Genomic DNA, 288,358 nt, shown 5'->3' with positions numbered 1-288,358 from the left:
CTATGGCAACTGGCGCAAGGTGTGAGTTGTAGCGCAGCATTCCCATGTCTAAACTTAGGTGTCTGCCTTCATACTAAGGTGTCTAAGCTCCCACTGCAGTCAGTAAGGACCTGGTCAAAACAGCTGGTGGAGTTTAGAGGAGTTGGCCACTTGTAGCCTGTACTATGGGAGGTGTGTGAGGTGGAGGAAGTGGATGAATACCCACTAGTCTCCATTGACTGAATAGGCCAATGACTCGGGAGTTTAAACACCCAGGCTTAGTTCTCTGAACCTGGGGATGAAGACTGCATAGGAAGTCACTGAAAATCTTCAATGTAGTTTCTCTTTGATAATTTTGGAAATGAAGTGACCTTGCAGCCTGTGGAGTAGGAATGGTTGGATGACAAAGCCTGAGAACTGGAAGAGGCAAATCGTACAGCTGTGCTGCAGTTTTCACCTCTCACATACCATCCCAAAGGAGATTCTGCTGCTGCTTCTTTCCTATTTTCTTACCAGGATGAAGTAGTCTGATCTTTATCACCTGAGTGAGTCACCCTGATGAGGAGCTCAAATCACTTTATTCCTCTATTGGGCCAGGCTGTACCCAGTGTCTTGAGCTGCTAACACCATGGCTTTCCTGATGCTTGTGCTTTTATGGAATTGGTTATCTCTGTGTCAGCTGCAGTCACACCCTGGGGCTGTGATTCCTTAAAGCAGGACTGGTCTTCTGTTTTTTGGTTTGTTTTTTTTTTTCTCTAGAGCAGAATGCTGAAAACCAGCAAGTGTTGGGAATGTTATGTGTCTTTCTGCGCTTTAACAAGAATTAACAAGAATTTGATCCAAAGTTAACAAGATCCAAAGTTAACAAGTTAACAAGAATTTGATCCAAATCTTTCCTTTTCTGAAGTGATCCATTGGCAATGCATGAGTATAATTTTGTGGTTTTGGAGTTTACTGCATACCTTTTAAGGGGAGTATCTATATTTACAAAGAAAGAGAGTCTTGCTGCATGCATCTTAGCGATGACAAAGAATTTTAGGCCCTAATGTGACATCTTTTAAATTTTTACAAACTTGTTCTAGAATACAAGTACTCTTTGTGCTTTGCTATTCTCTTCTGCTAATATACATGATCACACTGGAAAGCTTACCTGGGGAAAACAGACTGCTTTTAGTGTCTGCAGTTAGTCCTTCTGTTTCCTTAAACTTCTGCTGGGGAAATAATGATGTAATTATGTTTCAAACAAGCTGCACATCTTGCTGAGTTGTTATGGCAGTTGAAAATCTCTTTTTATCTTTCGCTCTTTCCCCTTCATGACAAATTATTTGTAACTAATGAGCTACCACTTTTGCAAGACACACCTATATGTCTGTGAGCCTTTCCTATTGGTTTTACAGTGGCAACCCGAGCTATGACATTGTCAGTGAACATAGTGCACAAACAAGGATGCAAACTAACTGCCCTGGCTTGTTTCCTAATAGATGCAAATAGAGAACAACCTTTGTCTGCTAAGTGGGAAAAAAAATCAAGTGTATTTTGTGTGACATCAAGGGGAAGTGGAGAACAAGCTTTATTGTGAAGCTTCTTTTAGAGTATTACATTGTACTGTAGTTTCGAAGCTGTCTGTCTTTTGTGACATTGATAGAAGATACTTAATTCAGAAGTGGATTCTGGTGTCAGCGCTTCCATTTTGCAAGGCAATACAAGAATCTTTAGAGTAAACACAAACAGCTTGTGTGCAGATATGGACACTGTTGCAGTCCTGTTACCAGTCTTGTAGAGTGTATTTTTCAGTAGCTAAGTACAGAGGATGTTAGCATTTCAGACGCTCTTCAGAAGAAAGGTTATTTGTCAAAGGACTTGCTTAACCTGAAATTGACACAAGCTTCAGGCCTTCTAATAGAAAGACACTTTGTTTTCTTTGTTTAAATAAAAAGTCAAAGACTTCTGTCATTGCTACAACAATAATGGGACACTCAGACCCCTCAGAAACAGAATACTCAGGCTTTTGTTTAAACTTCACAAAGCAAGATGCCATAACTTTGTAAATAACCAGTTTTCTCCCCTCTCCCCCTAAGTTGTAGATAAAAACAATGATCCTCACTGTTTGAGTACAAGCTTGTGTGACTGGATTTAATTTCAACAGTGTAGCAGTTTAGTGCCTATACCTAGAGTACATTAATGGACTTCAGTTTGTTTTGGTGTACTGTATATACTGCTAAGCAGAAATATTTTTTTTTTAATTGAAAATTTAAAGCATGGTAAAAAATTACCAAGAAGAAAAGTTTTGATTGTATAGTCTTAGAAGTGCTCCAAACACAATCATTATCTGTTATTATCTATAAGCTAGAAAGGATGTATATTATCTTTCCATTGAAAGGCAGCAGGCTGATGGTGTCATCTGAGCTTGTGAAATGTATTTAGCCTTTTAACAAGCATTTCCTAAGGCAGAGCTGACATGGTTTTTCCAGCCTGCAGCCAGCATGGAAGCTGTCTTTGGTGATGTTTGATGCTTCTGTACTTCCTTTTGGAGCAATGACCCACTGAGTTGGTGAGGTTTGGAATACTGGCCTTAAATCTTCCAGGGGCTGTAGCATCCCCTTTCATTCTTGTACAGACATCTATCTTCCTGGCCCTGCTGCCCGTAACTGTACTAGTTTCCAACCAAAGTAAGAGAGAAGCACTTGGCTTATGCAGTGGCTTTTGGGCTGTGGGTTGGCCACATTTCAGCTTCGTCCCACATGTTAGTGCTAAGAAAGAGAAAAAATAAGTCTTTGTTTTCTTTCTTTCCTTGCTTTCTTATAATTAGATAACTGCCTGTTTATAGGACAAGGAAGTGTGTGAAAGTGTGTCAAGGGGTACGGGGGAAGGAGAGAATGAGATAGAAAAAAAAAAACCTGTGTTTAACTTGATGTATATTTACATTGCCAGTGTTAATTTGTTTTCATCCATAGGGAAATCAAAGAAATACTCACATTGGATTGTATGATCTTCAAACTAAACAAAATGAGGTGAGAGCAATACCAGGCTTCTTCCTGATGCTGTAGCATTTCAGATTTTGATGCCGTGCAACACAGAATGATATGTCCTTAAGGAGTATAGGCTTATTCAAAATAGGTAGACACCTAGCAGTTATTCAAATGATGCTCTGTAGTACTAAGATACAGAACATGACAGAACATCTGAATGACTTAGGAATAGTAAAAGGGCACTGTGTGCAGTTTTTATTTCTAAACAATCGACTCAGCCCTTTCCACTCCACACTGAAGATGTGTGCTAAGAAGTAAATGTTTTATGTTTTCATCAAATGTGAATCCTCAGTCTGTTTGCTGCTACTATTTGTAAGAAATTATTCTAAAACTGAATGTACTGCAGTTCAGTGTCTGGAGTCACGATAATGGGCCTTTGCAGATGTCCCCAAAACAGTATGAAATGGGTGAAATTTTCTGCTGTGCTGCTCTAGTGGGAACAGAAGGCTCAAAAGAAACAGTAAGAAACAAACAAATGAGAAAAAGGAGAAGTGATACAATTGAAAACTGAAATCATAGAATCATAGAATGGTAGGGGTTGGAAGGGACCTTTAGAGATCATCCAGTCCAACCCCCCTGCCAAGGCAGGTCCACCTACATCAGATCACACAGGAACCTGTCCAGGTGGGTTTAGAAACCTCCCAGAGAAGAAGAGTCCACACCCTTCCTGAGCAGCCTGTGGCAGGCCTCCCTCACTTGCTATGGTTCTTCTGGCTGTGAAATGCTTTGCTTTAAAAATAAGATTGGTTTACTGATCAGCAGTCTTTTCCTAAGGAGGGGTAATTAGATATTTTTCTTCATTTAGTTAAGAAAAATAAATTCATTAGCATCAATGTGTTTCTCTGCAGCACCTCTATATGTTTGAGAGGGATCTACACATAATCAGTTGTTCAGTCAACAATGAAAGGACATTATTGGGTAAATATGTGTTTTATCATTACGTGTTTTTTGTGTCATAAGATGATTTAGTTGTTTAGCATGATGGGTCTAGAATTATTTAAATCCCTTTTGATCTATATGTTGCCCACAGCCATTTATGCATTTCAGTGGATCCCTCACCCAATAATGAGGTGACAACATAAAGATGTAGCTGTAATGATATTGGTGTTCTATTAAAACAAGATTCTAAGATACACTGACCCTTTGTTCACTTTCCTGCGTTTAAATATGCTGCCTACATCTAGAGGAGCTTCTGTTGTTCATTTTACATACATTTTTTGATTAAAAAAATGATGATGTTTCATCTCCAAGAATACTTAATAAGATTGATATCAAATATTCATGCTCACTGTGGTTGTGTTGTTTTGGGTTTTTTCCCTTAGCGGTCAGCTTCCGTCAGTATACAGAAGAAGAAAGAGTAAGTCGGCTGTTACAGTCAGGTACTACAAGTGGATTGTTTCAATACTGTTAAAAATTTTGTACCCTTTTGCTTTTTTCCTCCCAAGTAATTTCTGTTTAGAAAACAAAATTGTGTCTAAAAAAAAGAATGTTACCTAAAGCATGTTCTTTTTGCAGTATCCAAGTATTTAACCTTGCTAATTGAAATTCATCCCATTAATAATGTGAGAGTCCTAAAGGCTGTGGATAGCTGTGTTCGAGTACAGGTAAATTATTCAGCTCATCTAAATAAAAGCCTTTTTTAATCCTCTACACTAGAGTGAAAAGTTGTCTGAGTGCAGAAATATCTCATGTTATCTTACAGCTGTCACAGAGATGGTATGCTCACATTTCTTCACAGAATGAAGAAAGAGAAGCTTGATAAAGTGTTTGATATAGAATGTTTCTAACATGAAGGCTACTTTTAAGTTTCTCTTCAGTCCCCTGAAGTTTGCAATTACAGTGATTGATGACTATTAGTCTGTAATAATAGCTGTTTTTATTAATTAAATGTCTTTAGTATGCCTACCTTAATTTAAAAATATGTAAATATCGACCTAAAAAACCCATTTGAGATGTGTTCTAAATGACTTTGGTTATTTACTTACTGTTGTGAAACTTTCTGTATAGTTTCTTTATCCAGTTGAAGGTAGAAGTACTTCTACAGAGAGTCGCCTCTTGCTAGTGTCAGAAGACAAATGTGAGTTCGTATTTTGAAAGTACACTGTCATTTTTTTACTTTAAGATTGATTATTATACATTATATTTTTGGTAGGCTTTTATTAGAAAAAAGGAGGAGAAAGAAAAGGGTGTGAGTTAATCTGGGTATTCTGAATATCTTTCAGAAACTGTAATGTGATGGGATTTTTTTTCCATGTTATCAGAATGGCCAATTTAGCAAGGGTTTGCTTGGTTCAAGCATTCATCAGTCATCTTCATTTCTAAGTCACCAAAATCAGACTTCTGTAGCTGCCTATATAAATTCAGAGCCTATCAGTGGTGAAAGGCAAATTGTGATTGAACTGAATGACAGGATAAGACAGTAGCTCCTTGCATATAGCTAACTCTGCATGTTCAGCATAATCCAATGGGAGGGAATGGGTAGAGGTGGATGCCTGCAAAAGGCTATCTATCCCTCCTGCATTTGACGTACTATGGAGTGAGATCGCTTTTCTCTTTGTAGAGGCTTATCATCTCTGGTGAGCTAGACACCAGCCTTTATGTAGCTGGATGTAGGTGTGCAGCGTTCACCTCTTAATACATAGTTCTGTGAACTGTATCAGAAATACTTGTAACATCTACTGGGTGAATCTTGCACCCTTCACACCGGCAAACTGCCAGATGAATGGGAAAGGTGATGTTTTTGCTAGGAAGTGAAACAGGGCTAGGGTGTCCTTTCAGTCACAGGCGTGCAGCTGTGCTTGCTCTCTCTTTTGAAGTGTGCTTCTTGGTTTGGTTTGGCACCTTTCAGTCAGCATTCGTGCTGACAGTACTGCACTGATGTGGGCAGAGAAATGTTTCTGTGAGGTGATATGGCTGGGACCACCCTCAGCTCAGGAAAGGGAGAGAGTCCAGATCTCTGTGTAGGCACCTGTGTGGTATCAAAGATTTCCTCTTAAGAGTTGAGCTTTCCTGGCCATAATGTGTTCTTAACGCATTCTAAGTGGTGAGACTGCTTAATAAGCTGTATAAAAAGCATGTAAAAAAACCTGTTTTTTTTCATATATTTTCAAGATATCGAACAGTTTGACATTGTTGTTGCAGAAGAAGAGCACAAAGTGGTAAGACTTAAAAAATCTTGCATTTTGAATTTTTTGCTGTAATCAAACATGTAAAAACCTGTAATTTAGGTAACTGTTTATGTAGTTTTATACTTGGGCAATACCAGGTATATTAAAGAAAGTATTGTTAGTGTGGCAACTTGTGCACTAACCACAAATCTCATTGAAAAATCTGCCTACCATGTAATATGTAAGGAAAGTTACTGATTTGATTTGTTTTCGTTTGTTGTTGAACATGTATGTATACTAGATTTTGAGAGTAAACATGGTGTATATACATTTTTAAACCATTTAAAACATTTGTAGAGTTACCTTCTTAACTTTGCCTTTTGGAAGTCTCTGTCCCAGTAGAGGATTCATTTCAACACCAGGCCAACAAACAAAAGACATGGAACTTGTAAATACACTCCAAGTACTATTAATGTGCTGACTTCTTTTCCCCCCTCATCTTTGTTTCTTCTTTTTAACATGAATTTGTCTTCAATGAATTAATTGTGGATGTTTTTCTTAAAAGATTTATTATTGATAAACATCTAATGCAGTAAATAATTGTGTCACAAAAGCCAGTGTTTTTGCTTTATGGAGACAAATACAGGCTTGGAAGGAAAAAACAAAGATCCTGACTTTTCAGTCACTTTGAACTCTCTCTTCGTTTTCTCCCAGTTTATCATTGCTTTTAAAGTAGATAACATTTATATGCTAGACTACAGTACTGGAGTAAAGATTAAAAGTGTAACCAGAAAGGAACAGATTGATCTGATGTCCTTCTAACAAACAGATTTATTTTGGTTTATGTGAAATCTCTCTATGTCTGTCAGGTGTCATTCATACAATCTCAATAGTTTTCCATAGTTCTAGCCCTTTTCCTGTTGCCAGTATTCATCATGTGGCTGAGACTTCAGACAGAAATTCCTCTTGGAGCTAACACATATTCCTTTAATAGTTAATGTGTCTGGTTCTGAACTGGCTGTGGTATTTCACTCCTCTCCCCTTCTCTATGATGAAGAGTGCCGTCTGGTTTCTTTTTGTTCACTTTGGGCAGCTTAAGTGGTGAATTTCTTGCAAGCAAGGAAATCTCAAAGAAAACATTTGGTAGTAGATGTACCCTGAAAACTATGATTCTGATCTATTTACACGAAGCACCTTGCACACAGCAAAGATGGACTTTGTGCATATTCCCTCCAAACACCTTAGTATTTGTGCCTCTTCTGTCATAGATTTTCTCTTTAAAGCACAAACTATGCATAATTGTTACAGAACCTTCTTTGACAACTTCTAATGTGTTTTCTTTCCCTTCAGGTGATTCAAAACTCAGGTCAGCTTCCAAGGGCCAGAGTTGCAGATGATCTCATTTGGGCACAATGGGATATGATGGAGCAAAGGCTCTTCTACATTGTTCCAAAGGTGAAATGAAAGTAACGTTAGTAGTTCTGTGCCCACCTACCTCATGACAGTAAAGTTTTGCGTGTGTGGGATAGTAATAGTGTGAGTTAGTCTTATTCCTGCCTCAAATAACCTAAAGCAAAAGCCAGACTTGCCCTAACGTTCATTTGTGCATATAAATTGAAAGACCACCGGTAGTCTTAGTGCTTTTTTTAATAAAAAGAGTGGATTTCTTACCTTTTTTGGCTTTAAAAAGATCTTTTATTAAAAAAGATCGAAATCTACCAAAAAAATCACATCTAGAAAGTATGTCATACACTGACCAAACATGTGTGTGACCAAATGAGGGTGTCTTCTTGGCTGAAAATGCTGAAAGTCTGGATTTTATCTGAAGGAGTATTTGCACTTGATGTGTATGTATAAATTCAAGTTGCTTTTTTTTTTTTAACTCTACCCAAAAAAGAGTTAGGAAATAACAGGAAGAGAACTGTGGTGGAGAAATGCATTCTGGTATCTCAGAAACAAAACCCCTTTTTAAACTGGCCAAAGTAATCTGTATTTCCTTTTGCTGTATAGGTAGCTACAGAAAAAAAAAATTACTTTCTACAATGTGTGTGTGTGTATGAGGGACATGTGTTGCTGTGCTTCAAGTGAGAGCCCACGCAACTATAGGTGATTGGCAGATAATGATCTGGGACAGGAAGGAAGCATGTCATAATGCTATTGTAGGGGGTTATATGTGGTTTTTAAAGTAATCTTTTGTCCCCTAACTTCTGCATATCTGTTAGCAAAGCGGGGCTGAGTGTGGAGAACGTCTGGGGTATCCAGTCCTTTTTTTGGTCTATGTGATATGCTTTCTATTTTACCAGCTACAAAACACATCCTCTTAATTCCAGGAATCAAAGAGCACTTTAAAATGCATCCAGTTTTATCCTGATGAAAATTTTAACTCAATAGTAAGTCATGAGTATTTTATTATAGAATGGTTTTGAGTGGGATGTGATTATGTGTTCCAGGCACTGATACAGAGCTTTGTTTCAGTGTCTTTTATTATTGTAACTTTTGCAGAGGAAAACTGAGTTTAGCTTTATTTTGGTTTTTGCATTATATTCAATAATATATTTAGTGAGTTTCAGATCGTGCCATGGTAAGATTACTTCAGTGGAGTTGCACAGATACTGACTTAGAAGTGATATTGATGACTTTGTAGTGATTGCTTATCAATATTTGAGTAAGAGGTATTATCCAATGAATGAAGAAACCATGCTCTAATTCTTTGTCAGTTCTGAGCCAGACAGGAAGATGCGGCCAAAACACAGAGAACAAATCATAAAAATTGCAGCTGTCGAACACGTAATTGTTGCTTGACTCTTGTCCCAGTGGCTGAAATTTGATCTAGTGCAGGAGGTTAAATATTCAAAATTTATTTTCTTTTTTTTCAGAAGAAAATATTTTATGTTTTTTGGGGTGACTGTGAGTACTAGGGTAGGATAAGTAAACTTTACTGAAGTGTTGAATCTAACGAAATGTGAGTTTGACACATTTTACTGGTTTGAAATTTAAATTATAATATACTGACCTCATTAAATAACAGGTTTGTTTTTGGTCTTGGTTAACAGCTGGAATCACATCTGGATATTTCTGTAAATGACACACAATTTAAGTAAGTTTTTTCAAAATGTTTTGATTTGCTTTCCTTTTAATGTACAGGGCAATGTTTTACAAGCCTAAGTAAAATTTGTCCAAACCGCAGTATTTTTGTTTGCATTTATCTGCATGATAGTAGAACATAAATATAAACACTGTATCTAAACATCCAGTTCCTCTCGTTTACATCAGGGTCAAATGTAAAATATAATTTAATCCTAGACTGCTTTTTGGTGCCATTCTAAACAATTATTTGTCTGAAGAGCTTACTATAGGTTAAACCATCCTTCCTCTGAGCATTCTGTACCCAACTGAATAAATTTTATGTTGGGCATGTTATAATGGTGGTGTCAAAACCATCAGGCGAATATCTCAATTTTTAATTGCTGTTACACATTTTACTGGGCAGTTAACCAGACCAGTAGCTTCTTTTTATAGTCTGAGACACTGTCTTTACTTAGCATGCTATTTCCAGACAGCTTGCACTTTCAAAGGCCATGATTAGTCTCTTTCTGTCTGCTGTGCATGTGACTGCATCTGAGCTTGTCTCCTTAAGTTTCCCTTTTAATTGAGGAAAAACTAGTCAGGATGGTCTCACTCTTCAATCATAATTAATCTCATCCTCATTCATCTACCATCATTTGAATTTACATTCCAAATGGGCTTGTTTGTGGATAAAAAGTGAGGCCAAACTAGATCAGGTATCAGAAAATGAAGGTCGTTGTTTCACCCTGCCCATACTGCTGTGCTGAAGACTCAGCATGATGCTGCTGCACAGGCAGATTGACCTAAACCTTGCAGTTAGTACTGAAAATCCAACTCTTCTAAGAGCTTCAGTGCTTTTTTGTTTGTTTCCTCCAAAATTATAGCAGAAGACCTAGGTGAATATTTTACCTACAGGATCAAAATCCTTTCTGGGAGAAAAAACCTCCTAAGAACCCAACAACAAAAGATCCAAAGCACATTGACTACAGTCTTCTGTTGCATGTTCTGCATGGCAGAAATAGAACTTGTAGATTTTGGAGTTATGTAAAACCATTAAAACAAGACAGCATGAGACTGAAAGAGAATGGCATGGTATGACAAATTCCATGTGACTGTGACTTTGTGCCTTGCCTTTCCAGTATTTCCACTGAAATTAGTGTGCCAAATTGGAAATCACAGTGTAGCTGTGCAGACATAAGAATGATAGAGTCAGGCTGCAAAGCCTTTAAGGTCTCAGGTATGACGAATGTTTGGATTGCCGGTACTTCTCAGAACTGACTTTCACTTCAGAGTGTAGGAGTGGCTGGAGAATGCTGCAATAAGTGAATATGGAGTTTGCAGGTGTAATCAGAATTGTTGGTTTCTGACAGCAGAGTGCAGTCTTGGGATTCTCATTTCTAACAGCACTGAGTGGATTTGGTAAAGCCTAATTTAATTAGCTTTAGAGAACATCTCATTATAATTTAGTGTTTGGATTATGTAGTGTCTGTTCTCATGATCTGTGTTGTGGTGAATCTCTGTGGATGAAGAAATGTTTTGTGATCTTTATTTGTTTATAGGCTTGTGAATTTTGGATATGATGATTGTCAAAACCAAGATGTTGCATCCAAATCTCTGAATCTTCAGATTTTTGCAAGTAAAGCAGGTAATGAATAAGTACAAGTGTTGTCAAAATGATCCCTGCTAGTAATTGTTATGCAATGTAGTCATAATTGATTACTAAATTTCCTCATAAGACGTTATATGTATTTGTATTTTTTTGTGTGTTGTTTTTGGTATGAGGGTGAGATGTTTGTTCCTTTAGAGTACAATTAACGGATAACTGTGAGGAGAAGGCAACTGTGCACTATTTTTCTCACCAAGGGACCAACAATAAAATAGTCACCCAGAAACTTTCTGGCAGTCCAACTTCAAAGAACTTATATCATGCACTTATATGGTGAAATATCTCAGCCTAATTTTCTGCTAGTTTTGGAACACCTGAAGTAGCAGAGCATGGTTGTGTATTGCATTAAAGCAACTTCATATTCAAGCTGACCAAAAATATGTTAGAAAGTAAATTCAGTGAAGGTTTTGAGTTGGTCTGTTGTCTGGGTGTCTGATGTAGTATGTAACTGTGTTACAGAGTGGACACGCATAAACAGAGCATGTGCAATACAGATTCTAAGTGCCTCATATTGCTGTTAGTATGCGACACAAGGTCCGAGTATGTCATACTTAATGGTTTGGAACATGTATCTGATTCTTAAATCTAAAATGTTACTTAAACCTTTAGTATTTAGGAGGCTCCCTGCATCCTAATGCATGCCATGAGTTTTCTTTTTGATTAAAAACTGGTCTCAAGTGGCATCTGTTCATCACACATGCCTGCTTTTTCAGCTTCTAAATTAGACCATGCTACCAAGCAGAGATGGTATCTGATTAACCTTTGAATAGTCTACAGAGTTGTGTTGGTTAATGGCGAGAAGGGGCTTTACAGCTGACTTCTTTGGATGTGCTGTGTGCACACAAGCAAATTGTTGAGGTATTTGCCACTTGCATTGAAATGACCATTAATGCAAATCCAGTGAAATATAGCTTCATGACACTGTTTTGTTTCTTTTTCCCTTATTGAGGCAGACAGCACACTTAGAAAGATTAGAGGGAGGTAATTAGAAACTTGTCTTTCTCTTATTTCTATCTACAAAATGTAGATCAGGTTACTTTTTCTTTCTTGGTAAGACAGACTGTTTCTTACAGAAACCGCATATCTAATAACATGAACATATTATTGATTTGTATATATATGTTTCCTCTCAAACCTATACTTCCCTAGGGTGTATTCAGATTGAAGCACCTCCTTTTAGTTTTGGATAGAGTTTGGTCTTCCTCCAATAAGACTGTTGTTTGATTACCCTGCAGTGAAGTCTTCTTTACCATCTGGCAATGGTATTTAAATTTGGTGTAGAACCTTTCACGTGCAATTTTTGTTGCGCTTAATGTAAAACACGTGATTTGACAGTTACAGATGCTAAAGGAGATGATTGTATGTGACTTTTCATTCAATATTGTTTGAGGATTACTTTGCACCACCTCTTTTGAGTAACTAACAGCTTGGAGCAAATGGTTTTGGTGCTGAGACCATGTATAGTTGCTGGAGTTCCCTGTTGTGTGTCTTATTTGGTGATTTATAAAACTGGACTGCAAGCTTTTGCGGTAAAGTTTCTTCTGTAGAACTGCTAGCGTACTTCAAATGTCAATGCCAATATTCCTGTCTGTACCATTTGGACATCTCCAGCAAAGAATAATTAGCATAACTACAAAATGGAATAGGCAATGTGATTTCCCATTTAATAAAACTCTTATTGGCTACTGCCAGTCTGAACGCTGAATGAAATCACTCTTCTCAAACTTCCACAGTAGAAGTAGCTCTGTATTCTTACACTCAGCACAGACAAAATATCTTCTTATCTTCTCCTAGATTAACTGAGATCAAGCAGTTCTAGTCTCAAAATTGACTTTGTATGTCAAGAATTCACTGGTTATTTAAACAACACTGGGCTGTTATGTTTTCTTTTAGTGCTTTAGAAGTTACATTTGCTTGGTATTAAAAGAAATACAGACAGTAAGGTGGCATAAACCCTGGATTACTGTCACATAACTTTACTGCAAAAAAATAAGCATCTGGACTACGTTTCTAGAGAGAAATAGGTATCTCTGGAGAATGATTGCTTCTATCCATATTTCTTCATTTGCTGTGTAAGAGTCCGAGAGATGTTTGGATGGGTGAAGTTAGGTGAAAAAAGTCACTCCTAAGCCACTACAACTAGACAAAATGCCCTGGTACCATGTTGTGTTTGAATTGTGACACTCAGATGCCGTGTTGAGATGTTGGTGCAGCCTTATGTCTTACACATATACAAACAGAAATGAGAAATTTGAAGTTTGGGTTCCCTAGGGAATACTTAATTTCTTAGTAGGTGACTCTCACGGTTTCATTGGCAAGATGTTTGTTTATCAAGTGGCAGAGTTGTGACTGTTGTTTCCCTAATTCTGCTGAAGGTAGTAACTCGCTGTTACCTCTTGTCAGTAGAAATTAATTTTTAAATACTTCCCTTCTTTTGTAGTTTGTTGTGGTTGAGATTTTTTCCCTTTTATTTCTGAAGAGTCCATCCAAATGCATCTTCATGTTGAATCTTCACACCTTGTGGCATTTCAGCTCTTACTGTTTGCAAATGATTTTGAAATGGATAGTGTAGAAGGCCTGGTTCTGCCTTCACTTGAAATGCTTACCATACAGGTGCAATAGGATAACAAGCTTTCTCTGCATCAGCACAACCCAGCTCTAATGTGCAGAGAGAACTGGTAAGGATAGGACAGGAGTTTGTCTTATGTTCTCAGTCTCTGACTGCTCTGATTGCCAAAACAGTATCAGATACATTACTGAGACTGTCCTGTTTCTTTCTCTATGAATGAAGTACCGCTTGTTATTTTCGGATGTTCATAGTTCAATTGGTTGACATTTGGACCAATATCCTAGAGTTGAAAGATGCACATCCTATTAATAGTCCCCACAGCCACTGTTTTTGTCTTCAGCTTGTAGATGTTACCCATGAACCCTTCAATCTGAACAGACTCACTTGCATATCGCACAATTTACAGAACAGTATATGCGCTAGCCTCCAGCATACGCCATGTTGGAAGGGAGCTGTTGATAATAAAACAGTATTGTGGGTTGTTGGAATTCTTCCAGTCTTCCTCATGAGTCCTGATGCTGCTACTTTAAAAATTATGCATGCACTGAAAGATGCCAAGTGCTCTGGCAAAATGCCCTGTCTGTTGTCTAAGTGACTCAAATATCCAACCAAAACTGTGTCAAACAATATTCAATCAGCATAAGCAGGAAAAGTAAAGAAATTGCATCTCAAAGGCAAGTATTTACCCTCCTCAGAAGCATGAAGTGCCCCAGCCGTATCTGTATCCCAGCTTTAGTACAGCCTTGTGGTCTGAAGTATGAGGCATTTAACCAAGTAAAATACCTTGGTAGCTATGCATTTTTTGTACTTGTACTTTTTTGTACTTTTTTTCTGTCCTATGCTTTTTTCTGTATACCTTGTATACAGAAACCTTATTCTTATACAGAATAATATCTGTATTAGTATTACCTTTTTTCCCTTTTGAGATAAACTTTCAATAAAGGTAAAAGGTGAACAGTCTTAGTTGTGGCCCAGCATTCCAATCTGTATTGGGATGATGTGATTTGAAAGCTGTTTATAATGTGAATGTCAAAGCATTGGAGTAAGTGAATTAAAGTTTTATAAGAAATGGAGGGAGGGTTACCGTCCGGTGGAGTCAAAACAGCATTAGGTGGATTTAGAATTAGGCTGGGAAGGGGAAGTATTCCTGCACAGAGTGTCTTGGCTGGAAAAAACCTTGTGCCAAAGACTGACATCTCTCCTAAAGAAGGAATTTATGGCTCATTGGTCTGGAAAGGGGAGAAGTGACTATCATTTCTAGTGTGAGAAAGTTCTAGTAGTGTCATACTGCTGCCGATATATAATTACTTAGAAAGCAAATGAACTGTGTTTTTTTTGTGTTCTTCTGTGCATATTTGACAGTCTCTGAATGGAAAATATCTTTGAGGCAGTCTATGAAGACAAAGGCTTGGTCAGTTTTCTAGCTGCAAGCATGATTTCTGCTGGGAATGGTGAAAGAATGTACTTCTCCTAAAGAGAAACAGCCATCACAGAATCTGGGTTTCCATTGTTGCCTATTGCCTCCTCTGTTCTCTCTTGTGTTTTGCTAGGTAAATGATGATTAGATATATGTATTATATGTTTCTGTAATTTCTAGTTTGAAAGAGTCTTGCTTTAGTTTTGTTTTGCATAAAGATATGTAAGTATTCAAGTGAAGTCAATTTCTTTTCCCTTTTTTGTCTCTTTTAGGAGGCTTGTGTGTGTGCTGTAGTCTGCCCTCTGATACTCCTCATGAAATAATGTACTCCATTTATTTTTTACATAAAGGTAAGATTAATCTCTCAAGTAATGCTTTATTTCGGAGAATACCACTTAGCTGAAGGAGTCACAAAATGCCTTGCGAAACAAATAACTACCAAAGTGTGCAGACAATAAACTACTGTGGCTGGTGTTTAAAGGCAGCAGCTGCCTTTCGCTGCTGAGTTGACTTTCCTGCAGTAGGCTTCCTGCCTAATGCTGAACAAGTAGCTTCAAACCAGTGGCCTCATGAGTGGCTATTTCTAGCCAGACTTTCTGGCATGCTGAGCACAAACATCAATGAAATCTGTGGGAGCTTGCAGATGTGTTGTATTTACACCATAAGGCATTTGTATGGGAAATAGAGCCAGCAGCTCTTAGCTTGAAAGTCTGTTCAGAGTTCCAGTTTAACATGTCATTTTCACAGCAAGAGGTGTAACACCCACTGACTGTAAGAATAATTGCTATGTAAGTAGTGCTCTAGCTCTTAAAAATAAGACTGTTTTGCCTTGAAAAGAATAAAGAACATTGTTTTAATCCAATCAGAATAAAACTTGTCATTTGCAAGACCTTTCTTGCTTGATACATGGAGGAGAGAGGTGAATGATTTCTCAGGTGAGGAGCTGCACAGTATGGAGTAATTGTGTTCAAGTGGATAACACACCTCTCTTTTAAGTGTTTGCTTTCTTGTGTCAGGAAACTTTGCATGTGTCAGAGCTGCACTAATGTGTTGCTTTGTTGCTGGAATATTGTGAGATTGAATTAACTGCATTTTTGTGTTCTTGAAGGCATTAACAAATAAGGGAAGTCCATTCTGGGTGTAGCAGCCCTCTGCACTGTACGACTGTGAAGGGCTGATTTCTCCAGATGAGCTTGATGTGTAGCTGAAGGGTGGTAGCGTTGCTTGAAGCCAACCCTGGTCCTTGTACATCCCTATCTGTACCAGGAGGAATCTGAGAATAAATGTGGTGACATCAACCAACTGCATCTCGAATGACCTTCATGGAATGGAGTTGTTTGGTGCAGAACTGTTTGTGAATTCATGTAGGATTCATCAGTCATATGAGAGAATTTTAAGACCAGCTCTATGAGACACATTTCTGATACAGAGTTTAGTCTGTGCTGCAGCATCTGTAAATTGGGCAGGAAGCTTCCTGCCCCCTGTTAAAGCAGTCTCTTGATGCAGCACAACTACAGGAGTCACAGTGTTGCAGGTGTATGCTGCAGTGCTGGTATGATTTACGTTGGCAAGCAATAGGGTGGTGGTCATAAGTATACTGACTCACTTCAAGCAAACTTCTGTCAGTATTCTGTGTGAGAAACTGCTTAAGGTACCCTCTCATCTGTAGTGTTGCTGTTGGTCTTGGAAGCGTAATTTTTCTTATTTGTGTTACCTATAAAGCATATCTGTCTGCTAGGGCCGGGAATCAAAGTCCTGGAGGAGTGGCTGTAGCATGGTTTGTGATCCACCTTTTTGTTAGTGGTCCTGTAGTCACTGTTTTATCTTGAATTTTCATGCAGTGTTAAGTAGCATCCTGATCATAACACCACTCAGCCTTCAGGGTATTGCAGCATGAGCGTTTGGAGGCCAGTCATCATCTGCTTAGTTACTTTAATCTTCTCTCAGAGATTGAGGAGGTTTGAGGGCTCTATATCATAGAGTGGTAGGGGTTGGAAGGGACCATTAGAATCATCTAGTCCAATAGTGTGGTACAATATATGGTCCATATACAGTATGGTACAAGTTTAGAGTAAAATAACAGCTGCCCGTGCAAACACAGAAGGTCTGAAATTCGCTGGTGTTTAAACAGAGCTGTATTAAATTGCAGCAATAGGGCATGCAGATAAACAAACTGGAAATTCCTTAAGGGCAGTTGAAAGATAACTAAGATATGACGCCCAGCTACTTAAAGGATTTGTGTTTGGTGGTTTGTTCCTAATGGGGGAGGTATTTTTATACAAACTTGCTCTGGGATGGAGTGCTTCTTTAAACAGGAACATAGGCTGTGTAGTGTGTGGCCAGATTCTGCATATTAAAGAGCTGTGTTGTGTGGGTGTAGGCCTGCAAAGTAACAGATGGTGTTTATTATTTGGGTTTGAAAAAGTATTATTATTTTTCCCCAGGTTACAACAAAACTTTTACAGTTTCTCTAGAAAGAACCGAATCTCATCAATTGAAGGAAGTGGCTTTTATGAATCTTGGTAGGTTACTTCCCTGTGTGTCTGCCATTCTCCCTACTCAATAAGAGACAAATGGCTAACCCTTCTCTAGAGGGAAAGCATTTCTGGAAGTGTGGTTGTGTTACTTTGCTGCCTCTTTTTCTTTTTTTTTGCTTAACTTTTACATTTGGCACTTAATACTGCAATGCCTCATGATTAGTAAGCAACTTCCTCTGAAATTGCCTCAGAATCTGCTCTGGAGATCAGCTGCTGGGTTCTTGAGTATCTCAAGCCTCTTGAATGCTCCCCTGGAAACCCAAATGTGTTGCTAGTGTTTCCTGTGTTTAGTATAACAGCAGCTTTTAATTAACTCCTGTTACATTTCCTAGATATAATCAATTCCATCGGAGAGAAGTGAGCCAAGATGAGGATCATGTGAAACAGTCTCTTAAAGTAAATAAGTGAATGAGTGCTAGACTAATCCCCGTTGTTTCTTTAAATAGACTATTATGTGGCTGCTTATTTACCTGGGCAGTTTCTGCACCTCCTGAATATTCAGCATCCTGACCTGCTGTGCTATAGCTTATTTCTAACAGGTATAGTAAAACTGCTGCTTGAAGTAATTTTATTGAAAGTAAAGCCTGTTCAAATCTCTTAGCATGAGAGTTATATTTCTCAATGTTTGCTTTACTGCATAGTGTTCTGAAGAAGGGGAGAGGGAGAGAGCAAGAGTGGCATTTTTGCCACTTTCCATTTTAAAAAGAGAATATGAAGTGACATTACATACTTGATCTGTTATGTACTTCTGGCTAGTTCTGAAACGGGAGAAGACCTTTCACTGAATTTGGAATTCTTTGCCTTGGTTTCATAGTTTCCCTTCCCTTGTCCTTGCACATGCTTCTTGCTTCTCCACTGTTCTCAAATTTCACATGGAGATGTAAATTTGATTTTACATTTCCTTCCTCCAATTGAGTTGCTCTAAATGTGTGTGTTTGGAGGGTGTGGGGAGAGGAAATCTGTGTTTCCTTCACCTGATCAGGCTGATGCAATTTGATTTAGAGTCTCATCTGAGAGGCATGTTATTTAATTTCCAACAAACATGCCTTTATGGGAAGTAGGTTATTTTTGGAACTGGGGGGGGCCTTTGTTTGAAAACAGAAATCTGTTCTTCTGATTGGATGAAGGAGAGATAAGTAGTGGGAGCTGATGGAGGGGCAGCATCACAGGAAGCTACCTGTTTTATATACATAGTGAAATACTACTCTGCTAGAAAGGAGTAGAAAGCATCACTGTTGTATGGTGAGCTTGAGTACTCTGACGCAAAGGGTCTGGAATCCTACAGTATGGTGCTGTGGTGATGAACCTTAGTACCAACGTAAATAAATGATGCTTCAATCAGTAGTCATAGAACAGAACCTTCCTTTGCTGGCCATTGGGATGGATGATGGGTAAGAGATCCACCAATACAAGTTTGTATGACAATTCTGCATGTGAGCAGTTCTGAACTGTACCAATATGCTGAAGTGCTAAGATTAGTGTTGAATCTCTATTGTTGGCCTTGTCCCTTTCTCTGTTACATCTTATATACTCTGAGTTTGCTTTTGACAACTTTGTGAGCCTTAAATCTCTACACCCTGACTGCTTCAGCAGAGGGAAAAGAGAGAGCTGAGTATGAAGTGTGCTTTTCATTTACTTAGTTAACCCAGCCAGCACCATTCACTTCTTCAGCATAATATGAAGACAGCTGTTACAAGAGCCAGACTGTTTCTAACTGATGATGACCTGGGAATCTTAACAGAAATACTGGTAGCTGCCAAATTGTATGTTCTTAGTCTTTTCTTATTCTAAAACCAATATTCTCTAGGTGAGGATGCAAGAATTGACATATTGCAAAACAGCTCCATCCGATCCCTACTCTTGTCAATAGTCCTGGATTGCCAGGAAGGCAGCATGTATACTGTGAGCATCAGTGACACCGCCTTACTGCAGCTCCTGCAGAACAGCAAACGAGACAGTGAGAGATTGGCAGCTCTGCATTGTGCCCTGTTGTACTTCCAGCACACAGAAGACTTGGAAATGCAGGTGGGAGAAGAACCTCCTCAGAGCATGAATAATAACACCCAAACATGAAAAGTCCTGATTTGCATGTACATTTTGACAGTGCCAGGAGGCTCATGAGCTAGGTTGCCTAAACTACTTGATTAGTCCAGGCTGTCCTGAAAACATTTATCTCTGTATCGCTACTTCATGCAAAATGTTAGTACGGAAACCAAAGTTTTATACTGTCTTACAACATGTGCTGAAATAGAGATGTGATGATCTCTCCTGCTCTCTTTCTGACAGATCATTTGGTGGATTTCTGAGAACCTGTCAACATGTCTTTCTTTTGACCCCATTCAAGAGTTTATCATTGGTAGGTATTTCTGCATATTGAGTTTTCCTGTGTACCCTAGTCCTGACTTAAGGAGAAGCCACAGTGTCACAAACTGCCTCTCTTCTTTGCTTTCTTTTTGGTTATGATTTGTGTTAACTGACCTGTATCTCTAACTCTGTTAGTGACTATGTCAGTAGTTTAGAGCACCTGTCAAAATCAAATTGGCAGTAGAACTTCTCAAATTCATTCTCTGTCTTGTGGGACATACAAATTTATTGTTATTTTAGGTCACTGGAGAGCAAATTCTCCATCTAGTTCCTGTCTTGCATATTTGAGATGTAAATAATTGAGATGGGAGGAGAGGAATCAATCTCCTCTAGTCTAGCCCACGCCATTTTTTTCACGAGTGTCTGGCATCTCACAATACTAATAGCTGATTCCTCAAGTTAGCCAATGCATGTCCTGCTCCCTGAGCCTTTGTACAATGGACCCCAGCAGTGCTGAGCTGTAGCCAGGCAGATGACCTGGCCCTGCAGCCATCTGGGCTTCTCTTCCTCTTTTTGTGCACAGAATGAGACTAGTTCCACTGTGGAGGAAACTGTTCCAGGAGAACAGCAGGATTTGTCTCTAAAAAAATGTTAGATAAGGAATTGTCTGAAACCTGTTCTTCTTAATGGATAGTTTATACAATCTTGCCCTTAAATGTTTTTATATTGCATTCAGCCTCATTGTACTGCAGAATGTGTCCAGAAGCACACAACCTGGATAAACTTTTGCCCTACACTTCACTGCTTGACTGGATTGGGGTAAGATAACAGCTCGTACTTCTAATGAATAGCTAGAGAGGGTCTGATTTTTCTCCCTTAATACAGCCTTTAACTTGTTTGCCTTACTTTTGCGTAGACGTGCTCTAAATCCATATCTATGCTTCACACCTGTTTCATTTTCTCAAGTCTTAATCTTACTGGTGTTTTCCCTGAGTTCTATTTTTTTGTCAACAAACAAAACAAGAACAGCTGCTATAATGGAATGAGTGATTAAATCTCTCAGTTTTCATAATCGGGCGTTAATTTATTGTTTATCATATGCGGCTTATGATGAACACTGAACATATTCAACCAGCAAACTCATACACTTATTTCCAAGATCAACGGTATCAGTAGGGTTAAGAACTATGAGAAAGTTTTTTAGAAGCAAAATAACTATAGGCAAGACTCTGCAGTTAGAGCACACAGCTTATTTTAATTAGTCTGATCTGATGCTGTTCTAGTATGTTGTCTTTTTTTCATGAGATGAATGGGAGGAACATATTCCGTATTTCTTTTTGACAAGACCAAATGTACTCTTTTGGCTAAATGGCTAGTTTTGCAAAGGAAATGGATAATGAAGAGTCACTTTGATACCCAAACAGACTGTTTGATGCTAAATGGTTTGTATTCTTATCATTTGACTGTATTTATAGATTATCCCTGGAGTAACATGTGCAACAGACATTATTTCTCTACCTGTGTTAGAGGTAAGTTCCAATAAAAAACCATATATATTGGCAGATTAGGGGCTTTTTCTGGAGTGAGGCTGTGTTAAATACTAATGAAGTGTCCCCACAGCCCTATCCAAAATTAGAGGAATAGAAAATTGCCCTGTTTCAAATGGCTTATGCAGTAACTAAAATATTAGTTATTCAGACTGATGTTTGCTAACCCAAAGATGTTTGGTTTTTTTCCCCTTTCTGAAGAGACTTTTTCCATTTAACAGGGAAGATAGTCCAAGAATTAGTTTGTGTTAGATTTGTTCGATACCTCTTTATTTTGTGATTTGGTTAGCTGGAGGTAAACTTGGCACAGCAGACATGTAGGATTGCTATGTATCTCTACATGTCCCCACTTTGAGGGATATTTCCTTGTGCTGCCATTGGTACTAATGGTTCATGACCCTTTCACTTTGTTTTGTTCAGAGCATCCTGTGATTGCACTGATGTCAGGGCTTTGGCTAGCTAAATCTAGACGAATTCCTGCACAGCCTGGAAAAGGTGGTGAGCTGGATGGGGAGAGCACATGTTGGGTAGGAAATTATAGTTTCCATTGAAAACAACAGGAATGATTCTTTCCGTCTTTCATTCTGCTCCATCAGCTCCAGTTTACAGAGAGATTAAATTTTCCTAAGTGTTCTACAAGTTCTGAAAGAGGCATTTAACGAGCAGCTTGTTTGGGGGGGACAATGAGAAGAGTCAGAGGTTAATGGCAACAGTACAAGCAACACATGGGAGTAGACTCTGGATACATAACAGTAGTGTTTCATGTAGCCTTTTAAAGAGATGGGAGTCTCTTTCGTCCCCAGTGTTCACAAAATCTTGTAAAAATCAGTGAAATTACCTCCTGGTTGCTCACTTTGCAACAGTGCATCACAGCTTTGCTGCTACAGATTCACAGGGCTGCTGTCAGGGAGTCAGGCTTTGCATGCTTTCCTTGGGAAGGCTGCCCTGAGAGCCAAGACACCTGGGAAAAATCAGATCTTGAGAAAATTTGTTGCTAGATAATCCCTGTAATTCTCTAAGTTCAAAGTTAGCAGGCCTTTAATTTGTCTGAGATTGAACCTCAAGCCTCTGGGGGCAAATGCCTTTAGCAGCTATACTTCCTGATTGTGGAACTCATTTCCTATTTCTGTCTGAAACCTAAACAGGTTGAAAAAGTCAGAGTTGAACTGAAGACAAATATTTCCTGCTACTTTTGACTGAAAAGTGCACTAGCTCTTGAGTGAGAACAAAGTTAGTAATACACAGGGGATGGTTTTGGTCGTGTTGTACCACTCCAGTGACACAAACCCTTCTTAGCTCAAGTGCAGGTGGTCAGTTGGTGTTTCAGTTGGTATATGTTGTTGACATCACAAGTCAGACCCTGATGACACATCTGATCCTACAAGTAGTGTTTTTTTTTGCAAAGATATTCTGGTATTTCACAGAAGCTTTTTGGAGTTCTCAAGCCCATGAATTGTTGAAAGCCCTTGGGAGGCCTGAGTCCATATTCACCAAAAAAAAAAGTGCTATTTGGTTAACAAGTGTATGTTCATAACTAAATTCCTGTTCAGCAAGAGATGTTAAGAGAATCTGTGAGAAAGGGGGAACAGTCTGATTGTCAAAAAGCTTTACATAAGGATTGCAATTAGTAAGACCCAGATGGGGTTTTTTCCCCCTTTTTAAACACAGAAACCAAACCTGAAAGGGTGCAAACAGAAGGGAGGAAGGAAGGGGCAGGAGGAAGAAGGGAAGAAACTAGGAGGAGGTCCAGGAGAGGCATGAAAATCTGTAGTGCAAGCAGTTGTTAGAAAGCCAGCACAGGAAAAGGCAGCCTCTCCCCACTGCTGTGCTGAGCCACTGAAGAGCGGTGTTTTAAGGAGTAGTTGCTTGTGCACCTATGATGTTAGTTACATGGCTCTCTGAATACCTTCACTGCTGGGGAGACATAGCACTATAGTGCACATTGCACCTCTTAATTATCACCCTGTACCCTTTCAGAGGAGTAGAGCAGAGGGTTCTCTTTGTCTTCAGTTAAAAAAACATTGCTTGTGAAAGGCTTCATGGGAACTTTGAATAGATTGCAACCTGGTAAGGTCTTGCTTTGACTTCTGGTAATACAGTGTCTTTTAGGTGTCAATTCCTGAATCTCTAGAAATGTCTGCAAAATAAACACTGTCTGAGTCAAAGAAAAGTTTCTAGTCCTTGCCTTGATGATCCTCAAAATAATAGATTCAAAATAATCTTTTGTTTTAAACTTTTGACTTAGTAAAGAGAACTAATGCAGTGAAGGTTTTCAGTGGTGTGTCTGCTTTTAATTCTGAAGTCTACCACTTCCTGTTACAGATTCAATGTATGAAAGAAACTTGTCCTGCTTCCCCCCTGCTACACATCAAACAAAACCCAGGGTGGCATGAATGCAATGTCAGTGGTGGTGCTGTGGCAGTTGCATCGATTGGTCACTAGATGATACCCTTATGCTGTGTTCTTGATATTTCTCTGATTTCATGTTGTTAATATGTAGGCAGCATACTGCAGTAGTAGGTTGTATATCTTGTTAGTTAGCTCCAGCAGGGTGAACATATGGTGCCATACGCACTCTTAGTTTCCAGCTGCTAAATATAACTGACATGAAGCAAACCCAAGATTTATTTTTTTCTCTGTTGCAGCTACAACAATAAAGCAACAATCAGCACTGGCAGAGAGAGGGAAGTGGCTGGCAGGATTGAGGCTCTGCAACTTATTTTTCTTGGCAAATTGTAGTTTATAGTAGGAAGGGGGCTTTAAAAGCTGCTGAGGTTTTATTCTCAAGTTGATATTGTAGATAAGTAGGGGAGAGAGAGAGTGAAATCAACACATTAATGCAAGATGGAGGAATTTTGTGAACTCAAGACTTCTCTTCCTTCATATGTCACTATTGTAGTGTCTGTATTGGGAGACAAATATACATCAAGAGGGGCAAGGACAGCTAGTACCATCTCCTGTTTTATAAACTGACAAAAAGAATTGCCTTAACCTCATCTCTGCTTTAGCAATGATCACATCACTCCCCTTTTATAAACAGCGGCTTCAAATCTTTATACCCAGTCCAAGAACTAGCTCAGGAAACCAGTGTGTGTGTTTGTTTTTTTATTCCTCCTGTCTGTTCACAGCTGAGCTTCAACTCATTTCAGTATTAGAGTCAAAGGCTTTAGAATTGGAATGGAAATGTTTATGTTTAGTTTCTTTTCTGTTACTTGAGGTTGGCAAATGGATGTTTGCATTGTTAATATTAATGCCGATTGAAAAGAGTGGCAGCCTGCAGCTGTCAGAGTCATGGTGGTGTTCCTTTATTTGGAACTACTAGAAGCCCAGGATGAGGTTTATTTGACCAAATGTAAACATTTACATCTAAGTCAATTGCCTAAGGCTCCTTTAGTCAGAGGAAATCTGCACAATATGACCAGTGTAGTCTGTAGTGTAGTTCTTGCTGTCCCATCCCAAATATGAAATAGATCACTACCCAGAGGTACTCATTTCTTCCCAGTGACTTAAAAGCATCCTAAGGTGGCAAAGCATCTGCATTGCAGGCACCATATCTTAACCTCAAGATTAAGTAGGTGCTACCCCTGCCATCAAATCAAGGAAACAACAGTATTAGGGAAAAGCAGTGTAAATACTTCCATTTAGCTTTTCTCCCTTGGATTGTTATGAAGCTACATTAATCACAGTTCTTTCAAATCAGTTTGTGGGGTTGTGGAGTCTCCATCCTTGGAGGTCTTCAAGATCTGCCTGGACATGTTCCTATGCGACCTGATCTAGGTGAAGCTGCTTCTGCAGGAGGGTTGGACTAGATGATCTCTAAAGGTCCCTTCCAACTCCTACCATTCTATGATTAGGTATTTCTTTAAGGCTGTAGCCTATATTGATACTTTCTCTTCAACACTTTGCAGTTCCAAAACTCCAAAGGGTTCTGGGAGAAACTCAACTCAAACTTGGAGAGTGTGAAGTATGCAGAGCCACACTTGCACTACCACAATAACGTGCTCAGGAGGGAATGGTGTAACCTTTCAGAAGAGGTAAATATGCTGACACTGAAACAGTCCCCAGAGCTGCCCCTGAAGTGGGAGTTCTGAAGCCAAACGCAGAAGAGATGGTGTTTTTGTTGTTTGAGAATAACTGAGACCCTGATTGAGAAGTGCAAAGACTTCCAGTCATTTTACTTATAAGGTGATTGCCTGTAGGTCTTGCTCTGTTAAAACAATGTGAGAAACAAAACAAAAGCAGAGCAGACCTGTATTGTCATGTGGGTTAGATGTATTGTGTGGGTTAGGTGTGTGTGAGCACCTACAAGCTTGGGTGGTTGGAAGATGAGTTGAAGCTCTACTGTGCATTATTTCCATTCAGAGGAAAAGCCAGCTTCATTTTTCATCTGCACTTTATCAGGGAATACTTTAATTGGCCTTCTACTTGGTTAACTTGGGGATTTTTGTTTGTTTACAAACCAGATTGAGGAGAGAACCACCACAGCGTATTTGAGGAATATTTTTGAAAATGCTAAGAAGTAGGTACTGTTTTCTGTTACATTTACCCTTTCTTACTTTTGAACTATATTGAAGGATTTAACATGCCATTTAAATAGATGATTAGGTGTCTAATTAGATACCTTTAAAGAAAACTATCCAGCTGAAAATAGGTTATTGGAATCCTTACAGTCACTACAGCGTGATCTGAAATGTCCAGGCCTCAAGAGCTAAGGAGCTTGTAGTAGATGTGAAGAGTTTTTCTTACACAACCTAGACAGATATAACTTTAAAAATATGATGTAATATATTTACTAAATGTCACATGTATGGTTCTTGGCTTTCTTTAGCCATCTTTAAAGGTCAAAGGCTCATGTAAGCTTTTTGATATCCTTATGAAGTCCTGTACAGTAATGCATGTGAAACAAACAGATCTCTGTTTCAAACCCCAGGGTGCTTTCTCATCTGGATACTTGGGACTCTGGTAAGTAAATCTTGTTTTGATGTAGACCCTAGCTACAAGGCTTATTAGAATATTTCCATCTAGCTGTTGTTGGCTAAAAATAAATTGTTGTCTTTGTTTTCAGCACTGAAGAGTTTGGGGCATTAAGATGAGTGGTTATTAAATTAGAGGAAAAACTTTCTGATAGTAGTGGCAGGATCATATACTTGAAAATGAAGTTCCTACTTTACATTGGATGTAACAACAGAAGGAGTAAGCCTTTGTCTCCCTAAGGATTTCTCCTGGAGCAGATTATTAATGGCACCATGTTACAGTTGAGTCTTGTCCACTTATAGCTGCTTTTGCAACCCTAGAACTTGTGTACAGTAGGAGATCATGGCTGGTGAGAAGTCATGGTGTAGAGGAAGCAAATGTAATGAGCTTCCCTAGGCCGGGAACACTTAAGATTTTTGGGATGCTTAGTTCCTGTAAATAAATAAATAAAACTGAATTTAGTAGTAAATTATGTTTCTGCTTTTATGTGCCCTACCACTGTGCTGTGAAATGATGCTAAGTACTGGACACTCCTTTTACTACAAAGAATTTTCAGTGCATTCATTTCCATCTTCTGTCACTAGTCATCTGCAGCACTGCTGGCTGTTGCCATGGTCTCTGACCTGGAAGGGGCCTTGTGTCAACTGTAGAAGCCTCAGATTTGTGTTTTCCAAAGGTGCTTATTGATGAAGAATTCAGATGTGTAACTGTTACTAGAGAGTTTCTAGGTACCTGCCAGCCAGTAACAAGTATGAGTGTAATGTATCTTCCATGCAGATTTTTCTTCAGATCCTTTAAAATCAAGCAACATAGGCCTTTGTGTTGCTAAGTGGTGGAGTAAATATATTTCCAAGCGAGCAAAGATGGCTGGAGAGAACTTTGTAAAAAAATTAGCACTTGGGTCTGTAAAATGTTGACTATTTGATGCTACATGATGATATGGGAGATTATTTTTCTTCCTTCGCTGTTAGTAGACAGGAAGTGCTGGTTAAGAAATACAGGGTATTAAATTTCAGTAGATCCTATTAACCTCCTTCCATTTAGTTAGAATTGTTGTGTTCTTTAACGTAGAGGCTGGAAATCTGAATAACAGAAGCAGGCAGACCATGGGAGAGAACCAGGGAAGTGGGAGGTGATTATGTGGAATGTTTACTTTCTGTCTGGCCATTTCCTTGGAAAACCCATGCAGCTGTTTTTGCTTATTTGTTTGCAAATGACAAGATCTAAACAGCACATACATTTGCACTGGTGTTACCAGAATATTCTCCCTGTATTGAATCACCTCACTGTGGTGACTCTTAAATACTGAAGAAAAGAGTATTGCAAATGAAGAGTGGTGTGACAGGCTTGTGTTCCTCTGCGTTAGCACTTGGGAGAGATGACTGGCAGATGGTGGGTCATTTTCTGTTCTTCAGTTCTATATGCAGTCCTTGATTCTTCACTGTCTTAGTTCAGTAGGTGAGTAGATCAAACCTTAACTTGTTTGTGTGTGTTCCCAAGTAGTTTGAAGCTGGTTGAACTCTTCTGATATTTCTATAGAGTCATGTCTGTGAATGATTCTTGCTGTGTTTATTTCAGAGGAAAGGCTAATGCCTCTCTTTCAAGAGGAGGATTACCAGCAGCAGCTACTAATGGGACTGGTATGTGCTTTAGTCACACTGTACACTAGGGGACGCACAGCCTCAACAAATGTAGAGTAAGCTTTTAAATTCCAGTGGTGAGTGGAAGCTCACTCAGAGTAGCTATGGGACAAACGTGATATTTCCCAAGTTCATAGTCACGGTATTGTGATATCATCTTAACAGATCATGATCTAATAAGGCATAATGGAAAACCAGCAATGGGGTGTTGATTTATCAAAATGCTTTTTCCCAGTGCAGCTTTTTTATTTTGTCTGTTTGGTTATTCCATCCTACTGGAGTTCACCTTAATCTGTCAGTTGTGTTTGGACTACTTTACATCCTTAACACATGTGTAAAAGAATTTCTCACCACTGTTTTCCTCAAAAACAAGGTCACAGATCATCTTCAATTTAACACTTTTTTTTTTCACTGTCTCTTCCTTCTACATCATTTCTGAGATGGCTATGGCTCTTCTGAAGTACCCTCCTCTCTTGCACTGTTTTCACTGGTTATCTGTCCTTAGCTTCTAGATAATTAATCCTGTTTCAAATCCCTACCTGCCCCCTCCATCTAAATACACATCTTTGCTTGTCTCTTGTTCTCGTACTATGTAAAACTCAATAAAACTCTTGAGCATGCACTGGAATCTGTGAAGAGCATATCAACCCCATCCTGTCTGGCCAAATGTAAGACAAATTTTCATTTTTTTGCAGTCCTAGTCCCTTGTTTCCAAAACTGGTCTGTCATTCTCTCAGGCTTCTCTACATTCCTGCCCTGCAGTTTACTCAGATCAAACAATCAGATCCCTGCCGTCCTTTGTGCTTTCCCAGTACCTGTGTTGCTGTCCTGACACACTGAAATTAATCTGCCTGTGAACTCCTTGAGACAGATTTTTTTATTTGCCTGAGTTTCATTCTGAGCTTTCAAACAAATCATGCTTCTCAGTAATTCTCAGGAAAGAACCAGCATGGACTTGAGTTGCAATCCAAAGCTACATGAGGTCAGAGTATTTCAGAAAGGAGAGGGCAGGGAGTGGCATGGACTGTATGATAACAAACACTTTGTTCTAAAGACTTTACAGTTAATGTTTAACCTGCAGTTGTCATTAGTCACTCAAGTTCTCCTGTTCTTGGCTGCTGCCATAAACAGTGCTGGTGCTGCTCTGTCAGAATAACCTCAGCTTTACTTGTATGTAATACATATTTACATTCTCAGGACTCAGTGCTGGTGTTAAAATCCTTCTTTCACCCTGTACACTTGGCTTAACTCAGAGATGTAAGAACTGTAAGCTTTTTCTTTTCAACGCCACTGAAAGTTCAACATATCTCTCACTTTGCTGAAGTTGCATTGGGGACCATGTTGAAAATTCCCATCTGCTGTGGAATTTGACAAGCTTGTACCATAGCTCAGGTTCTCACTCCACTGGAGTTTTGTAACAGGGTAATGCCTAGTGACCAGGCACTGCACCTGCTGGAGCTTTTGCATCTTTTTGAAGATGCCTGAGGACACTGATTTGTTATGTTTTTTTTCCTAGATGGTTGCTCAGCTAAAGGATCACCTTATGAGACATCTACAATATGTAGGAAAAAAGAAGATTGACCAAATAGTCTTGGATTATGTTGCAAACCTGGTTAGTTTGATTTCATAGTCACTATTGTGAGCAAGCGTTCATTTACTGGAGGGTAGGGTCTTGGGCATGTGCTGTGTGTAGATGGCATACATTTGGTGGGACAAGATTGGGTTTAAGATGTTTAACCATATTTTGCTGCGTAATATTCTTTATATTGATAAAGGAAATAATGGTACATAGTATTAAAAAGAGTTGCATTGGTCACTCAGAATACAGAATCACACCATGGTAGGGGTTGGAAGAAGAAAACAGTTCCCTTTACAGCATGTGAAAATACGTTCTACTCACAGAAGTGAAAATGTGAACTCATCCTGAAAGTTGAAAGCGGTCTTCAGAGACATTTTGTTTTCTGTAGAATACATTGCTGCGTGTCCTGAGTGATGAAAGTGCCATCAGGGGAAAAAAGCTAAGAGAAAAAGATTTCACCCCAGTATGACATGAGAGTAAATTGTCACTACTCTTACATACTGACTTGGACAGGCTTTTTGTGAGTGTAATAGGAGACACAGGTTTGCCTGATGAAATCCATAGAAACTACAGTGAAAACTTGCTTTCCAGATTCCTGTTCTTCTGTCTTTCATCCTCTTAAGAGAAACTATTAAAAATATAGGCTGCAAAAACAATAGCATAGGAATTATTGTATTTGGTTTTGTCTGTCTCAGCATCAAGTCCTTTAAGTGCAAATGCAGAGTCCGTGGCGCATGTGGCAAGTAGTAAATCCTGGGTTTGTAAATTCCTGTCTTTGTGCTATCGCTGCCACACCATTCAGCAGAAACTCCCCACAGTGCTGTTTTCTAGGAATGGAAATCTCAGAAGTTTCTTGAGGCTCCTGATGCCCATGTTATTTCAGAAGTCCTGTGCAAACTAGTTATACTGTCAACATGACAGTGTTCTCTGAGCAGCTGCAGTTTCCACCGAGGTTACTGGCTTTTGCATTCAGGCCTTGCTCTGTAGCTTGACAAGTTGTTTCACTGTAATAGGCAGTCATTTTGCTCTGCCTTTATAGGAAGGACAGGAAAACTAAGTCTGATTAAAACAGTAACAGTACAACAGGAACCAAAGCTTCATACTTGAAAAAGCACAAGTGCAATGTTTATTCTCCTTTTATTTGATTTCCAGATTAAAATGATGAAAAGACCTACTCGGCCTTATCCGCAAGACTAAAGGATTGTGGACTAAATCTTAAAACCAAAACAAACCTCAGCCCTCCCCATGAGCACACTCTCAGGACTAATTGTTTTTAAAATGTCACTAAAAGTGAGATTTCTCTCAACTCAATTTACAGTCTTCTCGCTCTTGGAGAAGCTACCAAAGATATGTGTCTAAAAATTGCTTCTGCCTTCTGGCTGCCAGGTCTTAGGTGCTGTTTGGAAACCTTCAGAAATTATTGCATTGTTAGATTTGAGTTTCCCCTCATCCTAATCAGAAACTCTTACATCTTACACCTTCCTATATCCTAAATGTTTGTAAGTGCATAGGATCATAGAGTCATTTTGGTTGGAAAAGACCTTTAAGATTGAGTCCAACCACTAACTTAACACTATTAAGCCCATCACTAAATCATGTCCCTCAGCACCTCACCTATGTGTCTTTTAAGTATCTCCAGGGATGATGACTCCCCCATGTCCCTGGACAGCCCGTGCCAGTGTCTCACGACATTCTCAGTTTAAAAGTTCTTCCTAATGTCTAAACATTCCCTGGTGCAATTTGAATCCATTTCCTCTTGTCCTAAAACTCTTGTAGCTGTGATTCTTCTGACAGTTTCCGTGTAGCATCAGCAGCATGTAGCTGAGCTTCTGAAAATAATGAAACAGGAAGAAATTGTTTGCTTGTCTATTTACTTTCATAAAATATTTTATTACATTCAGGAGCAAAGGAGTGGCTGAGAACAGGGCTCTGGTGTGCAGCCACTGTGTAAATCAATTGCAGCTGAAGCTGATGTAGCCAACAACTGGGATTGTTGACAGTTTCCCATAAAACAACAGGCTGGTTGCTGTCAGAAAACCGCGTGTGTTTGTATACAGAGAAGTAACATGGAGAACTGTGGATGAAATGTCTTGGTGGGAATTCCCTTGTTTGCTAAAGAGGGCTGCAGAGCCCAAGCCTGCCTGTTGCCAGCCCACAGGCTACCTCACCTGCAGTCACTGTTCCTGTGTCTGTGTTCTGGCTGTTCCCTACTGTCACTTTATCTTGACTGCCTGTACTCCCTCTGTAAAACAGATAATGTTTCCTTGCTCTCATGTACATTATCTTGAGTATGAGATACTGCAAAAGTTTTGAAGCATGGCATCTCTTTCTGTGTTCATTTTCTGTGGTGTCCATTGTAGATGGTAGTGGCTGATCTCCCAAGGGAGTAGTGCTGTTGGTGAGGGAGTTATGTTACAAACATGCATCTGTCTAAGGTATGTTGTGATAGCTAGGGTGACTATGTCTTAAGAACATGTGATCTTTCTGTACCCTGGGAAAGCCAGTTTGCTGCATTGTTAAGTAAAGAATATAGATTCTGAAATATCATACCCATGAAAAGAATTTCTCTTGTGCAAATAATAAGAGGTGATTTTGGAGACTGTAAGAACCTTCCCTTCACCTCAGCATGGATCTTCAAATGCAGCTGTAGCTCCTGATGCAGAGGCTGTAGCTGCAGCCTGTATGCTGGCCAGAGATGAAAGTCATTCCAGCAGCAGGGGCGGCTCTTGTGGCCCCTCTCTGGAAACTGGAAATCGCTTGTTTCCTGGTAAACGAGTGGAGAAAACTTGACATACTCCAGAGATTAAAGTGGAGCTTTCCACTGCATCCAGAAAGTATGAAGATGGAAAGTATTAGGTGGTTGTTCTGCATTGGGTAGCTGTGCAAGGCTGGATGGAGTCATGGAGGGTGGAGAGAAAAGGTGCTATCTTGTAGAGCTTTCTGGCCAAGATACAGAGGGGACCATTCAGGAGCATTGCAGAAAATACATGTTCCTGTTCTGATCTTTGTATAGGAACCTCTCCTGTGTGTCGCTTTTCTTGCTCAGAGCCTGTGACAAGTTAGAGGTTGGAGAGGGCAGAGCCAATAAGAAGAAAAGGAGGGGATGGGGTGGGGGAAGGGTTGCTAGATTGTGGCCATCTTGGGCAGAGGAAAAAGTTTTGTAAGTTTGCGTGAAACCTCTCTGTGAAATGGGAGCTAGACTTGCTTCCTGAGAGCTTCCTGGGATTGATGGATTAGTGCACTTGGAGGCCCACAGATAAAAGGCATTTGAGGAAGTGTCCCAGTTCTGTTACTGAGATGTGGAACTGGTTACACGTGACAGTTGTGAGGGGTGGCTAGAGTGTGCTTCCATGTGTGGTTCTCTCAGCATGTCTTTTGTATGCTCATAGTCTGTACTGGATGTCAGCCTCAAAGAAGCAACAGTATGGATCAAGGGATTATTTTACTTCATTGAGGACTGAAAAAAAGCGTGGTAGAGGAGGAGAGACATTTGCTTGTCTCACCTTTCCTCCTTGCCAGCCTAAATTTGTGATTTCTCCTGCAGATTCTTTTTGGGAATCTGAAAGTTCTACTCTTTTCGGCATCATCCTGGGACCTTTCCTTGCTGAGTGCTCAGACACTTGGCCATGCAGTTTTTGCTTTCCTGGCAAACAGGATGTGAGATTAGTTTATCTGAGAAGCACAATGTGTTGAGATGCTGGATGTCTTGCACGATGCTTTGAGCTGGAAGCACTCACTGTAAATTTCTGGAACAGGACAATTGAATTAGAATTCAAATTTTAATTAATTTTACATTTTAAAGACCTTGGGGGGGAAAAAAGAGAAATGGTGAAGTCTTAGAGTGTCTTGAGAAGTTTAGCATAAGCTGGTGTGTGAAATACATAAGGCCAGGGGCCTGGTGAGCACAGCCTCCAGCAACATTCAGTCTTTTCTTTTTTGTTTTAGCTGAATCTGGTACATCGAATAATGAAGGAAGTCTGGAGGAAATACCAGCTGCATTCCTGCATCTTCTGCTTGTGAGCAAGTAATTTGTTCAAGTTTTCAGCCTGCCTTTTAAAATATGGGCATAGTAATTTTGCTGTTCAACAGTACTACTTGCTTGAAGAGGCAGTGCTTACTCTACTGGGCACATACATATGACTGTCACGTGCTCTTTGGTGATCCTGTTGGCCCTCTCTCAGCCAACATGAACGTGTGTCATGGAGGCAGTTTTATTGCTGGAGTTCAAAGTTGTTCAGTTCCCAGTGATCTTAACACTAGGGAGTGGCAGAACCACCTGTTAAAGACAGGTCACTTACACCTGCATTTGAAATACTTCACCTGTTGCTGTTGATACCAGGTACTGCTGAGAGACTCGTAAAGCCACAGTGATTTGGGAAGGGGAGAAAGGGGAGGCCACAGTGACTCTGTATGTCAGCACTGAACAGCTAGTGCTGTTAGGTGGCAGACACCTAAGTGAACAAGATAGCATCCCATGGCAGTTCACCCAAAATGCATGCAACTGGTGCAAAAGTAGCACAACCAATTGACCGTATCTCCAGGAGAGTGTGGGCATCTCTGGTTCCTAATACATTGCTCCTTTGTTAAATACAGTGGTGAGAGAGGAGGTGCAGGAGAGTTTGCAGTGTTCCACGTCATGAGTCGGATTCTGGAAGCTGCAAATGGCATGTGCTTGCCCTTACCTCCTGGTAAGTCCTACATTTTGCTGTTTGAATCATAAATGAGGAGATCAGTGCTATGAATTCCTCCCAGAAGAGCACTAGTTGCAGCACATTTGTCAGATTGGCTTTGCCGGTATCAAAATCTATTCAAGACAGTTACAGAGGGGAAGACCCACCATAAACACATGTAAGTGAAATGAAAGAGAATTTAATAGTTACTAAAAAATACAGACAACAAATGAGAGGTTTAGTTCTCTTTTCAGCTTTGACTGGAATGCTTGGGCACAGTCTTAGGTCAGAACTAGGATTTGGACTTCTTTCACGTGTATATTTTTCTTGGAAAACTGGATGCTAGTGACTACATGTTCATGCTGTCTTGCAACAGAAAGTGCTTTCTCTTGTGCTCTTGCCCTGCTAATATCTTTTTTCAGTTTTATCCTGAAGTCCTGCAGCCTTGACAGAAGATCTGATCTTGATACCAGATATTCCTTTCCTAGAACGTAATGACACAGAGTCTTTTCAAAGCACTTGCTTGTTTTCTTGATGTTTTCTGAAAAGACTTCTTCCTAATGTGTTCAGGTTCTGTTTGAGTCTTTCTAGTTTGCATTTCCTGATCTGTCTCCAGTCTTTGTGTTTGGTATGATGTTATCCCTAACAAGCTTACACTGTGTAGGCACAAATGCTGACACATGGTTGTGTGATGAGATGCAAACCCATCATCTGGCTGATGCAAAGGGAGAAATTGAGGTCTTGATGCTGCCATTGGGAATGTGTGGGTGACAGCCACATACTGATGGTGGTGAGGCCTCACACTTTGATTGAGTGGTGAGAAGGAAATGCAAGACAAATTGATAGCACCATTCAGGTATATATCTTAGAGGAGTTTAATGACCATACAACTACAGTGACTGTTTGGAGTCCCTTTGGCTTTCCTCCTTCTGGTTGGATTGTACTTAAAGAGAGCCTAAATAAGACTACTGATAAACTGATTTCCTCACCAACTATAAACAGCCAGAAATTAGAGTGTTGGCTTTAGCTAGAGTAATGCCAGTGTCTAGTATGGACCGTCGTACACCAGTTGGGTTTTTCCTAACAAGGTTGTGTCTCTTCCATAGGTTTTCACACTCTGCACTTGGGCCTTGGTGTTCGGTGTCTGCCTCTGCACACCCTCCTGCACTACATCGATAGTGGTGTCTTGCATCTGACAGAAACCTGTGTCAGGAAATTGCTGAAAGGTACAGTGAGTTTCCTGTTCTATTTGTTACCAGCCACCTGATTGGGAGCGATGTGCTTTCAGCCATTCAGACTCAGGCACAGGACTTACTGCCCAGGAGACTCAATTCTTCTCACAGAGCACTTTTTCAGTGAGAACTGTAGCTGATGGCATTGCTCAGGAGGAAAGAGAGAATTAGGGTGCAGGCTGTATGATGGAGCCTTACTGAGGTCAGCAAAGAAACACCTGTTTGGGGAGTATTTGACTTTATAGTTTTTCCACTGGTGACATCTTAGAAAGGTGAGTACTAAAGATTATAACAGAATTAGTTGGGGGATTGTGTGGCTCTATGAAAGTACACATCTACGTATAAGGAATATAGTCTGCTAACCAGTCCTCAACTTCTGCTTATGGTTTTGTTTGAAACAAGGCAATCCTAGTGCTGGGATTGGCAAATGGATAGAAACCCACTGGTAGGAAGTAAAAATTTAAAGTGAGTAAACAAAAGCCTACCTTGAGCCAGCATCCCAATTGTCTTAAATACTGAGGTTGTACCCGTCTTCTAAATAGAGTGTAAGGTTACCTAAAGGTGGGAGTTAGAATCAGTTCTGTGTCAACCCACATGGTCATCAAGAGGGGCCTGAGGCTTGGGAACAAAATAGGGAGTGAGACAAATTGGCAGTTAGAGGCCCAGTCAGCATCACCCTCATATTGATTGCGTTTTCGAGGTCAGGAGAGAGAATGTCCTGGGATCCAGCAGCACCATGGACCAGCTCTCCAACAACAATGCATTTCATCACAGCTACAACTGCCTTCCCTTGTAACGTGCCACTTCTCCAGTGTTCCAGAGAAGGGATCCGATATGCAGCATTTGTCTGTGCCTGGTCTTGGGAAATGAAGTCCAAATGTGGAGAGTTCTGCTTAGTCAAAACACATGTGAATTCTTGTATAAGTTGTTACATAAAATAAAGTACAGATATGCAAAAAACTAAGTTTATGTAGCTAGCATCACTATAAATAACACTCCTTTAGCCCTTGTTTAAAATGAAGGTTTTCATTTCATGACAGAGATATTTACTCAGTGTCTTCAGTGAAAGGTCAAAGTTTTAGTTATGTGGTTACCACTAATAGTGATGGGTTTGAGGATTTTTCCTTTCTCTTGTAGATCTGGATGACACTGAGGAGAATGAAAAGTTGAAGTTCAGTATTGTCATGAGGCTTCCTGAGGTAACTGATAACTTTGGATATCACTTCTTGGACTCTGGAATCAGAAAGATCCTCACTGTGCATAGGATCAAGCCAGTGGAAGACTTAGCAATGATTCCAATAGAGCATGGATAGAACTTGAACCTCTACAGGTTCTCCATCTTCTGCTTGTGACCTGTAGGGTACCCTGATAAGTTCTAGATCTATCAGTGGTGTTTTACAGGCTTACCCTGCAGGAATCACAGAGACGAGACTGACACTGTGCTGTTGGGTGCTCATCTGCATGAAGCAATAATGGGTTTATGGGGTTTAAAGAGGATTTTTTGTGTGTGTCTTATCGTGCAAAAATGCCTTTCTCTCTTGTGACTTCTGCATTTAGTTTCAGTCATTTTATCAAACACGTTCCAAGCTGGTACAGTAAAAGCTGCTCACGCCATAGCTGTGTGGCAGGGATTGAACGCCAAACCCTGCCCCTCTCTGAAGTCTCCCCACCGTGCCCGTGGGTAGGGGACTGGAGTAGCCACATGCTGGAGCTGAGTACTGATGTGATTACCAGTTCCCACAGGGTGGGGCATCGACTGCTCTCTTTCCCCAGTTGTTCTTGGTGCCCACCACAGTGGAGCAGGGGAGGGCACAGTGGTGCAGAGAGGGCCCAGCAGCCCCGTGGGCAGAGGGAAGCCGGGATCCCCTGGGCAGAGCCTTGCAGCACAAGGCTTCCCTAAGATAAGTTGCTTATTGTTTGCTCATTATGGGCTGTTACGGCAGAGTTCAAATGGCCAGAAGTGCTGCTTTAGTTCTCCTCTAACAAGGACTTCTTTATTTGGCAGCAGTTTTGAGAAGGGGTAGGGAAGGAGAACTCCACAGGAGGTTCTTTGTCCCCTGCATCTTGCTGTGGGCATGGGCTGGGGAGCTGGGGTCAGCACAGGGTCTCTGAGCTGTCAGCCCCAGGCCTGGGGGATGGGGAACACCCTTCCAGCAAGGCTTGGGCAGGAGGGGCTGAGCTGTGGGGATGTGTACTGCTAGTTACACACAGTAGCCTCAGTGCATTACTATTTGGAGCTTTAGGGAAAAAATGCAGAGAATAGCTTGTTTGCCAAAAAGGACACTTTGGGGTGACTTGGACTATTTTGAGCAGATTACATTCACTAGATGGCTTTAGTTGCATCAGAAGCAAGTATTTAAGCACCATTGATGCTGTCCAGTATTTCCTAAATGAACTCTTTCAGTAGGCTGGATTGCAGGATGGGGGAGAGAGATCTAGATAAGGGAACACAGCAGAAGGTGGAGCAGTGTGTTTGTATTTGTTTGCTTATTGGTTAGGACTAGGAGCTTTAGAACATCTGTGTTTACATTTCTTTTGCTTTTGGGAGCGTGTCATCAATTCCCAGGGCAATGTCCCAAGTTGCAAATTTTGCCCCCAGTATCTCTCCTTGCTGGCATTCTGCTTTTGTAAGGTTCCTTGGGCTGAGCCTGGGAGAAGCCCTGTTCTGAATGGGGCATTGAGGGATGAGGCCTCTGTGTGTGTGCTTTGGGAGAAGAATGGCTCTAAACCAGAGTCACAAGAAAGGTAAAAGGGTCATTTTAAGCCTCAACTAATATTTCAGTACACATGCAAAGTGGGACAGAGGTAATGGGGCAGACTGATTGATAGAAACTTACTGAGTAGCTCAGTGGGTAGCAAGCATCTGATTGTGTCCCGTGTTTTGGGAGCATTTTGTCATCTCTTAGTTACTGGCTAAGAAAGAAGGCTTCAGGGCTAAAAATGATGCTCCTCGCTTCCATCATCAGTGTCTGAAAGCAAAGCAGTCTGTGTCACAGCCTGCATTTTGTTTCTGGTTGGGTTTTTTTTCCTTCTTTTCTCCCTCAGAGTTTCCACTGTCCTGTGCTTATGTTCTCAGGTGTTTGTGGTTTTGCTTCCTAGGCTCTTGGGCAAAAGGTCCGCCAGTTCTGGAACCACCCAATAAATGCTCATGTCATGGCACGGAAATATGTGAAACTTCTGCTGGAGAAACTGGGCAACAGGCAGGTAAGGGCACACAGGCCACTCCTGGAAAATCTTTCTTCTGCTTTGTCAGTGGTGAGGTTTCCTGACCTTTCTGTAGACCACAACATGCTCAAGACAACCCTAAAACTTGGTACTGTGCGACTTTGTGAACTGACCTGACACATTCTCCCGTGCAGTGCAGCAGGCCTGTCCCCGAGAGACTCGCAGTCCCTGTGGAATTTCTGCCACTTAACTACCTGACCAACATACTGGCAGAGATAGAGAATCAAGGTAATGTTAATTAATTCAGTACTTCAGAAGGCCACTGATTGTTACTCTGAGCTCATACTCAGCCTGACTGTATTGATATAACTGAGTTGTAGAACTCCAATGGTGTCTGAACATGCAAGTTTGATCTCCTTTCTGATGATGGGAATTGTCAGGGGGCTTCTTCACTGCATGCCCTTCCTTCCAGAGCCTGTGTGTGTTGGAGGCAGCCAGCAAACCTGCATTGCTCAGAACACATTGTGCAGCGTGTCTCACGCCCAGCGAGGTGGCAGCTCTCATTCTGTGTTCAAAAGGGAGAGAAGGGCCTGTGCCTTACTTCTACAGTATGGTGGCTAAGAGCCACCCAAAATCAGACCTCACAACTCAGAAAAGAGTGCCCACACCACTAGATTAGGAGGTGCTCTGAAGCAACAGGCACTTTTCATCCCAAAGCTGCTCCTCTTTATGAAGCACAGTTCAGACTGGTTAGGGCACTCGCTTTGTGCTGTGAACCAAAGCAGATCAATATTTTGAGTTCCACTGAAAAAGCCAGGTGCTTGCTTACCCTGGGCTGTTTACTGGCTATGCCTATACTAATAAACTAAAACTCAGGATAAGGACCTGAAGACTAAACCAGGATTGTCCATATATGGATATCACAATCACAGAATCTTACGGGTTGGAAGGGACCTTGAAAGATCATCCAGTCCAGCCCCTCTGCCAGAGCAGGACCAACTACAGTAGGTCACACAGGAATTCATCCAGGTGGGTTTGGAGTGTGTCCAGAGAAGGAGACTCCACAACCCATCTGGGCAGCCTGTTCCAGTGCTCCCTCACAGTGAAGAAATTCTTCCTTGTATTTCTTTGGAACATCTTATGTTCCAGCTTATACCCATTGCTCCTTCCCCTATCATTGGACATCATTGAGAAGAGCCTGGCTCCATCCTCTTGACACCCACCCTTTATGTATTTGTAAACATTAATGACATCACCCCTCAGTCTCCTCTTCTCCAAGCTGAAGAGCCCCAGCTCCTTATATCCTCCTATTTGGGGAGGAAAAATAGTTAAACCATAGAGAAGCCCATGAGAAGGTGCCCTGGCCTGTTTTAGGTACTGGCACTAACAGAGCCACTGTGCTTGAGTGGACCCCAAGGGCAGAGCTGTACGGAGATGGCTCCCAGCAGGCAGGTCTGTGCCATGGCTGAGCGTCCAAACAACTTGCTGAAAGCTGCACGTGTTTCGTGTCAACCAAAACAATGTTTGCCATGTCTTGCCATCTGTTTTGGAGTTGTAGAGGAACGTGTTTAATAGACTGCAGGGCTGTGTACAGTAACGCTCATGACTCTATATCTCCCCCTGTTTTTCTAGGTGTGCATCCATATGAAAAACAAGACCATGTTAATGTGAGATTTGTAGAGGAAACAGCACTCAAGCACACCATGACACTTCTGGGCCTCAAATATTCCTGAAGCATGTGCTGTTGCAGAAGGCTGGCTGACTGTGCTGCACACCTACAACTAGGCACACACAGTGTGCAACCAACTTTTTATGAACTTATCATGTTGTTTCCCAAAGAATTTGCAGTTTTGGGCAGGCACCAGTACTGACATAAGCTCCTCAAAATGGTGTTTGGTCCAATGTGTCAAATGCATCTGACACAAGCCCAGGTGTGGAACACATCTGTGGTCTCATGTTGAAGTGGTCAGATAAGTGGAACTACAGCGGGTATCAAACCAGTGGTGAAAATTGGTACGAAGGGCAGTTATTTTAATAAGATAGACAATCCTGAGAAAGGTTGTCCAGCTGTGTTGTATGCTGACAAGGAACCAGTAGCAGTCTCCTCACTTGGCTCAGCAGGCGGCTTTCTGGGTGTGATGATGTAACACAGGTGGGATTAACAACCATTGCTGTACATCAGGTGTCAGCGATGAGGCGTTTGTGCCAGGTGGTGGTACCTGAGGGTACTTCTGCCTCAGGTGCGAGTCTATCGGTCATTTTGGTAACTACCCCAAAATACAATCTCCTTAAAATGCGTGTGACAGGTTTTGTTTGGCTGTTTTGTTAGCTATGTACACTATGTTGTGAGCAATACAGGATAAGAGAAGAGTTCATTGGAAATTCATCTCAACAGTGACCTGGACGGCGTTTTACTTAATCCTTTCCTTACAACTTTTGGTGTTCCTGTTCAAACCTCAGCTTCAAAAACAAATTATGGAGGCTGTTTTTCTGTCATTTCAACTCTTATTTGTACATAACTGTGCAGTGTTGTTTGGGTTTTGGTGGAGTTTTTTTTGAAGTTCTGAACTGTGACATTAATTTAAGAGTGACAGCAGTTTGCTTTGCAGGGGAAATGTTCTGACATGTGGGATTTCTGCAGTCTTCACTGGCTTTACAAACACCTCCATCCACGTTTCAAACTATTAAGCTAAGCTGACAATGTGAGATAATCTGAGGAGTTTCCACTGCTGCTCCCTGTTACTGGTGAAATCAAAAGATCCAATTCTCAAGAGTGACTTGGCAAGTTCGTAGTGATTCCCTTGTCATTGCCATCAGTGGAGCAAGAGTTTGGGCTTTCTCAGTAACTGCATAGAGGGAGTATTTTTCTCAATATGATTAACTTTTGTGTGGCTGCTGAAAGCTGTGTTGATGTGTTTGTATAGGCAGTGGGGGTATGAGTACGAAATGGATAACAAGAGAGGATGTTCTAGCCTTTTCTTTTTAATTAAATGTATTATAAAATAGAATCATGAATAAAACTTCACCTGGACAGAAGTACCTGTGATATGATGATCACTTACTTTTCTTAACATGTTAAAATACTGTGCTGCCTTGTGATACCACACTCCTCCTGGCCAGGAGAAGGGCACTTGAGCTGAGCTCCTAGCATTGGCAGCCACTTTGTGTTCAGCATTGGGATTTGGCTCAGCAGGCACGGACATTCCTTTGGCACAGTGTAAACGTTACCGGCCGCCAAAGCTCAAGGGTCAGTAACGGCCTCTGCTGCCTCAGGTGTTGTCTCTTCAGATTTCAATTGGCTTTGTGATGGGTTTTCGGTAATGTCTCATGTGTGAGCTGGGCTCAGGTGGTTTGAAAGGGGCCAGGGCGCCGTAGGGCCGCGGCAGCGGGAGGCTGTAGTCGTCGTCAGGGATGTACGCGGTCGGGCGCCACTGGGCCGCCGAGCACACCCCGCCGGCTGCTGCAGCTGCCGCCTCCTCTGCAGCGCGCTGCAAGGGAACACACACGCATCACACACAGGCCATGTGCTCTGAAAGGCTGGTGCCCTCCTGAGGCAGTGCACGATTGCCTAACAAAGCAAACGCTGTTAGTCTAGCCCTTGGCAAACCAGGGAGCCCAGAGGGGCGTTCAAAGGGAAGCAGGAGTTGTTGACCAGGTAAGTGTGAGTTTGGCCTTTTAAACAGGTTACGGTTTGAGCCTGCCGTTGTTATCTGTGGAGAATGCAGAGTAGGTGAACTTTTAAAAGTTGTAAGTGTGCAAGAACATCTCAGGAACAAGATGATAGTTCCAGTGCTTCAAAATGTGGCTATATTTATGCTGACAGCAGCTGTTCCTATGCACTGTTACTGCAGTGAGCTTGCATCTGCAGCACTGGAAGGAAACTGAGTCACAGCATAAGGAGAAGTGTTAATGGCATAATTTTCTTACTCTAAACCAGTTTTACTGCAGCACTTCTGTGTGACTCCCAAGTTCTGTAAGTGTATGCACTATGCATACCTCTCCCAGCTTTATGAGCCTTTCAGATTCCCTTGGCTAAAGACTTTGTATAGCAAAGTTGTCTCTGTCAGTGAGAGCCCCCTCAGTCTGCACACCTCACTTGTATACTGCCTTTGCTTCTCTAGGGGCTCTCTGTTCAGGGTCACTGACGGCCTCAGCCAAGGATGCACTGTGTCCCACTGGGGAGAGCTCGCAGCAGTTGGATATACTGCCCTGCCTGCCCTCAGTGTCTTGGCCAGCAATCTAATTTCCTGCTATTTCTGATCATCACTGCATCTTGTGTATGGAAGGCTCTAAACCTTCCTGAACCTCATACCCCACCTTTTGCAGCTTTCCCTGGAAATCAGATGGAAAGCACTACTTCGCCAAGGGCTGGCTCGTCCATCATCGCAAACATAGGCACACATACGACTTAAATAGTTGAAGGTGAGTCTTCCTTTTAGTGCCTTCTCAAGATGCCATGAGGAGCTGTCAGTGGTGTTGCCAGAGGGCAGTTACAACTCCATGACCCCACGTGTATCACGTCAGTAGTGCCTCTGTCTATGCTGTCATCCCACCTGACTCCTGGAGCCCCGTGTTGGCAGCCAACGGCAATGCAGTCAGCTGCCACGGCCCTGTCGTAAAGCTAATGCAGGGAAGAGATGAAGATCCAATTGCAATATGTAGCAAAAACTCACTCTAGCTCTGGCTTCAGCTGCTTCTCGTCGCATCTTCTCGTTGCGCAAGATCTTCAACCATTCACTTTCTATTTCTTGGGGAAGGGGAAGGCCTTGATCCATCCTTGATGAAACAATCATCAAAAAATGTTCTTTGTCTCTCATTTCGTGCTGGAGTTTAATGGCAAGTGCTTGCCTCATGGATAGCTCTGCAATAAGAGCCATCATCTTCTGGGTTCTATCCTTTATCTTCTTCTGCAGCTCGTTTGTCTGGAATAAGGAACAATGGCATTTGAGTTAGGGCTTCTCTGCAGATGCTGCCTGGCTACAGCACTTGTTCTCATGCACCTATTCCTTACCCAAGTCCAACTTCACAAGGTCTACAGAACAGTTCCCTACTTGAACAGGGTGTTTCTGTGCTCACTTGGAGCCACAACAACTGGCAGCAGCAGCAGCAGTCACACTTACTCCAACAGAAGATAAAGGAAAGCAAGTTTGCCATGGCCTCCTGCCTTTCTCAGCCATCCAGCAAAACTCCCCCTCCCCTCAGAGGCCCTGCTACCCCAACTCACACAGAGTTTCTGCACAATTAACTTGGTAAAGGAAGTGTAATGGGCCTAATCCTTACAAGGTAATAGAGTGATAAGGCAGAGGCAGCTGGGCTGTGGGTTGTGAAGTTTTCCTTCACAGGGGGACAAACAGAAAAGGAAGGGGACAGGAACCCTTCAGTCTGGTTGGACCCAGCAAAACTTACTCTTTAAGCGACTAATAGGGAATTGGGAGACTCGGAGCACTCGTGAATGTAGCTTTTGGCACACTGCCATTTTACAGTAGTTTATTAGCCCATGGCCACGATTTCACAAACCCAAATAACAACCACGTTATTTGTCTATGGAAAAATAAAGATTTACTATACAGATGTGGCTAGTTTTAAGCCCTTTGAGACCAGACCTGATACCTAAGAAAAGAAAAATCAATCCTGGTGTTTTTACATGAATTCCTTACATGTCTTTCACTCAGCTCTGCTCTATTTGGAGCTTTTTCATTAAGGAGGGCAGGGTGAGAGGATTTTTACTGTTCCCCAAACAGTACAGAACCGTATAATCATTGAATTGTTATGGTTGAAAAAGACCTTTAGGATCAAGTCCAGCCAGTCATCTCACATGGCCAAGCCCATCACTAAACTCAACCGTCTCCCTCAGCACCTCATCTGCGTGTCTCTTAAATATCTCCAGAGATGGTGATTCCCTCCCTGTTCAATGCTTAACAACCCTCTCAGTGAAAAAGTTCTTCCTAATGTCCAATCTAAACCTCCCTAGTGCAACTTAAAGCCAGTTCCTTGTGTTCTATTAATCATTACTGGAGAGAAGAGATTGACCCCCACCTCACTACAAGTTCCCTTCAGGTAGTTGTAGAGAGTGATCACATCTCCTCTCTTCTCTAAGCTAAACATCCCCAGCTCCCTCAGCTGTGTCTCATAAGAGCTATTTACCAGCAGTTAAAAGGAAATGGCTATAATTATACAAAAGTATTGAAAATGGTATTTCTTTCCTGTGTGGTTCTCCCTACTTCAATAACAGCGAAACACTGAGCCAAGATACCAAATTTATCTCTTCTTTATTTTAATGTTGGAGTAGAATTTACCTGGCTTTTTCTTGTTTCTTTTTAGCCTTTGATGTGTTTGTTGTGGAAAGGCTGTTAAGTCCATGTGCAAAAGGAGGATTCTACCTTTCTAAGCATTTACCCAAGAAAGTGTTAATGGTGTATGTTGGTGAAGGCTATTATTCATGGTGCAACCTTCTTTCAGAGAGAAGGCACACTCACCTAATCCTTTTGGTATGTCTGTATTGCTGTTGCTACTGTCTATAACTTCTCAAGACTAACATATGACTTGTCTACCAGTATTTCCACCCACTTTTGTAATTTGCAAGTGAGTCATCTTACCTCTTGCCCAGATACTATTTCAGTTTGCCCAGGCCCCAAGCAGAGTGCCCTTCTTACCCTTTTGGCTAACAGCAGCGTGTTGTGCCTCCCGCTCTCTGCCGTGGCGCTGATCCTGTCTGTCAGCCGCGACACGTGCTCGTACAGCAAATCTATCTCCAGCAGCTTCTCCTCCTTCTGCACCAGCTCCACCTTTAGCTGCAGTGAGAAGCAGTACACAGGGTGTAGGTGAAGGATAGTGGAAGGTGCAGCACAAGCTGCTGAAATAACACTGGTGACAGCCATGAAGGATCCCCTTGCTGTCAGTTTTCTCAAAGCTTTCCCCCTCTCTGCCAAGCATCGGATGGTGCCATTTGGTACTGTCACTTGGAGGCTTCTTCTGCATCAGACCAAGCCCTCCTAGGGGCAAGGGTTACACCAGCATTTATTACTGCCTTGCTGTGATTATCTTCAAAGTACTGGTGGTTTATCTTCTGTTTCTAGGGGCTGTTGATTTAATCCTCTGGTTCTTTGAGTCATGTCATAGTGAGGAACTTTCAGCTATTTCTTTAAGTACCTTATTCCTCCTGCTATAAAAATACTTAAGGGCTTCAAAGACTAAGAAAGTACTGTGCAATTAAAAAGACTTTAAAGTCACAAGGAGGAGGAAAGAGAACATTTAAATATATGCCAAGAAGAAACGTGACTTTTCAGTGTGTGTGTTGGCCATAGCAGGCTGTCTCGGAGCCTGCTTGGCTATGCCGACCTCCATCCTGTTGAGGCATCCCAGACACTAAAGCAAACTGCTCAGGTACTTCAAGCAGAAGTAGTATTCATGGTAAATCCCTACAAGCTGCATTCCAAAAGGAGGAGTTAGTTGTGTGCTTGTGATGTGAGAAGTGACGTTACCTGCTCAATCTTTTTTAGCAGCTCAGGTGGAGATGGGTCCTTCCCTCCCAAGTCTCGCTTTCTACGCTCATTTGTGGGATCAGCAAAGATCTCCTCCATCTGTTTAATCCTGTCCTTGCACTGGGCATACTGGCAAACAAAAAGCCACAACGGTTATTTTTCCAGACAAGACAGCAAAACCCTGTGGTTACTATGAGACCAGAGATGGAAGGTCTCTGTGTGCCTGAGGCACAGCAAGAGGGCTGCACTGCCACCTGGGCTTGGCAGCAGGGCTTCAGCCTCGCTGGGACTGCGTTTGGGCTGCTGGGGCAGGGCAGGCCCCAGTTAAAGGAGAGTGGTCAAACCCTGAAAAACATTTCCCCTCAAAACCAGAGGTGGACATGTGTCACTGTCCTACAATGTTTGCAAGGCAAACAGTTTGCTGCCTTGCAACTGCCTTGCAGATTGTGTCACAGAATGTTATCCCCCTAATGCACAAATATAAATCATCTTCAGTGTAGCAATGGTTGAAGTGTCTTGAATGCTTTTCTTGTGACTCCTCCTCCACGTGCAACACAACATCTGAAATTGTGTATAAATATTGCAGCTGTATGGAAGAGGCTTCTTCTGTGAGCTACCTGCTATCACAACACGAGCCCTGGGTGAGATCATGATTTTTACCTTCTGCACATGGTTGGTAAGTTAGGAAACGACAGCCCCAGGGGCTGCCACCTTCCTCAGCGGCTGCTGGTGCCCGGGATGAAAAGCCGCAGAGGGTTTGTGCCAAATCCTGTGCCTCAGCTGCGGGGTCGGGGGTCGGGGCCGCCCTCTGCGGCCGCTGTGAGCTGGGGCTGAGCTGAGAGCCAGAGACCCACTGCAGCTCCGGCCCCGTGCTGAGGAGGCACAGGGGCACGGCAAGGGCCGATGTCTGTCTCCAGCCCTGTGCCGCGGGGCTCTGCAGCCCAGCCCAGCCCCCACAGCCTTCCTCTGTGCTAACAGACACAGTTTCCTTGTGCTGGGAGGATGGACAATACAAATGATTACAAGCTCTCTTAAAAGTTCTTTTAAAGGAGACCACAGTGTGACAATTGCAGCATGGAAGCAAACCCTGTTATCTGCCCAAAATTGAGTCCCACCTGCTGGTTGGTCCTCAGGCTACTTCCTGTATCCTCAGGAATACAGAAAACGTTTGAGGTGGGAGGATCTTCTTTTATTCCCTACAATCTTCTGCTTGATGCACAGGTTGCATTTAGAGATGTAGGAAGGATACATGTGCCCAACGCTTTGGTTGCAAGTTAAATCTGAAAGTCCTTTTCCCCTGCTGCTTAGTGCTAAAAGTCTCATCCCAATAGGCATCCATGGGTACTACATTAAAGTCCACAGGCAGATGTCCTGAAGTGACTCAGCAGTGACACTGAGCTGTGTGGTGCTCCCAGGACCCAGAGGCAGGTGTTCCCTGACCTTTCTGATGGGGGCTGTTCCCATGGAATAATACTTCCCAGAACACACGAGATGGACATCCGTGCTTGGCAGAAATGCTCCCTGAAGAAGTGACTGGGGCCATTTCTTCATGTTTGAATTTGAGAGACTGGCAGTGGTGGGGTTTTGTGCTTTGACACACACCTGCCCATCTGTCAGCACGTTGTCACTCCAGCCTTGATCTATTGGCTCTAACATAGCGCAATCCAAGCACATTGCTACCAGTGCCAGCCATCCATTGCAGGTGGTGATGCTATTGAGGAAATAAGCGCTCACTGGCTCTTGTGAGCAGTCAGCAAAAAGACAAAGTAAATGTTTAGATGTTGTTACTGGGATGGGGCTTGTTTACTGGGAGTTAACAAATCAAGTTGAACTGGAAAAGGGAAAACTGACAGACATTCTGGGGTGGTAATGGAACGTTACTGGAACGCTTAAATACAAGTCACACAGCTCACTCTTTTGCAGTATGTCTATGAGCAGGCAAAGTACAAACCTTAAATGACTCTAATTTCCTTGGCAAACTGGGATTCAGTGCATAACTAGGTACTGAAAGATTTCATTTAGTTATAAACAACTAAAACAGGAGCCCAAAATACAAAGTGGAAGAATGTACGAGCAGCACTAGCACAAACAGGATGCAGGTATGCTTCAGTGACTTCCTATCTGAGGCCAAATTTCTCAGCCACTAACACGGGAGAAAATGCTTCATTGGAGGCAGTGTTACCTTAATGAGATTAAGGACAGCTCACCAAGTGTAATTTTGCAAGACTGAATACATTTAGAGAAGGACTATTAGGGCAAAAACATTTTCCAAACCAGAGAGAAAAATCCACAAAAAGTTTCATATTAAACTTAAATATGAGCTTACTTTTAAATGCAATATGAATTGGGTGTGACTGGATACAGGCTAAGCCAGCAGCATGGAAAACAAAGCACCTTTAGTCATAAGCAGACACAGAACAGCATGGTTAACTGATGTGACTACAGGTGTCTTAATTTTCTCCTCATTTGTAGTGTTTTCCTTGGACAAGACATTGAATTCTAAGACAATCTAAGTCTTAAAAACACCCGACCCAGACATCCCTTCCTTCTTGGATTGGATTTATCTAAGGAATAGGCAAAGGCTCTATAAGGGAGGCTTTTCTACTTTTGATTGTAATCAGTCAGGAGGAGTAGATGAAAGATGAACAGATGAGAGGGAACACATGTAAAGGCATTCGTTTGAAAAAGTGGAGATTTGCGCTTAGTTTGGAAATTCCAGAGAAGGCAGGTGATGTACACAAAGCACCAGAAAAGGACAAACATACCTGTTTTTAAAAAAGGATGGGGGAGGAAGGAACTATGGAACTGTTGGATAACATCTTCATTTTCTAAAAAGTGTGATTTGACATGGAGAGGTTTCTGGTAAGGGGGAAGGGCCTGTAAAGATGGCTCCTGTAAGAAGTTGCTTGAAACTCTCCCCAGCTCTGAGCCAGACCCACTTCTGGGGCTGAGCCAATTGGGCACTTCCATGATCACTTTTTAAGAAGAAACTGGAGGAGGAGGCTTCTTTCTGTTCCTTTCTTCGTCTGTCCCTTCTATTCTAGCTGGTGGTGGTGCAAGGAGTTGGAAGAGTGAGAGAAACAACCATGTGGACTCCAAGGTCAGTGAGGGAAGAGAGGAGGAGGGGTGTTGGAGCAGAAAGTCCTCTGCATTCTACAGAGAGGACTGGTGAAGCTGAGATTTGTTTGCACTTCGTTAAAGACCCTGAACCAGGGCAGAGACTCAAAAGTCTGGAACAAATCAGTAAGCTTTTTTGTAGGTAGCTAGAAAAGTAAAAAGGGTATGAAGAACAGCCAACACAGGCATGTTGCATCATGCCAAACCAGACCAATTTCTTACTGTGATAACTGAACATGTGTGTGGATGATAAGTAGTAGATATCATACATCTTGATCTTTATATACCTTTGGTATTGTTTCAAATGACATCCTTGTAAACAAGCTAAGGAATTGGGATCTTGATGAAAATATAAGGTGAATACTGCATAAGCAGAACAAGGTTAAGCTCAGAGACCACAGATACTTTCTGGAGAAGACTCACATTAAAACTGACCTTTGTCTGAAAAAAGATCTGAACAAAAGAAAGAATATTAAATGCCAAACGCAGGGTGCCATATGTTGGCACAAAAAAGCTGCATAAATAAAGAATCAAGGTCAACCCATTAGGTAGCAGTTCTTTAAAAAAGGGTCTGGTTATTCCATGCATTTCTATGAACGTGACTCTATAGGTCATGTTGCAAGAAAGGCTGCCTTTGTACCTGGGCACATAAGCAGGCATGTAACCTGCAAGATGCCTGAGCAAATCCTTTCACCCTCAGCCACTGATGGGAGGTTCTGCACCCCAAGAGAAATAAACACTGTGTTGCCAAAAATGTAACACAGGCAAAAAAAAAATATACCCAAGAAAGATCTGTAAGGGCTGATGGAAAGGAACAGGGCTGTGTAGCCCACAAAAGATGGGAGAGGAACATGACTAACTTTCTTCAAGTACTGTGATATATTGTTGAAGGGAGAAAGAAAGTGATCCATTTGCCATGTTCCTGGTGGACACAAATCCAAAGCAATAGGCTTGCCTTGCAGCAAGAAATACCCAGGCTAATGATTAAGGAATTTGTTTCAAGTGTTAAGGAAGGACTGAGCCAGCTTACTGGGGAAACAAGATTCCCAGTGGTGGTTTGAAAGCACAGCTTCACCCTCTCAGCAATGATGGGCAGTCCAGTGCTGGAGCAGGAGCAGGATTGCCCGGATAAACTCTCTCTCTCTACTAGCCCCATTTTCCCATCACTGCAATGATATAGTCTGGAGGTTTTCACGGGGTTGTATTAAAACTTGGATAAATGTTGATGGCAAATGCCTCATCAAAACTGTTGATTCCTGTTACACTTGTTGAACTCGGAGGCACGAAAGTCCCATCTACAGCACCTCGACAGCTCAGCGGGTCTACATGTTTGACTAATTAATGAATAATGCTAAGGATTTCTCATTGATGCATGAAGGCAGATTAGTTTTCATGGGTCATTTCAGTCAGCAGGAACAGTCCCTTGATGTGCAGCCCCAATTAAGAGTTACACAGTCTTATGTCCAGGGAAAACCACTCTAGAATTTGCAAGGTATTTTGTGTGAGATGAAGGAAGTACAGGCCTAGAGGAGGCACAGGTGAAACTTTTGTCCTTGCTGAATTGGCACACAGCCCTGACCTGGTACCCAGTGTGTACCCCGAGACGTGGGGTCAGTTTCCACAGCCTGTTGAATGCAACATACTCATCCATCTATTCCAAGAGGTATTTCTCCAACAGAAAGGGGTATCCCACCTCAGAACAGCTAAGTTAGGGATGGCTAAAGTACCCATTGAGAATATGTGAGACTTAGATTCAGTGTCTCTAAAAGAAGTCAGAAGATCTCAGTCAAATGCAAACAAATGCTGAAACTTTTTCTGCTCTGTGAGACTGGATCTTATTTCCCTTTCAGTTTTCTTTATGTATATTTCAATGACGGATCTCTGTTGTTGGAAAATCATTCAGCATTCAATACTAGAAAGTTTAATCCACCTGTAGAGGGAGAAAAAGGAAACAAGTTCTAAGGTAACAGGAGGTTGGGAAATACAGGAGAGGAGAAAAACAGTACAGATAAGATGACAAATTCTGGAAAATATGCAAGATTTAAGGAGACAGGAAGGGCAGGAAAAGGGGAGAATAACATTTAAGGGATGCAGGTTCAGGATTCCACTTGCCTAATTCAAGTGAAACTGTGTTTCAAATGGTCTAAACTGTTTCAAATGCAGGAGCCTTTTGAATCATCCTTTGTACCTGATTCAAAGTTTCCTGTACAGCTGATGGGGAGAGGTAAATGCTTGGAGAATCAAGACCTGCAAGAGGATTTTGATGCTCCCTAAGCAGGGTTATCAGCATCTCCTCCTGGAGGCAAAGGCACTCAGCTCTTTCCATTAACCTAGAGACCTAGTTGACTGATCTGATGATATGTTCTGTGGGCTCCTGACAGGACGGGAAGGTTAGGCACGATGGCTCCTATGCAAGGTCACAGAATGAAGAATTAAAACCTAAGAGAACTCAGAAATGAGATTTGCAGTCTCCATTACAGGAGGTCTAAGGACCTTTGATAGAAATTAGGGTTTCTTAATGCTGTGGTGTACTGATCCTCTCTCTGAAGGTTATAACTATCTAAACTGAAAGACAGACAAATGGTAATACCAGGGGTGCTCCCACCTCTTCAGGTTTCAGCATAGAGGTTGGTTTCATAGAGCACACAAGTGATTTCGATATGTATTCACCATGTCAAGTCAAAGTTGTGTGCAAATGATCACTACTGTAAGATCCTTTGCATATCACAACTTGATCAGTTGCTGAGCTGGATTTCAGCATGAGGTCAAATCTGTAATGGATACAGGAACCGGCATTCTGAATTCAACAACCAGCACCACAATTCAGACTGAGGCTTATGGCTTTCCTTTAAATCATGGAGATAAAGCCAGACAATTTGAAACTGGTTCTCACTCGACATAAGAGCTGTCAGCAGTGGGAAGAAGAATACTAATGCTGAAATGGTTGAGCACAGGAGATGCTGGATTAATGGCCAGGTTGAACCACATGGCATTCAGTAGCCACGTAATGTATTTTAAAAGGCAATAACTGGTTATTTGCCATTGTTCATTGGAAAATCTCTAACTTGGGAACATTTATTAAGGCTACTGCATGAGTAATATCACACAGTTTGCAGTTTCCTACTTATTAATTGCATGTTGATCTTGCAAAAAGATGCAAAGCAGCTCTAACCATAGCCTCCCTTCACTGGGGGCTTCAGGCTTCACGTGAACCATCATCATAAAGGAATGTTTTAGGAATGCAGAACAGAAAAATCTGTTTCATGATTGACTCTTGTCAGTTCACAAACATCATCTACATTTTCTTACTGTATTTGACTCAGTGACTCTCAGTAGCATTGTAAATCTTACCTGAAAATGTATTTTTGTTTTGTTTTTTAGTCTATTGTCTTTTTCCAGACTTCTGTCCAGTGTTTAAATCTCTAATGGCACTGTAAAGTTCTTTGGCCTACAGTTTGCATAAGGTGTTGTACAATTTTTATCCTTTTAGCAGAGCATACAATAAAAAAGCAGAAGTAACAGAAAAGTGCAAGCACAATTTAACAGTGAGTCACAGCTCCCATCGATGCAATTACAAATGGCAATGGAACACCCTAATTTATGGGTTTGTTCAGACACTAACAGAATATGTATGGAAAAAATGACCATCTGGAGATAAGGTCAGAAGTAAATGAGCCATTTCAGAAAGCAGGGAAAGAATGTCCCAAACAGTGGTGAACACTGCGGTTTGTTAGTTGTTTAATGTCATGTTGTAACTAGAACTAAAACTTACACTGTTTTTGTGTAGAGGAAAATCTATGTGGATTGTATCACTGTAGGCAGCAGAATTTCCAGAGTAGGCTCAAGGTCAAGTGTGAATTGAGTTATTATTTTAGAAATTTGAAGAGCTAAGTATATCTTCCACCCATCCACCTACCACATCAATACAGTTCTATCAAACTTTATCTACATTGCCATTTTTTCCTCATGACTCTCATTCTCCAGCTTAATCACACTGACATTTCAGGCTATGGGGAGCACGAGTGAGATCCCGTAGCCAGGAATGGGCATGTGCAAAGCAGAGCGCATCAGCCAGTTGCACAGAAGTGTAGAGTCTCACATATCTGAAGCTACAAGTATGCATCAGGGCTTTGCTGGGCAGGCCTCTCACTGAACTTTCTGTTGTAATAAATATCTTGAACATGCAGGCTTTGGTTTTTATCCCTCTATAGAGTTACCTTAGGTTTTAAAATACAGACTAATACACACAAAAAGGTTTTCTTTCCTACCAACCTGTATCTGAAGCACCACCAGCTGTGCATCCAGGGACTTCTTCACTGGGAGCATTTTGAACCACAAGTTAATTTGTCTCTTTTTCTCAGCAACATTCAGCTTCAAAAATCTGATCTTCTCATCCATAACTTGCATCTCAATGTCTCCATTTCTACACAACATCTCTTGCATGTTTATCTTTTCATACAAAATGCAGAGTTCCTCTTCCCGATCCCTGAGCAGAAGACCACTGCAGGAAGCCCAAAATGAGAATGTCATTTCTTAAAACAATCCACTCATATTCAGTGTATTCTGTTCAAGAACACAGCTTTAGAGATAGTAATAATCTGGGAACATGTACAAAGCTTGCATGAATGTTTTAAAATCGTGACCTGATCTAGGTGACCCTGCCTCTGCATGGGGGTTGGACTAGATGATCTCTAAGGGTGCCTTCCAACCTCTACCATCCTATCACTCTATGACAGCATTTTAAATAGGTAACAAAATAATTGCAATGTGAAATCAGACACTAAAAAACTGCAGAGATTACAGTCTTCTCTCCCATAATTCTACAAGCTCTTCTGGCCTTCTGCAGCCTTCATTTAAAAGAGTTTTACATCTTCTGCATTTTTATACCCTATCTGCACACAAGGCACAAGCAGAGCAGGAGGCTACAAGCTCTCAAGGCACTCAGTTTTTAGTAACAGTTCTCAAGAATGAACATCCTCACCAATGGAATAAACAAATCTGTGCAATGCAAAGCAGCGCTGAATTGTGGCGAGGCAGTCCTTTAGTATTCCTAATTTGGAGTGCTCATAAGTTGAAAAATATTGTTGATTTGTGAGTGTCAAAGTGAAACACTGTATTGCATCAAATTTGCAGCTATACCTCTCGGTTTGTTGCTGAACAGCCCTTTCATATTTTTTGTGTAGCTGCCCCATTTCCTCCTCGATGTGGGTGACCATGGTGGTAAGTCTCTCAAGATCCAGACAATGTTGCTTTTTCTTTTCTTTCATCTCTTGCATGATCTGTACAATTTTGCAGCAATCATTTCTGAGACTGTCTGTAATTGCTACATTATTTCTATTCTTCAGATGTTGTTTCTGCAATTTTCTTTCACACAACAGAAAAGTAGGAATGTTTTTAGTCCTTTAAATTTCAATTTGAAAGCACTTTCAGCAACTAAAAACGGATTAAACTAATGCCTCAAATTCACAAAGGATTTTCTATATCACTCTGCTTCACAGAAGAATTACAAGAAGTAGAAAGACTCTGAGAACAGCTTCTCTCTGCAAGTGTTTTCCAGCTTGAAGAGAGCTGGATTATATCCCAAGAAAAACGCTATAAACAGAGCAGTGCACTACAGCTCTTTTCTTCTCCACTGGGTAGCCCAAAGGGATGTATGAAATAAAGTTCAAGAACAGAAGCTTAAACTATAACACAGAGCCTTAATGAACAGCAACCTTGCCCTTCTATTTAAACAGTGATATTTAAATAATGTTGTGGTTGCAAGTCAAAGATCTCCAAGTTTATTGTTTAGAAAACAATGTATCACAATATTTACACAAGAAAGAAAATCACCAGTTCGACAGATGTGAACAAAAATCACTATGAGTGATAAGATCACATCATAGACCCTTAAAACATGAAGAACAGAACTCATTATTTCCAGCCACCTTCCTGGCCACTAGATGATTGTCCCTTACTTAAAATACAGATTCTTGTTGCCACACAGATCATTCATTTGCTCATGACACGGAACTTGGAGTTACTGCACTTGGTTGTGGTAAGTATCACTTCTTGAACAAGTATCAACCCTGGGCTTTATCTACGGTGGGGAGAGATATTCGTGTCAACATACAAAAGAGGTGGTGAAAGGAGAAGCATATTCTCCTGTTAAAACACAGAATTGGAGATGATGTATCCTGCCTCCTCTCATGGGCTCCATGGTTAAATTGCTGAATTACTCTATATGGAGAAGTGAGCTTCGTTCTGTGTCATTTCCGCTGTGTGTATAACACTTTCCAGTTCCACAGGCCATAATTGAAACGTCTATAAAGCATCTTTCACACTTTGAAAGCAAGAGAATGTTCCAGAAATGCAATGTGTTATTAAATACTACTCTTATTTGGATCGATGCTCTCTCTTTCCTCTGAATTTTGTTGGTTTCAGTTAAGTCAGTGGTACTAAGGTCTATCACTGGGATTCAAAATATCTTCTGTAGGTAAGTCACTTAGTGACAAGTCAGTATCTCTTGCTAGTTTTAAAACTAGGTTTGCAGAGATACAAATGTCTGTGGGATCTGTACTGGAATAGGATCATCTATAACACTTTGGTATTTCTGATATCTAGACAATAAATGTCTGCTGCCTTAGACTTGATTTTCCCCTCCTCTCACTAGTGCTTAGTTGGGAAGGCATCAAAAAATTTAGCACAAAATGTCAGTTTGTCCATCTTGAAAAAAATCACTTAAATCACTGAAGTGCCACTTCTTTTCTAGATACTTCCAGCATGACTTTGAAATCAAGTTACTTATTCTTTGATCTGCTGCTGCAATTTTTTGACACTGAAAACCAAAGTTTTGGGAAAATGCAATTGTTTTTAAACTACCTAATTTTGACTGTGGTGATTTGCATACACAGTTAACTCTTTTCTAGCTTCCTCCTTTCTCAGCTAAGAATTTTAGGGATGTTGTCATTCTGTCTACATTGCAGAATATCATCACTGGGATGACATAAAGATGGCTAAAAGACATCTCCACTAACTTATGGCCTAGGAAAAAAAGAGTCACGTGCACTCCCTGTTCTCCCTCATCTTCTTTGTTGAGAGTGTAACAATTTTTACTAGAAATTGAAACCATATTTTCCTTGATCTAAAATAAACATTAACTAATAAACTTCAGTATGAGTTTGAACCAACAAACCAAGTTTGTTCTAATTTGAAAATTAACTGCATTACTAGCTAGTGACTCATCTAATAATACCATGCACCAGTCTATTGTGGAGTCACATATGTATTGGACCTCTTGTTGTCTAAGGATATGCAAAGTGTGAGTACAACAGTGTTGTTCATATTGTATGAAATAGCATAATTCACATACTAGAGGCTCAAGAACTGTGATACAGAGGAAATGCAACAACAATTTAAACCTTCAAATGACAGGAAAGTGAGAGAGTAGCCAGAAAAAGTTCAAAGGTGCTTCATGCCATGGGGTGATGCCCAGGCTAATCATGAAGTGTAAAGAGTGACAAGAAACTGGAAGAGATTATATGAGGGAGTTGCCTAAATGGGTTTAAAAATCAGGATAATAACTGTCAAGGATGATATAGGCATAGCTGAAGTTGGACTAGACTATCTCTTAAGATTCTGATCTTACATTCCTGTAATTGTTAAAACTCACCTTTCCTTGGTTATAAGAGTATTCCTTAAATTTTCTATTTCATTTCCTAGCAATTTTACCCGTTTTTTAATTTCACTTGCCTTCTGCTGAGCAACATGCACCAAATTTATACATTTATTCCTTTCATTTTCGATAGCATCATACATTTTAGCAAATCCTTGGAGTCTGAAGAAATGACAAGTATGAAAGAAATGATTATAATTTTATGTGTATATTACTTGGGTAAAAGTTCTCTAAAAGACATTTTTTAGCTACTGGATTGTCATTTTCTTACTGTTTTTTGATTTCTCTTTTCCTCCTTTTATACTCTCTTATTTCAAGATCTTTTCTTTTTCTTTCTTTAATAATATTTTGGAGTTGTATCTGAAATTATAATAGAATTCAGTGAGCACTTGAGATATATCAAAGAAATATCTTCAAATAAATTACTCAAACAACTCTTCCTCTTAGACAAGGAAAAGACAGCAAAGCAAGATTATTCTAAGAACTTATTCCATTTATAATGAAATGCTTTTATTGAAACAGCATGAAAGAGCACAGCTTTTCTATGGATGTTAAGCTTACAACAACTGCTATTAATGTAGATAATTTGATGCTGCATCTTAAAATGCTTGTTCTCTTCTATCTGGATTTCTACTGTTTCTATTAATCATCTCTCTATTCCATTACTTTATAACTATTTGGCACATGCACCACTGAAATTGTACCTTTTCAAATTTGATTCCTTTTTTACTCTTTTCTGGCTTCTGAGCCATATCTGATTATAGGCTACAATGGTACACCTACATTTTGTTATGTATACAGACATAAAATATCTTTTAAGTTGTGTTCAGCCATTGTGTCATTGACCTTCAATGGACAGGCCTTTTCCCACCTCCCACTGGTATCAGAAAAAGGAGATTGATGTTAAAAAATGTTGGGCTGCAACTCTGTGTGTGTGTGTGTGTGTGTGTGTGTGTTCATTACTGTGTATTGGGGTTTTTTTTGGATCTGCTTATGGACAACAGGTAATGGGATGAAGCTGGAACACAAAAAGTTCCACTTAAAAACTATTTCACCATGAGAGTGATGGAGTCCTGGCACAGGCTGCCCAGAGGGGTTGTGGAGTCTCTTTCCTTGGAGATCTCCAAGACCCGCCTGGACATGTTCCTATGTGACCTGATCTAAGTGACCCTGCTTCTGCGGGAATGGGAGGGGGGTTGGACCAGATGATCTCTAAAGGTCCCTTCCAACCCCTACCATTCTGTGATTCTATGGACTGATTTCTATTGAAGGTACAAAGCCTGACATTTACTCAATTGATTCACAAAGTAGTAGAAGGGTAGCTTATCTAATTTATTTGAATATAGACATGCATTGTGGAAGCCTAAATACTTCATTCCTGTATAAAACCTGGTAGTTAGTATAAACTGTGCAATGTCACGGCACATCTATGACATTATAATGCCAGCAAACTGCAGGCAGCAAACCCAATGACTAGTTGTAGTTTCTGTGATCATAGGAAAAGGGGGTTTTTCAATCTTTCCTCACAGTAATGTAACAATTTACGTCTGGAAATCTGTCAGGAAATAAAAATTGCCGCCTCTCCTTGGAATGAGTAGTGGCTCTGTTTATCTTTTAACTTCCATATGTTTGTAAAATAAAACACATATTTTCTGTTTTTCTGCCTCTTTATTCCATAAGGTTGAAAGAAAATGTCCTTTCAAATACCTTGTTTCATGATATTTTAATATACTACTGCACTTCACCATAAATTGCCAGTAAAACACCACAGTATTGTGAGCTTCCTGTGTTGTGATGGAACTTCAAAGTCAAGTAGGAAATGAGAGTTCACAAGGCTTTCCTTACTAGTATTTTATTTCTCCATATACCAGCTTTCACTTTAGAAGAGTCTTCCAATTACATGAGATATTTTTTTACCTTGGCTTTCTGAACATTCCTTGACTTCTGCTCCCTCTCTTCAAGTTTGAGCCATGTCAGATGTACAAGTCTGGATAACTCATTTCTGCATTTCTCCTGCTCTTTGAAAAGCCGGCCTTCTGCAGCAATACATTCTTCTAACATGTGGGCATCTATATCTGACGTAATTTCCTAAAGAAAATGACATTCAATTCCTTATGCATCATTGCATCAGTGTTGTCAGTTAGAAATACTTTGGGTTTATCTGCAAAGTGCACATATATACAGACTACATGGATTTTAAGAAATCATAAAATATTGCTTTGAAATATCAGCTGAAACACCAGGCACAATCTTTATAACATGACAAAATATTTCATCACCTAGAAGCACTTCTGTTCCTCAGGCTAGCACGTCTTTCAGCTATTGCCCATTGGGAAGAGTGGTTTCTTATGGTCATATAATCTTTAAATAAGCTCAGTGTCGGGTCTTGATGTGTCCATAAGATGCAATGGATGACAATTAACTTTCATATTAAGAGACTAAATTTAGCCATTTTATCCTACCTGATAATTCTAACAAATTCAAAGACAGAACAAAAGGAAAATTGATGTAAATGGCTAGCAACAGGACAAGGGGTAATGGAATGAAGCTGGAGCACAAAAAGTTCCACTTAAATATAAGAAAACACGATTTTACTGTGAGGGTGAGGGAGCCCTGGCACAGGCTGCCCGGGGGGGTTGTGGAGGCTCCTTCCTTGGAGATCTTCCAGACTCGCCTGGACATGTTTCTGTGAGACCTGATCTAGATGAACCTGCTTCTGCAGGGGGGTTGGACTAGATGATCTCTAAAGGTCCCTTCCAACCCCTACCATTCTCTGATTCTATGAAGATCAGGAGGTATGATCTTAAGAATAAACTATGTCTGAAATATGTTGTTTCTCATAAAATAATTTATATAGTGGCAAGTACTAATACCCAAGACATCTGCATTTCCACACTGTATATGGCTGTACTGAATACAGACAGACATCCACGTATGACAAAACCCAGAAGATGAAAAATTACAATTACAAATGCTGAATTGCCCTTGTTTCAGCAAGACATTGTGCCATATCCAAAGGAAATTTCTACCAGTCATATTTATTGTTGTAATGTCATTAATGATATTCAGAAAGACTTAACCTAGAAGGCAGATTTACTGTGGAAGTAACAGAGAAGAAATGTGTTTAAGTATGACAAGTGATCTTTACAATTGGACAAATGCTATCACACATTTTCTCATCAGAAAGCTACAGCTACTCTCATCATTTTTTCTTCAAACAGTCCCTTTATTCTCATAACTGAAAACCAAATGTTACAGTGAAAAACTATGAGAAAGCAGAATTCAGCACCTGTTTAGCTAAATTTCTCTTGGTCATTTCAATTTCCTTCTGCAGCTCTTGTCGTCTTTCTAATAATACTTGATTACTTTTAGGGATAGCTTCTGCCTACAAAAACAAACCAAGGACATTGAGTGATGCAAGCAAAAGACATGAAAAATGTAAACTGCAGATAATTGAAGTAGTTACACAAATTAAGAAATGAATCTTCTGCTTTGTTACAACAGCTAGTCCAAGAGTTGAGTAGAGTTCCCCAGCAACATATCCAAGTTCCTCAAGTCTCACTCTATGAGACCTGAACACTATGAACACTATGAACTATGAACACTAAACTTCACAAAACCTAGTTTCAGTATTGAATTTGAAAGGATTATGTTTTCAAGTAACTAGACTGCTATTAAAAAAGCAAAAATCACAAAGAGAATCGATGTTACAATGTCACCTAGATTCACAGAGAATTTTCTAAGTGAAATTCTGAAATTACTTGAAGGGAAAAAAAATCTACAACTGATTTTAGTACCATCAGTATTTCACACCTGTGCAGATTTGGGATCATATTTTTTGCTTTTGTTATTAAAGTAGGATTTCCCTGTGTCCTCCTTAGGCTCTAGAAAGGCAAAACTAACGACACAAACAGTTATGTACTATTTTTTTCTTGTACATTACGGAAAATGTGTTTATTCAATCAGATTTTAAAATGAAGAGTGGGAAGGAAGACATATTAGAAATTACCTTCTGACTAAAACATATCTGAATAATCCCACTAGAGCTATTGCACAACATAACTTGTAAGGCAAAAGGTTGTATTGGCCTTACAGTGACTAACTTCATTTAAAAGCTCTTGCTGGTTTTAAGTTAGTAAGAAACAAACACAGTAGGCTAACTATGCAGGCATATGTTGCCTGTCTGTAATTGCAAATCTGCAATGTATACAGGTGGGGAAAAATGACACTGGATGACACATCTGGAAGCTATTCAAAGATAATACATGCAGCCCTATGGCATCTGGCTCAGATCTCAACCAGATGTTAGAATTCAAAATACTATGCCTCAATATAGATAATGAGATGTTTTGCACTTATGGTTTTCGGTTCTGTGAAAATGTTACAAAGTTAGATGTTGTTCACTTGCATTAATGGAAGGGGTAGCAAGAGGCACAGTAGAGTTTCTGCAGAGTAACTGTGGAGTTACTTGGATTTCAGCTGCCAATTCTGCAACTTGATTTGACTTAGGTTTGCTAAAAGGTTAAGAAAACGTCTTCTAAGCAAGTTACTGTCACTCTTGTGGAGGGAGCAAACATGGCTTTTCTGTGGAACACGTATTAGTAACCACTTCTGCTGTGCAAAAGGCTGCTCTGCCTCTAAGGAGGCATTTCCACATTTTCAAGACAAGATTCTAAAGTTGCCATCGAGTTCTTGTGTCTAAAAGTAGAAAGCTCAAATAAACATCTTTAATCCATTCTGCTCATATAAGATGTGCCTCAACTTAGGCACTTTTGGCTGTCTGTCTGTTGGCCTGAGTGAAGAGAAGGCGTGCATGGAGAGGAACCCGGGCACCAGTTCTCTTTAACACAGAATGTTGGTGTTTAGCAATAACTGACCTTTCACAACTTGGTAAGAAAAACATAGTTGAAGGAAGTGTTCCTGTAATTTCCTTATTCTACAAACCAGTCGTTCTGCACTTACCATGTGATTTAAGAGCAATTTGGGGAAGCACACTGATGTACTGCTTCTGCAATCACATTTTTATACTAACAATTCTTCTGTATTTTTTACTTACAATCACAATCAATAAATGTAAATCTGGCTTTTTAGATAGTTAAAGGAATAACTACTTAAAATATTTTAACTTATCCTAGGTTTGCTCCCAAGTGTTCCAAATTAAACTCAAGAAAGCAAAAAACAGACAGAATCAAGCTTGCCACCCTAGAGTTTTGTACTCCACTACTGCATTTGAACTGACTTTGCTGCAGTAGAATGGTCATTTCACATTTGCTCTTCCAAAAGAGCCAAGAAAGGAATCAGAGAAAACAGAGCATCAGAGGATGGGATAAAACAGAGACATTGATGTGGCCTCTTTGCATTATGGTAGCATCCTACAGCTTATTCTAAATACTTAGAATTCCACTTCTGTCTTTATTGGCATTCTCTTTTCCACACTCCTCATAAGGATGCTACTTGTAAGACACATATAAGCCTATATGAAAACCTTGTGTTAGCACTGAAGAAACCTTTGCAATGCAACTCAACCTTTATAGGTCTCACCTTTCAAAGTGTGAAAGGGTTGGGTTGGGTTTGGATCTCACCCAAGACTGTGAACTGTAACCACAGCCATTGGTGACTGTGGGAGACCCAGGCTGGAGCAGTCTGTTCCTGAAGGACTGTTCTCCCGGTGGATGACCCACACTGGGGCGGGGTGTAAAGGACTGCACCCTATGGGAAGGCTCCATGCTGGAGCAGTTTGTGAAGAACTGTAGCCCACGGGAAGGACCCACATTGCATAAGTCTCTGAAGGACTGTCTCCCGTGGGAGGGATCTCACACTGTAGCAGTGGGAAGTGTGAGAACGCCTCTCCCTGAGAAGATGCAATGGCAAAGTCCATCTGTAATGAACTGACTGTAACCTCCATCCCCCATCCCCTGCACTGCTGTAGGGGAGGAGGGAGAGTCCCAGGAAGAAGGAAGAGGTTGGGGGAGGTATTTTAAGATTTGGTTTTATTTCTTGTTTTTCCTTACTCTGTTTTGATTGTTCATTAATAATTCAAACCTTTTCTCTACAAGTTGAGTCTGTTTTGCCTGTGACACTAATTACTGAGTGATCTCCCTGCCCTTATCTCGACTCAGACTGCTCGTTATATTTCTCTCTCCCCTGTTCAGGTTACAGAGTGACTTGGTGGGCACCTGGCACCTAGTCAGGGCTAAACCACCACAGACTTTTTGGCTGTGATTTTATGACATTTGATTTTAGCATTACATGTTTTTGAACAATTGTGGTTCTCCCTCCAGGAATATTTCTTCAGAAGGAACACAGGAGAAAATATCATTTTCCAGATTCTCTTAGCTGATATTGAACATTAAGATCAAGGTCTGGAATATGAGCCAGACCTTTAATCAATATTTCAGGAAATTCAAGCTAAAATTTTTTTATGTAGTTCTAGAGTTTTCCTCTCTTCTCCCAGATGGGCTTATATTACTAGGTAATTAAGGCACCTGTGAATTCAGAAGCAATTAATACACAATAAATGTATTGTTTAATAGTATTAAATATTATTGAGTAACGTTTAGAGTTGTTCAAATAGCAGCATTAAGTATGTCTGAGTTTTGATACTTGATAAGTTATTTTAAAAACTTTACAGTGATGTAAAGAACACTATTTTCTGCACTGAATTGCTTCGAAGAACCAAGAAAAATGTCAAGGATACTGTCTGAAGGTAGGAAATGTCAAGTTCTTTGTAAAAATATTCACCAAGCTAAGAAAGATGAATTTACAATTTAGATTAAGCATAGAGCTAGTATAGCAGCAAGGCTTAAGAGAGAGAGAATGGAAGAACCTGTGATCAGACAAAGAGAATACAAAAAAGTAGAGGATAAAGTAACTTTTTTAAGAAAAAAAATGAAGGAGAAAAGAAATGAAGTGCTTTGAATAGACAAGCAGAATGAGACTGCCCTTTCAAATCATCATAGGAGAAGGCACAAATAAAACAGAAGAGAGTAAATCAGTATGGGAAGAAGAATGGGTGAAATACTATTGCAGGGAGGGAAATAAAGAAGGTGAAATTCGAGTGAAAACAAAGAGAAGGTAGGGAATTATTTCACATTATTTAGAACCCAACTTTATTTAGTACTTTTTTCCTGTCCCCTAGAATAATGTCAAATACACTATGTATTATTTACAGTACTGTACAAACGAACTTCACATTTTAAAAAGATATATCTTTTCATCATTTTGGAGCCAGGGAGTGCTTGGCTGTATTTTTCTGATACAAGCTTGATGCCAACGTGCAAATCAATTTATTATTTCACTCACAAATGGCCACAGTTCCACAGTGCTTTAAAAGTAGACAGGACACTCCAGTGCCAATATAATCTCCCAGTTCTTCCCGAGAAGATGCTTCCACCTAAAATGTATTTCTTAAGGACAGTCCAAATATATACTGATGCAGTGTTTTTGTTACAGCCAGAGCATCAGAGGCTCCTTTGTTAGTTGTAGTAGCACCCTTGACATTTTTATGTGCATAAGGCTTAAAACAGTCTTCTCCATTTCCCTCTTTTAGCACCAGTCAAATGATTTCCTAGACAGATTTTTTACAACAAAAATTTAGAATCTTTATGATCAATGTATTCATACAGACCTCTAGTTTGAGTCTTTTATGCTGTGGCTTATCTTGTTTCAAGGAATCATAAATCATATTCAGTTGCAATTCCAGCTTTTTTAAATTCCTCAGTTCTCTGTCTTTCTGTCTTTGCATGTGACTCAGAATATCACGTTGAATTTTTTTCTCCAAGACACATTTATTTAAATTTTCTTCCAGAGCTTCTCTATATAGATAAACACAGAATTTTAGAAACAAGTAATTTAATCAAGATATATATGCAACGAGGCATCAACAATTTAAAGGTTTTTGAGTACTGCATCATTATGGCTGAGCAGCAAGATAAACTCATAAATTACTGACACAAATTACCTAACAAGGTAGCATTTGTATAACTTCAACAAACTATAATATTCACAGTGATGTCAATGAGGTCTCTCAGTCTGTTCTAAATATGTTTAAAATTCCAGAGAAGTTATTACTTACAATAAGAAAATACATTTTTTAGTACAAGGGAATATTTGTATGTGCATTTCATTCAATCATTTCAAGTGCCACTACCCTTTAATACAAAGCTTTAAAGGCAAAAAGCATTGTTGCTCAGCATATGGCCATGACTACAACTACACATCTTCTTTTGCAAAGAAGGAATCATTTGAAGCTTCCAATCAACCTAAGAATTTACTTTGCCAGTATATATCAGTTCACAATGCAAGGAATTCATAAAAATGTGGGTAACCGGTCCCTAGTGGAATTCAGCAGCATGTAAGTGCAGAAATCTACAATCCTGCCTTGAAAATGAAAAAGATGACGGGTTTTTCTTGCTCAATTTACTTTTTTTGGGTTATACACAAAAAAATACTTCAAAGGAGAGAGAAACTCAAAAAGATTTCATTTTCAGAGCAAACTCTAGTTTCACTCTCCCAGGATTTCAGCAAATGCTTATGCTTTTTGATGTTCTTCTTCAACCAGATTCTAGATTCCAGTAGTCTATATGAGCTTTTCTTAAGTCAAAACCAAGCCTGGTAATTTCCAGTCTGCGCTGGCTGCAGCATGAAACTTGAGCACATAAGCAATACAGCAGAAAGAAGAAAGAGATCTTTCAGAACAGAGAGTTATTCTCTTGTACTACATGGCTTATGTCTATTACTCTAACCTGTCTGATAGGACTGATGATTCCTTCTCTTTGTTAATGTCTAGTAATTTTGTCAAAGTAATGCACTCTTGTTCTTTGCTTTCTAGCAAAATTAGTTTCTCATTCAATTCCTTCATGACATCTTCTCTTTCTTGCAAAATCTCTTCAGTCCTTTTTCGAGCTGCTTTCAGGACCCCATTTAGCTCTTCTATTTGGTCATTAAGGACTTCTTTCTTCTTCTCTGCATCGCTGTGAATGTATTTGAACGAAAAAGTAGGAGTTAGCATTTCCACATGCATATTTAAATGGCAAAATGTAAGACAGTTCAACAATGAAATTGCAGATAGTCATGGAACTATCATGGATAGCACCATGACAGGATTAGGAAGTGTTCTAGTAAACTGATATCTGTCAATAAGACATGAGTATGACACTTCTAAATATCATTACCAAGACTGGGAACTCTGGTTAGTTCAGTCTGTGGTCTGACACAAATATAAAGACCCATTTAAATACTTTATTCATAGCAATCTACACAATATCCTAGTTTTAAAAAATTGCTTCTCTGTAACACTGTAGTGTTTTATGATAAATTTATGATATCAAGAGTTGCTTTTAGCAGAACAGTGAGGCAAATGTGGAGGAAAACCACCACGTAAGTTTTAAAATTGAGAAATGTAACACAGTCAAACAATGTCTATATTAGAAATAGGGACTGCAAAGAGGAGACACAAAAACTTCAGTGTAACTGTGCCCAAACAGGATACAAAACACAGTATTCATCTGCATGGCAATTGGACTGCCAGGATCTGTGAGTGACCTGGCTGAAACTGCACAGTGTAATTAGATTTTACACATAGAGAAAGCAGCACATGTCATGCTTCAGGGGAGAAAAAATCCAGCTACCCAGAAGAAAGAAAAGGCTGACTGCTGGCTTATGGTTACTCTGTTAAAATATTAGAGACCAGAATTCACATGATGAGCTTACAGCAAAGCACCTCTGACTAAAAGACTGGCACAGAAGTATCAAATTATTAAGCTCAGGCCAGTGGTTAGCTTCACTGAGGGTAATAAATAAGATAAAACAGAGTCATTGAGGACTTGAAAGTGTAAACCAGCCTAATCACTAGATTACACAGGTTATTATCCATTAAAAATCTACTAGGTAGATCTGGTATACAGTAATGCAGAACAGTAACATGGTTAAGCATTTTTTTGACCAAGCTTTGATCTAAATTTTGCTTTGTTGTACTAAAATTTACAAAGTTTCAGTGCATATGCTGTATTTTTCAGGACAGTGCATGGATTTAAAGTGGATTATAGATGCTTTTAAAAATGTTGAGCCTAATTTTAATCACCAGCTATACTCAATCATCTCTGTAACAAATGGATGAAAAGAAGTCACACATATATACTTATGAATATATACTTATTTATTAAATACATACATTTTTTTATGATTCATCTTCTCAGTTTCTTTTCCAAGTTGCACTGGAACACCCAGGATCTTAACTAGCTCATCCTAATGTCAAAACAGAAAGGTTAGATTAAGAGCTTCAAAACCTGATAAGATTTCATAGAAGTAATATTCATGTAGAACTGCTGTGAAAATGAACAGGAAACATGTTTTCAAATTACTTGAGCTTGTCCCAGGGAATTGTAGCTGCTACTTTTGAAACTAAACATTGATATTTATGATTTTATTTTGTCTGCAAGATAAAAATGACACTTGAATATTATTAATACATCTGATCATGTTATCTATACCACAGAAAGAGAAGTGGCAGACCTGCATGTGGTTTTTAATTCTCAGCATAAATCTGCAGGGATTTGTATCTGAGCATACATTAGAGCAACCTACAATAACACAACATAGCAAACATGTCATTACAGAAACCATTTTTTAATCAAAATCATGACTTACTATTTTCTAAAGGAGTAATAATAGATATTGCACAGTAGTATTTTCACACCTATTGACAAATTATCTTATATGTAAGGTAATGCCATCTAATGAATTTGGAATGACAAACAACATCCAGAAAATTCACTGTTTCCTTGGACAAAGTATGTACCCATATCCACCTACATGCACAGACATACACAGATCTACATACATACAATTCATTTTGTGTTTACTTTTAACTTAGCCTGCTTCTCCAGAAGCTTTTCCATTTCCTTCTTATCTAGTACTATTAACTTTTGCTTGGATGAAATGTCTTCCTTTATTCCAATAATTTCTCCTTTCCTTTGGATTACTTCTCTGCAGAGCTCATCACAGTTTTCTTTCAGCTGTTTAATTTTCTTATTTATTTCCTATAAAAATGAAGTAAAAGTTCAGATTAACTTTATTTTCCCCTTTTTAGGCTTGTTATATTACAGAATCATTAACATTGGATGATTATGATGTTTTTTACAAGGTATGAAACAGAATTTTTTATCAGATGTGTGTTTCTTCTATTGATAAGCATCAGGATTTTATTTCCAAGGAAACCCCATACACTCACGAGGATTTAGAGCTGCAGACACATTTTTCACACTCACATGCCAGAAGCAAATACCTGCACCTATCTTTACATGCAGTATCTATTTGCTGAACACAGTAAAGAATTTTCTTGAGTAAACTTAAGCAAATCCAGGTCTTTTCTGAATCAGTTATTCATTGCTTGCCCTAGAATTATCAAGCCTGAATGGCATAATATAGCCTCTCCTATAAAATCTACCTCTTGCTTTTTCTATGTATTACAGATTTTAAATAAACTGTAGAGCTACATACTGTGAAAACATTTTCACTGATGCTTTTGTGTGTTAGCTGACAGAACATAAAACATGGCTTTTCTCATGTGTTGTACTTACCTTTTGTTTAGGAATTCTTTCATATTCATTTTCAAGAAGCTTTTTTTCTTCCTGCAAACTACAGCAAAATAAAACCAGAGATAAATATATTATTAATGTAAGAAATATGACTGTAATATAGTACATGGTAAAAAAGCAAGGAAGGCTATTTTGTATTAGACTAAAATGTACAGTGAAGTAACATCAGGGACAATTGAAAGGTGTCCAGATTTAACAGAAGGTTGCTGACTGGTAACTGGAAGTCCTGAAAGAGAGGTTGTTCATATGCAGGTTTTTTCTACAGTGCACACATCTATACTTCTGATCCTCGTTCTTCTTGGTCTTATCACCTCCTACAGGGATGCATTTATGCCTCATTCACCAGTGTCTTTATATCAGCAGAGTACAATCAGTCAGATAGCATCATATACCACAGTTCCTCCCAAACCTGGAAAAAAAAAATTAACATGGAACTGAGGCAAAATGAAAGAGGAGGTGGGTTATAAATACCCACAAAGACATCATGCATCAAAGAAAGTGCAACTGCTAGTGAGAAACCTTCTTCCTTTGAGTGCTGATGCACGCACTCATTCTGTAAACAACTGCAAGTGAAGCTCCTCAAATCTGAATAGGGTTCTGTAAATAAAAAATCCTGAAAAGTGACAGGGGTTTTTGACTAAGTCAAAAGGGTACAAATATGCCTCTACAGGGACCGGTAAGCCAAAAAACTAATTTGAATGCCAGTATTTGAACAGCCACACAGTGAATGAGTTTGAAAAAAAAATTCTTCCAGAAAAAAAATATTGAATTTAAAGCAGTCTTCCCCAAAACCAGATAAAATGAATCACAAAACAACAAAAAAGGGTCTATTGTAAAATCTATTACAACTTAAGAACAGAGTGGTGAAGACAGACACAGGAATGTTTTGAGGTGTACAGGTAGCAGATGTGAGTAGAGACTCCATCGGGTGATTTCTTCTTTGCTGCAGTGAGGCTCAGGAACTACCCCTGTTAAGTGCTATTCAGAAATTGCATTAAAAACTGACCTACTTTGATTCTGTGATAGCCACTTTGGCCTGCTCCTGTGTACTGTGCCCACAAGCTAAAACTGAGTACATTGCGTTGGAACGACACACAGGTCAAACACAAAGTTTGCACTTACCAACAGGTGGTCTAAATGTATGAACACTTTAATAAGGACAATTCATATTCCAAACACATTTTGGCAGGATTCCTAGTTGAACTCCTTGGGATTGGCATAATCACACTAATTATAATTAGTGTCTAGCTTGCACAAATGCCCATAACTATTATTTGACTGCCACAAAAATTGATTAAATAAGTCCAGTGCAAACTGATTAAAGAGGTACTGCATTGCTTGCCACCAGTCCGTGCTGTGCCCACTTGAATAGCATGCCAAATGATCAAAAGAGCAATCCCAAAAATCAGGAGGGAGAGCAAAGTTGCCATTACTTTTCTTTTGTCACATTCCTCATTCGTGAGGACAGATTCTTCTGGAGCCATTCCAGTTTCACAACAAAGACTTTTCCATCCAGCTAAAGTAAAATGATTTAAACACCTCATTTTCTGTGACATAAATAAAGGCAAGCACCAAGTTACCTTAAGAGCTGGCAGACTTCCACACAAGATACAGTGAAGGTGTGAAAAGAAAAATGGAGTAAAAGAAAGAAGTTATATCTCTCCCTTTTGAGTAATGAGTTTGGTCCAGCTGCTCATATTCAAAAGTTAGGCAGGTACCACTATGCAAACATCCCCAGGCTTCCTTACGGTCAGGGATAAAAAAAAGAACCTCCAAAAGGCAGGTCATCTGGCATCCCATGTGCCCATTTTAGGATTAGATAAATCACCTGTTGAATAGAACATTTTTCTCTTTGTTGACTCTGAAGAGAGACCAGGATGATTAACTGAAATTTAGAAATCAAATAAGATTCTTTAAAGACTTTAAGTTCACTCTCTGTGTAGCTATATGGACACAGAGCTTAATGTAAGGTAAGTTAAGCAGAGAAAATCTGGTCTTCCTATTTAGCATCTGAATCTTCTAATCTGTTGTATATGGACATTGGCCTCTTAACTGCCTATTAAATACTTAGACATCCATTACAACAAAAATCAAAATAGCTGTAACTGGCATTAGGCATTTATAACTCCAATTGTTTCACAGCCCTTCTTTGATGAGTGTATTTTCCAACATCATGCAGTTTTTACTATTCCACCTATAACACCATTCATGACAAAAAGATGAGGAAACTCTTAAGTTAAAGCATTAATATTTGCAAATGTTTCTCTCATTGCTTTATTTATTTTTATGAAGCTTAATAGAAGTCCTGTAGTTGAAAAGGTATCATGGATGCAGATATAATGAGTTAAAAAAAAGCACTTGGAAAATTGGACCATTAATGAAAATACATTCCAGACATTTCCCTAAGAGATGTCTACAGCTGCAAACTGACACAGAAATAACAAAATTAAGTCAGAGAGATTAAGAAATGTAGTGGTTGTTGTCAACAGAAGTCCACTTCAGTTCCTTAGCTCACAAAACAGCCAGAACATTGTTATCATTATGATGCCATTATCATCATGCAGGAAAGTGAACTACTTCAGCTACTCTGACATATAGATGGGATTGCTAAGGAATCCATAGAAGGTGTTCAGCACCTCACACCTAGAATCTAATGACCTCAAGTAGAAGATATCACAGCTGACAAGCTGCCGGCATGAGATTCCTGTAAGGCTCTTAGCCGTAATTAGTTTGTATGTACCAGTGCATACAGTCACAAGACTGGTTGATAACAACTTCAATTGTAACTCAGTTTATTTTACTTATGGCTTGGAACTCTTTACTAGAAAAAACTATGGACAATTTTAACTTTTCACTTTTTAATTATTGAGTGACTAATCCTGAAATAATTACAAGCATTGCAATAATTTTCCATATTTGCAATGTGCCTACAAGGACAAACTCAGTTTTGCAATCTTGACTTGCCTGCAACAGCACGTTGTACTTTAGTAAATAGCCATTGTGCTACCTGCGAAAATGAGTGTGAGTGCTGTAATTGGATCTAAGCTTTAAAACAAAAATGTTTTCAGGAATCAAGCACCATTCAACTCATAAACTCTTGTTATAGATAATTTTGTTGCAAATTAATTACTTTTAAGTATATGGTTTAAGTGATAAATTAATTTTGATTATATATTTATTATTTCTCAATACTAAACTATTGTTGATTCTGTTGCCTGAATCTCCTCTTTGTTTCACAAACCAGGACTCTGAGCCTTTTAGAGACATTAAAACTAAAAGTTTCCTCAAGTTAGAACAAATCCTTGTTGGTCACATTACTATCCTTGTTCTTGTATTCTTGTACTAATCTGATTTTTCAGTCTATATCCTTACTGAGGCTTCTTCAAGATATTTGAAAAAACTTCATGGCTCTGAATGCAATTGTACCAAAACTGAATTGGGATCACTATTCTTTATTTTTCTTCATTACATTTGCCTAGCTGTTTTTGAGAGGAAGAATACTCCTGGACACAGCTGTGACTCTGGGGTAGTGGCCCAAACTTTATAAATTCAGTAAAATCCTTCCTACTGTTGTTCCTCTCCTGTGCCAAGCACTCAGGCAGAAACACTGGCAACAAACCCAGTACATGCAGCAGAAGTGGAACACAAACTGGACGAGGAGGCATACACTGACAGTAGGAGTACAGCACACCCATGCAGGGTGACTTCCTCAGCAGCTGAAGTGCTTCACAGCTGCTTCTGAATACCTCATGTACCTATTCAGGATGTAAAACAGTCACAGGATTTCTGGAAACCTGTAGACACTACAGTGCTGAACGCAATTTCAGTTTACTCTAGGAATGTTGATTGCTCATTGGAACAATACATAATTAAAACAGAAGATGAAATATGACTTTCAGCTGTTGAAAAAGATTTCTGTTCTGTAAAACAATTGTTTACAGAGGCAAGCAAACAGGAAATGAAATGCAGAAAAGAGAACACAGAATACTAAGTGACCTTGAGACAAAAAATAACTTTGCTAATGTTGAGGTATATCTATCTGACTCTTCAAGAGAAAAAGTTCACTGTTGTCAGATTTGAGTCTGAGTGCAAAGAGGGTGCTAAGTGCCCTTAACTATCAGAGACAGTGAGTTGAGGTAGGAATTAAAGGCAGTAGAAACTCGAGAGATGCTTCAGAGAAAGACAAGCTTACAAAAACAAGGAAGCAGAAGATCTGATGAGGCTCCCTTGCACTTCCAGCTCAGCATTATTTTTGAGTAGATGAGATCCAAGACTTCTAAGAAAATGATAAAATAATAGATAAGAGACACAGGTATTGCCTTCAAAAGCTTTTCTCCTTCTGCTTACACCTATGAAGGTAAGTAAGCAACGTGTTTGTTTTCAGTCTAAACAGCCATTAGTCATAATTCCAAAGAGAAATTTACTTGTAAGTGCCAAGGACAGTTGGGACTATATTAACATAGTTAGACAACAAAGGAAACTGCTCCAGATGGATCAAGAGCCAAGAGAGTTTGGACCATGAGCTTCTATGCTTCTGAGAAAGGAAGGAAACCAAGCAGTCACCTAACAGCAAACGTAATATCTTCGAGGCAGCATCCCCTCTGTCTGTGACACTGCTCGTGCAAACAGATATTTCAGAAGACATTGCTTTATTACTTGTGTAAAACCACCAGGCATCAGACCTTCATTTTACATTGGTGTTACTATTAGATCATCATTCTGCTCTGGACATTCATTTTCACTGTCTTCACGTATTCACGTCCATTATTTGTTTTTCTTCATAGCTCATTTATAATTTTCCCACTATATCCAGTCATCCATTCCCCACATATTCTGCCAGTATTGTTCATTCTAAACTACTCCAACACTAAAATCCCTGTCACTTGTGGAAAGCAGTATCTTCTCTCCCAATAAACAAATCCATACATATCCAAGGCACATCCTCCCCACTCCACTCCCACAACAAGTGTAAGACCCACTGCTACCATCAGGAATGAAACAGATCAAAAGAGCAAACAAGGAAAAATGAAATAATTTGTAGCTCTAAAGTTTAGAAAGTTGACAAATTAATAATGAGAGATACAAAAGAGATCTGTCAAACCACCGTGCAGCAGTAAAAATGAAGAGAGGATCAGAAGTTCATTGCCTCATCCAATAAAAGAACTACAGGGCATAAAATGAAGCTGATAGGAGTTAGGTTCAGAAAAGAAAGGAGGTGGCAGTTCTTGTGTAGTTAACCTGTGGAACTTGTTGCCCAGGGTGTTGCAGTGCCAGAAGTTTATATAGTTGAGGAGATAGGAGAAGTTGAGAGAAGAGGGGCCAACTGAGGATTCCTAAATACAGGGGACTGTATTTGGCTCATGAAATCCCTGCATCAGGAATGGCTGGAGGCTGCACTTTTGGTTGCTGTTAGATACTGCACAATATGGACCTCTGGTCAGACTGTACAGTTGGTTTTGATCTCATGTAATAAAGGAGACTGAATAGAGGAAGTTTTTTATTAAAGTGAAAGAACAGTATGACTGACTCAAAAAGTGTATTTTTAATCTGCAAGGTAGGATAACAAAAGTCACGTATAAAAATGAAGCAAATGTGCAAGGATAGTTGAAACAATACTGGAACAGCATTTTGTGTAGAACAGAAATCTCCTTTTAACTAGAAGTAGAAAATAAATTCTGAGCAAAGATCACCTAAGCATATAAGACCCCATGATTTTTTGAAGTGATGCAAAATCAGTGAAAAATGTTCATAAGATATGATGACAAATGGGTAAAAAAAGTATGATGTTTTGAAGAGCTCATTTCTAGACTGCTTGGAAATTGCAATAAATTCTGTATTTAATAATTATTTCAGGAAACCTCATGTTGCTCAGTTATCTCATAGCAAATAATTTTTTCCAGATGCTTTCCATGTTTCTTTATTTCACCCACTCCCACATTGCTTCTTTCTCAAATTTCTTTCTCTCTTAGAGCAAACACTCAACTCTAAAAAAAAATCAAGAAAGAACTGCCAGAAAAATCTGCCCTATGCAGTTTATACAGTGCCTCTGCTCTCCTTGCAGAAAAATAGTTTTAACTGCTGAGGTGCTGGCACTATGTATTTACATTTATACAGAACAACCACACTACAGCTGGATTGCAGATGGCTAAAAGTAGCAAGCACCCCACAAAATGAAAATGTGCGTTCATCTCCATAGACTCATCATTTTAAAATGCAATTGTATTGTTTGTAATTTTGCTACAAAAGTCTCAAGGATAACACACTGATATGGGCAGATAATGTATACAGTATCAAGCTTATTCTGGACTTTCTTCCTTTTATAGAAAGGCCAAGTATTCACTTCTTCCACAACAAACGTCTCATTTTTGTAAGAGAAAATGTACATATACTGCTCCTCCTTTACATACCTGGACAGAAAAAGTTGAATACATCATACTTCTGATGTCAAAAATAGCATTGAGTCTGTTTATGACATTGCTTCCATAAAACCCCAGTCACCAGGTCTCTGAGACACTTTAATCATTTGCATTAAAGATGTCCTAGACTAGAACTGTTCCTGTTAATTTTGCCGACCTAAACATTAATCACTCCATGTAGTAAATTTTAAACAGCATTTCAAAGGACATCATAGCACATTCTAAAATTAAACTTAAATGTAAATCTTGCAGGAGGGTAATTTTACTCATCACTGAAATGCTGCTGTTACTGGGGAATGTGTGTGGCAGTTTGCTTAACAACAGCCATCAAGGAATGTGTCCATGTAAGATGAAAAGGAGACTGAATTATATTCTATGTTATTATCTTTCTAGATAAGCTATGATAAAATAAGCAACACTTGACAACTATCACTTACCATTCCATCTTGAACTGAATTTCATACTCTCTTTCTTTAATAGCATTGTATTCATTTTGGCAGCTAAGAAGTTGTTGCCTTATTCGGGAGACTTCACTTGAAGATTCTTCAGGGAACTGTTCTGCTTTTTCCAGTTCATGTTGTTGTTGTTCCAGTTCTACACTAAGACATTTGGCTTTCTGCAACAGCTGGATCTCAGATTCCTGTGAGCTACATTAAATAGAAAAATTTAGACCTAGGCAATGAGAAGCATAAGCTTTGCATTTATACTTCTTTACCTATTTACAATATTTAATTCAAAGTTTTCAAGATGAAATGGGATTGTCATGAATATTCTGGTCTAACCTCCTAGTTGACCCTGCCTTGAAGAGGAGATTGGACCAGAAGATCTCCTGGGGTCTACAGAAATGTGAATAAACCTATGATGCCATTGCAGCGGTGGAATCTGACGTGAGAGTCTTTTTCTGCATACCTAGAGTTGAAGAGGGATTAATCTCATCTAATATTAATCAGATGAAAGATGGTTAGTTAGTCTAATTTATCTGTCTACCATCTCCCAGAACCAGTGAAGAGATGGAGAATCTGTTTTACTCTAAGAAGGCTAGATCTGAATCAACATGGGGACCATTAACAGGGAAACAGCAGGAAAAGGCTCAGCCTGGGCTGTACGACACCTTTAAATTCTTAGTAAATACTGGGACACCTGCTCAGTGTTGAATTGCATACTGCTACTGCTGTGATGTTACCATTGTCTGGTAAATTAATGCAACTCATTTAATGATATACAAGCTGCAAATACCTTTGTGGACTCTGGAAGTGTGTTATAAGGCTTGTAGACATAATCACTTATCTGATCTGACTTGTATTTCCAAAGTCTAGCTTCACAGAAACAAAATGTAATATTCCATAAATATTAGGAGACTGGTATTCATAATAAACTTAGGAACCTAAGTGGTGATAGCTGATAATAGATCTTAAAATCTGTTTGTAAATACATTGACTATTATGGAAAAGTCTTAAAGGGAAATAAATTATGAAAATTAATACACAATGCACAACATATAAGCCTATAGTTTATGCTATAGAAATCATTGTGTATGCCTTCTCAATATTACTACATTATAACTTATGTATAATGGTACAGCAAAATTAGTCACAAGTTATGTGGAAGAATAAAGATCTCTATCACTTGCTTTTTATTAATTAAAAAATAATGTAATTTAATATTTTTTAAAACAAAGGAATTTAGAATCTCCTATACTGAAGTACTCTGTATATAAATTTTAGCTCAAAAATGATATTTATGGCTTACCAACAAAAGCAAAATTACATATCATACTGAAGAACAGAGTTGAGATGGTAACCATAAAAACACAAAGTATACAACAGATTATACTGCACAAGCACAGATGAAAAAATATTGCAGAAAAAGTTTTGTTTCCTGTAACATTTCTACTTAGGTAACCACTTCCTTTTTTAAACCAGAAAATAAGAAAACCGCAGACTTCAACAGGAAACAAGAGCGTGCCTTTATCACAAACAGATAACTTCACGTGTGATGTATTTCAACAGTAACTTTTTAAGTAAAAAATACATCTTTGCATGTGAATATTGAAATTTAATTGAAGACAATGAAGAAATAACCATACATATTTAGAATCACATGAATGCAAAAGTAAGCTTGCCAAGTCTGAAGTGGGAGCTTTTGAATGTGTGATTAATAATTTACCAGGCTTAAAAGGGTAAGATTCCCAAACTGTCAATGAACTATCATTATTACCTGACTTTTTGCAGCTTGGTGTACCAGAATATTCATATTAGGTTCCTAAATTGAGATAATAAAAATTAAAACTTACAACTGGGCTACATGCTTGTGTGACTCAATGGGTTTCCAGGGGCCAAAGAAGCTCAGGTACATCAACTTTAGGTTCAGCCTCACGGCAAAGTGGATGGGTGAGACAGTATCAGAACAGGGTGACAGCCTGTTCCTAGAATTGCAGCTGTGCAGCAAATACACACTCAAAAGCACATAATACTCTGAGGAAATGTATCAAATGTTATCTGCCAGGTGACATCTCCTAGCTTTTCAGAATCCCAACTAGTGTAAAACTGAAACCACAAAACACCAGAGACTTATAACATTGTGTACTCTAGCAATAGCCTTGGAAAATATCTGCATACAAACTAGCTGCATTCATCAATTACTAGTCAAATTAGTATTGTATATCAGAGAGGTCAGATGCAATTATTTGGCACAGCTGTCACAGGGATCTATGCTGCTTAAGATGCATAAGACTTTCTCCTTGAGATTTTTGTGTGGAGCTGAAGGAGAGAAGAGTACATGCAGCTTGAAGACCTCATCCAGCATCATTTGTTTCCACATGGCATTGTAACAGCACTGGGACAGATGGGGATTAATTATGAAAGAGATTAAATTCAACTGTGATAAGTAAAAAAAATAAGTGATTGATTCACAGAACTGTACTGCATATGTAGGGATGAAGAACTGGAAACTAAAAAGTGGTATTGATTCAGTGAATGGTTCACTGCAGCAAAAGAGCATACGTACACACTGAACCTATCAGGACTCTCTATAGCCAATGGAGAAAACCAGACACTTGCAGATGTCTGATTAAGGAGGAAGCGTGTGGTCTCCATTTCTTTCTATTGACTGCTAAGAGACTGAAGATATGAAGTCCAGATGTGCACGTCTATTGATGTTAACATATGGACAAGTGAATCCTCTTTTTGATGTTTGAGAAGTCCTTAAAATATACTGAAGATCACAATCAATTTTTGGTAATTGACTTCCTTTGCTTTCTTTCAGCAGCAAGAAAAATTTTATCTGTGGCAATTAGCACTTGTTCCTGCATTGGCATTTTGCTTTGACACATGACTACAGCTAAGTAGAGAATGTGACACTGATTCTCTCCAATTGACTTTCTTACAGAAGTATGGCAATTTCAAACTCCTGTGAGAACCATGCAAGGTATGAAAGATGTAATCTCCATCTAACATTTTCATGCTTTTGGTACACAGTGTTTACAGGAGTTATATGTGTGACAGAAAAGACAGTTGAGCTCTGTTTTCACTCAGGCCATATTCCACTCATGATACGTACAATTGGAATCATCTTCACATAAAAGAACGTTCCACATAAAAGAATGATATTGCAATATATAAAATATATAATAACATAATTGTATGCTTTCCAATCAAAGACTGGTTTCAAAGTAACACCGGCTAAAAGTCAATCCAGTTTAGCAGCCACTGGATTTTTATTTTACAGTGAATGGCAATGTGGTTGAAACCCTCTCAATCAATGAACCCAAAATGCACATAATTGATGTCATTCTTAGCATTAAGAAAATGCTTCTTGCATTTTCTAGGCAGTAGAACTCATTCAGGAATGCTTTTGTAAATTTTGCTTCCTAAAAAGTCAGATGATTTTTTACACAGTCAGAGCCATTTTCTAACTCCCTGTTTTATTTAGATGAAACTAGAAGACTCAGCTATCCTCAAGAAGACCTACATTTTCAGTACTTGGGGAACACCTTTTCAAAACACCTTACATTGCTTAGCACTTGTCACATTTCAGATTGCCAGGAGACACACCAAATCCCAGCATAACCCATGTAAGCAGGTATGACTTGAATTAGTTCTAGAATCCTTAAATTAGGCTTTAGCTTCAATGACAGAATAGTCATGATAAACAGAATTGCCATAAAGCTTTTGATGTGGACTGTCAGGGAAATTGGGATAAATGATTGCCAATGTGGTATTATGGTCTGTATTGCAGAAATCTAACAGGAATATCATGACACTGATTTTCCTGATAATTATTAGTAATACCAAAATCATTAATTACAAGTATTAATGCTGTACTGCAATATTTATTCTGTGACACACTGCCCACCTAATTCATCTGTAGTATTGCATCCTACTTTGTCCCTCTCTCCTTCCACTCACACTCAAACCTGGCATTGGGCTATGAATATGATTTCTTTTCTCTCCTCCAGCAAGTACCGGAGCAGGGCAGATTCACAACTACTACACCTAACTTCCTGAGCTTCATTTATACTTTGAAGCTTAAAGTTCTAATCTTCTAAATTTATTAGCAGTTCTGTCTAATGTGACTGTCAATATTCTCAGAAGGTAAAATCCACACCCATTTAAATGGGACAGTGTCATTTTCTTTATTAGAAATGAGCATTTAGCTTCTTCAGTTGCTCTCTGTGAAAATAGCTCAGCAGCTCAGTCTCTTCATGTTACACTTCTGGCTACATGATTTTTGGACATACATTTATATATTTCTTTTAAACTTGAATATTGTTTGTTGCAGTTTGTGTTTCTCTCTTTTGCTATTATTGTTGTGTTTATATGAAAAACTAAGATGTTGTTAAAGCAAGTATTTAAATATCCCAAATTACATTGAAAATTCCTATTAAATAATACTGGTTTTTATCCTTGCGTTCTTGCTTCCTTTTTATGAACAAGCACTGTAAGAAAGTCTTAAATGGGAATTAGGTCTCAACATGAGCAGGAAATTGCTTCAATATTGAATGCTTTGGCTACTTAAACAAAGTCTAAAAAAGGATTATTATACCTTATCACAGCGTTATGCAGTAGGGTGTACTTTCCCTTCAGCTCAGCTACTCTGGTGCCTGTGATTTTTCCAGCAGAAAATAGCTATGGAAGGGAAACAGACAGTTATGAAATCTCCTAAGTATTAATAATTTCATTCTTCTGCAACTTTTTATAAATAAAATTGGCAGCCTTTTAGTTTATACAGTCTTTGGTAACATATCAAATCAAACACATACCAAATTGAATAGACAGATGAAAAAACTACTTATTTACAATGTCATTCAAAGCATAAATATAGGATCACAAAGAATGTGTCTGTCACAACTACAGTGTTACCTGCCCCACCATTTCTTCTCTGATTTTCTGTATTAATATTTCATAATAATTCTGTCTTTGAACTCAGGCTCTAGTCACCTGTTTTCCACATTGCTTAACTGGCTTAGTTTTGGTATGCCGCAGTTGGCCTAGAATATACCTTAGGCTTCAATTGCCTCCATGGGCAATATGTTTGTAAAAAAGAGGAGCTGGGCTCAAGCTTGATCACCTCCAGATCACAGTATGCATTGCCTTACATCAGCAAACAGATCAAACCACTGCACATATGTAGTGCTACAAAAGCTGTACGTGTGTGAGGCATCGTGCCTGTGTCTTCCGTGATTCCTCTGGTATCTTGTGGGCAGTAACTTGGGCTAATGAGCCAGTCGTTCTTAATATAAATAGGAAATAGAATTAGAAGCCCAGTTTTGCCACTGGACAGTAACACAGCAGAAATATGATATTATCTTATGGGAGATTTCTTTAGAAACACTTTCCTACTCTCCTTTGGTTACAGGTAAGGAGAAACAGGTTAAATTCAGGTAAAAAATGTACAGTGATCTGGCTCTATAAAAGTCCATAGCTAATCTTCTGGGGCAGCAAGTCAAATCTGCAACTTTTGTGGGAACCTGCCAAGAAACATGGTTGGGCAGATTCCCTGAAACGAACAAAGTTACTTCAGCATGAGGAAAATCCCAGAAGTCATACTTCAGCTCTTATGTTTGACAAGTATTCCAGTGAAAGGCTTTTTTCTAAGCTGAAATAAGGGCCATTTAAGAGATCCATATGTGGGCTCTTCTGTAGATGCCCCTTTCTTGAATATGCATGAGAAACCATCCAGAATGAGTCCTGTAGTCAAGAAGCAGAACCCAAGTGAATATGCCAAAGGAAGTGTACATTTGTTGATAACTCTTTGAATTACGTATTTTTTTAAGATCTGCTGAAAAATATTTCATGGTAGCAAAGACAATCTTTGCTGCCTGAGGCCCTGAGAAAAGGAGATCTGTCTTTTGTTTGTTTGTATGAGATTAAAGACAAGCAACCCTCAAATATTTATTTTGGCATCCTCCGTGATCCAAAGATACTGTTCACTTAAGTTCACAATACATACTTGATCTTCTGTGAGAAAGAAAATATCTCCCTATCTCAACCCATTTATTTCTTAGCTTCATATATAGGTATAGTTGTCCTATTCAGGTGGTACCTCACTAGTGTTCTTTCTCCATGCTCTTCTAATCTATACCTGTGAATTCCAGATTATCTCACTGCTTAGCTTCTCACTGCAGACCTGTGCCATGTTTGACAATGTTTTATTCTGAAATAAACTTATTTTTCCATGAGGCTATACCTTCTTATTTATATCTTTTACACTTTTACACTTGACAGTTACACTTAACTTTTACACTTTTTACACTTAATTTCACAGTTCAGAGCTAAGGGCTCTATTCCAATAAGGTTGGCCCTCTACAATATGAAGAAACATAGCTTTGAGGACTATATAAGCAGACTGTATGGATAGCATACCAGAATGTGAAAGGGAATGAGACTTCTGTGAAAAGCAACATTCCCAAATAGTTCCCATTACCAGAACTTTATTTGGAGAGCCATCAGAGAGTCAGTGCTGGGCTACTTTGCTCCCAGAATTTGTTGCTAAAGCTCAGCACACTGTGCCCTCCAAAGTTCTTGGGAAAGCAAAAGGGAAAGAGGCAGCTGCTTGAAGGTAAGAAAGTGTCAGTTTTGGAAGAAGAGAAGAAAAGCGTGAGCATTCTATAGAAATGCATCCCTTGATATTTTTTAATTGTCTCCAATTATGAGGCAAAAGAATTGTTTCACAAGACCTTTCAGGTGTGAGACAAAATTAGTATAAAATGTTGGCTATTCTATGTGTTATAGTAACATTACATGTAGTTACAATGTTTTGTTATAATTACAAAACCTACAGCTTAGAATGAAGAGGTGGAAAGTGTTACTATTGCATCTGAGCTAAGAATACATTTTAGTTATTTTGCAGTATTTGCAAATATAATTAGAAACACGTTTTAGCTCCATCATTTCTCCAAAAGCAGTTTCTAAATTCTTTCCTAGGAAGTCTTCAAGCTAATTGGCCCAAATTACTGCTCTCAAGATACCAGAGGAATCATCAAAGACATGAATACCCTGCCTCACACACATACAAGTTTTGTAGCACTAAATATTTGGAGCCTTTTCATCTGTTTGCTGATGGCATGATAAGGGATGATGTCCCTGATATACAGATGTGTACTGATTTCAAGGCTGCCTTTCCCACGTATGCGATAGTGATGTGTAAATGAAGTGAACCTCAGAAGCTATGTTAGCTGAATAAATGGATGCTCTCAGAAATTCACTGCATGCTTAGAATGGGGCTAGCAATTGTTTTCCTTACACATTTCTATCATGATAATTAATAGCAAATTTCAAGTCCCTAAATACATTGCCTATTGATAACAAAAAATTAGAGATAGTACTGGAGTGACAGTAGGTACCGACTTGGCTCTGGTACTATGGCTGTGCACAGTTGGCAGAAAAGGAGTAATAGCTTTTTGCAAAAGATATTGAAGAGGGGTAAGGGTCACCTTCTTTGAGAGGAACTGTTCAGTCAATAGTACAAAGAAAGGAGTTTGACTTGTTTCCAATCAAGAGGGCTGAGAAGTTAAGAGTTTTTCCAGCTGGGATGACTTTGGTTCCTACTAATATCCAGAATGGTATTAGCCCCCAAAATTGATTGTCCTTTCATCTTCTGAAAAGATTATTTACAGTCCTGAAGCAAATCTCCTCTTGTAGCAGTGGACATGCTCCAGCTCAATGACAAATTCCACAGCATGGAAACAAACATATATGGCCTTCTTGCCTTGTAATCTCAGATCTTGCCTATCCTCTGTCTGTGAAGATACACTTCTGTTTCTGACATTCCATTCCAGATCATCTCCTTACATATGTCATATATATATTCTTGTTTACAAGGACAAACATCTTATGATGGAGAACAATATTAGCAACTAAGTTTCCCTTTAGACATTAAAATAACATCTGGAGAACTGTAAACTGAAAACAACCTCATTCTCTTAATTTTGTTAAAATGGTTGTACCTATTATATCTACTAGCTATTAAACAAAATTTATATCATGCTGCAAAATATCCATTATCAAAGGCATATACAGTAATTAACACAAGCACATTTTAAAATGCATCCTAATACAAGCTAACTTTTAAAATCTACTTGAAATGGATTAAGTGAACACTCATTTCCCCAATGGTTTTCACCTCATCCTGAATAACGTTGATTTTGCAGGCAAATTACAAATATGCATGACAGAAAGCTGTAAGGAAGGAAATATCTTGTACAAGGTACCTAACACCACAGACTTTCAAAAGAGAAATGCTTGCAACAGAGCAAGCATTCAATTGATTATTTTGCTAACTGAAAAGGGAAAGAATGAGTGAAAAAGATGGAGTATTGAGTGGGAAAAAAAGAGCTTGTAATGGCAACTAAGGATGTCTTTATTTTTTCAGTCTTATGTTAACCATAATGCCCAGAATCGAGACTATTTTGTTATACTGATGATCTTAAATCTGGAGTTTGGAATATAGCTGGATTAATTTTCTTAAACTGTTGAGTCTTCCAGTCCCTTTCCATGTCAGTTGTACTTAACTGTATTTAGCTTTTAACAGCTTTTCTTTCTCATTATACAATGAACTGGAACCCCATACATTTTTAAACAAACTCAAATGATAGATAATCTGGATAAACTAAAGTAAATTTTCCTTATCTGTATGGAGAATTATTGGAAACTTGGATGAAGATTTGGCTGCTAGCGGATGGTTGCCTGGCAACTTTCTGCTTTCCTTTTCCCCACACTCCCATAAATGTAATTACATTACATGTATCTTATTACTGGATTTACTTGTACTTTTCCCTTTCAATTCAAATTTTCTGTTATGTTTATTTTATCTTCTTAAGTTATCCTTTCTTTTACTTTATGCTTACCTTTCATTGATTAGTATGAGTGTAATTTTCTAACCTTTTTACATTTTCTCATGTTACCTCACTATTTGAAGCTTGGCTTTTCTATCAGAAAAACAAAACATAACAAAGCAAACCCAAACTCAAATTTCAAAATAAATTTGTTTTCTTCATTCAGTGAAATCCTCCTGAAATGAAATACTGGGTAATCCCATCCTATGATACAGACTTTGGAGGAAGATTTTGCTTAAAAGGTGGAAGGGCATATCCTTCATAATTTTTCTAGCAGAAAAAAGTAGAGTTTCTGGCTCTGGATAGAAATCTCTTAAATAGATAAATCCATGAGAAAAACAGAAAATACATACACTCAAGTAGCTGTCGTACACACTTGCTTAACTTTTCTCTACACCCATACCAGTAATAACTTCATAGTCACTTGCTACTAACAGTTCCCCATCAGAACTCTCTTTAAACTCTTTTGCAGAAAATTCCAAGAAAAAGTGAGCACAATCTAAGGTTACACACAATCAGAAGGAGCTCTCCTATATATCCTTTCATCTTGACCTTAGGTCCATTAGCCCCTGCATGTAGGACCACAGTAGTTTCTTCAAGGCTGGAAGGTGGATATAGATGGGGTGTTAGTAACAGAGAGATGTCAGAACAATAATTGGAATTAAAACCATAGAAGGGAGAGAACTCACCTGATAAATGAGGTACTGTTCCATGTGAGCAAAACTAGTGAAATCTGGCCCTAACTACATCAATACCTCCTCACTCATGCATTAAGTGCAGTAAGCTCTTATATACTCCATTTTAACAGATTCTATTCAATCCTTTCTGACAGCTTAAGGCAGTACACCAAGTAACTTGTTTGGAATTTCATGATATAAATATTATATAAACAGGAACTCTAATAACTTTAACATTCCCTGTTTTGAATTTCAAGGCTTTTTAAGCTTCTTTAGAGACTCTCCAGAAACAAATACACTAAGCCAAATTTTAAACTTAAAAAGATAGTGCAATCTGAATGTTGGTCTAAGTCCTTGTACTGTTCTGATAAAAAGCATCAAGAAAAGCACAAAAGATTTGAATTTAGCCACCACTGAGAAATTGCTGATTAACATTCATTACTCATAAACATTATGAAAGTGAAACACTTGAAGGCTTCCTAGGAAGGAATTTAGAAACTGTGTTTCAGAGAAACGATGGAGTTAACACGTGTTTCTAATTATGTTTGCAGATACTGCAAAATGACTAAAATGTATTCTTAGCTCAGATGGAATAAGAACTCTTTCCTCTTCATTCTAAGCTGTACGGTTTGTAATTATAACAAAATACCAATTATAACAAAAATCCACTGTGACTACATGTAATGTTACTATAACACATAGAACAGCCAGCATTTTATACTAATTTTGTCTCAAACACCTGAAAGATTTTGTCAAACAACTCTTTTGTCTCGTAATTGAAGATAACAGAAAAATATCAACGGATTAATACATTTTATGGTTTGTATATACTCAGTATTTCAGTATCATTTTGGTCACTTGGCAAATAGCTCTTCTGGCCAGTCTGCTATATGAGGTTTGGAATTTTCTCTGTGTTGTTTATTTGAGGAGCTTTTCTTACCTCCTTTGGATAATATTTAAATGTTTAAACATTCAGGGAAGAAAAAAAGATAAGTGCTCCTCTTTGAACAGAAAGCTTTGTATCCTGTTGAAATCTTCATTGAGTCCACACTGTTTGGTCATTTACCACACAAGTGTTTCTTAGTCTGAGGAGAAGGCAACACCAGCTTCCATTGACTTTTCAGAAGTTATTTCTATACTGCAAGGTGGCAAGATGTACAAGCATGCTGAACTCACGTATGACTCTTGCATTACTATCCATACTGCTGGCTATCAGTCTCCACAGAATCTATTTCATTCTATAGAAGAGGTGAGCTAGGGATATCTGCTTATGTTTGGTTTGCCTGTGCCTGATATCCCCAAATTATCCAGACAAAAGTTTGGACTCGTGATAATACACTAAGTGAACTGAAGCTTATTGCTCAGAACAAGCCTGTAACAGTGAATAGTACAGAACTGTCTACACAGAAAGGGAAAACAAGCAGCATTTGCTCCAGGTCCTGAGCATCACCACTGCCATCAAATAGAACTGACAGTAACATAAGAAGAATAAAACAAAGAAAAATGCAGCATACTAACTTGGCTCTAAATGGCCAAGTATAGTAGTTTATATTGTTCACAATTTCTGAGAGTTTCTATGACTTCTCATTATTTCTGAAGATCTGCTGGCTACTTCAAGGTGGAGCATCAAAAAATGAAGGAAAAACAATTAAAAGTCTATAGAGGTAGTACTTGTAACCTCTATGGTAATAGGTTTATTTTAAAATGAAACCACAAGAAAACTACTCTAAAAACTCCAAGTCCCAACAACAGAGAATTTCATGGGCATAAGAACTTCTGGGACAATTACATCTGATTCCCTGACCAATACATAGGACAATTTTTAGCATCTTCACCACTTTTTCTACAGGGCTTGAAGTATGCGCTTCGTTTTCCAGAACTCTCTGTTTACACAGTGTTAATTAAAATGTAAAGCAAAAAATAGACTCCATGAAATACGAGAGAGGAGCAGAGTCAGAAAAATTAAGGCTGGACGGACCACTAGATGCCATTTACTTCAATCTCCTGCTCAAAGCAGGGATAGCTTCAAAGCTAGAGCAGGTTCCCTCAGGGCCCTGTCCTGTCAGATTTTGAAAATGCGGTGACTGAATAAGGATGCAGTGGCTGAATAAATGTTGCACCAGTTATAACAGTCTCTGTATTCTGCTGATGTACCAGCTCTACTTTTTACTCAAAAGAAGGTACTGACTTGTCCTGAAGTAGACTGAATCTAAACATTGACTACCTTACTTTGTGTCACTTGCATATTTTTTCCAAACCATGCAGTTAAAGACTGAAATTTGTTTTGTTTACACTTTAGGAAGCATAAGGAAGGAAAAAGGAGATGCCAGAATAGAGGACTATAATAAATAATAATTAAGGCAGTGTGTTTCAGATTCTGACTATTTTTAATAATAAAATGTAACTCATTAAATTATTTCAGCCTGCTTTTCAGCATTTATAAGAAACAAGAAACATCCTCAGTAAGGCTCTTGCTTTTGACAATAGAGGAAACCAAAGCCATCTAACTAGCTCAGGCTAAGCACCAGATATACAGATGACTTAAACTCTGTTTTTAATGTCAAGTGTTGCATCAAAATTTATATACACCCAGTAAATATCATAGTTACACTTCTCAGTCAGCCATCGACATCACTCATTTTCAATATGCCTCAAGCATTCATACAGTTATAGAAGGCTAACAATTCTAAAATTATATAGAATTTATCTACCTAATAATATTTCAGGCTTCAAGACATAATTCTAAGTATTTAAAGGCAAGATAAAAATCACTAATTTAGGCCTGTAAATATTTAGTTACACCATAAAGTGCAGGTATTGGTATTTCAGTGCAACTCTGAATTGAGTTTTGTAGACTGGGAAACATTTAAAGTACAAACAGGAGAAGCTATACTGCAGATATTTAGGGAATGATACATCTTGCTTGAGTAATTATTTCAGAGAGAGGTTATGACAATAGAAGGTAAAGAAAAATGTAGTATGATTTTAAAATTAATGCTGTAAGTAGAGTTAAAAAATAAGGTGAAATCCATCTCATCTGTAAATACATACTGACAGGCAGTAGATGTTTTAGGATAAGCATGGCAAGTCCCCAGGAAAAGTTTATTCATTAGCTTTCCAAGTAGAAAAAAGTTTTGTCATTGGGTTTTCTCAACATTTAATTTAGGTGATAAACAATGATACCTGAAGCCATGAGGCTATTGGTTGCGTAAAGGCATTTCTCTCTTGATATTTCCAATAAGCAAAGTTATAACAAAATTACAAATTCATTTGTACAAAATAAATTTATCCCTGAATCTGTTTGCCATGAAAGGTACTGTTTTTACATGGAAAACAAAAAAATCACCTTTCTAAGCCACTTCCATTTGGAAGCTAAAATATTTTAACTCATTTAACAAAGCGATTTTTTATATTTCACAAAGTGCCTTCAGAAATTATTTTTGCCTCTTTCATATTTGAAGAAATATATTCTTACATAGATCGAATGCACTTTTAAAATGTAGCATAACATTATTTCACAAACTTAGGGCATGAGTTTCGTGGTTTCTTGAACTTTGTTGTCTAAAGGAAATTGATTTAGCTCCATTGGTTCCACATACAAGCAGCCAGTAGCTCAGAAGACAGAAGTCAAACACTAAATAAGTAAGCCTGGGAAATTACTAATATCTACTCACTTTGTTTTGATATGGAGTCTTTTACACCAATGTACCATTGAAAGACTCATAGGTTACTACAAAGTATTTCACATAAAAAAGCTCTGTACAGATGATGCTATATAAACAAGACAGAACTGAAAGTGGGGGCAAAGGCATACATGAAAAACATGAATATACCTACTCACAGTAGATATAAGACTGTATGGCCCTACACAGAGATTCTACAATTTTAGTTTTTAAATCACAGATGGATGAAAAACCATCTAAAACCAACAAATAACATCTAGGAAAAATAATATTATGAATTATTCCCCAAAGCATAGTTCATAAGAGTAGTTTTGTCCCCCAGTTCCTGGGAAAAAAGCAATCCCTACATGGAAAATATCAAAATCAGCCATCATCAAGTTGATACAGTGGCTGAAAAAACACTACATCAATTGGTAACCAATTCCGTCTTGCATGGCTCAGGGAAATGGGGGATAAGAAACCAGTAAGAGGTATTTCAGGAAAGGAGAGAATGTTCTTGAACATCTTCATCAACGACCTGGATGAGAGGACAGAGTGTACCCTCAGCAAGTTGGCTGATGACACCAAACTGGGAGGACTGGCTGATTCCCCAGAAGGCTGTGCTGCCATTCAGCAGGATCTCAACCAGCTTGAGAGTTGGGCAGAGAGGAACCTCATGGGGTTCAAGGACAAGTGCAGAGTCCTGCACCTGGGAAGGAACAACCCCATGCACCAGTACAGGCTGGGGATTGACCTGATGGAGAGCAGCTCTGCAGAGAGACACCTTGGAGCTCTGGTTGATCACAAACTAACCATGAGCCAGCAATACGCCCTCGTGGCCAAGAAGGCCAATGGCATCCTGGGATGCATCAAGAAGAATGTGGCCAGCAGGTCAAGGGAGGTTCTTCTACCCCTCTACTCTGCCCTGGTGAGGCCTCATCTGGAGTCCTGTGTCCAGTTCTGGGCTCCCCAGCTCAAGAGGGACAGAGAACTTCTGGAGAGAGTCCAGTGCAGGGCCACCAAGATGATCAAGGGTATAGAACATCTTTCATACAAGGAAAGACTTTTCATCCTGTTTCTCAATCAAAACATGTCACAGAATCACTGAAGTCTACAAAAACCATCAAAAATTTTACTGCAGGACATCCCACCTTCACAATCAAAATGGTTTATATGAACGAGCCCAGATGTGCTTCAGGTTTGCTTATACCGGTCATTTGAACTGCATATACAAGCCTCAATATTTTTCAGCAGCTCTTCTGCAGGAGATGTTAACTCCAAGCACAAAGTCAGAAAACCAAGAGATGGCAAGCTGCTGTATTTTAAATTGCCATGGTCATTAGCTAAATTAGCATCTGCCTACAATCTGAACTTTGTTGTTTTCTATTTGACCTACATTCCATTATCTGCCAGAAAAGAAACAACTTTGCTCTAAAAAGCCATGGGAAATGGTTCATGTTGCTCTTGATAAACTTTGAATAAACAGTCCTCAGACAAGTCCATAAAACCAAAATAAATCACTTCTTTAACCTTGCAACCACTGGGTAGTTCTGAGAAAAGAATTAAAGTCTTCAGTAGAATTTAAGAATAATATGAGCTCTCAGTTGTTTTCTTTATCTTTAGGAAGATATATCTGTAAAATTAAGATGTCTCTTCAGCCCACAGGAGCAAAAATAGATTCCTAAAAAGAAGATTAAAAAAGAAATGAAAAGATACAAGATTAATCAAACAAAAGATCTTGGTACAAAATTCTCACTTGTGGTTTATCAGATGTTTTTCAGTTAGATCATTTCACAGCTGAAAAAGATTGGCTTTTGGGTTTTGTGATTGCTTAACCACTTTAAAGTTTTAAGTACTATACAGAACACTCTAGGGATATAGAAAAGCCCCTTCTGGGAAGAAACTTTGTTTACAAACAAACCACAGCTTCAATTTTGATCTAGTCTAATATTTCTGCCATCAGTTAAGCTGCATCAGCATTACACAGTTAAAGATTGCTCAGTGCCCTTTCTAGCTCAAAGACTCATGAAAAACTGTTTTGAAAGTTTGGTTCATTTATCCCAAGAAAGGTAAGAGGCATGAAACATGAAAAAAGGCTGTGGTATACTACTTTTGAGTTTCTGAAGGAAGAAGGAAGACAAATTGTTGGGAATGGATATTCCCTGACAGAACACGAAATAAGACCAGTCCTCAATTACAAGACTTCTCTAGGTAGGAGAAGCATACAGAAATGGGTCTTTCAGGGTCCAGACTGCTGATAGCCTAGCAGTGGAACATCAGACTAATAATGAAAATAGAGAGGATAGCAGAGCATCTCAGAGTTACAGAAATCTCACCCAAAGAAGGAAGTAAATATCTCAAAATGAAGGAATATAAGGGGCCCAAGAATGAATGTCTCGAGACAAAGATGTCTAAGAAACTTGCATACCTCATGTAAATATCTGAATTTTGTTTTATTTGACATTGAAGACAACGAGAAATTTCTGCCCTTGAAGTTACTATGTTCTAATGCTTAGACTTCCAATGCAGCACAACAGTCATAAATTATAACCATATTTGATATGCATTTAAACATCTCAAGGCAATTCATAAGATGTGGTCTGTCAAGGATAATTATTCTTAATTTTACAGATACAGAATAGTTTGTTAAGTCCAAAGTCCCACAGTTCATTTTATACTGAACACATAACAGTGTTGGAGGAACATGGCTTTTCAGATAACAAGGATTTAGGAATTCTATTATATTGCTAAAGCCCCTCAAAAGAGGCTGATATAGGTTTTCTCAACTTGATAGTAGCAGCCGTAAGGAGAACAAGGCTCTGTAAATAGCTGATATTAGACTGATAGAAAAAAGAGTAGGATTCTATTAATTAAATTTAAAAATAATAATAAAAAAACAATTAAAAGAATACGTTTCAACTGTTACAAACATTTCAGTTTTGATACTTTTTTAACAAAACCAAAGTAATGTCAATATCTTGCTCTCAAGTTGCAGTCTAGTAGTCATGTCTTTCACCTCATTGCTGGGGAACTATCATGATCTGAAAGGCAGAGATAGGTGGTTTTGCCACGTAACTAAAAGCACCATGGCAGGTTCTGAGATGTTTATTTAGAATATGGGAAAAGTAGATTCAAAACCCATTTCCCAAACTATTGTGCTATGTGGGAGTCTGAAGGAATTGTAGCAGGTTAGACAAGTAGGGTTATTTTTGCCAGGCCTCCCTCCTGTACTATGAATAGCTTATGCTCTCTATAAAAGCTAGTAATGTTCCAGAGATCATGAACTTATGTGTGTGACTAACATCTGTTTAATGTTTAATCTGTATTATGACTAATTTCAGATAGGAATTAGGGAAAGAAATGGTTCAGATTGGACGAATTAAACAAGAATTGGTATAAAAAGCATTTACTCTTGCAAGTTATTTAGTTCTTGACTGAGCTATGAATGCAGAGAGACATGTCCATGTAGCATTGGGCAGGAGGAAAATGACATAAATCATTAAAACTGCAAAGGCACATAAAAATAAGGGAGTACAGGGCAATTGTCATCTGGACCTTAAGTATTTGGTGAGTTTAGTCATGCAAAGTACATGATTAACTCTTAAAGCTGATACAAGGCACAATAAAAAGAAAAGCAGGAACTGAAAATCAGGGATACAGAAAATGGTAGCCCAAATTGATTTGCCCATGAACGCTCCTTCCTTAGCTCTCTGCCTTGCTTTAGATTTAGAATTTGGGACATTAAGCAGAACATTATCAGACTACATGCATGAAATGGGCAGGGTTGGGGAGGTGAGGGAGTGAGCAGAGCATGAGTCTTCCCTTCCCTTCCCTTCCCTTCCCTTCCCTTCCCTTCCCTTCCCTTCCCTTCCCGAGGTTCAGAAAAAAATACTCAGAGACAGATAACAGTGAAATTTAACTGTGATGTGTTTGGAATCAAACCTACATGTGTGTTTCAATATGCTTTGGGATTTAAATAATTTTCATTAATATATCTATTCAGCTACAAATGTTTTAGGAAGATGAGGACTGAGGTTCAGTGAAGTCATTGCCTTGATAAACCTTGATTTGAGAAAGGGGCTGTTTTTCACCTCTTCCACCTGCTGTGGTAAAACTATTGTCTGGTTTTGAAAAGCAGTTTTAGAGCACTGAAATGTTAAGAAACAAATGTTAGATGACTGTTAAAACACATAGCTAAGAGATTTTTTTCCTAAAAAGAAAACCCATGTACAAGGAATTAAAATTAAACTGCATAAATGCATTTCATCATGTGCTTACATGCTAGTTCTGAGTCAGGAATACTCACTGAAACATGCTACTCTTGCAGCAGTACCTACTTTGCTCTGCTATTAATCACTCATGATGCAAGCACTCCCACCCATTTCTGAGAACAGTGTAGGCAGTCTGATAACTCACAGGCTTCAAGCTGCTCGTATAAAGTCGTTCCACTTTTGCATACTTCCTCATACTGCCAGTTTCTCTGTGAAGATGAAGCTGCTTGTTTACTTAGTTTTGCTGAAGACAGTTCTCCTTGCTTTAACAAATGTCTTTGCAGTTGTTTTAGAAGATGAAGAGGATGCTAAAGAAGGAAAAGTCACTGAGACTTGTCCTATAAAGCTCAAAACTAATCGGAAATGTGATGAGGGAGAGGATTGTCCATATCAGATAAATCTGCCTCCGATGACCATCCAGTTACCTAAAGAATTCAAACTGCTTGAGAAGACTCTCAAAGAAGTACAGACCCTTAAAGAAGCAGTAAACAAGCTGAAGAAATGCTGCCAAGATTGCAAGCTGCAGGCAGATGACAACCAAGAAAGAGACAATAGTAATGAATTTGTGTTACCTAATGCAGAAAATCCATCAGAAAACAGCAAAATCCAAGACAACAGAGTAAAGGAACTGCAAAGCAAAGTTAACAGAATGTCAACCAGCTTAAAAAATGCAAAGAGTCAGATTCAGACACTGCAGGGTCGTTTAGAGAAGATGAGTCTTATAAATATGAACAATGTAGAACATTATGTTGACAGCAAAGTGGCTAATTTGACATTTGTTGTGAACAGCCTTGATAACAAATGTTCTTCTAAATGTCCAGCAATGCAACCAAGACCTGGTATGTAACCTGTTAATTCTTATTATATAAACTTCCTGTGCATTTTACAAATATTAGGTAAACAATTTAAGATATATTTTAGCCAAATAGCCGTGTTATTAACTTCACAAGTTAAGTATTTGCTCTTCTAGTGTTTATTTATACTCCTGTAAAACATTTCTAGCTGCCACTAGAGGGTTACTGAGAGCTTCAGGTGTTCAGTTCCTCCTAGAAATGCATATTATTATGGGATTTAAAACATGAATTTTTAAATGCCTTTTTTTGTTTTGCAGTTCAATTAGTAAAGTGAAAAAATAACTTTATTTTACACCCTACTATCCTTCATTAATGATATCATACATCTGTGAACTACACATTTTTGCCTTGGATAAGAAGGGGTACATTTTGTTTAGGTGTGACTTAGAAAACTGCATGGTTTTCTTTTTTTTTTTATACAACGTGAACCTGCAACTATTCTGAAAAGGTCTGCAAGACATTATTTTATGTTTTATTTTTAACAGATGGATGATAAAATAATTTTTCTATTATCACAGCAAATATCTGAAAAGCTCAACTAAAAAATCTTATTAACAGTACTTCTAAAGTGGGTGATACATGTACCATCATTTTAAAACTAAACCCTTAGCATGAATCTAATATACAAGCAATATAAAATATAAAACACATGTTATCACTGACAAACACATTTTAATTTTACTTTTGAATTGTCCTAATAAAAATCAAGAAAAAGAACTAATTCTTTCTAATGTCAACTATTCCTAAGGGAAATTTGAGGGGGTTTTTAAAGTTATAAAGTTTTTATATCACTGTATCTTATCACTTAGATATTATACACATGAAGATAGGACTCTAGAGACAAAGCAGATTAAAATCAGGCTGCATTACAGTTTTTAAGCTTCTGTTTCTTAAACTTTTTAAGCTTTTAAAGTTTAAATCTATATAAATCAATTACTCGAATTCAGATATAAAACTTTCACAAAAAGAATGAGTGATATTTGATAAAAGGCAATAACTAAAATTCAAGTGCAGTACTTAATAACAGATCAAATTCATCTTAGTATTTCTCACCTAAATGTTGGGTACTGTTCATAGCATATCATCATTTGGACATTCCTTATATTTTACAGTAACTGACACTAGGAGTGTCTTTATAGCAGCAATATATACATTATGAAAACTTGCACTGATGGTGATGACAATTTTTTCCTATACAGGAGCTATTCCTGCTTCCACTGAAAACAATTGCAAAACTGTATTTAAATAGGAGCTGAACTGGATTATAAAAGCATTTCAGTTGAAATGTATGTTTTCTGTCATTATCTGCTATGAAACTTAATTCACCAAAGATCTTACACAAAGTTCCATGAAATAAATGAGACTCTATTGTGGCTGTATATTTAAGCCTTTTAAGCCTTCAATTCCTATCCTTTGTGCTTTCACAAGACATCCAGTTTTCTGTACAGAAAAACAGAGTCTTGAGTCTTATTCCCTGCTGCAGCCTGAGAACACTCCTTTTCAAGAAGTTGTTTGTTTAGCTTTTTCTAGGAAAAATATACAATTCAAGCCTGTAAATGAACATGTCCCAAAATTCAAATGTGCAATTGGAATGAACATCACTCTTAACTCAGAACTTCTGAGAGCATTCTGTATTACTTACTTCAGAACATGGAATTGTAACACAATGCTGTTGAACACTGTGTAATTTCTGGATGACATTGAAGATCAAAAGTAGATTTTCACTCTGTAGGAAAAACCTGGGAGTATTTTTCTTCTGAATGAAATATTTCACCCATTGGCACAAAAAAGCTGTGTTAATGGTAGATGCAAAAACTTTTCCTTATTGTAAAGCCAGCAATGCCACATAAACAGGAAAGCACCATCTCTTTTCTAGCTTCATCTTTCTAGGAATCACAGCATTACCACAATAGATGAGACAATTTTATTACTTTTTTCCTGCTTCCTAAAGTACAGTCAACATTAACACATGAAACATTCCTAATGTTATGTTCTGCATCAAATGATGTCAACTGAACAATAGCCAAGGTAAAGTCATTCCCATATGACAAAGCTTTTTCTCTGACATACTGCCAGATGAAGATTGAAATTATAGACAGGGTGTGATGATAGTCATTTAAATATGAAAAGCAGTAAGCTTGTACAATATTAGGCAGTTTTGATACAAAAGGTCCTTACCATGGGAGTTTTAGGGCAGCTATCTGATGCAGAGATCCTAGATGGCATCTTTTATAGAGTAAATCTGATGGAAAAAAACTTGTTTCTCTGAAACAACTGAAAATGCTGTAACAGTGTTTCTTCTGTAGAAGTCTCTCCAATCCAAGTTCTGTATTCCAAATCAATCTGGATAATAATGTTGCTTATTTTTAAACTGAAGTGATGTTTATTCTAACACTATCTGTTCTTCTAACAGTTACACAAATAATGCAGAGAGACTGTGCCGATCATTACACAGCAGGCAGAAGGAGTAGTGGAATCTACAGGATTAGCCCTGACCCTAGAAATGATAGCTTTGAAGTTTACTGTGACATGCAGACACACGGAGGTGGCTGGACAATGCTGCAAAGGCGTCAGGATGGTAGCATTAACTTCAACAGAACCTGGAACGACTACAAAAATGGTTTTGGAAACCTCAGTAGGGAGTTTTGGCTAGGGAATGACAAAATCCACCTCCTGACAAGGAGCCAGGAAATGCAACTGAGAATTGAACTTGAAGACTTCCACGGTATCAGAGAGTATGCGAAATATGAACATTTCTATGTGGCAAATGAATATCTGAAGTACCGCCTAAGCGTTCACGGCTACAGCGGCACAGCAGGAGATGCCCTGCACTACAGTCGGCACTACAACCACGATCAAAAGTTCTTTACAACTCCAGACAGGGACAATGACAGGTATCCATCAGGAAACTGTGGAGCATACTACAGCTCTGGGTGGTGGTTTGACGCGTGCTTGTCTGCCAACCTCAATGGCAAGTACTACCACAAGAAATACAAAGGCGTTCGCAACGGCATTTTCTGGGGTACATGGCATGGTATGTCTGATGATATTCCCAGTGGATATAGGCAAGCCTTTAAATCAGTAAAAATCATGATCAGACCCAAAAGTTTTTTGCGGTAATTCTACACTTTTCCCTTAACTAGTTTGCATTGGATTGCACTCAAAATCACACTTACTCAGTATTATACTCCGAATTCAAGTATTCAGTTATGTTTGGCATAAAATAGTTCTAGACAAAACAACATACTTTCACATAAATTTGTAGAGATGGTTTGTCCGATGTAATGTATTAAAACCAGCATGCATATTTCTGCATAGTTATTGCTAAAACTTAGCACAGGTCGAGTCTTTGTATCATTACGTAAATATTCTAAACCTTGCTTTTGGTGCTTTAATTGACTGTGATATACCAGATTTTGTGACTCAAAACTTTTAAATGGTCTTCCACAAATTGTGTCTGAATGAACATCTACATTTTAACCTGAAAATAACTCAGAAGTGTATCTGATAACATAAATTTGTCAACATGTCAAATGAAAATTAGTCACTGAAACTTTATGTATTGTTCATAACTTCAAAGGCATATCAATATAAATTAGTAAAATAACTATGAATTATTATTTTTAAAGGACTATGAAACATAGAGCACATGGTTTGCCCAAAGGCAAAAAAAAAGCCTTGAAGAAAACTTAGAGGATGAAGATGATTCCTCAAATCTTATCCCCTTTATGAAAGATTATTCAAAGAAGTTGGTGAAGGAATTGAATAAAAGCAAGTGGAAATAATGTAGAGAGTATGTAACAAGAGAACATTTCTTGCTCATTTTAGTTCCTCTGTTCAAGCTCAAGATCCTATTTGTCATTCGTGTGAGAAAAGAACCATTATGTAGAGTATTTCAGATTTATATAGGCAGGTAGACATGTAGGAAGAAGATAACATCAAAAAGAATCCATGTCTTTGCATTAATGCCTCTAAATACAGCGTGATTTTTGCTTTCTCCTGAATCTTTTAGGTCAGTCAAAAGTTACAAGATGACTCTTGTAGAGATTCACACTGTCATTTAAGTACTTGTCACTCTAGTGATGATTAGACTTTAAATTTACACAACAGATTATAAATACTTCCTAAGATGTGAAAAAAAATGTGTTCTCCCCATTTCCTGAGTAACCCTTTTGTAGTCACATGAACTCCTCACTGACAATTATAAACAGTAAAGAGTATGCAAAAGATTTTTTTTCCTTCCAAAATGAACAAATGAAACAATCAATTTTTCAAATACTTCAAGAAGTGCAAATTAGAGGTGTCTACTATTAAAGCTCATGCTGTAGATAAGAAGCACAAATCTGACTACACTTATCTATTGCCTATCCTAGAAAGGACACCTCTCTGTAATTACAATGACTAACATTCTGAGTGGAGATGCAATTTATCTGAGCAAGAGGCTATTTTGCAATATTGCCTATGCCAATCTTGAGATACAGATAAACTACTAAGAGTGTATTTCTTTATGACTTAATGTGTGGTCTTTGCTGGTGTAGCCTTTTTGGTTAAACAAAGAGAAAAGTATATACTTGACCTAATACTTCACAAACATGAGCTTTACTGTTTTTTAATATGACGAGAACTATCATGGTTACGAGTTAAAGAAATGAGCAACAGTGGCAATGGCTAAATTGTAAAATAATATATATTTTAAGGAAGTAAATACTTTGAAGGATTTTTCAGTGTGAAGTGTAGTTTGGTTTATTTAATGTCAATTTTAAAGAGTAATGAAAAAATTTAAGTGCAAGAAGTATAATCTTTGCTTGAGAACATGTTTTGAAGCTATAGAATATTTATTTTGGGATAAAAAAGAATTGTCTAAAAAACAAAAAAAGTGCAACTTATGAAGTATTGGTTAGAAGAGCAAATATCTAATTGCATATGATTATAATAAATCATTTTGCCTGAAATCCACAATTTGCTCCTATTCATTACATGGCAACTAGCTAAGTATGACTTACAGTATCTGCAAGCTTCTACTTGAAAATGTCTTTTTCCTGCTAAGTTGTTAGAAGAGAAACTGTTGTTATAAAATTCTTTTTAAAGCAAATATCGTCCAACATGGAAATTTTAACGGAATAAGCAAATGTGACTAATATCACCTACAAAAGCCTTGTATGAAGGTTTTAAGAAAAAAAAAACAAAACTCAAACAAAGAAGAGATAAAAAAAGGAAGTGTAATGTTGTTACACAAATCTGAATATTATCTGTCTGGAACTGTTGCAGCTGATTCTCCATCAATGTGTACTAGTGTTACAAAGTGTAAATCTTTCTATTTGTTGCAAGCATTATTTTTGTTTTTCCTTGACGTAATAAAATTAAGTCACACTGTTAAAGCTGTACTACTGTCATAGATGTTCAAGGGGACCATAAAAAAAGTCTCATATATTGTTTTATTGTTTTTTGGTAAAAATGGAAGAATAAAAAAACACAAATAACTTTCAATGACTAACAAAGATTATGTGACATGCCAGGAGAGTAACTGCTAGTAACAATAGTTCTTAAGAGATCCATTTTATGACATTTCACCTGTCAGATAATATCAAAGGCCAAAATCTAAGATATCTTTTTGAAACTATGTATATTTTGGAAGAGAATCAAGAGTCCACACAACCTGTATCTTTAACATGAAAAGGGAGAAGCAAACTCATCTGTATTTTATATTACATACAAACTTTAAGATCACACATGCAAGTTTCATCCAAGCATGTGAACTAAATAGCACTCCAAATTAAAGCGTACTATTTTTAGACAAACAAAACCATTTAGCCTCTGCTTAAGGCTTAATAATTGAAAACATGTCTTTCAATTTACAGAAAACATCTATGTAACACCTATTATCATATGAAAACACTTATGGTTTTGATCTTGCTGATATTTAAATTGTGAAGTGAATACTTAGTGAAGAGATTACTAACAGTGGGTTTACTAGCAAAATTCCTATGGGTTGTTTCCAAAAAGTAAAGGCCCAAACCCATCTGTTCCACATGCTCAGCCAAGCAGACAGTAATGTCTTGGCTTTTTATGCATTGCTTAAAAAAAATCAAAACAACAACAAAAAAAACCCAACAGAGAAGAAATTAAGAGAAGGTCTGAAAGCAGTGATTTTTTTTTCTTGCCTTTATATACAAATATCTGTTTCCTTAATTATGGTTTTTTTTGGGAAACACTGCAGTCAAACTCAGAGAATGAGTTACAAACAACAGGTAGTTTGTCAATTTAGTGGAAAATAAACTGAAGCTTATACAACTTTCAAAGGAAATTAAGATGTTCTCAATCTATACCTAGAACACTAAGTTTATAAAACTTTAACCACAAACCAACAAACAAACAAGGTGTTATTCACTTAATTAACTTACTTACTTAGACTTACATGTGTTTAAAAAATCACAACAGGAAGGATGTAACTTCAAGTTCTCAAAGAGAAAAAAGATGAGACAAGAATACTGGCCCACCAAGAAAGAGATTAAAAATATTTTTCATAAATGTGTTCTGTGTTCTTTTTTCAGGAGATAAGAGAGAAGTAATATCGTATATATGGGCCTCAAGACATTGACCTAAGTTTCAAAGCAAAACAGCTAACCAATACCATCCACAGGCCCTGCTAAATGCAAACATTCCACTTACTAAACTGATCTCTTTCATTCATAACTTTAATGAAATTTTAATGGAGTTATAATACTTCTGTCAGAAGTGAATTTGGCCATCAAACTCAATAATAACCAAAAGCAGAAAACAATGTTTTCAGATGATGTGTCAAATCCAACCTCACGCAAGTCATGAGACAGGATACGAATCAGTGTCCTTGTTCATCAACTTTTCTGACCTTAGTGAAAAAAGAATTTGTTGGGAAAATATTCAGTAATTGAAAAAAATATCCCCAATTACCTAATTAAGTTTATATCATCAAGACAAACTCTAATTACTATTACACTTCTACTGACATAGTACACCAACATTTAGAATTATACAGTAGAAAATAACGTTCAACAGACTTATCCTTAGGCAATTACATCGGGCCAATGACTTTTATGGAGAAGTAGGATCCACCCTGAGAAACAGTAATTCTTATTTCTTTCTTCAGATAGAATATAAAAGCCCCTCTGTTCACCCCTGCAGCTCAAACTCTACATGTTAAACTCAAATAAAGATTATTTCTTATACAAATCTTTAAGGCTCTGTTCATTATGGAGTATTTGGACACAAGCTTTTTGAATAAAAAAAATCAGAAATCATCTTTTAAACATTTAATGTAACCTAAGCTGTATAATAGCTGATTCTCCATCACTAGATATGTTTATTGCATGTATTTTTGGTTAACATTGCTCTGCTTCCTCACCACATGGTGATGATGACATAAACATAACAAGCCAAGGCCAGGTAGATACACAATTTTAGTACAAGATCATCTTGTTTGGCAATTTCAGTTCTCCAATGCATATTTTGGCTGAGAAAAAGGGCAGAAGGAGACATCTTAGGAACATGACAGCAATATTCCTTCTCCTACTCTCGCAGCCTTAGGGAGCTATGTTTCCTCTGTGTGGTATGAGCGTGAAATCTGCACTTACAGATTTTCCTTACAGAAAAGACCTTTATCATCAAGTCCAACCACTAACCTCACACTGCCAAGCCCATTACTAAACTGAACCATATTTCTTAGCATCACATCTGCACATCTTTTGAATATCTCTAGGGATGGTGACTCCACCACCTCCCTGGGCAGCCCCTTCCAATGCTTAATGAAACTCTCAGTGAAAAAGTTCTTCCTAATGTCCAATCTAACCCCCCGCCTTGGTGCAATTTGAGCCCATTTCTTCTTGTCCTATCATTTCTTACTAGAGAGAAGAGATCAGCTCCCACCTCATTACAACTCCCTTTCAGGCAGTTGTAGAGAGTGATCCTGTCTCCTCTCAGCCTCCTCTTCTTGAGGCTAAACATCCCCAGCTCCCTCAGCTGTGCCTCATAAGATTTTTTCTCCAGACCATTCACAAGCTTTGTTGCCCATCTCTGGACATGCTCCTGGACCTCATGTCCTTCTTGTAGTTAGGGGCCCAGAACTGAACACAGCACTCAAGATGCAGCCTCACCAGTGCAAAGTATGAGGGGATAATCACCTATTTGGCATTGCTGGCCACAGTATTTCTGATACAGACCAGGATGTCATTGGTCTTCTGTCATGGTTCAGGCTCATCTAGGGACAAAAGACCATGATTAGACTTAAGTACCACAGACCCTGGAACTCCTGGAGGACAGAAAGGGATTAATCGCCCCTTATGGTCCCAGACAAAACAGTTAAAGCTACTCACCTTGGGGAAGAAAACAAAACTTAATTTAATCCATCTCCAACTAAAACATAACAAACAGAAATATTGAATGGAAAAATAATACAGAGTAAGGCAAATGATGGAAGTGCAACCAGCTCTTTAAGATCACCTTTACCCCAGGCTGAGAGCCTTAAGCCTGGTATCATTACCTCCTCTCCACCATAAGCAGTGCCAGGGGCAGGGAATGGGGGATGCAGTCAATCCTTTCCTGATGTCTCTTGCCCCTTATCTCCCTCCTGAGAAGAAGTGCTCTTCGTTAGTCCTCCCTTGTTCTAGCTCTGGGTCTCCCACACACTGGGCAGTCATTCAGGGGCTGCTCCCACGGGGCACTGCAAAACCAGTTCATCTCCTCTGGGTTGGAGTCTAAACTGAAGTGCCCTGTGCTCAAAAAATCCAAAATTTTCTTGGTCAAAAAATTATGTGAGTGTTCCTACTCCTGCTGTTTAAAGGCATCTGTCAATTCACCCCACTCCTCTACAGCTTTTTATAGGAATCATCAACAATCAGAACAGTCAACTTCTCTATCGCAACAACCGACCATTTTAAAGTTCACTCTGCTTTTCTTGCTGAAAGCTGCTGCAAAACTCCCAAACTCTAGTTTACAGACACATTATTATCCCTAGCTGACTCCTCAAGTGATCATATCAACAAAGTTAAAAAAGGTTTATTTAATTAGTAGTCAGATTCCTATGGGTTGAGGTGGAGGCAACATCTGTCTTTGCTGTCTATGCCAACATCTTTATACAGCTTTTTTGTTGTGCCAAAAGCCTTTGAAGCGTGTAATGTGGAGTGTGCCAGGATCAGCTTAAGTCTGAAAATGTTTGCATTCACATCTTTGATAGATCATGTACATATTTGGAGAGTACTGAAACAAATTATCTGCTGCTATGGTTATGATGCAACAATACATTGATGATCACACTTTTTGAGAGTAGAAAGCAGGTTACAGTATGTGTAGGTGAACAGAAATTAAATTGATGCTCATGTAAAAGAAAAGAAGTTTCCTAGTCTGCTAAGCTAGCTTTTCTAGGAAATCTTTCATTTAAAGATGTATTGACATTTTTTATTTTATAGAGAAGTTACCTACTTTATTTTATAGAGAAGTCACCTACCAGAGAGAATTAAAAACTAGCTTGTTAGCCAAAGAAACTGGAAAAGACTTTATCTTTCAGAGTGGTATTGTCAGATGTCAGCATGCCATTGAAGAAATATATGAAATATTGACTCTTAGCATTTAAATTTGAAATCTATAGCCAACCTTTACGTGACTTTTTCTTCTTTCCTGCATTACAGATGAGACAAAAGAGAAAATGGAAAAATATCTTTCCCCCCTTAAACCACATTCAGACATTAAAAATATGCATAATTCCATGACTTTAATGCTCTTCCAGCTAGCAGATCCACATGAATCAGTCAGATAAGTGGAAGAGAAATTTATTTGAGAAGTCTCTGTCACTATACTGTTCATTTTTTAGTAAACATGGAAATTTTTCTCTGCACTGCCAGTGGAATTAGGATTTCAGTTAACATCTGTGTTAACAGTTCAACCACTTCTGGCAGTCGGGGTAAGAAATTCATTAATCTCAGAAAGACTCCAAGTTTCAACATAGTAATGAAAAATATTTATGAAAGGTTCTTTCTGCTTCCTGATAGATGGTAGCAATAGGATGCTTGGACACCAGCAAAAAGAAATGTTTCTTGCTATTCATGTATTTGACTATCTGCTTACATGACTACCTGTTTACATGAGAAAAACAAGGCTGGCTTGACTGAAAGGTTTACTGCTAGAAAGGATATATTTGTTCTCAAAGAAGTGTTATAATAACAAAAGGCATCCCTTCTGATAAGTATTTGCTGCTATACAGGCATAAATGACTAGCCAGTAAACCAGAGACAGTGAGATACCATTCTGCTTCAGTGGAAAAACTCTGAAAAGCTGTTCCAAGAAGTTGAAGCTGGTGTCAAAGCAACAACCTCTGTGGTGACCAAAGTCATACATTTATCTCTGAATTATGTATAAAGTTCAACATAGGAAAACAAACAAGTCAGAGGAAGAGAAGAAATATGAATAAGTGATGAAAAGCCAAACTGAGCCACAAAACACAAGTGTGAACTGTTAAAAACTAGGGTAATAATAAGTGAGTCATAGTTCCCCTTTAAAAATTGACAAAATGACCAAATGACCTCATTTATGAAATGTAATGCAAATTGCTTGCTTTGGTTTTCTACTGCATGTTTTTTTCCTGAGTTGGGAACAAATCATAATATTAAGTTTACCCTATATTTCTCATTAATGGTTTACAATATTATCAGAGTTAAACAAGTTGGCCTTAAATTTCACATGCAGAATAATCTCTTTGGAAAGATTATTTGCAGAAAAAATGAAATCATACAAATAGTTGGACCATTTTCTGGAATAAGTTTAGGAAAAGCAAGTTTTCATCATGATAAAAAAAAAGGAAAACAAAGCAGAAATACTGGATGTATTTTAGAATGTTATACTGTTTAGTTTTATTTCATTTGGGGAAGGGTGGGAGGTAAAGAAATCTTGTACTAGGCATATGCGTCTTGTTGGCATATCAGAAATTCTACCACAAGTGAAAATCTATAGAAAAAAAATGAGAGAAGCTGGAAAATAAAGTATTCCTCAAAGTGCAGTTTCTATACTTTCAGTAGACAGGAGGATTTCTGCAGTGTGAGAGGTGAATTTTCTTTGAGAGTTGAGCTGTCCTGGACTTTTGCAGCTGCCTTGGACAGAGAAGAAAGCCTTTTTGTGCTACAAGAATACTGGAAGCTGTGGGCTCATCATATACTGGCGCTGGACTGAAAGTTAAAATCCCTCTCCCTCTCATATACTTGAATGCACAAGAGATTAGAGAAAGATTACTGTGCAGCTTCTTGCTATGTTCAGTAGGACAGGAAAGGGACAGTCCTGTTTTCCTCTTCATTATAATTTCTCACTCCTTCCTTTCTTGTGACATTAAATCCAAGGCAGAGAGAGAATGCTGGACAAGAAAATCAATCTGACAGATCCAAGCTAGAAAGACCCCAGAGGAAAGAAACTTAAAGAAAGAACTTTAAGAAAAATTGAAGTATGAACAAAGACTGCTTAGGCTATAAGAGATGTACATTTTTATTATAAAGAGGTAGAAATTGGTTGTTCTCCATTGTCACAAAGGCAAGAAGAAAGCTGCATTATTCATTCCAAAGGAAATGTAAACTGGGATTTAGGAGAAACTTGGTTTCTTAAATTCTAGCAATGATGAAATGCTGGAAAAGGATACTCAAAGAGTTATCTCTAACAATTAAAGTTTTCAAGAACAAATTAGATAAATATCTGCAGAGAATCTACCTCAGTGTAAATTTTGGATGAGATTATCTCTTCTGGCATTACATTTTTAATTATTCTATTTTATATATACTTGACATCTTAAATCCTAAAATATTTTTAGTATTCTAAAAGTCTCAACACAGAAAATTCTGAAAAAGAAACTGAGTTCAAACGGTTTCTTCTGTTGTCATCAGTTATTAGTGCTTCACTTGGATTTTTCCTGCAACTGTTGAGCCTTTCTAAAAATCATGATGCAATTACCTCTATAGCTAGAATACTACAAAATCAAGACTTGTCAGTTCTCATTATCTACTTCAATTCTGATATCTACATTATCTACTAAGCACACTGTCCCCAGTAAGAATATGCTTGATGTATGTTTCTGCTTCACAAAATGTTCTTACCACTCAGACAAAAAAAGTCAGAGAAGAAACAGGGAAGCTACAGATAGCCCATGGTATCAATCTTCAACTGCTAACAACAAAATATACATCTAAGATTAATTGATTTGAACACAACATGGTACCTCATCTAAACATTGAAATGCAGGACTTGCTGTTAAATCAGTGGATCTCTCATCTTGACTATAAACTGTTGGAGCTAGAGCATAGATAGGTTTCTCCGTCTCAATTTCCAATTCTGTGTCACTGGAACTGGAACTTTCTTCACCAGCCTGACTCATTGTTTGAAGTTCTAGGAATTAACAAAAATACCAAAATACAGTTAATTAGATCCAGGGATATACACAACGGTACAAGAAAAATATGTAGCTGACATGAGACCCACAGTCAAACAACAATCACAATGTGAGCAAACTAGGTGGGTCTACACTTACAACTTCATGGAAGACTCATAAGATCTATTATTGTTTGATTTTGAAGATCCTATAATAGTTGGCTACGTTACCATCACATAAATGTTAGATAACATGTAAAACAACATTTTGTAAAGAACAGGCATTGAGTAATTGGTTTAGGCTGAAAAATTTCTCTGGAGTCATCTAAGCCAATCTTCTGCTCAAAGCAGGGCTAACTTCAAAATGAAATTGGCTTGCTTAGGGCTTTGGCCAGCTGAGTTTTGAAAATCTGTTAAACTGGGGAGTCCAGCTGTTGCCTTGAGGCAGTTCCTTACAAAGAAAATCCCCAACTGTACTTGGATTGCTATAGGTATAGTTGCTATGAACTTTGTCTTTTCCATGGGACTAATCCAAGAATGTGTTTCTCCTCCATCCAACATAAGCCCACCTTTCATAGTGTCCCTTAACCTTACAGAAAGTAATTATATAGAAAAGGAACCCCTTCATAGAACATAGAGATCTTGAGAAGAACTGGTCTAACTTATGTGAGTAATACCATTAAAGTTACTCATGTTTATAAGTCATTGCCTAGCCAGACCCAACCAAGAAACCCTGAAACCATACAGAACAAGAAAATATGGTAGAAAATCTGAAAAAAGGAGGTAGAAGAATGCTGGAAAAAATGTGGTATCTCCTCATGTCAGAGCTCCTATGTACTACTAACTTTGCAGTTATGTACCAGGTTACATATTTAGTATCTGTGACCTCTGCTAAAATTACTGACCTTGAAAAATATCCAAGTGATCTAATTCAAGACTAATAATAAAACTTACAGTATTCAAGTTGTATTTTGATTTCTAGTACAGTGTAGGAATCCATTTTTTCTTCTACAAAAAAGGAGCTTGAAAAGAGGCTAAAATCCAAATTTTATAATTGTATCTTGGTAAACGTTTCATCGTGAGGATGTCCTTTTTCAAGTTAGTTAACACATTTTTAAAAGTCATTTATAGAGATAGAAATAAAAGAAAGTTCATACAAATAGGGTTGTTGGAAAACATATTTCCTACAATTATATTTGAGAAAATCTCACTTTCATAGATTTCTTGTGTAGCAATAGAAATCTCTAAGATTCTTGCATTAGCTAGATCAAGGACATTTATTAATTACTTCTGAGCAAGCTGAGACCTAATGTCATCAAGTTTACTATAACTTTTTGTAACTTCACTTTGTGTTTACTATCTTAGTCCAACACTTGCAAATTATGTTGCCAGGCATCAATCATCAGAACCATCTGAAGTGTGTGAAAATGGTGAGATGGAAGAGTTCCCTGTGAGGTGGAATACAAGGAGATGCAATGCTCCTGGTACACTGATAAGACAGCACTGTCCATCAGGTTAGTACTTGTCATTATATTGAATGTCAATAGGTGCCAAAAACATCTTCTGGCATAACAGTTTCTTAAGAGTTTTGTATATTCAAAGAGCTTTTAAATATCGACCTTTTGCATGAAGCCAGCATGGAACGAGATACAAACACTCCAGGAGAAAGATATGAGAGAAACAGGATGACTAAAGGGAGGCAATATGCATCTTACAGAGGGAAGAGAGGAGAAGGACTTCTGAGGCCCACAGAAATCTTGTCATGCGATCATGAGACAGAGAAACCATAGAGTATTTGTAGACCAAAGCACAGAGGAAAGTGCAGATGGAGTACACATGGAGGAATTCAATAGTTTCTTCACACATTCACTACAGTTGGCTGTAGATGAAATGAATGGACAAATCAGTACCACAGAATTTTAGTTTTGGGAGAATGGCTGCTAACTTCTACAAGTGTTCACTTGACACCAGCAGGTCTTTCCAGATTGTTTGCAGAATAATGATTATGCAGAGAACATTGTATTTTGCTATAGGATAAAATCATTATAAAACCCCGAGAAGCTGCCAAAGATGCAGAAGCCATCTCAAATTAGTCAGATTTGACATCATTCAGCCTTTCACATAACATATGGGAGACCTTTCGCTTTTAAAAGAGAGCTTTTTATTATAAATTGAAGACAATAAAAATTAAAATCTATAATAAAACTGAGAAGAAATGTTGAGAATATTTCAACAGTATATACCAGATTTCTCCAATAAAACAGCCTGGGCAATTTTGCATTCCAAAGCCAGAAAGCTGACAGATAAGAAAATTATATAATTTCTTTTCATAATTGGATTGGGAAAATTGATATAAAAATGTTGCATTGTATGTATCCACCTTTTGAAAAGTCACTTGGCTATAAAGGTAGTGAAATTTAAACTGGCAAGTTTATTACTATCTTCAGTGTTGTTTGGAATTCCTTCAAGAACATTTTGACTTTTAGAGATATTTCAGCGGCTATATTTGCTTATGGAAAAAAAAGCAATTTCATGATCCCTCCTGGAGGAGTCAAAACATTGTGAAACAACTGTAAACATCACAGAAGCCAAGAAATAAACTCTGAAATACTGTACCTAAATGCGTATACAGATTTATAAATAGAAAGGTATTTTTCATCTATAAAGAACTGATGAATATTTTAGCATATGCATTTCATGATTATGGCTGTTGCTACTGCTTTATTTGCTCCTCTAAACATATTGGAAGAATTTAGACAGAGGATAGATAAAGCACAGTGGCAGAAACTCTATGCCAAAGCTGAGAGCTTCATGCATGTAGGCATTTTTGTCAATACTTGTAGGTAAAACATACAGTTGACATCAGTCAAAAAATATACTTTCTCATACTAGAGAAGCACAAAACTCCTCACCAAGCCTCCAATTTTCTGTGTGGGAAGGGGACAAAACCAGTCTTCTGAATCTGTTAAGACACAACTACAGACAGATGAGACAGAGGAAAACAATTAGAGAGCCTTGGCTAGTGTGATAAGTGCTGGTCTCCACTCCTTTTTAAAACAGAAAAGGACAGACTGTAACAAAAGATATGTACAATTATGGGACATTAAAATAAGTTTATAATTCTTCAGTTACCTACTATATAAATAAGTGTGTATGGCTTATATAAAATGGGATATATAAAATTTGAAAAATCCAAGTGGATAATTTGTATTTTTGCATAGCAAATCTAATTCAAACAGAAATGATAGTTGGCATGATTTCTAAATTTACAGAATAGTTCAGCAAATATAGATGTTTTCAAACTGTAGAAATACAAATAATATCACAGTCTTGATCCAACCCACAGAATTACAGAGAAAGAGAATTACAAGTCTGTTTTGGAGCCTGAGTCAAATCAGTCTGAGAACTGCCCTGTGAAATATCTTCAAGACAGCAATAATATTAATAGTGTGAACTCAGACTCCCAAGACTAATGCCAGCATCTATACTTAAGTATCTCTCTAGCAAAGAGTAATGTTCATACAGAAGTCAGTACAGAATCTAGACAGGTGACACCTCTTTCCAGAGTGACAGACGCAGAAAGTAGTAAAATTTAATTCTGAATGTGAAGAGATCCAGCTCCATGTATGAAGATGCAGCAATTAGACTAATTAAGAAGGTACTAAATTTCTAAAACTCTCTATTGAGGGAACTACACCTCAACTGATTGACTTAATTAACATATACTGATGAACCACTTTAAACATTATCTTAATCTTTTGCATTTATACAATTAGAATCATAGAATCATTTAGCTTTGAAAAGATAATATACTCTATATGCTATATACTCACCATGGTGGAAGCAATTACTGATTGGATAGAAACGTATCCTGTAAACTATGCCACTGTCCAAAACATCATCAGTAATGAACTGATGGTAACCCCCATTTCCCATCCCCTGCACCACTGGAGGGGAAGGAAGGAGAGTCCCGGGAAGAAAGAGGGGATGGGAGAAGATGTTTTAAGATTTGGGTTTATTTGTCATTTCTGTGCTCTGTTCTGATTGTTCATTAATAAATCAAAACATTGCTCCCCAAGTTGAGTCTGTTTTGCCTGTGATGCTAACTGCTGAGTGATCTCCCTGCCCTTATCTTGATTCACAAGCCTCTTGTTATATTTTAATCCCCTGTCCAGTTTAAAAGGGGGAGTGATAGAATGATTTGGTGGGCACCCAGCATCCAGCCAGCGATAAATCACCACGCAGCTGCATCCACGGATGTTACATATTTTTTTCCTTCTCTTGCAGAAGGAGATATCTTCCCCTGAACGCTGATCTGCAAGAACAGCTTTACAACTATTTTATCAGGCAAAATCAGCTAAGGAAGTCTAAGCAATCAATATTATGAAGTCAGCTGGCTTATTGGCCAATTTATGGCACCTTTGCATCTGCCTGAAGGAACCAAGGATGGCAGGACACTTGGGCAGGGAGCTGAACAGTGAGACATAGTACTCTTCAGGCTGGAAAAGACCCTTAAGATCATCGAGTCCAACCACTAACCCAATGTGGACAAGTCCACCACTAAACCATGTCCCTAAGCACCACAGCTACATGTCTTTTAAATGCCTCAAGGAATGCTGATTCCACCACTTCCACAGCCAGCCTGATCCAATGTTTCACAACTCTTTTGGTGAAAAAAAATGCCTGATATCCAACCTAAATCTCATCATCTTCATGCTACCTCCTTTTGCATACAAATCTGAAAAAAGAAAAGTTACTGTGCAAACAAGATAACTGGCAACATTTCACACTGAATTAGTTAGAAAAATTATGTAATGTGGTTGGAATATCAGAGTGGCAATATCTAGTCAGGCCAAAAGCTGACCTAGCTCAGCATACCCCTAGCCAACACTGGATGACTGGGGAGAGACAGAAGAATCCATGTCACAGTATATTGATACTTCCCTGAACCCATCCCCTCTCTCCTTGAACTCATGCAAAAGCTTCAGTAGCTGCAAAATCCAGGGGAATGGAAATCTTCTTAACTGCATTAATTGAGTAACTGGTGCTTTTTGTTTGTTTTGCAACCGTCTCCTTGAAGCCAACTAGTACTTTTATTGTATAATTATCTTTTTATGCCATTAGGTTTTTTTCTAATGTTGTATCCTCATTTGATAATCCTTTCTCTAGCTTGAAGAAGCCACTCTACCCGCTGTCACTCGCATGAAGGCCTTTCTCTGCCTTCCACTGTCCTTGTCATCTTTCTCCAAAACTTTTCCAATTCTACCATACCCTCTTCAAGGAGAAGGGGAGAGATAAGAGCTACAGGTAATATTAATAACATAGGAGTACCATGCAATCATACCATGATCTTTTGATCCCCTAAAATTTAATTCCTAATGCTTATTTCCTGAAGTTAAAGATTACAGTCTTGCAAGCATCAGACCTTCTGTTTTAACTGGGTAGACCCTGTACTTCAGCATGAAGAGATGTGTCTTCAAATGACAAAGCTAGATCAACATTAAATGATCATTAAAATTAAAGTTACATCATATACAATAGGGCATTAACACACACATGTAATTCATAATGGATTGTTTGATTAGACTGTACAAACTTATAGACAACTACTTTAGGGAAATGAGAGCATATCACATACCTAATCTGCTTAATAATTTCTGTTACAAGTTCTGTTGTATTTCTTTGTTTTCAAGCCTCAGCTATTTGTGATGGAATCAACATGAACCACACACAGAGTTTATCTGCTGGAGTTCTAATTAGATATGGCTAAGATAGTGAGAATTTGAATGGTAAGATTTGCCACTTCCCTTTTCATGTGGTTTCCATGAGGAACTTAATTTCCTCAGAAAATTTCTGGTAGTGTGACAAACAAAAAATCCCTTTAATCCAAACCATTGTGTGCTTAGGAGACTGCCTCTCTCTGCCATCCCTGAGAAGAAATTGTTACCATCACTACGCACACACTAAAGTACCGAGGGGAAAACAAACAAAACATGCTTTGCCTACCCACTGAAAGCTAGACATGACTTGAGAACAAAGAAGGCTCAAGGAAGCAAGTCAGAAATACATCACTGAAAAAGATGCAAATTACAAAACACAAATAAAGGAACTAAAACAGTGTGATATAAATATTTCTTAATAGAAACACATGAGGTTTTTCAATAAGCTTGGAAAAATATCCTGACTACAAAATTCTTAAGCCTTATGATACAGAGGAACACTGATAAGTAGCTGTCCCTGTGTGCAGGGAACCTTGCCCAAATGTTGGATGTTAACTGTTACAGAAAAGGCCTTGCATCTGCAGGCAGGAGCCTCAGCATGAGCCTAATACCAGCAAGAACACTCCTGCAGAGTGGCCCTGTTTTCCTGAGCAGTGAAGTCACATTATTTTTCATTACAATTGTAGCAAATGGATGAACTTAATCTTGCCTGGGCAGACTTAGTTTATACCCTGTGGGTATTTAAAGCAGTCTGATCTTATTCTACGATTAATTCCAAATATAAAACTTAGGAAAATATATTCCTTCTACGGCTTCTCCTGTATATCCTTTTTATTTAATTTGTCTTCCCTTGAAATTTCTTCCTCATTACCTTGGCCTAAAAGTGTCTTTAATTATACTATGGCTTCAAAATTCATTTCATACCACTTTATAAGGTCTACTTTTTATTATCTTTTGCATGAAATAAAGAATATTCTTTGGCTTAACACAACACTGTAAGTAAGCATCTGGCAAGACGTCTAATTGTAATTCATTAGGGAATCATGCAGGCATCTTGAAATTTGAGCTCTAAATCTCTATTTATAAATTTGATATAATTTCCTTTTCCTGCAAGTGTCAAGTCAGAAAATTAAAGATGAAAATAAATTTTCATTCATTTTACTGTTGGATTCTGCTACATGCCATACAAGCTGACATGGAATCAGCTGGAATTCAGTCACGAGCACAAAAATGAAACTGAATCAATACTACATTGACTCGTTAAAATAATATATTTCTTAATATGGAGAAAGGAGAATTTCCTAGCAATTAATTTTAATCTGTTTTCTTCGGTATTTTTAACCATATAAGTATTCTTACATATTCTTCTATTCTGTATCTAATTAAAAAACCCCAATACAAAACAGTGAAATATATACATAGCTAAGGCTTAAGCACCTTTGAATGATTTCTTGAACAAAGTTGCCAATTACACAAAACTCAACAATGTTAAGGATGACGTATGGCACAGTACAGAGCCCAACCTCATAAACCTCTGCCTGCAGGAGTAGTGTCAATTACCAAAATCTTTCAGCAAAAGTGTGCAGTGGGAAATTCAGCACTAACGTTTAACGTAAGGTTGGAGACGATTATAAGGAACAGGAGAACCGACTCCAGGGAGAAAGAGGTGGCAGCGGGAAGCCCCACCTAATCAAAACTCGGGGATTCCCGTTGAACAGTCGATTATCAGCATTATTCGTTGGATTGGCTGCCATCTAGTGGAATTACAGTACATTGCGCCACACTTCTTGGTTGTAACTTTGCCCGATAAATTATCTGACAAATATTTAGATTTGCTATTTGGTCTCACGAGTGAGAGTTTTGGGGTTTTTTTCCCCTAAAAATCAACTACATTCTGTAATTCTGCAGACTTAAAAAAAAAAAACCAACCAAACTTCTATTCCTCATCATGTCCCAAGATATTTCTTGATAAACTTTTGTCTTTCTAGAATCTTTTTTTTCTATACTAAACTACTGTATGGCAGACTGGCCCTTCTTGTGTTTCATTTAATGATTTTTGAGATTTAATCATGTAAACCAATAAAATAATTTTATTTGGAATATGAATCTTTATTAAATATTCCACAGTGAAAATTGCAGATGGATCGAAAAAGCCAGGGCCATCTTCTTTCCTCTTGGACACTCAGATCACATTTCAGATTCATAACCAAGGGCAGACAGTGATAAAAGTGGAAATGAGGCTAATGAGATGAAAAGACTGTGATGACCAAATACCATACTGCATAGCTTGCACAGTTATTTTTGGAAAGGAAGAAAAACAACATGTGGAGCACAAAAGGCAGTGAACAAATAAAGTAACAGTCCCAGTTTTCATTATTTCTTGTGTGGCAAGACAATGTACCTTTCTATGCATGTTTCATTATTGGCAGCAAACTGCATGTATGACAAGAATGCAGGCCCTGACTTTACCTGACCTATGCCCACATCCCCCATCTCATTTTTTTTTTTAAATTATAAGATGATAATGTGGGCTATGAAGTCTGCAAAAGTCTTCTAAACTGAATTCAGTAACTCCCCACTTGTTCGTAAACTCTATAAGGACAATTGTCTCATGACAGAGTTGTACAGAAGTCAGGAAAAATAGTTACTTGGCTGGCCTTAAAACTACTAGGCTTTATGTTAATTTCTAAAAAGCGGTCACAATAAATTACAATAACCATGCTGTCTTGACAGAGACTAATTTTGAAGCTCTGCAACACCACTTATGAAAAAACTTTTTCCAGCACGTTTTCCAAACTACTTCTTCACCCTCTGACCTAGGATATTTCAACACATGCAGTCACACTGTAGGCTTAAGCATAACAAAGACTAGGCTGCCACTCTAAATCCTACCTCTGCCCCCACCTCATTCCTGTCTTTTTCCCCGACTCCTCCTTGCAGGCGTTAAACCCTGTGGCCGCAGAGGTGCTGCAGCGGGGCGCGGAGCAGGCTGAAACCCCGCCGGCACGGTTCGTCCATTGGAAACTAACGTTCAGCTGCATCACGGCCAACCCAACGGGGATGTGGGAAAGGGCCCTCTCACCCAGAGGTACCTCGTCTTCTGACCCAAGAGAGCGAGGGGAAGACTCCCAGCACCCAAGCGAGTCACTCAATGGACGCGGGTGGGAAAGGCGAGTCCCGGCGCGCGCGGGACTCCTCAAACGGCCCTGAGTCCCGGCGCCGCTGGGCTCGATTCGCGCCTTTACCTTGGAGCCGTGGCTTTGCCTACCCCGGCCCCGGTCGCCGTGAGCCCACACAGCGGGGGGCAGCCCTCGACCCGCCCCGCCGCGCCGCGGGGCCTTACCTGTGCGGCCGCCGCACCGCGCCCCGCCGAGCGGCGTCCCCAGTTCCCATGACGACGCCGCCGCACCGCCTTCGGCCTACCTCAACCGCCCCCGACCTCTCCTTCGCCTCTGATTGGCTCCAGCATACCGACCCACTGCCCAATAGAAGCAGACAACGAAAAGGTTCCGCCTTTCCCTTTCGCTGATAGGCCTATGGGGGGGGCGCTGTCGGTTCTGGGTGGGTTTCTGTAGTTCCTTCCGTGCGCTGAGGAACTACGACTCCCAGCAGCCTCCGCGGCGAGAGGGTGCAGTAGGCGCCTGTCGCTGCCGGGGCGCGCGCGAGTGCCTGTTTACGAGCCGTCCGGTGCCCTTCCGCGCGTGCCGCCGCGTCACGTGGCCCGGCCCGGCCCGTGCCGTCCGTCGCCGTGCCCGCCTCGTCCCGTTCCAGCCCGCCTCGCCTCAGGGGGCTTCTGCCGCGGCCCCGCCGGGCGGCATGAGGGCGCTGCCCCCGCGCTGGGGGCCGCTGGCGGTGCGGGTAGCGGGCGGTTGGTGGGAACCGCCCGCGCCCCGCCGCGGTTGTAGCGGCTCCGCCGAGGCCGGCGGCCGTAAGCCCCTTCGGGAGTGGGCGCTAGCGGTCAGCCCGCGGGGGCGGCTGCGGGTGCGGCTGCCCTGCCAGGTGAGCGTCCGCCCGCTGGATCCGCAGCGCTACCCGGGCGCGGATCGTGTGCTGGTGGCCGTGAGCGGCGCCGGCGGCAGCCCCCCGCCCCGCGACCGGCAGCAGGACCGCGACCGGCAGCACGACCGCATCCGGGTGGAGTACGATGAGGCGCTGGGTCAGATGGCGATCGTTGCGGACGGCGTGGACAGCAAGGCAGCCGTGGACGTCAGGACGCCCGTGAAATTCGGTGAGTGAAGCGGAGGTGGCGGGAGAGGTGGCTGCGCGCCCATCTGTCAGCCTCTTTCTTCGGCAGAGCCCGAGGGGAAACGGGCCGCTCTCTCTGGCGGGGCTCGCAGGGCTGTGCTGGCACGGCGCCGCTTCGGCTGCACGTCCTGTTGGCAGCGGATGGTTGGAAATGGCATCATTCCCCCTTTAACTAAGGAGATTTTAAACGTCCCATTTTCTTCTGTCTTTTCTGACTTCTTAGGGCTTTGATTTGTTGTTATGAGTAGTTAATGCTGACACTCATGCTATAAGTGGTACTTGTAATGCACCCCTTTTAATTTTTCTCTGACAGCTGGTGTTCCCCAAAAGACTGAACTGTAGCCCAGCTAGGAGACTAACAGCTCTCGAATGTGCTGTGCAGACACATTTCAAAGGTTCTCCTAGAGTTGTTGAGACCTACCAGCTCCACTAGTGGTTGTTACTCTGAGTGGCCATCCGCAGGGCCAAAAATCTGGAAGGTAACAATATAGATGAAATGCCAAGAAGGGTACCCTTATCTAGTACAAGTATTGCATTATGGTTTTGGACACAAAGCAAAAATGTGTGCAGTTTATGGTATGGAATGTATAAAAATTCAGAAGGGCAGCTATAGTGGCAGAAACCAATAAACATCTGTGCTGACTGAAGTACTGACAATGGCGTTAAGTTTAGGGGAGGAAGAGCTTGCTACAATAATTCCTCTCAGTGACCTGAGGTTTATGGAGTACTTGACCCAGAGAGATTTGTGTTTAATAATTGATGTGGGCTTTTCCCTATACATTTGTATATACATTACCTATACAGTGCAGGATAAGTTTCACCACTCTGAAAAGATTATCAGTATGCAAAACCCACAGTCCTTTGGTTTGCTTCAAGTGGTTGTCCAAGACTCCTGTTTTGTTCTGTTTGATGCTCCACTGCAGCTGTGGTATGACAAATGGTGAATAATCTACTTACACTTAACACATGTAATCTGTAATTTGTGTAGAGCATGGTGTTAATATTCTTTTGATTACTGCTTTTCCAGACCCTACAGCAAAGACATTCCTCATCTTTTATCTTCTTCTATTTTTTCCCTGTATCTTTGATTCTGCTGTGTCTTTTTTTTGTTTGTTTGTTTGTTTTCATTTAGAAGGACCTGAACTGTGTATCTTTAAAAGGAGAGAAGCGCTATGGATTTGTCATAACAGCATTCCATTTCATTTTGTAGTTTTACTCTTTTTTATTGAACAGTGTTGATAACTGAAGGGATATTTCTTTAATACATTCACCAAAACTTAGTCTCCTGTTTCCTAACAACTAATATAGATTTGTACTGTCAGTCTGGCTAGCCCACTGTCCTGTCACTACCAGTTGGTATAAACAGATGCTCAGGGAAAAGTAAGAACAGGACAAATGTAAATGATGTTTAATCTAAGTGTTCTCTTAGCTGTTAACTCTTTTCAGGTTGGTGTACTTTTCTGAGCCTGACACAGCTCAGCTCCTCAGTGGATCTCTTTCAAGCATCTGTGTAGACATGTAAACAGTTTCAGGGTTGGAGTTTCCCAACACTCTCCATGCCTTTTGGCAAAGAGTACCCCAAGGCATACCATCCATTCAGTTTCCTGCTATTTTAACATTCAAGCATGTGGTATTCCAAGATCTTTCTGCAGTCTGTCAGTGAGTTTTTAGCTAGTCTGAATAATTCAGTGTTGTCAGTGAAACTTTTCAGCCTTGGTGTTTGTGCTGACTTCCAAATTCATATAGTATTGAAGACAATGCATTGTTTACAACTAAAAGACAATATAGGACTAAGGATATTGTCAGAAACATCTGAGAATCCAAGTTAATTCTCTTAAACAGATCAGCTGTTACTTATATATTCACTGAACTGTAGCAAGACTCTTCTCCAAGAGACTTTTGTAGTTCTGACTCTTTCCTAAGAATTGTCGGTTATATTCTTAAGTCTTTTTTTTGTCCTATTTGGCAAGTGCAAAAATTACCTTGGTTTGTCATGCAGAGTCTGTCCCAGGATTACAGACAATCAAACCAAAACCCTGCATCCCATTTATTACCCTTCATTCTCTGGTACCAAATGTGTCTGGTTACTGTAGCTGTTAGTAACTTATCCTGGAGAAACTGAAATATTATCTCAGTGACTATTATATGTTACTCCAGATTTGGTTTACTCTTGGGAAGTAAAATTAATTGTATGAAGTTCTGGAGAATCTCAGCATTCATGAAGAGTTTCAGTGTGGGAACCCTCCTGAAGGTCTCAATAATGAATCTTGATTATGGGGATGGAAAAAAACCCAATAGCCTTTGTCCTGTCTTTGAAATCTGTATTATATTCTGAATGTCAACCAATGCTGCAGACTGTCTTAGAATCCTCCTTCTTGATATAGGCTTTGTTAGTTTGAGGCTCCTAAGCTGTTTCACTTGGCTTTGTGGTAACCTCATGCAGTTCAGATTCAGTCACTGCCCAGCCTGTCTCCTTCTACTGTTTGCTGCCTTTCAACCCCCTAATTAGTATGATGCCAGTATTGTCTGTTCATGCTGTTTTCCAGGCATATCTAGAGATATATTTCCTAAAACTTAAGTGGTTTTTTTGTACTCTGTGAAGCAGAATAGCTACTTGTCAGTATGGTTCTACTTTTATGTATCCTCTGAGCTCTGGCTTTGATTTTATGTTCTCTGAGTAGTAGTTTGTGCTTTGGTTGTTCCTTTTCTTCATCTAGGAAAGAATTATCCATTAAACATCGTTGCATAAGCAAAATATTTTATCCCTTGTAAAAACACATCTCAAACCAGAAAAAACCTGTTGTTGTGCAAGCATTTTGGCTTTTCCCTGTCTTTCCTTGAATGCATGAGATGGATGCTAACTCTGTTCTGTTTAGATTCTTTTATCTGAGCTCTCTGTCACTTAGCTATAAGAAGTCAAGAAGTTGGTGTGAATGTCTTTACAGTATTCTAGCTTCTTTTTTTAAGTTTTGGAAGTTGAGACAGTTCATAAAAACTTGCATAATTTAGGTTGGAGTTTATCCAGAAAGCTCTAATTTAGCTAAGACTCTGAAGAACATGTGCAGAAGATGCTAGATGATATCTTAAGAGCACATTTATTTTAAACCAAAGGCAGTTTGTTCTTGCCCTGCTAGGCCACTTACTAAAGGATGCTCTGTTTCTTAGTGTCTAGTCTTACGCTGTGTAAAGTCTTTCAATATACACAATCTGATATATTTAACCTTCATAAATGACAGAGGTCAATGAATTTCTCTTTAGCTTGTTTATTTTCTTTCGGGTCATTTGAATATGTTAGCTGTTTATGACAAGCTCAGTGTAGTTACATGGCTGTAGATTTGGAGTCAGCTCAGCCCACAAAGGGAACCCTATGTCTTGGTATATCAAGCTGCATGTAATAATTAAACGTGAAACCAGTTGTTTGGTTTCGGGTTACTGTACATGGACTGAGTTACTCAAAGGTAGAACCAACTGAGATCTTGCATGTAGGGAATTTGAGAACCATTTGTCCCATCTTCTCACGTGATTCTTATGTTTTGCCTTTGCAGGTACATATTGTATTAGAATAATAGGATAATTCAAATTGGATGAGACCTCAGAAACATCTCAAAGCAGGCCAGCTGTAAGGTCAGAGGAGGCTGCTAAGGACTTTACCCAGTCTTATTTTGAAACATGCAATAATAAAGACAACAGGACCTCCTTTGGTGAACTGTTCCAATGCTTTTTCCCTGTAATACTCTGGTGAAGAAAACAGAAGTTTCTATGCAAAGTCAGTTAGAAGAACCATAAATTTTGAAGTGGTGGCTAAGCCTCACTGAGTAGAATACCAAAACTTTGTCCCCTCTGGCACAGAATCAAGCACTTCTGTCTAATCCCACTTACAAGCCAGTATGAGGTTTTTTTGAATTATTTATTTTTATAATCGGTTGTTTCCATGGGAGAACTTCACTCTTTCAACATTAGTCTTATTTAAGCCTCTGAGATCACTTTGCATTGTGGGTGAATACTGTAGATTCTTGTAAACTTAATGAGGTAAACTGAATGAATATATGAGTCTTGAATGTTTCTTTGAATCACCAACAGCATCATAAAATGAATGATATCCCTTAAACAATTTTTATGCCTACTTATGTGAAGGGAGCTTAGGCTCCTAGGACAACTTTTTTTTTTGGTTGGGTTTTTGTTTGTAAGTGTTAATGAGAAGCAGATGCAAATATTTTCAATGGTGTGTGTTTCTGAAGTTTTAATAAGTTCAAAAAAATCATCAGTATCTACTCCTAAGCATGGCAGACATACAACCTTAGAGTAGCTTTCAATAAGTAATTTTTCCTGGACTGAATTATTTTACATGAGTGATCATTTACTGGTAAGATTATTCTATGAGCAGAGAAGTAGATCATCATGAAGTATTTTTAGTCCAGGTCTGCAGAGTCACTGTAAAAGAAGTATTTTAGCAGTCTATCTTGAATATTATAGAATTAGGTGCTATTTCTGGGGTACCTTTGTCTACCTTTTGTTACCATAGGTCTTTTTTTTTTTTTTTTTTTCCCCCTTCTGTTCCTTTATTTCCAGTACAGGTCCTTTGCACCTCAAAGATCTTAGTGCATTCGTCAAAATTTGTGTGGTTGAAGTTGACTTCAGCCATCATCTTTGTTATGAAGGAATCAAACTAGCTAGTTTTGAAGATTTTCCACTAAAACAGATTTTATCCTGTTCCTCCTTGCTTGTTGAGATTTCATTAGCAATATTACCCAGCTCTTGGCCTACTTCTTTGTAGAGTTGCATATCCTTGCTTCAGGAAGCTTAGCTATGAGACACAGGGGTTCTGTTTTGTGCTGTATCAACGCTAGCAAAGTGAGTCTGCAAAGGATCAAGTCACAAAGTATGTTTCCAGGAATCCCTGGTATTTCTTGAGTATGCTCATGAATCCTCAGACTTATGTGTCTTTTTCTGGCACACCCATCTTTGGTACATCTAGGATTATACTACTATTCTACCTTTCAAATGATGTCTGTAATATGCCCTGCAGGATCAGAAGGTTTTACTAACCTTATTCTTTTAAAAGTCTTCAGTTGGTATTGCGACAACTGACTATTAAGCCTTTTCCCTCCTTCCTTTTGACTGAAGCAATAAGGTCAAGGGGCTATCAAGCTGCTTGAATTCAAAGATTTCTGCAAGCAAATTGGCTTTTGGACCTCTCCTCTGAAAGCAAAAGTCTTGGACATAGACTTTCCTAAGGACAACACACTTTTCCAGTAGGTGAATTGAGCAGTTTTGGGCAGGAAAGCTTGTATTTCAAAACCAATAGATTTCTTTGTGAACTCACTAAGTTTGTGCTGTGCAGGGGCATGCTGTTAGGAGCTTAGATGTTTGGAGAGTTGCCTCTGTGTGTCTCTGAGAACTGTAAACAACCTAACTCTTCCTTGTGAAGTAAAACCGTATGGGAAAGTTTTGTCTGCCTGTCTCAAGTTCAGAACCTGTAGATCAGCATTGATCAAACTGAAATAGTTCAGATAACACTCAGATATTTTCAATCTGATGAGAATGTCTAGGTTTTACCAACAGAAAACCTTGTGGTGCTTGTCCTTGAGCCTCTGGTGATAGTCACCAGTCCAGTTTGACAGGTTTTGTGTTTTTACATGCCTCAAAGCCTCTCCTAGGGTTTACTTAAATTTAAGAAACATACAGTTTGATTAAAATCTCAGTCCTGGTATCTCTTGCAAGTCTGCAATGAAGAATCTAAGAAAATAATTATCTGCCAATGAAACAGCTTTCTGGAAAACCTGCATATCCAGTCTACCTCTAGTAGCTCCCTTTCTCAGGGATATGTTACCTGCAAACACAGTCTGCATCATTCACTAAATTTACATTCTCAACTTACTGTGGCAATAAGGTAGTACTCTTGCAGCAAAGATGTAATGTGTTTTATCTTTGCCTCTTGGATTCTCCTGATCTGTCAAAACAAAGTGCTCCCTTGATAACAGAATTACCTACAACACATAGTGACTTTTTTCTTTGGAAGCCTATGAACAGTAATAAGGTGCAGTGATTCAGACTAGAAGCAAACATGCTTCCTCATGCCAGAGTGACAAGTCAGGTCTTCTAGAAAACTAGGGAAGAATGACACATGCAAACTCTTCTATACCTGTTTTTTTGTTTGTTTTTTTGTATTGTGTTGCTTGCTAGGTGAAGCAGCAGAGGTCTAAGCAAGACTTACGTATTTGTGCTGTTGAATCTCATTACATGTAGCCTGAAACAGCCTGCCAACCTTCCTACCCCAAAACCCATGTCAGGATACCCAAATATCTCAGTAGAGCTGCTAAAATAACTGATGGCCAGGACAGCTATGAGATGGAAGTGGAATTTGAGAATGGGTTCAAATTAAAAATAAAGAACTTCACTAAAGAACTACACCGTGATTCCTTGCCACAGGTTACAATCACTGTTTCTTAATGTTCTCTTTTGAAGCTGGGTGGTTATACTCAAGCCAACAACATTTTTGCTGTCAATTGTTGATAGTGATTAGTCATGCAGCTGAAAGTGTGTGGCCAAAATTTGCAGGAAAGTTCTTCAGTAACAGAGCAGCTGGGTTGTTTTTTTTTTTTTCCATACAAAATGTAGTTGTTATAACTGGAGAGCAGCTCTGTGGGGAGGGTTCTGGGGGATAGCAAATTAAACATGAGCCAACAACGTGCCCTTGCAGCCAAGAAGGCTGATGGCTTCCTGGGGTGCATCGAGAAGAGTGTGGGCAGCAGGTCAAGGGAGGTTCTCCTCCCCTTCTACTCTGCCCTGATAAGATCACTTCTGGACTCCTATGTCCAGTTCTGGGCTGCTCAGTCCAAGAGAGAAAGAGAACTTAAGGAGAGAGTGCAGTGGAGGGCTACCAAGATGATCAGAGGACTGGAACATCTCTCTTATGAAGAAAGGCTGTGAGATCTGGGGCTGTTTAGCCTGGATAAGAGAAGAAGGGAAGGAGGATCTTATCAATGCTTATAAAAAAAACCCTAAAGGGCTGAGATTGAGAGGATGGAGTGAGTTTCATTTCTCGGGTGCTTGGTAACAGGACAAGAGGTAACAGCCACAAACTGGAACACAGGAAGTTCCACTTGAACATCAGGAGAAACTTCCTTACTGTGAGAGAGCCCTGGCACAGGTTGCCCAGGGAGGGTGTGGATTCTGCTTCTCTGGAGGTTTCAAAATCCGTGTGGATATGTTCCTATGCAATGTGACTAGGTGAACCTGCTTTAGCAGGGGGTTGGACTGGATGATCTCTAGAGGTCCCTTCCAACCCCTACCATTCTGTGATCGTGATCAAGTGTTATGTTAAATAAATCTCATTCTGTTGCTAACAAAATTCTTTTAATTTTAGATTTGGATATAAAAACATCAGGAACTGGCTGCGTGAAGGTTCAGAAAATAGAATGTGATAACTGCAAAATAGAAACGGAGAAGGGGACTAGTGTCTTGCAGTCAATAAAGGTATGAAGAACCCCCCCCCCCCATTAGTGTTTTAAAAGGGATTGTGTGCTTGAATGCAGTATAAAGCTTAAATTTCAGTTCTAGAGAGAAGTACTCTGATATTTCCATGTATTACTATGTGTGTGGCACCTCACCTTTATTTATTGCCCACAATTATGACAGAGTCAGTAACATTAAAAAACGTGGAGTCAGAAGTCCAGATACCTTTGATAGCCAAAGTCAGCAGAAATGATGATGGTAGTATACCTGATACCTGCCCTCACTGCCCCTCAAAAAAAGAGAAAAAAGAAAACAGACTGGGTTTTCCTGTCTGGTATGTTAACAGTTACGCTTGCTTAATTGAGACTCCGTGACAGGCTGCTTATTTTTTGATTTGCATGGGGTTTTTTTAATAATTCTGATCTATCAGTGCTATTGGCAAACACTTTAGGTTAATTTTCAATCAGAAGTTACACATTACATGTCCAAAATACCCAACTGAAATATATCTCATAAATGCTGTATATATCATTTTCATGACCTTGTTTTTTTCAGTCTTCAGACTTCAGGTTTGCTGACATAGGCTTTTGTAGAAATAATCAAAGTATATCTGACTTCAGTGCTGTTTGGAATGAGTTTCACTTGAATAATTGAGATTAGTAGCTGTAGGAGTTGGTGTAAATTTAAAAGTCGGGCTTTTAAAATAAGGTAATTCCTTTTTAAAAAAACTCTAACGTTTTAAGTAAAGTTAATTCCTAAGTTTAAGTATTTTTGAGATACGAAAACTTTTCCCATATTTTTCTTTACTGTGGTGAGAGGTGATTTTTATAGTGCAAATACGGGAAACTGAATTTATGGGGAAATTGTATCATAGAGCTGGGTTTACTTCATATTCAGTAAACCACAGGCAGTTTTTATCTTCCAGATTCTACGTAACTGACCATATTACTCTTAAAAAGGTAGCTAAAATATTAGAAAAAGTCAACATTATCACAGAAAAAGTCAACATTATTACATATGTTGCTGCTGTCTAAAGCTTTGGTTAAAAATTACTCTGTTGTATAATAGTAACAGCAACAATAGTACATAAGAAACTAATAATATGAAAACAGAAGGTGGTTTTGGCCAGCTATAGTGAGAGTAAATGCAGCATGCCATCACAATTGTCAAGATGTTGTGAAAAAGGAGAATTTTGAGGAAAACAAACCATTTTAATGATCTTTTCTCATATACAATCTGAGATGTCCTTGTGGTTTAACCCCAGTCAGTAACAAAGTGCCATGCAGCCACTCACGCATTCCTCCCTGTTCCCAGTGGGATGGGGAGGAGAATCAAGGGGAGGAAAAAAAGGAAAACAACACCAGTATAATAACAAAGTTAAATAAAACTACAAAAGCAATAATATAATAAAAATAATAGTAATTGTATTTGGAGGAAATATAACAAAAAGAGAGATACTAAAACACAAGAAAAGACAAGTGATGCACAATAAAATTGCTCACTACCCACTGGCCAATGCTCAGACCTTCTCCAAGCAGTGATCCACCTCTCCTGGCCAACTGCGCTCAGTTTATATAATGAGCATGGTATTCTATCATATGTAATAGCCCTTTGGCTAGTTCAGGTCAGCTGTTTCTGGCCATGTTTCTTCCCAACTTCTTGTGCACCTCCTTGCTGGCAGAGATTGGGAAACTGAGAGATCCTTCACTTAGGATAAACACTACTTAGCAAAAGCTAAAACATCGGTGTGTTACCACCATTGTTCTAATGCTTAGAACAACGCTTATAGTCTAGCATTGTTTTTAAGAACAACTGCAGTTCTAGTAAGGCAACTGTAACTCAATTTTTCTAATACAAGTTGAGGAATTATACTTTGTATCAGCAGAGAAGCAGAACTATCAGTGAGCAGCAGAATTTTTAACTTTTTGGGTTTTTTCAAAGCTACTGAATATCTGATAGACTAGATTCTGTAGTGCAGCACGACACTATTCTGCTTCGGGAACTGTGGTTTTATTGAGCCAACTGAAGTGATGCTGCCCTCCACTGGGTGGATTAAAGAGGTGTTTAATGTTGCTTCTCTGTCATGCTGTCCACAAATCTCATTGATCTGCAAAGCAGGAGGCTCCTTACAGTAGAATGCAAAAGTTTGTTGATCATTGACTTTGAATAAATAAAAAAAATCTGGTCCTATGAGGACTGTTCAAGAGCACAGCAAGCAACTTCACAACTGTTAATTCTCTTAACTTGCCACAGACTGCAAGAAGTTGTATGTATAACGTCATTCAAAACACTTGCTGTCTTTTTGCATGTTCACTTTTTGTGTGTTATCTTTACAGAAGACTTTAAAATTTGATATCTACTTTAATCATGCAGGCTAGTAATTAAGCAAAGAGGAGTGTTCTGTATGAGATTTTTTTTTTTATTGGGTTTTGACTGGTACTTACGATGTGGTAGGCATCATCCAGCTAGTGAGACTTGTTGAGGGTTGTTTTCTTGATTATTTTTGTTGTTTTGTAATTGACTGAAGTCCAATTGACCATATGCCTTCCAAGTCTCTGAGTTAACTCCTAGTAGCAGTAATTCCAAAATACAGTTATGATTTCTAGTTCTTCAGAGTATAAATTATTCTAAAGTTTGTTATTGAGAAAGTAGTGCTGCTTTGGTTTTATTTCTCATGCTTTTTATTACAGTCCATCAGCTTAGCAGTGTCAGTGAGACAAAGGAGACCCTCTGATTTTGTTTCTATGTTCAGTTTTACTTCAGACTCCTTGGTGTCTTGCACATGGTCAGTGGAAGACCTGCCATGCCTCCTCATCATGCACTATACCTGCATCTGATTTGTTCAAGTCCTATACCACTGTCCTTCATTTCTGTGAACTGAACAAATGTTTCTGTCATGGCCTTGACAGCCTTTTACCTCTTCCTTACTCAGATCTTTCTCCTTGGTTAGGAGAAGCCCTATGACAAATAAGTGCTTCTTACTTCAGCCAGTGGAGTATTCCCTCTTAATGAAAAAGAAAAGACCAGTATAACTTGCTTCCTCTCTCAGCAATTCCTGCTGTCTGTTAGGTGTGTCAATTGAGACCCACCTCTGAAAGCTTCTTTTTCTTTTTTAAAGACTGTAAGAATAGTCTAATAATTCTGGGGAAAGAAGTTGAGGGACTTGTGTCTTAAAAGTTTTTTTCCTATCCCAAGAAGGACAGAATAAAGAAAAAAAGAGGAAATAAGTATGTAGGTCATGAGTTTATTTTACTTAAGTACTGGAGGCCATACTTCTAAGTAATTGCAATACATAAATTCTTCTGACCTTAAAAGTTCCTATATTTTCCTCAAGTTACATGCTTGGAGGATTTGCTCTTTAACCATTATTCTGATAATGTACTTATATAATTGCCTCAAAGGAACTCTCATGTCTGGCCAAATTGTCAGATAATTAAGATGAAACACCTAATTTAACTTTATCCTGTTTATATAGAGTCATCTATTGTATTTATATAGAAGTTTAACTGAACAATTGAGTTATTTACAACTTCCAAAAGATCTGAAGCACTACTGTAGTCTGAAGTTAGGGATGTTCCATCTTACTGTGGTGAAACCTCTTAGATCAACAGGACAAAGCAAGACATCTGGTTCTTGGTGTTTCATCAGAAATGTGTTGGAGCAGTGTAAGTCCCCATTTTTCCATGATAGAAACTTAATTTCATTATTTTTTTTAAGAATCCCAGTCATTTATCTTGTTGACATCTGATTAGACTTGGTTAATGCAATTTATTATGACTTATCCAGGCAAGTGTTTAATCTAACTGTATTGAATATTTCTCATATGCTTGATTGTGAAATGTAATTACTGTTGTCCTGAATTAAGTACTATCTATAGGAATAATACTCTTTTCAATGGAAACAAAAATAATGTGAAAATGAAGATGGGATGGAGAAACAGAGGATATGTGTAGAAAAAAATAAAGCAACTTATCTGCTGTGAAGTATGATACAATGATAATCATAGAATCATAGAATGGCAGGGGTTGGAAGGGACCTTTAGAGATCATCTAGTCCAAGCCCCCTGCAGAAGCAGGTTCTGCTAGTGAACTTAAGTAGAAGAGCTTTCCTCTTGAGATCTGTAGATTTCTTAAAGTCAATTTTGATGTAACTATTCACAAGATGTAACACTATTTAAATCTGATTTTTAAATTATTTGTTTCTTCTTCTCTTCTCCATTCTCACAAATGTACGGGTTTTGCTCTCAACACCTGGTTGAGATTTTGTGTATTTTGTCTTCTTATGGGGTTTTTTTTGTCTTTCTGAGATCAGATTTGTAATTTATGATAGCTCTTTTGAATATAATTTAGCTGCATGTCTCTTTTTGTGTATATTTGTTTTAGTTTTTTTTCCCTGGCCAGTTGTATGCACTAGCTGAATGATATAAGGGCTTATAGCATTTCTTACTTGAAACCAGATTTCTTTGTTAAAACCTTGAGACTGATGTAGGCAAAACACCTAATTTGAGTGAGAATCTGGTTGGAGTAGGATCCACTGTAGGATCTGGTTCTGCTTGCAGGCTTAAGGTTTGCACTAGGATGCATTCATAGAAGTCTATGGCTATATATACTACTCCAGGTGTGTTTGCATGTATATATCTTATAATCCTACAGAGTTTTGTAATGCTGTAGGTTTCAGTTTGCTTGAAGGCTCCAGTTTGCACGTTGGTTTCTCACCTGCTGTGGTGCTGGTTATATACCTGCCTTGGTTTCTGGATGGAGTGTAAATGAAATTAAAAGTTCTTGCTTTGGCTTATTTTAATGCTTCTTTTAATAAATACTGAGTTGATTTTTTTTTTTCTTTAATTATAAATCAAACAGCCAAAATCCTCTCTTGAGAGTAGAGGATTCCTCAGCATCATTCTTTCCCTTATGTTTTTTTTTTCCCCAAAGAAAGGTGACTTGTTTGGAGCTTGACTTTGGAAATAAACAGCACATCTGGAAATCTCTTGAGTAGAAACCTTCACAGTAAAATGGAAGTTTGTGATCCAAAGTGGTTAGTGGTACAGCTTGAAAAACAAGGTAACTTGTTTTCTAATAAAGATTATCCTAACCATATGATTTTTTTTTTAAACTTTGTTTTCAGAGTCATAAAATTGATATACGAACAAATGGTGGCAAAGTAATTGGACTTGGAACACTTTATGGAAATACAGATATTCGTGCCACAGAGAAGGGTGTAAGTAAGAAATAAAATGTTCTCTCCAATGACTTGTTCAACTTGTCTGCTGCAAAATCACTAAACTTTGAAAAATGTGCTGAAGAGTATTTAATCACCATCTGTGATTTACATTTGTGTGTTTAATTATACTATCTTGTCTTGGATTAGGAAACAGACTCCACAGAAAGAGCAGCATATGATCATTCCATCAGCACAGAGATAAGACTAGCTGATACAACTCGTTGGCTTTAATTGTATGAACCCACACAACTCTCTTAAACTTTTTACTTGTTTGATACCTGGACACTTGGATTCTGCAATAGGTCTATGAGTTTGTTTTAGAGTGTTATGAGTAGTGGTTTAGTATTTGTACATGCTGGTACGCTTCCAGCATTATATGGCTATAAGAATGGAAGAGTAAAAGGTTCTGCATATTTCTTTGCAGATGAGGAAATATCACATGTAATCTTGTTGTGAGATGCAATGAGAAGAATCATGAATGGGAAAACAATTTCCTAGAGAAGTAGCTTGCTCTCTTCAGCAGATGGCAGCATGAGACAAACCTCATACTACTCTAGACTCATTTGATTTCTTGCTATAAATAGTCAATTCTCTATTATTTAAAATAATGTAGAGCTAGCTTCCCTTACATAACACTACAGATTTCACACCCAGTTTGGTTTTTAGGCTCAACTTGAATGTTTAGGCATTACAATGTTCGTGCAACTGGTTGCATTAGGATTCATTAGATCTGAAGCATTGCTATATGAACATGTGGACGCAAGCTAGATGTAGCAGTAGCTTGGATTTGTGCAGTACTCTCTAAATCAATAGATACCTTAAAACCAGCAGCACTGGAAATAATGAGAGTTCAGGTAGCTTTCCCTAGCCAAGGATAGAATTGAGACCAAGCTATTATGTTGTAGAAGTCCAAAGCTGTCTCTGTGACCTGTCATTTGACACTATTGTACACCTTGTAGATTGGGTTCTGAGATAATTTTCACTTCTACAGAGCCATCTGTGAGCTGTTCTTAACATCCTGCTGTAAACTTAAGAAACTTGTCACTGGATTTTCTGAAAACTTTTCAACATTAAATTACCTGCATTTGTTTGTAGTGGATGCTACCCTACCTCTTATGTACAGAAGAGCCCAGAGGCTGTTGCAGCTGTACTAATTTTGAGGGCTGTTTAGCCTGGAGTTCTTTAGAGGAAAGGAGGCTGAGGGGAGACCTTATGCCTCTCAGCAAATACCTCAAATGAGGTTGTGATGAGATGGATGTTGATTTCTTCTACCAAGCTACAAGCAACAGGACAAGAGGAAATGGCCTCAAGTTGTGCAAAGGGAGGCTTAAATTGGATACTAGGAAAAAATTCTGTACTGAAAGGATTGTCAAGCACTGACACAGGCTGCCCAGGAAAGTGCTGGAGTCACCATCCCTGGAGGGGATGTAGATGTGGTGCTGAGGGACAAGGTTTAGTGGTGTGCTTGGCAGTGCTAGGTTAACAGTTGGACCTGATAATCTTAAAGGTCTTTTCGAACCTCAAAGATGGATTCTGTGGTTGGTATTTCTTCATGAACATTATTTCATCTTAGCAAGATCTCCTGGTGTAAAGCACTCTGGCTGAGGTCTGTGACATGCTCTGTTGATGCTGCAGTTGAACTGATCAGTGCTGACTGATTCGCAGTTCCCTTGGGACTAGTCATTGTTAGTGGAGTTGGGATCCATCCTAAGCCACTAGCAACTGTTTGAAGTGGAATAGGGCAGAAGTATTTTACAGCTTGCTTCACATGTTGTCGTCTTGCTGCAAAGGGCTTTTGTTGGAAGGATCTGAAAACTGGAATCCTTGCTTTCTGCTTGTGGATAAGATTGAGTGCAACCTAGGAAGTGCTTTGACTGGTGTGGATTCATGCTATAACACTAACATGGTGGTGCTCTTTAGAATTGTGCTGCTTCATCTTTCATCCCAAACTAGTTTGTTAGGCCAGTGTAGTCCATGGAGTTCCTTTCAAATGGCATCTTACTGTTGTTGATAAACAGTATGGATCTATGTGAAAATATAGTTTGTAAAGATAAGAAATGTAATTGTTTTGCTTTTGTCTTTAAATGCTGTTTTAAAAAAATCCTTTTTTGCAACACTGTCTTCCTAAAACAGTAAAACAAACTTCATGTTGATTAGGTTGAACTGCTTCTTTGTGGTTCAGTGGGCAAAAATAATCATAATGACCAGGGAGTCATTATCTAATCTGTGCCAGGGGACTTTTCTGTAACTCTTAGCAGAACCAAACATCTATGTTCTGCCAAAAATTCATAAGTCAAAGAATTTAGAATTGTGAACATATTGTGTCTCAGTAAAAAATTGTGTTGTGCTTTGTCAGTTTGTAGTACTTTTTTAGTCTTATTCTTGAGCAGTCTGACTTCTGCCCCTGCCAGTATTACTATTGACACTTAGGTTCTATAGCATAGTCCTAAGCAACATCACATGCAGAGATTGTAGGTACTGACTGTCACATAACTTGAATTCTAACACAGAACTTTGATCACGAGGCTTTATTAAAGGTTAATGTAGCTCATTCCGTTTTTGGAGCCTACTTTGTCTTGTAGCATCATGTCAGAAGTCTGTTATATGCTCCTTACAACTTAAGGTGAGAAGATGGTGTAAAGCTCAGAATGTACGGATTGATAAGGTCTGTATGGACTGGAAGGATTAGCAGACTTAATGTTTTCATATTAACTTTTTTCCACAAGATGATAATAAGATAATAAGCCACAGTTTGATCTAGAAAGCCATATATCACTCGACTTGCTGTAGTGAATGAGGATTTTGTGCAATTCACTTCGTGTGCATAAGTGAAGTAAAAATAAACTGAGGGTTAAGTAGGCACTATTGTATCATGCCATCACAAATCAAGTTTAACTGAGGGAGAATAGAATTAAATTCATACGGTCGTTGCACAAGCACATGATTTGTTCTGTTTTGTTCAGATAGGTGTCCATTATCTCACATGCCTGGTTATCTGTACATGTATAATCTCATCTGTCATCTTTTTTTTTTCTTCTCAAATCTATCCTTCCTCAAATCTTATCCTTTTTCTCCATTTCTGTTGAAAAGAAGTAGAAATTGAGATCTTATCCTTAAATCCAAGGCTTAAGCTTGGTTAACTGAGGTAATATGAACAGTTACACTGAGAAAAAGTACAGCTGTGGCTTTTTTTGCAAACCTTCACCAAACCAATTTCTGCAAAGCAAGCCAGTTAAAAATCTGGATAAATAGCTATATGTAATAGATGGCGGGTGTTTCTGTATGTGGTAGCAGAAAACTGATTACCAATGCCTAGTCACAATGCTGTATGAACATTAAGTCTTCATTATTAAAGCTAATATTTTCTTTCAAAATGAAGAGGTTTGGATTTTAAAAAATAATTCCAGTTTTTCTTTCCTCTGTTTGTGACTATTTGGGTTTGTTCTTTACTGGTATGATGGGTGTAGTCATTCATAGGAGTGTTTTAACGAACTATCTTGTTGATCAGAGCTCTTGGATGAAAAGGTTTTTTGTTCTGTTCTTGTGTAGCTTTTAACTAAGAACTTAATTCTATTTGTTCTGTACCAACAACTGCTTTCTGTTTGTTTTGCCTCTTAATAGTGTTACTTCCTTCTGCCTTTTCGAACTGTGATGACAAATTTTCCATTATGTTTATTTAAGTTTATTTCTCTTAGAGTGTGAATATAGAGAAGCTGCAGGGGACATCTATCAACATATCTACTGAAGATGGGCTGCTGAAAACTAAGTACCTTTATGCAGAGTCATCATCTCTGTCTTCAGTAGCTGGTGATATTCTGCTGGGAAGTATTCATGGTAAGAAGGAAATACTGTCACATGGTTAGGGAAGATATTCATAATATTCACAGTAGCAAACGGACTAGTGCTATAGACTGTCAATCATCTGTGCATAGTGTATGAATAAAACAGTTCTGTGTTTATTAGAGACTGAATCGATGGGAATTAACAATATAGCATACTGTTTCTTTATAAAAACAGCTTTATAAGCATACCTGTGAAATAGCAAAAAGTGTACATTACAGGAAAGAAACATCACACATACTAAGGATGTCGAAATATTTTTAAATTCAGAAACAAAAATTACACTGAAAGACTTCTCTTCCTCTCCATCTTGTATTTTTTCACAGAAGTAAGTATTATAGCGTCTGCTAAGAACTGTGCTAAAACTCAGTCATATTTAGAAGTTTTTAGCAGAAATTGTATGTGTTCAGGTACCCTATACTAATAGAGGGATGACAGTTTCAATTCTTTGGAGGAAAATCTCTAATCCATCCACTCTTTAATATCCTTCACCTGTAACTAGAACTGATGAACTTAAGTGTCTTTTATATACACAGCAGCCAAGGTTGGAACCTGGTGTGGTTTTCTAATTTAACAAAATTCCCACTGAAATCTGACTGTGCTGTAATGCATTTCTGGTGAGTTAAGTAAAACAAAATGCGGGATGTACAAAGTGAAAATTTCTCAGGTCTGAGTTCCAGATTTCCAGCTATATGAACAATTTGCTGCACTTTCTAAGCAGTTTTGTGTTTTCATCTTGCTTGAGAAGTGACTTTTTTCCTCAAAAGAACAACTCCTTTGCTTATTTATGGTCAATTGAACAACAGTTTTTAAACCTAGTAGGTGACATTCACTTCCATAGTGATGCCTCATTGTCATTTAGCTAAACAATGATGCAAAAATGAATATAATTGTATGCAAATTATACCTCAATGTCTTTCTTGTAGTGAGGGGCCCAGAACTGAACACAGTATTTGAGGTGTGTGACCTCACCAGTGCTGAGTACAGGAAGACAATCATGTCCTTGGTACTACTGGCTCCATTATTTCTGATACAAGCCAGGATGCTATTGGTCTTCTTGGCCACCTGGGCACACTGCTGGCTCATACTCAGCTGCTGTGAACACTCCCAGGTCCTTTTCCACAAGATAGCTCTCGAGCAACTCTGCTTCAAGCCTGTAGCATTGCAAGGGGTTGTTGTGGCCCAAGTGTAGGGCCTGACATTTGGTCTTATTCAACCTGGTACAGTTGGCCTTGGCGCATCACACTCTTGTGAGAGTGCATTTTGAATACTGCGTCCAATTTTAGGCATTCCAGTCAAGAAAGACACTGAGGTGAAGACAGAGATTGGGTGCTCAGAGCATGCTACAGATCCTCTGAGAGATGAGTTTGTTTTGCTTTAAAAGGAGAAGACTGGGAAGGAATCTTCATGTGGCCTTCAACTACCTAATGGGAGTTTGCAGTGAGGTAGAAAAATGAGACAGACTTTTATTACAGTGATGTGGCAAGAAAAAAGTGTAACAGTTACAAGTTGCCATAATGGAAATTATTATTAAAAAAAAATAGAAGAGGAAGCTTTTTTTCCACCAGAATGATAATTGAAGACCAGAACAAGTTGCCCAGAAAGGTCATGCAATCATTCTCTGCTGATGAGAATATTCAAAACCAATCAGACAGGGCCCTGAGCAAGCTTTCTCTAATTAAGCCTGCTCTAATCATACAGTAGAATCATAGAATTGTGTTTGGATAACGTGTCAAATTCCTTTCCAACAAACTATTTTGTTGGTAAGATAAATTGATAATTAATGTAACTCAAGACATGGGCACAGTTACAAAGAGGGGTTTCCTTTCTGTTTCATGTGCTCCTCTGTGCAGAGGTTTCACTGTATATTCTCAATCCTTGGAGAAAGTAGCACATTTCTCAGTCTAAGACCTCTTGCACTTTCGTTTTTTCAAGCATCAGCTTGAAAGCTCAATGGCACCTGACATCTGTAATGTATGAAAACTACTCAAAACCAATTTCTTCAAAATAGTTCTTTATTCATCAGCCATAGAAATATGAAGCATGCAAGAGAACAATTAAGAAAGGCTGGACAGCACTGCAATTGTACAGGCCAAGATTCAACTACAAAATGGGTCTCGGGCAGGTTTGTAAATTTTGTGTTGCCCTGACTTCAAAACTCCTAGTGCAAAAGCAATGAAATATCATTTTTCTGTACAGATGTGCTGATTTTATGACAACTATAATATCAACACACTGTCAGCTATAGAGAATAGTAGGCTTAATTGCCCAAGGAACAATCTGTCCCAGTGTTTACAAAAACCACTGTGACTAAAATTGAGCTACCTTCTCAGCAAAGACTAGAAGTGAAAGTGTCCAAGTTTTTCCCAACAAAATTATAATAGTTTCTCTTTTCTGCTCATACATATGTGTGTGTGTATATATATGTAGTTGTTTTGCCTGGGCCAGGTATTGGTAGCAGGAGTCTACAGGGGTGGCTTCTTTAAACAAGGAGATACCAGAAGCTTCCCCTGTAGCTGACAGGGCTAATGCCGGTCAATTCTAATCTGGACCCACAGCTGACCCAGGCCTGGCCAATTAGTGATGAAAGTAACATCTCTGTGAATAAAGGATTTGACAAGGGGAAGAAGTTGTTGGGCAGTTGTTAAACTGCAGCAGCAACAGGGAGGGAGAATGTGAAAACGTCTCCACGGACACCAAGGTCAGTGGAGAAGGAAGGGGAGGATGTGCTTAGGAAGAAAGATTCCTCTGTGACCTGTGGTGAGGACCACGGTGAGGCATCGGTACCTCTGCAGTCCATGGAGGCTACTGGGGAGCAGAGATCTGCTTGCAGCCCATGGAGGAGCCCATGCCTGAGCAGGTGGATGCCTGAAGTAGGCTATAACTCCATGGGAGGCCCATGCTCGAGCAAGTTCCTGGCAGGACCTGGGAGTCTGTGGGGAGAGAGGAGCCCATGCCAGAGCAGGTTTGCTGTCAGGTTTTGTGATCCTGTAAGGGACCTACGCTGCAGCAGTCGGTACCTGAAGGACTGTTCTTCCCAGGGAGGACCTACGTTTCTTTTAAAAAACAGTTAAAACTATTATATTTTGGACTTTACAGTGTTGCAGTATAATGCCAAAGTTGGTTGGATGCAATAATCGAACTAGTAATTAGTCAAATCTTTTGCCTTTGCCCTTGGTATGTCCAAAAAATACTTGGGTAACTTAAAAATTTTGAGTGTTGGCATTCATGTAATAATTACATAACCAAAAGTACACTTCTGTGCACTATCTGCAGACAGTGTAGATCACAACACAGGAGGACATTCCTATCTCCTTTAAAAGCAACTTTTTGCTCTAGCTATATGTTTGACGTGAGCCAATTGCAGAAAGATGTTTACATTATGCAGAGTTAGTCCTATCTGCTCTGTAAGTTTGTGATTAATAGGAATTTGCTTTTTACATGTTTAATATTTTTTAAGGACTTGCTTAGCAAAGAAGAGTACTACAAATCCAGAAAAACAAAGAGCATACTAGCAAATCCACAAGTCTTGGGGACTATATTCAGACAGAATATAATTCAACTTCAGCTCCATGGGAGTTGCTAGCTGACAAAATCCTAGGCTTTTCTGTAGTTAATACAAAAATAATGACAAAATGGGCTAAAGGGTGGGGTAACTGTAGTGTGCCTTTTAAAAACGGCAAACAATGAAGTCAAATGTCTCTTAAGTTCATTGAAATCGGATTTTGTTTCAGCTCTGATTTTCAGAACCCGACATATTTTGTACAGTCTGTACTTGAAATGACAAATTTAACACATTTGATGATAGGCTGCTTTTCTAGCTTTCAGCCCATGGACCACTAAGAAAAACACTACAGGCCATATACAGTGGAATGCTTTCTACCCTAATGGCTGTTTTCTACTGTGTAATTACAGAAGAGGGGAGCAGAGCTTGACTTTTGCAAAAAATTTTAAAGACCTCTTAAAAAAAAATAAAGTCTGAAAATTGTTAAATTGCTAAATTGGACTCATTTTTGCTGATAAACCTCGTTTTTTCCAATGTTCTCTTCCTAGGAGGATGAAGGAGTGGCAGGAATGGCATGTTGTGTTTTAGTCTTTTAATTTTTTAATTCAGAATGGCTTTTATGAGACAATTTTACATGTGTACTGTGCATGGAACCCTGGAAGTTTCTACCAACTTCGTTAGACTGTTAGTATAGATGACTTTTTCTGTTATGAGGTGCATCTGTCCTCCTGCATCTATTCTCTTGATGCCGTAGCTAAAGGAGAAGGGTATATATTTTGAGGTTTTAAAGCTAAAACACCAGTAACTGTTCAAAGAAATGCAATAGGAGATCATTCTAAATTTTATGCTATACAGTCTTTTGTTTGATGCTCTCCAGTTTGTCCAACTCTCAGATCTCACTGAAGTGAATGAAAAGTATTGACAAGGCATCATTGTGTGCATAAGAGTAAAACTTGGAGGGAACAGGTAACGTTTAGTGAGTCCAGGAAGAAGCTTTTGAGGGTGAGCCAAAAAAAAATACATTATGATGGTGCAGGATACATAAATGTGTGTATATAAAAGAGGGAAACAGAAGCTGTTTGTCAGTCATCCTATTAAACTGCTTATATCATCCATAGTGCTCTTACAGGCATGAAAAAAATTTGTCCCCCCAAAATTGTACTTTATTCTCGCAATGCCTCTCAGCTTTTCTCTCTCTCACATCCAGTCTGTGTCTTTAAGCTTTACTTACTGTTTTTCTTGTCTGTAATCACTTCACTGTTACCTACATGTGTCACTATTTTTGCCTGTAAAGCAGTAATATTCAAGCAATATATCTGGTTTATGCTATTTTTCCTTTTTCATGCAAATCAGATCTACTACTGCAACTGTAATGCCCTTGTATAGCATGACATTATTTTAGCCTTTATCGTGATTTCATAAACCAGTTAAATAATATACTTTTAACATTTTTTTTCCCTCTTTTACTGATAGGTAACACCAACCTTCAGACCAAAACAGGGAGTATCACAGTAGGTAGGTGCTACCTTCTCTCTAAGATATCTTTTCTCACTTTGCTTCTCCTTTGTGAAAGCTAAATGTTCACAGGGAAGGTAAGGAGATGGTTCCTCACAGATGTTTCTGCCTTCTTTTATTTTCAGGAGTAGCACTGATAACTGTATCACTGGTGGGGATACTTTCCAAACATCACAGTCAGCCTTTTGCAATTGTGCAAGGCCCACTGTCCAACTTTTGATACCGCAATACCTGCAGGGCACAAATTAGACACAAGTCTAGATGTTATGCTTTAGATTTAGGTGGACTAAGAGTACACAAGAAAACCCCAGGTGTTCATCAAATGCAATTACTTCCCTTTAACCTAGTTCTTTCTTACACTTGTGGATATCTGTGATTCTGTGATATCGGTGATAGCTATGTTTAGTTTTTATATCATAAGGCATTATTCATTGATGTTTTATATATTGGGGGAAGGCTTGTGGTAATTCAAACAACACTTCCAAACTATTATGTTGATCATTGTTTTCCCTTCAGAAATAAATTATGAGCTGTTTTTATTTCTGAAGGGGAAACAGTCTTTCAGGAACTTAAGTTTTTATACAACAGGATAACTCCAAGTTATCCATTATGGTATATATTGTATCAGTTGCATTATTTGAGGGAAGTGTTAGAGTCCGTTCTTTGACATCAACACAAAAGTGAGAAACTTGAATTCTGGTTATACTATGGCAGAAAATTGGAGTAATAGAATCATAGATGAGGATCAGTGTCTCTTGAATGTGCATAGGAGATTTCTCCCTTTGTAAATGATCTTCATTACAGGTCCAAATCTCAAAGACTTCTCCTGATGATAGTAACTATAGTCACTTGCTAAGTGTTGTTCAGGGATGAGATATACTGCTCCAATTCTTCTGATGTTTCTAAGCTATCTATATTAGTATTCCTGGAAAAGACATGTAACACACATTCTTATGAAAAAGTCATTAAACCACAGAATTAAAATAAGCTTGCTAGTTTGTTTTTCCTTTATTAAACTCCTAGAATATGAAGAGTATTTCAACAAAGGTTTCTTAACACAGGGAGTAGCTTTCCATCAGCAGATGATGACGATTTTCCTTAGTTAACTATGTTCAGCTGAAACATAAAGGCAGATCTTACAGCTAAATAGACTTCAATTTCAAAACTCAATTTTGGAAGCACTACTTAGACTTAATCTTTTCCTGAAGAGCATTAAACATCCTTTAGACTTTTATGGATTTTTTTTAAGGGAAATAATGTTTAAGATCATGCAGCTTAACTCTAAAGGTTGGGAAAGCAAATGTAAAGTTTGAAGTGAAAGGGTTTTGTATATGAGACATGTATGCCACAATATAGCTTGTTGGATTGCCAGACACCTGTAAGGGATTTGCTGATAAGAATAGAAAGAACATCTCAAGTCTTCCAGCTACTTAATTCACTGGAGGAAGAATTTTATTATTTAACTGAAATAAGTGCACTCATCTTTGGGTTTTGAGGATGTATCCTTAGCCTTTGAGAGATTTGTTTTCAAGTCAAACTGAAACATAGTTGAGAGTGATGGATTTTTGGGGGGAGAAAATACAAGCAAAGATATTAATGATTCCTTTTTCTTATATAATTCTGTATTAAAACAGGAAGCCAATGCTGTTGTCTCTCACTTCCTTTCATTTTCTAGAATAGTTTTTTATTTATAATGACATTACTTGTTTGTTTAAATCTATTTTTATTTTTTGAAGACTACCCAAAACTCAGTCTGATTTGAAGCATCTGGCATATGGCAGTGTTTCACACTGACAGTGTTAAAATATGAAAGTAGGGATTATTTTACCCTATACTGTGAGCTTTGTTAGTCACAGACAAATTGTTTTGCAACACTGGAAGCTTCCTACTTCGAATGTTTTATGGGTTTTAATTTAAAACAACCAGACATGGTTTTGCTTCTAGTTGCTACTAAAAATAGTCATTAGAAATCTGAAGATCCTTTCACAAAGTAATGGAGTACCTTGTTTTTGGAACTAATTTAATCTTCTAAATTCTCGTGTGGTAAATTTGCAAGAAAACTCAAGCTGGAAGATACCTCAGGAAGCTGAAAAATCACAGGATGGTTGAGGTTGGAAGGAACTTTGAGGTCATCTTGGACCCCTGTTCAAGCAGTCTCCAGCCTCTAGGCTCCTACTCAAAGCCATGCCAACTGTGAGGTTGCTCAAGGCTTTATCCTGCAATCTTCAAAATCTTCAAGGATGCAGACTGTACAGCCACTCTGAGCAAACTGTTGCAGTGCTTGTCTGTCCTTAGGGCTAAAAAGATTTTCAGTCTATCCAGACTGAAACCTGTTGTTTCAGATTATGTTTGTGGTCTGTCATGCTATCATCATGCACCACTTTGAGCAGCTTTGTCTTTTTGGTCACCACCTTTCAGATACTTGGAAGGTTAGGTCATGTCCTGAAGCAGCTTGTTCTCCAGGCTAAATAAGACATCAACCCGCAACCTCCCCTGATGGGGAAGATGTTCTCCCTTCTCTTGGGAGCCCCAACACTGGGTGGTGTATTTTAGGTGTGGTCTAAGTGCTGAGAAGTGAAAGGTAATCTCTTCAATACACTGGCCATGCTCTGGTTAATACTGCCAAGGATACTGTTGGACTTCTTTTCTGCCAGGGCATGCTGTTGGCTCATGTTCAGTCTTGCTAGAATCTGTTTATTACTCAGTGTTATTGGTATGGTCTGATTATGTATTCTCTACTCTGCTGCCAAGCCAAATTTTCCCCTACCAACTCAAAAAAACCCCCAAAAAACCCCCATTTTTCCTTACTTGGATTATTTATGTTTGCCATAGTTATGCGTTGAGGAAGCGACTCTTCTTTGGTATATAGTCAGAAATGATAAAGCTTGTGGTGATTGTTTTGCTTCAGCAGAGAGAAAACAACCTTAACCAACTTATGGGTAGCAGGGCCATATTCTGGCAAGGAAAACTGTATATTAGGTGCAAGAAACTTTTTTTTAAAATATATTGATGTCAGTTTGCCTTATTCAGCTAATTTCTTTCTTCAGTAACCCACACTAGACAACCTACAGGCTTCAGTGACTTGCTGTGTGATGAAAGTGTTGTCATAGGCAATTCCTTAGTACTGAGAGAAAACATCAGAGTTTTACTTTAAGAAGGGAACCAATTATGGAAAAGAATTATGGTATTTAAAATAGTTTTGGATAACTGAAAAATAAAGCAATAAACATCTTAGTGTATTTAGAAGCAATGATGCATCTGTGAGTTTTGTCTTGAAGGTTTGGTTTTAATACACAACCTAGGGAAAAGAACTCTCATTTCTGAATTTTATTAAAGGCATTTACTCTACCTGATAAAGTACAACTCTTAAACACTTAAAAATAACATCCATATACATACTTGTCTCTTAATAGGAATTAGTTCCATTGATCTAGTATGCCATCTGCTTGAAGTATGTTAGTGTTCTGGCTCCCATTTTAAGCATCCTTCATCTTCCAACCTTGTGTCTCAGAGGTTGGCCTTCCTCTGTGTCGTACTAGTGCAATTTTGTAAATCTGTACAAGTTTTTTTCCATTTGTCCCCATGCTTTCTTCCACACTATCCTATACTAAGGCTGTAGCTCTCCAGGCAGGTTGGAATCAGCTGCTTCTTTCTATCCCTCAGGTGTCAGGTTGTGAAAAATTAGTAGTCTGCTATGAGTTAGTATCTGCTGAGTCGCAGCTTGGTTTTTATCATCAGTCTTTGCTTCCATGTTCCCCTCCCTTTCTTTGTCCTTTTGTATATAGATTATGTACTGTTCTGGACAGAGCTTATGTCCTGAAGAAACCACTTCCAAAAATTGGAGCATTCAGAAAAAGTAGCTGCTGCCTGAGAACAATAGGCCTAGTTTTTCCTTGCAGTCTTGTTCTTCAAGCTGTACTTGTTTTTCATAAAGCTTAACAAAAACTTTGTGAAGGACATCTTGCTTCACTACTTTATTTTTTCCTTTTTGTCTCCCTATACTAGTAAATGCTTAAATAACTGAAGCTGCTCATGAGTGACCATCTGTTCCATTTCCAGAACAATTCATCCTTATATTTTCCCTTGAGCTATCAGTCCTTAACAAAACCTGAATTCAAACTATGCATTTTTTTCTCCTTTTTAGCTTCAGTTATTCACATTCATCTCAGCTAACACTGTGTGTATATTTAAAAATACGTTGCCTGAGCTTTGTTCTGTCATAACTGTAAAACATGTACTTTTCTCCACTATTATTTAACTTATGGTTTTTGTCCTAGCAGATTGTGTTACTTAATACAGGGTAATTTTTCTTCTTGGAATATTTATTTATTTAAAGTTGGCTTTTTGTTTGTTTGTTATATAACCTCATCTTTGCTGGCTTTAGTCCCTTTTCTGGGATTTTTTTTTTCCTCATTTCTTATGTTTAGAGACACAAACAGCACCTTTAATAGACTTCACATTTTTGTTTTTAATATCATATCCTTATGATTTTTTTTCCATACAGTATTTTTGTTATTTGATTTGTTATTTGATCCATGGATCAAGGCTTTACAGATATGGTAAAGTCAGCTTTAGTGTTTGGGGAATGCTGCCAAAGTTCTCAGTGTTTTTGAAATTTTGCTGTAGTTTTTCTTCTGCCATATGAAACTTTCTATTCAGTAGTGCACTCTGAGAGTCAAAATCTAACAAGTCATCCTTCCAAAACAGTGTTCTTCAAGAGAAAAGCATTCATTTTCCCCTGGGGTTGTTTGTCTTTTGTTTTGAGCTTTTTTACTTTCCAAGTAAATCTGTGCCTTGCTGAACTTCAGCCTACTGCCCTTTTTCTGCATCCTGTAGTTATATTTATGCCTTCTGAAGGCAGAATCCAATCTCTCACAAAATGAGAACTCTTTTTTTTTCTTTATTTAGAAAATATGTATTAATTAAAAACCTAGAAAAGTACACTTTGTTCAGTCTTGCAGTGGGGCAGCTAGATTTGCAAAAGATCTTTCCATAGTGAAGAATCTCACAAGAGCTGCTGTTGCAGTTGAAGAGTGCAAAGAGGAAGGATTTGCTGAATAAACGTTGTTTCCTGTAAAGCGCTATCGGCTGGTGGTGGTGTACAGACTGTTAGCAGTTGTGTTCCCTGGAGTGGGTCGCTGTCCTGTCACAGGCAACCCTTTCTTCCTAGTGCAGATAAAGGAACTAATGGCATGTTTTGTTTGAAGCACAAGAATCAAAGGCTGGGTATTTGCTGTATCTGTTGGCAGCAAAATCTCTCTCCAAGATTATGTGGAGACTCAGTGACTGACTTGAGATTTGATTTGAATATCTGCAAAAATAACTTTTTACACGAAAATGTCAAGCTATCACTACTAAAACTGTTCATAAAAATGTTGATTCATGTCACATTTTCCTGTGGTATGACATTAATTTACAACTTTCAACTTCAAAATACTTTAAAACTTAACTATTATGAATGATCTTGTAAAAAGTCATCAGTAAAGTGTTTCATTGACACACAAGCAAATCCTTTTTTTCCAGTTCATTAATTTAAATTAATGAAGAATTATTTTTTTTCATATGCAGAACAGAACGTCATAAAATCTAGTGAGATGACAGAAACATTCATGGCTAATTCTAGTTGTTACCATTTTCTTGTTAGCCACAGACAGTGTCATTTTTCAACTTGTTAATTTAATTATTTTACCCTCCAAATAAATCTGGTTAGCTGTGGAATAATAATACCTTTCCATGTTTTTATTGTTGTGTGTAATACGGTGAGCTTTAATGTCTGTTCTTGAGATCTGGGATTCAAAAAGCTCCAGATGAATTTACAGCTGGAACTGTATGGCAAGCATAAGGCACTAATGGTAGACATCCTTGTTATGATTAATCAAGTTCATTCTCTGATTAATGTTTTTACTACTTAAACTGGGAAGTTTCCTGCAGGTTTGATTTTTATTTTAGCTACTTCTGAAAGTTTGACTGTGGTTTTTTTCTGTATACATCTAGAAACCAAGAAAACAGTCTCTATTGATATCTCAAGATTTCTCATCAGTACTTTCATTAGTAGCGCTATATCTGGAAAGATATTTCACTGAATGCCTTTTGCACATGTGTATATATGTATTTTTTTATACTTCTCCGGAGTTGCTTTATAACTTCCTTGTAGGTTTTATCAGCTATAGTTCTGTTCAGCAGTTCAAAAGTTGACTCTCTAGGACTTCAACATTGCAGAAATTTATATATTAAACTGTAATACATTGTAAGTAATTAAACACTACTTCTCAAGCATACAGTTAAGGCTTCTTGAAGGCTTCCTCTTTGTAAAAATGTTTCTTCATTTCATAAATTTGAGCTAATAAGATGTAGAAGAAAATGTAGGCCACTCTATTCCAGGGCAAAGACCAAATATTGGTTTCCTATATATGTATTAAAGTGCAATGATTATCTGTAACATTTGCTTAGAAATCAGATGCAGCGAATCAGACTTGACAAAGCCTGATGCACTGTTCTGTATAACAAGATGTTACAATGCACAACTGCTCATTGTTTGTGTGGAGTAGCTTTCATGGGTAAAGTTCTCCCTGCGCAGAGTCTGAGCAAATAAACTCTTTTGGAAACTAAAATAGATCCTTGTGTTCAGATTTTGTGCTTGATCTTTGCATGAAGGTAAGTTCATCCTTGCAGAAAGAAGGGAGTGTTGTTGGGGCCTTGTAAATGCTGTAAGTCCAGTAACATTTGCAGGGGTATGGCCTTGCGACCAGTGTATGCAACAATCCTGGACTGGGAAATAAGTCTCTCCAGAAACAATGTTTTCTAAGAGAAGTCTGACACTGGGTGAATGAATGTAAGATACTTCTCAAACACAGAAGAGTTGCAAAAGCAGTTGAAGGTACAAAGAAAGATTATAGAACATTTTTATTTTAAGAGTCAATGATAGACAAGTTTTCTCTTTTTTTTTTTTCTTTTTAGATTCATCAGATGGAAGTCTAAAAGCTTCTACACATCAAGGGACAATAGATGTTTATGTCAGTCAATTAAGAAAAGTGGATCTGAAATCCCAGAAAGGTTAGCAAACTAAAGCAAGTATTTTTTCTGACAGCTTGTGATGTAAAAGAAAAGAGGGTAAGGGGTTTTTTGTTTCTCTTTTTTGCCTCATTATTGAAAGATGTATCTAAATACCGTAAACTCTGTACAGGGCAAAGATACTTCAAAATGGATTACAGGATTTTTTGTATTTTTCAATACTTTTATTTTTTTCCTGGAAATATACTAAGCAGAGTTCTGCAGAGTTGACTTGAATTAGTCTTCCTTAGCCTTGAGCACATTTACTTCATGATGCTGATATATGTATCTGCAGAGTGACAACTGACACACATTTGCATTTATTTTTCCTGCCTTTTCTGGGTATAATTCTCTATTATTGAAATTGAAAGGCAGAAAAACAAAGATGACAGGGCCTTACTCTACTGTTCTTTTTTTTCTCCTCATTAAAATGTCACTTTTGTTAAGCTGTCTCCTAGAGTTGGATTCATAGTCTTGCCATTCAGAAGAGATCATATTATAAATGACAAAGCCCTGAACACATCTTGGTAGTTCTAGCTTAAAAAATAAAAACCACAAACCAAAACAACAACAACAAAAATCCTGAAAACTCTTCCAAACCACTACAACATTTTTATACTTGACTTTAATATCATGTCAGCTATTCTAGGTGCTTAAATGAACATGGTATTTGGTACCCTACTTCTTCTCTGTGAGACAGTGCCTGTGCCCTGTCAAAACCTAGCAGTTAACTCAGAAGGAAATAATGAAGGAAATGCATTGAAATGCCTTATGTGCTGTTCTTCTGCATAAGCTGTTCTGCTTCTATTGGTCCAAAGAAATTGATACTATTTCTTAGTTACTTTTTGAATCACTTAGTGAAATGCTAATGTCTCTTTGAATGAGTAGCAAAGAGGAATATAAATTTAGTAAAAGCTAATTAATGTTACTTTTCAAAACACACGCCAACCTCTCCTCTGGCAGCACAGTTTAGTAAAGGCAAAGTTACTGAAGTTCTGTTTTGATTTACCCCATAAATTCAGAGTAACTGCTGACAGCTGCAGTGTGGAAAATGTCCCATCCGTGATAAATTAACTGCATGTGTGTTGGATTTTATGAGTCATATCGCTGAGCAACTCTCCAAGGAGGACCCAAAAATTCCCATTCCTATCCCAAGGCTTTTGTGTATCCAGCAAAATTTAGGCCTAAATTATACTGACAGATATTTGTTCATCAGGACTGTCACAGGCAAGTGGTTCTGCTGAATTTAAATTGCGCAGCTATGGTTGCTTTCTGACTGCTACATAGTTGTTATAACTTCAGTTTTCTTATTGTGTTCAACTTCAGCTTTTGGGATGTATTTAAAGGAACTTTTGTGTATTTTTCTAAAGAGAATCTTGGAATTGAGCAAAAACTAAGGAGCATGTATACAGAAAGTGTATTTTGAATGTTGGTAGGTCTTTGTTTTAATGTGTAGGATGCAGCTTCCAAACATTGTGACTGAGTAATTCCAAATACGACTAATGTGGGTGGGTCAAAGGCCCAGTATCTGCCTTCAGTCTGATGCACAGAAACATACATTTAAGGGAAACAGAAGTCAGAATTTTTGTTTTGAGTCTCAAGAGCAGAATTATTGAGGCCACTAAAGCTTCAATTTTCTAGTAGTTTACATCCTAGTGATACGTAGTCTAATTTGGATAGTCACTTTTGAGCCTGCGTCAGTTGGAAGAAGTGAGCAACTGGCCCCATGCAGTAAAGCAAAGACAATTGCTGGTGTTACAAGTATGTAAGTGTCATCTCCTCATTCCAGAGGAGCAATTCTTTCATAAGGTACTATGCAGCGGCTAGATTAACCATCCTATCTAATCCCCTGTCCTTGCTTAGGAGTGTAAATATGTAATTAGAAGGTGAAACTAAAGTCATAAAACTTGAGGGATATCTTAGGGGTTTTTCCCTTTATCATTGCTGCAATAGGATCCTCTACCAAGAGCTGTTGCTAGCAGTATGTCAATATTGATTTTCATGACTACCAAGGAAATAATCTGCCACCTTTTTCTAGATGTGGCATACAGTGTTCTGGTTATGATAAATGAAGTTAACTTCATTTATCCTTTCAGAGACAAAACAAAAAAAAGTTACTGTATCTGAGGACTCTTAAAGAAACCCAAACCAAGAAACAATTATTTGATTCAAGCTAGTTAAATAATTTCCTGTTTCATGCTTTGATCTCACTATTAAACTAATTAGCTTTCATTTTAATTGATACCAGGTTCAATTACAGTCAAGGTACCTGCTTCTCTCAAAGCCTATTTACAGTTGTCTGGAAGAAAAGTGGATGTAAGCTCAGAGATCCAGTTAAAAGAAACACAGAGTGCCTCCAAAGATGATCACGTAACTATAAGTGGTAAGGTTTACTAATCTTGGCTTCCAATAAATGTCTGTCTGGCCTCAGGCAAAGGCATCTATGTTTCCTTAGAAGTTTATTGTTCTTGGCGGCTTCTTGTTTCAGCTGTTTCACAGTGTGTGCTTGTGCCATTGTACTCCCCATGATACTAAATTAGTTTTTCATTTTGCTTGCATTCACAAGTCATTTACCAAATATCTGCTTCTCTAACAAAAGTCTTAGAGCCAAGTTGATCCTCAGCATTATTCCAGTGAATTTGTGGGCTGAATTTGACCCATTGCTTTGTTGGTTTAGACAACCACTTAGAATAAATTGTCAGGGAATGTCTATCAAAAATATAATGAAAAATTTTCTCTATCTACCTCTGTTGGGTGAGAGAGGGAAGTAATTGGGATGTTTTAAAATGTGAAGTATGAATGTTTAACAGTGCAGGATATGCTGATAAATGATGGGAGGGAGACAGCTGGGAGAAGAGCAGAAGAGGCTGGAACATAGAGGAATAGAGTACCTGGAAAGGTGGCTGTAATTACTGGAAGCATTTTTCTTGTGCATTTAAAATTGAACTTGAAAATCCCAAGTCTTGCTGTTTCATGCTCTAGAAAACGGTTGTACAATTCATTGTCAGGGTATGTTTTTCTCTCCTCCTCTCTGGACACTTCTATGTAGAAGTTAAGGTGGTTGTTGTTACCAATGACTCAGTTTGCTCAAGAGGAAACATTAACGTAACGTGTCTGAAGGGTCCAGCCTTGTTTTTGAATGTGTTATGTCAGTGTGACCTGATATGATAGCAGGCTGGGTGAGGCTTTGTGTTTTTCTTGGTTTTTGAACTTAAGAAAGTAAGCATGAAACTTCTTTTCCTCCCCCATGCAAGATGATAATCTCCAAGTCAGGAAATGTTAGAAGTGTATGTACATAATTTAACTTGAAGCCTGCTTATATAAGTGCTTATTAAATAGAATTTCTTTTAAAAAACATGGGCAGAAGTTCTCAGGCTAGAAACCTACAGAGGGACACTAAGATGGTAGCAAGGCTCTAGAGAATGAATCTCCTCAGCAGTAAAACAACACTTTTTCTCAGTGAATGGGGACCACTGGCCAGTCAATCATCTTGTTATTCTAGCAATAAGATAAGAATGGTGTTTCAAATACATACAGCTGAATGGCTTCTCTGGTTTCATGACCCAGTCACTGTTTATGTAGGACAGTCATCGCTGAAGCGGATGCAGTATTTCATCCCACCATTCTGTGTGGAAGTGATCTTGGCAGCTGAGGCCAAAAGCAGCTCTGATTAATTAACCCTCAGCTGTACATATCCCAAAGGCATGGAGATCAGCAAGAATTGCACAGAGGTAACAGGATTAGACCACTGATCATCACTTGTATAAAGAGGTTACAGCACTGTGCAAAAAAAAAAAATTAAACATAATTCTAAACTGGTGGGAATACAGGTAAATAAATGGAATGGATTTTCTGCAGGATACAGTTCAGCTAAGCTAATGCTGGCCTGAATTAACACATCTTCATCTGTCTTTATACCTGCCATTTAGCTTTGAGTGTTTTCTCACGTAATGTTGATCCATGTTTAATAGCATCTTGCTCTTCTCTTCACTGATCAGTAAAAAGCAGCACACCTGAGGGGAGATCAAGTGGTTGATTTTAACAAGTGCTTTACTCCTTTTGCAAAACAGTAAGCAACTACCTTCCCTTTTTTTTTGCCAAGTCAGTAATGTTCCTTTGGCATGGCAAGGGAGATGCTTCCCGCTTCTTCCTCGCTTCCCGCTTCTCCCAAGAGGACAGTGTACTCTTTGTGCAGGCCCACTGCTTATGCCTCCATTTTCAGCAATATTCTTAAAGGTGATATTTGAGAATTTTCTTGTACAAGTAGATTCTGAACTAATAAAATCATTTAATCCTGTTTCTATGCCATGGAAACATCCACTGTCAAAGTTTAGGTACAGAATCTATAGCTATCCTGCTGCTAAAACTGAAGAAATATAAAATGGAGAGAGAAGAGGGGGTTTGTCATGTGGAGAGAAAACAAGCTCTGTATCACAAGAGCATGGCAGTTTAGATTTTTGTGCTTCTGAGCTCAAAGGTTAGTTTAAAAATAGATGATTTTTCAGAAACTGGCCTGTTCTCATGTGGTTAACACGGGAGCCAACTTTTTTCAGGAAGCTTTATTTGACTCTGGGAACATTGTGAGAGATTTTAGAGAGGAGGCTCTCCAGTGGGAAGACAGGATAAAGTTCTGTGACATGAATAAACATGAACCTAGTCTGTCACTTACTCTAGGAAAGCCTTTCCTACTGCTGTTACAGTGGTTATGATGCACATCATCACTTTGCTTCATGGCTCCTATTTCCACACTGAATGGGGAAGTCAGTACACTACAATCCCACAAGCAGTCACAACCAGGGTTTTGCAAGATAGCCAAGGGATCTAGACAAAGCAAGATGTTGAAAGCCTGGAGTGGGTGCTCTAGAGAGGCAGAGTGCTGAGACTGAAAATATGTTTTGCACTTATAGAAAGGGCACTTGGTGGTGACAACTGAGACAAAAAAGTTGTTGAGTACTTCAGTGGTCTCCATATCCCAGGTAACCAGGTCTCCCATTTCCTTCTATAGAGGACCCCCATTTTTCCTAGTCTTCCTTTTATCCCAACAGAAGCTTTTCTTGTTGCCCTTTATGTCCCTGTCTAGATTTAATTCTATCAGGGCTTTAGCTTTCCTAAACTGATCCCTGGTTCCCCAAACAGTTTCTCTGTATACCTCTCAAGTTACCTGTCCTTGTTTCCAGCCTCAGTAGGCCTCATTTCTGTGCTGCTTGTTCATCCATTCAGCCTCCTGGTGTTTTTGCCTGACTTTCTCTTTTATGGGATGCATCACTCCTGAGCTTGGAGGAGGTTATCCTTGAATATTAACCAGCTTTCTTGGTCCCCTGTTCCCTCCAGGACTTTATCCCATGGTACTCTTATCTTTGTATCTTTTTCTGATCTTTGAAAAGGCCAAATTCTACTCTTCTGATGTCCAAGATAGCAAGCTTGCTGTATACTCTCCTTGCTGTCCAAAGGATCTTAAACTGCATGGTCACTGCAGCCCAGGCTGCCCTTGAGCTTCATGTTCCCCACCAGCCCCTCCTTGTTGGTGAGAACAAGGTCCAGCATGGTGCCTTGTTGGCTCCTCTGTCACTTGGAGAAGGAAGTTGTTATCAGTATGTTCCAGGAACTGGAGAGCAGTGCCAGTGAGTTTACCCTTCAGAGTAATTTGCAAGGATAAGACATCTGTTTCCACTGACATCAGTAGGCACTCTTAGAAGTAGTATGTATGGTATAATGACATGTGTTATAAAACAAGGTTTTTCATGTGCAGCACTGGTCCAACTTCCCACTTGTGAAAGTGTTTGTTTGGCTGTCCAGTTAGAGAGTGCTTGAGTAACTCCAGTAATTTCTGATAGTAGTCATGTCAAGGCATTCTTTTCCTTTCCCTAGCAAAGCTCTTGCTGCTCTATGTGTTTGCTTTCCATGTATCTCCAGGTCTGCCTGTATTCTTGAATCAGCTGATTTAAGAAGCCTGGGGAGATAATTAACTATATGTGGTAAGAGCAAGGGTATCAGGCTAAAAGTTGTCAAATATTTAAGTACAAAAGGAGCTTAGGAGACTATTCTGTCAAAGGGGTTTCAACCATGTTGAATGGCAAGGTTACAATTCAAATAATTTTGGTTTATATACTTTTTAGGCAATTTTTCCAGTAAGTTATTTTAAGTTCAAAGTATGAAGGTAGGAAGGACTATTTCAGTAAAAAAATCAGTAAACAGCAAACAATAATGTTACACAACTGAAAAAATCAAATGGTGTATTAATGTGACTGTTCTGTAAAACTCAAAGTAATCCCATGGATTTAGATGGCATTAGTAATACTTTGCTGGAATGTGTCCAGTGCTTGAAAAAAGGATGTGGGCAACTATAGAGACTCCAAAGGAAAACACATGTTTAGAGGCGTGAAAACATGATTAATGAGGGAAGACAAAACAAGTGGTGCTTTTGTCTGAAGAAGGCTAAATAAAATGCATTATTTCGATATGTAATGAATTGCTGCAGAGATGAAAGAAATAAATTGCTCTCTGTCAGCTGGTGATAGGACTAGAAATTATAATTTGACCTTACAGTAAGAGAATTTAGCTAAATAGTGAGATGGACTTTCTGGTGGAAAGCATGTGTCTGAGGCCATTGGTCTGTCAGTTTGGCAGGTTATGAAGAACAAGGTAGGCAATTGTGTTGGGTTAAATACCATGCATTCAGACCTATTTTCTCTTGTCTAAAGTTGATGTGACCATTTGCTCACACCGACTCCTCAGTAACTCAAAGGAAGATTATGAAGCATGTGGGTGGATAAATTTGGGGACTAAATAACCGCAGCCAGTGGGCACGCTTCCTCCCACTTCCATGGCCAGCTTGTGTGTTGACGACTGTAAGCTCACTGGAAAAAGTCTTGCTGTCATTCTGAGACTTTTTTTGGATCCTTGTAGATGATGATGTCAATTTCCAAATCTAATTGTCTGGCATATAACCTCTTACTCTTAAACTATGTCAATCTTCCATCTCTGAGTGGTTCCAGGGACTCATCTGATTTCCAGATCTTTCTCCATCCCTGGCCTCAGTTCTAGTGCCAAGGTTCTATCCAGCAGCAACCTCTGCCCTGATGCCATCTCTCTGCTTGGTGCCGAGCAAGCTTTTAACTTTGGCAGTCACTTACTCCATCTACTTTTCAGCACTTGCATGAGTTTCCTTGGTACAAGTCCCACAGTGTCACAGGTGCTCCTTTCCTTGGAGTCTGTGGATATTTGCCTTTGTAGATGACCATGTCTCCCTATTCTTTCTTTCTCAAGTTGGCAGACCAACCTCTTTGCATTTTCCTGTACTCCTACAAAGAACATACTCTGGGAGTTATTGTCTTTTTCCAAGTTGAGACATACTTGCTCCGTGTGTTATCCAGCATGACAACAGTTGCAGCAGTTAACAGAATTTTTAGCTTTTGGTATTAATCCCGCCCCATCTGCAGCATTAGAGCTTTGCTGAGCCACATCTGAACAGTGTTTGCCTGAGCTATGCCTTCTGGTGATCACGCACACGGGTAATAGGGCTCTCTTTCATGTCAGTTTATGCCTTCCATCAGATTTCTCTCATGAATGTGAAGAGGAATTCCCTGTTGTCTTCTCTAACCCCTTGTATCCTCCTCTACCTCATGGGTTGATCCAGCATCCAATTATTTTGATCACTAGGAACTATTTAGATAACCTTCCTCTTCACGTGCCTCTGGAGAGAGTCAGCCTCTCTAATTACCAGATCCCCTGGAAAAGACGGACATGGATACTGCTGTCCTGTCTCTGACTTGCCGTGTTTCTCTCAATACCGTACTTCCAGTCTTTTCAGCCTGACTGCTTCTCCAGGTAGACTGTGGTGAGAAGCACCTTCTCCTACAACAATCACTCACTCAAGCACGCACTGAAATAATGCTTTCGTGTCTTCCTGAGGTTAGATCTGGATTCCCCTCTGGATTGTAGGGAAGGTAGACAGATGATTCCTGCCTTGAGCAATAACTTCTCACTGCTCACACCATGGCTCCTTATACAGTAGTACTGGGGGAGTGGCCCATGAAGTACCATGGAGTGTGGCAAAGCCTGGGTGCAAGGAGATCTGACTGCAGGAGTCTCATACACCACACACAAAGCTCTGTGGATGTCTTTAGTTGCTTTCATTATCACAAGTTCTATATTATCTATGTTAAGGTAATGTGTCTGGTTTTCACCTGCATGGAGTGCCAGGGTTACATACAAACACAGTTGAAGGGGCAGTGAAGTGTGAGGAAAGCAAGTTGCCTTCAAAAGGGAAGTAACTGAAACAGCTTGTATTATATCAGTCTGCTGAAACTTAGGGATTTTGCTGAAACTTAACAGCTGTCCAAGTGCAGCACTCCTCCTCCGACTGTGCAGCTGACTTGGGTCTGCTGCATTCAGAGATTCAGTTCTGGTCCCAGGAGTACCGCTGTCCACGGCTGTGTTCCCTCCCTGTTTTCTCTCTTCTCAAGACACTTATTCAAAACTTTCCTTCTTTCCTAGAAGCAATTTTTATTGACTCTTTGCCACTAGAATTGAGTGGGAAGAGCTTTGTTTTACAGTGTCCTTCTAAACACTGTCCCTCTGTGAAGCCTTGATCCTTAAGCAGTCTCTTAAAAAAACAAACAAACAAAGGCCTAGGTTCTATCTGGAAAAGATTACATTCCTTCTAGTAAAATAGAAAGTTCATCCAGCTTTTATAAAACACATTAGATGAGATGCTGTCCTACAGATTTTATTGGTTTCAGCTGGCATTCATCTCAAACTGTTCACAGCCTTTCTGAGATATACCACAGTTCTAAGAACACCAGTGAACAACATATTTTATATGCTCCTCTCTGTGTGTTTTATGCTGTGAAAGTTGAACTCTCAAACTTTTCCAGCCTGTAGGAAACAAATGAATACAAAGTCAGTACTTGGTGGTATAAAGTTCTGCAAAGGTGTTCTCTGCCTTTAGACACCATCCATGGGGATAAAACCCCCTTTTTCTCTGCAAGTCAAACTGAAACAGTGGCCACACAGCGCACGGGTGTATCTGTCTTCTCTAGAGCTCAGACTCTTGTCTTGACTGATGGGTTTTGAAATCCTCCCTCAATCTAACAGGCTGTTGGCTTCCATGATTTAATTGTGCTAGCAAAGTCATCCTCAGTTATGTTGCCATAGTATTCAGAGTACAGGCAATGAGTACAGTCAAGACCAAACTGTCATCAAAAGGTTCCCAACTAAACCGTGTTGCTTGATTAGCGCCTCATACACAAAGCTATTTAAATACCTTCAGCTTGGTTTGAACCTACTACTGGCAATAGGCTTAATAACCTTAAAATAGTTTGAAGATCTTAATCCCTAGGGAGTGGAACTTGACACCCTTTTCTGCAGGCAGTTTGATATTTTCTGCTTTCCCTTCACAGGCAAATCTCCAAAAGAAGCATAAGGAACAAAACATTTTTTTAAGTTCACATAGCAAATGCAAAATGAGAAACAGAACTCAGACAACAGAGATTTAAACCAGCTCCTGTTAACTTGTTTCTGTGCTTCTCAAAACTCTTATCTTTTTAACAAAAATGTAGCAGTAGTGCATGAAGCTGTTCATGTACAGGACTCATTCTGTGTGTCAGTGTTTGTTCCTTGTACAGAAGTACAAGCCATAGTGACAAAAACACAAGAGAGGAACTGAGTCTGAGCACTCTGATGTATGCTTTCTGGAAATGTATCTCTGCCCTACAGTTATTATTTCCTTTATCCTTAGTAGAAAACAAAAAAAAGCTGTCTTTTCACCTCTGCTGTACACCTCTGTGAAGAGATCAGCTGAAATTTTCCTTTTCACTTCTTTCTTGGTTCATTTTTCTGACACCCGAAGGCTGTTTCCAGTTTAAAATTCAGAGTGATCTAATGTTTTAAGAGCTACTTCTACTTAAAAGACAGATTTTGAAAGACAGCCTTTGTCTGAAACCTTCTAGTTGTGTATTCTCTGCTGCAATACTCTTGCAAATTGATGATTCAGGAAAGCTTTCTGGGGAACTGAAGTTTTAAATTTTAACAGATTTCATGTGGAACACATGTGCCCAACTTTGTGATGACCGTCATAGATATGTCTGTAATTAGATGGGGAGGAGAACTGTGGATTATGCCTTAGAGTAAGAATGGTATTGTGACCAAAGATAATGGAGGCTGTTGCTGCCTGGAGCCAACCGGGTGTGCAGAAGTTGTACTAGGACATGCACATGGAGATCCTTGAAGACATGTGGTAGTCTGTTGACAAAGGACACTGAAACACCTCTTCATTCAGTGGAAGAACTCTGTCAGTGTTGGACTCCTCTGAAAACCCCATGCTCCTAAGCAGTACCTCTGCCTGATGGTGAATTGGTGTGCATTTGGCCCAGAATCTTGAATTAATCACACTTAAAAGTACGAAAGCGCTGAAATGCTATTGAAAAGTTCTGGCACAGAGGCTTGAGTTGAGGAAACCAATCCAGTGATGTCAGTTGGAGTTGTGCCACTGGTTTTGACATGGCCAAAATTTAACTTCAGCTGTTACAGGTCAGAGCAGAGCATGTTTACAAAGTTGCTTCACAGTCTGCTTCCCTGCCATCCCTCATGCTATTCCAGGCTCAAATTAGTTCTAAACTTAGTATTCACTCAGGCATATGAACACTAATGTAATAAGAAAAGATATTTTTCTAAAGATAAACCAAAGTGAAGGTTGATCTTGTGATAAAGGCACTGAGACCCCAGTTTAATTCCCAATTTGGTCATAAACCTTCTGTATAAATTTGGAAGGTCATTTATTCTCTCTTGGCCTCAGTGTCTTAATTGTAAGATGAAGATAAGTTGAACTTTTTCCTCTGTTTTACAGTGAGCTTTTCAGAGCATGACCATGCATTCAAAGTTTGTGAAATATATGAGACAGACAGACACCTCGGGTTTGGAGTTTTTTTAGTGATTATCATAAGAAAGCAGTGATAGTAGTAGCATGGCTGGTTGTCTGGAAAGTCAGGTCTTGCATCTCTCTTCTGCGTTTACTGTAAAGATGAAGACTTTTCAGACTACTTAGATTAATGTAGATGTGGGTACTGGGTTTGGCTGACAAGGTTTTGGTAGCAGAGGGAGGCTGCAGGAGTGACTTCTGTGAGAAGCTGCTAGAACCTTCCCCTATGTCCAATAGAGCTAATGCCAGCAGGCTCCAAGATGGACCTAGTGCTGGGCAAAGCTGAGCCCATCCATCAGTGACATGACAGTACCTCTGGGATAAAATATTTAAGAAGGGGGTGGGGGAACCTTGCAGCTGGAGAGAGGAGCGAGAATATGTGAGAGAAACAACTCTACAGACACCAAGGTCCATGAAGAAGGAGGGGAAGAGGTGCTCCAGGCCCAGAGCAGAGGTTTCCCTGCAGCCCATGGTGAGGCCCTGCCCCTGCAACCATAGAGGCAACAGGGGAGCAGGGATCCACCTGCAACCTGGGGAGGACCTCTCACAGGAGTAGTGGGATGCCCTAAGGAGGCTGTGACCCTGTGCTGAAGCAGGTTTGCTATCGGGACTTGTGACCCTTGGGGAACCTGCACTGGAGCAGTTTGTGCCTGAAAGATTGCACCTTGTCTAAGGGGTGCACACTACAGCAGTTCATAAAGAACTGCAGCCAGTGGGAAGGACCCAGAGTGGAGAAGGTCATGGATAACTCTTTCCCATGAGAGGGACTCCATGCTGGAGAAGGGGAAGAATGTGACGAGTGCTCCCCCTGAGGAGGAAAGAGCAGCAGAGACAATGTGTGATGAACTGACTGCAGCCTCCATTCCCCATCCCCCTGCACTGCTTATGGGGAGAAGGTCCAGGAGTAAAGTTAAGCCCGGGAAGAAGGGAGGGGTGAGGAGAAGGTGGTTTTAAGATTTGCTTTTATTTCTCATTATCCTACTCTGATAATAAATGAAACTAGTTTCCTCAAGCTGACTCTCTTTTGCCTGTGATGATAATTGGGGAATGATCTTTGCCTGTGATGATAATTCAGGAATGATCTCTCACTGTCCTTATCTCAACCCATGAGCCCTTCACTGTATTTTTCTCACCCCTGTCCAGCTGAGGAAGAGAGTGATAGAGCAGCTTTGGTGGGCACTTGGAGTCCAGTCAGGGTCAAACCACCACATTTCCTAGCCCATAATAAAAATTTTGGTACTATGTAGTAAGCAAGTATATTGTAATTGCATGTGGGAAATTAGATTAATGCAAAAAAACTGTAACAAGGATGGAGTGTCAGAAGTCCTTGTTACAAATATATAAATTCTACCAAATAAAAGTCTTAAACATATCTAGGGAGCTTGAAAGAAAATGACTATGTGAAGATGATACATTTACCGTGTGTCAAATTAAACTAAAGAGAGCTCTGTTTTTCAGGTCACATGAATCAAAGGGATGAAACAGATAAGTGGATTAAGGCTGACACACAGAATGGCAAAGTGTGTCTTAAAAGCCAAAGCTGGATCCAGTCTGTCAAGCTGAAGAGTTCTTAAAGGTGAAATATGCCAAAGAGATAAAATCAAGAAATTGCAAAGGAACATTTCTGTAAAATTATGAGACTTTGTTGATGTATATTCTTAATATAACAGAGAAACAATTCTAAAAATGAGAGTGCTTTAACCCAAGATTTGCCCATGACAGTGGCTGATGCTGAAGAAGTCTCGTTTACTTTTAGTGCCTTTTAGGAATGAGGAGACGTTATGTATTCAGAATTTGTATAACTGGACCCACTCACCGTGTTTGTTTTCAAGTTGGTTACTCTTACTCAAAAGTTTGGAGTTGACATTTAACAATAAAAACCGCCCACATTTTGTCCATCTAATGTTGAGAAGATGTAAATTTACTTCCAAGGTGACACGCTCTGCAAGCTGGTTTATGGTTTTTAATTTAGTGTCTCAGTACTGTGGGAATTCTGCTGATTTATGCAAACGGTGGAGAGTTTTCTTCAGCCAAATTATTTGTATCATGGACAGGATAAAACCACTTTCAGAACTGCTCTCGTCATCTTTGGTGTGTGACCATAGAGCTTTCTGACAGTTTCTGCCTTGTCAGGGGATACTCTGTGTGTAATGACATGAAATAACAGAATGTGTCTCTTGTCATCTTGAACCACTTGTTTCTGGGTAGAAATAAGAACTCTTATCTGTGTCTTATCTGCAAAGAAAAGCTTAAAATACTCAAAAGTGCAATGCATCTTGCTGATTTCAAGGAGGAACAACTGGACTTCAGAAAAGAGTCCACATGAACATGCCCCTACAGTAAAAGCTGCCAAAGAAGGAAAGCATTAGTCTAATATGTGGGAACTGTAAATTTTTTCTTTGCTACATTTCCAAGGATAACTGTCGACCCTGAACAGTGAGGCTCTAAGTCCTGTGAGGCAAAACAGGGGAGGGAAGTCTGTGTGCACTGCACAGGGGCATACGTGACTTGGGTGGAGAATTTTGTGTTACAAAATATAAACACATAGTAAAGTAAATGGTGCTTTTAAAAGCCTTTCCATACATGTATATGGCACCTTGTAAAAGTGGCACTGAAACTTGCGTTTTAAAACAGAAATGGAAGAATTCCTGCCAATTGCGTGGAGGGAGAATAGTAAAGAGTTCCCAGTGCCAGTGCACATTTGAAGTTGTATATATGTGTGAGTGTACTTTAGATCATAATGGTTCACTATGAAGTGAACTTCTCCTTTCCCACAGGATTTCTCAAGACGTGTGATTAGCTGGGACTCAGGTACTTCAGTAGTCAAGGGCAGCGTTTGTTTGCTGTTCTGTGTACTGTTTGGCTGAGGTGGGCAACTGTGTATGGCAAATGATAGACTTTTTAAATGCAAATACCAATATATAAAACATCAGTAATATCAATATAATCTTATTAGTTATTAGTAAATACTATTATACCTTTTAGAGATAAAAAAACCTAAAACATGCAATGGTTTTAGATTTCCAGAGAAATGTTTGAAAGCAATGATTTCTGTGCAGTGCTCCAGACAAAGTGAAAGAAGCACCTCTAAATTCTCACTGAACTGGAAACAAAATCAATTTAGTAGATATTTCATGAAGTCAACTGCATTGAATGGTTCAGTCCTTCAGCTGGACTATGGAGCCTGTCAGCCTCTGCCATTAAACTGCATCAGCAATTTAAGGGAAAATATAATTCCACTTTGAAAAGAAAGCAAGCGCAGGCATGCACATTCTAAACCTAGCTGGAATTAAACATTTGAACTGTTAGTTACTCGCTTAAAGAAGTTTAAATAAACCATCAGAAAAAATATGATACCACTAAAGCTACTCTAATTACATTCTTTCCAAGCTAATAAATGTTGAGACCAGCTAGAACTGTAACATGAAGCTCAAGAATAAGCTGAAGACAGATACATCTATGGGAGTTTCTCCAAGGGAATTTGAGTCATGTCCTACTCTGCTAAAATGAGGTGAAACTTTCTATTTTTCTCTACACAAGGAGAGATTAGTGGGTTATCAGTAATTAGGACTTGAATGGCAAATCCCATGTGTGCTCATTTTTTTGTCTATTTGATGAGAAGATGTTCCTGTAACTGGAGAAAATTTATCCTTTAAACGCTTTTCTCATCTGGGCTCCTTTTGATTTGATTGTCCTGACAGTTTCAGTAGCCAGCCAGCCCGTGGTTCAGATCTGCAGATCTAAGCATCAGCTTGCTGAGAGAGCTGAGCTCAGCCTGGGAGGCTTCTATGAGAATGAGGGCTCTTGGTGCACAGATGACTGTTGAGAAGTAAAGCACTGTGCTTAAATGTGTATCTGTAGTTGTATATTAAGGACTCAGTAGCTGCTACCTGTTCACGGTTCTCAGTGCTGGACAACTCTGTACTGATGAGTACCAGCCCTGTCAAGGGTGAAGTTCTGTGGGAAGTCAGAGTGTTTATGTCCTGGAGAGAAACTTTGAGGCAAACAATAACTCCAAATGCACAAATTTATTTATTGCTTACTCTGCATGGGACCACAAACAACTTCTCATTGTTAAAAGATGAAGACAGCTTGAGTAATTATCTGAAGTCAGAAGTGCTGTTTCAGTGTTGGAAGATGTACACATTCCTGCAAGAAGGATTCACAGTGCTTCCTTACTAATTCAACAAACATCCCTTTATTAATGTATGATTAATTTAAGGAAAAATTATATAGTGTTCTTTTCATGCTCTAGTGAAAATCCCATGGACTGTAGAAGGTGTTGTGTGATGTCTCCATTTATTATTTTGAAGAAGTTGTTTATCCAGGCTCTGATGAGTGGTTTTTGCTGAAGGTGAGTACATCACCATCCTGATCATATCCAAGCCAGGAAGGAGGGTCAGCATCATGTTCTTATTTCTCCACTTTGGCTGTATATTTCAAGACAGCTTGTCTGCAACAAGAGTTCATAGAATTGTTATAGTTGGAAAAAGCTTGAAGATCATTGAGTCCAACCACTAACCTCACACTGCCAAGACCATAACTAAACTGAACCATATCCCTCAGCACCTCATCTATTTGTCTTTTGAATATCTCTAGGGATGGTGACTCCACCAACTCCCTGGGCAGCTCCTTCCAATGCTTAATAACCCTCTAGGTGAAAAAGTTCTTCCAAATGTCCAATATAAACCTCCCCTGGCACAAAATGAGCCCGTTTCCTCACATTTTATTATTCATTACTGGAGAGAAGAGGTTGACTCCCACCTCACTACAGCTCCCCTTCAGGTAGTTGTAGAGACTGATCACATCTCCTCTCAGCCTCCTCTTCTCTAGGTTAAACATTCCCAGCTCTCTCAGCTGCTCCTTATCAGTCTTGTACTCCAGACCCTTCACCAGCTTTGTTGCCCATTTCTGGACATGTTCAAGCACCTCAATGTCCCTCTTGTAGTGAGGGGCGCAGAACTGGACACAGCATTCGAGGTGTGGCCTCACCAGTGTCGAGTACAAGAGGAACAATCACTTCCTTGGTCCTGCTGGCCACACTTTTTCTGATACAGGCCAGGATGCCATTGGCCTTCTTGGCCACCTGGACCACACCGTTGGCTCATGTTCAGCTGCCATTGATTAACACCCCCAGGTCCTTCTGTACAAGACAGCTCTCAAGACACTCTGCTGCAAGCCTGTAGTGTTGCATGGGGTTGTTGTGGCTCGAGTGCAGGACCCAGCGTTTGACCTTGTTCAACTTCACACAACTGGCCTCAGCCCATTGCTCAAGCCTGTCCAGGTTCCTCTAAGGAGCCTTCCTGCCCTCAAACAGATCAGTGCTCCCCCCTAGTTTGGTGTCATCTGCGAATTTACTGAGGATGCTTTAGATCCCCTCATTCAGGCCATTGATAAAGACGTTAAACAAAACAATTAAAACCGAAAAAGGACAAAAGTGAAAAAAAGCCTTGCAGAGGTTGTTTCTACAAACAATGCTAAAAGCTGGTCAGTGAGTAGAAGTTCTTGTTTCAGTATCAGTGTTAACAATGTTACAAGAGATGCTGTGGAAATTAAAGAAGATGATTGGTTTACGCCACAGAGTCACAGAAAAAAAGAGGTTATAAGGGGCCTTCAGAGATCATTTAATCCTGGTCATGCTCTAAAGAGATCCAGCTAGGCCAAGTGGGGTAAAGGCTTTGCTGGCCAAAGTCTGGATCTCTCTAGGGATGAAGGTTGCACAGCCTCTCTGGGATCTCATTCAAGTGTTTGATCAGCCTCCTGATTGAAAAATAGTTTATTTGTATGAAATCAGAACTTTACACATGACATTTGTCCTATCAGTGCATCTTTGAGAACAATCTGACCATGTCCTCTCACTTGTACCCTCTGATCAGAGTTGCAGACAGCAGTAGTCTCCCCCAGCCTGAGCCTTCTCTTGTGACTAAGCAAAGCAATTCTTTCAGCCTCTTTCCATGTCACGTGCTCCAGCCCTTTAATGGTCTTGGTGGCCCTCATCTGCACTTGCTCTGGTTTGTCAGTGTCTGCTCGGACTGGGGAACCTAAATCACAGATCTTTGGGACTGAGTAAGCAATGCTGTCAGAATAATCACATGTTTTGAAGAAAACATGACACAAAACAAGTTAAATAAACCAGTTACATCAGAAGATATCTTGGAGTCTCCAGAGGGCTTTTTCGTAGCTATGTAGGAAGGCTACGGTAACTGCAGGTCCCTAGCTCCCTATTTTTTTTCTTTGAACAGCCTCTGCGGCACCTCCAAGTATTTTTACCCTGCCCTGGTTCACCTTCTGCTTTCTGTCTAACTTCTCCATTTGTAGTTATCTTCTTTTACCCACCTCTTGTTTCTCAAACAGAACTGAATACAGGCAGTGTTACAGAGCCTCACCAACTCCTGCACTCCCCGAGCTTGCCCTAAGGCTGTGTTTTGCAACTTCTGTGAAAGCTGAACCAGAAGACAATTACTTATGATGTCCAAAACCACCCATGATCTCTCTTGCCATTTTCTGGCCACTGACCCTCTGCAGCCTTAGACACTAAAACAATGAACTAGAGCAAAATGACACAGAACAGGAGAAAATCAGGCTTGCTGAGTGAGACACATAAAAAAGAAGTTGAAGAGCAACTCCTCTCCCTCCTTTCTAGGCAATATCAGTCCAGCAGCTTCCATTGCCTTCCTAAGCTGAAGTAACTCAACCCACCACTTTCAGTCTTTGTCTTTCCATGGCTTGTAGGCCTTGGCCGGCAGCCCACGCCTGGCTGCGCAGAGCACCCGCCTCCCCCTGCTCATCATTGCTGCCTCTTCCACTCCAGAAAGCTCCCCGGGCTCAGCATACTCATGTACTCGTTGAGGAAGAGCCAGAGCTCTACATCTCTCCTCTTCTTCAGGAGATTGAACCTGATCTGGTGTGTCACAGCACAGCAAGGTGGCCTTTCTCCCTGCTGGCCGATTTTCTAAGCTCTGTAACAATACAATATGTGACATCTAGACAATAATAGGAAAAAATCCAAATGAATGTGGTCCGTTTTGTGCCAGTCATGCTATGACAGTATTTTTTTCCCCCCAAAGTGAGAACACTGAAGGTGGTTGTGAGGAGCAGATACACACAGTTGTACTGCTTGAACAACCACGGCGGGAGAGGGCACGTGGGGAGAGGAGTGAAAGGGACAAAATCAGTGAAGCAAGGAGGGCTCCTTTTCAAGTACTGCAGGATGGGTTTTTTTTAAAGGAATCTAACACTGACACACTGTATGAACCACAGGAACATAAGGCTGGATCTGTTTTTATATTAGAGAGGCCTGTGCTGTTGAGGAATGTGTGCAAAATTTATATGAGCTATAAGCTCTAAGCTATAAAATAAAAGTCAACTCATCCAAGTCCAAATTCCTGTTTTTCATGGAAACTGCAATGTATGGTGACTGTCTGAAGCATGTATAAGGGGAGCTGTTACTATTTTTTGGAAACTTACACTGTCCCATGCCTGGAGCTACAGTTGATTAGTTTGCCAGAAACAGCTATTCATTAATCACCAACACATGGCAAAATAGATCATTTGTTTAAGATACACTATACTATGACAGAGCCTGCTTATTTATTTATATAATGTCTTAAATGAGCATATTGATGAATAAAAGCATTTCAGCAAATAATTGCACTTACCTTTGGCAAAGCAAATCTCTCTTGGTACAAATCAGACAAAAGTACTGGCCCAAACACATGGCTTGAGCAGCACTGGGATGTATAATTGGATCCTTACCCAAAGTTTCAGTCTCTTTTGCTAAGAAGGGGTTGCTAGGAAATACAGTTCTGCATCTAGCTCTGAATTGTGAGCCATTCCAAAATGAAAAAATATCCATCATAATAAAAAGCAGAGATTTTGAAGAGGACTTTTTGATATTTGGTTACAAAAACTGATCAAGAGGAAAAAGTGATGGGAAATAAAAGCTTAAACATGGGAGAACTGCTTATAGTGCAAGTGCAGGAGAAATTAAGCTGAAGAGACAAGTGGAGGCAGACAGATAATGGGAAAAGCAGAAAGCATTTGCAAGTGTGCTCCCAGTTACAAAAAGTGATAAGACTACGTCACATCTGAAGTATTCCAAAGTCCATGTCAGCTGCTGTAGTCGTCTAATTTTATGGCATCCAGTTCAAGTGCACGTGATGGCCGAAACATGGCACTCCAGGGGCCTCTGTCTCATTCCAGAGGAGCGATTTGCAGTCAGTGAGATTATATTTTTGTTGCTTATTCACAGGAAAAGAGTAATTATTCTTCGTCAAATCATATGTAGGATGTTTTTATTTCCGATTACATGTGTGGTGGACTCCCAAATCCTTCCTGCCTTCAGACTTGAATATTTGGATTATTCCTAAGAAACTCTGCTTTTTCAAGAAAGCAAAGGGTCTTGCAATCTCCTTTCCAACCAACAGCCACCATCAGAAAACAAAACAATCACAACCAAAAATCAAAATGTTCTCCAAATGTGAAATGTCTTGTAGCTGTTAAGACCCAAGGTAATTTCTGTTTAAAAGGCAAAAATTGTAATAGTATTTCTTGATGAGTCACTTGTTAACAGAGTCGTCATGAGTATAAAAGAAATGGAACTGGTTTTGTGTTAGTGCAGCCAAGAAAGAAAGAAGCATTGCATTTTGCTCTTGAGAGAACAGCTTTTTGTGGAACTGAATGGTTCGACAGGAGATGCCAGTTGGTGACAGAACAGGGCTGGCTGGTGAGGCCTTCTCAAGATTTCCTTTCTCATTTTGCACCCAGCAGTGTTGAGATCGAGCCACACCTTTCTCAGCACTGCAGCTGACTTTAAATGGTATTTGTGTTTTGACATTTAAGAAGGATGTTTTACAGGGAACAGAAGTGTTTCTCTAAGGATGCCAGTGTCATATTTCTTGTAGGATTAGTCCCAAGTGAATCACAACCGATACCACCTTTTTCTACAGAAGCCACATTTCGAAAACTGGTATCAGCTTTCCTTTCCTTCAGAAGAAAAGTTGTAGCAGTATCATGTACTCACACAGATTATCCAGGGATCTTTATGGCATTTGGGAACAGGATTAATTGAAAGGAAATCAGGCCATAGATCCTTTGTTTTTTCCTCTTTAACATTTAATAAACTTGGAACCAAACGAGTATGTTGGCAAATATCATCTCAGATGCTACCTGATACTGGAAAGAATGGACAATTATATGCTTGTAACTATTTCCAGTGAAGCTGCATTTGGACTGAAACTTGAAGAACTTTGTGGCTCCATATGTTCTCTATTTCAATCTAGTGAAATAGTAAAAAAACTTTGAAAAAGAATGTGACACCATACAAGAGATACACTTCAAAATTTGCAAGGCTCAGTTTATTGAAATGTCTGCTAAGACTGGTTAGCGTTTAATAAGAAATAATAGGGAATTCCTTTGGCAAAATGAAGTATACATGATTTATAGATTTTGTAGGACGACTTTAAAGCTAAAACTAGGGGGTTTTATTGCTTATTTAGAACCTAAGCCACTACCAAGTGTAGTTCTCCAGATTAATCTGTTTTTTGCATATATGTCCTCATCCATCTCCTTAAGTAGGGAATGAAATGTCTCTGAAATGTAGGTTTCACAGCTGCTGAATGTAAATTACACCTGAAACCAGCCCCTTCTCCTACATTCTATGAAATTCTAGGAATCTGAACAAAATTTTAAGAGTTAGTCTGAAAACAGAATGAGGCCCTGTTCATTTTTCTGACAACCTGTTGCCTATTACTCGTTACTAGAAACATACAGGTTGTGAATGAAATACATAGTTTTATATAAATATATTATGACAATACTGTAATTGCTTGTGATGCCATTGAAAAGCTATTGCAAGATGCTGAACTGTAGAATCACTGCCATGTTTTGCTGTGGTTTTGATGTAGTTTCTGGCAGAAGATGATTTTTGATCATCTTTGCAATATTGGCCTTGAACTACAATAAAAAAAGATTTTTCTGAAGTGTGACATATACAGCATGTGTAATATATCTGAATGTAGCTGTGAACTCATTTTCTACATATCAATCCATCTAATCACAATTTTAGAGTCTGACTGACAAGCCACTCCAGCCTTGATATGGTCAGTCTATTCTGCAGCCTGCCTAGGTCTAGGGAGGCTCTTCAGCCCTGTTGGAAGTTAGAAGCAAAAAATTTCAGTACTGAATTATTCTACATTATTGATCCACTTGATACTTTTTCTCTCAAAATCAAATGGCACGGAGCAGGAGTTACATAACTGAACATATGGTGCAAAGGGTTAGAGACTGAGGCTGGCAAAGAAAAGAACCTGCCATCGTCACGTACCAGAAAATCAGACTCTAGAAAGTAAAATCTGCAGTTTGCCTAGTTCTGAAAATCACAAAAAGGGCAAGGATAACAGTGGGTGGAGATGTGTGTTTCATGGTTGCTTTTTTGTTTTGCAAAGATCTCAACTCTCCAGGGCTTTCTTTACAGTAAAAATAACTGATTGGGAAATTCCTTGGCCGAGGCAGTTTAATCACGACGTTTGGAGAACCCATAGCATGTAGGACTCCAAGGCAAAGAGGCATGACCCCAGGTCATCCTGCAAAGGGTGCAATAATGCAAACAGTTTCCTGAGAAGTCATGTCAGCTGTTTGATCATGGCTCACTGTCATGGTTTAATGTGGATCTGTTTCTGGTAAGGGGGATGGGGCTGTAAAGATGGCTCCTGTAAGAAGTTGCTTGAAGCTCTCTCCAGCTCTGAGCCAGACCCACTTCTGGGGCTGAGCCAATTGGGCGCCTCCATGATCACTTTTTAAGAAGAAACCAGAAGAGGAGGGTTCTTCCTGTTCCTTCTTGCTCTGTCCTTCCTTCTTTTCTGTCTGATGGTGGTGCAAGCAGTTGGAAGAGAGAGAGAAGTGACCATGTGGATCCCAAGGTCAGTGAGAGACGAGAGGAGGAGGTGTGCTGGAGCAGAGACTCCCCTGCATCCTGTGGAGAAGAGTGGTGAAACTGAGATTTGTTTGCACTTCGTAAAAGACCCTGCATCAGGGGCAGTAACTGTGCCCAGAGGAGGCCATGTCCTGTGTGAGGGATCCTGTGTTTGCAGAAGCCGCAGCTGTTGGGAAGAACCCACACCAGAGAAGTTCATTAAGGACTGTGTCCTGTGGGAGACCCCATCTGTGAGACTGACCACATCCTCCATTCCATACCCCCCTGAGCCATTGAGGGGGGAGGAGGTAGAGGTATCTGGAGCAGTGAGCTGGGCCTGGGAAGAAAGGGGGGATGGGGAAGGGAGATCTTAAAGTGCTGGTTGTGGATTTTCTCATCATCCCACTCTCTTTTTGCTTTTATTCCGTTCTGTTTCTTGTAGAATAAACTTTCCTACTTTCCTCTCTAAGTCAACCACTGGAGTCTCTTTTGCCTAGAACCGTAATTGGCAGCGAGCCCTCCCTGCCCTTGTCTCAATCCACAACATTGGTTATCTTTTTTCTTCCCATCTCGCTGGGGCCTCCACCACCCTAACAAGGGTAGGGGTGGATGGGGGACACCGAGCAAGAGACTGTCGTGGTGCTTCATTGCTGGCTGGACAAAACCACAACACTCACCCAACATAAACTTCTGTTCCTACTACCTCTCACTTCAACAGAAAGATGTATAAGCAACCAAAGCCTGAAAGGGACGATACACTATTCACTGCTCTAAGCAGACATATGAAGTCACAGAAAAATGCAAGTCAACAACAGTACTCCAGGCATAAAAGAAAATCCCTTGAGGTTCAATATGAGGCAAACTAAACCAGAAAGTTGTGAGGAGATTAAATGTATTTGAAATGTCTTTTCTTTGAATAAACAGTATTGACAATAATTTTTCAATTACTATTCTTGCATACCAATCCTTCAAAGCACTTTCTGTATCTATCAAGTATTTAATTAGAAGTAGAGTTTTTAAGAAGAAAGTTCTGAGATGGTATTAAGAAAACTGAGAGAGAAGAAAATAAAAGTAAGACAGCAGAATTTTTTATGGTGAGACAGAGGATAATAAACCAAGGAGGTTTTGGAAAAGATGAAGCACTCTGGAAATACCTTTTAATTTATTAAGCATCTGCATTGGTTTTGTGGTCACTAAAGTGACTATTAAACCCTGGAATGGTTTATTAGTGCCAGAGTGTGCTATCTACAGTGGTCCTGTTAAGGTTGTGTTAGAGCTCTCCTAGCATGGCTACTCTCTATATAAGATAGTAGTATCTGTTTCTTATAAAGTTTGATTAAGTTACATGCTCAGATATATCAACTGTATTTTAACGTTAGTTCTTTTCCAGTTTCAGTCTCTTTGGCATGCCTGGCCACCACACAGTTCTAGGTGTACAGTGCCTGCTCTGTGATGCTCTTAACCTCCATGGAAGGGTGACAGACATTGAAGCCACATCTTGGAAACTCACAGCAGAAAACTCAGCTCTCAACTCAACTCTCTCAGTTTTTAAGGAGGATAAGACAGAAGATCTTGGTAATTATAGACCTGTCAGTCTCTCTTCAGTGCCTGGTAAAATTATAGAGAATGTTATTCTGGGAGTTACTGAAAAACACTTGAGAAACAATGCAGTCATTTGCCATAGCCAGCATGAGTTCACAAGAGCAAAGTCCTGCTTAACCAACTTAATTTCTTTACATGACAAAGTCACCCATCCAATGACCAAAGAAAGCCAGTAAATGTGGACGTTTTGGATTTTAGCAAAGCTGTTGTTACTCTCCTTTGCAGTATCCTTCTGGATAAACTGTCCATCACACAGACAAACAAGTCCATAATACATTGTATGAGCACTTGGCTGACAAGTTGGGCTCAAAGAGTTACTGGGTTATATTAGGCTGGTGGCAGTCTCTGTTGGTGTTTCCCAGGGCTCTGTCTTAGATATAATGTTCATTATTTTTTTTATTATATATTATTCCTGGGTGCAGGAATCAAATGTATATCAAGTTTGCCAGTGATACTAAACTAGGAAGGGCCGTGGACTCCTTCAAGGGTAGAGAGGCCTTACAGAGAGATTTGAGTAGACGAGAGAGCTTGGCAATCATCAGCTGTGTGAAATTAAACGAGCAAATGTCAGATTCTCCACTGGGACAAGGTAATCCTGGTTATACATACAAATTGGGTGATGAGAGGCTGGAGAGAAGCCCAGCAGGAAGAGACCTGGGGATTTGGGTTGAGGTCAATAGTGTATACTGGCAGCCAAAAGGGCCATTTGTGTCTAGGTTGCACCAAGCACAGTGTAGGTGGCTGGTCAGGGGAGGCAGTTGTCCCACTGCACTGCACTGGTGCAGCCCTACCTCGAGTCCTGGGTGCAGTTTTGGGCACCTCACTGTAAGAAGAACATCAAACTAATCTAGAGAAGAGTGTAGAGAAGAGGACATTGAGGGGGAATCTCATTTACAAATATCTAAAGGGTGGGTGTCAGGAGGTTGGGGCATCCCTTTTTTCTGTGGTAGCTAGCAACAGGACAAGGGGTAATGGGATGAAGCTGGAACACAAAAAGTTCCATTTAAACATAAGAAAAAACTATTTCACTGTTCAGGTGAGGGAGCCCTGGCACAGGCTGCCCAGAGCAGTTGTGGAGTCTCCTTCCTTGGAGGTCTTCAAGACCTGCCTGGACATGTTCCTATGTGACCTGATCTAGGTGACCCTGCTTGTGCAGGGGGGTTGGACTAGATGATCTCTAAAGGTCCCTTCCAACCCCTACCATTCTATGATTCTATGAGTCTATGAAACTATGTGACTGTGCCCTAAGGAAGGTGACCAAAGTGGTGAAAGGCCTCAAGGGCAAGACTTATGAAGAGCAGCTGAGGCCTCTTGGTTTGTTCAGCTTGGAGAAGAGCAGGCTGAGGAGAGACCTCACTTCAGTCTACACCTTCCTCAAGGCAGGCAGTAAATGGGCAAGTGCTGATCCCTCTCTCTAGTGACCAGCAATGGGACACAAGGAAATGGACTGATGCTGCATCAAGGGAAGCTCAGATCAGACATTAGGAAAAGGTTCTTCACTAGAAGAAGCTCCCAAGGGAAGTAGTCATGGCACTAAGCCTGTCAGTGCTCTTAGTCACATAGTTTAGCTTTAGATAGTCTAGGGAGGAACAAGGCGTTGGACTTGATGATCCTTATGGGTCCTTTCCAACTTGAGATATTCTATGATTCTATGATTCTACAACTGACCAGAACTGACAGGCTTTTAAATATCATGGGAAATCAGGAGACGGTCCATTTACATCAGTGGGAAGTTGAATTACATGGTGGTAGATTACATCGTTTTTCCAGTCACAGAAACTTAACAAATATGTTTCACTTGTACTTCATGAAACTGTGCCTATGATACCGTGACTCATTTGCTATGACCATGCTGCATTCTGAGCACAGGCCCACATCTAATTCTGCTGTATACTGACATTCAGTCCTCGGGAAACAGGCTCCCACAAACTCTCAGAGTGAGCTCAAGTACATAGTACAATGGTTGAGAACACTAAGCCCAGTCTGGTTTTCTCCCTCTTGTTTCCATATGTCCTTGAGGTGGCTCAGGCCTGATACCTAGCATGGCACCATGATGCTAGTGAAGAAAAAAACTCATGTTTTGGGGTTTACAACCACTTCTGAATAAAGATTAGGAAATATCCTTTTACTTGGTAATATTTCTACAGTACAGCATCTTAACAATCTGGAGTTGCTTACAAGCTTTCCAAAGATATTTCAGTGCTTTGACAGTAAGATGAATGCAACCTGAGACATCTAAGAAATGGAGATAATGGCAGGCTGCAGACAGGTTTTGGATACAAGTATCAGCAATCTGTTAATGAAGCAACAAGATATGCAGAAGTTAGATTACTGAATAGTTGTAAGAAAAAAACCACAGAGCACAATTTTAGTGTCTGATCTATGTCAAAACTATACTTTAAAGTACTTTGTGGAAGTAAAGTTTCTGGCACAACAGAATTTTGAATCTCCTGAAGAGGAGGAACTGTCACTCAAATATCAGGAGCATATTAGGCATTGGTTAACTGTGATTCCAGAACAGTCTAAAGGATCATGGGATTTTTTTTTCACCAAATCAGTGTGATTTAACTTTCCCAACCTCATAATTTTGCATGCAGCACATAGAACCCATTAGCCATATTGCTATTGCATTGTTGTATCTAAATTATTAAGCTGCAGTTAAAATGTAGTTATATCAGTTTTTAATCTCATTTCTGTTACAAATTAGTGTCTCATTCAAAGACCTTTTCAATGTATAGTTCTTTTTCTTTAGTTCTTTCAGAACTACTTAGTTTCACCTCACAATTTCATTTTTCCAAAGTGATATTCATTGCCATTCATGCTAGAAGTTGCATTTGAGAAAAACATGAGACAGAGTCTCCAAGATACATAAACAGTCATGCAAACTATTTGCGTTGAACAATCAGTCTCACGAGAATCTAAAAAGGACAAGGGAGCAAGATGAAGTTAGGATCTTGGGTTGTGGAACAGAAAATTGGCACACTATCTCGTGATACAGTCCTCCTGGAATATGGAGGTAATTCTGTGCTTTGCTTATTCTTTGCAGATTCAGCTGTATGCTCAACATTAAGATCTGCAATGGATTAAGAAATAGATTTAAAGATTAATAAATTGATTAATATTCTTCTAGAAATAGAAGTGGCTGACTCTGATGTCAGTACCTGGTATCAGATACATTTACAAGAAAAGTACCTTCATCGTACACTCAGTCCTATTCCCTTTAGAGGACTGAATTACAGAATTCATTCTCTGACAAACGACGTCTTTAGAACTTTGCTATTTAAATAGCTGATTCATTTAACCAGAGACTTACTTTCAATTCTTGCTGTATCTTTTAATGTGTAGAATATGTTTCCCACAGCAACTTCATTTTTTTCCTATGAAATAAGAATTACTCCTGAATCAGGCTCATTCCTTGCGTGAGACTTAGAACTGCACTGCTGAATATAGTGTCAGCGTTTGCAGAATGACTTATACCCGTCCTAGGTACACAGAAATGTGACAGGGTGGTTCACTGCACTTTCACGGAAGCTAGTGGAGCTTTTCCAAAGACAATGTATTTGCTCCAGTAGATATGATTAAAGTGATAAACTCTTCTCATTTTAGAGTAACTTGCATGGCACATGCCAAAACATTCTTAATGAACCTATGTTTCTATCCTGTTTTTCCCGTGTTCTCTTGCTATGAATTTTTAAAATTCTTTATATATATATATATAAAATATACAAAAATGTTTTGATGTTGCAGGACATGACTTTCAGACATTAACATATATCCTTTGGAACAAGTTCTTTACTACTTTAATCTTCTGACCATTTTCAAACAGTCTCCGAGTGGAAAATATTTCCTTACTTAGCAGCTGGATCCCGTCAATTTACATTAGAGATTGCCAAAGGATTTGAAAGACCCATTAGTTTTAACATCCATAGGTGTACCTGTGTCATTTTATGGTTTGCAAGCTGGATTGATGTCAAAAATAATCTTGTAAACCTATGTGTGGGTTTATTTGGAAGTCTTGATGTTCTTCTCTGAAAATAGTAGGGTATTAGCAGTTAACATGTTGGCTTTTAACCATGTAAAGAAAAGACGCTATCTAGGAACAAGGCGTGGGAAGGGAATTACTAGGTGACTGAATCTACTTCTTGTTCCCATTTGCAGAAGCTACAAAATATAATCCAGTTCATTCCCTTACCAAGACCCATTCTAACATTCTTTATTACTTTGCCCTTGTGTCCCTTCCCAGGGACAATTTACAATTAATTGCTCTCATAATCAAAAACTCTCGCAATTTCCAGCTTTAATGTATTTACTGATATTGTGGTTTGGGTTGTTTTCCTGTGTTAGTATATAAGGTGTAATGAAAGGCCTAGCAGAGAAGGCTGATTCCAACATTACCTAACTTCAATTACTCTGGTTAGGTCTCCATGCACAATTTTTATTACCACTGTTGGGATCTATGGGATTTGGGACTGTTCAGCCTGGAGGAGACTGAGGGGGCACCTCATTAATACTTACAAGTATTTGAAAGGTGGATGTCAAGGGGATGGGGCACCACTTTTTCCTGTAGTGTCCAGTGACAGGGGTAATGGACAAAAGTTGGAACACAAAAAGTTCCACTTCAGGGAAAAAATTCTTTCCTATGAGGGTGAGGGAGCCCTGGCACAGGCTGCCCAGGGACAGTGTGGAGTCTCTTTTTCTGGAGGTTTTCAAAACCTGTTTGAATATGTTCCTGAGCGACCTGATCTAGGTGGACCTGCTTTAGCAGGATGGTTTCTTTAGACATCTCTTCCAACCCCTGTGATTCTGGAAAAAATGGCTTAATATCATAGAATCACAGAATCATAGAATGGTAGGGGTTGAAAAGGACCTTTAGAGATCATCTAGTCCAACCCCCCCTGCAGAAGCAGGGTCACCTAGATCAGGTCACATAGGAACATATCTATCTAAAAGCAAAGGATACAAGAGATAGAGATAGTTAGTGGTGTACAGTGGGTATCTGCAAGATATAAACCAAAGGCTATTGCAAGACAGAGAGCAACTTCCTTGGCCTGCCAGATCTGAAATACAGCCCATGGGACTTGTCCTGCAGGCTGAGGAACTTTTGGAAGGCAAACAAATGGATCAGAAAATTGATCATTTAAGACTGGATAACTAGTCAGCCAAGCCATCTCAAACTAGTTGGCCAGGAGGCTGCATTCAACCACTGCAGTGAGTAAGAGGACACGAGGACTGTGTGGAAGACTGAAAGAATACTTAGGAGTTATGGAGATGGTTGTTGGAGAGGAGGAAGGTGAGGACAAGTGATGGCTGCTGATGTCCTCTGGAGGAAACAGGACATAAGCACTTCAATAGGAAAAACAAGGGGAAACTGGTCCAATGAGTATGGTGAAATTTTAAAGCATTGTTCAAGATAAGCTTTTCCAAAACTAGTAATAAACTTGGTCTATTCCCACTTGACAGCAATGAAGCAACATTACAGCTTTTTCCATGAAATAATAAAAAAAAAGAAATGGGGATGTTTTAAATCATGTTTGAATGCTCATTGCCAAAGTGCAGCAAGTATTTGGGTTTGCTATTAAAGAAAGTAATTAAAAGCATAGAAATAATTAAATGCACAAAAGCCAGAAGTATTTAGTCAGAAAGTACAGGGAAGAAGATTTAGACCTTCACAACAACAAAAAATTCAAAAGGGAACACACATTCTGACACAGGAGAACTATAATCCAGAAGCAAGTCTCGAGTCAGGAAGAAATTATATAGCAAATCTAGGAAGCAAAAATGCTGTAGTATAAGCTCATGGTAAGGAAGAACTAAATTTCACTATAGATGAATCTTAATCTAAATAAATACATAGCTGGAAATAATTGTATTTTTTTCAAATATCTATACATCCTGAATGAAAATTAGCTTTCCTGAAGAGATGTTAATTAATTAATAATGGCTGCAACTGCACATGGTTTTATTGGTCATAAATGCCTACCAAACACAATATACTACACTGGACTCACCAAAGCACCCTGGTGACAGTAAGAACCACTAGCAAAACCATCACAATAACTTGGATATCAAGGGAATATTCATATAACCTTGGGATTATTATTATTATTCTGAGTGTCATTGTATTAGTCAGTAGAGAGGCAGGGCTTCTCAAAGAACTGAGGAAAAGTTCCTTGACTGATGCTTTGTAGGAACAGTTCTCTCAATTACCTATAAAAAACAACCTAAGGAAGGCTCCATTTCATAGGTATAAGTTATCCTCATACATTCTATTTTTTCAAAGGACTTAGTTTCTTAGAATCCTCAAAATAAACGAAGCATGAATTCACATCTTTGACTGCATCAGCTTTTAGGCACTACTACTATTTTCAAAATAGCAACTGCCCTGCCGTGTAAAGCCACAGGTATCAAGTTCTCTTGCCCCAGTTTCTGCTTTATCTGAGTTCAGAAAAAACATTGGAAAAAGTAAAGTATAAAAGTACCAAGTTATTGAAACAAAGACACTGCCCTTTGGAAGCACCCAAAACACCAGAAGCTGAGGGGGTTTTTGCAGGAATTACCACTAAAAGCCCTTCTCTCTTCATCCTTCCCTAGACATCAACCTCTGGAGAGACAAGCTTTCACCTGATACACTACAGATGTCTTTATGTTGTAACTGCAGCCATTAGAAGAATACAAAACTCTCTCAAGAGCTCACGTCAGAACTTAAAACTCATGGAAAGTCAGCTGGACTTAAGCTCTGATTTCTAGATTAGTTGAGTACACTGTAGAATTGTGACAAGACACAGATGCCAGCAGGTCAAGTTTCTGAATGAAATCCTAAGGACTTTGCAATAGCAATCCCAGATACATACCTTTGGGCAAGCTGCTATGTTGACAGATGTTAGTTTGTGGCAGTGATATGCCATTGCTTTCAAAGCTTCATCTGTCAGCTGAGGGCAGGGAGACATACGGTGGTGTTCCAAGTATTTTGTGCCCTTTCAGAACTCCTGAAAGAAGGACAAACAAACCAATAACTCCCAAGTGACATGCCTGCTCTGTTTTTCTCAATTTACTATACATTCACATCAATCCTTTGATCCATTTCAGCCACTTCAGTTTTCTAGGTACCCTTTATTAGTAGTGAAGTCATGCAGCTGTTGGCTGTGAATGTCACTGGAAGAAGAAGAGATGCATTAAGCGGCTACTTTCCAGTGCTTATATATTATACCATGTGCTCATTAGACTGACATTTATAAAAGTTCCACTTTATTCAGTAACATAATGTCAAATTTGAGGTTTTTTTAAATTGAGCAAAACCCAGAAACCTTTAATTTTTTTCCTTAAAGGACCAGCCCCAATCACATCTCTTCTCTTCTCTGCAAATACCTATTTTTGTGTATAGCAACTTTATTAACTTTTATATCTTTTTTTTCCTCCAAAACTGAACAAACAACTGTATCTGTATAAATTACATTATTTTCTTGGAAAGCAATGGGTAAGAATCTCAGGCCTTTTCTATTGTACCTAGCAACAGGACAAGGGGTAACGAGATGAAGCTGGAAAACAAAAAATTCCATTTAAGCAGAATGAAAAACTGTTTCACTGTGAGGGTAAGGAAGCCCTGGCAAAGACTACCCAGGGAGGGTGTGGACCTGCGTGGACATGTTCCTATGTGACCTGATCTAGGTGGACCTTCTTCTGCAGGGGAGTTGGACAGGATGATCTCTAAAGGTCCCTTCCAACCCCTACCATTCTATGATTCTGTGAGTCTATGACTGTCACTCGGGAGTTCTGGGTTCTGATTTGCTCTGTGGAGTTCAAGCCAGTTAACTATGTCTGAAATATTATATAATTCCTACTGTGATAGCTGTTTACTACAATCTCTATCCTCATTTTCAGTGATTGAGCACCTGAAGATCCCACTGACATCAACTCCAGCACTCAGGTATTAGCTTTTTCATATGCTCTGTGCAACAGATAATTTTGAGATATAACAGACCAATCCATTCCAGACTTTCCAGCTGCTACATGAGGTTTTTTTAATTTTTACATTAATACCTTTTCCATGTTCTCTTCTATAAGGCCAATTGAAAAGACTAAATTGAAATCTGCTCAGCTCAGTGTTTTCATGTATTATCCATGTTATGTTTGATACTTGCACCTCTGACATGCAAACATATGAATCAAAATTTTTGGCAAAATGCATGTTAAAGTGTATATTTTAAACAGCATCAGAGAATCCCACATAAAACTTTGCTTTTCATGAAACATGGATAGTTAGAACTTTGGCAAACTTTGCAATGAAACTCCTATGAAAGGCCATGTAGACATACACTTTTCTCCTTTGCACTCTGAAACTCTGTTTACCTTTGGTCTGAATCTTTTTTCAAACCTGAAAATACTCACTTCTAGGCCTACAAAGAGAGGAGAAGGTAGATCTTAGTTTGTGTTTGTGGAAACCTTCTCTTGAAGAGCCTACAGATTTGTTAAACCAAAACCTAAAATTGTGTTTGTCACTGAGCTGATCTTCCAAGCCTGCTAATCTTGACCTAAGGCCAATGTAATTTGTCCTTTACTGGAATGGAAATTCGACCTCTATAGGGGAAAGAAGGAAATGCTTATGTAGTAGATTGAACGAAAAACACTGGTTGCATGAAACTTCTCAAAATTTCAAGAATTGGTCATGAGGTAAAGAGACCAAGGACCATATGGATAAATAACACATGTGCATGTACACAGAGACACACAAATGCACATATTTATCATGTACAGGTATTACATATTTATCATGCTGGAAAAAACCCTTAGTAGTCAGCCTATTGCCTTTGACACATAGCTCTTTTTTTGTTACATAAAATGGGAACTCAGATACCAACATATGGTTGATCACTGGAAAATGTTACCTTTGTTATGACAAAAAAGTATGTCATTCTGGGTGATTTTTGTAAGTCTTAGCTAAAGAGATGCAAAGAAACTTATGAAGTCTGAAATTTGTTTCATAGACTGGAACCTTGGAACTTTTGTATCTGTATCTTCACTCTAGCTTCTTTTTTTGTTGTTTTTTTGCATCTATTTCTCTGTATAATGGTAGCAAAGCAGTGCTTCTTGGGCTTTGGGTGCTGGTTTTGTCTTTCAAAAATGTTAGTGTCAGTGTTTTAACTTAGGATGGGTTAGATTAAGCAATTCAGAATTTATATGAATTAGCTTCTGTATGTTTCCTATTTCAGTCTTAGCACTACAGACTGGTACCTGCATACAGAAACACTCCAAACCCAGTAACTGAATGTTTTTTATCCATATGTAAGAGAAACTGCATTCCCTTCAGGATTAGGCCTCAGAAATGATGATTTAATCACTGCATTCTCAACTAGGGTATGTAGCACAAGCTGAAGCCAAGATTTCAATGCCTATGTGATAAGATTATCTTGTTTTTCCTGGCATAGTTTATCTACATACATATTTAAAATATCTTTCAAAGTTAGGTTCAAAATTTACTCTTAAGTCTAGCCCTACACTATTATTTTGCAAATAGTGTTAAAATTATATTTGCAAAGGGAATGGGGCTTTGTTTGCTCTCTTCACCTCTGTATCCTTGGTTCTACACCTAAAAAGAAAATAACAGAATAGATTGTGAAGATAAATTATATTTTCAAAACATTTAGATACTACAAAGAATCAAATTCCCTACAAAGGAAAGAATTGTCTAACATATTTGCACAATTTTAATTCTGTGTAAACAAGGCTTGATGTCACATACAAGCATTGATCCACCTCACTGTCCACTCATCCAACCCACACTGCCTGGGCTTTCTCATGAGGTTGTTATGGGAGACAGTGTCAAAAGCCTTGCTGAAGTCAAGGTAGATGACATCCACTGCTCTCCCCTCACCTAGCCAGCTGGTTATGCACTCATAGAAGGCTCTCAGGTTGGTCAAACAGGATTTCCCCTTGGTGAAGCCATGTTGAGTCCCCTTGATAACCATCTTATCCTTCGTATATTCAGTGATAACATTCAGGATGAGTCGTTCCATCACTTTTCCAGGGTTGGAGGTGAGGCTGACTGCCCTGTAGTTTCCTGGGTAATCCTTCCTGCCCTTTTTCCAGACTGGAGTGACATTGGTCTTTCTTCAGTCCTCAGGCACCTCTCCTCTCCTCCATGATTGTATCCTCAGCAAGTTCCCTGATGACACCAAACTGGGAGGACTGGCTGATTCCCCAGAAGGCTGTGCTGCCATTCTGTGGGATCTCAACCACCTTGAGAGTTGGACAGAGAGGAACCTCATGAGGTTCAACAAGGACAAGTGCAGAGTCCTGCATCTGGGAAGGGACAACCCCATGCACCAGTACAGGCTGGGGGTCGAACTGCTGAAGAGCAGCTCTGCAGAGAGAGACCTGGGAGTGCTGGTTGATAACAAGCTAAATATGAGCCAGCAATGTGCCCTCGTGGCCAAGAAAGCCAATGGCATCCTGGGATGCATCAAGAAGAGTGTGGCCAGCAGGTCAAGGGAGGTTCTTCTACCCCTCTACTGTGCCCTGGTGAGGCCTCATCTGGAGTCCTGTGTCCAGTTCTGGGCTCCTCAGCTCAAGAGGGACAGGGAAGTGCTGGAGAGAGTCCAGTGCAGGGCCACCAAGATGATCAGGGGTATGGAACATCTTTCATACGAGGAAAGGCTGCGGGAAAGGCTGGGGCTGTTTAGTCTGGAGAAGAAGAGATTGAGGGGAGATCTTATTAACATTTACAAATATCTAAAGGGTGGGTGTCAGGAGGTTGGGACATCCCTTTTTTCTATAGTAGCTAGCAACAGGACAAGGGGCAATGGGATGAAGCTGGAACAGAAAAGGTTCCACTTAAATATAAGAAAAACCTCTTTCACTGTTCAGGTGAGGGAGCCCTGGCACAGGCTGCCCAGAGGGGTTGTAGAGTCTCCTTCCTTGGAGGTCTTCAAGATCCATTTGGACATGTTTCTATGCAACCTGATCTAGGTGACCCTGCTTCTGCAGGGGGTTTGGATTAGATGATCTCTAAAGGTCCCTTCCAACCCCTACCATTCTATGATTCTATGATTGTTCAAAAATGATGGAGAGAAGCTTAGCAACCACATCAGCCAGTTCCCTCAACACTCTTGGATGCATCTCATCAGGACCCGTTGACTTATGAGTTTTAAGCTTGGCCAACAAGTCTTTAACCTCTTCCTTATTCATCAAAGGCAAGTCCTCTGTTGTGCAGACCGTCCTACTATCCTTGCTGGACTGGGCTTCCCGAGGGCTGGCCTTGGCTGTAAAGTTATTTCACAACTTTCTAGCAATTTAACGTTAGTAGAGCCTTCTTAATATTCATTTTATTTTCACCTAATTTAACTATTCTTTATATAATGAAAGGATAGCCAACTCATGCAGCATACAGTGAAGTTGCTCCCTTCAAATTTTCAGTGTACTCATCTTTACATTCAACTTACAAAAAAAAGGACTTGTCTTTTGCTCTGAGTTACTTCATATCTTTTTTCTTTCTCTGGCCCTCCCTAGATCCAGACAACATGGCTTCTGTAACTCCTACATGTACCCTCCGCTGATGCTTTCTTCCCAAAAAAGTTCAAAATCTTATAGCAGGCAAAGAAATCATGAACACTTCATTTTCACAGTCATTTTTATACTTACTCTATGGATTAAGACAACTGAAACAGCTTCTTATCCACAAGCATTGCACAATATGGAAGAGAATATTCTCCTCTGAAAGCTGCAGCACTGGCACTATGCGAATTTCCATGAGGCACACAAGATGTACATACTTGGTCATTGTTTTGGTTAAAGGCATGGATCTTTACACACAACATTCATAGGCAAGTCAGAATTATTCCTAACCAAGCAAATCCTAATGGCCTGACGTGTATGTTGGGTAACAAGATTCAGTCCAGATGCATCCCTTGCGGTACATCAACAACTGACTCATTCTTACAATATATGGCTATAAAATGATGGATGTTGGAGCTTTATAATGGAAAAATTGTACAAGCTGAAGACTGAAACCATGTGATGGCATTGCCTGTACCTGCAGCCCTATGATATGAAACTGTTTATAGGCATGAAATGGATATAATTACGAAACATGATTTAAACATTTCTGTTACACATGGTTAGGAACAATTCTCAGTTACAGGGAAAAGTGCTCTTATATGGATGTAAATTCTCTCTCCTTCCTAACAAGATTCATGGCTCTTTCTTCTACTCTAAAGTTACCAACAAGTGTTTGTTTCTTATATTTTTCTAAAACACAAAGCTGTGAATCTATGCAATCGTATTGAGTTTGTCAAATCTCTGTAAGGATTTAGGTGAACTTCAAGCAATCTGTGATAAGGAATTTCACAGTTTAACTATACATTTTGTGAACAGTTGTCTCCTTTTCTTCACTCTGAATTTTCAAACTAGGTTTATTTCGTGCCCACTGGGTTATGTACGGAAGTAAACAGCAAAAATTTGACCCCTATTCATGCTACTTGGGATTGAACAGGCCTCTGTTGTATTCCCTCAGCCATCTCCTTTCCAGACCACAGGTTCCCTGCTTACTTATCTGTTCCTTTTATGGTGATTGTACCATACCTCTGATCATTCCTATTACCCCCTCTGAATCTTTTCCAGGTTCCACTGCAATGCTTTACCCATAAAAACAACTACAATAACACCAAATACCTGATTTTACCAAAACAAGACAATGAGTACTAATAAATCAGAATCTAGTCTGTAGTTACTGATGTGGTGATGGTGTAGGCCTAATAAATATTTGGATGGCAAGTCTCGTTGTTGACATTCAATTAAACAAAAAGCAAGAGTCAGTAAATCAGAAATATAAATGATTTGTAAGCATTGTAAAATCTAATTCAAATAGTAGATTAGTATTAATGTTTCTATGATATTTACTGATTATTCAAAAGACAAAATATATTCTCATTCTGTGACCTCAGAACTTATATTCAAACTAAATAACTGCTTTTGTGGCAACTTCAATTGGTAGATTATCTTTCTACAAATTAATTAATTTCTTGTCTGATTATAAAGATTATTGACCCTGGGAAATTTGTAAGTTTATAAGGTAAGTATGAGACCAGAACACATTGTTTTATTGCAATCTTTTAATGTTAAGAACAACATCTCGCTTTGTATTGCCCCAACCCAATATGTAAATCTCCAAACCACTGTATATAATAATAATAATTTTTAAAAGAAAAACAATGAAAAATAGGAAGTTTAGTGAGATTCAGTAGATTTCTTGCTGTGGCCATGATGAGATCTTTAGAATAAGAAGGCTGTATTTCAAACATCCAGCTTAAAATACATGTAGTCCATTTTCCAGCAGATTAGTTTCACAGTTGGATGTGAATAAATTATGCAGTTGATTTTTCATAGGAAAATTTAAAAGGTTTTATTCAAATAATGACAGAGTGCAATTTGTGCTACTTTTCCATAAAACTGCTAAGCCATGTATTCAATCTGCAGATGATGCACATGCATTTCTTATTGAAATGTAATTTGTTAATTTTAATTGTAGTTATCATACCGTTTATGCTTGTAAGAAATATGCCTTTAGAAGTAGATTGAGATAGATCTTGTGTAGCAGTATATATAAGCAGCACATGAGGAACTGAATGTAACAGACTAAAAGAAATTCAACTATTCCACTCTTGTAGGCATGCTGTCAGCATAATATGGCATTCAACAAATGACTGACTAAAGCAGAAAACAGGACCTGAAAGCCCAAGACAATGATGGGAAAAGTAGGCTTCAGATAGAAACTGGTGAAGGATTTGTAGAGTAAGAAAGAAATAATAGTACCAGCAATTTAGACTTAAATTTTAATCAAGTAGAATTCAAGATGCATTAAAATTCATGCAAGGAATGAAAAAAAAGGAAAGGAATGAATGGGGAGGATCATTTGTGGGTGTAGAATGGTGTGATGAAGAATGAATGAGGATGTACAAAGTAAAATAAGATCATCTTTGGGCATGGTTAATCTAACAGAATCACAAACTGACAGAATGTTAAGTGTTGGAAGAGACCTCTAGTTCAACCCCCCTGCCAGAGCAGGGCCACCTAGATTAGGTCACACAGGAACTCGTCCAGGTGGGCTTTGAATGTCCCCAGAGAAGGAGAGTCAATAACCCATCTGGGAAGCCAGTTCCAGTGCTTCATCCTCACAGTGAAGAAGTTTTTCCTTATGTTCCTTTGAAACCTCTTCTGTTCCAGCTTGTACCTGTTGCCCCTTGTCCTATCATTGGACTTCATTTACACATCTCTAAAATCTGGGTTTGAAAGATCATTTAAGTTTTTTGTTGTTGTTGTAAGAACAAAATACTCTTTGCTACGAACAAATAGTATATTAAAATTGCTGCCTTTCTGATTTGATTAGTAGTGAGGGCTTTATGGCTACAGCTATGGTACAAGACAACATTTGAAATGGAGTAGTCATACCCAGGTGTGAATGAATGAATGAATGAATGTGAATATCTGGAATGATATTCAAGATAATAGGAAGATGAAGCTAGAAGTCTTTGGAAAATTCCTAGTTTAGGAGCACAAACGATTCCAAAGATGCTTTTTTAATTTTTACTGCTTATAAACCAGGAAACAGGATCATGTCTGAATCCTAAACTCTCTAATCTGAAGGAGAATTAAATGTTGCTTTTGCGAAAAGTATTTTGATAGCAGATTATCTCTGTGCTTCATATCAATAATGTAAACTTTACTGAAAAACAAAGCTATCACTTTATTCCGTCTGGTTAGCAAATTATCTACAATTAGGCAGTGAACAGCATTGCACAAAGAGGAAATATCATCCTGAAGAAAACAAGCACATGTAGTGTCTGGAAACCAGATGTGAACACTGCAACGATAACGCTGTAAGAGTGCGACTGGAGTTCAAATTTTGCAAATGCCTGAAATCTCACAGGCTGAATAAAAACAAAAAATGGAACAATGAAAGACATTTCCAATCCTGGCTACTTATGAAAACAAATTTGCATTATTCTCAGCAGACACAGTTGTGTCGTGATCATTATTTTCCACAGTTTCATGGTTTCAAACTTTCATTGACCAGAGCACTCTTATTCAAGAGAGAAAAACAGTTACATACCTAAACCCCCACATGGGTTTGTGGAGGAATTTGAATTCCTTATAGCAGAAATGGATAGCTGTGACTTTATGGACATCACTTCTTATATCATTTTTCTTTATTTAAAAGTGGCACCACTTTAACATACTAAATGTTTGTTTTACTACATGACACTGCTATGACTTTAATTTAGCATCATTTTAGATGGCTAGAGTGACACTGAATCACAGATCAACTATATTTCTTTCAATGAAAATCAGAGTCTTCTTTGGTGCATTTTATTAACAATTCCAGATTTGAAAAGGGAAAGAGTGAAGATATGGAAGACAGGGAATGTCATTAGGGACCATCTATTGCGTGGAAAAATGATGAAACTTTTGTGTTTAAAAAAATAAACCTCCTTAAATGAGCTCTATGCAGGAAGTCTAGCCTATAAGAAACTTTTAATTATCATTTTTTTATCTAGCAAAGCAGCCAATTATCACTAGTTTTATTAGACTTCCTGATTTATCCAGTAGCATAAGTAAAATCAGTGATCCCCATCCAAGATACACACTTATTTCTAGAGACTTTTATCTTCTATACTAAGCCTCCCAATTTCTTTGAAAGATGCTGTCAGGTCTATAGTATTATCATTGGAAACCTTAGAGACAGATGCTAGTAGCAAAACAAATACTGTGCAGCATACTGACTAGGATCACCCACTCTATGTGTCTCTAAAATTTCTCCTTTAACATAAATAAATCCTCACATATATCTTGGATCAATATCTGTTGCCATGGAGAAAGGGAAGACTTTGTCCTGCATATCTCTTAACCATCTATATTACCACTTCTATGTAGAAAAGAACTTTAAAAGAAACGTCTTACTCCTCTCCAACAGCTGTTTTTTTCAAGCATTTTTTTCATTTTTGCTCTGTTCCATTTACTTTATTCCATGAGACCTACAAGCATTTGCAGAACAGCATTTATTATTATTATTTCACCATGGTTTTTGTGGATGAGAAAATGGGTATTGACCATGCCAGTTAGTGAGGGTCTTGCTAAACACAGAGCAGGCTGTGGTGTATTATTCATCTTCACAAGCTGCAAGTCTCTGCTTCTCAAATGCAGACTGCAATGAATGTTCTGTCTCTCACTAACAAAAACCATGTGCTACGCTATTTTCAACTTCTAAGCTTTGTAACACTAAAGGTCAGCATCTGTAATATATCTTTATGTTCCAGAGATATACAGATGTTTCTTCCTATTCATACCCCAAACCGAACACATTGACTTCAAAGTGACTCTAATGTTGGAAGACAGCTCAGAAGAGCTATCTCTCACCATCCATTTTTGAGACATTTAACATTAAATGACTGAGCTTATCCTCTAACATGCTCATATTTCTGCACAGATTAACCACAGTCAAGTCATGGATCAAACTCTAGAAGAGAGGATGATGGAGCAGTGGAACAGGCTGCCCAGAGGGGTTGTGGAGTCTCCTTCCTTGGAGGTCTTCAAGACCTGCCTGGACATGTTCCTATGCATCTTGATCTAGGTGACCCTGCTTCTGCAGGGGGGTTGGACTAGATAATCTCTAAAGGTCCCTTCCAACCCCTACCACTCTATGATTCTGCAAATAATATTCTACATGTGGCAGAACAATGTTCATCTTTGGATAGCAAAAGCCTTCTGGAAAATGGGTAGATTCTTAATCAAATGTAGCTATACTGTTTCCAAGATCTGAGTTAATATAAAAGTGAGTCAAATCTGTTCACATGAACTGCAGAGATGTTTTTCTATGGCACTGCAGAAATCCCCCCATATAACTTTGTATATAACACGTGCCGTTAAACTACATTTCCGTACCCAACACCATTTGTGATTAGGTCATAACTTAAATATCTTGACATTAAGTCCAGATGGCAGGGCTTCCATTGTGAAAAAATGCTATGTAAAAATATTGACCTCAATGTTCAACGTTGCCAAGTATCTTTAATTCCTACCCACTGGGACTCAAGGTGTTAGCACATCTGCATCAATTGTAGTGACTCTCTGTGTTACTATTTCCTGGCTTTATGCAGAATTCAGGTTCTAAGTTTCCAGGTCAAATTCTCTTTCTTTGTTCTCCCAAGCAAACTGGAGTGCTAAAACAGGATTTTGGAGCTCATTTTAATATGTTTTACATTTCTTTTTCCCTGCCTTGGGGATGTGTGTGATTTGTCACATTCTTTCCTTTGAAAACCACATGCAATTAATTAATTTGCAGCCTCTTGCTGGTTTTATCTATTAGATCTCATCATATTGTATTTTTCTTAACCTTTACAAGGGTCTTCTTCAGTGTTATTGGCCTAATTTTCTAACAGACCAAACTCTAGACCAAACTATAGATTCAAGTCACTGATTCAGAGTCCTACTAAGAGTGCAACCAAATCACTCTAGATAACTGTGGAAAGATAAAATGCCACTTTGGGCTTTTGAGTTTGGGTTTAGTGGGTTTTTTTCCCATTATTTAAGAAATTATTATTAAAATATTAGTAAATATTTATATTGCAGCCTGGCCTTCAGGACCAGCCAGGATGTGATGCATTAAGTTGACATTGTCTTCAGGGGATGATGTTTAGCAGGACATGTAACTACATATACAACTTGAACGTGATGAATTACCTGCCTTATCCTAATTTGTGTTTGGAAGTTTGCCAGGTGATTTTCTTTCTATGAAAAATGCATAACTTTCCACACGTTACCAAAATCTGAATGCATGCAACATTTATTTTATCCAATTTCCATTCTTTCTGTTGAGGACTGGACATGAGTGAAGGACAACAAACTCTCTAAACATGAGACACTTTTAATGTATTTCTTAAGGGAACTACTTTTTAAAGTTACTCTGGGTCTACAGGGTACTGGTTTTTGTTTTGTTTTGGTTTGTAACAGTATCTCTTGTCAGAGGCAATTCTAAGAATCAAAATACTTCTAAGACTGCAACAGGAACATTCACTTGTTGGATGTCAGAGTAACTACAGAAGAGGAAGGCATCAACAGTGGAAGAAACCTGAAATTTTGATTGTCAGTCATACCTGGGACACTAATCAGTATGGAAATCGAACTCTACTGTATCTTTTCTCCCCTATACTTCCCATAAGTATATGTCATCCTTACTGTAGTAAATTCTGCTGTGCCTTGATGGGCAGAATGATATTACTGTCATTGAAAAAAACAGAAAGGAAAATTCTCCTGTGTAGTGCAAATCTACACTGCACATTCTACATTTTTCAATAGTAAATAGGAAGACAGCAAAAAGAAGAGACTGCAGGAAATCATATGAGCCTTACAATTTTTCTTTGTCAGTAGTGTAATGATTGCTGCACATAAAACCTCGTGTAGCAAGCAGTAGCTTGTCACAAAGCAGACAGCTAGATTTCCTTTTATGAAATGTTTTAAAGTTGGAAAATGTATCTATGATACATGCTTGGATGTCAGATAATTAAATATTGCAAACAGCAAAAACCATAACAGTTTTGCAGCTAGTACTAGTAATCAGATCAGAAATGACAGAGATGATAAATGGTCAATGTCTGGGTTAATTTCTCTGCCTTGTGGCAGGGAGGCAATGGAAAGCCTTAGAAATGCAGCTTAAGCAAAAGAGCTTGGCTTATTGCCGAGGTCATGGGTTGTGCTATGTGAAAACTAGAGTAAGAAGCAGCACAGCATTTTAAAAATCTAGCTATGGCAGCCAAGGAGAAAGAAAACATGTACGTTGAAACATGAACTAATTCGAGCCATTGTAAGTTTAATTGAGAGATAATTTATGATATTTTAAATGATTACATTAAATGAAGTCTTCTTGCACTTCCCAACTCTATTTAACATTTGTTTTTTTCCAGGCCTCCAGAAAAGTTACAGACGTGTTAATTACTTTTTTCACACATTTTTATTACATTTGCACAAATTCAGTGTTACAGCCAAATAATAAAGTTCTTGGTCAGAATGCTATTTGAACAATGAATAGTCTCTATGGCAAGGTTTTTCCACAAGATTTCTCCTAGGTTTCAGTGTTCAGTGACAAGAGTGTGCCTCAAAAGTAAATGAAATAGCAAAACTGGCTCTGAATCCTGCATACAAGGAATGGCCTGCCAAGAACATCTAACGTGGAGGCCTACAATGTTTAACCTGGCTCCCACATTTGCTATTTTGCTTTCCAGAGTCTTAGCAACTTGACACATTGAAGATACCTTGTTAGTAATTCTTTCACTAGCAATTACTTTCTAGACCACAGTGTAGAGTGCCTTTGCTAGGGCCAGCAGTTAGGATTTTTCACCATGAAATCTAGTTCACATAAAACACAATTTCTACAACTGAAAAAACATTTTAAATGTCTTATTTTTTTCCTCAGGTCTAATCATCATGGAGCAAAAATATTTCTGTTTAACAATCATTTTTTTCAGATCAGTTTCACAGCAGCCAAACTTTCTCTTTTTGATAGTTTCTGTTTGTCTTTCTAACGTGAGAATTGTCCAACGTAAGAATTACCTTTCCTTGGGTACTGCCTGTACATGGGCTCACATTATACACCTTTCTAAAAACTATTTTCATGATACTGCAACTCCACTGCTTCACATCCAAGTAGGATTTAAAATGGATGGATTTTTAATTGCATTTTTTTCACAAAGCCTAGATAAATAGTAAACACACTCCTCATTCTTTAATCTCATATATACTGTATCTGAGATGCTGGTTCCAGAGAGATCAATGGATATCAATGATGGCATATTTCCCAAAGCTTCAGTTCCAATATCAGTCACATTCCCACAGTGACACTGATTTACGTAGGTCAACTCATGACATCTAAATTAAATTAAAAACAAACAAACAAACCAGAAATGTCATCTTTCCACTTTTGTTACAGAAATGTAGCACAGCAAGCACATTTTTGTAATAAACCTTGCTAGGTGCTTTTTCAGGCAACCTATGAAACCATGCACTCTGGATGCATAGGATTGTGCCAGACTTTTGATACCTAGTTTACATAGACACTTCCAAGGATCATACTCATAGTGCATAAGTATCATGAATATTTCAAACCATGCACATCACTGAAATTAAATCAAAACATGGAAACCATGGAGCTGTATTACAAATAAAATTATTTTTCAAATTAATTTGATGCTTGACTTGTCCCCATCTCCAAATCCCTCTTATCTTGCACAGGAACTCCAAAGCTCAGTGCAATGATAGAATTCAGGACCCCATGGCTGTACTCACACTCAACTACAACTATACAAATAATGGCACACAGCAAATAAAGACATTGCCAGGTTCTGCAAGTCAGCACTCACTGTGCATAAAAGACTGAATTTTACTGCATAAGTAAGCACTGTAAACTATGTTTCCATAACTAAACCAGAACTGAGAATTGTGACTCCTCAAACGGTGCACATATGCTCAGTGATGCTCAGCTATCTAGCACTAATCCTGAGGAACAGGAATTGAAGAGATTTAGCAATAGAATGCTTTTTGGTTTTGCAGACATCAGTATTTATTGAGATCACAAAAATGTGACTTTTAAATACTAATCTTTTAATGCAGTTTTGTCAATGCCAACCATAATTTAAGCATCCATTTTCCCCCTAAAATTAAAACTTCTCAGGTTTCCATATTTATATTGATGAATTGTCCTTTATATAATGGATCATTCTGTAAAAGATATGCAGTACCAAAAGGGCCTAATCTACCACACTTTGCTGTATATAGTTGCTGTATAATTTTACTGATTTATTAATATATTAAGAAAATTAACATCAGAAATATGTTGAAAGTCTAATCACACTAGAAAACTATTGTACTGAACTATGTTACTTTTGTGCTATATCTTTTACAGAAGCATCAGTGACACGAATACAACTAATCAAATTCAGGTCTCTTACCTTAGCTCCTGAAGGACCTTGTACAAACAGTCGTATATCTCCATCTAAAAGAGAAATGTAGGCAATATATGTAATATATGGTTTTCCTACTCCATACATGTCAATATACCACTTGCATTCAGCACTCTGCCTTGTAGATAGGCAAAAATCAATAATGATATCTTTTAAATAGCCTTTTAAACCTAAAAAAGTAGTCAGAATAATTAATGCCTCCATTAGGAAGATGCTGCTGAAAATCAGAACTTTCTGAAAAAAGTATATTGGAGATTCTGAGAATGCTCATTAATTCCAGTGCTCTGATATAATAGCACTGCAAAAGACAGAGCCTGGAAAGCATATCTAGAAAGTATCAGAGCCTGTTTAAACATTACAGAGTAATATTTGGTTTAGTATCTTTGGTAATTTAAGATACTGAAATAATTTTAAAGAAAAAAATATCTTCTAGCATGGAAAAAAAAGTCATAGTAGGATATGTATGTAGTAGCTGTTCTGTACAAATGCACGAAGAGTTAACCTGGGCTCTTCCTTGGAGTGTTTCACTTAATCAATTTTATATCTCATGCATGAATAGCTAACTCACAATATACACAAAGGTTATAAAAAATAAGTAGATAGACAGCAAGTCTTTCAGCCAAGTTGAGAAGGTTGGGGAGCTGACTACAATTTGGGTGTTTCAATACAATTCATATCTCTGGTATGTTTAACATTACTTATACTTGTAGCTTTTCATTGCATTCCTAGTATTTATTCCATATTCCCTAATGGCTAAAAAATTAATCCCAGAATTCATCATAATCTCAGTTTGGCTTCTACAAACCATTGCAGTTCAAAGAACCACTGCAAATCCCAAAGTCTAGAAACAAATGGATAAGAATAGCACTGCTATTGAAATGCTAAACTGAACAGAGCCTTATTGTGTGACCACAACCTACAGATGAAGCTGCAATTCATAAAGTGTTCATCACTCTGCAATAGTTCAACCACTGTGGTAGCTTTTGTGTTATTTCACAGTGCAGTTGTTTTTTGTCCAAGATAGGTAAACTCATGAAATATGCTTTGAGAATAATTAACTTGCACAAATTCTGTAAGGAATCCAGTCTGGCAATAGAGTCAACTACATTTTAAAAAATATTCTGTAACTACACTGGGCTTGAGGGTTGAAATAATCACATTATAACCTTGGATATAATTGTGTTGTGAATAAGCACACTAAGTTTCTCTACTCACCGGTTAACTGTGTAAAAACACAGGCTACACACTGCGTTATCACACATGGAAATAACATACTTAATACCTTCATAACTGATAAAATGTGCCAAGGGTATGAGCTGTCACATTGCCTGTGTCCATTTTTGGACACCTCATACCTCTATTGTTTCTTAATTCTAATAATCATGATCAGTGAATTGTCTTTCTTCATTTTCCAAAGGTAGTCAAATACTGCCTATAATTTGAAAATTCTGAAGTGTTAGATTTGTTCTTTCAGTCTCTTTCATTTCTCATAAAAGTTTCCAGATGTCTAGGTTAGAAAATTTTATACAGAGATGAAATGTCAATGGAAGAAAAGGAAAACTGATTAAGAGCACTAAGATGGTTAAGCATTTCAAAATCCATTCCTAAGGTTCTATGACCAGTACGGTGCTTCCCTTTATTGCTCTGAGAAATTCCAAAGTATTTCTAACTCACAGTGTGAACTTTTATAGCAGCACACTGTCCAAATAAGGGAAACATAAATATTAACAATCCACCTTTTGTAGTTTCATACATTTCGAGAGAAAGAAACTCTTCAATAAGTTTAGATGTGTTATAATTTAAACTATTACAAGTGTCTGCAAAAGCAGTAATACATGAATGGAGTTTTACAACTACTTAAAAAGCTTTGTTAAGGTAATTCAGCAATTTTTAGCAGTAGAGACAGTAAACACATCTGCAAGCACACTCACAGCCCAAGACTTGGCTACCAGAGTGGAAAATCCAGTCTTCTAAAAGTTAGAGCAGCAAAGGCAGGCAGCTGTCCCACCTACCCAGCTGGATGCCCAACAGGGTGTCACGGTATTACTCCAGCACTGCTCACGCACCTACACTGTATCAGATTTTCATACAGCATCAATGGGCACAAAAAGTGCTTTAGTTACACATGAAAGCAGAATCCTTAAAGCTTCATATTGTTCAGAAAATGTAATATAAGTGGCAACTCTGCCTTTCATTTGTCTTTATTTCTACTGATACATGACACACCTGAAGTGGAAAACCGTCTTCACAAAAAACATATTCTTCATCTACAACATAAATCATGCTGTTGTCCTGGTAACTGTAAAAAAATGTCTGTTTTGATTATATCCTAGTACTAGATAGTCATAAAGTATTATTTTAATATCCATAAAATAAAGCAATACCCAAATTGTAATAGAGCTGTGGCACTGGCATTTTCCATGGTGATTATTTCCATCTTCCTCTTAGACACATTGCAGCAGTAAAATATGCCATGGCTAATAAATAATATCTACAGTTGGGGTTTTTTATTGCTTGAACTAGAGCACATAATTAATGACATTTTTAAAATCCTGTATAAAATACAAGATATATGTATTAACATTCTAGGGATTTAATTTTAAAACTGAAATATGTTTTAACATGACTTATTATGAGTTTAATTAACTTTACTAAAATTCCTTTGCCATGGTTGCCAGGGAGGGTGTGGAGTCTCCTTCCTTGGACGACTTCAAGACCCATCTAGACACATTCCTACACGACCTGATCTAGGTGAACCTGCATCTGCAGGGGGGTTGGACTAGATGATCTCTAAAAGTCCCTTCCAACTCCTACCATTCTGTGATTCTATGGTTTACAGAAATCTGGATGTGATTTAGTACTTTATGCAGTCTCCCACATTCAGTACAAGAATATGCTTCAGTGGTTAAATCATCTCAAGACCAGCATCTATACTCTTCTGGCAATCAGTCATATGAGTATGCCTGATGTATGGGCAGCATTCACTCATCAACTTGAAACTTAAATCAGTAATTTGTTTATTCCATGTTGAAATATAGAAAAATATAAGTTACACATCTGATATACATTCAGAGCCTGATCCAAATACTCACTGAAATGAGATGAAACATTTATTTCAAATTATCTGGATGAATTTTAAAACTACATCATCCTAAACATTTTATGAATTATTATACTAAACTTCAATGCTGCCCTGCTGCAAGGGCTTTAAAAGTTGTTATCAGAAAGACAGAGAGTCAAGAAAGACAACAGACGTTATCTGCTGGAATTTTTCAAACAGAGCCTTTGAAGGGAAAAAGGTGAAATAAAATATTCATATACCTATGCTGTCAGATACAAAAGATAAAAAAATAAATATTCTTCATATAATAGTGAATGTTACAATGTCAAACAATTAGTTATAATCCATTTTAAAACTTTTAGACAGTGAGCAGTACATAAACTACTGAAACCCTCCATATCCTCCATCTATTATGTTTGAGAACACAAGGAAAAGAAATAAGTAACTGGAGACATGAAGTATGGCAGACACTCGAGACCATGATCTAGTTAACAATCACTTTTGCAGAAGCCTGAAAATTCTGTTTTGATGGGCAAAACCAGTATCAGAATACTGTTCCCATATGTTAGATTTGCTTGACACTGAAAAAAACCACCAACAAAACCAGTTCTCCTTTATAAACTGGAAGACCATAATTCAGCCATATCCACACAGCAAAAGACAACTGAAAAGGTCTGTAAATACTGCAAATAAGCAAGATTAATAAATATAATTAGATAATAGGGGGTTTTTTATGTTTTGGGAAAAAAATTATCCTCTTAAATTGTATCTGCTTCATTTTCTTTAAAGAGAGACCAGCCCAGCTCTAACAACAGAATGTTTCTCAAAGTACAGATTTGTTTTCAATTTCTTACTTGAATACATCTGTCTGTAAGAGTTGGCATTTTATTGATTAGCAAAGCTTGAATCCTACTGCAGCCATTGGCAATATTTCTGAAGCCATCAGCTGAAATCTAGGTAAGGAATAAAATATTTATATATTAGCAAACACAACAGCCTTTGAGAATGTGGTTGATGTAGGCAACTCATTGGATGGAATCTCCAGGTAGCACCGCAGATCTCACACATCAGCATGGATAGGTTGCATTTGCCCACCCAAAATCCTGCAAAAGCACCAGTACTAGTGCAAGGCTACTATGGTAAAGGCAAATCTCTTTTCAACAATCACCAGAAGGTAAAATGTCTCAGGACAGACTATGGAATTCAGTTGTGCAGATTCTACAGCTTTGTATTCATGTGTCCTACAATACACATACGCTATTGGTATGTGTAATGTAGGACAATGTAATCCTATCTCCAGTTTCCTCATCTCAAAACCTCTGGACTGTATAAAAGGGATTAGTTTAAATCATGAACATCACACAAGCAGCTGCCTGAGGGAGATATTGGGAAATCTCCATTCTGTCGGTCAAGAAGCCCTAATTGCTTAACATGGCATGACCAATCTGTTCAAGAGTTTAGCTAACCCATGCAACAGGCCTCCTCGTTGTTGGCTCTCAAGCAGTGCAACAACAGCAGACAGCACATTTTTATGACACACACCAAGGAGTTTAATTTGTTAAACAAATCACCCAATAATGTGGAAACAAATTTCAGTTTGAGAAGTGAATTTCTGGCAATTGAGTCTTGTTCTTGGTCCATAAACTACAAAGAGCAAATCGTTCCAGAGAGAAGAGAGGGTATGTTACATCACACAGTTTGTTGTAACACATGGCAATAACACTGTCCATTAGAATCTGAATATGATGCCTTTTCAGAAAAAAAAGACTGAGATTTTCACTCTTCTAAAATATCAGCCACAGTTTTTTAAGAAGTTTGAATATGCTTTAGCTGTTATAACAGTAGAATTTCCTCCTGTAACTCCTGAACAAATTTGCTCTAATAAGAAGGAATAACCCTGCTCCCAAGGAAGAATCACTCAAAAACTGAGTGCAGAACCCGGCATACTCAGCTATGCTTATTGTCCAACTGAAAAGATTTTGTAGGCCTCAGTTCAAATGCATGCATCAGTTGTAACTACAACTTAATTCCATGACTGTTAATCAAAGGAATGTGTGGGGCTTAACGGAACCTGCTGCCAATTGTTCTTGGTATTTTATGTTTTTTACCATGAACATATTGTTAACTGTTCAGAGTATCTGTCAAGGTTGGTGACCACAGTTAGACACAGACAGTAGGAATACAAGATCCCTCTCATTTAGCTACCTAAGATTCAGATGCAAAGACAATTAAATGATGGATCTTAGTTACAGTATATCACTTGTTGCTTTGACCAACATTTTTAATATATCACTGAAGAAAAATCCTAAATGCAGACTCAAGAGCCTAGTTTGAAGCTCCTAACTTTGCAAATATTAGCCATTTAACTGAGCAGTAAGATAAATATTTGTGAGACTTATGGGTTGTTCTGAAAATTGTATAAGAGGAAGAATTTGAGAGGACTTTAAAATCAGGGAAAAAGGAAAAATGCGAAGTCAAGAAAGTGACTAATATTGATGGTGATTTAAAAAACAAACTGCAACTGTTAAAGCCTTTGTTTACTCAATTGAAATTAGGAATCATAGAATCACAGAATGGCAGGGGTTGGAAGGGACCTTTAGAGATCATCTAGTCCAACTCCCCTGCAGAAGCAGGGTCACCTAGATCAGGTCACATAGGAACATGTCCAGGTGGGTCTTGAAGACCTCCAAGGTAGGAGACTCCACAACCCCTCTGGGCAGCCTGTGCCAGGGCTCCCTCACCTGAACAGTGAAATAGTTTTTTCTTATATTTAAATGGAATGTAACTGAGGTGTCTATATTAAACAATTATGAAATCTAGGATCTCTGTATAGCAGTGAGCAACAAAGGTCCCAAGGCAGGTCAGACCTGAAAAAGTCTGAATCACCTGTGGAGACCTCTTTCCCTCTCAATTGCTATATAGATAAAGTAATTTTCTAGGTATTACCTTAGGTTAGACACCTAAAATTAAGTGAAATTCCCATTCTCCAAAGAATAGATAGTAGGCAGCAGGTAATCTGAGCAAACTCAACAGTGCTGAGGGACAGAAGTACCGTATTTGTTTCTGGAATTAAGTAATGATTGCATAAGCTAACTGCAGTCTAAAGGACTTTTAGTATCTTTGTCCGGAAAAAACACTGTTTGCTTAACATAGTCACTTGATACTGCAAATAGCAGCAATTTAGTGTTTTCCTCCACATAAGCCAAAAACAATTAGACTGAGGCAGCTAATAATACTCCTGCACAGATCATTTCAAAATTTTCTCGCGTGAACTGTTCTTTAACTGATTGCTGGATAATGGATCTCAGGCAGCAGGCTGAGAAAGGTCTTGTGTGAAACATGCATTGGGATAAGATTCAATTAAATTAGTCAACAACTTGTCTTATTTTGCTTTATTCCTAGAGCAATAAAACCTTAATCTTGAATTCCTTTTCTAAAGCCCCTATGGATTATCTATGAAAGTTCAGGCACTCTTGAAGATAACATGTAGAAATATAACAATTTTTGCACAATTTAATAAATGTGGAATTTCAATGTTTCATAGATTGTCTCAAGAGTGAATATATGTAATTTAACACTGCATTCTTTGCCCTAATCAAGTAAAATACCACTTAAACCTTCTTCAAAACAACTATGAGGAAGGATATTTTTAAGGTTATTATGAGTCTCTGATTCCATAAAATTCTGCAAAACATACTTTTCCCGCATGACTCAGTGAGATCGTTTTATAAAGGTATTGGTTTTCTTGCATGTACAAGGTCAGAAGTCAAAGCAATAATCCACAGAATATAAACGAGTAAAAAATATAATTCTTTGTCTGCAAAGAGTTTTCAGTCTGTTATGTAAATGACTAGATTCTGTCATGGTTTGACCCCTTACCAGAAAAGGCTGTCATGTCAAACAATGACAGATTCATAGAGTCATGGAATCATAGAATGGCAGGAGCTGGAAGGGACATTTAGAGATCATCTAGTACAACTCCCTTGCTAAAGCAGGTCAACCTAGATCAGGTCACAGGAATGTATCCAGGCAGGTTTTGAAAACCTCCAGAGAAGGAAGGAGCGATTTGCCCTCATGGCCAAGAAGGCCAATGGCATCCTGGGATGCATCAAGAAGAGTGTGGTCAGCAGGTCAAGGGAGGTTCTGCTCCCTCTCTACTGTGCCCTGGTGAGGCCTCATCTGGAGTCCTGTGTCCAGTTCTGGGCTCCTCAGCTCAAGAGGGACAGAGAACTTCTGGAGAGAGTCCAGTGCAGGGCCACCGAGATGATCAGGGGAATGGAGCATCTTCCTTATGACAAAAAGGCTGTGGGAACTGGGGCTGTTTATACTAGAGAAGAGGAGACTGAGGGAGGATCTTATTAACATTTACAAATATCTAAAGGGTGGGTGTCAGGAGGTTGGGACATCCTTTTTTTTCTGTGGTAGCTAGCAACAGGACAAGGGGTAATGGGATGAAGCTGAAACACAAAAAGTTCCATTTAAACATAAGAAAAAACTATTTCACTGTTCAGGTGAGGGAGCCCTGGCACAGGCTGCCCAGAGGGGTTGTGGAGGCTCCTTCCTTGGAGGTCTTCAAGACCCGCCTGGACATGTTCCTATGTGACCTGATCTAGGTGACCCTGCTTCTGCAGGGTGGGGGTTGGACTAGATGATCTCTAAAGGTCCCTTCCAACCCTACCATTCTACGATTCTATGAAGGAGACTCCACATCCTCCCTGGGCAGCCTGTGCCAGGGCTCTGTCACCGTCACAGTAAAATAGTTTTCCTTAAGTTTAAATTGATTATTTTTCATAAATGTATGCTAGAATACTGAAAACAGAAAGTGCATCAAAACAAACATTGACCAAAGCACAGCTAAAGGTTTGTCCCCACAGATTTAGAAAATAAATGTAATAAAATGAGGAAAGGCAAATGAGGAAATGTCAAAATGAATTTCATTTCATATTTTTAGAATAGGAACACACAGAATATTTACTCAGGTTTTTGCTTATTTGCTATACATACATTTCTATTCTAAAAGTACTTCTTTCTCCTCCTGAACAGATTGTATTTGTGGAATCCACCTTGCAAGGCAAAATTTTGAAGAAATTGTGTATCATACTTCTGTATGATTCCAGCATTGCCAATGCAATGTGAGTGCAAAAAGTTGAAAATCAGCGTTCAGGATTTAGGAATTACTCTTGTAATTCACAAGGGCAATCTTTTTTTATTTATTCCATGTCAAGAATGATAAAAGAAATTGTGACATCCTTTCAGATACTTGGCACATCACATTGATGGCTTGCCTCCACATGTGACTTTTCTTCTGATTTTCCACTGCTCAATAAAAGTTTCAGTTCATATACTCATGAATTAGCATGTTTCTAAAAATACAGAATAGTGAATGTGTAACACAATAAAGTATTCTTCAGTTACACAGGTTTATACTCAGGAAATGTATACAGTGAGTCATAGAATCATAGAACGGTAGGGGTTGGAAGGGACCTTTAGAGATCATCTAGTCCAACTCCCCTACAGAAGCAGGGTCACCTAGATCAGGTTGCAAGATCTGAAAAGACCTGTTCTTCAATAAGTAAACAACATGGCTCAAATTTTCTCCCCAAGTGATGACCCCTTTTTGCTGCTTGATAGTCTAAAGAATCCAGAATTTGACAGTAGCTGCCAGAATGAGAATTCCCCTAACAAAGCCAGAGTAGGAGGAACTCAGATAGTAAAAACTGGTGAGGCCTACATTTTTGCCAATAGCTTCTCTGACATCCCCACAAACACTGCAAGATATTAAGAAGTAAAATAGTGGTTTTAATTTTTTGTTCCCAGTGGCTTGTGCTCTCTTACCCAGTTGTGGTAAACTACAGCAATTGATAGACTGTTGTGACATATTTTGGGCCAGAGCAGTTCCAGTTTGAAAATCAGCCATAAATGTTGGCACCAAAGGCGTTTCTAATTTAACTGAAAATATCTCCCACCAAACTGTTCTAGTCATATAATCTCAATCTAATATGTCAGTAAATGACATGCAATTGTTTTATATCCTTTTGTCTTTTCAGTTTTGTGTCCAGTAGCAGAATTTTTTCCACCTATACTGTTCAGATTCAGAAGCAGGACAAAGAAATCTTTATCTAGGTAATTTTGGGAGAATATCAGTGGTGTAATAGGATACTTTTTGAGCAGGACACGAGAAGATCTCTATTTTAATGAAAATATCTTGAAACTCATTAATTAAAATATTTCCCACACATGTCATAAAGACACAATCTTAATTAGCTATTTTATACAAAATCCATCCTGTATTGTTACCATGTATTATTATAACAGTCAAAGGAAAGACTGCCTTGTTTTATGACGATGGACTAGAGAGCTTAATTCCCAGTTTTCTGTCTAACTATGTTTTCACAAGCTATTGAAACACCCTGGTCCTTAAGTTGTGGCTCAAAAGTTCATTAGTGTAACCACTCATTTTAGAGATGGGCTTTCTAAATAGATCTTCAAATCCGACAGTAGTAGTTTCAATAAAATAATTCATATAAAAAGAACTGTAATGCTAAAATGAAAGAAAAAACAGGAAAAAATATTGTCTATATTTTTCTAATTCTGAAACATTAACCTTACAGAAGTTTCCCTTGGTTTAGTTCATCCAATGAGGGGACAGAATCCTGTCTTCTTAAAATGCTTCCTGCAATAATGATGCAATTTGATGCTCTTTTTAGTTTTAACTGTTTACTTAGGCAGTCTGTCATTAAGCACTATTTCAGAATTGTGGGGAAACCCAAAATGAAGGAAGCTGTGGAATTCCTTTCAGAGTGCTCAAACACACTGGTGAGCAAACCCAGTTTCCTTTGGAAAAGGGATGATTGTAGTTTTCCCAGTTTGATGATGACCACTTTGACTACTATTGGATCACGCTAGAAGGGAAGATCCTTAAAGCTCATGATTACACATCTGAACAAGCAGGAATGTTATTTTTGGAAAAAATAATCAATTACTGGCATTTTGAAAAAGTACCTCAGAGGTAAGTAGTTCTTAACTGTCCTCTAACCTCAGCCCTCATTTCAAATTTCGCACTGTTACTACACAAGTCTCAGCAAAATTCTCATGAAAAAACAGACACTCAGAGTAAAGTGCACTGAGAACAAGACTGTTGCCTTATCTGCTTTCATTCGTGGTTCTCAAATGGTTTTGTGAGATGGAAAGTGAAGCCATTGTCTTCCTTAGACTCCATCGCTTATCATTTTACATGTATTTTGTAATTTGGAGAATCTTCTCAGTGTATAAATAAATGTATGTGGGAGTCTTTATTAAAACATTGTCAGCCTCTTATTGCCTCACAGTCTGCCGCTACATATTGCTTTGAGGTATGTTTCCAGATACAGCATATATTTGAAAGTTTCTAAAATAGTATCAGGTTCTAAAACCTTAATTTTCTTTATGTTTAGTAGGAGACTAGAATAATTCAAAACATTAACTATTTTTAGATTTCAGTTGTAAATACTACTTTGATTTATGTATTAAAACATTATACAAGGGGGAAAAAAAGTAACAAAATACCACCTTTTAATTAATTTCCTTCTGAGGAAATCAAGTGTGAATTGTATTTTCCAGTGCAGAGTGGTTTTAATTTTTTTTCATATTTTAGTAAAAACTGCTTTTTTAAAGCTCCTGATTTAAAATTCTAACTAATCATGACATAGAATTAGTCTATTTATGGCTACAAAAAGCAAGCCTTGTTCTCATTATGCAGTAAGTACTAGCTGTTTATAGATCTGACAGTTTGTTGGAAGTGATCCAAACCTATAGTGCTATTATTCCTTAGTAAAATTTAAACAGCTGTAGTCATGTAATTCAAAACCCTGGAAGTCTGCTGCAGTGCTTGTTCTACTTCAGTATACCATGAATGCAGGATGCAGCCAGTCATATAAAGGATTCTCTTCTTCACAGAATGAAAGAAAGACGTGAACTACAAACCTGAATGCAACCTGAAAGATCCAAATAGATGAGCTTGTGACAGCCTTTTCCAGAGACCAGGTACAGTAAACCTTTGCCTGTGAATTTTCTGCAGAGAGTTAAACTCAGATACTGTAAATTGGGGAAGCTGCTTTGCAAAGAAAACCCAAAACCAAACCAAAAACAAAACAGAGAGTAAATTATTAGAAGAGTGTGTTACAGAATCAAAAGTAAGGAAAAAGCCATAGTTAAAGTGTTCTGAAAATTACTGTAAAGAAAAGATGTGTGATATGAAATTGAATTTTCTCCTTGTTGAAATCTGAAAGTCCTTTTTTTCTGCTGCACTCTTTCCTCTGCTCCTTGTACTGCAAATTACTGGGGAATAGCGCTATCATAAACCATATTTCACCGTATAAAAGCAGGATCATTTTAGAGTTACCTCAAAAAACTGCAAAAACAAACTTTTTAAAGTAACTGGGATTTTTCTGTGCATACTTTGAAAGCTAATAAGACTTTTTTGTATGAGTTTGCTGGGCTGTCTTTGCCATTGATTTCTCAAGCAGTGCCTCCTGGAAATGAAAACCAGAACTCTATCAAAGGACGTAAAATGCATAAATGCACAGAGCTTCTCTGGTCATATCACTGTTTAGAAGAGTACTACTAGAAGAATCTGAAAAAACAGAAAGAGATGCAAAAGGGAATTATTCAAAAATGAATCAGCCAATGTTAGCTGTTGATTACTTTTTTAGGAAAGTGTTTCTTCATACTAAAAGTTAGTTAAAACAAAGCAAACTGTAAGTGGAAAATGTTAATCAACAGCACTCTGCACGAATCTATACTCTGAATATACTTACATTTCCATCTGCAGCTTTGGTTTGTAACATACTGAAACCATTCATTTTACTGAACAGTATTTCTAACTGGAACAAATAATAATTGCCACAAGCACCACAAATGAAAGCATACAAAAAATCAAAACCTAGAATTAGGACATGCTGCTCTGGTAGACATTTAGTTGTAGGGATATAGTCATGCAGTTCTGCAAGTCAGCAAAAGTAGTCATTTTAAAGAAAGATGGGAACACCCACTGAGGAGCTGGCTGCTTAAGGAGTGGCATATATTTTTGGAACTGGCTTTATCCTTTCAATATGGAATGCTGAAACATGCTAACTTGAAACAAACACACAAAAAAAAAGGAAGCTGGAAAAGAATGTTATGATTAAAAAAAAGGTAATTAAAATATTAAGAAATGACAGATAAAGTTACATTTCATGGAAAAAAGAAACAAAGACAGACAATGTGCATCAGAAACAGATATTAGGGTATAAGGGCATATGTTTGTGGTGTATTTTTTAAATAGAAACATTTAATTAATGTTAAATACAGAAATAGAAGTATCCTTCTTTGTAGAAGCATAAGGCTTTTGCATTTTAGTGGCATATTCCATAGAAATGAGACGGGGAAATCAAACTCAGAGAAAATACACTCTCTGAGAAGTATATGTTGTTAGAAGGTTGCACCACTTAAGACACAGGGAAGCCTTTCTTACTGTATTCACTTATTCTCTTACTGTTTCACTTACTGTGAAAGTAAGTTACTGAAGACTGTGGTCAAAACCTTTCAATACATTTGAAGAGATATTGATTTTCTTTACACATCATATGACCCATTTTTATGATCTGGGAATTTTAACAGGTACTGCCTCTTGTCATTTTTAAAGCTGGAGCACACAGACTATTAACAATCTTTGTGCATGTGTTACAGCTAAGTTCTGTAGGAATTCTTTCATACTGTTTTTTTCAATTAATTTTGGCATTAGTAACCTCAAGATGATTGCTTTAAAGCAATTTCACAAAATGATTTTCTGACATTTATTCCTGATAGACAACATTCATGTCTACTATATGCAGCAGAACTTTTCAGAGGGAAATTGTAGCTGATGATTTGTGTTGTCTAACATAGAGGTTAAAACATTTGTATGGAATAGTGGGAGAGAAAAAAAAATGATCAAACTGTTTTGAGCACACTCAGTCTACATTTCAGATGTTCCTTGTTCCAGCATTGGACATTTGATATACAATAGCAAACTTATGTGTAGTATTATGAAATGCAATACTGCCACCTCTAAGAACTCTGGACAAGTCACCTTATTTCACAGGAGCTGTAGCGAGCCAATGTTTTTGAGATGACATGTGAAATGCTTATCAAAATTGTCTGCCATCAAAATCTGCCTAGGACAGCCACTTTTTGTACATCCTCACAATGTCAGAAACAATGAGCTTTGCATTTTGTCCGAAAAGTGACAATAAAAAAAGTGTTATCTTACAGTTTTAAATCAGAAGCATCCTGGGAGAAATTCTTATTAATGAGGTACAAGTTAAATACAAAATATATTTTGTCAGTGGAGAACTTCTGTTTTAAACATTTAATTGCATTGAAAGCTTCACTTGCTCTGGAAAATTCTTTTGGGTACATGTTATTTATGCATCAAATGAAATGAATGCTTCTGACTTCTGGTGGCAACAGCATGTCCAGGTAACCAGAGGAACATATGCTGAGATAAGCTATAGAGCAGTTCCAAACCTCAACATAAATATATGGAAATGTTAAAGGACAAAAATATCAGCCAACATGGAGAAGAATCATACTGATGAAGAGATGAGTGGCAAGACTGGAGCCACTAAATTGAAATCTTTGCCAAAACAAATGTTATTTGTATGAGGATGTGACATTATAGACTAAGAAAAACAAAGTCCAAGTGTATTACACAAATGCCAAAGAGAAACACAATTCTAGGCTATGTGGGGCTGATGTTGAAAGGAAGATAGTAATTTTCCTCAGAGGAAAGAGAAACAATGTACAGCTATCTTCAAATCTAAATACATCTTTGTGATGGCTGCTATCACTGACCAGAATGACCCTTTTCCATTATGGCAGCTTTTAGTGCAGCAATTCTACCTATTAGGCAGATCTCAAGTCTCGTGGAGGGATATGTCTGAAACAGGAATGGCAGACCTCTGTCAGAATTCTCTGCTTCAGCTCACTGACCTTCCAAATAAGAGTTTGGAATAACTCTTTCTTTTGCAGTTGTCACACAAGGCCTTGGCTCACAATACATCTATCCCAATTCTTTAAATCATCGTAGTATTTTTTATATATCCCAGCCATTTATTTTTGGAAGCCTCAAAGTAGACACGTGATGCTACTGTCAATCACTTGAAGTACGGTAATTTTAACATTCCAGTTCAAGGAAACATTATACACTCCACAGTCCTACAGAGCACAGAAGTCTTTTCACATGATTGAAGATTGGCACATGTTTACATATTTTGCTATACCAAGATTCTTGTTAGCCAACCCTGGTATCTAAAACTACTCTGTGAACACTTCTCAAGCCAGTAATACCATGTACAAAATACTTCCTGTTTAGTTCTATCTTCTCTAAGGAACATCAAATTTGAGTAATTATAAGGCTTCTATGTTGTACGGACCTGGAAAAGTGGTTTTACCTATATTGTTCTATATATCCTTCCATTAGAATATAATGGAAACAAACGTCCTAGCATGAAGAATGTTTCACAAATGTCTAATAGAAAGTCAAAATGTCAGCACTTATACATGGAAAAATAATAGTTGAATGTGTCTCTTCTGCCATACTGTGGTCACCTTTAGCTATCTCAGTTATGAGGCAAAAGGACCATCAAGATAGCTGGCAATTCAATACTAATCTACTCTTAAAGAAGACAGTTTGTGCTTTTGAAATACATTCCTGCAATAATGGATTTGAGAAAGGTGGTATCAGTAAAAATAGATATGTTGATGGAAGGCAGCCACAACCTGAAGAGAACTGAAGGCACAGGGAGTGGTAAGAAAGCATTGCAGGGTATAACATGATGGGAAAAGCTTTGAAACCCTCAATATGAAAGCAGCACAATGTCTTAACACAAAGACTTGTAGCATGGGAATCAACCGGTAAAGATTAAAGTCCATGCCCAGGTTCAGAGCTATGATTTCATTGGGATTCCAGAGGTTCAAAGGAGTAGCATGCACAACTGGAGGGCTGCAATGAAAGGTCACAGAATATTTAGGAATGACAACCCAGGAAGGTGAGGACGGGTTGCACATGCAAAGTTATGCCTCAGTGCATGGAGCTTTGCATTGGAATGGGTGACAAGTCAGTTGAGAGCTTATTTGTAAGAGTTAACAGCTAGATCTATGAGGTTGGCACTGTGGTAGGTATCTGCTACAGACTGCTTGATCAAGAAAAGAAGGTAGACTAAACTTTCTTTTGGTAGCTGAGGAAGCTTTACAATTGTCTATCCTGGTTACTCATGAGAGACTTCAATGACTCTAATATCTGCTGGAAGAATAATGTGACTATGCACAAACAATCCAGGAGGCTTTTAGATTTATTTTAATATTAGAAAAAATATTAGAAAAATGTGCACAGTTCAATGTTGGTTCTAAGAAATTCTTAATTAAAGCAGATTCAAACATTGCTTTTTCATCATAAAGAGCAATTTTGTGTTCGGAAATGTCAGATTTTCCACATAGGTTTATCTGTCTCTTCCACTCATATGATACCAGTATCTAATTATATATATGAACAATTTTTTCCCTCTGAAAGTAGAGGTGCAACAATCAGCCCTGCTTGTCTTCTACAGATATGGAATTTCAGATAATTTACCTGCCTGAGACAGCCTCTTCTGTGTGTATGTTATCTACTATTTCAGAAACTTTTGTTTTGTAGAGATTGTTGCAATTCTAACAAAATATTAAAAGATAGATGTCTGACACTAGAAACAAGACTTATACATCCTTCAGGCACTCTGCTACCAAATTTTGAGTCCAATTATCCAAGGTAAAGTTGCAAAACTCCTATTAAACATAGTCATACTTTTTGCCTTAATCTGATCTTCAAAAATAAATGATCTGTCTAAACTGAAATGGAAAAAATAGCCCTGATACAGATATCCAATATGAAAAATGTAGTATGATGTAGTAGCTTTCTAGAGTTAAGAGATATATGTATTTTTTTATATCTTTAAAACCGCATTTTCACAGGGTAAGCCAAATGCATGGTTTGAATTTCAATGCAACAACAGGTCTGTATATTCTTTTCTGTGGAGGCTGTGACTTCACTGATATCCTGCAATACTGGCATACCCAGTGCCTTTTTGGAGAGCAGGACCTTACTGACAGCGATTGCACAACTCAGAAGAACATGGAAGATTAAAATCATCCTTAAGGCTGCTAAGACACAGAAACTGGATACCTCTTGTACGTTTTTGCCCTAGCACTAAATGAGACACCATTGTAATTTTACATGTGAACCTATACAAGCTACTAACAGCAGATGCTCATCTTGGTATTATAACTGAGCATAATTTAGTTAGCAGACATCCCATAATAATGGTAAAACATTCCAGTTCAGACCCCAGAGATGGAAAGGAAGAGGTAAGGATATTTCCATAATTATTTATTATCCTGCTTCCCCCAAGTTATTACCTTTCTATTTCCAATCTTTCCTGGATAGAATGAGTGATCACATTACTGGTACAGCAAAGAATTCAAAACAACACAGAGAATTCCAGCTATGATTCAAATTATTAAAACACATGATCAATTTACACTGACTAGCATATAGCTGACAAAAAGTAACAAATAAAATTTGGATTTTCATGTAAGGTATAGAGTTGTCAATGCAAACACTTGTTCACACTGTGAACTAACAGAATCTAAGCGCAGACAGACAACTGGCAACTACAGGAACAAAATGAAGAACTCAATCAATGGGTTTTCAAAGGTAATATTAACAACTGGCCACACAGCCCAGAGGGATGCAGTAGTGTGCACAGACAGGAGTGTACAAATACTGAGAATGCCCTAGACATGTTTTGAACTAATCTACCAACGTGTTTAAAAATGAAAAATTTCTTTGCTTTAAAAAGAATTTTACCTGATATTAGTTATTTATTGCATCACCTTTCCTTCATATAAAAACAAGTTTTTTGAGCCCAAAACAACTGTTCTGTTTTAGAAACAGAACATCTGTGTAATGATCTGCACTCAGGATTAGATTTCGATACCTCCCCAGGTGCCAAAATCAAAAGGGACTGTTCACAACACAAAGATGTCCACAGTCATGGAGAAAATGTAACTAAGGAGTTAACTCAAATAGCAAAGTATTAAAAAAAGGTTTCAGAAGATGTGATACTGACTAGCAAAAGTAGGAAATTTGGGAGACAGAAATGGGTAGAAATTACAAAAGCCTCGGGTGTTAAAATGTTTCTAAGGAGACATGATCTTGTGGCCAAACTTCACTGAAAATGAGGAAAAGAGTAGTGCACAGTACTACTAAGGGAAATTCAGGGGGGAATGTAGGCCAAAAAAGCCCTAAAAATATTGATGCCATTTTGGACGTGGTTGCAGGGAGCAGTCCTTGTCTTTCCCTAATAATAATTCCTAATGATTGTGTTTGGCTTTCGTGGAAAGGCGAAAGCTCCTCGCTTGCCCCTCTGTACTCTCCCTCCTGAGGAGGCCAGACCTGGAAGTGGTTTGAAGCAAGCCATGGCCAGGACCTGCAGGTTCTCTTTGCACTCTTCCTGTGCTCAGATGACACACAGCCTCATATGCTCTTGCAAAAGATTCTTTTTAGGTCCTTCTCTGAGCAGTCCAGACAACTTTGTCTACTTGACATGGGCTATGAGAGACACTTAGTAGTATCAAGGTTAGTTATGATAAATCGAGGCTCAACATGAAAACAAGCCCACTCTTGAATACGGTCCATAACTGGGGATTCGACAGGCACTAGGTGACTTTCCCTAATCAACATAGAGAAAGATGGAAAACATCAACTTCAAGGTCCTATTTCAAGCTCATCTTCTAAAATGAACTGAAATATAAAGAATATTTAGTCTGATGCCATTTTCCTGATTAGAAAAGAACCTTCTGACAAAGATCAGTTAGAAACTGGTCCATATTGTTTCCCGTTTTTAATCAAAGTAAACAGTAGACCAGAGATAGTAAAAACAACAACAAAAAAGAGATAGGACATGAAATTTTCAAAGTATTTGTGAGGTTTCTAGCAGTATGATGCCTGAGTACTTGACTGAATGCTGCATATTATGTACTAGTCTCCATGAAAAGGTCTGTTTCGTCCCTTCTAACGTTTTACTTTTTTTCCATCACAGGGATCCCACATAATCCAGCTGTGCCTCCTCACATCTGTACAATAGTGATTAAGACTATCCAAAAATATCAACTGTTCCAGCTGTTACAGAAAATAATTGGGGCCAGCTGAATGTCAGGATGCAAGTAGTTACTATTATACTACTACTTCTTCTCTGTAAAGCATCTGACTGTAGGAGGACAAGGAATAGGAGTTTGAGAAACAATGAAAGGGAAAATATCTTAAGAAAAGCATCTAGCACTGTTAAGCGGAATGCCCGAGGCCTACCATGTGATATCTACATTTATCTTCATGAGAAATACCTAGATTGTCAGGAAAGAAAATTGATTTTTGTGGCATCTGATTGGCCAGAGGACTTAAAACACATGCTGCTAGCAAGAAACAGGATTCGTAAACTGAAGAACAATATGTTTTCCAAGTATAAAGTACTTAAAAGTTTGGATTTACAACAGAATGATATTTCAAAAATCGAAAGCGAGGCTTTTTTTGGTTTGAATAAACTTACCACACTCTTACTACAGCACAACCAAATTAAGACCTTATCCGAGGAGATTTTCATTTATACACCGAGTCTAAACTACCTACGTCTTTATGATAATCCCTGGCATTGCAACTGTGAACTAGAAACTCTTGTTGCAATGCTACAGGTTCCAACAAACAGAAATTTGGGAAATTATGCCAAATGTGTGCACCCAATACAACTGAAAAATCAAAAGCTAAAGCAGATAAAAGCTGAAGGGCTATGTAGTGAAGAGGACAGGCAGGATCCCCAAAACATAAGGCAGCAGAAGCCTGAAGCTGTCAAACAAGAATTTGATTCCTCTGTGTGCCACATGTATGTGTTTCCTGTACCAACTCTGAACTGCAAAAGAAAAGGTTTGTATCCCTTATGGAGAGATTTTTATTCCTTACAACTGGATCCCTTATAATTGGATAAGGGATTCTTGCTCCCTTACTAAATGTATTCACAAATCATTTACAGCAAATTAAAATAGTACTAGTACTTGCTTTATCTACTTTAACTAATACCATTGTTTTCCTCTTATAACTACAAGCAACAGCTATGAATTCTTTCTGCATTTTACCTCAACTCCTCATCCCCAGTTCCACAGACATTCTTTAGTACTCTAGTATAAGATATATTAAAAAAAATCAACAGGCATAAAATTAAGCACATACTTAAGTTACTGAAGGGCTAGCACCTCACTAGTCTGATTTTACAACAATAACTGTACTGATGGGCCAAATCACAGCTGTGCTGAAATTGTTGTGCTGATAGAGAAAAGCACGGAATGTCTCTCCTGCTTTCCAGTCTACAAACACAAAGAGAGAAAGAGCTTTGACAGAAGTGAGCTGTGAAGCAGGACTGAAACTGCCAGCTGTGCTTACAATGCCCCAAGGAACCTGATTGCAAAGGAGAGTCATTGCATCCTCACATTTCCTCTGCAAGATTTCTTCTAAAGGAAGAAATTTTATGTTTTTGTTCGTGGAGAAATATCTCCTCTGTTTTCTTCCAGCACTCAGCAAACATTTCAAAGTCAAAGGGCCATCAAGAAATCTGGACACTTGGATTCATTCCATTCCTAATCCTTCTCATGCTCCTAAAAGCCTCAGTTAAGCCTGAAGGGTAAACCAGTTGGGGCAGATATCAACACAAAAGTCCACGTTTATTTGAGCTTTATATTTCCTATATTTTATCCCAAGATGAAACAAAGCAAAGAACAAAAATATTTGGAAGAAGGTATTCCTTTAATGTTACAAATCTGAAATAAAAAACATTACTAGAAGCAGCCAGAATGGGGAAGATTTCTTTCCCAGTTTTGCAAAGCACAGCCTGCAATATTGGATCACTGCAGTGGGGATTTCCCTACATGTACCTTGCAATGTGTTTGTTAAACTTCTGCTTCTTTTAACAGTGACTTAAATTTATTTAGTGACTCTGTGTGCCCTTATTCTCTCATTAATACCAGAGCCAAGCTCAAAAGTCAGTACAAGGAGATAGTATCTAAATACAAAGAATTAACTGTTTGGATATTTGATTACATGGTTTATCTGTTACATATGTCATAAAAAATGGTCCATGTTATTACTTTTTCCACTCTGTTAAATTCCTTTATTCTTCCTACAGCTCACTTTTCTCTTTGTTTTACCATGCAGCTACTACATCTTTTTTATTAATGATTTGTGCTTTTTTACTGGCCCAAATTTATTAATTTCTTAATATTCACCTACTTTACTTTCCCTGCAGATAGTACCTTAATTATTAAATTACAGATTACTATCTTACCTATTCTTCATAGGAAATTAATTATATCACTATTACTTTATGTCTCCAGTAAACTATGCTACTGAACAAAAACAAGGCATGTATTATAATCTTAATACAAAAAAGGACTGACTTCAGCTCTTCTCATTTGGAGGTACGAAAGAGAAGAGCTGAACACATGAATGTGATGTGAATCTTCTGAAAAGAGTTACTTTTTTCTATATGCTTATAGAAACTTTCAATGTGATCTGCTCTTCATGGGAGTTTCACAGGCTTTTATGATGTTTTTGAAATGGTTTACTGTCTTTGTAACTAATAATGAAGGAATATACTTCATTCTCTACAGGAGTCTACTACAGGGTACAGGAACATTCTCCTTCAGGTCAAGAACTAAATAATCTAGGAATTCCTGAATATCTAGCATGGACACATTGAGCATGTTCAATATTTTTTAGGAAGTAACAGATCTACAGTGCATATGCTTGACAGCTGGATGCAGCTATCCCACAGACATTTGGGATTTCTAAACATGTGGTAATCTTTGATGAATGCATTGTACTTAATGTCTTTGCATATTATTACTGTGCACAATTTCATTGGAATTTTCATCATAAAAAGGAATAGAATGCACACAAAATCCTAGGGAAATACAAGAATTTCTCTAAATCCACATGGACAAGATTTCAGAGTAGGAAAAAAGGTGTATCAGTTACAAAATCAGTAAGATGACATGAAAAGCTGCAACCCATTATCCTTTACAATGGAGGGGCTGGTGTGACAAGCAGTGTATTGGTACTGTGTATCTCTAAGGAGATATAACAACGGATCAGTAGTTTTCAATTAATGTCACAAAGTTCCTGAAAGAAACATCTTAAAAATACATATAACCATTTGTATGTTCTGCTTGATGAACAATCCTTTGATTTTATCTCATCAGAGCAGTGATATACCAGATCTTTCAGTACTTCAGAATGAAAGTATTCTGTCCTTGATCCTGTTTTACCAAAAAAAAAGCAACAAAAGTTAGATATAAAAGTAACTTCTGGGTTTTTTCTGTAAAAGAAATTGTATTTGCAAGAGATGTTGAAAAAAATTTGCTTTCTTGTACTGCCAAACTCTCCAAGTCTCTAAATTCAAGCATTATTTGTATTCATTTGGTGATAAATAGGCCCAGAATCTTTGACATCTGCACAAGCAGGAAGCACTCCAACTATAGCAGGCTAGAGTAGTTATAGTATTGATGTATTTATAATAACTAAGCTCTGCTCAAAATCAGATATAAGGCCAGAAGACTCTGATATGTTGCTTTAGTCTTGAGAATACCTGATGTATTAGACATCTTTAGAACTTCAGAAGTACACTGACAAGAGGAATTTCAATACAGATCCAGAAACTCCTTGCTTCATTGAGAGATGGTCACATAAGAAATAGCACTCATTTTCTTGTAATAACAGCCCAGAATTAGAACACTCATTGAATAAACATAATTCTGGAGATTAGGTTTATTAACATTATCTTGAGAGGATTAAAACCAAAGTTTGTACTTCTCAAGAAAGTGCCCTGACTCCTGGACTAGAAGCTGTTATTTCTGTAACTCTCCTGCAAGGAAAGCTGTAAAGGTACACACACAGATGGCTGAGAGGTCTTAAATATTACTAAAAGCTTACATGACTATAACTGCAGAACTAGAATTATGACTGCATATATTACTATAATTCTATAACAACTAGTATTTTTTGTTGCTGATAAAATTTTGAACTTTGCATCTTTTGGCAACACAAAACAAAGGATGTAAGACTACTCTATATTTTGATTATGGAAGAAGTTCACAAACCAATGCTATTTTTTTGTATAGTTACTCTGATTTCGTTCCTTTAAGTGATCAAGTTCTTCACATGCACTTTTTATTAGTACAGTATTTTCACTACCTACCCTATCCCTGTGCAAATGAATGGTATGGTTCTATTAAAATAAAAATATAAAACACAGAAAGAGACTTTCCTATAAGCATTAATGAAGCAAGGAATTTTCACAAGAAATGTAAAGATACAAGTGAACACAGCAATGAAATTTGGAAGCTAAAAAACCAAATTGATAGTGAGGGCAAAAGGGAAAGAAAACAAGAAACAATGCTAGATTGAGAAAACTCTGTACAGCTGTGATACCTAAGCAGTAAGAATAACCTAAAGTTTCTGTCTTTTCATTTTTTAAGATTTAAAGAAAGTTCCAGGTAACATACCTCCAGATATAGTTAAACTTGATTTATCCAACAACAAAATTAGACAACTACGAGCCAAAGAGTTTGAAGATGCCAGTGAGCTGAAGATATTAAACCTAAACAGCAATGGGATAGCTTACATTGACCCTGGTAAGAGTTATTTCAAATATTCATTGAAAAGTTATTTGTGTTTCATTAATTAGAAACTTTAATAGTGTCTCCATCAGACATAAATGTGGGGAAAAATATTTAAAAATCTAGAAGTTGGTGCTAATTTTACTTTTTGTACTGCTCAATTCATAAAGGTTTGCACTGAAATGTAGTTATCATGGAAGTCAATGAAGAGAGATTGATTTCAACCTCCCTTTCTTAATATCAAGCAAACTAAGTGCAAAAAAAAAATTCTGAAGGTTAATTATTTCCTAAAATGCTAAAGTTGAATGATTTTTTAAATATCTTTCCCAAGTTGAAGAAAACTTGTCATGTAATGAGACTGCTTTTAAACCATATTGGACAATAAAGTAAAAGATAAACCAAAAGATTTAAACTCTTTTGGGTTAAAAATTACTACGTACAATTCCTCTTCAGTTATATCTTGTTAGAAATCAAGGGGCCTTGTTGGCAATTTGCTTATCAGCTGTGTGCATTCAGGTTTGGATTATGAAAGTAGACACAAGGAGAGAGAAAGTATGAAGCACAAAGATCCTTCTGTACTAGCATTTTGGAAGTTAAACAGATGTAGGAATTGGTACTATCATGAAAATGATACTTATGAGGTTTAACATCACACATAATGTATTTAAATTAAGACTTCAGCCATTAAAAGAAACAGTATACTTGCTAAAAGTCTGAACAACTTTCTGAAATGTAACTCAAGCATTATTATGGAGCTCCATGCTTATTATCTTCCATACTCTAAAATACTAATTTAAAGGTTCTATACACACACACACACACACAAATACATATATACATACAAAAACTACCAGCTCTGCACATTGTTTAATAGATAATCCATTTCCATATTTCTGCTTCTGTGCCATGGCAATAACAGTAGACTTCTGTGAACAAATAAGGCATTCATTCAACTCCACGCTATTCTGCACTCATGCATGCTCATTGCTTTATAACTTTAGTAGCAGTACTACTCCTTTAAGGTCAATATATTTATATCAATATGTCACTTCTAAAAGCATAAGCCATATTTTAAAGTTCAATATTTGAAAAGTCCTTAGCCCCCCAAAATAAATAAATGTACAATTAGAATATGTTTTTGCTGTTGCAGATATGCATGCTTTTTTCTAATTTACCTTTGTCAAGTACCAAGAACTGTTTTTCTATTGACTAGCTGCTTTCTCAGGCCTAAATGCCTTAGAGGAGCTGGATCTATCCAACAACAGCTTGCAGAATTTTGAATATGGAGTGCTGGAGGATCTTTACTTTCTAAAAATACTGTGGCTGAGAGAAAACCCTTGGAGATGCGATTACAATATTCATTATCTTTTCTACTGGCTGAAGCATCACTACAATGTTCACTACAATGGCCTAGAATGCAAAACGCCCGAGGAATACAAAGGGTGGTCTGTTGGAAAATATGTCCGAAGTTATTACGAGGAGTGCCCAAAAGACAAGCTGCCCATTTACCCAGAAACTTTTGATCTGGACAAAGATGAGGAGGAATGGGAACGACACAAAGAGCAATCAGTTCAAACAGTAAAGAAGCACGGTGTGATTGTCACTGTGATAGGCTAACAAGGGGATCTCTTTTTTTTTTAGTACATTGAAGTGTTTGATACTCTGACAAAGCAAAACACACTGTTTACATTTTTTGTTAATTGTACTGATTGTCTGTAGGACTACTTGCCTACAAAGATTTCTGTTTCTTGCAGTTAATAATTACAGAATGGCATTAGTTATACAGCATCCTTCGTCAAGTAGTTTCTGACCATTTGTTGTGGACGTTCTTGTGAAATATTTTGGCAGATGTTTGAAACTATACAGTATAAATCGACAGACAAAAATGTACACAATGTGGTGGGGAGGAGCTGTCTTATGTAGGAACACGGTTGCTGTGTTGACACGGAACTTGCTGCAGGATTGTGACCAAGACACATATTTCTTGAATGTATTGACAGTTCTTTGTATCTATCCGTTTCTTGAAATATTCCAAGAAAACATTTCTAAGATTTTTGTATCAGTTTCCTGTTGTTTTATTGTATATGAAAAATCAAACTGAAGATAACTGTAAATACAGTTCTAGAAAAACAGGAATGGCAATTGTTGTACTGATTAGGATTCAGACCCAGGAGTTGTACTTGTTGATTTACCAGTGTTTCTGTTCAGTCTTGAGTGAGTAAGTCAGCCCCTGCCACTTCCGTAGCTGAGCTGCCTGAAACCATGAGTAGCCAAAACATGGCTGGTTTCCAGGTTCCAACTCCACATGCTCATATTTGCCTTGTTTGGTGTTGGCAGTAAGTGGAGCTGATGTCCTTCTAGAAGCATTTTTGGTTGTCATGGCAGTTTGACACAGGTTACATGGCATCACTTCTAGGTGAAGAGAACCACATAAAGATTGCTGCAGTCTGTATCCAACATGCCAGTGCCCATCCAAACGGAAGGTAAGTCTAAGTATGCTTTTGAGTAGTCACTAAAAAGTGTGGGACATTCTCAAAGTCCATCCTTCCCTCGTCTCATTTGTAAAACCTGTATTGAAACACCTCCTTACCACACACTGTCTATATGAATATACAGTCATTAAGAACCATGATTATTCTAGTGCTGTGGTAACAGAGCTATACAAATGCCCCAGCTAAAGAGAAAAGGTTACAGATAAAATTCCTTGCCATGCAATACACCAGCTAAAAGGTTTTTTATAAAAAAAAGCCAGTTTTACTGAATGACTATTTTTAGCTTTCACATAACAGTTTTTTCCTTTAATTTCTGCATCAGTTAATAATGAACTAGCAGAACTAGTGTCTCTTACAAATAATTACTACAAATCTTTTTTTACACGTCGAAAGGTTAAGTAACTCCCCAAGTTCACATGGTGGACAAGTAAGAGATCCTGGGTTAAAATTTCAGTATTCTCAACTCAAGTCCTAGACTGATTTCCTGCTCTTAGATCAGTGTGAAATACCTAAGTGTAGGGAGGATAGAGATTCAGAGCCAAAACTTTAAATATGTGATGTGAAACACTCCGGGGAGAAAATTTGCTCCTTTAAAGTTCTGCACACAATTGCAGTGTTTGTGGATTCCTCTGGTGCTTTAACCACAAGCCCAAAAGGTCACACATTTTGTTTTAGAAGTGCAATACAAAGCACTCAGCACTTTTCTGCTAACATGAAATAAAAGAACAACATAAAAGAAAAATTCAGAAGTGATTATCCATGGTAGTAATGCCAAAGAATCCCTAAGCAAATACACCATAATATTATCTGCATTCCTTCATGTCCCCCAGTACTCAGATTATGAGTATATTTAATGATGCTTTACTGATAAACTGAATATTTTACCCATTTCTTCTGCAACATCTTTTTAAAACTTCATAGCAAATACAACAGTGTCTGACTGATCCCCACTCCTAAGAATACCTTGAACATTATCTTAATCATTGAAGGTTAATCTTGATAAGACAGAACACAGATGAAAATTCCATTTGGCCAGTAATATTCCCTAAAAATGTGGTATTTTCTATAAACCTAAAAGTGATTACAGGAAAAAAATCTGTCATAAGTAGTAGTCAGTATTAAGTGAAGTACGCCTCCTCCTCTCAAATTTTAGAGGACTAGTTTAGTACAGAATGGAACAACTGGGGATGATTGAAAAGGACACACAATGTAACCACAGCAGAACATCTGTTAATGTCAGAACAGTCAATGGAGAAAAGCTGACTAGGAAAAAATGAATTTATAAACCATGTTAGGTTAATTTCTGCAAAGAGTCAGCATTAACAAAAGAAAATCCCAAACAAACTAGCTTGAGGTAGGCTAAAGTCTGAGTAGAAAAGACGATCCAGAAAAAGGAGTATATGATAAAAGCTGAGTTAGAGGTCTCTGATCAGCGGGTCATCTCTCTGGTCAGCAAAAGGTTTGCAATTGGAAAAGCAGTGGAATAAGACTGACCACCACAAGCAGCAGCCTAATTGCTGTAAATAACAAGTTCCCAAGTTCAAAGGCTCTGGGGATTAAACGTGACTCTTGGCACCAAGGGCAGAACCTGGGGATTGCAGTGAGATATAGAACAATTGTAGAAGCCACAGTTAAGCAGGGGTGGTAGGGGTGGTGGCGATCCTTCAGGGTTCTCAAACAGTGGCACCAGAAAGTGTTGCATCTGCTGAATGTTCAAGGTGGGTGATGAGCTGAACGTGCTGCTTATATCTAACAGAAAATCTTCTGTAGTTAGAGCTATTAAGTATGAAATGTGTAAATGAGGGACACATCAACAAGAACACTCTAGAAGAACAAGGTTCAATATCTATCTTGCAAATCAAGGTTCCAATGTGAACTTATGAAATCAGTGTCATTTCAGAAGCTCCATGAAAGAAACATTTGTGTAATAACAGAAAAATGAAATTCAATACAGAGTGGATCTGCCTAGACCTCTAAGAATCAAGAAGTGAAAAGATTTTTAGCAGTCAAGAGAAGAATGGACTGAAGTTTTGAATGCTGGAATTGTTCTTGCTACTATTTTCATTATGTGGCCCATGAAGCTTTCACGGAGCAGCTTGAAGTTCTCTTAACCACAATGCACTATAATTTTATTCCTTACTATCTAACATAATTGCATATTTCAGTTTTTGCAACTAGAGAATTGTTATAAAATAGAGCAGTATTCAAGTGCTGGTTTAATTTCCTATAGTTAAAAAGAAGAGAGAGTTCTCCTTCAAAAACTAGCAGGAACACATTAAGTTTTTCAGCATGCTGGCATTTTCAGACACCTATACTGAGGATGTGACAAAATAGACAGTAATTACAATTGCAAACAATGTAAGAACACAAGAATGGAAATACTAGATTGGGACAAGGGTAATACAAGTTCATATGCTTTCCTGACAGTGTCCAGTGGCAAACCATTTGAGAAGACTGCGTGAATAGGAAAAGAATATAGGAACTATAAAGACAGGAGTCAATCCAAGGAAAAAGACAAAAATACATTTGAAAAGCATACATATAGAGGAAACAACTAATAGATGACAAAAACTTAAGTATTAAAAGGTTAATTGCCATTTCTCTGAGCTTCTCAAAATGTACAGTAAAGCCAAGTACATTCTCCATGAAACATCACAGCCACAAACCACAATTTAATGTTGACATTTCTTTCTTTCCGTACTATTTCATCACAAAATTCTCAGAAGAAAATCATGGGTCTTCCTTTTCTTTTATATGCTTTTGAAATCCTTTCTTTCAGAAATTACTCCCTTGATTGTTCTTTTTCTGTTCGTATCTGGGAAATAACTGCATGATAGTGTATTGTCTCCCCGATACACAGTATATCTACTATGAATTCTGCTTTAAGAGATAAAATATACTCTACAGAAGCAGTGCCACTCTCTCTACACAGCACATGTGAAACAAAGTTGTTATTTCGTGCTGTTTTGCCATGAGAGGATGGTGTGAGCTCTACTGAGACTAAAACACTGTAACATTTTCTGAGGAAATTTTAGCTCCTGCACATGAATGGCAGCTTTTAAATGTACTTCCCAGTCACACACAGAAGCCAAATGATTCTCTAAGATTACTGAGTGGGTGGAGTAACACCACAAAGAGCTGAGCTGTAAGCCGTGCACCTCATAGACTCACTTCTCTCTGGCACAAGAAACATTTGCTTGCCAAAGACAGTCTGAGCTGGAATCATATAACATTCATATGTAGATACTAAACAAGGACTGCTATTTCATGCACACATCATCTACTAAACTTGCAGTACAAAAAACCAACTTTTTACAACTGCAGCTAATTACATTACAAAAATAATAACACAATTAGTCAGCTGCATAGACCTAAACCTCAGTTAATATCACTGCTGGTTTACCATTAACAATGAAACCACGTTGCCAAAATCTCTGTCATCTTGGATTTATTTAGATAGATGAGGTCAGAACTAGCTCAGGGAAGTCTGAATGGAAAGGTTCATCACATCTGCAGCCTATTACTGAACAGACAGCTCAATGCAGTTTGTTAGCTGAAGAAATGTCAAAGGAAGAGAATTTCAGTATGACCTACAGTCACTAAAATACATGGTAAAATAGTTTTGCAATAATTTTATACCATCTACAAGAGCTGCAAAAGAATAACACAAGTAGGCTTTATGATCCATATCAATGAGTTTTAGCAGAAGAAATGTTATTAAAATAAATAGCAATAGTACACTGATATGTTTCATTCTTAAAAAGAACTACTGGGTATCTCCAAAGTTAGAAGAAACAGCTTTATAAATCAATGATTTCTAAAAGCCTAGCTTTCAGAAAAAAGCTGTAATGTGAACCATCATATATGGTTTGTCACAATTAGTTTAAAATGAATAGCCCTGAATAGGTGCAAATTCATGTAATCTTTGATTTGGAGCTTACATAAATTATCAACAAAAATGGAAATGTAGAGATATACAAACTGAATTTAGTCTTTGATGTGTAAGGTAAATGGAATTGGATAGCAATCAACATACTGATATTCCAACTGATACAACCAACACGCTGATACCTCTAAATGAAATAATTTTAACTATTTATGAATCACTTAAATAACGTGACCGAAAAGGCAAAGTGTGTATATAATTTAATTCTATCACAACTGTTCCTCACATGTTTTTAGCTTTAAACATTACTAGAGATTTAGTTTTGTGCAAATACATAAAGAGAATAAAATCAGGAAAGGATTAAACATTTCTAAGTACAGCCTCCAAAATGGAGGCAACACAGCTGTGCATGACTTTTTTTCGCTTGTTTGTTTTATTAGTTGCCAAAGTTCATTGTAATATTAAACTAAATTATTTCACTGAATAACTTGCACGCTGATATCATCGAGAATGTTATTTTATCCTGTGGCTTAAAAGCCAGGACTATTATCAAATAATCTTTTTATTCTTGGCCAATTGTTCTTTTCCATCACCACTCAAGAGAGTAAATTGTTCTCACCCATAATTACACAGTTTCTTTCTAAAACAAAAGAAAACACTGAAATTGTTATTGGCTGCATCAACAACTTCAACCACGTATTATCTGATTAAATAATAAATGGATTGTAGTCTTAAAACACTAAAATACACTTTTTATTTGAAAAATAAAGTCATTTTCCTTCTCTTTTTTATGTCTTTGCATAAACAGTTTGGCAGTAGAATCAAGTGCCTATTTGTGCTAAAACTTGAACATTACATTCATGTCTTGAACCAACTTGGGTTCTCTTCTTTTGGGGTGTTTTTTGTGTGTGTTGCATTAAAAGTTCAAAGTAGTTTGGTAGAAAACAAACCCGCTTGTGTTCCAGCTTATCCTCAGATATCAGAGGGGCTAGGGGTGGCTAGGTTTAAATCCTGAGTGATATCCTGGTCTGTATTATTGGTCCAGTTATGTTCACCTTCTATGAACTACCACAACTATGGAGTCACTAATAGCACACTGCACACTTAGCTGGGTCACGCTCCACGGACTTGGTCAGACTCAGTGTGGCAACACCCAAAGAGAAACTTCTACACCCAGCTATATGAATAGTGCAGTTTATTAAAAGCAACAAGTTATTCAGATTTATGGATGGACAGCGATAGTGACTGTCTACAAAAAAGCACGTGCAAATATATGTATGAGTAATACAGCACACAAAGTTAGAAAAGACTCTATTGAGATTTCTAAGTTTAAAGTTCACATCTTACTCAAAGGTGTCCCTATGGTGGGGAAGAGAGGTTCAGCCCATCAGCTGATCTCAGGAGTCACAGTCAGTGATGGATTCCTCCCTGACTTCTCTGTGAGGGTGACAGAGCACTGGAACAGGCTACCAAGAGAGAGTGTGGAGTCTCCTTCCTTGGAGGTTTTCAAGAGTTGCCTGGACACATTTCTATGCAACCTGATCTTGGTGGACCTGCTTCTGCTGGGGGGTTGGACTAGATGATCTCTAAAGGTCCCTTTCAACCCTACCATTCTATGATTCTATGACTTAGTCACAATGGTATTTTCCCATAACATTTCCCCTTTGTTAGGTCATTTTTATAATACTTTTACCTTCAAGGTGGAGCTTGAGTGACTCTAGTCATAAATACCTTTATTAGAATTGGTGTAAAATTCTCTCTCTTTTCTTTTAAAGGTATAGGCTAAGAAAAATTCAAAAACCGTACTCAGTGAGGGACAGTCACACCTTGGACGAGGGTAACCTTTGGGATGGAGGTGTGTTTTGGTATTATAATGACATCATAATGAGCAAAGTTCATGAATGGCATTTTATCAAAATATGACAGGCAGTTGACACAGAGTGTCAGGCCTGTGATTTATCAGTACTATAGTACCCCTTTGCAACATCCCACAGAACCTGGCAACAGAACCTCCACTCTATCCCAGTCTCCATGCTGGCTGCCTAGGGAATCAGACATTCCTCACATACCACCTGCACTCTTCTCTGGGACCCCTTGTGATGTTATACCTTTGCTTAGAGTACGAAGAATGGTGTATCTTAGATATAAGTTTAATTTCTAAATGATATCCAGTAATCATCCCACAGCCTGTCAGCCTCTCATTAGGGATGAGTAACTAGCGGCATAAATTGGATGTGAATACTGAATCCAGTCCTGTTTAACATCTTTATTCATGATCTGGAAAATGAGAGAGAGTATCCTCAGCAAGTCTGCAGATGACACCAAACTGGGAGCAGTAGCTGATACAACAGAGAGTCATGCTGCCATCCAGAGGGATTGTGACAGGCTGAAGAAATAGGCTGACAGAGGTTCAACAAGGACAAGCTCAAAATCCTGCATGTGGGGAGAAAGAATCTCAGGCAGCAATACAGGCTGGGAGCAGCCCAGCTGGAAAGCAGCTTGGTAGAAAAGGACCTGGGGGTCATAATGGACACGAGGCTGAACACAAGCCAGCAGCATTCTCTTGCCACAAAGAAGATGGGCTGCATTAGGAGGAACTAGGTCAAGCGAGGTGACCTTCCTCCTCTACTCAGCACTAGAGAAGTCACACCTGGAGTGTCATGTCCAGTAATGGACTGCCCAGTACAAGAGAGATATGGACATACTAGAGAGAGTCCAAGAAAGGCAAAATAGAAGATTAAGGGATGAAGCATATTTCTTATAAGGAAAGGCTGATAGAGCTGCAACTATTCAGCAAGAGAGGGTTTAGGGAGTTCTTGCCAAGACATATAAATACCAAATGGTGAGAGCAAAGAAGATGAAGTTAGGCTCTTTCAGTGCTGCCCAGTGACACAGGAGACAAAAGGCCATAGACACAAACTGAAACACAGGAGATGCTGCCTAAACATTGGGGCACACTGTTTTACTATGAGGGTGATGAACACAGGTTGCCCAAGGAGGCTGTGGAAGCTCCATCCTTAGGAGACATTCAGAAGCCATCCAGACACGGTCCCGGGCAGCCTCTTGTGGGTGGCCTTGCTTGGGCTGAGGGGTTGGACTAGACAACCTCCAGAGGTTCCTGCCAACCTCAAACTCCATCATTCTGTCACAGTTATCTCAGTAGAGTTGGATTCTGGCATTGTGATGTATTTGAGCATGTTTGCATTCCAATCTTATTTGTCATATTACAGTATTTCACACATAATATAAACCACTCTGGCATTCTAGCAATGTTCAGTCATATGGATAGCGCTGGGCCTGGAGATTAAAAAAGGAAGGGAGGTTGCATTTAAAGTAATTTTATAGATCTCATACTCACATTGCTTCATAATGGCTGGACATACAGAGAAGAATACAGGCAGTGAAACAGGACAATAGTGAAGCATAAAGACACAGTTTAAAGAGTAATTAAAATGTTAAAAATACACATAATACTTACTGATACTTTTAAAGCCAGGCCAGTGAAGAGAAGAGTAACCTTGAAGATTCAAATGCAACACAGATGGACACTACTCCTGCAAAATACGTACTACTTTTGGGTCCTTAACTTTATGTTTCACAGACAAAAAGTTCATCTAAAAATTTAAACAAGTGATGTATAATTCAGTAGTAAAAATGAGTAGAACATAGAAAATCCACATCATTATGAAAATCAAAGATAGAATAGCCGTTTCAGGTGTGGCCCTGAACAGATCATGCCAGCATGGTCACACAATGGGCATTAGAAAATAAGCTAACTGAAATGAGGGTGCTAGGGAATTGGACTGCTAAAGTAGAAGAAACTACACAGTGTCTTCAACACTGATGTGTGCTCTGGAGACACAATGACCAACCCAACAGCCCTAAGAGTTCATGAGTATGGAATTAAGCTGGTCTGAACCACTTGTTCCAGGGATGACAAGAGTCTCTCTGGAGAAAATACAAGTAGTTTCAGAGTATCTATAATTGAGTTTATGTTCTTCTTCTACAGTAGTCACATAGTGCCTGTTTAGATTACCTAGGGAGCCTAAGACATCTTACTTAACTGTCTAAATTTAGTGGGCTATAGCCAAGCCTTAGTGGCCAGTTGTCTTTCAGTTCCACTGATTTTATAATGATATTGCACCACAGACAACTTCAGCTGAATTGCTCCTACTTTTTTATTTATGTAGCTGAGTAGAACAAGTCATATTCTGGGATAAAACTTTTACTTTCAATAAAAGATAAAAGATACTTAGCATTCTCAAAGTAGACTACCTCCTTGCCCCTGTCTTTTTAAAATATAAAGTTGAAATAAAATGTTGAAAATTATTATCTCACCTCACTCCATAATGTTCTGAGTCAGTAGCACCCAGCTCAGTTTGGCTAACCTGAGCACACTTTGACAGATCAACTAAATTTACATAGTGGAAAATTTGCATCAGAAAAACATACATACCTGGATGAGTTCCTGTGTGACCTACTCTAGGTGCCCCTGCTCTGGCAGGGGAGGTGGACTAGATGATCTTTCGATGTCCCTTCTAACCCTTAAGATCCTATGATTCTGTAATACTAAAAACCATTCAATAAGAAGCATTGCTGTATTGGATTATGCATATTCATAGTAAACAACAAGAGCTATTTGCAAATTAAATAGTTCTTTCTTAGGAGTTTAAACATACCTTTTATAGTAGAATGTCAATAATTACTCTTATTAACATTCTTAACACAGAGTATGAAAAGATAGTTTTGCTTAAAAGCTCATAAACTTAAGCTATGATGGAGAATGACAAAGATGTTTCAAAACCGAAGACTTTTCATGGACTACCGTTGGTTTTACTTTACTTGTTTTAAAACAGCATTTGTTAGAACACCAGTACTAAACCTATTGAAGAGAACATCATTTGGACTAAAGCTCCGAAGATGAAAAATAGTACTTTTAAATTCATCTTTGCATTATCTATTAAGAATTTTTGTAGCTTTTAACCTCAGAAGTCTTTTTAATGTAACTAATTTAATTTGGTAAATATATTTCTAAATCTTTAATCTCAGAAAATTAAAGTCAATGTGTTGTATTATAGCAGATAAGAAAAGCTATACTGAGAGCTCATGTTATACAGTTAAATATTCTAAAAGATACTGTTACCACTAAGGAACATTTTTAACAACTAAATTATAGCATTCCAAAAATGTGTTGTCCTGGTGAATAATCTTAGTTACAGCAATCTCAGGCTGCAAATGAGACTGAACAAAGAAAACATTTGGCAAGCTTCTGACACAACTCCTCACCTGCCGTTTTTCTGACCAAGTGTCAGACAATATTTCTGCCAACAGAATGCTAATATTTCATTTTAGAAGAAACCTGGTAAATTGAAATGAGAGAAAATATTCAGTGGTGATCAATGGCACAGAATCGAGTTGGAGGCCTGTGGCCAGTGGAGTTCCACAGTGATTGGTTCTGGGGCCAATCTTGTTCAACATCTTCATCAATGATCTGGATGAGGGGACAGAGTGTACCCTCAGCAAGTTCCCTGATGACACCAAACTGGGAGGACTGGCTGATTCCCCAGAGGCTGTGCTGCCATTCAGCAGGATCTTGACTGGCTTGAGAGCTGGGCAGAGAGGAACCTCAAGGACAAGTGCAGAGTCTTGCATCTGGGAAGGAACAACCCCATGCACCAGTACAGGCTGGGGGTCGAACTCCTGAAGAGCAGCTCTGCAGAGAGAGACCTGGGAGTCCTGATTGATAATAAACTAAATATGAGCCAGCAATGTGCCCTCGTGGCCAAGAAGGCCAATGGCATCCTGGGATGCATCAAGAAGAGTGTGGCCAGCAGGTCAAGGGAGGTTCTGCTCCCTTTCTACTCTGCCCTGGTGAGGCCTCATCTGGAGTCCCGTGTCCAGGGCCAATAAGATGATCAGGGGTATGGAACATCTTTCATATGAGGAAAGGCTGCAGGAACTGGGGCTGTTTAGTCTGGAGAAGGGGAGATTGAGGGGAGATCTTATTAACATTTATAAATATCTAAAGGGTGGGTGTCAGGAGGTTGGGACATCCCTTTTTCCTATAGTAGATAGCAACAGGACAAGAGGTAATGAGATGAAGCAGGAACACAAAAAATTCCATTTAAACATAAGAAAAAACGATTTCACTGTTCAGGTGAGGGAGCCCTGGCACAGGCTGCCCAGAGGGGTTGTGGAGGCTCCTTCCTTGGAGGTCTTCAAGACCCACCTGGACATGTTCCTATGTGACCTGATCTAGGTGACCCTGCTTCTGCAGGGGGGTTGGACTAGATGATCTCTAAAGGTCCCTTCCAACCCCTACCATTCTATGATTCTATGATTCTATGAATCTATAATTCTATGGCAAAATATGGTCATTGCTGCAGACACAAATACACTTTATATTATAATCATCTGAATATTTAAGATGCGTTTAAGAATCAAAGACAAAGAGCATATGCAGATTTTCATATAAAACAGGTGGGTTACTTACATACTAAAACCTTCCATATCCATAATCATTTGCAGAACTGAATTACTACATCATATGCTGAAATATAAATATCTGATATGGAATGCAACACTTAAAATGTGCAGTTCTAAGTAATAAAAAGAAACCAGCAAAGAAAAACACTATTAATAAAATCTCTCCTCACTTTTCTTAAAGCAACTTTTAGATAAGGAGAACTTTATGTCTGTAATGTAATTACTTTCATAACCACACAATAATGCATCAATGGCAACAGTTTAATCCTGGTATGGTAATTGCCTGATAGAAAAAATACAAAAAGAGTTTTCTAATTTTATCCCATGTCCTGTCACTGAAGATAAATTTTTCTTATTAACATACATTTTCAAAGAGCTTAGCATTTGAGATATGTATCTTCACAGTAAGATGTCAGAGTGAACACATATCAAAGATGCCAGCATGTTTTATAGCAGAGTATTTCCGTCTTAGTTGTACAGCTTTCCATACAAAAATACCTGGTTTTCATTATAGCAGTATATGAAGTATGATTTGAAACATGCTCCAGAAAAATGTATGCATACACTGTACAGAGTTCACTCAAACTATACAGGAACAAAAGAAACCTTGAGTCAAATAGAGGCTTTGAGATGCAAATGAGTGTTGGGCTCACAAGCAATACACATAAAGCCTTCCTAAAAGTAAGGAAACAATTGTATATTTTGTTTCACTTCTGAGAATCAACGTGGATTACCAAAGTGCAGGTTAGCTTGGTTATACTAAAATATGCTTTGTAGTAACCAAGTGACTAAAGACCTGGTAGAATAAAAAAGGGATGTTCTAATAATAATAATAATTTGAAAAGATACTTCACCAAAGGAAATATTCCTCCTTTAAGAGAAACTTTTATCCTGATTTATATTCTGTGCAGTTCTACTGAAACGGACAGGATTGAAAAACATATTGGCTAGAACCCACTTTTGTCACAGAGATTAATTTCAATTAAAAGAAACAAAGACAAGTATCAGAAATATTCTACCAAAATTTTAAAAGGTTTTCTGCTCCAACATGCAGAAACTGTTCAAAGGCTATAATTTAACTAGAAAGGGGAAAATCAAGCATCTTTTAGCTTTTGCAAAGGTAATACATTCAGACAACTTGTCTTCTCCTCAAAACGTGCTGCTGTGCCACAAGTTGTCTGTATCCACTTCATATAAACTACTTAAAACAATTTTTTAAATCAGGTTTTCTGGTTTTAAATCTTTATTCTGGAATCTTGACAGCTTGCTATAGCCATAGACATTTTAGAGATATTTAGATGGTTCAGAATTCAGTTTGGGACTTTAAAAGTCCTTTTCAGTAGCATATTCCTTCTATACACCCCCCTCCTTCAAAGACTTGTATCACATGATAATTGTAGTTGGATCCATCACAGGCTTCTCTTACAAAAATCTGTTTAATTTGAATGTGTGGATTATTTCCTTAACTTCAAAACTCAATATAATTTAAAACTCCAAGGAATTTTGACATAACTCACATAAAGCATTTGAATAAATGTAAATCATAGAATCATAGAATGGTAGAGGTTGGAAGGGACCTTTAGAGATCATCTAATCCAACCCCCTCCAGAAGCAGGTCACCTAGATCAGGTAGTATAGATGGGAAAGAAAACATTGACTGTATTATTATTCATTAATAGGGTTTAGTTTCATATTAGAAGAATAAAAGCAGGGTTTTTAATTCAACACTCTCTTGCTACACTGTGGAAATATTTATTTGATGTTAGGTCAATACCACAGTAGCCAGCTTTAAAGCATAACAACCAATTTCTGTCAATAATTAGACATTAGGGGACTGTGGCATCACCAACTTTTTTAGGAAATTATAATTTACAAAGCAAATGGTTTCCAGGTGGCCCTGAGGACAGTTCTTACCCCAGTAGTAAAACCAAACTAATAGATTTTTTTTTTGCAACAGAGGAGACCAGAAAGCTGCAATAAATGATAGAATACTAATAATGATATTCACTACATACCCTGTGATTTTGAAATGACCCACTGCCAAGTACCACTGCCAAGTATCATCTCCAATGCCAGAGAGAATAAAGTCTCTCTGTTACAAGTTCCAACTTTGAGAAGTCCAAGCACACTTTGTTTTCTACAGTCTGTGAATGCTCAGAGCAAACACAGATTTGGCCTGGAGGAGATAGTACCCAGAAACAATCTACTGTCGGTACAGGAGATTGTATCTACAGACTGAATCCATGAGGGGAAGGGGATAGGGGACAAGGGATAGTGGAAAGGGATAGTGAAAGGGAAAGAAGAGTGGTCTGTGTTTCTGCAGCAAACAGTTAGGCACTCAGCTAGGGGGAAGCTCTGGTCTGTGCCAGTAAACAGAAGAGCTCTTTCTCCCCATACTGAATAAAACAGTGACAGCTCAAAAAAAGAAGAAACTAGGTGACAGCCACACAGAGTTACATTTCTCTCTAGATCATTTTTTAAAACTACATTTTTAAATACACTTCAGTAGGCTTCCTGCTTTTCTGTAATGATTTTGTTTCCTCTGCCCTTTACACATAAATAAAGTCATTACTTTCCAGTTTGCCCCAACGATCCATATGTCTAGCTTCAGTCCACATATGTAATAACTTGTACGACTAATCCCACAAAACCAAAAAATACTTGCAAAAATACTTTTGGCACAGCTGGCTCAGTCTGTTCTCTCTCATGTATCCTGAAGGAGACTCTCCAGAAGGTGTTTCCCCGTCCTGGATGCTTCCATGTGCCCCTCCTCAAATCTCTGCACTGCTGATGTTGTCTTTTTGTTGATCCCAGTCCTTAACCCTCTCTACTCCAGCATAACCCAAGAGAATCAACTCCCATTCACTGTGGCCCAACTGCTCTTGGGAGAGCTCCTTAGGAAAAATAGGAAACAGCTATGCCCACATGCCTCAGCAATCACAGCACACTATAGCACAGCTCAGTTTGTCTCACCACTGCACACAAAATAAGGAGAAGGAAGGTAGTAAAACCTGTCTAGCACATGAATCAACTAACACAAAAGCACTCTGTTCTTGCCTCAGCTATTGTCTTCATCTACATCCCCAACCTACCTCCTCACTATCTCCAACTAATGTTATTCTGTGTCCTCTGTTAAAGACAGAAGTTGGTGGGGATTTTTGGGGAAGCAATGTGGGGACAGGGGAGAACAGATAAGAAGAGAATGGATGGGACGATATTTTGCAGAGGTTTACTTCTCCTCCTAGGGTGTAGGAGGAGGGTTCCCAGAAAGACCAGGTCCTACCTGCCACTTAGTCTCTGAAAACTGTTGGGTTCCAACTCTGTGGTCAGTGCAGCCTTCAGAGCCATGACAGGGATTTGAACCTCTTTGGTAAAGGTGCGAATTTAACTCACATTTCCTCTCACATGCTGAAGGGATCAATTTTTTAAATTATCTAAAAGGAAGGCACCAATTTTGCTTCTCTTATCACATTTTAAAGCAAAAAACCAGCAATCGCTACACCCTATGTGTGCTAAAGCTGCTCAGACTAGAAAGGCAGAGACCTGTTTCACTGATAGATCCCACTAAGCTTAGACTTGAGGCACTGAAGGTTAGTTAACACCTTTACGTATGCAAAATCCAGCAGATCCACTCTTACTTAACCCATTTAGGGGTAATGGGCACAAGCTGGAACACAAAAAGTTCCACTTAATCTTAAAGAAAAACATCTTTACTGTAAGGGTGACACTGCCCAGGGAGGGTGTGGAGTCTCCTCTAGAGGTTTCCAAACCCACCTGGCCATGTTCCTGTGTGACCTGATCTAGGTGGGCCTGCTTTAGCAATGGGATTGGACTGGATGATCTTTAGAGTTCCCTTCCAACTCCTGCCATTCTGTGATTTCCCTACCATTTGTTCCCCATCTTCTCCTTTGTACCCAAATAACTGCTCATGTAGTCACATAATAAATTGGATTCAGGAACTAACCCAACTGACAATGGATTGAGTAAAAGAAGAAAATGTAAGAACATTTTTTCAGACAGATCTGTCCCCAGTGTGATTCATGCAAATCAATGTAATGAATGTAAATGGAAGAACTGTGCTGGGGCATGAGAGAGTAAATGGGAACAAGAGGAAGTTTGGGACACTTTCCCTCCAGTTGTAATTGTGGGTCCAAAGTCCTCAGCAAAACTGAGCTTTGAGGAACTTGAATATTGAAATCTTGAGCACTTGCACAGTTAAATGATACAGAATGACAATTTTAAGGATCTCTATTTCAGATAAACTGCCTAAGCTCATTTTATCTTTCTTAAATCCTTTAGTGAAATGGAACATAAGTTCCTTCCAGAAATAACATCATGTTCCACATTAAAAGCTTTCTATTTTCCTGTGCTTGAAAGAGAGAAATAATAGGACTTGATCATAAGAAAACAAGATTGAAAAAAAATCATATTTTAAGATTACTTGCTACATCCAAATAAGAACAGATAACTACATTTGTTTCAGTGCAATAAATAGGCAGATATTATAAATATAGGAATATGTGAAAAGCTGTACATAAACTGGTTTGTACACTTTGCTTTTGGGAATACAAAGCTATACAATATGTACACTGCTTAAGATGCAGGATCTTTACATTTCTTTATCTTTATCTGTGTGCTCGGTCGCAGGAAATTAACTTTGACAAAAAAGGCATATTCCTGAATGGGCAAACTGCTAGTTAAAGATCTTTTTAACTAACCAGCAGATCTGAACATATTTTAGAATGTTATTTTTATTTATTGTTTCCTGAAAATCCAACAGATATTGATCACTCTCTAGTGAAAAACTCAGCATAATCATTACTACACTGGTGTTTTGACTAACATTCCCTAATATACTCTCCTTACCTTATTGTTGCTTTTCATTTTATAACCTCTTGTGTTTTTTCACTACAGTGATATAATTCATTTTGATTTCTTTTATGACACATAATTTCCTTGCTTTAGCTTTTGGATTTGAAATTTAGATTATGCAAAAACAATAAACAAAAATAATTTCTCTTCCTAAAATTACATATTTATATACAGATCACAAAAATATAGCTGAAATTTGTATGAATTATGCCATTTTCTGCTTTTTTTTTCTTTATATTGTTATTCCCTACTCAAATCAATAGAATTCTCACTTCCTGCTTCATTCTCTTCAAAAATGCAAAGTAAACTATACACTACAATGGGACCAAAGTCTAAACTGGCAAACTACCTTGCTTTTCAGATCCAGACCTCAGAGTTGGAATTGCACTAGAAATGGAAGACATCAATGTTTTCTGCTAAGCCACTAAAGTAATACTTGTCAGTAGATTTGGTTTATATTGGCTATAATATCACATTTATATATAAACAAAAGAGAAAAATTACACAGTGTATTTTTACAGCTGCTCTCTAGCCTCAATCAAAAAGCATGACTATATACATCAGAATAGTTGTCATTCTCTTTGATGTGCTAATATCTGGATTCTGGTTTTCACGTGCATGGTCTTTATGTATGTGAAATACAATTCTTTGTGACAGAAGCACATGTAACTGTGAACATGATGTGACCTCAAAAAAGAGCAGCCTAAAAGGATCGCTTAAAATGTCACTATATTTAGAGCTCATGGTTTGGATGCCAAAAAAACAAGGCTCAGAGATTAAGATAAAATGAACAGACTTCTCACAAGCTACAAAAAAAAAAAAGAAGAAAAAAAAAGAAGGATACTGTCAATATTATTTTTTGTAGAACTAACTGAAAGATCAGACTATTTCAGAGGTTTTAATGAAGAAAGGATGCCAATATCAACCTCAGAATTCCTGAACATTCCAATTATTTATATACAGCTGTGACAATTTGGATAGGTATGGACAAATGTAAACTATAATATACAGAAGATATACACAAACACACACTCCCATATTACACTATGTGCCCCATTTTGGCTGGGATGGGGTTAATTTGCACCAGCTGCCATGAGGGAGTGTGGTCAGGCTGTTCCATACCATGCTGACATCATGCTCAGCCTATGGGGCGCGGAACTGCGGCTGCTCTGAGCATCTGCTCTGAGCAGTGAGCATTTGCCTCGGGCAGCACTTCCTCTGCCTGTTCTCTCCTTGTGCTGTTCTATCAAACTGTCCTTATCTCAGACCACAAAGCTTTACCTTTTCCTCCTAGTTCCCTTCCCCAACCGCCGAGGTGGGGAGGAGCAAGTGAGTGGCCACGTGGTGAGTTGGCTTTGGCTGGGTTTAAACTAGGATACCACCCTTTTTATGATACCATCATAATGTATAGTACTACCTTACTAGGACAGAAAACACTAAGAGGTGGTACTGTAGATTTAGTCATTTTGATAATCACTACAGTAAATTAATATCTCTGTTTCAGTGGTGTTTACACATGTGTGAGAAGAACATTCCCTTTTGAGTGCACTGTTTTTGAAGAAGAGGTTCTTCCTTAACTTCTATCAATGTCTTAGTAATCAGAGGTGTGAGTATCATGAATCCCAAATTCCTTAGTAGAGATACTCCAGCTGCTGCAAGAAGGGCATATCTGAATTATGTGATAGCAAAACAATGCAGACTAACTCCCATTGATGGACCTAAGTCCAAATAAACCAGTCTCACATCGATGAGGACTGTGTGTACCACCAGTGGAATCCATATAGATAACATCAAGAATTAAAGTATGCTGTCTTTTTGGTGACTGAGGCCTGTAACTTATTTAGTTCCATTTAAACATAAGAAAAAACTATTTCACTGTGAGAGTGATGGAGCAGTGGAACAGGCTGCACAGAGGGGTTGTGGAGTCTCCTTCCTTGGAGGTCTTCAAGACCCATCTGGACAGGTTCCTATGCAACCTGATATAGGTGTACCTGCTTCTACAGGGAGGTTGGACTAGATGATCTCTAAAGATCTCTTCCAATCCCTACCATTCTATGATTCTATGATTTAGCTTTAGAGATCCAAGTTTCCTGTGACATCAGTCAGTGGCATTATGCACATGCTTAAAATTAAGTATTTGCATTTTGGTTTTAGACTTTATTGTATAAAAACTGACTGTTGAAATGAAAAATATACCACATTTTTGTGACATACCACTTTAAGGTTTTTGTGATGTTAAAGTAATGGAAAAACACAAAAGGATAAATGACAGCTTATAAATAAGGTAAAATTAAAACATTTTAGCAGTAGCTCCAATATATCCCCCAATGGCAAATATTTTCAGTGACCAACCTATAATTTAGTTAACTGGTCTCTACATCTGCAGGTCCCACAACCAGGAGATGATAATTCTATTCTGTTTTTAGAAATTCTGCAACAAAGTAATTCTGTTGTGTCTGGATAGAAATATCCTCTCATCTATAAGTTAGCATATTAACAACCTTTCACTCTCTAAAGTTAGATTTTGTAAGGATATAAAAATACTGGACAAAGCAATCTTTTAAACAAATAAATTAATTTAAACATATTGAATAAAAATATTTGTAAAGAAATCTCTCCCTACCCACTGTATCCTTGCACTAGATTCCTCTGCTCTACTCTTGCTTCTTGGCCTAGCAGTTTTTTCTGTCCTAAGGAGCTGCATAATGTCCAGTCTTATTTTAATGAAAATTAAACTGCTTTCTGGCACATTTCAGGCTTGGCTTATGAACATCTATTAACTGAAATAAAATCTCTTTACTTTGCAATTTTCTACCTGTCCTACAGATTACCTGATTTCCTGCTCTCCCTTTTTAAGTCGCCCTCCTTCCCTTTCAGTCTCAGCTTGAAGAAGTTTCTGGCCGTCAGGATGGGGGATGCAGAACATGATTAGGTGCCACTGAAGGAAAGAATAGCATTGCCATCCTTCAAAGGACTGTACCTGACTCAAAGTGAACAATGGAAACAGGAATTTTCCTTTCCAAGGCACAAACACATCCTTTTCAAAAGAAAAACCACACCACACAATACATACCACTTATGAAATATATGTTTTAAAAATTCAAAAGAACACCAACTATGACAAACCTGTAATAAGGCTTTTTCTGGTACATGGGATGGTTTATGTCTGATGGTAACACTATCTGATTCAAAACCACTTGTCTGACTTTCCTTTGCCAAACCCTGAAAAAAAAAAGATGGTACAAGACAAGCACAATTTTATCTTAATTGCAGGTTGAAAGTTTCAAATACATTTAAATCTTCAAAAAATTAAAGTTGATAAATTTAACTAGGTAGTTTAAAATCCTCATATAGTTACATATCTATGAACATTTTTAATTGCTATTACTGAAAAAAATAGTAATTTTAGGATGATGTCATGATTTTGCATTGAAGCAGTACAATACAGAAGCGTAGGAAATCATGTGCACTTCCAGATTAAAACATTGTGTACACTAGCTTGTGCAGACAATATGGCAGAAAGATACTATTAGGACATGTGGATTTTTCAGACAAGCCTTCAGAAGGAATCAGAACTATAATCAGTCTGATGTTATATTATATCCAACAATATAAACTGCATGAGATACTAAAGTGTCTTTCCTATCTCATCTCAACATGGGAGTAACATTGAATCTCATTTTTTTGTCTTTTATTCTAGCTCTAGAAACACAAGAGTTTTGGGGGCTATAAAATGGTTTTTCATTTTAATATTGCTACAGGAGAGTGGAAGAGAGAGAATAAAGAATAGACAGGAGAGATTAGGAAGAAATAAAATGGGAAGGAAGAAAACAGTGGGATAGAAAAGCCAGAAAGAACAGAACAAATGGAAATAGCAAGCTTCAGATTGTAATTTTCATTCTAAAACTTTCTTCTCCCTTTAGTAGTAATGCAAGTTCGTCTGGTGCCGTAGGTTCATTACATATTACAATAACTGATGGTTTCAATCAGCATTTTAAAATCAAACAATGTAATCTAGATAATCCAAGATACCCACAAAAGGCTGGCAGATAAGACACAGGACTGGAAGCGGATTCTTACATTTCTTTCCTGGAAAGGTGATGGAACAACTCATCCTGGATGCCATCTCAAAACACATGAAGGAAAAGATGGTTATCAGGGGGACTCAGCATGGATTCATGGGGAAATCCTGCTTGACCAACCTGATAGCCTTCTATGAGAATGTAACTTGCTGACTAGATGAGGGGAGAGCAGCAGATGTCATCTACCTTGACTTCAGCAAGGCTTTTGACATTGTCTCCCATAACGTCCTCATCAGAAAGCTCAAGCAGTGTGGCTTGGATGAGTGGACAGTGAGGTGGATCGAGAGCTGATTGAATGACAGAGCCCAGAGGGTGGTGATCAATGGCACAGAGTTGTGTTGGAGGCCTGTGGCCAGTGGTTTCCACAAGGGTCAGTTCTGGGGGCAGTCTTGTTCAACATATTCATAAACAACCTGGATGAGGGGACAGAGTGTACCCTCAGCAAGTTGGCTCCTGTCTCTCCCCCTCCTCACATGGTATCTGCTATGCATCCCACCAAGTTATGGTGTTCTCTTCCTTGGAGAAGAGAAGGAAAGGAGAAACCTTTCCAGAATGAGAAGAGCCCTGTTTTTCACAGTGAGACCAGATATGGCTGCTGGACAGGGCTGTCCATTTGATGCCTATTCTCAGGTAATCACAATCTTGGTTACTCCACGCTTTAGGGACAAGATGAGATTACTGAGGTTTCTCCTCACTTTGCAGGAATCTACAGTCTTGGATTGTGTTGGCAGGGATCCAGGGGCATCATCTTTACTGATTATTATCTCAGCTGGTAATACTACCTCTGAGATATCAGCCACCTGATCCAACCCGGCTAGATTACTGATAATGTACAACACTCAGTCCTTTTTGCGGCTTAAGGTATTACTACATTTTTGCTTGTTGAATACAGAGGTAATGATCTGCTTCCCATAACACAGAATCACAGAATCCTTTCAGTTGGAAAAGACCTTTTAAGACCTTTGAGTCCTAAATAGTAGTATTAGCAGTAGTACACTAAAATGTGTCACTTAACATTGACAGAGTTGTTTTTTCATAACAGTTGGAATTAATGGTGTTAATCTTTAATCGTTGAGCTTACTGCATACCTTAAAATATGCTTTTGCTTTAAAAGAACTGTGGGCTTCTGCAAGTCAAGCTTTCACAACAGCATTTAAATATATTTTGTTAAAGATCTGTTGGAGTCTCTTTGTGGCTACTGAAAATATACATATTTATAACCAATTTGAGGACCTCAAGTAAGAACAAGTATGTCATTTCAGTGCTTTAGATGAATGACTGTCTACCAAATTACATTTCAATAAAATAGCTATTAATTTCCACTTCTGTAAGGAAAAAAAATAACAACTTTTTACAATACATATAATTAAGACCACTGCAACAGGATTCCAAGTTAGCAAGCACGATGAAAACATGACATATTTCCAATTTACCAGAGTTGTGTATAAGACATTACTGATCTACAGTTTTAACTGTCAAATTACTCAATAATTTAACAGAGATCAGAGGTGCAAGATATATACAGACCTTAGTGAAATAAAATACAACAACAAAAATTTAATAATGTTTCAGATGGCATAGAAGTCAAAAGTTGTAAGAACAAATTCAGTAAAATAAAATGCTCTTCACAGCTACTGAAATAAAAACAAGAGGAATTAAGTACAATTTTCTGCAAAAATTTATCATTCACCTTTTTTTTTGTGCAGTGAACTTTGTAAAAATAAAATACAAAGGGAGTTGACTCATCTTGATATATTCAAGAACATATAGTTGCTTAAGTATCCCTATATAATACTATCTAATGGACAAGGACAATGCTTGATTAGTGTGATATGCAGCCTTCACTGCAAAAAGGATTAAAATGTACATTTTCATATATGAAATGCACACTATAGAATCACTTCTTTACCATTTTAAAACGAAAAGATGTCTTGAAATGGAGTTGAAATACATTATTGTCAAGGTACATTGAAGATCCATTCTTGCTTGTTATATAAATAATAATAAAAACCAGTCTCAAATCTGGCAATAAATGTAGTGTTTACAATATAAACCCAAGTCAGTTTTCTGTTACTTGAGTCATGCTCAAACACTGTGTTCTAGGGAACATATAGTATGACATTACTTGATTAAACACTTAGTAAGTCTGCACTTTAATGACAACCTTTAATAACTTTTTGGGCTATACAACCAGTAAGGTACAGAAAATGGAAATAGTTGCAAAGCAAATGCATACAAAATAATATGAAATTTTCATTGCCCAAGGGAGGAAGGTTAAAACTCTCAGGATTACAAGGGAAGCCCAAACTGCATCTACATTACTATGCTCTGACTTTCATTAATCAGGATCTAACAGCTCACTGACCTGCCCCTTGAATTCTTTCTTTCAAAATACTCTTCACTCTTTAACTTTTTCCACAGCTCGCTCCTTCCTGTGTTGTGTTCATAGAACAATTTCCTCAAATTTTATTTAAGGAAAATTAGCCCTAATTTTTCTTTTCTGTTTGGTTTCTTTTTTTTTAAGTTCTCTGTCATTCCAATAACCATACTTACAGTGCAATTCCATAAACAGTTATACTGGTACTAGTCAAGAGTAAATGAACAGTCACATAGACAAGACTGACCAAATGGCATTTCTCTACATCAGCTTTGTCAGGGAAGGAAGTATGTTTATAACCATGCCTTCTAGATATCTCCTCCTCTGCTTCTGTGAATTTAAAATTAACAAAAGGTGCCTTGACTAAATGTAATATTTAGAAAGAATATAAAAGCAAGTAATAAAAAAGAATAAAGAAGTCTCTGTAAACTGCCTAGGGGAGTGAGACAACAGCATGGGCCTCCAGCTCTGAAAGAGCAATGCTGGAGTCATACATAAGTGCCTGAGCTCAAACTTACAGCTGTAGGTAGCCCTGTTGGTCCACTCTTGTATGGATTTTTAATCTGGGTGGACTCAGTTTAAGCGAATCTATGTTCACAGCTGTTGCTGTGGGAGGCATTTAAAAACCCATAGTCACAGCATCTCTGAAACACAAAGTCTCAGGCAGAATGAACAAAGTATTTTTTCTGTCTTCTGAATTTTTTAATATTATTTTGATATTCACTCACCTCCCACTTCTCATGCATTCACTTTTCATCTTGAAAGAAAGATGAAAAACTTACATGTCATTTTTTCCTTGTGAATCTGTACCCACATGCTCTATTTCTGTATAATTACTCTTAATATTTGGATGTAATAATGGGCTACTGCTAGAGCCATCTTCTGCCTTACCTTTTTCACTTTGTTCTTTTTCAGAAGGCTATATTTTATCCATCCTCTGAATTGTAAACTAGAATGAGTAATTTAATAAGACTCTTGATCTGAATGAAGTAAAATCTATAAAACTCTGCAATTTGCTGTAAAATACATAACAGTCAAGCTCAACAATATAAGCTTATGAATAGAACTGATGTTTGTAATTTCCAATTTAAATAAAATATGCATTGATACTGTTTTTTCTGTAGCAATTCACTCATTTTAATAAAATTTCTATTTGTTCATAATATTCTACAGTATATTCTACAGCGAAGAAAAAAAAAGTAGCAAGGAAGGCTGAGGTACTAGGAAAATATTTCTAGCAGAAAGGTTTATGAAGTACAGGAATAAACTGCCTGCAGTCTCAAAAACTGGTGATTTTTATGACTGAAAAAAGTCTAGACAAATGTTCACCAAGGCTAACCACAGTATATCTACAGAATAACCACAGAAAATCTTCATCTTCCAGCCAATTCTGTGATTCTTAGGAGGGATTTACACCAGTGTTCCTACAGAGTAGTACCTGCCATATAGTTAAGATTGTATTCTTTAAAAAAAAAAAAAGAGTAGCATAAATGTATCTATTCTACATGGAGGATCATTAAATTCTGATATACATGATTATAACCAAGAAATCAATGAGCATGCTTATTTACTGCAAACATCGTATTTTAAAACCTATGTATGTATTATCCTCATTTTAAAAGGAAAAGTTGGATTACATAAACTATGAGTTACCTAATCCCAAGCATAAATTGAAAAGAAGCATGAGCAGAAGATAATGTAGAGCCTTCACTTTCAGATCCAAACTCCAATTATCTTTTTATTCCTGGGTAAATTACCATATTCCTAGCAAATAGAGTTGATTAAAGTGTAGAAATGTCAGAGGACTCTGTTCAGGCTTGGAACAATCAGAAACCCAGAACTAATTCATTTTAACAGAGAATAACATTGCTGAAGAAAAATGCAAATCTAAGTTTCTAATCCAAAGCCTACTCCCATTATAGTCAATCACAATATTTTCTAAGATTCCCATGTAAACAGAACAAAACTCTTAAGTCTTTTTTATCTCTTGCTGTGATGATTTCACTTAAAAGGGTGAAAGAACACACAGAGAAGAGAACAAAACTGAAATACTACAGTTAATGATTCAGTGCTTGAAGGCCACATCCCTGGTTCATATAAGTAAATACACCATGGGTACCTTATAACAACAAACATTACTTCAGTTTTGATTACCACAAAAGAAAAGGTTTAATATATTAAGTACAGGCTGGGGGTCGAACTGCTGAAGAGCAGCTCTACAGAGAGAGACCTGGGAGTCCTGATTGATAATAAGCTAAACATGAGCCAGCAATGTGCCCTCATGGGCAAGAAGGCCAATGGCATCCTGGGATGCATCAAGAAGAGTGTGGCCAGTAGGTCAAGGGAGGTTCTGCTCCCTCTCTACTCTGCCCTGGTGAGGCCTCATCTGGAGTCCTGTGTCCAGTTCTGGGCTCCTCAGCTCAAGAGGGACAGAGAACTTCTGGAGAGAATCCAGTGCAGGGCCACCAAGATGATCAGGGGTATGGAACATCTTTCATATGAGGAAAGGCTGCGGGAACTGGGGCTGTTTAGTCTGGAGAAGAAAAGATTGAGGGGAGATCTTATTAACATTTATAAATACCTAAAGGGTGGGTGTCAGCAGGTTGGGACATCCCTTTTTTCTATTGTAGATGGCAACAGGACAAAAAAGTTCCACTTAAACATAAGAAAAAACTACTTCACTGTTCAGGTGAGGGAACCCTGGCACAGGCTGCCCAGAGGGGTTGTGGAGTCTCCTTCCTTGGGGGTCTTCAAGACCCACTTGGACATGTTCCTATGTGACCTGATCTAGGTGACCCTGCTTCTGCAGGGGGGTTGGACTAGATGATCTCTAAAGGTCCCTTCTAACCCCTGCCATTCTGTGATTCTATGATTCTATGACTCTATAATTCTATGGCAAAATATGGTCATTGCTGCAGACACAAATACACTTTATATTATAACCATCTGAATATTTAAGATGTGTTTAAGACTCAAAGACAAAGAGCATATGCAGATTTTTATATAAAAAGAGTGGGTTACTTACTTACTAAAACCTTCTATATCCATAATCATTTGCAGAACTGAATTACTACATCATATGCTGAAATATTCTATGGTTCTATGATTCTAAGTAAACAAAGAAGAGCATTAAGTAGAAGTTATATTCGTTGGATATCATGTAAAAAACACAAACACAACATACACATCAAAACAAAAATATTCTTTCTCACTGTATTTGCAATATAACATGTCATTAATATTTGTAAAACCAGCAACATTAACTTTTAATTTGCAGCCACACAGCACATGCTGTCTCATTAGCATGTTTTCAAAGCCCAGGTTCAATATTATAAACCATATAGCACACATATGGTCGTATAGTATGTACCATAAGACAGCATTGAATTCCTTTTCCATTATTTCTCTGAGCTTTTCTTCTAAAAATGTAAGTGGATCTTCTGGACACATAACAATTACACCACAAAGCAGCACCTGCAAAAAGAAACTGCAAATTAATGTCTTTGTGCTAACAGCAAAGTAGCATCTAGAGATGAAACTGTCAGAATAAACATAAAATTACCAGCATATTTTAATATGCTGTAAAATAGAGGCATTTCTTGTTACTACTTACCTTCCCTTTCCTTAAATTTTTTAAAAGTAATACTGCATGCATCAGTATATTTCAATGGTTGGACTTCACAGCACTGGGTTTAGGGCAGCAATAAAAAAATGTAGTATTCCTGTAACAATTCCTACCGAGAATTTTACTGCTTTTAATGTGCATTAAAGAAAGAATAGTTACAAGATTGGATAGGTTTATTTACTTAATGAAAACCACAATTTAAAACAAGATTAATTCTTTCTAGTAAAGACTACATTGATTGGGAAACGTGGCCAGAAATTGATCTTGTAACCAGTATTAAAAAATAAATGCAGTTTAGAAAAAATGTGCTTTTCAGGACTGTGTTATCACACTACTTTGCATTATCTATTGTTACAATGCACAACTGATTAACTGTTTTTCTTGTTTGTCCTACAGCTGAAGACAGATAAAGGACACAGATCTTTATTTTTGGATTGTGAACTCACATACAGCAAGAACCTGCCAAGTGTATTGATTTTTAAAAGTATATGGGCAATTGCAGTTATTTAAGTGAATATTTAATGCAAACTATAAACTAGAAGTTTTTGTGCCTAGCAAAAAATTCCAAACATGACTGTGTATCTTTAACTAGAATTTAATCTATAGTAATTCAGAAGATGCTGTCCTGGGACACACTGTTTTGTTTATATTTCCCTCTGTCTATTACAAATAATCTAAATTTTATCAGTTATCACAACAACAACACCTGAGTTTTTAGATTTTCTCCCAGTCCTGGCACTTAGAGAACTGTTTTTCTTTGCCTCTGCCCACTTTTCGCTACTGCCGCTGTCCATGATGCAGTTGGATGGTACACATCCAACGCTGCCATTCAGAGTCTGCTTGGACTTCTATAAGCTCAGTACCAAAATTACATTTTGTCTACTCAATAATAATTTCTTAGAGATATTATATAACCTTTAAACTTCACAATTCTCCCAAACCCTAAAGCCATCCAGAATCAGTAGATGTCAGATGTATCATAGAGGTTTATACAATTTCACCATGCACTTATGTTTCATTTTCCCAAGCCACAGCCTTTCACTTATGCACTCAGTGGGTATTTTTTAACGTCTACATTGATTCTGACTTATGACTGTAATACAGCTGGTTTCCATAAAAATGAAACTAAATTATAAAACCAGAAAATATCTGAAGCAAGTGCTACATGTTTGATGGACCAAGACAGCACAATAACATAACGGTTTACTCACTGTACAAACTCAAATGATGCAATACTACTTTCCTTTCAAGACACACCCTCTTGCTTGTGAAGTTGTGAGTGCCCCATCATTGGAAGTGTTGGGACTGGATGGGACTTTGAGCGACCTAATCCAATGACAAATGTCCCTGTCCATGACAGAGTGGCTGGAGGAGATGCTCTTTGAAGGTTCCTCCCAACTCAAATCATTCTATAATTCTAAGATAAGACCAAGATGAAAAGGCAAAGACAAATATTTCTTTACGCACAGATACAACAAAAAGTACTTGTGTTCAGTTTAGACACCTTGAATATTTATAACACTAATCAACACACTGATTTCAACCTCAGCATCTCTTCAATTTTCCTAACAAAAATGTAGTTTGCAAGGTATACCTTGATGGCTGACTACATTAAGAAAATATCATAGAATCATTGAATGGTAGGGGCTGGAAGGCACCTTTAGAGATCATCTAGTCCAATCCCCCTGCAGAAGCAGCTTCACCTAGATCAGGTCGCATAGGAACATGTCTAGATGGGTCTTGAAGACCTCCAAGGAAGAAGCCTCCATAACCCCCTGGGCAGCCTGTGCCAGGGCTCTCTCACCTGAACAGTGAAAGAGGTTTTTCTTATATTTAAGTGGAACTTTCCAGCTTCATCCCATCACCCCTTGTCCTGTTACTATCTACTATAGAAGAAAGGGATGCCCCAACCTCCTGACACCCATCCTTTAGATATTTGTAAATGTTAATAAGATCCCCTCTCAGTCTCCTCTTCTCTAGACTAAACAGCCCCAGTTCCCGCAGCCTTTCCTTGTATGAAAGGTGTTCCATACCCCTGATCATCTTGATGGCCCTGTGCTGGACTCTCTCCAGCACTTCCCTGTCCCTCTTGAGCTGAGGAGCCCAGAATATCCATCATTTATCATTGTAATTCATGACATGTAGTATAATGTTAAATAATATACAGGCAGTTAATGGCTTTCGTAACAAATGTTCCTACGGACACATTTCCCAAAGCCGATCCCAATGTCGGCCGGCTACTCCCTCTGCTGGAGTGAGCCAGGAGGTGTTTGACATATCAATGGCATTATTACTGATTTCAATTTTTACTTATCTTTCCCCCCTCCCATCCCCCCCTTTTCAAACAAACACAAAGCACTTTTTTTCCCTGTGATGTTCTGAAAAGTAATCCGGGAAATTCAAACTATTCAGACATATACTGGAGTGCAGGGCCTCTACTGAACATTTGAAACATCCTTTATAAAACTTAAAGAAGGAAATGGTGCAACCAAGGTATCAGGCTAGAATTAAATACTTAGGCCAGGTTTTCATACAAACTGCTTCAATTCATCAATCTGGAAAATCCTCATTTGCAGTTTGACAGTTCACAAAGGAAAAGCCCTAAAATTGTGCAATGTTCAGTTTAGAGCTCAGTAATGGAAGAATCATTTTTGGCCTCCTTTGCTGTGTACGTTTAGCTATTGTTAAAAATACCTGCACACCTACAGATATATGTATATATTCTTATTCCTTATTCATGTTTGAAAGAGAGCTGTTGAGAATCAGTATATTAATCATCTGAATAAAATTAAATATTATTACTGATATTATTGGTATCCAACAAGTTTTACAAACTCTTCAGCTATAACATTTTATCATGACTGAAATGACCTGAGTACACAGAGCAATAGCTTTGTTGATGTTAACAGACATTTTCTAAACAGTAACTTCCATTTATTTCCAACACCAAAGAGATAGTATGACTGAGTGTGATGAATGCTGACTGCCAGCTTTGCCTTAGAAAATATTCCCTAAGAAGAAAAAGGAGAATGCCTGTTTTGTCTACTCAAAAGTAATTTCTTAGAGATATTATATAACCTTTAAACTTCACAATTCTCCCAAACCCTAAAGCCATCCAGAATCAGTAGATGTCAGATGTATCATAGAATCACAGAATCAAAGAATGGTAGAGGTTGGAAGGGACCTCTAGAGATCATGTAGTCCAATCCCCCTGCAGAAGCAACTCCACCTAGATAACGTCACTCAGGAATGTGTCCAGGTGGGTTTTGAAAATCTCCAAGGAAGGAGACTCCACACTGTCCCTGGGCAGCCTGTGCCAGGGCTCCCTCACCCTCACAGAGAGAAGCTTTTTCCTCAAGTTTAAGTGGAACTTTCTGTGTTCCAGCTTTTGTCCATCACCCTTTGTCCTATCACTGGACACTACAGAAAAAAAGTGTTACCCCATCCTCTTGACATGCACATTTTAAATACTTGTAAGTATTAATGAGGTGCCCCCTCAGTCTCCTCTTCTCCAGTCTGAACAGCCCCAGTTCCTGCAGCCTTTCCTCATCAGGAAGATGCTCCAGTCTTCTGATCATCTTGGTGGCCCTATGCTGGACTCTCTCCAGAAGTTCTCTGTCCCTCTTGAACTGAGGAGCCCAGAAATGGACACAGGACTCCAGATGAGGCCTCATCAGGGCAGAGTAGAGGGGAAGGATAACCTCCCTTGACCTGCTACCTCTTCTTGATGCACCCAGGATGCCATTGGCCTTCTTGGTCACAAGGGCACGATGTAGTTTTGTTAACAGCTCCTGATGTTTTCTTGCAAACCCTCATAACATGCAGTGCTTTTCCAGAACCATCTACTAATGTCAAGAGACTGTACCTTTTCCCATAGAATATAAAAAAATGAATAGGTTCCACAAAAAATCTATTTGCTGTGAAGCTTGGCTAAAAGCCCTTGGCCATGGTTGGTTTCATTGTATTGTGACTGTTGTCTTTCCCCACCCACCAATAATCATATTACTGTGTGTTTACGGGGTTTGTGCCCATTTGTGTTTCTCACGTCCATTTGCTGCCTCACCATCAGCTCATAATGCACTTGAGCAAGGAATATATCTTGCTGAATGTAGAGCACCTAGCACAGCATAATATCCTGAGTAATTATCTAGGTTTCTAAGCATTACAATGATGACTATTACAAGAAGTAGTGTGTGAGATCGATATACAAAAAATTTGCCAAGAATGAATTTTGTGATTTTGATTTGTGGCCACAAATGTGTGCTATTTCCTAGCCTCAGTGCTGAAGATATTCTGCTCACTGTAGACTCAAATTACATTAATATTTATACATCTGAGCTACTCCATAACACCTTGCTTAAATATGATAAATATTAAATATTATTGCTTCATTTCTACCTGCAATAAGAGACTGCACTCTAAAACCAGATGCATGCAAAATGACAAAAAGGCAGTGAAAGCCTACCACCCCCAGCAGAAGCTTCAGCAAAGTGGGCAGAAACCCAAAGCTGCAAATTAACAGTGACAACAACGCTGATACAAACTGCAACAAAATGGTTGTCAACTTTGTCTCTTCAAGAGACTCGGAAAGTCTGTGCCTGGTATTCCCGTGAGGGAAAAAGAGAAAAAGAGAAGGGTGTGTGAAACACATAATGAGGCCAAGACTGGCCACAAACTCCAGCCTTCCACTAATCCAGGGCAGAAAGCCTGGCTTCTCTCAAAGGCTTCTTCTCTTCTAGCCATAACTCCGTTCCTCTTCCTACCACTTCAGCCATTTACCCCCTCCTGGAAAAACTCATTTGAGTCAGAAAAATCTTCAGCCAGCACTGCCATCCATATTTAATTCTAGCATTATAAGAATCCTACTAACAGTGAAAATCATCACATGCATAATGTTTGGAGGGTTACAGTTTGCCTGACTTTTTATGGATATTGTTTAAAAGCAAATCTGGATGAGAATAGAAAGAGAGAAACTGAGTAGGAATGAAGCACTCAGCCACAGCAGGGAATCTCAAATTATTTGGATCCCAATGGTGTTTGGACCATGTCCAAACCAAATTCTAATCATAAAAAGACTTAAGCAAATGTCTGTTTTAGAACTCTATACTCTTAATTTTTAGAATATATGTATAAATGTTCATAGGTACCTACTTAGCTTTGATGTTCTTTAATACAAGGACTGGTATCATCTAATTTATCTTCACACCAAGCATGCTGTAACTTCATAAAGAAATTAAAATGTAATATAATGAAACAAGAAATACATCTCAATATCAGCAAGCACCAATCTCTAAGAACCAAGACAAAAGTGGTAAAAAGATGTTACACAGGCTAATTTTTAACTGGTTCTTTCTTTTAAGAAATGTCTTTTAATCTTAACCTTAATTTTTCATTTTTAGTTTATTAACTTCATGTCACTGTTGCTATAAAGGTATTGACAACTTTCACTTGTAAGTGTAAATACGAGCTATTTTCGAAGTACTGAAGCAAAGAACACACCTCACGCAAATACACCTTATCTTTTGTTCTTCTGTGTTTAAAAAAAACAAAGAATGATCAAGAAACAGACTCTCAGGAGAGGTGCTCTGTCTGCATGGCAGCGCTACTCTATAATTATTCTAATTGGCTCAAGATTTCTTTATAAATGTTTCCATAGAAATCCTGGCTGTAATAGCTGCTTGCAAATCGGGTCTATTTTTGGCAACTTAGAAGTATCAGGACGTCTCTTAAACTTGTATTTGAGCATTGTACCTTTCTTTGCTTTAAGGAAAGTTAAAAACAGCTGCTGCAGATTTCTAAACAGCCAGAAGTGAATGTGACAAACAGGGAGGAAACTAAAGAAACACAGAGAACTGAGCATGAATACTACAGTCAAATCCATCAACTCCCCCTGTCCTCCACATTGTGAGTTTTACTCTCTAACATTTTCATGGCTGTTTATTTACTTCTGGGGCGATAAATAGCTAATCCACCAATGTCTGAAACATGGTCTACTGGCATCTTTACCTTTGACAGGCTATTAAAAACTATAGATTGCAACCACAGCACTCAAAAAGGAGGGAAATATCTAGCTGAAATCTAGAGGTACTTCTGCAATTAAAACTGAAGAACTTAACCATATCTAGGGAAAGCACTAATGCCGTTCACTGTGCTTGTCTTTATTTACTCATAGAAAAGTTTAGGTTGGAAAAGACCATTAAGATCGTCTAGTCCAGAAGTACTACCTTGTTCAACATCAAACCATGTCCCTACATGCTGCACTATATGTCTTTGAAATATCTCCAGGGATGGCACCTCAATCACTTCCCTGGGCAGCCTGTTCCAGTGCTTGACAACCTTTTCAGGGAATAGATTTTTTCCTAATATTCAGTTTAAACCTTCCCTGATGAAACTTGAGGCTGTTTCCTCTTGTCCTGTTCTTTGTAGCTTGGGAGAAGAGACCAACATCCACCTCACTACAACCTACTTTCAGGTAGTCATAGAGAGCAATAAGGTCTCTCCTCAGCCTCCTTTTTTCCAGGCTAAACAACCCCAGTTCTCTTAGCCACTCCTTGTAAGACTTGCACTCTAGACCCTTGACCCTTTCAGTCATCGTTTATGTATGAAACTTGTTCCAGCTTGTTTCCATTTTTTAAGCTCACAAACTGTTTGAAGCAAACGATTAACAGAAGGAGCAGAACAAGCACACATCCCACACGAGCAGTGAGCAGCGTTAGGGCGGCGGGTTGCCCTGGCCAAGGCAGAGGGTCTCAACGAGCCGTTACCAAGGCACTGCTGAGGGGAAAGGAGGACACATCGAGGACATGGGTGTTGCCTCCCTTCCAGGGATACTACCGCCGGAGCTTGTTGTCCCACCGGCTCCAGCGGGGACCAGATTCCCTAGCGGGCAAACCGACGGGCCGGGTGGTGTCCAGGGGCGGCTGGGGGCTGCCTGCCCCTCCCTGGGGGGTACCAGCCTCCGCAGTGGCCGACACGGCGCAGGTCGACTCGCCAGGCCCCGGGTGGCCCTTGCCGCTCTCCAGCGGCGGCTGCGCAGGGAGCGGGGCCGGGCGGAACGGGGCGGCGGTCGGGGGCTCCGGTGGGGTAGAGAGCCGGTCGTTCCGCGCCACCCGCCATTGCGGGACCTGCACCGTTACCTCGTAGAGGTCGAGGCTGTGGCCGCTGAAGTACGCTCGGAGCTCGGGGCTCGCGCTCGTGAGGGATGCCGTGGCGGCGATGGGCGCAGCTGCGGCGGCGGTCGCGTAGCAACGGGCCGGCGGCCTGGAGCTGCCAAGGCCCAGGCGGTCCGCGCTGTCGCCCTACGCCAGCGCCCGGCCCGGCCCCCGCAGCCGGCTGCAAACTGGCACCTCTTCGTGCTCCTCGGACAGCTGCGCGCCCATGTCCAGCCCGGCCTGCGCCCCGTGCCCACTTCAGCGAGGCGAGGAGCGGCAGAAAGGTTTTCACGCCTTGAGAGCCAGAGAGAGGAGTATCTACCCATCACTAGCCTGAGCGGTCCCGAGAGCCCTTGCAGCCATGCGAGACCAGGGTTTTGGCTTTCCACACGACCCTGATTTCTAGCCAAGCGCAGCGCTGCATGTGTTCGCAGCAGCGGCCAGTGTGTGCCACGGCAGGGCCAGCACGGGTTGAGTGTCCGAAGGGGCTTGGCATCAGGTGTGCCTTGGCATCAGGTGGCAGCCGATAAACCATGGCCCTGCGCTTGTATTTAAAGCCAACAAGCGCAGACAGCACCAGCAGGGCAAGGCTTTGGCCGGCAGACATACTCTTGAGGCAAATGTCAGCGTATGTATTTTTAATGAATTGCTCTGTTTTGTTAAAACTTAACATAGATTTTATGAGGTGGTGTGTGTGGTCTACTTAATGTCTTGATCAATAACTTAGTAGCTACACAAAAGCACATTTTTCTTTCACTCTCGGGAACATGGCTGCAACATCCTTCCCAAAACGGAGGCGTGTCTCGGCACCTGGTGCAGGGGGGTCACATACATCGTCGTACGTGGATTCGCGCTTCGTAGCACTCCGGCTGCCTGGAGACTACGGCTTGCACCGCACACGGAGCCGTCGGCTCGGCACCGCGGGAAGCCCTTCGACAGGGGAGAGCAGCGCCAAGGCTGAGCCGGGCCGGATGGGGCGGCAGCTTCCGCGAGCAGGCGGCGCGGCCAGGGGCAATGGGGGAGCGGCGGGCGGCGGCGGCGGTGGCTGTCGTGCTGGGGGCAGGCGCCTGCTACTGCCTGTGGCGGCTGGCGGCGGGCGGCCGGCGCGGGCAGCGGGCCGGGACCGGCCGGGTCCCGCCGTCAGGTGAGGCAGAGGCAGGGCGGCGAGGGGCAGGCCGCAGGGCGACGGGCGGGCCTTGCCCGGGGGAGGCGGAGGAGGCCCTCGCGCAGCCGTGAGGGAGGCCGGGGCGCTTCCGGCCGCCGCCGGGCCCTGCCCGCGCCCCTGGAGCCGCGCCGCTGGCTGCCGGCGGACTCGGAGGCGGATCCGCTCCCGGTGCCGGCGGTACTACAGTACAGTCTGGCGGCCTTCTCGCAGCCATGCGGCCTTTCTCAAGGGCTCTAGAGCATGTTTAATTTTTAGGACGCCTACTTTATTTTTTTTAAAGTCCCCTAGAGCATACGCGCTATCTGTATATTTACTTAATGGGCTGACCTGCTCTTCTGTTATGAAGTTATGTGTTCCTCCTATAATTGAAAGCTAAACGAAGTTGTTTAGACGAGGATGAGATGAGGACAAAACGTGATTTTGTCTTGCAAGCTAGTTTTTAGATTATCATAATTAACTTTGACCTCTCCTCCCACCCTTCCCCAAAACACATGGAATTATAAAGGACTGGGTAACTTTTCAAAAGTCATCTTGAGTCACCTGTGACTGGTCCAGTATTTACAGATTGGATCTTCAGGCTGTTCAGCTACCTAAACAGTTCTGCCTCCAACCTGGCGGAAAATGGTCTTTGATGGCATCTGTGTCATCCCTTCATGAAAGCCAGGTGTTCCATAACATCATCCTGACTCAGAAACAGCCTTTCTCAGTTGAATGATGCCATAATCAGCAGTGTTAACATTGTGACTGTTACTTTGTTGAAGGACCTCAGGATACTAGCAAAATATCATAATTTCTGGAAGTAATAGTCTTCAAGTAAGAAGTTTTGTTTTCCTACAGTGTCCAGACAGATTTCCACATTTCAGGGAACAGAAGGTAAAAAAAACCCAACATGTTTGGTGAATATTCCTAATAATTTTGAAGGGGAGGTTTGCTGTTGGTTAACCAAAGAGTAACATAACCTCAAACTCTTCTTACTTATTCCTTTTATTTTCTGTTTTGAAAAGAGGTAGTCGGAGGACTTGGGGGAAAAGGAGGGAAGTCTTGCTGTCGTAAAGCAGCCTTTTTGCCCAGGCTGATGGTCAAGTGCAGTCAAACTGAGAACAATGCTTCCTACAGCTGAGAGCTAAACCTCAACTTCGTAAAATATCTAAGTAGTAACTAAGTGAAATGTCTCAAACTCAAAAGTGTTTTGGTTTTAAACACTGACAGACAATGGTCCTCCAGCATCAACCCATAGCATGGATGCAGATGCCCTACAGAAACTTATTCATTTGCTCCAGGCAACAGATGATCCATTAATTCAAGAGCAAGCTTTAATTACTCTCAGCAACAGTGCTGCCTTCTCTGTAAATCAAGTAAGTATTGTTCTGTAGAAAACAACAGTGTTTCAATATCAGTCAGTATAGAAGATGATAGGTGCTGTTTTGCTGAGGAGTGACACAGGACTGAAAACTAGAACAGCTTGTGTTCTAAAATCCATGTTATGTCCATGCCTTAATTTCTGCTAGCCCAAGTAATCTACCAGCTTCACAGAATTTATCTAATCTTAACATTTGTACAACTTCAAGTCTGTACAGAGTTCTATATCTTTTAAGTGCTGTAAGTTTGTATTTTGTTGCTTACAGTTATGTAATGTTAATGAAATGATTGAATTGGAGAAGGGTTAAATCCAGTAAATCTGGAGTTTACTGAGATAACTTAAACTAGTTTTTTATCTTAACAAAGTTCTATGTCATTTCCCTCTTAGCAACTTTCCAGCTATCTAAGTCTCTCTGAGTGAACTGGAGGTATGATGCAGAAAAACCTTTGAGCTGGATGCAGATTTTTCATGCCTTTGTAAAAGTTTAACCTCCAGGGGTTTTTTTTCTTTTTTGTTTTTCCTTTTTATAATGGTACTTATGACAGCTGTCTAATCTGCCTTTCAAAACTGTCTTCTTTATAGAAATCTCTCAGAATAGCACGTAACTGAATCCCCAGGCCCACAGGCCTATTTTTCCTTTTCTTGAAAACAGTACGTGTTTTTTTCAGTGATGGTTAGAGTCTAAGTGAGAAAGATTAAAAAAAACCAACCTCAAGTGAAATGGAAAAAAAAGACAGTTTTAGAACTTGTACTCATAAAGCTGCATCTTGAAATCCTGTTCTGTTCAGTCAGGACTTCTGGGTACTGACCTGTCTGAGCTGTTCTATAAAGTCATTATATATGTGACTTTATTCTATAAAGTCACTATGAAGTCAGATTATAATCTAAATCACTTAAATGTGTTTTGAAGGTTGGATTTTAATAGTTAAGATGTTTATCATTGTCAAACATAAGCAGGACTACTCTTAATTTCAGTGAAAGCAATAAAGCAGTACCTGCTAATACACTCTCTTTAAACAGAGTAGCCTGGTCTGGAAGTCTTCATTCACATTTGCATTAAAGTGGAAACTTCTTATTAAATATCTGCTTCATATTCCAGGATATAATCCGAAATTTGGATGGCCTTTCTGTCATTGGAGGGATGCTCTCTGACTGTGTTCCCAGAGTTACAGAAAAAGCACTAAATGCACTTAATAATTTGAGTATGAATATTAAAAATCAAGAAGAGATACAGGTAAGTTTCTTAAAGGGAAAAATCAAAGTAATTGAGACACGGGAGATAGTACAGGGCTTTCAGCATGTTTGTTAAATACAAGCTAGGATGCTGAAATGTTTTGATCTTTGACATATGAGTCAGCAGATGAGGATTATGCGTGTGTCCCAAGGCCAAAAGGATAACTTAAAAATGCATTGCATCACTGGCACTTGCTTATTTTAAAAGACAGAAATAGAAGCAGATTGTGTTCAGCTTTCACCAAATGCTATTAGATGGACTGGGCTGGTAAGTTTATAATAAAATTCTGTGAGGCAAGGTGATTTCCAGATAGGTCTGGAACATCAGCAGTGGTTGTTTAATAGGATGGATCACTGACTGAACTTAGCACAACTCCTTAGGCAAGAGAGAAGAAAACAGCAATTGATCTGGGTTCCTCTGAGACCAGTTTTTTGAGAGGGATACTGTCATCAAATCCCACTGAGAAATACAGTAGATGCTAGGGATGTGAATAAAACAACCATCAAAAAAGCCTCTACTTTTTCTATGATTAATCAATAGATCAAGAAGTGTCCAAGCAGTGACCTGACACAGATTTGATGGTTTTTACTAGTTGTTTCCTTAGCTGGATAAAAAGGCAGTTTGACTGTCTGTGGAACTTTGCAGCACCTTTAGTGATGAGCAGCTGGTTTTTTTTAAAAGTAGTGCCTGCCACTGGCAAATATTTATTGAGGCACGTAGGTGGAAAGCAACTCCTTTGGTAAAGACAAAGTAACCTTTTCTTAGTTAGGACTCCAAGGTTTGTTGTATACTGTCCTGCAGAAGAAAATCTGGTAAATAATTGTTGTTAATGTCAGTTGTCACTGTACACCAGGGAATGGGCCACACAGTTGGAAGAAAGAATTTAGTTCCAAGACTTGTCCTTGGCTTGTTCTCAGTGTTTAAGATGTTAGTTGCTGTGATTTTTTTTTTTTTAATGACTTCTGAAAGCAGCTGTGTCACTTCTGAGCTACAGTCAAAGCAGTTTAGATTTTCAGAGCAATTTGTGCTTCAGGCAGGTTAGTGAGTTCTGGAACATCTGCTTCTATTATGCCAATAGAATGTTTCAAAACAAAACAGAAAAGTACTTGTTCCCAAGAACCTTGATGAGGTTATGTGTTCAGCCAGCAGTGTTCAAGAGGTATTTATGCTACTGTAGCTGGGCTCCTGATACTACAAAATCTGCTTGTCTCAAAAAATGTGTTCTCTTGTTATCTCCTTCTCTTTTTCCCCAGGCATATATTACACAAGTTTGTAGGAACGTTGAGTCAGCTCCCCTGAACTCTGATCTGCAGCTAGCTGGACTCAGGTTGTTGACAAATATGTCTGTTACCAATGACTACCACCATAAGATGATAAACTCCATTCCGTGCTTTCTTTGTTTGCTTTCAGAAGGAACTGAAAGGACACAGGTACAGGGTAGTGTCTTGTTACAAACCACTTATGAAGCTTGCCTACTTTGTACTGTTTTTGTAAAATGGTTTAGACTGTGCTTGGAAAATCTATTATAAACTAATGATAGGAGATAGTACATAGCATCTGTAAAATACAGATCTGTATTACTTTCTCAATGTAAATTCAGAAAGAGGGGAGGAGGGAAATCTTGAGAGTGGAACCATTGGGCTAGAGCTGAACCAAAGAGTGCTGTGTGCATTGCTATTGTCCTATGCCTTTGCTATAGCAACTCCAGGATTCTCTTCTGCTCACTAAACATTGCTCCTGCATCACAGAGCAAGGAGAATCTGCACAAGAAAGGCTTCGCTGATGCATGAATCCTTCTAGCAAAACATGTCTAGCAGGGATAACCTAAGTTATGGATTTCTGTCCCTTACGCTTCTTACATCTCTTCCAACACTAGTGACTGCAGTGGGAAAGTGTGCTTATTTGTGAATGTAATACTGAAAAAAGAGAGAAAAGCTTCAAATAGGCACCAAATTCAGTGTTTATTCCAGATGTCACAGTACTATCAATATCAAGTTACTCAGTTGCTCCATGAGATCAAAAACCACTTTCCAAACCACAATTTCCAGTAAAGTTAGCAGACCTGTTTGACTTAAATACAGTAAGGAGCACTGGGCCTTTTCCTAGTGTTCAGTTAAAAGATGACATGGTCCAGGAAAGTGCAAAAGTGTGTTTGTGTATGCTTCTGATTATATTTTAAATACAGGACTTAACCATCCTCTGTATTTTAAAAATATTCTGTCTTTTGCCTTCTGTGAATTAAACATCAACATAAGGAAAGATCTGTATATAAGTCAAAATGAATTTGCTTCTAAAACATTTATACTGAGCACATATGTGCTCGTGACTCCATAAACTGTTTTCTCCTACACCAAAGGCTGGATTTAGACTCAAGACATTAGCTTGTCCATACTGGCTTTTCCTTTCCAAGTCAGCACCAACATTATTGATGCTTGTTATTGCTCCACTTACTGGTTTTGGAGCTTGCAGTGAACTATATTCCTCATTTCAGATTCAAGTTTTGAAAGTACTTGTGAACTTATCTGCAAACCCAGCCATGACAAGACATCTTCTCAGGGCTCAAGTAAGGTTCTTGCTCTTTCTTTATATTTATACATGTGAATGAGTGCAGATATGTGCATGCATTAGAATTTTAATATATTAGAAGTATATATGCAACTCCAGAATAAACCATGGGCAGTACCTTGTTAAAGTGAGTAGCTAGAAGTGTACATTCTTTCACAGAGTAGTGAAATAATATGGGTACTGTGCTTGCAGAGGGAGCTGATGCTGAAGAGCAGCTCTGCAGAGAGAGACCTGGGAGTCCTGATTGATAATAAGCTAAATATGAGCCAGCAATGTGCCCGCGTGGCCAAGAAGGCCAATGGCATCCTGGGATGCATCAAGAAGAGTGTGGCCAGCAGGTCAAGGGAGGTTCTGCTCCCTCTCTACTCTGCCCTGGTGAGGCCTCGTCTGGAGTACTGTGTCCAGTTCTGGGCTCCTCAGCTCAAGAGGGACAGGGAAGTGCTGGAGAGCGTCCAGTGCAGGGCCACCAAGATGATCAGGGGACTGGAGCATCTTTCATATGAGGAAAGGCTGCGGGAACTGGGGCTGTTTAGTCTGGAGAAAAGGAGACTGAGGGGGAATCTTATTAATATTTACAGATATCTAAATTGTGGGTGTCAGGAGGTTGGGACATCCATTTTTTTCTATACTAGCTAGCAACAGGACAAGGGGTAATGGGATGAAGCTGGAACACAAAAAATTCCATTTAAACATAAGAAAAAACTATTTCACTGTGAGGGTGATGGAGCCCTGGCACAGGCTGCCCAGAGGGGTTGTGGAGTCTCCTTCCTTGGAGGTCTTCAAGACCCACCTGGACATGTTCCTATGCAACCTGATCTAGGTGACCCTGGACTTGGAGGCACTTGGTCATGCTTCCTGTGTACCATGACAAATAATCACTGACAATTTGCAGAAGGCTTCACCACCAAAGGAGTAGTACCTTTTGTATGTAATATCTTTAAACCTCATTTCCTGAGATACAGTCAGTATATAGACTGAAGACTGGGTACAAACATGAAATACAGCCAGTACTATAAATGATCCTTCTCAGTGGCTTGTCGATACAACCAGCTTTTCATTATTAAAACAAGATTAGGGTAGCTACATATTCGGTTGCCTGCTAAAAGTGATTCTTTTACTCATTTATCAGATGTGCCAACATAAAGACATTCAGAGCACTGCAGAGGGCAAAAGCAACATTGAGCAGGAAAGCAGGCCCTCTCTCCCAAATGGGAATTTTCCAAATAGCCATAATTTGGAGATGGAAAGTACAAAGCATTTAGTAGCCTCTGGGCCACGAGCCAGTCTTTTTGAAAGAAGAAATGTGCATGCTGGGCAAGATTCTGGCATGCTTTCACAGCATATGGAGGTCTGGTATTTCATTGGGTTTCTGGATTAGATGATTTAGGTGCCTATTTTTCTTTAAAGTTCAATTTAGTTATGTGTACTTACTGCTGGTGATGAAGTATGGGTTGTTTCCTGACTATCCTAGGTGCCATCGTTGCTGTTACTTTTTGACAACTGTATAAACAGAGATATTCTGCTCAGAGCCCTGGTGTTTGCAGCAAACTTGAAAAAGAACATGAACAATGAAGATGGCACCACGATTCAGGACCAATACAGTGAAGATTCAGTTTTCTTTACACTCTGCAGGGACTCTACCCCATTTGCTCAGAAATTGGCATCTCTGTTGCATCACCCTGATACAGAGGTGAAAGAGCAAGTTGTGAGAATATTAACACAATAGTAACTTATTTTTAAAAAAACTAGACTGACCTGATGAAAATATCCAGTCTGAGGAATGCTGTACTACAAAACCCACAGCAAGTGAACTGTAAAGCAACCCCCCAAATACTGCCGTATTGGACAGAAATCAGGTACTACAAAGAATGCAATGTATTTAATACAAAGAGTCTAATGGATTGTTTTTTTCAGAGCAAAATAAAAGCAATAACTTCATTAGTACTGAGAAACCACCGTACAGCTGGTAAGTGTACACAAAGGAGGAATAGTTTAAAACACAGAAACTTTCATATGTACAGTGAACACTTTAAATGGACGAATAAAGTGAATTGAAATATTCTCAGTGTCATCATGAATTGTTGTTGCCTTAAATATTTACAGCTGTTGAGCAAACACCTCTATTAGAATAGTGCATTAAAGATCAAACTAGCATTGGCTTCCTACAGAATTAATATTTTCCATGAAAACTACATATTAAAGTTACTCAGCCCATGTTTTTTTCACCTTAGCTGCACACAATATGTTCCAAAGCTGCATTCTGAGATGCTTAGCATATCCATTCCATTTAGCCAAAGTGCAGTGCAGCTGACCACAACCAATTGTCACTTTAAGGAAAGCATACATATTTTTCAAAATATTTTGAGTCAAAGATTATCTGCAATTGCAATTCAACATTCTCATCGTGATAAAAATGCCTACAAGAGCCGTAAGTATCACACAGTTTTACAAAAGCTTCTCCCCTCGAGCCTTCTTTCCTGGGTGAGCTTTATTCCTTTTTCTCTGCAACTGGAACATCATCAGAGTAAGTGCTTCTGTTGAGGTAGCCCCTATAAAGTTTTAGACAGCAATCCAGCTTTAATTTAAAATGAAGTAGAACACACAAAACCATCATTGTAAAAGGACCTAAAGGAAGTTTCACTGATGGACATACAATGAAAAATGAACATACGTGAAAAGACTTCATACTCAACCAAGACTGCTCAAACTTCCTGAACACATCACAAAAGTGTCAGATGTAAAGGCCAGAAAACAGGTTTTGTACCGTGTACCATTTTTAAGAGAGCTTTATTACCTAAACTGCTACCAGCCAGTTTATCTAAGTTATTATACCCACTCTGCTCTTAATGAGCATCTCTCCAATTTAGTAGATATTTTCATTATTTTCAGTAGGTGACTTTGCAAATAGCTAAAACTGCAAGAAAGATGTGACCTTGAAAATACAACATATCTATGCCCTGATCAATACAGGGGTAAAGCTACACATATCTAATTTATCTGCATAGGTAGTTTTACCTCATCAGGAATACAGCGAGGGTAGAAATAGGAGTTGGCATGATTCCCAGTCGGAACCCTGGCAATGGCTGCATTAACACTCTTCTTCCCTTTGTCCTTCCCACTGCACCCAAAACATTGTTCATTTTGTAATAAGTTGCATTACAGTCACTTAATGCTTTGATATATTTTTGTATATTTATGGGGTTTTTTCCCTTCTGTATAAAACAGAGAAAAATAAGGGCTAGGCCAGACAGCAAAATTTACCAATCCCACCTTTCTCTTCTGACAAGAGCTGAGTCTGTTCTAGGTATATGTGATATACACGTTTTTCTTCAGCTCAGCAACAGAGATGTCTAGGTGTCCCTCTCCATGTTCTCCAACCTAAAAATAAGTTTTCAATATATCATCTTTTTACCCTTTGCTTTGATAGCTGACAGAAATAAATGACCATTGTTCTCCTTTCTAAAAATACATGAAAGCCTGTTACAGTATTTTTTCAGTTGTCTTTTCCTGTTCTAGAAAGACCTACTTTAAACACTTTCTTCATAAAACAATGCTGTTGAGATGTTTTGAAATGGCACAAGACTCTCCAAAGTGTCTTCATGTGAGTGTGCCATTTTCTTTATCCCCCACTCTGGATGGAATCTTATCAGCACCAAACGAAGCATAAGTCACTTGATACAAATTCTGTGAATTAATGGATCCAAAACAACCCATGTGCCATGACTGGTATTTAGTGAGCACTTCTCTGCTATGTGGCTGCTTATCTTGGTGTTTTGTGGTTTATTTTAATTCTTTTTTTTGAAAGTACACAATTTTACAGAATAGTCTACAGATGATTTTAAAAACAACAAAAAAAACCCCCACCCCAACAATTTCAGTTTTAACCATGTCCTTCAAAGTCCTCAAAACATTCTGCAGCTTGGTGTCCTCCACATGTAATATGCATTTTATATTCTTCAAATCATTATTGAAGCTATTGTGTAAATATAAGGCCTGATAGAGGCCTGCATCTGAAATACCCTCCCAAGATCAACACAGAATGACTGTGGGGAGTTTTAAATTAGGTTTGAACAAATTCTGGTGAATACATCTAGACTGTCTAGAATTACTTCTTTAAAAAAAAAAAAGTCTTGATGTTGCTCAACTATGAATCCCACCAAAGGAATATAAGGTACTTTTCCTTACATGTAAGTGCAATCCTCTGTTCCAGAACTCTTCCTCAGCATCAGCTTGGGCTAACTGATCTTTGCCTCTTTGTGCTGTTCTTTGTTGGTATTAAGATTTGTGAGACTTTAGACTCCTCGATATAGACTTCTAAAAGATAACTGCCAACTGCTAAAAGATTACTTCTGTTTGCTCCTAGCATGAAATCTCATTAACCGGTTTTAATTAGTTGCCAGAAGTTCATGTCTCGAAATTGCAGGGAAATAATGTGTCTTTTTATCTTCATGGAGTGTGAACATAAAATGTAACGCACAGCAAGAGCAAACTAAAAAAATACACCTATCCCATACACCACACCAAATCGTGAACAACAAAAACCAGATTTGCCAATGAATTATGAAGGAGAATAACAACCCTTTTTATTGGCATCAGTAGGCTTTAATTTTGTAGATTAGCATGGCAGTTTGATACAGATATATTTAGCCAAGTCTCACAATACTGAACAATGTTGTAATCTCTCGTTCAACTTTAAAATTATAGGGAAGCTATAAGAAAAAGTAGTACCACAGCCCTTGCTTTAAACTTTTCACTTTAAACAGTACTTAGTAACAGGCTGAGTCAATGTAAAGACAAATGCCATTAAGGGATTCTTCCATTTCATGTTCTGCCTTTAACAATAAAGTTATTTTAGACACATTCAGGCGCAACTCTAAAACACTGACAAAACAATGCAAGTGTGCAGATACTCTGGCCAGCAGTAAGTTTTACACATCAATGATGCAATATTAAATTCTTTTTCTATTTAAAAGGCACATTGCTTTAGATCATTGTAAAATTCAGCTTTTGTGGTTTGTCAATATATGAAAATGTAGAAGCAGTCAGTAAAATAATTCTTTTACTGTGCTTGTGCTTTAACAACTCAGCTGTATTGGAAGACTCCACCCCACAAGACATACGGTGAAGCTATCGAGGTACAGGGCATAGCCTGAAGATTAATGACGAACAAGTGGGAGATGACATTCTAACAATGGCTAATTCAAATTAGCCATTAATTCTAAGATTATGTCTTGCACTGAGGTTATTATTGCTGCTGCAGGCAAGAAGAGCTTTAAAAAAAACCCAGTAATTTATAAGTGCTGTACATAAAAGTTGAAACTGCAAGTTATTCCCAGACAATACTTTATATATTAACCATTTCTGAGATCACATTTCAAAATTTATAGACAATGTAACTAGTAAAATTTATCATGAAATCAGTGTGCAAGTTTTAGTTCTGAAACTGACAAACCTAAAATTCCAATTCACCCCAAAATATCTACTTTGTGAGTATATCATATTAATACTTGCATGATTAATTGTTAGTTCAAATCAAACAGGGTTTAGAAGGAACTGCTACTCTTTCATTATTCAAATCCATCATTTGTACTCAAGTCCCGTGATTCTCCATGGTTTAAGACAAAGAAGTCATCTTTTTTCAAGCCATATCTTTCCAGAGCTTCATTCAATTTAACTGGAGGATCCAAGTAATACTGGAAAAATAAGAATAATATGAGGGAAAAGGTACTACTGCAGTATTTGGGGAAAAAAAAATAATCACTGCTCTAACCAAAAAATGGTTTACATTTTAAACATTGTCTAAGAAAAGAGCAGGGGTGAATAGCATCATATTAAAATGTTTGGTTTCATTTCCAGTTTCTAAAGTATAAGAATGCTGATTTACAGTGGTCGGGTAACTGAGAAGGCACAACCTCTCATCTAAAATTCATTCATCTTCAGTGTCCTGAGCAGGCTGCCCTGAAGGCAGTAACACAACTTTCTCAACTTTACTGCTCAAAACCCAGTGCCATTTCATTGAGGTCCCCCAGAAATCACTTCATTGTACTCATTGCATGGCATAATCAGGGAGAAGTCATCTTTTTTTTGTACTTCTAAATAGCCAGCAGCATTTGTGCCATGAGCACTAGTGACACAGCTTATTGGAAGCATCCAATAAGATGGATAGAAAATGTTATATCCACGTTAAAGAGAACACAACCTATCAGGTGAACACAGCTAACAGCAGCAGGGCTGAGTTATAGTGGCACAACTGATGCAAAGACAAAGTTGAAAAACCAGACAAGGCATATCAAAGTAGATGTAGATACTTCCCTCTCACTGTATTTTGAGTGACTGTGAACATACCTGGCTAACCTCCTTATTAGAACTGGGGACTTGGAGGGGCAGGGGGAGAGGAGGAATAAAAAGATTTTTAAAAAAATCAGCTAGTCAGAATAATTCTGTATCTCATATTCTGGCTCTTATGTATCTATGAACCAAGTATTAAAAATACTATTCCATTTATTTACTAGAGACATGTAATTAATAAATACTGTACTGACCTACAGACATGCAATTCTTACTGTCAAGTGATGCATTGCTGAGTTTACTTTTATTATTGCATCCATGTCCCCACCTTTCATGTTCCTCAGTTTCCAAGACATCAGAAATGCTCCACATTTGTTTGGATAACTGTACTTTCAAATTAATCTTAGCTACAGAAGTATTTTATGTAATTGGTTAGGAAAAGCTGAGCATTGTTTTGAACTGCAGTATGCGGAATAACACTCCATGTGCAAAGTTAACATTTTAGGGATGTATTTACAGATAGCAAAAGCAAAGCTTCATTAAGGACTGTGTACTCAGGAAAGCCAAACTCAAGTACAGCACTGAAATTTACCTCATTTGCTAAAGCGAAGGTCCCCCAGTGAATTGCTACAGACTTCTTTGCTTGAACATCAATATGGATTCTTACTGCTTCTTCAGGATCCACATGCTGGTATTTCATAAACCACCTATCAAAAGACAAAATAATTCTTTTTAGTGTCACCCAGTTTAGTGCAAGATTTCTTCTTTACTTTTATTGGGTAATAAAAGGCATGAAGGCCATAGACTTAAATCCATGTGGGTAAAAATGTCATGCCAGCAGCACACACCAAAAAACATGTGCTCCAGAAGACAGTCTAAGAGAATTATAGAATGGTAGGGGTTGGAAGGGACCTTTAGAGATCATCTAGTCCAACCCCCCTGCAGAAGCAGGGTCACCTAGATCAGGTTGCATAGGAACATGTCCAGGTGGGTCTTGAAGACCTCCAAGGAAGGAGATCCCACAACCCCTCTGGGCAGCCTGTGCCAGGGCTCCCTCACCCTCACAGTGAAATAGTCTTTTTTTTTTTATATTTAAGTGTAACTTTTTGTGTTCCAGCTTCATCCCATTACCCCTTGTCCTGTTGCTAGCTATTATAGAAAAAAGGGATGTCCCAACCTCCTGACACACTTATAAATGTTAATAAGATCTCCCCTCAATCTCCTCCAGACTAAACAGCCCCAGTTCCCGCAGCCTTTCCTCATATGAAAGATGTTCCAGAATGGTGGTAAAGCAGGAGACAGAACCTTGCAATTGTTGAAAGATATCAGATTTTTATCACCTTACTCTGCCATTTTCCTTTCCTGGCCTATACATGCTTTGCTTCCTGCATTAGATCAGCAATAATATCTAGAAGTTTAGACTCATAAGTAGGATACAAATCCCTAAATAAACAATCTTTCACACACTAAAGGATTCATCTTTATCTCCAGATAAGCTGCAAAAACAGCACAAAGACTGAAGCAGGAGAAAAATGCATCAAATTTCATGCATCTAAACAGGCTGGATTAAATGATGCTATTTCAGAAAAAAAAGCCACAATGTAATTACAGATTTTTACTCAACATTTTTCATGGAAGGAAGTCAACTGATTCATCCTTACCATGCTTAACACAAAAGGAAAGGCTCTCCAAGAGCAACACAAATGCACAGGCAAGCATCCTAAACATTTCATCTGCATCTTGCTTTGCCTGTTTTTTTATTGTCATTGAGCAATGTCCTTTTGCCTCAATAACTTCCTTCTTTTGCCTCTATATTCTATTGCATATTCTCAATTCAGTATATCTACACTTTTCCCTTCTGGATGTTGTTTTCTTTTTTGTCATTAGTATATCATTTATTTCTTTTGATCAAAGTTTGATTTTCGTACCTTGGCTCATAAGCTCCAATGGGGATGGCTGCAAGATCAAAAGGTCCAAACCTTTTACCTATCTGTTCAAAAGCAACACAATATCCAGTGTCTCCTGAAAAGAAAAACCTATTCCAAGGTCCCAAGACAGACCAGCTGCCCCAAAGAACCTTGTTGTCATCCGTCGCTGTCCTTTTGCACCAATGTTGAGAAGGGGTGAAGACAAACGTTACTGCATCGTGACCAGGGACGCAGTTCTCTTCCCACCAATCCAGTTCAATCACATTCTCACAGCCGCATCTCTGCATCCAGTCCAAGAGCCCCAGAGGCACAAACCAGCGCAGCTCGCTCCCAAAGCGTGCATTTAAACTCATCACGCTGTTGTAGTCCAAGTGATCGTAATGAGTGTGGCTGATCATGACTGCATCTATTTTGGGGAGCTGCTCTACTGTGCACGGAGGTCCTCGGAAGCGCTTGGGGCCCACCAGCTGGGTAGGGGAAGCTCGCTGGCTAAAGATTGGGTCAGTAAGAAATATAAGTTCATCCATTTCCACCATCACCGAGGCATGTCCCAGCCACGTGACTCGCATACCAGTTCCTGTCTTCCCAGCAAGTTCAGGCTTTTGAACAAAGTAAGGTTTTAACACTGGAAGCTCTTTGTCAAGTTCCTAGCAAAAAAGAACACAATATGCATAAGAGATTTGAGACTGTGCTTGGCCATGCAACAAAAACTGCACACAAGGCACAAATCACCACAGGCAATACTTGTGCTTTGTATTTTTAGGCAGAGAATTGCAACACAAAACAGATGCCTTTTAAATTACCACTTTCCCAGCTACTTACTCCAAACTTCCTCTTAGATTTTTGTAAACTTTCACTTCTCTGCCAGGAGAGAAGAGACAGGTCAAGAGTATCCCATCAGGACAGGAGGCCTACTAATACAGAGTCTGAAAGCACTGCAAGACACTAAGAGCATCCTGGGAAATACATTGTAATCAGTTCTCCTTCCCCAATCCAGAAAAGAAATTATATACACAAACATACACTGTTCTGTAATAAATACTCAAGTTTAGCTTGTACAACTAAATGATGTATCCACCAAATCCTAGCACAAATAAGTCACAAACCCCCAGATGAAAGAGAATGCTCTCTTCTCATGATGTTTTAGTAAAGCCTTCAAGGTAATTAAAGTTTAATTATTACTGAATAAATCACTATACCAATCTCACTGTATATTCAGGATGCATTCCCATAAATGACTTCAACCTAAATTCATACTCCTGTGTAACAAAGTTATAGAAACCTCTTCCCACCTCCCGTCTTCTTCCACCATGAATTTATGCAGTCCTCACTCAAGTCTGGCAGGTCAGAGAACTAATGCAGCTGAATATTTATCCAGAGGAGGAAAACAGACACTTTCAGCTTGATTGGCTTCCAAATCTGATGCTGTGTAGCCTCAAGTTGGCACAAAGGAGGCCATAGCAGTACATTATCTACTGAAACCACCACTATTCTCTCATTTTGAAGTGGTATTACATTTTTCACTGCATTCTGGTTGAGATGCTTATGCAGAAGTTTTATTTGCAATAAATAATATTTTTTCTATTGAAACAAACAAACAAACAAACAAAGTCTTATCAGAGTTCCTGACCACCTCCAGTTCTGCTGCAACATGGCTAAGGCTCTCCTCCCAAACAGTTCTGGTTTGAACTCCTCATATCACATTAGAAAAATTTTCCTGTGTCAGACAGCTTCTACAGACTCCTGATGCTCTTCTCCCCCTGGTAATCATTGATGTCCCAGCACTTCTAGTTCATAATCAAGTTCTCCCTGCAGTGGTTGCTGCTCTCATTCTCTAGGTCTAGGATAGTAGATGAGCTCTATCAGTGAGTTTACACAGAGCTGACCTCCTGCTCCCTTAGAAGTCCCATTGGTGCTGTAACAGTTGAAAAGTCTAGGATTTCCCCTGCTAAAACAGTCCTGACAGCTTCAGGGAAGTTACTTTCTCTGCAATATTTTATTGATTTGGAAGGCATACTTTGGGAAAAAACAAAACACACACATCTCCACTCTCTTGCAGTTCTACTGGAAATAATAAAATATTTATGAAATTGCATTTTCTGACAGCTAATGGACAAGACATGTCTACTGAAAAACTTTCATTATGGTCTCCAGAATGAGAAATAAATAACTTACTGTAAATCTGAATATAAGGTTTGCATAATACATCATTTGATTCATCCAAGAATAAACAATCTATGAGTATGAGACTGAGACAAACTGCTGCTGCTCCAAGAAAGAGGCATCGTGTTCTCATCTCTATTTAATTCTAAGTACATGGGAACGACACTGGCAGCAGAACTCTGAACCATAGTGTGTTGTACTGGGACACTTCAATTAAAAAAAAAAAAAAGGAGGTGGGGGGGAAGATCCACAAAAGTAACACAATACTCAAAAATGGAAATTGAGACAACCCACCAAATTACATGTGGTCAAGTCAACAAATTGGATTCTATCAAAGCAATTAAACTCAGACACAGAATTTAATAATTAGTTGTCATAATGCAATTTCGGTTAGTAACTACATCTTAAAAGATGTAAATGTTCAAGTAGCTGTTTTTAGAGGTAGACCACAAATTATTCCAAGAAAAACAACACAATTAAGTTACATATTAAAAAAAAAAAATGAAGCTTCTACCTGTGGTTGTCTGTTCATAGAATCATAGAATGACAGGGGTTGGAAGGGACCTTTAGAGATCATCTAGTCCAACCCCCCTACAGAAGCAGGTTCACCTAGGTCAGGTTGCATAGGAATGTGTCTAGGCAGATCTTGAAGACCTCCAAGGAAGGAGACTCCACAACCCCTCTGGGCAGCCTGTGCCAGGGCTCCCTCACTCTCACAGTGAAATATTTTTTTCTTATATTTAAGTGTAACTTTTTCTGTTCCAGCTTCATCCCATTACCTCTTGTCCTGTTGCTAGCTACCACAGAAAAAAGGGATGCCCCAACCTCCTGACACCCACCATTTAGATATCTGTAAATATTAATAAGATTCCCCCTCAGTCTCCTTTTCTCCAGCCTAAACAGCCCCAGTTTCTCCAGCCTTTCCTTGTATGAAAAATGTTCCAGTCCCCTGATCATCTTGGTGGCCCTGTGCTGGACTCTCTCCAAAAGTTCTCAGTCCCTCTTGAGCTGAGGAGCCCAGAACTGGACACAGTACTCCAGATGAAGCCTCACCAGGGCAGAGTAGAGGGGGATCCACTTTATTTTTCCTGACATTTGACAAGCTAGTTTTTTAAATTAGCATTGTGCAATATTCATAAACAACACTAAATGGATGAAAGTCTGGCTAATTGGCAGATATGAACAACTTCCTAACTGGTCTTCCAACATATTGTGATAGCTTTGGCTGGGATAGAGTTAATTTTGTTCCTGTGGTGCTGTTTTGGATTTGTGCTGAAAATGAGGTAGGTACCAGGCTGCTGTTTTAGCTATTGCCGAGTTGTGCTTACAAAGCATCCAAGTCAGGAGCCTGAAGGCGCACAAGGAATTGAGACGGGACCCAGCCGGGACAGCTGACCCCAACTCACCAGCAGGATATGCCATACAGTATGAAGTCACGCTCAGCAATAAAAGCTGTAGGAGTGAGGGGCATTTGGAGTTGTGGTGTGTGTCTGTCTCCCCTAGTAACAGTGACATATGCTTGCTGGAGCCCGGCTTTCCTGTGGTTAGCTGAACACCTACCTGCCCATGCAAAGTGGAGAATGAATTCCTTGGTTTGCTTTGCTTGTATGTGCAGCTTTTGTATTACCTGTTAAACTGTTCTTATCTCAATCCACAAGTTTTCTCACTTTTGCCCTTCCAATTCTCTCTCCCATCCCACTGTGGAAGAGTGAGCAAATGTCTGGGTGGGGTTTTGCTGCACAGGAGGGTAAAATCACAGCACACTTGAACTGTTAAAGGCTTTACAGGGATGTCACTGGGGTCAATACAATATATTCAAATATTTCAAATAGTTGACTCAAAGGTAGAACTAATCACTATAAAAAGCATTTGTAAAGGACACACAGACAGGAAGACTGATAAATCATGAATAGCACAGCTGGAATAACTGGTATCCTGACTTAAATTATGTGAACAAAAGTTCAAGGCAAATCATGATCATAAAGGCAGTGTTAACTTGGAAAGAACACACTCTGTATGAGATCTATAGATGTGATACACAGGCTTCTGATCCAAATCAATGATTCCTCAGAGGATGAGATCAGAAATCAGCCATTTTTTGAGCTGTCATAGTAAATCACAGAGGGAAATAGCTAAAGAAATTACTTCTCAGAGTATGGGGTTTGTGTTTCGGGTTGTTTGCAGTTTTTCTAAGTATTTCACAAAAGTATGCTAAAATCACAGAATTATCTTTTAAAGCAACAAGGACTCATTACTTGTAAGATTTCAAACTAATCCACAAGTTCTATTGGCAGTAGACTTCACATGAAATTCTTAACACTCACACAACAGGATAAAACGACATAATGAATGAAAAACATAATCTTAATGGAACTTTTATCCTGCTATAGCAACATTTTGTTCTCTGTCAGACTAGCCAGAAACATATGAATACTACAAGAATTATAATAAATCTTTGAAATATGGCATTAATGTCAAATCAGCTCCCAACAGAAGTAAAACATGCCTAATACTGTCTTATCTTCATCACTGGAGTAATACAAAAATTCCTCCTGCTGAGCCCCTTCCCCTCATCCCATGTTCTTCTTTCCTTCCTAATGCAAAGCAAGAAGAAACACATGACAGGCTTTGGTAAGAGCAGCTAATTAGGTCAGGATTTTTGGTGCTTAGCACATACTGGAATACCACTCCATTTTAAAGAAATGAGAACGATCTAAATTGCTGATCCAACAACTAATAATTAAAGATACACCAACGGCATAGAAAAAAGTTACTAATAAAGCCTATAATGAAAATAGAAGTCTCTGCATTCTGGATAATGATACAAGCTTGTTGTGAAGGCATAATTAGAATACATATAGCTTTTACACAGTGGAGTACATATCCTGGATAATATGGGTTGTTGGCTTTTTTTTTTACATATGCAAAGCACTTGGTACAGATAAACTGAAGCTGCTCGGCATAGCAGGGTATCACTAGGCACACTCCACGTGGAAACTGAAGTAGGACTCTGCTTGAAGGACATGCTATCTAGCAGTGCTAAATAAAGTACAGAGCCCTTCGTTTGAATTTGAAACAAGCTCAGAAATGCTTTCCAGGCTGATTTAGGTGCGGAACAAACATTGTTGGAACATGCATCAAAATGGTGAAGGACTCAAGGAGTGAATTTCATTGATGTCTATCTTGGTTTTTCTATTTATGATTTACTTCACTGAGCTCCAAAATAATTGCAAGCACTTAATTAAATAAAAAAAAATCATATGCAAAGCAATAAAATTAGTCCAAAATTAATCCCAACTGGGTCAGAGACACAGCTTTACAACTGGTACCATGCATCATTTGTAATCATCTTTTATTGCAAGGATAATCTGTAAATTAGAGGGGAGTGCTGCAGTTTTCCACTGCCAGAGAGTTATATATTCTGCATTCTGTAGTATATCTTAGCACTGTCTTCTAGGTACTTCAGTCACTAACCAGGTTTCTGACCGGTGCAGACAAGATAAAGTCTGTGGCACACATACAGAACAGGACAACAGTCAAAGGCAATTGAAAATGCCAAGGTCTGAACTTTACACAAATGTAGCCCAATGTTGAAACTGTTGCACTGCCCAAAAAGATGTCAATGAGGCACAACTGTTTTCCTACTACGAAGTACAGATAATGTGTAAAGTAGGACACCAAATTTAAAACGGTAAATTGTTGGAAGGGATATGCCACTGCTGTTTTATGTAATACAAATTATATTAGTAGTGGTGCTTCACACCACCACCTATTAAAAAGAAAACAGTGCAACTGTAGTTTATGACTGAGCTAGGGGGCCATTTTTGTTGTCTGTAAATAGAAATAGAGATGACAAATAACAAGGTGTGGAACTAACAGAAAATCTGGGGTGGAGGGGAGGGAGATCAAGAAGCAGAAAGTGTTAATATACCTTTTGAAAACACTAAAGTGATAACAAAAAGCAGCAAAACAAGACTTAGAAAAGTCTCCAGAAGATGCCTAGTAAGTATTACTTAGAAACTGGTTTATTTTATTGACTAGAGCAGAGATAAAAGCAGCCTAAGAACAGAAAACATGCAAGTGTTTACCTGCTTTGAGCATGGCACATTGCTATTATTTTTTTCCATGAGGGACCATTTCAAAATATTTGGCAAGGTTGGTGATTTCCATGTTGGCCATGGGTTGACAAATCTTCCATCTTTGCCTCTCTTTGATTTAGTTACATCCTCTTCTAATCTGTAGTCCAGCCTGAAGCTTTTCCTGGAGGCCCTGGAAGAATCACTGCCTCTGGAACCTCGACTTGAATTCTGACGTTTTCTCACTGCTTCTTTAGGGTACTGGTTGCACAGAGTCAAAGGCTGCTCTTCATCCATTTTCTTATCCATATCTGTTTGAAGAGAACTAAAATACATTTTAAATTAATATTTTATTGGACTAACATCAACATTCGTAAGACTGAATGTTCTCACAGGTATTACTAACAAGCATGTCTTTCTCATTTTATAATCTGCTGTATTCTTTTCCTCAACAAAATATGCTTTTAAAAGAGTTACAATTACATAAAAGACTTCAAAAACATGCCGTGGCAAGCAGACATGAGATCTCTTTGTAGTTCAGGCAGAATTTTTCTCTCCGGTATGCACAGCCTCAGATACTAACACTATTATTTACCAACTGCAAGAGTGAGGGGGGAAGGGGTTCCTTAATTTACATTTTGGAAGAATAGTAAGTTCCTCCCAAAGCTTAGGACATGTAGTGCCTGATGTGACATGATTCTGAAAACCTGTCCAAGAGACACTGGAACTATACAGTACCTTGGGACAGTACCACTATTTATATAGTGACTTTGTGTTGTAGTAAAAATGGCAGCCTCGTTAGCATTAATAACACATTGCTTCTACTGACAAGATGCAAATCTATGCAAAAAGTTGTGTGGTCTTATTTCCTATTTTGGCCAAAACAAAGGAAAAGCTTATTGTAAGAATAGGAAAATTATTTCAAATACAATGTTGATGCATATTTAACTGAACTGACTAGTGAAAGGCCACAGGAAATTGGAACATCTCAAATAAATCCTGGCTGCAACGTCTGTTGTTAATTCCATTGTGAAATATAGATACGCGAGAAAATGACTTGTATAAAGTCACAATTCTGACACATTCCTTAGAGAAGGAATACAAACTCAGTAGTTGGAGCCTCTTATTCCAAACTGCACTTCAGCATTGCAGAGTTTGGAATACAGAGTCGTGTTGATCTCATTATACCCAAGGTAAAAAACAACAAATATCCCTACTTTTTAGAAAGTTACTGAAGCAATTTAGTTGAAGTTGCTATATTTCCTTTCAGCTGCAATGTTGAAAGCAAATATACTATCCTAACAGGGTTGGTTTGTTTTGTTGCTATTTTAAAGAGTGCATGACTTTCTGGTACTTAAAAACTCTACTTGATAAAAACTAGAAGATGACCAGTAATGAACAGACAGCATGATATACTGCTGAAGTGCATGAATAATTCTTAATATGAAACTGTGAAGCTTGTCCTGTGGGAAACTCTCCACCACATGTGTTAGCCTGTGGTAGTTTGAGCCTGGCTGGATGCCAGGTGCCCACCACACCGCTTTACCCCCCACCTCCCGAGAAGCAAGCCAGGGAAGGGGAGAAAATAAGATGGGAATCTCGTGGGTTGAGATAAAAGCAGTTTAATAAATAAGCAGCAAAGCCGCGCGCGCGGGAAGCAAAGCAGAAGCAGATAAAGCTGTTACTCTCTACTTCCCATCAGCAGCGATGTCCGGCCACCTCCCGAGAAGCAGGGCTTCAGTACGCGTAGCGGTTGCTTTGGGAAGGCCAGAAATGAATCTCGCCTCCCCTTCCTGCTCCTTTCCCCCAGTTTATATTCCTGAGCTGACGTCATATGGTATGGAATATCTCCTTGGTCAGCCTGGGTCAGCTGTCCTGGCCACAGTCCCTCCCAAGATCATGCCCACTCACAGCTATTGGTGAAGGTGGGGGAAGGAATGCTGGAGGGACAGCCCCGATGTTGTGCAAGCGGTAGTCATAATATTGATATCAATAGTAAGCACAGCACTGCAGGAGCTGCTGTGGAAAATCACTACCGTCCCAGACCCACTACAGTCTCCACCCCTTATTCCATACCATTTATGTCATGCTCAGACAAACCATCTTAACAATCCATATACATTCTTATATACTCTCATTAACCAGTACCCCCACTCTTCAACAGACAAACATCATTCTTGTATTCCCTCTTGCATCTTGCATCAAACAAACAAACAACATTCTTATATCTTTCATCCTCTGTAGATGTTCACTGGAGCAGGTCATAACTTCTGTCTCATCCATCAAGATGAATATCCAGGCCAGGGGAAACAGTATGTTCAGTGTTGGGCACCAGCACCGGCTTGGTTTGTCCACTTGTTCGGTTTTTCTTGCAAAGTTCATCTACAACAGATAACTCACATAACAGGTTATTTTTCCCCCAGGGTTAAGTCTCCTTGAGGTACACATCGTGTTTCCCCATCCTTTCTCATCACCCACCAAGTACAGCCAGGCCCTTGAGCAAAGACAATCCCACGAATGGGTTTGCCTTTTCCCATGGGAGGTGCAACCCATACTGCCTTCCCCAGCCATTTCCCTGGGTGCACTACGGGGACCTTATCTCCTCCCACAGTATGTAGTGGTTTTGTTTGGGCAGGACCAGGACGGTTAGTTGAACCTCTGCTATTGACCAGCCAAGTGGCTTCTGCTAAATTTTTATCCCACTGCTTCCATGCCCCATTGCCCAGTGCTCTCAACATGGTCTTTAGTAACCCATTATATCTCTCAATCTTTCCAGAGGCTTGTGGGTGATAGGGGATGTGGTATATCCACTCAATGCCATGTTTCTTTGCCCAGGAGTTTATGAGATTATTTCGAAAATGAGTTCCATTATCTGATTCAATTCTTTCTGGAGTGCCGTGTCGCCACAAAACTTGCCTTTCAAGACCCAAGACAGTATTTCGGGCAGTGGCGTGGTTGACAGAGTATGTTTCCAACCAACCAGTAGTTGCTTCCACCATGGTGAGTATATACCGCTTGCCTTGATGTGTTCGTGGTAGTGGTCCAACATAGTCAATTTGCCAGGCCTCACCATACTGAAAACCCAGCCATCGGCCTCTGTTCCAGGGAGACTTGATTCGTGTGGCTCGCTTGATTGCGGCACATGTTTCACATTCATGGGTGACCTGTGTGATGGCTTCCATGGTCAAGTCCACCCCTCGATCACGAGCCCATCTATATGTTGCATCTCTTCCCAGATGTCCTGATGTTTCATGGGCCCATCGAGCTATAAATAGCTCACCTTTACGCTCCCAGTCTAGATCTACCTGAGCTAGTTCAATTTTAGCAGCTTTATCTACCTGTTGGTTATTCCATTGTTCTTCATTGGCACGGCTTTTTGGCACATGAGCATCTACATGACGTACTTTCAGAGTCATATTTTCCACCCGAGCAGCAATGTCTTGCCATAATGCAGCAGCCCAGATGGGTTTACCCTTGCGCTGCCAATTGGTCTTCTTCCATTGCTGTAGCCATCCCCATAGAGCATTAGCCACCATCCAGGAGTCAGTGTAAAGATAGAGTACTGGCCACTTCTCTCGTTCTGCAATCTTTAGAGCTAGTTGGATAGCCTTCACTTCAGCAAACTGACTTGACTCACCTTCTCCTTCAGTGGCCTCAACAACTCGTCGTGTGGGACTCCACACAGCAGCTTTCCACTTACGATGATTTCCTACCACGCGGCAGGATCCATCAGTAAACAAAGCATAATGCCTCTCATCTTCTGACAATTCATTATATGGTGGTGCCTCTTGGGCGCGAGCTACTTCCTCAGGCAATGCTCCAAAATCTCTGCCTTCTGGCCAGTCCATGATTTCTTCCAGGATTCCTGGGCGATTAGATTTCCCCAGCCGAGATCGTTGTGTAATCAACGCCATCCACTTACTCCATGTAGCGCTGGTTGCATGATGTATAGAAGGGGTTTTCCCTTTGAACATCCAGTGTAACACAGGCAGACGTGGTGCCAAGAGGAGATGAGCTTCTGTGCCAATGACTTCTGAAGCAGCTCGAAGTCCCTCATATGCTGCTAGTATTTCTTTTTCAGTTGGGGTGTAGTGGGCTTCCGATCCTCGATATCCTCGGCTCCAAAACCCTAATGGTCGACCTCGGGTTTCTCCAGATGTTTTCTGCCAGAGGCTCCAGGTGAGACCATGCTCTCCAGCGGCAGTGTAGAGGATATTCTGCACATCTGGTCCTGTACGGATGGGCCCAAGGGCGACTGCACGAGCTATTTCCTGTTTAATTTGTTGAAAAGCTTGTTGTTGCTCAAGGCCCCACTCAAAACAGTTCTTCTTTCTGGTGACTCTAAAGAGAGGGCTCACAAGCTGACTATAACCTGGGATATGCATCCTCCAGAATCCCACAAGGCCCAGGAAAGCTTGTGTTTCTTTCTTATTAGTCGGTTGAGACATAGTAGCTATTTTATTCACAACATCCATAGGCACATGCCGACGCCCATCTTGCCATTTTATGCCCAAAAACTGTATCTCTTGTGCAGGTCCCTTTACTTTGTTTCTTTTTATAGCAAAACCAGCTTTCAGGAGAATCTGTATTATTCTTTTCCCTTTCTCAAACACTTCTTCTGCCTTGTTGCCCCATACAATTATGTCATCAATGTACTGTAAATGTTCAGGGGCATCACCCGTTTCCAGTACAGTTTGGATTAGACCATGGCAAATAGTAGGACTATGTTTCCACCCCTGGGGCAATCGATTCCAGGTATATTGGACACCTCTCCATGTGAAGGCAAATTGTGGCCTGCACTCTGCTGCCAATGGAATTGAGAAGAATGCATTAGCGATGTCAATCGTAGCATACCACTTGGCTGCTTTTGACTCCAGTTCATACTGGAGCTCTAACATGTCTGGTACAGCAGCACTCAGTGGTGGTGTCACTTCGTTCAGGCCACGATAGTCTACTGTTAACCTCCACCCTCCATCAGATTTTTTTCACAGGCCATATGGGACTATTAAATGGAGAATGAGTTTTGCTAATTACTCCTTGAGCCTCCAGTTGATGAATCAACTCACGGATGGGAGCCAGGGAATCTCGGTTCGTGCGATATTGCCTCCGGTGCACTGTCCTGGTAGCAATTGGTACCTGTTGCTCTTGAACTTGCAGCAATCCCACAACAAAAGGGTCTTCTGAGAGGCCAGGTAAATTAGAGAGTTGTTTGATTTTCTCTGTATCTACAGTGGCTATACCAAAAGCCCATCGATACCCCTTGGGGTCTTTGAAGTACCCTCTCCTGAGGTAATCTATGCCAAGAATACAAGGGGCCTCTGGACCAGTCACAATGGGGTGTTTTTTCCATTTGTCCCCTGTTAAGCTCACTTCAGCCTCTAATACAGATAATTCTTCACATCCCCCTGTCACTCCAGAGATCCAGACAGAATCTGTGCCTCTATACCTTGATGGCATCAATGTACACTGTGCCCCTGTGTCTACTAAGGCTTTATACCTTTGTGGGTTTGATGTGCCAGGCCATCGAACCCACACAGTCCAGTAGATTCGGTCATCCCTTTCCTCCTCCTGGCTGGAGGCAGGGACCCTCTATTTCTGTTCTTCATCAGAGTATTCACTATCTGATCCTTGCAATTGCAGACCTGAAGTCTCCTCATTGGCTTCGAAGGAAGTAGTTGCAGTTCTTCTATGTCTTGGAGATTGTTGATTGTCCTCTTTTGTTTTGGCAGCCACTCTGCTGACAGCCCTCTTGGGCGGTCCTTTTCTAACAGCTGCCTTCCCCCTTAGTTCACGTACACGCGCTTCTAGCTTAAAAGTGGGTTCACCATCCCACTTCCTCATATCCTCTCCTTGGCCACGCAAAAAGAGCCAGAGTTCATTTCGCGGTGTACTCCTGCGTCTGGGACTTCCCTTTCCCCTGGTCGGGACAGTGGATGACTGAGTTTTTGAGGCAGATCTAACAATCAGGCCATCATCCCACACTGATGAGGAGGTGCAGAGGCTCTCTTCATAGTTCTGTAACCAAGAAGATACCCTCTCCACTGTTGGTATGTCCATGTCTGGATGATACACCATTGCCAGGATATTAGAATATGTAGCTGGGGCACTCTGGATCACTTTTCTCAACATGGCCCGTGTACACTGGACATCGTCTGGATCTGTGGAGGCCTCGACATTATCCAGATCACCATAGATGACTTCCAACACAGCTAATTCCCTTAGATATTGGATCCCTTCATCAGCTCTAGTCCACTTTCCTCGGGCATTTACAAGGTCTTCCTTGAATGGGTATCTTGCCCGTACACTTGAGAGGAGTCGTTTCCAGAGACTACAAACTGAGGTTTTCTTTCCAATGCCTTTATCAATTCCCCGGTCCCTAGCAAGAGATCCTAGCTGTTGGGCTTCTCTGCCTTCCAATTGTTGACTGTCAGCCCCGTTATCCCAGCATCGGAGCAGCCAGGCACCAATCCGCTCACCTGGCTGGCGACTGTAATCTTTTCGCATATCTCTAAGTTCTGTTGAGGTGAGGGACCGAGTAGTTTCCATTTCCTTTTCGATTTCTCTCACTTCTCCTGATCTCCTTACCGAAGGACCAGTTTCTTCTTCTAGCCTTTCCTCTTCCTCCTCGTCTGCCCTTACTAATCGATGATATGGACTTGACCTCCTTATCCACTGCTTCTTTTTCACTACTGGGGCAACCACTGTGGTTGTTGTTTGGTTCCCTGACTCAACCATGGTAGTCTCAGGTATAGTTTGAATTTCCACCTCGGCCATAGTTCTCTGAGAGGGCTGGACTGCGACTGACTCAACTATGTTGGTCTCAGGTATAGTTTGAATTTCCACCTCGGCCATAGTTCTCTGAGAGGGCTGGACTGCGACTGACTCAACTATGTTGGTCTCAGGTACCGTTTGAGTTTCCATTTCAATTACAGTTCTCTGAGAGGACTGGAATGCAGCTCGGTAGGCAGAGGCTAGGCCCCAGTATAGTGCCTGAACCTGATGGGCCTCATTAGGGTAGGTAAGACACCCTTCTATCAGGTAGCGTGTCAGTAAAGCAGGGTTTTTTATCTGTTCAGATGTAAAATCCCAGATTACAGGAGGTGATAACCGTCCTAGGAATTTGCCTAAATTCATCCACATACCCTGCCACCCAGGGACTGGCCGCTTCAGGGGGCATTTTAACATGTTTCCATCGCAAATTTGTACTCTCTGATACCCAGATGACTCCAGATTCCACAAGATATATAATATACCAACCATGTTAATTAGTAATATTAAAACTCTCGTATAAGGGTGACTAAGGACCTGGGAAGTCTGTGTAACAGAATTGTCTAGATCAGTCCGAGCTGAGGAGAAAGAGGTGCTTTGCCCCATGGCCTCCACAAGATAGCTCCCACAGCACACTAAATTCATCAGTAACAGAATGAGACTTGCTATTATTATTTGGGCCATCATGTTCCCAGGCCCTTTCATCCTCTTCACAAAATTATATAGCCAGCTTAGCAAAGCTATTAAGGTTAAAGCACAGCCGAGAGTCAATGTTAGGAGCATCATGTTCCCAAACATTAGAAAGTGTAAGATAAGCTGCATAACAGCAAGGCTCCGTGACCAGCACAGGAACTTTGCTCTCATTGGTTTACTGTAATTGCAATGCAGTTAATGTAAATCTGCTATTATCTCGCCCCACGTTGGGCGCCAAAAGGGCTGTGGTAGTTTGAGCCTGGCTGGATGCCAGGTGCCCACCACACCGCTTTACCCCCCACCTCCCGAGAAGCAAGCCAGGGAAGGGGAGAAAATAAGATGGGAATCTCGTGGGTTGAGATAAAAGCAGTTTAATAAATAAGCAGCAAAGCCGCGCGCGCGGGAAGCAAAGCAGAAGCAGATAAAGCTGTTACTCTCTACTTCCCATCAGCAGCGATGTCCGGCCACCTCCCGAGAAGCAGGGCTTCAGTACGCGTAGCGGTTGCTTTGGGAAGGCCAGAAATGAATCTCGCCTCCCCTTCCTGCTCCTTTCCCCCAGTTTATATTCCTGAGCTGACGTCATATGGTATGGAATATCTCCTTGGTCAGCCTGGGTCAGCTGTCCTGGCCACAGTCCCTCCCAAGATCATGCCCACTCACAGCTATTGGTGAAGGTGGGGGAAGGAATGCTGGAGGGACAGCCCCGATGTTGTGCAAGCGGTAGTCATAATATTGATATCAATAGTAAGCACAGCACTGCAGGAGCTGCTGTGGAAAATCACTACCGTCCCAGACCCACTACATAGCCTATCTACTATTTCACAGAATCATAGAATGGTAGGGGTTGGAAAGGACCTTTAGAGATCATCCAGTCCAACCCTGCTGCTGAAGTTGGTCCACCTAGATCAGGTCATACAGGAATCTGTCCAGGTAGGTTTTGAGGATCTCCAGAGGAGAGTCCACACCCTCCCTGGGCAGCCTGTGCCAGGGCTGCCTCACCTGAACAGTATAATAGTTTTTTCTTATGCTTAAATGGAACTTTTTGTGTTCCAGCTTCATCCCATTACCCCTTGTCCTGTTGTTAGCTACTATAGAAAAAAGGGATGTCCCAACCTCCTGACACCCACCATTTAGATATTTGGAATGAGATCCCCCTGCAGTCACCTTAACTTAGACACTGAAACATCAGCTGTACACTCATGAGAAGTGCAAGGCTGTTCATTCAAACATCATTTTCAAAACTAAAGTCCACGGTTTTCTTAGAAATTGCGTCACTATATCCCTCTAAGTTCATAATTACAGGGCGAAAGAAAGATATTGTCACTGCAACACTGCAGCTGAATTTACACACATAGAAGAAATGTTACTGAGTTGAGCTCAAATGCATCTACTGGCAGTGCTCTGACTTCAAATGCAGAGCCTGTCCTTGCTACTTCAGCAGAAACCTATTGCTAAACAGTAAGTATGGTGTCAGTTGCAGGGATATGTTAACTGATAAATATTGTGACATTTTCTCAACAAAATAACCATTATTTTGCCCTGCAGTAGCCATAAAATATTAACGCATCAAAATTCACCTCTGATAAAGAAGCATGAAGGATGTTCAGCAAACATTGCTCATAGAATTTTTTTATAAATAATACCCTTGGTCATAATCTTATTTTGATGTAATTGCTTTATATTCTAGTTTCCCCACAGTTTTACTGAAACCAATACATGCCATTTATGTATTTTCTATTTAGCAGTGAGGTACCATATCTGTGTCATAGTTTAAACTGACTTGTTGATAGTCCTATAGGTCTTTTTTCTGCTCCACTAAAAGGAACTGGTTTACTGAAATCAGCCACCTGGATTCCTCTATACCATTTTAAGCAGACAAACAGTAACAGAAAGAATCAGTGCCACAAAAAGGCAGAAGGAATACTCAAAACTGTAATGGATATTTTAACTGTTTCTTTAATTCAAGAGGTTTTGGATTGGAGTATTTTTGGCATTCCTCAAAACGCATTTTCAATGCCAAGTCATCTTATTAATTTAGCAAAGCACACAGACAAAGCATAAAGCATCTACTCTTCTAGAAAGCATAATGAAAACAAATCACAAAAGTTTAATCAGATATGTACTTAATTCCAGGAAATTCTTCTGTTAAAATCTCAGATGTCTGATTTTTAAATATATATAACCACTGTAATTATTGTTCCTACAAGACATTTTATATTAGAGACTTGAGTGCCTAAGGTTTTATTTTTAAGCTTCTGTTTATCTATTCATTCATCTCTAAAATTAGTGAATCCTACTCTTGCTTAAATTTTCATACAAACCTTTGATCTTATTCTGAAAGTATAAACCTCTGGGGAAGTAGGGATCAACTACGCTGATTAAACAAAGACAATGCCAAAGCATTTAAGGCACTGCAGGTATCTGTCTGCCAACATATTTTCCACATGATGCACATACATTACTTTCATTAGTATTCCATAAGCAACTGAAGGATAAAAGACCTCAGTGCTCCCAGAATACTTTAAACCCTTTTAGATGCATAAGAAAGGGACACATCTACAAACAATTAACTCACAAAATATTCCTGCTTAACTGTAGACTGCTTTGAAGTATCAGTCTTGCCAGTTCATTTCTGTTTCATTTAAACAGGTGAAATGTATCCTAGAATGTTTATGGAACATAGTAAAAGAAATTTTGTCTTATGAATAAAAAATGGTAGATGATCAGTTATTGAAAGCCAGAAATCATTAGCTTAAAATAAAACTCAACCAGTCACTAGTCTAAGCAGTTTCTTACCTTTCACAAAAGAAAGTCTCTAGAGACAATGAGATTCGGCAGCTGTATTTTAAATACCAGAAGATACTCAATCAGAAATGAGATTATTTTTCTTCCAGCTTCCTGAATTCTTTACCCTCTACAATAATAGCTTATCACTTGAGAAACAAATTTAAGCACTGGATTGCCAGTGAACTTATGACTGATAGACACCCCAAAAATCAAACTGGAAGAGAGTTGTGTTCACTTGGGAAACGCAGGAGGAAGTGGTCATGTCCTTGGGGAGTATTTGTTATCGTAAGGTTCCACAAGAAACCTATTTTCCATACTTTTAAACAACGAGGAAAATTACTATTCTACTTAAAAGCATTGGAACTCATCCTTGAGGATGAGGTGACTTAACCCCCAAACAAGGGCAAGTGGGTTGTCACCATTTGTAAGAGGGGCTCAGGCAAGACTCAATACAGCCACCCTCTCTGTGCTCCGAGATGTTTTACAGTTTCATCTGAATTCAGAAGAGGAAATGGACAAAGACACACAAACTACTACAGGAGACCATTATTCAAGCCAAATCCACGAGGCCAGAAAGCACATTAGGCAGAAAGTAAAAAGACCACTGTCTGATGAACAGGATGAACCCCAGTACGAATCAAAATGCAAAGCTCATATAACTGGTTTTCCAGCACCAGTACGAGATGCCTAGTAATCCACAAAGCAAGAGAGAAGTTGTAGATGAGGCAGGATATGACATGGAAAACCAATGTCTTCTGTCACAGAAAACAGGCTTATAGCTGTAAACAGGATATAGCCCTTAGGACAACAGCTTTGGGGTTGTTTTATTTTAGCATTGCTTATACAACTGAAAACTTGTATACAAATACTTCATTTCTGAGTCTTCCGTTTAGGAAAATAATTAAAACTTCAAGTAAACATTTAAATACTTTCTGTTCCAAAAGAAGGCTGGAAATGGGACACATTAACATTACAAGAAGCATTCTGACATTATTTTTTAAAATAGTATTTTAAATATAGAACTTTGAGTCAAATTATTTAACTTTATGTGAAGAAATGCAACAACATAAAATCTCATGTGAGTCTTCACCTTTTCCAGCAGGCATCCTCTACTACTCTACTATCCACTAATCTGTAAGCAAAACGGATGTAGTTCCTCCTACTAACCATACAGCCGTGTACAGACATGCTACTAACTGTGAAGTCTGCCAGAACAGATTTATCCATCTTCTCTACACAGAAATTTGGTCTTTAATGAAGAAATCCACAAGCCATAAAGTTTAAGAAAGAGATGTTATGAAGCTATGGTGTACTGGAACTCAACATCCACAAAACTTTACACTTACCTTGCAAACATAGCATATCTTTCCAAATATTCTTAATATTCTCTATCTTTTGAAGCAAAAAGTTTGCTTATTTTCTAGTCATTGTCTCTCTGAAAAGACTACATCCAGAACTGGGGTGAACTACATGTCACCTAAAAGGGACAGCACAATCTTCCTAAAACTCACACCACTGTAGGCTTACAAAACCAAGAAGCCGAGCTTTCTGCAACCCACATGCTGCTACACAACTTGGAAGTTTTAATTCAACATACATATTGTTTTATAACTGATAGGAAGCACACTTTTTGGCTTTTTTTTTTTTAAAAAAAAGTATTTCAGCTAAAAGATAAGTTTTTTTGGAAACACTAGGGAGCATGTAAGTAGTTTTTTTTTAAAAAAAGGCTCCTGCATGCTCAACTATCAAAAGACTGCCAGCTAAGTTTTGGCTGTGCTTTAATTTTTCCTTCAGGTCTGAAGTTGTCTGCTTTAATTAATGAACAGTTTGAGAGTGGAAAATTCTGAATGCATTTAAACTTTTCTCGTGCAGTACTTCAGGCTGTTCGTCATACCACTGTATGGTATGAATTATCAAAGCAAGAACCTGAGCCTTCTGCAAACAGTACACTGCTATACAATTTGGAAGTTTTCTTTATTATACACATTTTTTAATAATTGCAACAGCAATTATTCCGGATGTTCTTGTTCTTAGAATTTGAAACCAAGAAGATCTCTCAAGCTTTCAATTAGCCTATCTATAAATACTTTCAGTATTTGAGATTTCCTGTTAAAAGCTGCAAGCAAAAACAAACATTGCAAAAGTTTTCCTTCAAATTATTTGATATATTAACAGTCAGCTTAAGATTCTGTGTGAATTCCCATTTCTATATTTTCCAAACATCCACAAAGCAAAAAAATCCACGCTACTACAGCCTTCTTCCATTCTTGGATGTATCCATTTGATAGCACAGCTACAGGTTGTGAGCCCAGTTTGTTTCTGTTCTCAACAGATTTGTAAGTATCCTGACTCTACAGTAATCTCAACTGTTTAAGAAAGATGAATAACTCAGCTGATAACAGAAAGAGCTCTTCCCATGAACACTCACAGAATTAGGATGACTCCTTTACCATTCAATCAACAAACAAGGATCAACAGTAAAACAAAGCAAGGTTTTATTTAGACATAGTAGAAAAAAAAAACCCAAACCAACACAATTAAGGTACATATTAAAAAAAAAAAAGTGAAGCTTCTACCTGTGGTTGTCTGTTCATAGAATCATAGAATGATAGGGGTTGGAAGGGACCTTTAGAGATCATCTAGTCCAACCCCCCTGAAGAAACAGGTCCACCTAGATCAGGTCGTATAGGAATATGTCCAATCGGATCTTGAAGACCTCCAAGGAAGGAGACTCCACACCCTCCCTGGGCAGCCTGTGCCAGGGCTCCCTCCCCTGAACAGTAAAAGAGTTTTTTCTTATGTTTAAATGGAACTTTTTGTGTTCCAGCTTCAACCCATTACCCCTTGGCCTGTTGCTAAACATAGTAGAAAAAAAGTGATGCCCCAACCTTCTGACATCCACTATTTAGATACTTACAAATATTAATAAGATCCCCCCTCACTCTCCTCTTTTCTAGACTAAACAGCCCCAGTCCCCACAGCCTTTGCTCATATGAAAGATGTTCCAGTCCCCTGATCATCTTGGTGACCCTATGCTGGACTCTCTCCAAAATTTTCCTGTTCCTGTTGAGCTGAGAAGCCCAGAACTCGACACAGGACCACCAGATGAGGCCTCACCAGGGCAGAGTAGAGGGGTAGAAGAACCTCCCTTGACCTGCTGGTCACACTCTTCTTGATACATCCCAGGATGCCATCGGCCTTACTGGCCATGAGGGTACATTGTTGGCTCATGTTCAGTTTACTATCAACCAGGACTCCCAGGTCTGTTGTTAGGCACATTCTCTCAACAGCCATATTTCTTCAGCAGCCACCACCATGAACCAATCCATTTTTGCCCTCATTATTGTCACAGGCTTGCCAAACCAAACATGTGTCCACATAGTAAATAAGTTTCCTGAACTAATCTATCTAATAGTCAGTTCTTACCTTCCCATCCCCTAGAGAAGAACTTAATTTTCACCTGCAACACCGTGTAACCATGCAAGTGTTTATACCAGCACACTGGTTAGTACAGGGAAGAGTGAGAACAGGCATATACTATTGTAAACAAAAACTACTTATGCCAATGTTGCTGGTTAAAAAGTAATTCATTAAATACCCTTCATTTTGAATTCACTCAGCATATCTCATTTACACACACCAAGTTAGGTTTGACAATTCCCCCTACTCTTAATATATTTTCAATTTATTTGCTATTCAAGGCTTCATTCACATTCATTCATTCACATGACACTGCTTAAACTCTCTTGGTGTCTCCTCCAACAGTGATGATTCCTATTATAACCAAGCAAATTCAATAGCTACCTACTACCCAAAAGTCAACCCACTCTCGTTACTACAGGTTCTGACCTCTACTTTCCCGGCATTCATTATGCGAGCTAAGCCAACAGAAACTTATTCATAGCCATTAACAGTGCCTATCAGCTACACCCTTATATGCCTCTGGATATAAATGCAAATAGGATTTAGAGCCAGGTCCATCAGTAGTACCTGGAGCCAGCTATTTCTCAACCCTGGGTTCAACCTGACCAGCTATGGGCATTATATCAACTGCAGAAAGATGCCTCTTCCCAGAACTGGGACAATACCTAACTTGCCTTTTGTTTCCAGATGCCCCAGCTGACTGTCCCTGCCCAGTATGAACACTTCATGGCCCCCAAACATGTTTATGAACTTTTAAAATATTTATATTTAATATTATAGAAGTTTCCTGTGACAGGTATATTCTGTTTAGGTTATGATCCCTGATCTGACAGTAATTGTTCCTAGGGGCCATGCACATTGAGAGACATGACAGGCCCCGTAGCCAATTTCTTGAGCTATACAGGCCTATTAAAATAAGCTATTTCCCTCTCCACTCTCATCTTTTACTGCAGTCTTGAATCAAAGTATCCAAAAGTTGGCATGTGGCCATCACATTTAAAAGAGCAGCCTAGACTATCATTACAATTAAGCACAAGAGCAGTGTAATTCTGTGCTATTGCTGAAGCAGTCACCAAAGCAGGAGTCAAATTTCCCTACACCAGAACAGAAAGCACTTTCCTTTGCTCCCCTTAAACAACTAATTTAATATGACTACTTAATGTACAGAGAAGAACGTGGAAAACACCACAACTGGGATGACAGTTTTCTTACCTGCTCTGTAGAACTCAGGCTGACAACACACAGGAGCAAGTTTTGTGCATTACAGTTGTGTTATGGTACACAAGACAGAAACTGGATCACAAATCAAATACAATTTTTTAAATCAACAAAAAAGAAAAGATAGAACATGCACACAGTTGGGCAGATAAACCACAGATTCCAACAGCAACAATAACTTCAATGGATGGCCCTTCACATTTGCACAGAATTTCAACAAAGCTTTTTCAAAAGAGCAAACATGACATTTGGACCAACCTAGCTACAGGATCTGGACCCCAACTTCAGTGATCTAATACCAGATACATTCCTGTTTAGTATTTATACAAAGGACTATTTCATTAGTTTCAGTTAGTCTACTGATAGGACTACAATTAATAACAGAGGCAAACCCTGTTTCCAGGATAGGGCTTACTGTTAGAAAAAAACAAGGAAACTTTAAAGTTTAGCATTCATAAATACACTCTAGTCACTCCCAAGTTTTAACAGCCCATCTTGGGTTTAGGATTTTAAGCTACTATGTAATGTCAAAACTGTTAGCACAGGTTTTTCTTAACCAAAATTATGTTTTCAAACACTTCAAGCTCACACTCCATCCTGAGGGTAAAGGTCTTATCTTGACATCTTATGTCAATTAGATACAACTGAAATCAAAACTACTACACATAGTGAAACTAAGGGCTCCACTTGAACATACCATGGTAGAAATCTGATTTCTTTTGTAGCACGTGGCCATAGAGGTAAGGTAAGGACCTTTTCCATGGAAATGCATAGAAATCCTGTAAAAACCTTGATTCATAGGATCCATGTGGCAAAGTAGTATCTGAAGTAGTTAATTTATAATCAACTCTGGCACTTTCATGTCTGCACGTTTGCTATCTTCACCTCATTTACGAAGCCTTTAAGTTTTCTTTTTACTTTTCTCTCCATGCCAAAAAGGAACAAACTCCTGTGCAAACTTTCTCTAGACTCACACAGAATAATCCTTTAAAACCTTATAAAACCTCAGTTGTCCAGGAAGCACAGCAACACCCAAGCACTAAACTAGTTTTTATTTTTAAGTTAATATACAGTCATAAAATTTTGTTTCTAGACATATTAAAATCATAGAATGGTAGAGGTTGGAAGGGACCTTTAGATGATTGCCTATTTGTTTCCCTCTCTTCAGTTCAAAGTCCAAGCACGTAAGACCCTACGTAATTTCTCTGCAATATATAGATATTCCCCTAAATTCTTTATAAATCTACTTAGGTTTCATTACAAGCTCAACTTTTACTTGTCCCAACATTCTCCCTCTCTCCTTCTGTATGTATGTATGTACACACACTGGGTTTTATAGAACCACTTATAATATTTAACTTCAAATTTATTGAAATCCAAACAAATAATTTCCCAGTTAAGACAAGGAAATTGGAATTTTTCTGTATTAAAAAATTTGGGGTTTTTAAATGCAATTGTTTAAAGACCATTTTTCATATGAGTTAAGCTAGAAGGCTGTCCTTCCAAACAGACAAGTTTTTAATCTCACACTGGAAAGCCAGAAAGCATATATGATTCCTTATGGTTCTTCAAATGAAACACAGCCATTACAAGAAATTCCAAGTAGTAGAACAGACACAGCAAAACACAAATAGCAAAGGAAACTGGAAATATCAAAACAGGGTAACGTTTTTCATGACAATCTTTTTTCCTGACAACCTTTTTTCCTACACATAACCAGCCTTCCACTCTACCTCCACGACTCTAGATTATGATGTCTCTTTACGTACTTTAAATGAAAGGCAAAGTACTTTGGTTGTTAGTCAGCAACAAAAGTGTTAATATTAAAAGTTGTTTGGTTTGTTGTTTTTTTTCTTATGGAAGAGTCAAGGCACATGTCCAACACAAATGCAAGCTACCTACTAATTTTCAAGGTACCAGCCTAAATATGTAGGTATTTTAAGAATACAAAGTGTTTCATTTAAACACACATACATAAACAACTTGTTATTACCACAAATCTCATTATCAGAAACAGCTGAACCGCACTGAAACCCTTCCTTAAAAAGAACATCCACAGCATGGGAGATTTCTGTCTAAACAACTAAAACTACTTCCAAACACCATAAGCAATAAAAACTGAAACCTGTCTGCTGAGTATGGCTTATGATAAGGAACACTACCAACTCCAACCACGGCAACAGGCCTTACACAAGAAACATACCTTGACATACATCTTGATAAGATGTTATGTGAGTGAAAAGTCAAGTGGTAAAGAATGTATATCAAACCTTGTTTTCCACAGTAGGGACATAATGGCAGCAAAGTGTTTTCATAGTGTCACCTGGTAACACCCAACTCTCACTGCTGAACAACTTTGGAAGCTTTATCTGCTTGGGCACGGTTGATACACTGCTGCTAAACACTAAGATACTACATGGAAACAGTAACTTCTTCACTAGATTTTCTAAGAATATTCAAACCAAGTGTAACATCTGGTTTACAGAAAAATTCTTTTCACTCAAACCTACGTTTAGACACAACAAGACCAAGTGATTTAACATGGTCTCAGCTCTGAGTGTATTAAAAGCCAGATTTTGATGACAGCATACGCCAAGACGAACACTTACAGCAACTGACAGAAGAAAACCCTAAAGTGATATCAGGAAGGGATTCACAGATGTGACAAAAGGAGAAAAAAATAATTTCACAGCAGGTGTTATGTACAAAGGCACTAATTAATATGGCAGTATTTCCATTTTCCTCATCAGAGACAAAACAATTGCTTTCCCATTTGTAGAAAAGAACTTATAAGCTATTTCAGTTTCGGTCCAATCTTGAGCTTAGAAGGGCTGAAGAAAATTGCAGATTTCTGCTGAAGAAATTCTGCTGAAAATTCCTCGAGGAAAATAATAATAATAATGGTTTGTGTCCTTCTGAAAAGGCTGAAAATCTCTTTTGATTTGAGCCAAGCTGAAGCCAAATTAACTGTTCTTTCTATTTGAACAGTTTCACTGGGATCCTTTACTTTCTCCTCTCCTGTGTCCTGTGCATCACAGTGAGTGAATCAGACAGGACTTTCCAATCTCCAAGTACTCAAAATTTCCATTACCTTTTTCATAATAGGTATTTCAATTTCAGGCCTTTTTGAGAATTTCCAAAGCAACTGCTGCAATGATTCTTGCATTAATAAGATAAAAATATCATTTCTTCTTGTCTTCCTTAAAGTATTTACTATAAAATATATCAGGTTTCCTACGGTACTAACTGATAAAGCTGCTCCTACGAATTCAAGAAATACATTACTCTTTTCAAGGGTCTTTTGCAAGAAAACAGAAGTGATTTTCCCCGACATGATCTTTAGGTTTTGATGTTGCTTTAGTCGGTGTAGTTTGAAAAATAAAGAAAAAAATGCCTAAGTACTAAAACGTTCATTTAAAACTGAAAAGATGGTCCACAATCACCATTTAGTAGAATGAGAAATCATAATCTTCAGTAAGAAAAGCCTTTTCTGGAGTAGTTTAATATTAACTTAACTGCATGCCGTCAAGACATGCAACAAATACTTTCTCTAAATCCTTACTAGAGATAATTGCCGATCGTTGACACTACTTGACTAAACTAATTACATTCAATTACTTTGCTAACATCCTCCCCTTCGCACTATACAACTCAGGAAAAACGCTCATGATAAATATCTGCTCTTGTCTCCCCTTCAAAGGAAAACGTCGAATAAATGGTCAATACTGTGAAACGTATTTTTTCATAGGCTATTATATAACTTGTTTCTTTCTGAGCGCTACTGCAGCATATTTTACTGTCAAATTACGGGAAAAAAGGCCGTTTCCGCGGAGGGGGGGGAAGAAGGACTTTCTCTTCCAGGATTCATTTATCCATCGGTCTGCAAGGATCTCCCCGTCCCAACCAGTTTCGAGCTGGCACTAGTCGGGATTCGCCACTCGCCACCGCGGCACCTTTCGGGGGCGACCTGCCCGCCCCCCACGCTGCGCCAGCACCGCAGACAACCCTCCCTCCCGTCAGGGGCCGAGGCAGCAAGACAGCTTCTACAGCTCCTCTCCGGCCCGTGCCGGGGCTCGGCGGCTCCCGGCACTTCGCCCACCGCCTAACTTTTCCGAACGGACGCCCGCGCTCGCTCTGCCCCGCTGACGGAGCTCCCTGCCCCGGCCCCGCGCCCCGTCGCCTCCCGCAGCGGCTCAGACCGGTCGCCGCCGCCACACTTACCCGGCGGGACGCCGGTGCCGCCTGTCCAGCAAGCCCCGCCGCCGCGCTCGGAGCAGGTGCGCCGCGCTACTGCCGATCCCCTTCCCCGGCTGGGCTTTGACGGCGGAAGGTCGGGCAGGTGCTCCCGCTCCGGACGGGCGCAGGACAGGAGCCTCGGCTCGGTTCGGCTCGGCTCAGTCCCTCCCTGCCCACGGGAGGCGCGGGGGCAGCGACCCCCGCCCCCAGAGCGCTGCCTGCCGCCGGAGAGCCGCTCACCTCCCCAACTGCTGCTGTCCCTGAGGAGTCTCGTCCTCCTCCTCCATGGTGCCGCTCCACCCCCTCCGCGGCGGTTTCGCGGCTCTCCCGCAGGAGCCGTACAACGGCTGCGGCTTTCCCCCCGACCCGTCCGCCGCTGAGGGCAGCGCGGCGAGCTGCAGGCAGCAGCTCCACAGCGCCCTGCGCCTCAGCATGGTGCGGCGCCGCTCCCGCGCTGCGCGGGGCCCCGCCGGCCGCGGGGGTGCGCGGGCTGGCGGCGGCGGGACGCCTGCCGGCGCCTTGGCAAGATGGCGGCGGGCGAGGGGGCCGGCGCTGAGGGAGCTGCGGTGGCCGGACGCCCGCGGGCCCGGAGTCGCGGCGGGGCTGGAGGCCGGGCTGCTCCTCGGTGCTGGGGTAAGGGAAGCCCTTGTTTCCGCTCCCGGCCGGCGCCGATGGTTGGCAAACGCTACCCGCAGTCCCCTTGGGGAGTACGAGCGTGTTCTCACACCTGGTGCTGCAGTGAAAAGTTTTTTGGAGTTACCCTTTCCAGGACCTCGAAGCAGTACCGCCATCACCAGGAGGTACCGACCCTCGCGGGAACTGCGGGCTTCCCCGTCTCCCAGAGCAGCCCCCGCGCAGGCCTGGGGGTCCGCAACGGCGTTGCCCCCCACCTTGGGAAGGGAAAACTCACGCACAGGTTTCTTCACGGGCTCGGTTACCACCATGCCCTCAGTCCTTGTTCACACATCGGAGTAGTTGATACGCGACTACAGTTGATGGGCTGGAAGTGTGAGATTTTGACTCCAGAGAAATTAGGTTCTGAGAAATAGATTATTTTTCTTCTAATCTTTTCTTAACTCCTTAAGCACATAATGCAAAGGACAATGCTATGCAGATGTGATAAGAAAATCTAAGACTGTCTGGTCCAATAACAGGTAACAGCTCTGATAATAGATCTATGTATGTTGAAGCTCAGGAATGGATGTCTAGTTTACTAGTGAAGAAATCTTACCTTTGTTCAGTGGCCAAGTTCTCCAAGTAGGTCTTGAGAGGCTATAAACATGAGGCTTACTCTTATAGTAAATCTATCATTCTCTTAGTCTCTATAAGGTAGAAGAAGGATAAGACTACCGGGTTACCTTGTTCTGTACAAGTAAGACTGATATGTGTTGGTTGCTTATGGTCAGGCGGATGTGCTGACCTTTGCCAGTGCAAAATTCTAATTTATTTCTCACTTCTGGCTCTCCTCATCTGACATTTGCTGTGGGAGCTGGGGCTGTTTAGTCTAGAGAAGAGGAGACTGAGAGGGGATCTTATTAACATTTACAAATATCTAAAGGGTGGGGTGTCAGGAGTTTGGGACATCCTTTTTTTCTATAGTAGCTAGTAACAGGACAAGGGGTAATGGGATTAAGCTGGAACACAAAAAGTTCCACTTAAATATAAGAAAAACCTATTTCACTGTGAGAGTGAGGGAGCCCTGGCATAGGCTGCCCAGGGGGGTTGTGGAGTCTCCTTCCTTGGAGGTCTTCAAGACCCACCTGGACACGTTCC

At 38.9% G+C, this 288,358-nt stretch overlaps 8 protein-coding genes across 14 annotated transcripts in view; 5 read left to right on the top strand and 3 right to left on the bottom strand.

Annotated features, from left to right (window-relative positions):
* Positions 1-41,507, top strand: part of GSAP (gamma-secretase activating protein) — a 46,185-nt gene extending 4,678 nt beyond the window's left edge. Inside the window, exons 3-31 of one of the 3 annotated variants that reach the window (XM_062019450.1) lie at positions 2,934-2,990; positions 3,857-3,926; positions 4,331-4,387; positions 4,524-4,612; positions 5,016-5,085; positions 6,120-6,166; positions 7,466-7,570; positions 8,446-8,505; positions 9,169-9,212; positions 10,741-10,826; positions 15,106-15,183; positions 17,278-17,355; positions 17,817-17,909; positions 19,178-19,395; positions 19,657-19,726; positions 20,411-20,493; positions 21,150-21,203; positions 25,130-25,255; positions 25,685-25,740; positions 26,152-26,183; positions 27,774-27,835; positions 29,352-29,447; positions 33,360-33,430; positions 34,008-34,102; positions 35,191-35,310; positions 36,454-36,515; positions 38,416-38,520; positions 38,676-38,769; positions 40,114-41,507. In XM_062019450.1, coding sequence (XP_061875434.1) covers positions 2,934-2,990; positions 3,857-3,926; positions 4,331-4,387; positions 4,524-4,612; positions 5,016-5,085; positions 6,120-6,166; positions 7,466-7,570; positions 8,446-8,505; positions 9,169-9,212; positions 10,741-10,826; positions 15,106-15,183; positions 17,278-17,355; positions 17,817-17,909; positions 19,178-19,395; positions 19,657-19,726; positions 20,411-20,493; positions 21,150-21,203; positions 25,130-25,255; positions 25,685-25,740; positions 26,152-26,183; positions 27,774-27,835; positions 29,352-29,447; positions 33,360-33,430; positions 34,008-34,102; positions 35,191-35,310; positions 36,454-36,515; positions 38,416-38,520; positions 38,676-38,769; positions 40,114-40,214 — 2,379 coding nt within the window. In that variant the 3' untranslated portion in view covers positions 40,215-41,507. The remainder of the gene's footprint in view (positions 1-2,933; positions 2,991-3,856; positions 3,927-4,330; positions 4,388-4,523; positions 4,613-5,015; positions 5,086-6,119; positions 6,167-7,465; positions 7,571-8,445; positions 8,506-9,168; positions 9,213-10,740; positions 10,827-15,105; positions 15,184-17,277; positions 17,356-17,816; positions 17,910-19,177; positions 19,396-19,656; positions 19,727-20,410; positions 20,494-21,149; positions 21,204-25,129; positions 25,256-25,684; positions 25,741-26,151; positions 26,184-27,773; positions 27,836-29,351; positions 29,448-33,359; positions 33,431-34,007; positions 34,103-35,190; positions 35,311-36,453; positions 36,516-38,415; positions 38,521-38,675; positions 38,770-40,113) is intronic. The other 2 variants (XM_062019458.1, XM_062019465.1) reach the window with 2 other exon arrangements.
* Positions 41,508-41,765: 258 nt separating this feature from the next.
* CCDC146 (coiled-coil domain containing 146) lies at positions 41,766-105,926 on the bottom strand. The gene is made up of 18 exons (XM_061989112.1): positions 105,768-105,926; positions 79,790-79,872; positions 75,184-75,393; positions 68,313-68,370; positions 67,596-67,772; positions 66,905-66,978; positions 65,478-65,705; positions 64,361-64,547; positions 60,023-60,118; positions 58,651-58,821; positions 57,005-57,093; positions 56,731-56,895; positions 54,219-54,443; positions 53,352-53,580; positions 45,963-46,091; positions 45,135-45,272; positions 43,155-43,403; positions 41,766-41,969 (listed from the first exon to the last, which is right to left on the bottom strand). Exons 1-18 carry the CDS (start codon positions 105,921-105,923, stop codon positions 41,766-41,768), a joined length of 2,868 nt encoding a protein of 955 aa, XP_061845096.1. The 5' UTR covers positions 105,924-105,926.
* Positions 92,782-99,408, top strand: FGL2 (fibrinogen like 2). The gene is made up of 2 exons (XM_010198482.2): positions 92,782-93,529; positions 95,958-99,408. Exons 1-2 carry the CDS (start codon positions 92,782-92,784, stop codon positions 96,662-96,664), a joined length of 1,455 nt encoding a protein of 484 aa, XP_010196784.2. The 3' UTR covers positions 96,665-99,408.
* Positions 105,927-115,267: 9,341 nt separating the features above from the next.
* Positions 115,268-164,042, top strand: FAM185A (family with sequence similarity 185 member A). The gene is made up of 8 exons (XM_062019422.1): positions 115,268-115,864; positions 123,248-123,357; positions 128,461-128,553; positions 132,252-132,390; positions 137,375-137,416; positions 144,374-144,469; positions 146,715-146,849; positions 156,843-164,042. Exons 1-8 carry the CDS (start codon positions 115,453-115,455, stop codon positions 156,956-156,958), a joined length of 1,143 nt encoding a protein of 380 aa, XP_061875406.1. The 5' UTR covers positions 115,268-115,452; the 3' UTR covers positions 156,959-164,042.
* Positions 159,629-246,732, bottom strand: FBXL13 (F-box and leucine rich repeat protein 13). Its single transcript, XM_062020297.1, is given in 21 exon segments — positions 159,629-159,742; positions 159,744-159,837; positions 170,028-170,191; positions 174,750-174,872; positions 187,680-187,806; positions 188,818-188,942; positions 191,764-191,945; positions 192,085-192,120; positions 192,123-192,180; positions 192,813-192,911; positions 199,921-200,050; positions 213,903-214,122; positions 221,567-221,702; positions 222,427-222,439; positions 222,441-222,466; positions 222,468-222,544; positions 232,563-232,668; positions 234,617-234,726; positions 236,688-236,854; positions 239,255-239,379; positions 246,667-246,732. Coding segments are annotated over 20 exon segments (2,208 nt in total). The 5' UTR covers positions 239,356-239,379; positions 246,667-246,732.
* LRRC17 (leucine rich repeat containing 17) lies at positions 207,211-213,380 on the top strand. Its single transcript, XM_010209448.2, has 3 exons — positions 207,211-207,967; positions 211,570-211,725; positions 212,924-213,380. Exons 1-3 carry the CDS (start codon positions 207,211-207,213, stop codon positions 213,325-213,327), a joined length of 1,317 nt encoding a protein of 438 aa, XP_010207750.1. The 3' UTR covers positions 213,328-213,380.
* Positions 246,733-247,695: 963 nt separating the features above from the next.
* ARMC10 (armadillo repeat containing 10) lies at positions 247,696-255,053 on the top strand. 3 transcript variants are annotated; one of them, XM_062019385.1, is made up of 7 exons: positions 247,696-247,825; positions 249,056-249,201; positions 250,306-250,440; positions 251,694-251,870; positions 252,932-253,003; positions 253,198-253,380; positions 254,477-255,053. In XM_062019385.1, the coding sequence occupies exons 1-7, from the start codon at positions 247,696-247,698 to the stop codon at positions 254,729-254,731; spliced, it is 1,098 nt and encodes a 365-aa protein (XP_061875369.1). In that variant the 3' UTR covers positions 254,732-255,053. The 3 variants fall into 3 exon arrangements, with proteins under 3 accessions (XP_061875369.1, XP_061875387.1, XP_061875377.1); XM_062019393.1 differs by lacking the exon at positions 247,696-247,825 and adding an exon at positions 248,489-248,719; XM_062019403.1 differs by lacking the exon at positions 253,198-253,380.
* On the bottom strand, positions 254,656-287,049 carry NAPEPLD (N-acyl phosphatidylethanolamine phospholipase D). 3 transcript variants are annotated; one of them, XR_009820925.1, is made up of 6 exons: positions 286,826-287,049; positions 267,473-267,785; positions 261,222-261,868; positions 259,886-260,000; positions 256,276-258,698; positions 254,658-255,554 (listed from the first exon to the last, which is right to left on the bottom strand). XR_009820925.1 is itself a non-coding variant. In XM_062019367.1 (5 exons), the coding sequence occupies exons 1-5, from the start codon at positions 287,017-287,019 to the stop codon at positions 258,573-258,575; spliced, it is 1,395 nt and encodes a 464-aa protein (XP_061875351.1). In that variant the 5' UTR covers positions 287,020-287,049; the 3' UTR covers positions 254,656-258,572. The 3 variants fall into 3 exon arrangements, 2 of the variants coding, with proteins under 2 accessions (XP_061875351.1, XP_061875360.1); XM_062019367.1 differs by having other exon boundaries at positions 254,656-258,698; XM_062019376.1 differs by having other exon boundaries at positions 254,657-258,698; positions 286,571-286,918.
* Between the last annotated feature and the right edge of the window lie 1,309 nt (positions 287,050-288,358).

The sequence above is a fragment of the Colius striatus genome, chromosome 1, assembly GCF_028858725.1.
Source record: "Colius striatus isolate bColStr4 chromosome 1, bColStr4.1.hap1, whole genome shotgun sequence".
NCBI classification, from domain to species: domain Eukaryota; kingdom Metazoa; phylum Chordata; class Aves; order Coliiformes; family Coliidae; genus Colius; species Colius striatus.
This window is presented reverse-complemented; position numbering and strand designations above follow the sequence as displayed.

Excerpts from the sequence above, each read along its gene's own strand:
- LRRC17 (XM_010209448.2), top strand. The coding sequence starts at position 207,211 with ATGCAAGTAGTTACTATTATACTACTACTTCTTCTCTGTAAAGCATCT. Across the intron at positions 207,968-211,569 it reads TCTGAACTGCAAAAGAAAAG|ATTTAAAGAAAGTTCCAGGT; the intron begins GTTTGTATCCCT and ends TCATTTTTTAAG. Across the intron at positions 211,726-212,923 it reads GATAGCTTACATTGACCCTG|CTGCTTTCTCAGGCCTAAAT; the intron begins GTAAGAGTTATT and ends TCTATTGACTAG.
- CCDC146 (XM_061989112.1), bottom strand. The coding sequence starts at position 105,923 with ATGAGTCAGGCTGGTGAAGAAAGTTCCAGTTCCAGTGACACAGAATTG. Across the intron at positions 75,394-79,789 it reads CTGCATAACGCTGTGATAAG|CTCACAGGAATCTGAGATCC; the intron begins GTATAATAATCC and ends TATTTAATGTAG. Across the intron at positions 68,371-75,183 it reads ATTCAGTTCAAGATGGAATG|TTTGCAGGAAGAAAAAAAGC; the intron begins GTAAGTGATAGT and ends ATTTTGCTGTAG.
- NAPEPLD (XM_062019367.1), bottom strand. The coding sequence starts at position 287,019 with ATGCTGAGGCGCAGGGCGCTGTGGAGCTGCTGCCTGCAGCTCGCCGCG. Across the intron at positions 261,869-267,472 it reads ATGTGCCATGCTCAAAGCAG|GAACTTGACAAAGAGCTTCC; the intron begins GTAAACACTTGC and ends CTTTTTTGCTAG. Across the intron at positions 260,001-261,221 it reads ATTGGAGCTTATGAGCCAAG|GTGGTTTATGAAATACCAGC; the intron begins GTACGAAAATCA and ends GTCTTTTGATAG.
- FAM185A (XM_062019422.1), top strand. The coding sequence starts at position 115,453 with ATGAGGGCGCTGCCCCCGCGCTGGGGGCCGCTGGCGGTGCGGGTAGCG. Across the intron at positions 123,358-128,460 it reads GTGTCTTGCAGTCAATAAAG|AGTCATAAAATTGATATACG; the intron begins GTATGAAGAACC and ends CTTTGTTTTCAG. Across the intron at positions 144,470-146,714 it reads GGATCTGAAATCCCAGAAAG|GTTCAATTACAGTCAAGGTA; the intron begins GTTAGCAAACTA and ends AATTGATACCAG.
- ARMC10 (XM_062019385.1), top strand. The coding sequence starts at position 247,696 with ATGGGGGAGCGGCGGGCGGCGGCGGCGGTGGCTGTCGTGCTGGGGGCA. Across the intron at positions 249,202-250,305 it reads CTGCCTTCTCTGTAAATCAA|GATATAATCCGAAATTTGGA; the intron begins GTAAGTATTGTT and ends TTCATATTCCAG. Across the intron at positions 251,871-252,931 it reads AAGGAACTGAAAGGACACAG|ATTCAAGTTTTGAAAGTACT; the intron begins GTACAGGGTAGT and ends TCCTCATTTCAG.
- FGL2 (XM_010198482.2), top strand. The coding sequence starts at position 92,782 with ATGCAAGCACTCCCACCCATTTCTGAGAACAGTGTAGGCAGTCTGATA. Across the intron at positions 93,530-95,957 it reads AGCAATGCAACCAAGACCTG|TTACACAAATAATGCAGAGA; the intron begins GTATGTAACCTG and ends TTCTTCTAACAG.